This window comes from Paramisgurnus dabryanus, chromosome 21, assembly GCF_030506205.2.
Source record: "Paramisgurnus dabryanus chromosome 21, PD_genome_1.1, whole genome shotgun sequence".
In the NCBI taxonomy this organism is placed as follows: domain Eukaryota; kingdom Metazoa; phylum Chordata; class Actinopteri; order Cypriniformes; family Cobitidae; genus Paramisgurnus; species Paramisgurnus dabryanus.
This window is the reverse complement of record NC_133357.1, coordinates 12443770-12670639: the sequence shown is the minus strand read 5'-3', so window position 1 is coordinate 12670639 and position 226870 is coordinate 12443770. Positions and strand designations below refer to the sequence as shown.

The 226870-nt window shown below is 38.6% G+C and overlaps 15 protein-coding genes and 1 long non-coding RNA gene across 26 annotated transcripts in view; 6 read left to right on the top strand and 10 right to left on the bottom strand.

Moving 5' to 3' along the window:
- Positions 1-235: 235 nt before the first annotated feature.
- On the bottom strand, positions 236-9075 carry troap (trophinin associated protein). 7 transcript variants are annotated; one of them, XM_065285651.2, is made up of 17 exons: positions 8968-9075; positions 8813-8887; positions 8513-8729; positions 7577-7862; positions 7424-7483; positions 7154-7278; positions 5338-5389; positions 4706-4845; positions 4555-4612; positions 4174-4313; positions 4039-4096; positions 3877-3944; positions 2570-2668; positions 2379-2492; positions 2004-2298; positions 893-1041; positions 236-801 (listed from the first exon to the last, which is right to left on the bottom strand). In XM_065285651.2, exons 2-17 carry the CDS (start codon positions 8866-8868, stop codon positions 730-732), a joined length of 1989 nt encoding a protein of 662 aa, XP_065141723.1. In that variant the 5' UTR covers positions 8869-8887; positions 8968-9075; the 3' UTR covers positions 236-729. The 7 variants fall into 7 exon arrangements, with proteins under 7 accessions (XP_065141723.1, XP_065141724.1, XP_065141717.1 ...); XM_065285652.2 differs by having other exon boundaries at positions 7154-7254; XM_065285645.2 differs by having other exon boundaries at positions 7424-7862.
- Positions 9076-10848: 1773 nt separating this feature from the next.
- On the bottom strand, positions 10849-21244 carry phf8 (PHD finger protein 8). The gene is made up of 22 exons (XM_065285643.1): positions 20942-21244; positions 19712-20031; positions 19543-19628; positions 19157-19274; positions 18823-18983; positions 18582-18723; positions 18277-18463; positions 16762-16924; positions 16473-16560; positions 16281-16387; positions 16111-16202; positions 15925-16014; positions 15537-15842; positions 15357-15448; positions 14457-14623; positions 14281-14366; positions 14078-14196; positions 13629-13945; positions 13441-13536; positions 13255-13364; positions 12261-12642; positions 10849-12104 (listed from the first exon to the last, which is right to left on the bottom strand). Exons 2-22 carry the CDS (start codon positions 19807-19809, stop codon positions 12016-12018), a joined length of 3096 nt encoding a protein of 1031 aa, XP_065141715.1. The 5' UTR covers positions 19810-20031; positions 20942-21244; the 3' UTR covers positions 10849-12015.
- Positions 21245-23928: 2684 nt separating this feature from the next.
- On the bottom strand, positions 23929-31320 carry arf3a (ADP-ribosylation factor 3a). The gene is made up of 5 exons (XM_065285641.1): positions 31173-31320; positions 29117-29278; positions 28912-29022; positions 27019-27143; positions 23929-25197 (listed from the first exon to the last, which is right to left on the bottom strand). The coding sequence occupies exons 2-5, from the start codon at positions 29262-29264 to the stop codon at positions 25036-25038; spliced, it is 546 nt and encodes a 181-aa protein (XP_065141713.1). The 5' UTR covers positions 29265-29278; positions 31173-31320; the 3' UTR covers positions 23929-25035.
- A 2832-nt stretch (positions 31321-34152) lies between these two features.
- Positions 34153-40870, bottom strand: wnt10b (wingless-type MMTV integration site family, member 10b). 2 transcript variants are annotated; one of them, XM_065285640.2, is made up of 4 exons: positions 40348-40870; positions 38988-39250; positions 38225-38625; positions 34153-36630 (listed from the first exon to the last, which is right to left on the bottom strand). In XM_065285640.2, exons 1-4 carry the CDS (start codon positions 40419-40421, stop codon positions 36139-36141), a joined length of 1230 nt encoding a protein of 409 aa, XP_065141712.1. In that variant the 5' UTR covers positions 40422-40870; the 3' UTR covers positions 34153-36138. The 2 variants fall into 2 exon arrangements, with proteins under 2 accessions (XP_065141712.1, XP_065141711.1); XM_065285639.2 differs by having other exon boundaries at positions 34154-36630; positions 38225-38667; positions 40348-40861.
- A 2203-nt stretch (positions 40871-43073) lies between these two features.
- Positions 43074-49789, top strand: wnt1 (wingless-type MMTV integration site family, member 1). The gene is made up of 5 exons (XM_065285638.2): positions 43074-43561; positions 43997-44102; positions 45507-45760; positions 45908-46173; positions 46438-49789. The coding sequence occupies exons 1-5, from the start codon at positions 43552-43554 to the stop codon at positions 46927-46929; spliced, it is 1128 nt and encodes a 375-aa protein (XP_065141710.1). The 5' UTR covers positions 43074-43551; the 3' UTR covers positions 46930-49789.
- On the bottom strand, positions 47052-59365 carry LOC135775445 (uncharacterized). Its single transcript, XR_010543881.1, has 3 exons — positions 59213-59365; positions 50179-50320; positions 47052-47131 (listed from the first exon to the last, which is right to left on the bottom strand). It is a non-coding gene; the product is annotated as an uncharacterized lncRNA (long non-coding RNA).
- A 41-nt stretch (positions 59366-59406) lies between these two features.
- Positions 59407-60600, top strand: rps26 (ribosomal protein S26). The gene is made up of 4 exons (XM_065285637.1): positions 59407-59489; positions 59981-60158; positions 60281-60411; positions 60507-60600. Exons 1-4 carry the CDS (start codon positions 59487-59489, stop codon positions 60540-60542), a joined length of 348 nt encoding a protein of 115 aa, XP_065141709.1. The 5' UTR covers positions 59407-59486; the 3' UTR covers positions 60543-60600.
- A 1274-nt stretch (positions 60601-61874) lies between these two features.
- ikzf4 (IKAROS family zinc finger 4) lies at positions 61875-73526 on the bottom strand. 4 transcript variants are annotated; one of them, XM_073813008.1, is made up of 8 exons: positions 73010-73297; positions 71740-71794; positions 70229-70333; positions 69513-69818; positions 69066-69248; positions 68049-68201; positions 67831-67962; positions 61875-66296 (listed from the first exon to the last, which is right to left on the bottom strand). In XM_073813008.1, exons 1-8 carry the CDS (start codon positions 73010-73012, stop codon positions 65494-65496), a joined length of 1740 nt encoding a protein of 579 aa, XP_073669109.1. In that variant the 5' UTR covers positions 73013-73297; the 3' UTR covers positions 61875-65493. The 4 variants fall into 4 exon arrangements, with proteins under 4 accessions (XP_073669109.1, XP_065141706.1, XP_065141705.1 ...); XM_065285634.2 differs by lacking the exon at positions 73010-73297 and adding an exon at positions 72037-72125 and having other exon boundaries at positions 71740-71790; XM_065285633.2 differs by lacking the exon at positions 73010-73297 and adding an exon at positions 73426-73526 and having other exon boundaries at positions 61877-66296.
- Positions 73527-75079: 1553 nt separating this feature from the next.
- On the bottom strand, positions 75080-76933 carry dnajc22 (DnaJ (Hsp40) homolog, subfamily C, member 22). Its single transcript, XM_065285632.2, has 4 exons — positions 76736-76933; positions 75804-76382; positions 75420-75712; positions 75080-75343 (listed from the first exon to the last, which is right to left on the bottom strand). The coding sequence occupies exons 2-4, from the start codon at positions 76354-76356 to the stop codon at positions 75161-75163; spliced, it is 1029 nt and encodes a 342-aa protein (XP_065141704.1). The 5' UTR covers positions 76357-76382; positions 76736-76933; the 3' UTR covers positions 75080-75160.
- A 570-nt stretch (positions 76934-77503) lies between these two features.
- Positions 77504-98104, top strand: lmbr1l (limb development membrane protein 1-like). The gene is made up of 16 exons (XM_065285631.2): positions 77504-77873; positions 85464-85548; positions 87521-87554; positions 87994-88133; positions 88747-88850; positions 89062-89185; positions 89275-89343; positions 89458-89522; positions 89688-89760; positions 92070-92159; positions 92248-92324; positions 92410-92487; positions 92812-92976; positions 93087-93153; positions 94578-94739; positions 96501-98104. The coding sequence occupies exons 1-16, from the start codon at positions 77811-77813 to the stop codon at positions 96578-96580; spliced, it is 1476 nt and encodes a 491-aa protein (XP_065141703.1). The 5' UTR covers positions 77504-77810; the 3' UTR covers positions 96581-98104.
- Positions 98105-112475: 14371 nt separating this feature from the next.
- On the top strand, positions 112476-117520 carry dhh (desert hedgehog signaling molecule). Its single transcript, XM_065285629.2, has 3 exons — positions 112476-113442; positions 115742-116003; positions 116103-117520. The coding sequence occupies exons 1-3, from the start codon at positions 113131-113133 to the stop codon at positions 116948-116950; spliced, it is 1422 nt and encodes a 473-aa protein (XP_065141701.1). The 5' UTR covers positions 112476-113130; the 3' UTR covers positions 116951-117520.
- A 5555-nt stretch (positions 117521-123075) lies between these two features.
- Positions 123076-154290, top strand: kmt2d (lysine (K)-specific methyltransferase 2D). The gene is made up of 54 exons (XM_065285622.2): positions 123076-123512; positions 126357-126439; positions 126823-126934; positions 127163-127365; positions 127707-127816; positions 127911-128073; positions 128157-128328; positions 128556-128670; positions 129031-129212; positions 129410-129564; positions 130834-130980; positions 131276-132081; positions 132170-132292; positions 132533-132646; positions 132732-132836; positions 132910-133091; positions 133186-133350; positions 133441-133550; positions 133631-133672; positions 133763-133933; positions 134092-134280; positions 134369-134485; positions 135819-136076; positions 136163-136246; positions 136336-136422; positions 136505-136663; positions 136749-136833; positions 136921-137159; positions 137534-137607; positions 137701-137751; positions 137842-139446; positions 139538-139702; positions 139862-139989; positions 140107-141917; positions 142024-142147; positions 142235-142322; positions 142399-142459; positions 143468-143700; positions 143787-146723; positions 146811-146954; positions 147226-147390; positions 147492-147639; positions 147736-147817; positions 147911-148086; positions 148169-148293; positions 148389-148527; positions 148623-148738; positions 148826-150149; positions 150234-150370; positions 150460-150590; positions 150900-151185; positions 151273-151346; positions 151430-151538; positions 151622-154290. The coding sequence occupies exons 2-54, from the start codon at positions 126391-126393 to the stop codon at positions 151712-151714; spliced, it is 14970 nt and encodes a 4989-aa protein (XP_065141694.1). The 5' UTR covers positions 123076-123512; positions 126357-126390; the 3' UTR covers positions 151715-154290.
- Positions 154291-154381: 91 nt separating this feature from the next.
- On the bottom strand, positions 154382-173619 carry acvr1ba (activin A receptor type 1Ba). Its single transcript, XM_065285627.1, has 10 exons — positions 173427-173619; positions 163075-163317; positions 161576-161836; positions 161270-161500; positions 160824-160991; positions 160566-160722; positions 159730-159854; positions 158932-159062; positions 155212-158457; positions 154382-155053 (listed from the first exon to the last, which is right to left on the bottom strand). The coding sequence occupies exons 1-9, from the start codon at positions 173515-173517 to the stop codon at positions 158332-158334; spliced, it is 1533 nt and encodes a 510-aa protein (XP_065141699.1). The 5' UTR covers positions 173518-173619; the 3' UTR covers positions 154382-155053; positions 155212-158331.
- Positions 173620-177693: 4074 nt separating this feature from the next.
- Positions 177694-189888, bottom strand: acvrl1 (activin A receptor like type 1). The gene is made up of 10 exons (XM_065285620.2): positions 189465-189888; positions 185466-185555; positions 184944-185162; positions 183277-183461; positions 183067-183166; positions 182836-182982; positions 182365-182640; positions 181434-181631; positions 180311-180441; positions 177694-178513 (listed from the first exon to the last, which is right to left on the bottom strand). The coding sequence occupies exons 2-10, from the start codon at positions 185551-185553 to the stop codon at positions 178367-178369; spliced, it is 1491 nt and encodes a 496-aa protein (XP_065141692.1). The 5' UTR covers positions 185554-185555; positions 189465-189888; the 3' UTR covers positions 177694-178366.
- A 10941-nt stretch (positions 189889-200829) lies between these two features.
- ankrd33aa (ankyrin repeat domain 33Aa) lies at positions 200830-214839 on the bottom strand. Its single transcript, XM_065286672.1, has 5 exons — positions 214717-214839; positions 205488-205847; positions 205269-205398; positions 205031-205171; positions 200830-202337 (listed from the first exon to the last, which is right to left on the bottom strand). The coding sequence occupies exons 2-5, from the start codon at positions 205746-205748 to the stop codon at positions 201526-201528; spliced, it is 1344 nt and encodes a 447-aa protein (XP_065142744.1). The 5' UTR covers positions 205749-205847; positions 214717-214839; the 3' UTR covers positions 200830-201525.
- A 6447-nt stretch (positions 214840-221286) lies between these two features.
- Positions 221287-226870, top strand: part of arhgef25a (Rho guanine nucleotide exchange factor (GEF) 25a) — a 95300-nt gene continuing 89716 nt past the window's right edge. Inside the window, exons 1-2 of the mRNA XM_065285616.2 lie at positions 221287-221806; positions 224457-224592. Of these exons, the coding sequence (XP_065141688.1) occupies positions 221711-221806; positions 224457-224592 (232 nt within the window). The 5' untranslated portion in view covers positions 221287-221710. The remainder of the gene's footprint in view (positions 221807-224456; positions 224593-226870) is intronic.

Genomic DNA, 226870 nt, shown 5'->3' with positions numbered 1-226870 from the left:
CAACTACTTACTAGTCAAGAAAGATGAAGTGAATTCTGATTTCAAATTGATTAAACTACATTTTTTACAGTGTAATAACCATTTTGAAGGTCATAATGATGAAAGTTAGGTTCTCTAGCATATTTAATAAATACACTGGAATTCAAAAAAATTAAGTATATTCTTGAGGTCATATTTTTTAATAAACAGCATGCTCATGATATCATGCTAGCACAGAAAAACATGTAGCCAAATCATCAATTTATTAATTATTTAATGTTCTGTGATTTGAAGTTTTTATATATCTTATTCATAACTTTAGTGCTACATATGCATAATCTGCAAAAACAAGCAGCAAATACAGTGTGCATTTGATTCGGAACAATAATTCAGTTTAACATTTTAAATAATTTAGACCAAAATTTTAGAGTGAAATAATCATTTAAACATCTTTATATATACACACATTTATTAAACACTCTACACAAGTGACAAGTTCCAAGTTTACATAATTGAAGTCCATGAAAGCGTGCACTGATCAGAAGAGATTTACAAAGTCTATCATATTTGCACCCCATACAGTGAATATTTAGACCAGAAACAGGAATGTAGTGCTTGTAGAGTACAATTAAAGCATATCAATCAGTAGCCAGTTGCTGTGCTCATTACTTACATATACAAATTTTTACATAAACAAAAGGTGTACTAATAATACTGTTTCAAGCAAAAATATGTATAGTGGAAGTGCATTTAAGTCCTGATAGAGGAACCGGGTACTGTTCTCAGACCTATGGGAGAGGACAGGCCTATAGGTAAAAAACACTGTAGAGAGAGGAAAAAAAGATTAATATCTATTCAACTAGCTTATTGACAACTAGTTTAGTAAGTTGGATGAAAAGAATGTCGTTCTTACAGTAGAGTCTTGAAACAGAAGTATGGTGGCTACAGGGTTGTCGCTGCGGGGTTGCAATGGGCAAGACAGCGGGCGAGATGTATAGGTAGCGCATTCCTCATCCAAAATCATCTCTTCTAAAGGAGTATGACGTCGCCGCAGAGCAGACACTGAATGCACAATAGTAGACGACGGTACAGAAAGACATGAAAAATTGACATTGTTTGTTCTGAACCATTTTTGTTACCAATAGAATGTTGAAATAATGATAGTTGGGTGATTCTCGCGAAATTAGACTTGTGAGGTGTCATGAAAAATTTTGATTAAAAAATGCAAAGTAAAAGTATCAAAATAAGAAGCATACAGTTACAAACATCTCTTCATGTACTATTTTGCACATGATTTCAGATTACATCATACAAACCAATTGTGTTGTTTTTCCACATTTAAGGGAAAAATTTTCATTACCGCAACGTGTCCATGACTGGATTTGGGTTCTTTGACATGGAAATATTTATAATTAAAATTTAGAGACAATAATAAGGAATATAAAAGTGACCAAGACCAATTTTCTCATCCTCCGCAACAATTTTCAATCATTATTTAAGCCCTCAAGGAACTAACATTTAAAAAAAATTTTTTTGGAAGGGACATAATTGACTGTGATACTCAAGATGGCTACCAGGTAAGCAGTTCTTATTTTTTCTCTCCAGATAAAAGTTGAAATTTTGTTTGTCATAGTACCCAGACAACTTTTTAGTTCTCATTACCGAAACATGAGTTTGTAAATGCATATATTTAATGTAATATCATGTTGCGTAATGATAATTTTTGATAATGATAATCTAAAAATGTAAATAATTCTATAGGAAATATTTTTTAAATCCTCTAAAAATAATGGTTATAGTAAGTTCAGACATTAATCTTATATGTGCTTTATAAAAATGCAGGACACCTTTTAAATCTGGATTTCGTGAGAATCACCCAGTTGGCCCATGTTGCTATATTGGGCTGGTTAGGTGCCAAAACAAGGGCCAGTGTTAAAATTTTTCAGGACAACAAGCTACTACATCTGGGATGTATTTTAATGTGCAATGTTTTTGACTCAAGACAAAAAAGCTCAGATGATTACCTTTAATTTGACGTTGTGTGCAATTGTTAATGTGTTTAGTCGCGTCTGAGTGACCGTTTTGGTCTGACTGCAGTGCATTATGGGATATAACGCTGTCTACACAGAGATGCAGAGGAGCTTCTGTCACAGGTGTCTGCAGAGGCCGGTCTGATCCACAGAGTCTTTGGGTTGATGAGAAAACAATGACCGAGCTTCTATGTGCTGATTGTATAAAAGGCTGGGCCGCTTTCTTGCCGTCATCCGCAGTGTGGTGATGATTTACATCTGAATTCTCTTTATTTGATACTGGTTCAATCTGTATGAATAGAAGAACTTGTTATAGAGTAGTTTGCTATATACATGTGGTCAGGGAAATGTAACATAAACGAGTCCTACAGTTTGGTGACTAGTCGATGTTGTCAGTAGTTGTTGTGAACTGACATCACTTTTGTTCGTCTGGTCATTGTCCGTCTGGTCTGGATCTTCAAATAACCTTTGAACAACATCCTCCTACAACACAATAAACTAAGCGTTAAAAACATAATTTTAAATAATTCTTAAAAAAAACACAAATTTAGTAGTTTTACCACTTGTTGCATTATAAGTTCAGTGCTGGGGTCTTGGGGTCCATTCAAACCAGGGGAGTCCCTAAATTGGGACATTTTTTGGGCGGTAAGCAGCCTTCTCTGTAACACACACACACACACACACACACACACAGTGTAAGCCTGAGGTAAAAAAAAGCACGTCTTACCAAAATAAAATATTGCTTGAGAATAGCATAGGGGTGAACCTTTCTGAGTAAACTGTGATTTAAAGAGATTTATGAACCATTACTAATTGTATATAATACTGAATTTAAGGGGAGATTTTACTTTTTTTGAAAATATGCTAATTTTCCAGCTCCCCTAGAGTTAAACATTTGATTTTTACAGTTTTGGAATCCATTCAGCTGATCTCCGGGTCTGGCGTTGTTGGAATACATTCCCATACATTCATTTATTTTTCAGTCTGAAAAATGTGACCACCACAAATTAATGTTTGTGTATCGTGTTTATCACTACCTCTGTATCACATGACAGTTTCTGTAAAAACACCGGTGGCGTCGTCAGTCAATACGCTCGGCTGAGCCTCATTTAAGTTGTATATACATAATGCGCACATGCGTTGCGAATGTGCCACTACAAACTGCAAGTCTGGAAAAAAACTGTTATGCTATTCCTGTTTCTCAACCTGTGGATGTTTTTCATCGCTAAAAGGGAGTTTGGGAACTTATAGCAGAGCACAGATGACAACATATTTGCTTGAGACAGCGCAAGCTAGCACTAAGGTAATGCTAATCTTAACATTATAGCGATAACGCTGGTAGTGACGATTCTCTCGGATCGCTTGAAACCCCAACCGAGGTGTTACTAAAAAACGTATCGGGTACTACGTACTGCACCCGAAGAAAAAGCTCCCAAAAGTAAGCTGACCCAACCCAAACTAAACAAAACCGTGGGACACTATGCAATGGAAAAGCGCTATTAATATGACTACGCCTGCTGCAGCCATGTTACGGCAGCAAAGTCCTTGACTGTATAGTTCGTAGCAATATCGGCTTTGAAAATCGCAACTTTTAATTTTCCATCGGTCTTAGTGCATGATGTAACTACAAAAGAGTCAAGTTTTAAATGGGAAAAATATCCAAACTCTTTGGTTATTTTTTTTAGGCACGATGCTAATGGTCTAATCAGATTCAATGGATTGTGCTAAGCTATGCTAAAAGTGGTACCGCCAGACCTGGAGATCAGCTGAATGGATTCCAAAACAGTAAAAATCAAATGTTTAACTCTAGGGGAGCAGGAAAATGAGAAAAAAGTCGAGTGTCCCTTTAACGCAAAAGAATACTGACCATTGACTGTGGTTTGGTGTTTGGAACCCGCTGAGGTGTCCATGTCCTTCCTGGTGTCCTATTTTGACCTGCGCCACAGCAAAGGGAAAACTGACTTAAAACAAGGCAATGGGATAAATCATGATGTCTTACAGAAAGTAAACACTGAAATGCAAAACCCACAATGAGATGCAGTGCCTGTGGCTTCCGTTTTTGTCTTCTTCACAGGTACTCGCTGGGCCTGCGATAAAAACGTCACTTAAAGATTTGCACTTAGTAGCAAGTAACTGCAAACGGAATCTCTTTCAATTAACTCACAGAGTAAATGGACGTTCCCCTGCCGGTAGGACATGTTGAAACTCTGGGTGTTGCGCCACCCAGAGTCCCCACCCTTATACCTTCATTCTGTAGAATACTGTGAAGAGCTGAAGGGTCAGGGGAGAAGGACACAGTGCTTCCTGAAAGACATGTAATTTATATAGATATTCTGTGAACATTCTGTGAAAAATAACCTTGAAATCTTTAATATTATTCACTATGTCAAAAACTGAAATGAAGTGAAAGCAATAATTAAAATAATCAAACGTTGATGCTTTTCATAATAAGATTATTAGACTCTACCGTGTATTTGACAGACAGGGTCACATTTACACTTATTGTTTTGCTACACCAAAAAGTAAGACAAAAAAGTTACATTACCCGTGACTTTAGCTGTTGAATCATCTGTATGAGGCTTCTTTACTGGAACTCTTTGAGCCTAAAGCAGACAATATCATTATATCATAACATTTTATGACTAATACCTGGAAAACAGTTATCAGTAATGAACATTTTAATGAAGTGGACTTACAGAATAAAAAGATGTTTGTCTGCCAGCGGGACAGGTCGATATTCTGGGTGTTGCCCCAACAGACTCCACTATTCTCGTTGCATCATTCTGTAGAATACTACGTAATGCTGACGGGTCAGGGGAAAATGCCCCAGTATTGCCTTAAAATGTAAAGGAGACATCTTTAAAGGACATATTATAAAAATCTGCCTTTTTCCAAGTGCTATGATTGGGTCCCCAGTGCTTCTATCTACATAGAAAATGTGAAAAAGAACAACCCAGTAACTTAGTTTTGGTAAACCATTCTCTGCAAGCATGTGGAAAAAAATTGTCATAGAAATTTGGCTCCCCTTGTGAAGTCGGAAGGGGATAATAATGGCCCTTAATCTAACCATGGCACTGCGATTAAGTGCAGAGATCAGCTCATTTGCATTTTAAATTAGCATTTTAAAGGAAACCCAAAATGACACATTTTTGCTCATACATACAAAGTATCAATTTTAACATGCTATTATAAATTATCTATATGGTGTTTTGAGCTGGAACTTCACATACATACTCTGGGGACACAAAAGATTTATTTGACATCTTAAAAAAGTCTTGTGAAATGTCACCTTTAAGATTTCCAAACTTTCCCACAAAGATGAACAAACCTGTGCCGCTGACAATTTCACGTTGAGTCTTCTTCACAGAAACCCTTTGAGCCTGAAAGATCAAAATATATGGGCACCAAATTACCAGACTTGAAGAGTTCACTTATGTAACTTAGTAACTTAGCGATACTCCAGCCAAATATCAAAATAACCTATATGATGTACCTCAAGCAATCCGAGATACAAGTCAATCATCTTTCAGATGAACACATTTGGAGTTATTTGAGTACATGTGTGATACACCTATGAGTATCACAATGTTAAAGCAATATTCCATTTTCTTAAAAGAAAAATACAAATAATATACTCACCACCATGTCATCCAAAATGTTGATGTCTTTCTTTGTTCAGTCGAGAAGAAATTATGTTTTTTGAAGAAAACATTGCAGGATTTTTCTCATTTTAATGGACTTTAACAGAGCCCAACATTTAATACTTAACTCAACACTTAACAGTTTTTTTTTCAACAGAGTTTCAAAGGTCTATAAACGATCCCAAACGAGGCATAAGGGTCTTATCTAGCGAAACAATTGTCATTTTTGACAAAAACAATAAATATATGCTTTTTTAAACCACAACTTTTCGTCTAGGTCTGGTCCAGCGTGACCTAACGTAAATGCGTAGTGACGTAGGGAGGTCACGTGTTACATATATAAAACGCACATTTGCGGACCATTGTAAACAATAAACTGCCACAAAGACATTAATTAGTATCAGTTGACATACAACAACGTAGAAACGGTCCTCTTTCAACACACTTGTAAACACTGGGGCGGAGTTTCGCGTTCGTCCTCTGTGACCTCTTGACGTCATGACGTATTGCGTGGGGTCACGCATCACGACCAGATCTAGACGAGAAGTTGTGGTTTTAAAAGTGCATTTTTTTTTTCTTGTCAAAAATGACAATTTTCGCTAGATAAGACCCTTATGCCTCGTTTGGGATCGTTTAGAGTCCTTTGAAACTCCGTTGAAAAAAACTGTTAAGTGTTGAGTTAAGTATTAAATGTTGGGCTCTATTAATGTCCATTAAAGTGAGAAAATTCCTGCACTGTTTTCCTCAAAAAACATAATTTCTTCTCGACTGAACAAAGAAAGACATCAACATTTTGGATGACATGGTGGTGAGTAAATTACGTGACCTGAGACCCGTAACACATGTGCTTTCCAAGCTTATAATGGGAGAAAACAGGGAACAACTGACTTTAAAGCCCAAAAAGTGCAGCCATCCTTCACAGAAGTAATCCACACGGCTCCAAGAGTTTAATAAAGGTCCTTTGCGGGTAATCGATGCGATACCGATAATATAAGAAAATTTCCATATTTTAAACTTTATAAACTAAAATAACTTGCTTCTTGTAACCACCACGCCATCTTGAGATCACACAATTCACAAGAGTCACTGTGCAACGTATCCATGTCGATGAGCGCTCACTACGCTAAAACTCTTGCACTATTATAGTTTAAAATATGGATATTTTTCTTACACAATAAAGGTCTTTTGCGGCTAATAGATGTGATTAACTCCTTAGAGCCATGTGGATTACCTCTGTGAAGGATGAATGCACTTTTTGGGGGGGTTAAAATCTGAATTTGTTCCCTGATCCCTATTTTTAACGTTATAAGCTTGGAAGAGCAAGATGATACACATATGTTATGTATCTCGAATTGCTTGAGGTGATATTTGACAGGCGAGTCCCTTTAACTTGATATGGCAAGAATATAAAAGAAAGGTTACACTATACTAGACTGAAGAGGCATTCTGTACTATAATCAAACATTTTGGCTTTATCACTGAGAACATCTAGATATTTCTGACCAGATTATTGGAGGATCCAGGAGGGCAAGTAGATAACCGTGGCATCACACCCTGAGCTCCAACAGCACTTGATCCCTCACATGAGGGGACATTGTGCATTGCTGAGGAAAGAGTAGACAATGGCCCTGTACTCGCATACACATGCAAAAACAGTCAGTAACAAGTGGATATTAAAATGAAAAGAAAATCAACATTAACAAAGCACGAGCACTACTGAGATTCATTTTAAATAAGAATTGGTACACCAGGTAAGCATGTAAGTTAACTCACCTTTGGTGCCTGCATGGCTTGATTGCTGAATGCTGGTTTTGTCCTTTTGTGCTTGACCATCTGAACAAACACCTACTTTACTAAGTGAAGTTTTACATAAATGACTCAAACCCGAGTCTTCGGAATGCTTAGACTGTACAAGAGTGATGTTACCCAAACGTGAACTTAAATCACTGCCGTTTCTGGTTTCGTTCGAGAGTGTCTCTGCTTTTGGTGGGTGACCATCAATAGAGACAGATTGTGTCTTGTGTGATGTTTTTAAGACACCTAGTGTTGCTGCTGCATTATGGCTTCTCAGTTGGGCTCCTGGTGTCAGCCGGCCAGGTGTCAGGGGTGTTTTTCCACCACCAACCTCTGTGCTTCTCTGACTGCGTGTGCGTGATTGGGTAAAATTGAAGGGAACTGGTTTGGTGTAGATCTTTTTCTTCTGAGCTTTACCCTTTAGACAAAAATACATGTACAAAAAATACATTCAGTGGCCAGAGCAGCAGGTGTGATAGGCAAACAGGAAAGTACATGATTTGTAAGACTTAAAGGGATAGTTCACCCAAAATTTAAAATTATGTCAGCATTTCCTCACCCTTAAAGTTGTATTTTGTATATTTATAATACTGTATAAATGTCTTTGATCGGCATAGAACACAAAAGGAAGATATTTTGATAAATGCGGTTTTGGACAAAATACTATGGAAGTCAATGGTGCCCCAAAACTGTTCGTTTACAAATATAAAAATCTTCCGTCGTGTTCAGCAGAACAGATTTTTTCAGGTTTGGAACAACTTTGTGAGTAAATGACATAATTTTTGGGTGAACTATCCCTTTAAAAGCAGATGAAAAAGTACAAAAACAAGAACAAGTATCGTCTTACACTGGGGAGAATGTTTTGATTTTTGAAAGTTCCAGATTTCTTTAAATTGTAGATCAAGCTCTTTTATATCAAAGGATAAAGATGAAATCATTCCTCAGGCTCACGATACAACCCCTTTAATTTTTTTTAAAACCCCTGTGACATTAGAGCAACTCACCACATGCATACTTATTTATTTATATATCTCTGTCCTTGCAGAATAAGTAAAGTTGTGTCCTTACCGTAAGAGGTCTCTGTTCCCATTTATTCTGTTGTGAGAGGTAATTTACAGCTGGTTGCAGAGATTTGGCGAGGACCGGAAGCCTGCTGACACCTTTCAATTTACTGACTCCCTTTCCAGCGTCAGCTTCAGCATTGGGGTCCAGATTCTCTGAACCTCTTCTAGAAGTGGACACAGCAGTTTGTTTGGTTTTATTCACCACCTGGTGCTTCAACATCCTAAGCATGGAAGTAAAATTTAGACTAAATTAACTTTTGCTTGAGTTAAAGAGAAATATCTGTGCTTTTAATGATCAGCTTACCCTGTCTGGTTCTGGAGAGTCCTGTTCTGGGGTCGTAGATGGTTCGATGATGCCATTTTGAGAGAGCTCCACTGTCTACTAACAAGATAATAATTAAAATGATCATAAAGAAGAAATGTACTAAAAATAATTAATACTAAAACACAAATGCGTACCTGAGGTTATGTCGAAAACCGTCTTTTGTGCTGTTTCTGTGTTGATACAGAAAAGCCCCTCTTTAGCTGCTCAACGCAAAAACTCCAAACTGCAGTGTTGACTTCCGGAAGAGTTTGTAAAAAGCGCTCATTTTCATTGGCTGACGGAGACGTTGCATCGGCCAATCGGTGGCCGACATTGACACTACTATAGTAACGGAGATGCGGCTTTAAATCACGTGACGTTTTTTAAGTTCGTTTCGCCGTTTATTAATTTCCAACAAGTTCTTTTCGGAACCACACACATACGATTCGCTTCAATTACTTTTTTGGCCCAATGCTGCGATTTATTAACGACCGTAATGGGTAGAACTGTCCTACAATACTTACACGTGAACAAACATTGTATTGTGCATTTACAGCAGCTAAAAATGCGGCGTCTATAGCCGCTTTCCATTGTCTGATTAGTGTGTATGTGTGTTCGGAACAAAAGAAATATGGTCCGTTAACCAATTCAAACCAGACAGTTTATTGCGCGGGTGTAGCAGCCGCTCGGAATGTCTGTTCCCCTGCTCGCTTTCTGTACATCTAGCCGGTTTTTGTTAATATTTATTTTATTGTTTTAATTGTTGTGCACTGTATTAGTTTGAACAAACTCTGTACATATATGCTATACCATATAAAAATTATAAACACTCAGGTATTTTAAGGGGCTTGCGCATGCGCTGTCAGCAGAAACGCTTTATCTACATTTTTTTTGTCTCGAGAAGCACTCAGTTATGTTGTTTGTAAAGTATGTCTGTAAAAACTATTTAAATATCCTAAAATAACTAGTCCTGGCTTAATCTAAACCCTGTCCAAGAAACTGCTCTATAATGACAAAAAAAATACAAAGTCGTTGCAGCTTTAAAAATATCTTTAATAGGTCATTTGGAAAAACCTACTCAAGCGTTTTCAAAAATTAAAGGTGACAATAGCAAAAAACAATTATAAATATTAAATGGGTTTTACTTGTTTTTAGGTGGCCCTGAATGTATACTCATAACACTACGGTTGCACTTTACTGTTGTTTATCAAAATGATATTACATACAAAATAAACCCTGAGAGGAACTGTGATAAACATTAACTGTTCAAAGCAAACTAACAAGAAAATAACGGTTGAGGATAAATCCTAAATTCACAATTAACTTAAAGTCAATTTAAGTCACTCCTCACGTTTGAGGTTTTTGAACATTTTGTACACATTCTACTTTACATCATTCCTGTAAGCTTTTACTGTTAATTTGGATGAAGAGAGACTTACCAATAGCCATTATTTTATATTAACAATAAACTAGTATTAAAAATGTGCCCAGATGCAGGAGAAGTTGCCATGTTTGGGGCATTCCTAAAGGCACAGATGTAGCAAAACATAAGGGTATGTAACAACAAACAGGGATGATGTAATGCAGGAAACAGATAAAACAACTTAAACCCAAAGGTTTTTTTTTACTTTTACAAACTAAAAACAACTTCTAAAAATAAAGGTCATCTTACAGGGCGTCCTAACAATTGTCTACTTTTCTTTTAAAAACAATTATCAAAATAGGATTCGCGTCACATTTGAGTGGCATAATGACAGTTCGACGGGTTAAAGATCAGTGACATTGTCAGATGAGAAAAAATTTACAGTTAAATATTTACACTGGCTCACAGATTTAAAGATAATTTTGATGCCGCTTATGGACAAAATGGTCAAAGGAGATGTCTAAAAAAATATTGTTGCTGTTACATAATAAAAAAAAAAAATAAAAATCACAAGAAAATGTATATTTTCCTCGGCTAGAATTAAGTATTATAAAAGTATATTGACATTACAATTAATATTACTAAGTGGGGGGAATTGACAATGAACCGACAATAAAATACATTAACTTTATCACATTGCTAATATTATAAGCATCAGTGAAAAAACATCATAATTACCCTATACAAATAAAACAGACTAAACGTATGCTAGACATTTTTATACAAGGTGTGTCAAGAAAGACTTAAATGCAATAAAATCTTTCTTCCATAAACAAAAAACAATCTGTACACTGAACTCCCCAAATCCTCAGATGTTCTCAAACCCAGCTGTCTACGGTTTTACTTGGACATATATGGGAAAACCAACAAAAATTTTTTTATCTAATGCTGGCCAAACAATGGCAGAACATTACTGCCCATGCTGTAATAAAACAAAAACAAACTTAAAACATATACACATCTAAATACAATTGTTGATAAAAATGTGTTAGTACACTAAGATAAAAACCATTCTTCAACAAGCAAAAGACCACTACAGGACTTAATCTACAGAAACGATGGTCAACGGTTTATCAAATTGCCTTCTATAATATAAAATAATATGATATTAGCACATACTACATAAAGAAAGTAAACAAATGATAAAGATGGCTTCAGGAGCTGTTGATGCACATTTACAAATTTCAAACTTGATGTATTGAAAAATCTTCTCTCATCCATTTGACAATTTAAACAACCATCAACATCATATTGGTGGGAAGTCAAATATACAAATACCGAGTGATCAGATCAACTTGAACAATGTGATCTATCCATTTGCGATTGCTGTAGGTAACAATTTGATCTAACATCAAGTGCTTCTGAGCATTCTGCTTTTTTCTAGAAATGTACAATGTTACAACTGAGGTCATTTAATAAATATGATACATAAACGGCTTAAGGGAAAAAGAGAGGAGTGTACACATACCCAAAAGTAGATTTTTAGAGGTAAAGACCAATTGATGGAAACGTGAAAGGATGAATCCCTCACCATCATCCATAAATTAATGTTCATCTGTTTGCTTATTAAACAAAATTTCTATTCTACAACACCATGCTAAAAGCCAACTGCTCTACATGACTAGGATTTCCCTTCAGAATTGTTCTTACTGCAAGTTACCTTTTTATTGAATAATGAAAAATTTGAACACCAAAATCTGTCAGTCATCATTTTAGTCTTTTCCCATCCTTATTGTTCCCTGCAGTCTCCTCTCTTCATGTTATCATCTAGAGTGACCTCTCACAGTAGAAGCTTGCCATTTCTATGTATTTTCAGGATCTTTCCCAGTCTCTGTTTAGCTGTTGCAAGTCCTTTCTTTGGACGTTTCCCTGTAAAAAAAAATATATATGTTTTTACCACAATATCCAAACATTTCTGCAACAAATCTCATATAGAAAGCTGCAAGATTTCACCAAAAAAGTGGATGTGACATCACCAAAATGTAACTGTTCTTCAAAAAGATCTTAAACTCTCATTCTAATTACCTTGGCAAGATCCTCCCGATGTCGGCGAACCGAGTGCACCAGGTGATAGGGGAGAAGGAGAGTAGCTGCTGCTGTTTTGGGGAGAGAGTGAGGGCCGCCTTGAAGTAAGGAACACACCAGGTGCCATAGCACCGGTGCCTCTTGGCCCTCCTGGGCTGAACAGACCCGGTCCTGCCGTGTACTCATGGTCCATCAAGCTGGCAGAATACATCTCTACCCTCCGGTCCTCAACAATGCAGTCCACTGGAGGCTCAGAAGGCAAAAGAGGAGAAACAGGAGCAGAGTCTGGTTGATGCTGGAGTTGGACAGCTGCAGAATGTACTTTCTCCTGAGAGACTTTCTTCTTTGTGTATTTTCGTTTGGTTATAGTTTTCTGTTGTTCCTAGTGTTGAAGCAAATAAAACATGTTAGGCACATCTAATGATTACTCAAAAATACTTTTTGCTTAAAGGAAAACACCACCGTTTTTTAATATTTTACTATGTTCTTACCTCAACTTAGACAAATTAATACATACCCATCTTTTTTCAATTAATGCACTTAATCTTTGTACAGCACCTGGTGACTGTGTTAGCATTTAGCCTAGCCCCATTCATTCCTATGGCTCCAAACAGGGATGAATTTAGAAGCCACCAAACACTTTCATGTTTTCCTTATTTAAAGACTGTTATAAGAGTAGTTACACGAGTAAGTATGGTGGCACAAAATAAAACTTTTGTTTGGAGCCATAGGAATGAATGGGGCTAGGCTAAATGCCAACACATACAAGAAGCACTGTGCAAAGATGAAAAGTGCACGCATTGAAAAAAGATAGGTATGTATTAATTCATCTAAGTTGAGGTAAGAACATAGTAAAATATTGAAAAACAGTCGTATTTTCCTTTAAGGCCCACAAATCACACAAAATCACAAATGACATAGGCTGATGAGTGATTAACCAGCTTTAAACATAAACACTGGTCACTCAAAATCAAGACAAAAATTATGAACTCACCTGCTGTGCCAACTTGGCAGCAGCAGCCGCAAGCCCAGTTTCGACAGATGCCACCCTGACACCCTCTCTTACTGGTCTCTCCTGCTTGGGCAGTGTAGGGGTCACACGAGCTGAGGATACAGGAACAAATCATGTTTAGAACAGCATAGAAATTAACCAATAAATGAGTTTAATTAATGGGGTTACCTTTAGGACTCCAAGGTGTATCGTCCCAATTTCGCTTTCTTTTCATTTTAGACTTGCTTATGTGGTCCTCTTCATCAGATTCTAGTGATGGATACACTACAGAAAGATTTTTTATTTATTTATATTTATTAAACCAGAATGACATAGAATGACATTATTAACCCCTAGAAATGTATCACCATACTAACCATAATCAGAGTCTTTAAAGCAGGTCCCCAGCGTCTCCTGCTCATCCAGGCTATCTTCATCACTGAGGTGCCTTGCGGGACGTTTGATTGTCCTTTTGCCCGGCCTCTCAATGGTGGCCTTTTTCTCGCTTTTCTTCACTCCACCACTTACCCATCCACCTCTGCCTCTCTCCTTCATGAGCCCCAGCATCTCTCCTCCTCCAGAGACAGAAAGAGGAGAGGAAGAGGAGGAAGAGGATGAGGAAGATGGAGGGTTGGCCATAGAAAGCATGCCCTGGATAGCATCTCGGGTGCTGGGGGATGCTGGTGCTTCCTCACTGGGTAACATGGGAAAAAACAAATAAAATTTACATTTACATAAAATTTATGATTATTCTTTTCATAGGCTAAGAAGTTCTAACTATGTATTTTACGTGAATAAGCTCATAATGAGTTAATCTGTGATGTACCTCAGTGCTGAATCCAGACCCGCCACCTGTTTGCTTGCTTTGAGCAAGTCTAAAATCCCACCTGCTCCCCCTTTCACACCCTGCACTGTGAGCATCTCTTCATCTGTGGTGTAATCCTCCTATTTAATAACAACAAGCTCTAAAACCAGTGACGACTAAACACCTAGAGAAAAATTAAAAGTCTGTCCAAGAGAGACCTATACCTCAATATCAAAGTCCACTTCTCCTGGCTCACGAATTCTATGGGGGTCGCTGCATGGTTTGGCCCGAGGTAGTTTCCTTGGTAGACCTTAATGAGCCAAATAACAGTTGTGATCATTGTTGTTGCCAAGCACAAAGAAAGTGAGCAAGCAATACATAAACGGAGGCAAACTTTTACCAGCTATTTTTTTCTTGCTTGGTAGAGCTGGTCTACGTCGAGGTGGAGGGGCTTCATCAATCTGAAGCTCATCTTCTGAATCAAAGTCAGACAAAGTACTCATGTGAGGCTGGAACTGCTGTAGTGAACTCCCCGCTCCATTAGCGCTACCAGCAAAACCCTTCTTCCTAAAAGAGGAAGAGGAGAGATAAGAGATTCATCACATTGAAAATCTTAAAGGGACACTTCACTTTTGTTTTGAATATGCTCATTTTCCAGCTCCTCTAGAGTAAAACATTACATTTTTACCATTTTGGAATCCATTCAGCTGATCTTCGGGTCTGGCACTACCACTTTAAGCATAGCTTAGCATAATCCATTGAATCTGATTAGACCATTAGCATTGCGCAAAAAAAATGACCAAAGAGTTTCAATATTTTTCCTATTTAAAACTTGGTACTTCTGTAGTTACATCGTGTACTAAGACCAATGGAAAATTAAAATTTGCCATTTTCTAGGCAGATATGGCTAGGAACTATACTCTCATTCTGGTGTAATAATCAAGGACTTTGCTGCCGTAACATGACTGAAAACAGTCCCCTTGGTAACTTTCAATAGCAGGGAACTGTTTTCAGACGCTGCGTGATATCATTCACCCTCCTGCAGCCATCGAATATATTGAAACTCTTTGGTCATTTTTTTGCGCAATGCTAATGGTCTAATCAGATTCAATGGATTATGCTAAGCTATGCTAAAAGTGGTAGAGCCAGCCTCGGAGATCAGCTGAATGGATTCCAAAACGGTAAAAACCAAATGTTTAACTCTAGGGGAGCTGGAAAATTAGCATATCTTATTTAAAGTGGAGTGTCCCTTTAATATAAGGATACAGGGGTTATAAAAAAACAACAACAACAGTCCTACCCTTGAATCTTTCCATTACTCAACACAAGTTTGAGCTTGCTTTTGTTGATCGTCTCTTCAAAGTCATCTAGACAGTCATCAGGTAGCTCAAGCTGCAAAGCCAAATTGTATTATTTACCAACTTGGCATAATTTAGCACTAAACAAGTTGATTTTTAATTTATTTAAGAAAAAACTCCACCTTGCTCTTTTTGACCTTGCACCCTGGCTGGAACTTTTTGAGCGTGTGTTTAGTATGAATCTCGAGCAGATCCAGCTCTCCGGCTTCTGTCTTGATCTCTTTTCCTTTCTGGCTCTTTTTCTTCACTCCTAGAGGACCTAAGCCCCCTCCTCCAAACCCGTCCTTCGGCTTCGGGCCTCTCTTTTTACCTGGCGGTCGACCAGAAGTGAGGGAAGTGTTTAATAGTGCTTTGGGGTGAGGAGAGGGAAGACCCTGCGAGCCAAGAAAGGGTGTACCGCTCCTGCCAATATTTTGCTGGAAGATATCCTGCGTAAGAAGCACAGGAAAAAGTTCAGTAAGATATTGATGGATTTACATTTTAAAAAATGTAAGCAAGAGCTGCTCTCACCTCAACCAGGCGTATCTCTTTAGCTAGGTCCTTTATTAGCTGCTGGGTCTTTATGTTCTCTGGAATCTCTTGTTCATGCTCAGCCAAGGACTGAATATCACAAAACCAACCATTACAATTACAGCCAATATAGTTTAAAAAAGCAGAGCAACGGTATTTTAAGACATATGCCATTTTGAAACGTACCTCCTTCCGTGTCCAGGTACGAAAAGCATTATTGAGGGCTTTGGCCCCATGGACCAAGTAAGTGGCAGGATGGCGCCGATTCTCTCTCAGACCTAAAGTGGATTAGAGTAGTAAATAAATAAATATTGCAGGAAAGAAAACAGGCCTTTGTTTATTAAGAGAGAACTCACCTCTAAAAGTGTCCAGCAAATGCTTTCCGACGTACCAGCACACCGTCTCAAAGTTTGGAAAACTGAACAAGTCTGCTGTGCTCAGGCGCTTCTCTATTTCATATGCACTGATGGAAAAGAGAAAATTAAAAATAGATCAGTTCCAGTTAAAGGGCGATTACATTTGGGAAACTAATAAGAGTGCCATCTCACCGAAGCTGCATGTCAATATTGAGGCTGTGAAGAAAATTTCCCCCAAATGCCAAACAGTCCACAGGGGTCAGCACAGCATGAATCCACCCTGGTATCAAGCAACAGAGGATGAAGAAATATAAAACACTTTAATTTCAATATAATTTATTTTTTTGCCCTCTTTGCCATGCAACTGTTGTTTACTACCTGCACGTTATTAGTTATATATCATTTTAAAAAGATACATTTCAGTACCATGGACAGCATTAAAAATCTGTGCATGTGTGAGATGAAACGCAAGGCAAATTACCTGTTGGGATGAAGAGGGTGTTGCCTTGCTTAAGTGAACATTTGTAGCACATGTCTACCTGATCTCCAAAAAACAACTCATTCTGATTGGAGGATGAACTCCAGCGCTCAAAAAGGGCCAGGTTAGCAGCGGTGGGACGAATGAGGTAAAAAATCTTCTCACCCTGGAAGGTATACAAACAAAATGTTATTAACATGACGACCACTTTTTGCTTTTTACAGGAATAAAACCGTAATGCCTCTTTTACACATACAAATGCATTTCTTATATAGACGGTTTCATCGGACGCACGTGCGCTGACACGATACACGTCTGGATCCGAACTTTACTTCCGGTTTCGTTCTTTTTAATGGTCTGACTAGTTGCTAAACTGATCTCGAACAAATGCCTCTTCGAAAATAACAAATGTTTTTGTTTCCTGGTGTTGTTTTTTTGCTTATTATATAAATAAACTACGTTTAAAGAACTTTGTTGTTATTTATTCTTAGCCGAGTTTACCGGAATTTACGTGCGGACCACGACAGCCGCTTGTTTATGTTGTAAATGCTGAAACAGGAAGAGTTTGGTTCTAAAAAGCAAAAAAATCTATTTTGACTAATTTCAGTAAAACTTGTTTTCTATACCAAGAAAGTGATAAGATGAAAACCACTATTTTCTGTTACAAACTTTCACATAACATCTTTAGGTTATAATAACATAAAAAAATTCAAATCCATAATTTGATTTTCAAAGATTTATTAGAAAAAAAAATTCAGCAAAATGCAAAAAATCCATGACATTAAAAAAAAATTCTATAAATCTATTAAATCAATATATAAATGTGCATTCATCTTTGCCATGTTATATTCATTTAGTTGACTAGTGGTATACACTGATTATAAATAAACATTAATGGCATTAATCAAAACACTTTGTCATATTAAGAACACTGTCATTGCTGCTGTCATCGTCGCTGAAGTTTTTTGACAGCGATCAGCTGTAAAATGTTTTGGTCCTGCTCGATTTTCGCTGACTTTGAGTAAAATAATGGAAAGTTTTTCATAAGATCCCCTTGGGTCAATGTTTTAGCATGACAAAAGCTTGATGCTGTCGTGTGAGAACAAGCAAAAGCCGGCATTTTTCCATCGCCCAAGTGGCTTACAATTCTTTCCCGCCACAGGTCTTTCAATGCCATCAAAAGTATTATTTTGTTTTTGTTTGTTTGTTGATCACGAAGTACAAAGTAGATGAGGAAAAACTAGGATTCCGTGTGCATTCAATGTGTTGCCGTTGTTGTTAGTGGAATGGCGCGCTGTGATTTGTTTAGTGGAATTTTGCATTCTGCAGAGAAGGAGGAGTGGCTTTATAGGGTTTTGGGAAAAAAGATGACAGAATAACACAGCGGATATAAGATTTTGCATGAAATACTGATTTTGGTGGTAACTTTTTTTTTAAATGCCGTTTATCGTGTTTTGGAACCAAACTCTTCATATGTTGTAGCATGACTTAAAAAAAATACTGTGATTAGTAACTAACCCGGAGTACGTGGTACCACACAGAGGTTCCTCCAAAGTCGATGTGAAAGTCTGTGTAACTGTCTTTCACCCCCATCAGGCAGTATTTCTGCACATTTGGCCTCTCAAAGACAGATTCCTCCGGCCAGAGGTTCTCCACCCATGACAGCTTCCTAACTATCTTTGGTGTCTCCACCAGATTTGACAACCTAGGGCAGAAATAAAGCAATTTAACAAATTACTGTCACCACAAAAAATCTAAACCAAGCCCACGAGCAATCAATTAGTACAATTAGTAATGACATTGTAATAACATCTGATAAGTACCTTGTGTCTGAAAACTCCAGACTGATCACATTGAGCACTCGGTCTCTGTTTGGACTGTTATAGTACTCAACAAACTCTCCCAATTTCATCTTTAAGTCTGCTTGGCGGTTGACATCAATCACATCGATTTCCTTTTCACCACCTACCATGCAAGAAATTGTAAGCATCATGTTTCTAAACAAAAATTATAACTTACGAACATGTAGCAAACTGCACTGTTGACGTGAGTAAAAGTCTTTACCGATATAATGCTCCACATCTGTTACAGAGAAAGAGGACGGGGGCAGATTCATGCCCAAGCCATCTCTCCTGAGAACCAGGACTGGGACACTAAAGGAACGTTCCTCGAGAAACTCGACTGTTAGCTGGGCTCCTGTCGGCTTCAGGAGGACTTCATCAGCACTTAAACACAAACAATGAAGAACGTCACACAAACATTTTTACAGTATTAAAATAGAGTACTGGTACTTTACAGTCTAAGACCAAGATATAAGTCAACTAGTAAGATTTTGAGCTTGTGTTAAATGCCATCTCACTCTCTAAGCATTAACTTGAATAACATGAAAGAACCGTACCTAGGAAACGTGCGACTGCGTAACTCCCTGACAAACTGAGCGCTGCCGGTTTTAACAGGTCGTCCTGAGTCTCTCCCTCCAGCGTCTGTGTGCTTGACACCACCTCGCCGTTTACGCACTGAGATGCATAGATGATGACATTTTTAAACAAGATTATTTCCATACGTTTGCTGTATGTGGATAAGCTGTCTATTCTCATTACATGATGTTTGACTTATTATTACAAGCTCTATTTGCAGACAGAGATATTTTACCCCTTTAATGATAAAATAGTTACCAAGGTACATCTCTGCTACAGGATTAAGAAAATATAATAACTGTTTAAGCCAACAGCAATGCCAGGACAAAAGTTTTCTTAAAATAAGAAAACCATGCATGATACTTACTAACAGAGGGTCCATGTGTCACCTGGCAGTTAGGACAATGATACAGGTCAATATCTGCTGCTTTGTCCTCTTCCACACCAACACAACTACATACAAAATTCGAACAAAAATGAAGAAACAATCCGGATACAATATTAATTCATTATTTACTCATAAAGTGCAAACTTACCTTCCATGAAACCAGTCCTGACAAACATCACACTCGATCATGAATCGAGTGACATCATATGGGAGGCGACAGAGGCAATAAACGGGAACAGATGCCATTCTGAAATCTCTAGCCAAAGTCAATGTACAAAAAGTCTTTAACTTGGTATTGCTCCTTTTACGACAGGCAACACAGTTCAATTAGTCGTCAGCTTTACTCTAAAGTGGTTTATCATCAGCCTTGTAGATGGCAGTGGGAACATCTCTTGATCAACCGATAAAAATGCTTTGCTACGATGACAGCTGCAGTCAGGGCACTAGGTGCATACCATGGTTGGGCACCTGTCAAGACAGAGATGTTTATTTATTAAAAAGAGAGACTCAATTCTCATACCCAAACAGTAATGTGAAAAAGTTAAATCCATATTGATATGAACAGTAATTTTAACATCTGTGGTTACTGGTTAAGTAACCTACTACCTCTGCTGGCTAAACTTACACATCAACACTGTCTGCTGGTCTTCAGACTCAGCAAGATCTCCACTTTTTTACCAATACAAACAAATGAAAGACACGAAAAGGCTGAGAAAGACTATGAATGACTTACAATGTTAAGAGTTTCAAACTAACGTTATGTTATTGTTAAAGATTGGTACTATTACAGAAGCATTTGTGCGAAGCGTCATGTTACTCTTATGCGCGTTATGTTACTCCATATTTATGAAGAAAAGACCTCTAAGTAATCAGGTAATAAACTGCGTAAAATATAAACAATAAGTTAACTACTCACGTTCATTTCACAAGTTGAATCACAACGTATGCAAATGCACATCTTTAACTTTAAACATATTTACACAACGAGACGATATGAGTTAAAAGTAAGCTATCAGAATATATATTCAACCGTAAAGTAAGATATATTTTAATGTTTTATTCATTTAAATCATTTTATCATATCGTGCCTTTTCATTAACGTGGTCTCTGATAGTAGAAAACATTTCGTTTGAACAAAACAGCTGGCAGCTAGCTCGTATGCTAATAACATAGCATACAAATTCACGTTCAACTACGTAAATCTGCTTAATCTCTGTGTTTACTACATTAAACACATTTCGTTACTGAACAAACTCACTAAAATAAACATAAACGTATACAAGAGCTGAAATAAAGAGATTTTTATTATACAACCCATTGCAAAACACAAAGACTTGTTGCAGCGCGCGCAATGTTGAGAAGCGCTCTCGGGTCTTACCGTGTGTAGAGTGCTGCTAGTGTCCCGTGGGCCGAGTGCTACATGCCGGACGGAATGTTTGGGAAAATCCGAGGCCTGTGCGGCCTTCTTTAACAAAACAAGATGCTCGCTAAAACACTACACCTCTGTCGTTCTTACGTATTCAACAGAGTACAGTGAGTAAACAAATCACGCAGGTTCTCAAAAAAATACACTCCACAACCGATAAACAAATATTTTATGAGATTCATAACGTTGCGACCCCGAGTACTATAAATCCATCCTGATCCGTCCGTGCAGCGACCACTGTCTGCTGGAGAGGGAACAATATAGCTGCTTTGCATGGCGCGCTCTCGGACAGTGAAGACAGGGTAATTCAGACAAGGCTCTATTATTTGTATATATTGTATATATACACCTAATCATCCTACATAATGTAAAATCATTCTGCAAAAATATAACCTTGATATCTTTAATATTGACTGAAAGATTAAAATCATAGTGAAATAATGGATGAAATCAAACTTAGATCAGAACTTGATTTTGAGAGATTTAGTTTTCACAGACATTATGTTTTATTCAATTTTATTAAATCATTTAAAACAAATTATTATATAATAAAAATAGGACAAAAACGACTTAGTATAATTTGTTTAACCTATAAATTAACTAACTTTTAGCTATGTGAATTATCAGCACTATAATCCTGTGAGTGTGAGTGCGTGCGTGTTAATTTTTAGGGCAATAATTTAACACAAAAGTAATATAGGGAACACACATTTTGATAAAAAAACATCTTAAACGCCCTGTAAGTTGCTTTGGATAAACGTGTGTCTGCCATATGCATACATGCAAAAGAAATGTAAATGTGTTGTGTAATTCTACATTCAGTGGAAATTCTACAATCACAGTATCACATAATAAAACCACATAGTATGACATGAATAAAGTCTGAATGCTGCTTGGTAATAATACATAAACACAATTAACATATTAACTGTGATAATCAAACTAAAATCATTACTATAGTAACCTTTCAGCTATCATATCCTATGCAATTAAAACAAACATCCATATTTACAATGTTTAAAAAATAATATTACGGCAAAAACATTTTTAGATTTTCTAACATAGACGAAACTTGAATTAATGACCAAACTAATACATTTTAAATGTACTGAAAATGTAGGTATGCCTATAAGGAAAAACCCCAGCAGATGGAGACATCAGCTAAACGATTAAGGATGCTGTTGAACCATTAATCTTCTTCACCAAAGTTTGACTTGGCTTGTTATATCATAATGGTTTCTTTGAGAGACTGCATGGGAAGATTTAGACTGACAGTAATGATAACCTATTAAACAAGATACTTTCACCACTTACATTTATCTAATATGTCGACTTATTAAGCTTTCACCTAGTTGGTTATATGTAAATGTTTATTTAACTTTTAAAAAGCATCTTTTTAAAAAAAGTGTGAGGTTGTTTGCACTTATTTATACACACATGCATATAAATATGCGTCCCTTTCTGTGAAATCAAGGCCAGTCTTTAAATCTTATTATTAGATTAGAAGCATCAAAATTTTATTTCAATCATTCATTTCCATAATTTACATGGCTTTACTCTAGCTAGATATCAAGCTTATATTTTTACAGAATGTTCTTTACAATATGTAGAATATTTTAATATCCATACAATATTTAATGTAGAAATATAAAAATGTTTGTTTTTTGAGTTTTCACAGACTTGGTCATATAAATAAAGTTTTTGGGGGCCGCAGAATAATGCCTCACACCAAGAATGTATCTATAAGAAAGTAAAATAATACTAAAAAAAAATCAATATTAATCAATGACTTATGGATAATGCCTTCCCCTCATTGTCTAGATTGTTACAGCACTGTTCAACTACATGTTGTTTTTGTCTTTTTTATATTTTAAAGTGAGACCCGTCTCATGATTGTCTGCTACATACTGAATGGAATCCCCACACTCACTCAATCCACATTGCTTCATTCCAGCTGTACACCATCCAGATTTCTCTGGTTCTGCCTCTCAGCCTCAGTGCTGGTGGCCATGGCCTGGATGTGGGGTGGGCTGGCCTGGCTTCGGCATTTACTGCTCCCATCACACATTGATGAATTGATTGCTGCGTTGCTGCCAGTGAGTCTGTGCCCTGGGCAAGGGCGCCCCGGTTACGGGAGGGAATCCCAGCTATGGCACCCGCCGTGGTGCCGCTATTATGATTGGCCTGCAGGGGGCCATTGGGGCTGACAACCCAGGGAGCAGCCCTGACCCACATACTGCTGTCACACCCCTGGAGACACACACTGTGAGGGCAAGCAGGGAGGTGTGTGTGGGATTGGCCAGAGAATAAGGGGGTGAGGTACTGGGCATCTTGCAAAACAAACAGACTTCCCTTCTCATTTTTAGAATTTTCTGAGCACCCTATGAAACCTTAAACCACACAGCTATCATGTAAAACAACATTTTGATTGTTTGTTTGTTTAGTCTCACGCTGCAAAGATAAGATTTATCGCATTCTGTGGTGTCGTGTAATATTATCGGCATGCAGAAACAAATTTTATAATTGTACACCAAACCATTGAATGGTGGAGAAAACCCCTCACCCAAAATTTCAGTGGAATTCTGAAAAAACAAACCTAGAATGGAAGCAATTATGGCGGATGAACTTCTTATGGGATTTACATTGTTAGGCATGTGGGTTTTGGTTATAGTTTAGAGTTTATTTGAGTGTTTCGTTATGTTATTTAATAAGCCTGTTCAATAAGCCAGGCTATAATTGGTACGCATGGAGACCAATCACCTGATCATACTTCAGATTATTTTTTTAATCCAAAGAAAAAAAATGTGTTAAAGAAACCTAAAAATGTACTTCTTGTGGTAATATCTAAATTACTTAGTTTTATTTCAAAAATATGATTTAACAGCAATAATGTATACATACTGGACGTTTCACCAGAAATAATACATCTTCTCAGTAAATTATTTAAAATGCATACTTTATTAAGTGTGTAATATATAATATAAACACACTTAGTCATTCATTAGCACACACACAAAACCATAAACAATCGTGGAGTCCACTGTGAAGTCCAAGAGATAATCAGTGGTATTAATACGCAGAAGTGTATGAATTTTAATATATAGAGCACAAGGTATTACATTTGGCTTCACCAAACAAAGGTCGTGAAATGTACTCTTGTTCTCTTTGAATATTCCCATGCATCAATAACAAAAAACAAATACCTCAAAAACAATGCAAAAAATGCTAATTCAACACAAGCATGTTTATAGTATCAACAACAAGGACAGCGTGCATGAGCAGCATATAACAAATGCATCACTAAACTGAACCAACACAGCGTCTGCTCAATCCAAATGGTTTATGTACATGGATTAATGTGCTATTTTAAAATATGCATGCTAAGACGAGGATTACAAGAACAGTTCCTTTATCTATGTACAAACAGAACAAATCAAAATTTACTTTGCAACCTGTGCAGAGTTATGTGTGTTTACATACATGCATAAAAAGCCTTATTACCACAACGTAACATGGCCAACCCAAGTCTGGCTGATATGCTAATAAATAACAATGCAATTCGATACTTATTAGTAGCAAATAACACTAGCAAAACCAACAAACCTTTTAAAAATCTTTTTTCAGGCTGTTATATTTTAAATGACCTGCATTTAAGAGTTACTACCATATTCCACAGTAGTAATATAAGTAAAAGCTTTTAATTCACTCCCTATTATATGTATGCAAAAGCAATAGAATATCCTCTTTAATTTGTGATTTCTAAATCCATTTGACTACAAGAAAATAGAAAACCATCTCTACTCTTACTAGTAAAGAAGAAAATCATGGTTGCAACCCCATCATCACACGAATCAGTCATGGCATAGAGAGAGAAAGGCTTACTGGGGCATAGCGAGGGAATACACTGAAGGATTGTTCAATTGTCTGAGATGACTGGGCTCCCATTGGTCTCAACTTGTAAACTGAATAAAAGAAACTGGTGCTCCCTGATGAGCTCCCACTCAGGTGACTCTTCTCCCATCAGTTTAACTTGGATTCAGTCTGCTTCATTTCTTGTTCTTGAGCTGGTTAGCCAGCCAGTCCAGGCCCTCATACAGACCATCTCCACTGGTGGCACACGTTGCCTGGATATACCAGTTTCGGTGGCGCAGGGAGTGGAGACCCAGCTTATCTGTGATTTCTGCAGCATTCATGGCATTTGGCAGGTCCTGTAGAATAATACAGAAATATAGACACCTAGGGATCGTTGAAAATCCACAATGGGATTTTTGGCTCACTTTCCTGTCATTTGATATTTTTAACTATTTAATAGAGGGTGTGGTTTTTTGTTTTTTTGTTTAAAGACCACCTATTGTCCAATTCATGTTTTTACATTTCCTTTGGTGTGTAAGTGTGTATTAGTAGGGGCGCGGGGCAAATACTAACGCGGGGTTAGTTGTAACACGGACTGTTTACATTGTTGCACAAGGTTGAGCGTTTTGCCAAAAGACGATCTTCCACAAATTATTGGAATGTATTATGTTTTTCCAGAGAGTTATTGATAAACGAGTGTTTTTGTGGCATGTAAGTACATTTTTTCATCATATGTTTTTTTCGGCTTCTAAGTTTGGGGTGTAAGATACCAAATCCAATGCTATGTCATATTAATCAGTGTCTTGTTGACTATATTAACTATAGTGAAATATGTTTGCAGCTCTAAGCAACTTTTTTGGTGGGCTTGAAAATATTTTTACCCAGCGCGGGGTTAATTGTAACGCTGTGTTAACCCCTCAGCACTTACGACATGAAAACCGCTAACGTTAGCGTAATTCTTGCCGTTGTTTTAAATAGGCTACACACGAATGATTGCTGGCTGCCAACAAAATAAATGTGCCTGTCTTATCAAAAATCGTGTGTCAAATTTATTTTTGTTCATATCTATAATATTGATTGAATAGGGTCACGTCAAAGATTGAAATCATAATGAAATGAACGGCTAAAATCAGATTTGATGCTCATTATCTCAGAATTGGAATTTTTAAATCACAACATACAGATTTGGGGACGCCAATCAGGGACGCAGAGTTTTTGGGGACGCCAATCAGAGGAACAGAGTGAAATCTGGAGCTACAAAAATGTACGGTATGTGAAAAACACATTGTAATATACCAAATACACAAAATAATTTTTTTAGCAATGAAATAGGTGCTCTTTAAATTATATGCCTGATCGATCAAATGTGTGTGTGTATATATATATATTTGAATATCAATAAACTTAGCGAACCTATGAAAAAAAATAACTATGGGAATTATATGATGTCTCTAAAGAAAACCCCCACATTTTAGCATCTACTCATTGCATAGAATCAACCTGAAACTCTATTCTGAGCTTTATTTTTTAAGATTTTTACATTCATGAGAAACATTTCAGTAAGTAAACTTTTAACTGGTGGTGTATATATATCATACCCCTACATTACATAAAACCTGTGGTCTGCACTGCTTGTAAGGACTAAACTGCCAGCAAACAACAATTTCCATAACCTAAGACACAGACACATAATCTCTCCAATCCGAGCACTTTCACAGATGCAGCGGTTGAGAGCATCATGGCCTGCTGTATTACACTATAATATGACAGCTGCACACCATCAAAAGCTGCCCTGTACATCACTAGTACTCGGCTACTGGCCAAACCCCTCAACAACCGCTGCTGCCGGCAACAAGTTCTCCAAATCATCAGAGATCCCATCCACCCCAAAAATAGGCTGTTTTCACCTCACCATCTGGAAGGTGGGGCAGACGCATAGAAGCGCACACTAACAGACTGAAGATTTTTTTTTTACCTTGGATTACTTCTCAGCATCATATAACCTCTATGGGCACCGTGCAACCGAGTCAATATATTAATAAAACCAAGTTCAACCATCTGAAAGCGTTGCTCATAGGAATTCTTTAAATTGATGGATGGAAACTGCATTGCTAATGTCAATGAATCATTTCTGACTTGAAAAGAAAAGCTTCTGGGCACTGGTGACCGTAACTTGCCTGCTTGTTGGCAAAGATGAGGAGTACAGCATCTCTCAGTTCATCCTCTGCCAGCATCCTCATCAGCTCTTCTCTGGCTTCATTCACTCGCTCACGGTCATTGCTGTCAACCACGAAGATCAGACCTTTAACACACATGGGAAAAGATGTGGGGGAAATGTGGCTATAGAGAGGCAGCAATTAATAACAGGGTCTCAGTTAAGACCCCTGCTGTATTAATGTGAGATATGAATAATAATTCGAAGTGAAACATTTAAAAGACTTTATTAAGCCAACTGACTGAAAATTTTGAAGCACATAACTACATTTAAAGAGCTCAAATGCAAAACCTTTTAAGTGCGTCTGATGTGTTTTCTTGTGAATGAGGTTATTAGTTAAAAGGTTATAAGTAATTGAAATTCCGTATTTTCACAAATGTCAATTTAGTCATTTCACTAGTATTTGGGTCAGTGACAAAAACGGTTTGGTAAGATGAGAAATTCAAAAATCTTTTAAAAAAACTTGTTTTAAAAGCATGCATCAGGTTTATTTCAATGCACATAGTGTATTTATGTTAATTTTATACAATAAAAAAATTGCATTTGCACCATTTTTATGAAAGTTAAGTCTGAATGGAGCTAAAATGTCAAATGGTGTAACCGCCAATTGCGCCAAAGAATGAGAAATATTAAATATTTATATATTTATTACATTTTATTCCACATTTTTTATGAATATATTTATATTTCTATTTAAAAAAAATACTAGTTACACAAACTGACTCAGAGCGGTTACACCACATTGACATTTTTGCAATTATCCCCCAAATATTCTTTCAAAATGAAATAAAACCAGAAATTTTAGACTTTGTCCTCAAAAAAGAGAATGTATGCAAGTAATTTGCAAATTTATTTACATTTTTTTTAACCCTTTTACATTTAATTGAACCATACGGACACAAAATAATAAACATCACGTCATTTAACAAATTTGACTGTCTTTGGCTGCAAAACCCTCTAAGTACTCCACTTTTAAAAAAGTTTCAAATTACTCTTCACTGTTCCTTCTGAATAAAGTTAAAGGCTCAATATCCTAATATCTTCTAGTAAGATATTCTTGCCCCAGGATGTATTTGCGCCATCATTCCTTCAATTCTTCTTCCGTGTACTTAGAGGAGTTTGCTAAAATATTGTTGTGGCATTGAATGGATTCTGCCAACAAACCAGTATTTCTGAATAGCCTGAGGGATTAAACAGATTTGAATCAAACACTGTCAGAAAAAAAGTCGCTGGGGTGATACCCTAAAAGTTACCTTTTTGTACCTTTATGGGTATACAACACATTAAAATGTTGTACCTTATGAGGTACAATATTATACCCTAAAGACCAGTTGTGTACCTTAAGGAACAATTTTGTACCAGTTAAATTTTAGGGGTACAAAACAGTTAACTGTACCTTTTAAGGTACACAATAGATCCTTAAGGAACAGTAATGTACCTAAAAAGGTACAACATTATATTATGTTTATATACCTAATACCTGTGAAGGTACAAAACGGTACCTTGGGGTATCACCCCAGCGACAAAAAAGGTACAGTTTTGTACCTTTTTTTCTGACATTGAAGGTATTTGATGAATGAACTGTATAATACGTGAAAAAAGCATTTGGTTAATATCAGTATCAAATTTTTGACAAAGATGTTGTTTTGAAATGTTGCATCTCTAAGCTCTTCATTTATTGTACTCTGAGAATAGCTGTATCTATTGTCTGCTTATGATGTATCCGATCTTGTAAAGACCTTCATTGTTTCTGCACTGTGACACAAAACACTGTGACACTGTATTTTGTTTCTTTCCCTACCGCGCAGGACAGAAAAACTATATTGTGTAGGATGTGCATGACTCCTTTTCTCACCTTGCGTGTTCTGAAAGTAGTGACGCCACAGAGGTCGGATTTTGTCCTGACCGCCAACATCCCACACTGTAAAACTAATATTTTTGTACTCAACAGTCTCCACATTAAAACCTGTAACAATAGAAGAGACACGCAACAAGAATCATTAACATTAACAACTAATACTAATCTTTTAAATATGATTTAAGTTTACAAAGTGCTGCACCAATGGTAGGAATGGTCGTCACTATCTCTCCCAGCTTCAGTTTGTACAGGATTGTGGTCTTTCCAGCTGCATCCAGTCCGACCATCAAAATCCGCATCTCCTTTTTCCCAATGAGGCTCTTCAAAAGGTTGCCAAAAATGTTCCCCATTGTAGCTGGTTTGCCTTTCCCAACATAAAAAAAACTAGGGTCAATTTTTAATTGACATATGTTATTTTGCTTGCATCTTTATTTCATTCAAAGACAATACTCAGTATTTGAAATCATTAAAGCTTAAATGATTTAGATCTTTTAGTAGACACCATGCATTTACATTTTACAGTAGCCCCAATGGGGTGTTTGGATAAATATTATAGCTACGAGTGCACACAATTAAGTCTCCCTGTCCTAACAAACAGAAGCAGACACAAACATAAAGTTATTCAATAAGATATTAGTGATGTCACATTAATGTTAGGTAATCTTGATCCAGCCTTATACTATGATGACTCAAGACTGTACCATCATGTGCTGATTAAATGTGTACAGACAGAACACTGAAAACAGAGTCAAGAAAAACGTAAAGATAAATCCTCACTCACACGCACACACGCACGCACACACACACACACACACACACACACACACACACACACACACACACACACACACACACACACACACACACACACACACACACACACACACACACACACACACACACACACACACACACACACACACACACACAAAAGTCTAACTCCAGATGTTGCACAATGCATACACAATATATGTAAGTTATGTTGGATAAAAGTGTCTACTAAATGCCTAAATGTACTTTTGACACTTTTGACATTAAACAGGGACCTAACATATGTACATACTCTTTAACCCCCTAAGAGCTGGATGTCCATATACGCGGACATCAAATTTTGTTGTTGCAGCACTATAATAATTAATTCTGTTTAACTGGAACCTGTTATACACAAACATGGACAAATACACTGCTTCATGTTTAAAGAAAAATATTTGGTTATTATATTTATTTGTTCTTCCTAACCCAAAAATAGCTGGAAGAAATCTAAAAAAAAAAACACAAAACACAAAACCAAAGCTCGAGTCTTAGGAGGTTAAACATGTTTTAAGAAAAAGTTCCCATCCTCCATCAAATGGTGACACGGCATAAACACCCTGATGTACCATTTAAGATAAATGGCAGAAGATTTTAAGGGATAATTCACCCAAAAATGAAAATTCTGTGATCATTTTCTCATCCTCATGTTGTTCTAAACCTGTATAAATGTTATAACTTTTTTTTCTGATAAACACAAAAGAAGATATTTTGATAAATGATGGTAAGCAGTAAGCACACAGCTGATTTTAACCATTGACTTCCATGGAAAACAAACACAATGGAATTCAGTGAGTAGCGTCTGTGTGCTTACCATCATTTATCAAAATATCTTCTTCATTATTTATCACAAAACTTCCATAATTTGTTTTCCCTATTATGGAAGTTAATGGTTACAATCAGTTGTGTGCTTACCATCATTTATCAGAGTATCTTCTTTTGTGTTCATGAAAATAAATAAATTCATACATGTTTAGAACAACATGAGGATGAAAAAAGGATGACAAATTTTTAGGGGGAACTATCCCTTTAAGACTTTTATTAAACATATTAAACCACATGTGATCGGGTTTTATGTGCTGATAACACATTATTTAATAAAAACAATGCTTTTATGAAATATCATTTAAAGAACTGAAAAAAGATGTCAGCCTACACACTGATAAACAGAGATGACTACATAGATGTAAAAGATGCTTGCTTGTTTTATAATCCATTAAACAGATCTCAATACTTATAAAAAACGGCGAATATCCCATGTAATGCATTATTTCGTTTAACATTTTTTTCTTTTGTCACGACACCACAGCACTCGGTCTATATATTGATAGTTTTTGAATTACGACGTCATTTTATTATAGTTAATATATCATATTATTACATAAATAATGTCTCATGCATTTTAAGAGCAATGATCTTTTCCCACGTCTCGCAACATCACCACTCACCTCAGACGCCGACACCGGATAATTTCACGCAAGTCACTCTTCCCCACTCTCGCGATAACAGAAGTGCAAACATGAGAGCCATTATCCTCTCGCGATATCAAGCGATGTACACAATGTGCACACTAAATGCCAATGAAACTCAAGTCGCATGATGCTATGGCGGTCCAGATGAATGAGAAAGAGGTACATACAAATCAACACAAAAAAGTGCGTCAACAGTTTAACGTTTTGCCTTTCACACGGTTTATTAAATGATATAAGTCAACAAAGTATGGTACATTTTGGTGAAAGGATCTGTTCCTGCAAATGTTGCACATATTGTGATTAATTATTCAGCTGTGACTGAAATTTAATGAATAAGTAACCTGCTAGATGCTGCCAAATTACACAACTTGGCAGCGACTGGTCGGGGTCTCCAGTGTGCCAAATTACTGAATTCGGTAGCTGTGTGCCAGATTATCAGCAGTGAAGAAAGTTCCTTCTGTAAAGTCACCTCATGCGGTAAAACAAATGTTAATATCAGTGGTGTTTCATTTAAGTATCAACTAAAATTGTTTAGGAGGAATAAAAATGGAAACAAATAACACAATTACTAAAATTAAGAGTATGGAGCTGTAAAATAATCTGGATTTGGGTAAATTGATATACAGTATACCATAATCTGTTTTGTAATTTTACTGATATCCATATTACACCACATCACTGCGCCAAACATAATCAATACATTTATAAATAAGGTCTTACATTTTATTTATTTAAAACGTAAGCTTATAGATTTTCAACTACAACATGTTAAGTATGTTTATGCTAAACAAACAGTGCCAGCCAAAACCATGTTCATATGAAAACTTTGTCCCCATGTCACTTCACACAGTCCACCGTGTGTCAGTGGCTTTATGATGGATGTGTTTATCAATTCAGTGGTTAGGAAACGAGAGAGGGAGCCGAGCAGATGCTTGCAGCTGGAGACCAGATTATTGGGTGGAGTGGTGTATGGGGGGAATGCTGTGTTTGTGTGCATTTGGAGTTTTGAGGGTTAAGGGGTGGGCAGAGGAGAGTACAGCGGGTAGAGGTGGAAGCAGGAGAGCTGGGCTGGGGGGTGGGAGTTATAATTTAAAGAAACCTCTCCTCTGAAGTGTTTGCCAAAGTGTACCCCAGCAAACACAATCATAAGTCGGCTTGGTTAGGCTTGCAGAACTAATGAGGGCTTGCACATTTAGGCGAGAGCTTTGATGTTCTGGGTAGCTGGCTCCTTGTTTTTTTTCCCTTTCTCTTTTCCTCTCTAGCCCACATCAAAAATGGAAAGGGAAGCTGGACAGGGAGCCCAGAAGCAGATGTTGCCAGCTGTTTTTCCTCTTTTGATGTATGTGCAGTATACACATATTTACATGTTAGGTATCATGTTGTATATCTTCTACATATACGTGTTTAGTATCAGTCTGTCTGTCCATCTGTGTGTCTATCTGTATCTCTAATTTTTTTCTCGATCTATGGTCTATGTCCATCTATCTATCCATCCATCCATCCATGTCTGTTTCTCTGTATCTGCCATTTGTCTGTCTGTCTATTTGTTTGTACATTCATCCATTCATTCATCTATCACTCTATCTATCATCTGCGGCTCTGTCTGTGTGTGTCTGTCTGTCTGTCTATCCAAATTTCCACCAGATGTAGCCATCAAGCCAAATATTGAGTTCATACAAAGAAATCAGAACATTTAAGTATACAAGTTGAGTCATAATAAAAAAGTGTAATGACACAAGGAATAAGTATTGAACACATAAAGAGAACAAGGTGCAAAATGGCATAGAAAGCCAGGGGATCACCTGAAATGTGTCAGTATTGAGAGAGAAACCCTGCCCCCCATCAGTACTAATTGATATCAGCTGCTTTAGTCCTAATTGATGGCTTAAAAAGGCTTCCCTTTACCCAGGAGGCACACAGGAAAGACTTCACCATAAACCGGTCACGATCAGGTGCTCCACGTAAGATCCCTGTTCGAGGAATCCAAAGAATAATCTGGAGAGTTCTCCAAGAGCCACTAGGGCAGAACTTTAGGAAGACCTTGCATCAGCAGGTACTGTTGTTTCAAAGAAAACTATAAGCACTGCACTGAACCGCCATGGCATCCATGCACGCTCACCACGCAAGACTCCATTGCTGAACAAAAAGCATGTTGAGGCTCGGTTAAAGTTTGCGAAAGAGCATTTGGAGAAGCCTGTGGATTATTGGGAGATTATAGTATGGTCAGATGAAGGCAAAATTGAACTTTTTGGCAGTCATTCTACATACCATGTTTGGTGAAAAAATGCCACTGCCCACCACCCCAAGAACACCATACCAACAGTTAAGTTTGGGGGTGGAAGCATCATGGTTTGGGGCTGCTTTTCAGCAAGGGGTACTGGCAGACTTCATATTATTAAAGGCAGGATGAATGGAGAAATGTACCGGGACATTCTGGATTAAAATCTGCCATCAACTAGAAAGTTGAAGATGAAAACACAGAAGCTGTGATCACCAACAAAGGCTTTTCTACAAAGTATTAAATATGCATGTTCAAAACTTATTCCCTGTGTCATTTTACTTTATTTATTACGACTCAACTTGTACACTTAAATGTTCTGATTTCTTTGTATGAATTCAATATTTGGCTTGATGGCTACATCTGGTGGAAATTTTGTGTCAATAGCCCACTTAGAAATTTCCTTACTGATTAAAAATGCTGATGTGTCAAATACTGATTTTCCCCGCTGTATCAGTCGTCTGTCTGTCTGTGTATCTATCAATCATCTGTGTGTTGATCAGTATGTTTCTGCAATTTGTCTGTCTGTCTGCCTTCCCCTTTCGCTCTTTTTTTTTAATTATTATTCTCTCTCTCACGCTCTTTCTTTGCTCCCTCTCTTTCTCCTTTCTCTTTTTCCTGTCACCCTCTCTCTCTCTCTCTCTCTCTCTCTCTCTCTCTCTCTCATCTGTCTGTCCATCTATCCATTCGTCTGTTTCACCGTTCATCTACTTACCTACCTGTCGGGTCTGTTGCTCTGTCTCTTTACAGTGAATGGTAGCTAACCAAAATATTTTCATAGGACCCAGCATCTGATCCGTGCCCTTTCTTTATACTGTGGCAGTGTCTGGTTGTCATTACTGCTGATGCTGTCGGTATGTTGCTCTGTATGTGTGATTGGCTGCAATGCATTTTGTTGTGGAGGGGGTCTCTGGCTGTCCAATTCCTCTGTCTTACACATGGGAAAAACAGCGACAGGAAATTCTTATGCAGCAGCCCCTGGGGTGAAATGATAACGAAATAAAGAAATGCAAACCAGATACTCAGCGCGTTATCATTCCTCCCCACTCTTTCACTACTTTCTCTCTTCTTTATTGCTATTGCCAGGGGTATTTTGATACGTGGGTTAAGCCGACAGACCTTAGGTGGTCATTTCACTCAGTCTACCACAATAGAACATCTTCATTTGTCAATCTTGTAAAGAATCAAATAGGAAAAACTCATGTTTATCTCTGAGATGTTGTTGTATTCAAACCTCTCTAAACACTCAGACAGAGCTTAGACATATTAGTACAGCATATCTGTGTTTAGTTAAGTCACAGACGAGGACAAACAGAACTCAGCAGCACATGGCGCAATCTTAACAGGCTGTCAACTTTAGACAGATGATCCCGCTAAGACAGGTTCCTTCCTCTATATGGCTTATAAAACCTTTTGAGAAAGCCCCATCCCTCTTGCCCGTAATGAGAGGTCAGTTATACCAAGAAACCTCTAGAGGAGAAGAATTATATCTAATACCCCAATCTATTTTCCAGCTTAATTCTAGAGGGTCTTCCTGGTTCTAAAGCCAGTTTAATAATAAAGACAATAAATCAGGCACAAAATCTTTTTACAAAAAAGTAAGGCTTTCTTAGAAATTGTACAACATATTACAATAATACATTCTCTACACTCTCCAAAGAGATAAAAAGGAGTAATAAATGTAAGTTAATTTATCTTTATAATTAATTTGATTTACTAAGCATTGCCGCACGAATGATAAAAGGTTAAAAATCCTAAACATTGGTTTGATGAATATGATTGTAAGTACGATGGCAGCTGTTTAAATACAATTTAACGTAGGTCTTGAGTGTATGAATGTCTTCCATCATCGCATCAAAGGCATCTGGCATCCAATATTGTTCACCAGTTCCTCTTTGAGATGAGATGTGACTGTTTCTAATCAGCTGCGAAAAATCCACAGGAGGCACAAGTGTTCTCCAGTCGTTCCTGCGCTGTCCGTCTCCTCGCCCTGACTGGTCGGCCTCTATGGGGGTGAGGATGGGGTTACGCAGCATATCAACTTCTCGATTTTCCTGGTTTTCATAAAATCCAACAAAAGTCGGAGCACTAAGCGAAGAACATTCTCCGTCCATTGCCGAGATTCTTTCCAGACTTCCCAAAAGCGCTGCTTTATATGTCTTACAAACCCTCAAAATGTTTTGAGACGATGCAACTTATTATCACAGCCATTGATACTCAACATTCACCCCAACTAAGCTGCTGTTTCATCATCCAAAACTTTTTAAATATATTTCCAATGCAAGGAACATTAAGTGCACTTTTCCGAATGTATAAAGGATTGACCAATACAGTATTTTGCATTGAATAATTTGTTCCTGCTGTCTTGATAGATTATTCTAGGACCGTAGATGCCATTTGGGGCATTTGCTTGGTTTTACAGGCTGAAGATTCCAAACTGAGAAAAAAAGACAAATGACATGAGTCACCTCCTCTTCAATCCCTGATTTGGCATTTTCAGAATAACAACAGCAACACAACACAAATAGATCCCAGATGAACGAGGTTAAAGAAAGGAGAAAATCGGATAAACAGACACAGTGGGAGAGCAAAACACACAGGCGGTCACATTGAGCATGACAGGGTACAGGTTACTGCATCTTGCTCCAAATGAAATGGACATGTTCACTTGCACACATTAACCCACTCCGTCACCCTGCACTCGTCACAGAGCACATAGCAGCACCAATGGAAGCGACAGTTACATCGTTCACTGCGTGCCTGTTTGAGGATGTTGTGTCCACGGCCGCAGCACAGCGACCCGCAGCCGTCCATGCCGGGGCTGCTTTTGTTGCAGATCCGACCCTGCGTGCCCAGCGAATCCATCGCCGGCTCGCGATCGCAGAAGTCGGGAGACTTCTCGAAGTACACCAAATCTCGTGTCATGCTTCGCCGCCGGTTCCTGATTTGCTCTGACCCGGTGGATCCGCCAGCACGAGAGTTGAACACACCGTTGTTCTTGTTCTGAGAGTTTATGAAGATGGCAGTCATGAATTTCTCTCGCAGCAGTGATCCCACGAGCCGAAATTCAGGAGAGACGTACCAGCAGGTCTTGAACTGGCAGCTGCCGGATGTGCCATGGCACTTGCACTTTCTTCTCATGTTGTCAGTAACTACCTGTTAAAGCCAAAACCATAATGAAGATGAAGTGGTTAGTTGAAAAGTGAAATGCTTTCTTTAAATTATTAAAAAAGGACATAGGATAAGAAACTTATTGGGGATTTAGTAGACGTGAGATATGTAACAACATGATGTAAAGATGAGTATAGACGGTTTCAGCGGTAACAACATAAACAAGCGGCTTTCGTGGAAAACACGTAACTTCCGGTAAGAATAAATAACAACAAAGTCCTTTTAAAGTAGTTTATTTATATAACAAGCAAAATAAAAAACACATAGATTACCTAGGAAACCAAAACATTTGTTATTTTCGACGAGGTATTTGTTTAAGAGTTTAGTTTTAGCAACTACTCGGACCATTAAACAAACAGAAACCAGAAGTAAAGTTCCAACCAGTTGCGTAATCGCATCACTGCACATGTGTGCGATGAAACCGTCTATAGTGAAATCATTGAAATAATCAAATCATTCATTTCTATTTTTCATTTCTTAATTTTGACAGACACTTTTATCCAAAGTGACTTTCGGTGCATTCAGTCGATACATTTTTAATCAGTATGCAGTGGCGGCTAATTCAAAATAAGTGTTTGGAGTGTCATGGGTGTGGGTCCTTTTTCCAAAATATGCGTTCTGCGCGACGAGAGATCCTGTGTCCATCACGTGTTTGGTCAAAATAAGTGCCTGCTGCACACGCGTCCAAACCGTTTATGATAAAAGAGAGGCTCACGTTTACAAAATACACGCAAGACACTCACTTAACAGTAAACTCTGATTACGCATGAGATTATGCGAGTATCTGGCAAATGCGAGCGTCTCTTTTATCATAAACCCTTTAGAAGCATCTGCAGCAGGCACTTATTTTGACAAAACACGTGATGCACATAGGTTCACTTGATGCAAAAAACACATATTTTGAAATTCACACATGATGGGCTACATACATGTTGTGACGAACTCCGCATTGAGGGTCCTCGAAAAAAGAAGTCACCGGCCGCCACTGTCAGTATGTGTTTTCCCTGGGATGGAACCCATGACCTTTGCATTGCTAACTGATACAGGAACACATTCCCTAAGGTCGATCTATTGTTTTTCATTTACTTTTGTAAGTTGCTTTGGATAAAAGCGTCAGCTAAATACCTAAATGTAAATGGAGAATTCAAATTCTTAAGAAAACACTACCTTTAAAGGTTTATGGGCCAAAAAGGGCATCGCTTAAAGGGATAGTTTACCCAAAATGAAAATTTTGGATTATATATTATATTTTGAGGAATGTTTTTTAACCAAACCGCTCGTGAGCCCCATTCACTTCCATAGTAGGACAAAAATACTATGGAAGTGAATGGGGCTCATGATCTGTTTGGTTACAAACATTCCTCAAAATATCTTAATTTGTGTTTATCGGAACAGAGAAATGTATATAGGTTTGTAACAACACGAGAGTGAGTAAATGATGACCGAATTAAAATTTTTGGGTGAACTATCCCTTTAAGTACATAGGGGATACTCTCCTTCTATGCCCCTGACAACACTTATCTATATTAAACCTACAACTTAAGTACAACAGATTTTTTGCAGATCATTATATTCGCACCTGTCTGCCAACTCTGTTATTGTGGATCCGCATACGGGCGTGTATATCACGAGGAGATCCTCTGGAATCCAACCAGTCTCTGGAAAATCGTACACCTAAACGGACATCATGACTACAGCCTCCCCACTCCCAGGTATCTTGCAGTGTTGAGACTTCATCTGGTATAGGTTTGAGAAGACTGACAGGGTGGGAGGAGCCTAGATTGCTTGGAAGTCCACTGTGGAATTCAGGTGTGTTCTCCCCTGCGCCCGCTATGGTCATCCCACTCCTCTGAAACGTCTGAAGTTGGAGCTGGGTTAACTTGAGACGAATTTTGTCGTCATCGACTCGTCGCTTCGCCTCGCAGCCGCACCCTTGCAACTTACCCAGGCTGCAAGCCGAAGCCACCGAGTGCACTACACCTGCGGCGAGCAGAGAAAGTGAAAAGGCGCTCTCTCTGAAACCTGGATGAAAGAGAAAACCGTTGCATAACGCTTGCAGTGAAGTAAACAGTTTCCTGTAAAAACACAGAGAAGGTGAAGTGCACGAGCCGGCTGGTGAGATAACAATCTATGTGAGATAATGATCTTCATATCTAAAATCTCATAAATACGTTTTCCACAGTGGAAACCAAACAGCTCCATTACATTAAACAATGACTCAACGGTGATTTTTCTACTTTGGCCAGTGTATACTCCGGGTAACATTTCAATGCCCGGATTATGACTGTATTGGCTCTCTACTAACTTCAGCACTTCCCATGCCCCTTTTGCCATCTACTCACCCCTGTTGAGAATGGCACTCTGATGGGGCAACTTGCCATGGTTCTCCAGGGAGGAGCAGTTCCAGCGCTGGTCTCTGAGTTGGTGCTGGCATTCGTGAATAGCAACCTGAATGCCCTGCAGAGCAGAGGCTGTGACATCAGGACTGCGCACACACAAACGCATCTGTTTTTTGCTCAGGCCCGCCAGTCGTAAACACACTGCATTGGGGGTAAGCACTGGCTCTCCTGCCACCTTCAGGCCAAGGATGTCATTGCCCAGGACCCTAATGAAAAAGAGAATATTAAAGGTTTACATAAAAATGAAAATTCTGCCATCATGTACTCTGGCTGATGTTGTACTAAACCTATATGAGTTTCTTTATTCTGTTGAATCCAAAAGAAGATATTGTGATGAATAGGGAAAAATATATAATATGCAAGTCAATGGGTACCATCCACTGTGCTTACTATCATTTATCAAAATATCTTCTTTTGTAATCAGCAAAGTAAAGAAACTCAGGATGAGTAAATTGTATACTATTTTTATTTTTGGGTAAACTATTTCTTTAACTTTAAAGCAGAGATATCATTATGAAGCAACTCCGTTAATATTGGAAGAGGATGCTTTAACATTAACAGGTGTTTTAAAATGATGCACATATAAAAACAAATATACTCTGAATGGGTGATATGACAATTTTTGCTTTTGAATCATTCTAAGTAAAGTATGAAAAGCAAAAAAAACAAGCAAAAAATGAAAAGAAAATTCAAGCATGTTTTTCTGTTTTGTTTATATAAAAAATGTAATATCAACATTTCTAATCTAATTATTTCAAAATTTTGAAATGTATCAAATGACATTATTTTCTAATTTAAGCAAGTTTTGATGTGACTTAGGTGTCCTGATATTTAAATAAGGCTGTGACCTCGCAGGAGACATAAATAAACCATCCATGATTATTCAAAAGCTCTGTTTCCTATCAGTATCTTGGCATGCCCGGTAATAAGCTTATGAGAAAATGACTATATGGAAAAGATTTGTGGGAAGTATTATATCCAAAGCATAACATACTGTTGTTATTAAATATATTGTACCCATAGACGGTTGGAGTCTTGAGAAATGTGAAGGAACATTCATAACCAACCAATCTCTGACACATAACTGCTTTTCATTAGTGCGCGAGTCTGTGTGTTTGCTCGCTATTGTAAATGTAAGCAGTAGCTGTACAGATCCGTCAATGAGAAAATACATTTAAGGCATAAAAATATTTTCATCCTGTTCGTTGCGCAGCCTACCTGAAATATGCATTTCTTAAGGATATAATTTGACGTCATGCAAACAAATCGAAAAACAAACATGCACTTCTAGTTCTTTACTTACGTGAAAGCAGGTGACAGAAGTGCAGCAGCCAAAATCAGGACTTGTCCCAAAAGCTGTCTATGGGATAACTCCATTTCGATGCAAGCCTTTCTCGACGGGACATTAAAACACCTGTAAGATCCTTCGGCGAACTGTAAAGTACGGATGACTTCAGTTGTTTCTGTGTGGATCTCGGAGTTTTAGAAGGCAGCATGTGATGAAGTTTGGGACGGGAGCTGTATGTCACTGAGGAGGAGGGGGCGCAGTTAGGATAGCCAAACGCCGCCTAGAGCGCTTGTTTTTAAACATGATGGGAAAAGGCCTGTCAAACTGTCGCCTATGCAATGTCCTAAAATTGATTGTGACCATCGTCATCCGCAACAATATATTGTTTATTAATAAATCCGGCTATGAATAAATCGGTATAGGATTTCAACAATAAACTTATCTAACCGATTTAAGGATGCAATATTGACAGAATGACCTTGAATATGACTAAACAATGCGTCTATTAGAATAAATTAGGCTATTAGTGCACATATACAGGTGTATATTGCACATTCAATATACTGTACACCTGTGCCTGCTGTTCCTATAAATGTGACAACTTGCTGTAGCCTTTTTTGTTATACTGTCACTCACTTACTACTATTTTTTCTATGTTTTGCGTTTTTCTATAGCTTATACACTCTTTTCTACCATATGCACTACTGACTTATTTTTTCCTCCCCTGCATACTTTTATTTGAACTTTAAACTTAACTAAGATCATTCATATAGGCTACAATAAGCGGGACAGCAGCAGGCAGGCGTGCGCTTTTGCTTAAACAATAAAACGAAATGCGTGTGCGCGTTCTTGTGTGCGCCCATCCTCCCACGCAAACCAGTTCAACAGTTCACCGTGCAGCTTTAGTGACGTTTTATTTTAATTACGCCGACATTCATCATTTTGCTCGACACTCTTAATGAGAGCGCTTTAAATGACTGTTACATTCAGCCTGGTGCAAATAGCCTAGAGCATTGCTGCAAAAATTGACTTATTTCGTTTGTTTGTCCACGCGCGTCTGAGTTCTAATGAGTCTAATAAGTGACCATGATTGAGGGGATTTTGTCAGAGCTCAATTTCAGTGAAAACCAAAATGTGCAATTACATAGTGCGCCAACAATTTGTACGCTATGCATAATGCGCACAGTAAGTTTGTTCAATGGACAAGCTGTCCGTGCTAATTTTTTAATCTTAATTTTTTTCTGGCTGCTTTATAAAGGTTTCCCCAGAAGACATCGTGTTGTGAGATGATAAGATATTAAAACTTTCACTGAGCATATGTATGAATAAACCAGAATATTTGATGCATTAGCAGTTTACAAGATTAAAGGATTATCTTGCTGGTGGTCAGGATACCACTGGTCATTTATGCACTATGCGCAGCAGGTGTAAGCAATTCTTTAAAGTGTCCTATCTCGCTGCTTATCTTTATTAATATTAGTATTATTAACAGTAGTAGAATTACCACAGATAGTCCGAGACTAGTTGGATTAATGTCATGAAATTGAGTTAAATCCACCCTTAACCATTCTTAACACAGAGTACGGACAACAGTTCTTGGTTTTGGGCTAATCACCTCTAGATCAATTCTTGTATTGGAGATAATCGCCTCTATTCCTTTCCCTAAGCTCTGGCAACGAAAAGTGCATTAGCATTTTACCGTGGCGTGTACGTCTAAGTGGCTTAAAAAGTGATTTGAAGTTGATTTGTATATAAAAGGCGTCCCTTTAACCGGATTGCCGCTAATCTGCACCGCATCGCATGAGTGTTTCAGGAAAACCTGTTTTTAAGATCCTTCAAGAGTATAAGATCAGGCTAAGCCCAGCAAAGCAGCCCTCATTAAATAGCACTAACAAAAGCGCACTTCCTTCAGTTAGCCATTTGCTTCAAATCATCAGAAAGAAAGTGCGTTCTCTTTCTTCTCTATGCAATGCGTAATTCTTTCATGACTTTACGTGTAAGATGTTTAAGATCACCTAAATGCGTTTTTTATTATTTGCACATAATTCTTTGTGCAAATGAGACTATAAATGTAGGCTTTACAGTCAAAACCTGACAGCAAAATATAATTTGATTCGTGCCATGCATGGCTTTACTGACCATATGCGTTCAAGGGAGGTCTGCACTCCAGATGGTGAACAGTTTTATCTTAACTTTTTCCTATTTTGGGATCACATATCAAAACTTCTGTCGGAATATATTGAGTTATTTATCTTTACAAAAGTTCTTTTTTATTTATTCTGAATTTAGTATTTATTATTTTTCTTAACATGTCTATGTGGCACATGACGAATGGGAAAAAATGTAAGATGATAAACTAAAACTGTAATAAATGACTTCAGTGGTGTTTTTTCTTATAAATCCTATAGATATTTTTTGTTTGTTTGCCAAATTAATATTAAGAATTTTCCACCCAATGAAGTAATGTATTCATTATTCTAAGTGTGAAAAGGAAGCGAGCGCGGTGCAAATGGACATCCACGCAAATATTTACGCGAGAGAGGGAGGAGACGCAATCCACGCATTTAAAAAGGTCAGATAAGATGTTTTATGTTCTCATCTTACTGTAACTGTCGTGACAGCATCCACGCAGAAGGTACGGGAGACACAAGCAGCGTGCGCGCAAACACACCCACTGCAATGAGAGGGCATAAATTTAGCTCAGCTGCATATGCAAGACGCCTGGCAGACGGACTGTTTTTTATTACGATTCTCGCTGAATGTATCTCTGGACGAGGATTACAAAATGATACGTAATTTAAAACGCGGATCTTTTCTTCATCTCCTGTCCTTTATGCCGGATTTTGCCTCCTGTATTCATTGTGACCAATGAGAAGAATTAAGCTATCCGTCCATTCAGTTCCACTCAAAAGGCGAGAGGAAAAAAACAGAGGGAGATGAGAGCAGCAAATCCCTTTTTATTCATCTTGTAGCGTTCAATAAGTGAACAATGTGTCGCCTATCAGTCACCGAGGGGATCAGATCTGCGGGACTGTCCCACGCGCTCAGTGCAGAGCATCACTAACACAGAGACTGTAGCAGTTGCATCACACTCAGGACCTTTACTGTGACTTCAGCACCAAGAGCGCAACACTCGGGCAAATCTCATCTCTCAAGATACAAAGCAATTATCTCAATTTCCTGAAGAAACGTTATCCTATAACTGTCAGTGGCACTGGAATGTGGAGTGGTAAGTGAATGCTTTATGCTGTCTAGCAAATATAGTTAAATTAGTATTTTTTTTTCATTTCAAGTTTAGTTACATATTTAGCAGCCTAGGATGCTAATTTTAATTGATTTATGTATCGATGATTAGAGCATAAATAAAATATATATATATAAAAAAACACAAATTTAGACAACTAAAATATTGCTTTGATATTATTATGCATTGTCACAAAATGTGTCAAAAATCGTAATTGTTTATACAAAAATATTCTTATGCAATAATAACAGTTTATTAATAATCGCTGTTCACGTCACAAATTATTTTTATTCATTTTAAAATAAAAATGTTGATCTTACAATATAGTTCAAATTGTTTTAAAACTTAAATAGGCTAAATGTTGAAACCTATAAAGTTATTTTGTACGATGTTAATTGGTTGCAAACTTTGCTCTTTTAGATATCATGCGGGTACTGGCGTTGCTTCTCGCAGTTAAAGCGGCGTGTGTTCTGCTCGTGTCCTCACTCACTGGCACAGGCGCAGTCAACAACAGCGGACGATGGTGGTAAGATACAGCACTCCTATTATATATACACACACACTCCATAAATAAATATATTATAATAACGTTTTAGTAGGTTAATCTCCTTTGTTTACTCAATTGTTTTTCGTCTCTTGTTTGTTCTTTTAATGATGCACGAATTTGTTAACGAAGTCTGTCCTTAAGAGTAAATACAAGAATAAAATTAATTATTTAATTTAATCTTTCAACAAGAAAAAGTAGTATGAAGCCACTAAATGAATAAAAACACTCGCTTGACATGCTGTTGCTAGAAAATGAGGCGAAGGGTAAAAGTAAAGCTATCACAATGTATGCCTTTTTATTTCTTAAATTGTTATTTTAGTAATATTAAACTAATGTGAAACATGTTTTGAAGACATTAAATCAAACTCAGCTTCTAAATAAATCAATAATCTCAGTTTGCTTAAGCCCGTGCACTCGGCGCTACTGCACTCTCTCTCTCTCTCTCTCTCTCTCTCTCTCTCTCTCTCTCTCTCTCTCTCTCTCTCTCTCTCTCTCTCTCTCTCTCTCTCTCTCTCTCTCTCTCTCTCTCTCTCTCTCTCTCTCTCTCTCTCTCATTTTGACAGTGTGGCTTGAAACCGGGACAAGATTTTTCGATCCAATCTGGGATAAATTAAATGCGGATTTATTTTATGGCTAAGAGCAGTTCCTTTCCAGGCCGTTTTCAGGGTTGAATTCGTGTAATGTGCTGAGCATTCCGGAGTAAAAACTAGACACTAGACGTGAGCCAAAGCTGACATGAACTAATAATTGTAAACGTGTTGAAGTGATAAGACAGAGCTATTTCTTCTATTTATTTATATTATTAAGTTTTTTGTCTATTTTTTTTGTCTGGAATACAAGTATTAACACCACCAAAGCACCAAAACATGTTTAAAATTGTACAATAGCATCAGCTTTTGCACATCTATAACATCTTTATCCGTCTGTTTTTAAATGACGCATTCATTTTAAACATTCTTAAAGGGATAGTACACACAAAAATGAAAATTCTGTCATCATTTACATCATTTATTTTACAAACCTGTATAATGTCTTTGTTCTGATGAACACAAAGGAAGATTTTTTGAGAAATGTTAGTAACCAAACCGTTTGTGGACCCCATTTACTTCCATAGTATTCTTTTTTCATACTATGGAAGTAAATGGGGTCCACGAATGGTTTTGTTACTTACATTTCTCAAAATATCTTCCTTCTTGTTCATCAGAACAAAGACATTTATGCGTTTTGTAACAACATGAGAGTAAGTAAATGATGATAGAATATTCATTTTTGGGTGAACAATCCCTTTAATTGTGTATTTTTATGCAAAAAATAAGAAGGCCCTACAGAGATATCTCGTACACTATTTCCAATTGGTCTTTATTTGACTTTTTCCTCTACCAGGGGCATTGTGAATGTGGCATCCTCAGGCAATCACCTCACCAACTCCAAAAATGTGCAGTTGGTACTGGACCCCAGCTTGGCACTGCTCAGCCGCCGACAGAGGAAACTGATCCGGCAAAACCCTGGCATCTTGCACGCCATTGCTGCAGGCCTGCATACAGCCATCAAGGAATGCAAATGGCAGTTTCGTAACCGACGCTGGAACTGTCCGACCACCCAAAGCCCCAATGTCTTTGGCAAAATTGTCAACCGTGGTAAGTAGGTCTCATTTCTCAGTGGTGGGATTATGAAAGTACTTACCAACTTAAAGATAAAGATAATACGGATAGAGACACATACTTAACTATATGAATATGGGTTAGTTAGTACATAGAAAAACATTGTGCTTATTGTTTTGCTAGGTTGCCGTGAGACTGCGTTTGTGTTTGCTATCACGAGTGCCGGCGTCACTCACGCTGTGGCTCGGTCCTGCTCCGAGGGGGCAATTGAGTCCTGCACCTGTGACTACCGGCGCCGGGGTCCTGGAGGGCCAGACTGGCACTGGGGAGGCTGCAGCGACAATGTGGATTTTGGCAGGATGTTTGGACGAGAGTTTGTGGATTCCAGTGAGAAGGGCCGAGATCTCCGTTATCTGACCAACCTGCACAACAATGAGGCGGGGAGAACGGTAAGAAAGAGTAAATCTTAATGAAGATACCCCATAAACACTCTGCTTAGCTACAGTAATTTTTTACATATTACATACCTTTAAATTGAATAAGTCCATGTGAAAGATGGAGATCAATGTGAAATCAATTCATACTTTGATGCTAAGACTAGTCTGGATTTCACAGACAGGATCACATAACCGTCCAAATATTTGCTTTTGGCACTTCTGCTTTGGTAGTATTCAAGAGACTCAATATAAAGTGCCCACCTTCTCTCCCCACAGACAGTCTCATCAGAGATGCAACAAGAATGCAAGTGTCATGGTATGTCTGGGTCCTGCACGGTTCGAACCTGTTGGATGAGACTGCCAAGCTTCCGTGTAGTGGGAGACTTTCTAAAGGACCGCTTCGATGGTGCATCCCGAGTCGTGTACGCCAACAAAGGCAGCAACCGTGCCTCTCATCGAGCCGACCCCCGACACCTGGAGCCGGAAAATCCAGCACACAAGCTCCCATCTGTTCGAGACTTGGTCTACTTCGAAAAGTCACCCAACTTCTGTTCTTACAATGGGAAAACAGGCACACATGGCACATCGGGACGCACCTGCAACAGTTCATCGCCAGCACTGGACGGGTGCGAGCTGCTGTGCTGTGGACGAGGATACAAGACTCAGACCGAGCAGGTGACGGAAAGATGCCATTGTACTTTCCACTGGTGTTGTCACGTGAGCTGCCTCAATTGCACCAGTACACAGATCGTCCATCAGTGTCTATGAGAACAAACTGAGAAAGTGGAGGTGAAAGAATGGATTGGAGGTTTTATAGGAGAAGAGGTGGTCAGCCAAAAATGAAAAATTCATAATTTACTCACCCATTTCATATCAAACCCCCTTTTTTTTTGGTAGAACACAAGATTAACTTGTCGCTTGTCGGACTAAAGCTGTCAGTCCTTAACATCACATTCTGTTTATCACAAGTCTTATATGGGAACATGAGGATGAGACAAAATCAATGACAGAAATGTATAATTTTTGATTCATCCAACACAAACCTGTATACATTTTTTGTTCTGCTGAACAGTTTTGGGGGTAACGCATTACAAGTTACGTGCATTACGTAATAATATTACTTTTCTGAAGTAATGAGTAAAGTAACGCATTACTTTATAAATGTACACATTAATATTTCAGTTACTTTTTAAAAAAAGTAATCAGAGTTACTTTTTAGTTTAATTAATTTGATTAAAAAAAACGTAGTCACAAAATTGAACGTAGTCACGTAAAATTACGCACTCTTATGCGTGCGCGCATTAGCGGAAACAGTTTGAATCACAAACGGAGATGGCAGGCCAGAGCTTGACATTTTTGCGATGGAAATGTGCGATTTCTGAATGCAGAACTTCTCAGTCAAAAGTAACGCAAAAGTAACTTAAAAGTAACATAAGTATTACTTTTCATAAAAAGTAATTAAGTAATGCAATTGGTTACTTTTTTTGGGAGTAACTTAATATTGTAATGCATTACTCTTAAAGTCGCAATGAAATTTAAATGAAAAACTATATATATATTTTTAATATTGTGGTATTATTAACAACTGACTTATCTGTGAGCTTCATTATTTTTTTAAAATTCGTGTGTGCTCATAATCTTTAATCAAAAATGCAAATCTCCTCCCCTCCTCAAAACGATCTCTCTTCACTTCCGGTCAAAAGTATGGCAGGTGGGCGGGGTCCGAGAGAAGATCGCAGCGATTAGCAATTAGCAACACGATCCAATCAGATCTCGATGGACAAATTCAAATCCAGGCCTGCCTTATTTCATCTTTTTTTTTTTTGCCTTATTTCATCTCAAAAGCCGTTTCATTCTGATATACGTCACTACGGGGAAAACAAGGCAATCGCTACTTCCGTTTCATGGCGACTTTAAAAGTAACTTTCCCCAACACTGCTGCCGAATACAAGGAAGATATTTATATTTGTAACCAAACCGTTTTTGAGCACCATTGACTTCAATAGTATTTTCCTTTCCTACTATGGAAGTCAATGGTGTTCTTGTTTCCTCCTTGATATATTCTGTTCAGCAAACAAAGAAATGTATACAGGTTTATAACAACTTGAGGGTCTGTAAATGATGACATCATTTTCATTTTTGGGTGAACTATGCTTTAAAGGGTTTTAGAACCCAAAGCTATCAGTTGAATAAGAAGTCCATTCAATGTAATAACTACTGAGAAAATGTTTTGAGCAAACCACAGCTAATGGTAGCCATTGAAAAGCATTGGTGATGTGACATTTTACTGCAACATTTGGCTTCAATCTGGAAATGGGATGAAAACCACTATGCATTATGCACAACAACAAACAGCACCGAATGTTTGCGTATAGACAAATAATTAGAAATTTAGGGTACCATCAGCCTTCAGGTTTTATAATATTTGACACTTACTATTATGCTTTGGGGCACATAGAAGCTAGAAAGTAGTACACTGGGTCACAGCGAGTGTAGTACATGGACACAGTTTAACAGATGTTCCTGTGGTCAAGGAACCACAAGCATGCTCTCTCATAAACCAGTGCAAAACTCTAACAAGAGGGCGGTTCTTAAAAATATTTTAGCGTTTTGTTTTCTTTTGCTGCAGTCCTGCTTGTCTCACATAAAACTGTGTGAAGTGCTTCTCAAGGGATGGGGCTTCCTTTTCCGATTACTATGTAGCGGAATCCCGAACTCGGCCCAACCTCTTGCGATTTCCCATTCGGACCTGCCATCCTTCCCGTCATTGCTTTGAGTCTCTTGCCATTTTTTAATACCATTTATTATTATGTGGTTTACCATGTTGTTGTACTGATGGAAAAGTATTGAGAAGTGAAAATTAGGATTGACCCGAGATTGACTTTAAACATGATTAAATGTTACGTCGGTACATTACACGCTAATGACAAACATTCATAGATTTGCTCTTGACAGATGGACATTCAGTATTACAGAGACTCTAAAGTAGTCTGAAATACGTTGTGTCGTCGCACACGTCGCAACTGCATACGATTTAAAAGTGTTGAAAAGTCCTGTCGATGCTCTACTACCTAGTTTACAGTGAACAAACAGTTCACATATATTGAAGGAGTCACAATTATTAAAAATTGTATTTTGTATATCAGCTAACATGACCAAAATGTTGTAAATATTCTAAATAGATATGATCTATATATTTATGCTACTTGCAATGATTTTAAAGCGGGGTAAATACACTATCATTATTTACAGTAGAAATCTGGACATTTTTCACAGTCATTTCAGCCAGATGTGTAATAACTACACGATCATAGGCCGATATATCGGTGCATCCCTAGTAATAACTTATACCAGTGGTCACATATGGACGAAAAGGTGTGATCAGAATGCAGGTCCACATGCATCTTAGAGACATGACGACTTTGTCAAATGCCTGATTTGCTTGTCTCTTAACATTTGTGTTTTAAATGCACTGAATACCACCTTTATATTGTGAATGAAAAGTATTTATTATTGTATGATGGCTTTGATAGAAACAATGTTGATAAAATGAAATATTTTAGCTCAGTTTAGAAAGAAAAGTTGTTTCATATAGTGTTATAGCACAATAAAGTTTATATTTTCATTATTTTCTTTCTCTCTTTCATTTTTTACACCCTTCTAAATTGTGCATTCTAGACACAATATTTCAGTTCAACGCAATAACAGGCTCCAAAGCTTTATTTATGACCCATCAGTCATTTTGCACAACCACAACATGGCATGACATGGTTTGTCTGAAGCACTTAAACTTTCAACATTGTGAATGCGCATTTAGATCCATTCCCACAGCTAACAATCCAACAGAATGTTGTGTTTTATCACAACACTAAAGGTTTTTCTTCATTTAGACACAGTGCTAAATGCTCTCTAATTTGTAAGTCGCTTTGGATAAAAGCATTTGCTGAATGAATAAATGTTAATGTAAATTGACTTAATATCATAAAAAAATGAAGAAATAATGACAGACTGCATTACCTCCACCCTGCTGGAGAGGCCAGAAAGGCCACGAGAGTTTGGATGAAAGCGGACAATTTTTCATTTAGCCACCGCAACTTTCAAGAGGGCCGCTGAAGTTCAGTCATACGTATCGCTGTAACGCCACAGACACGTCCGCATCCTGACCATGAAACACAGCAGTGGAAGAGGATGAGAGGGGAAGTTGGATCTGCAATGCTGACAGCACAGAACTTGATAAAAGAGCTAGTGTGGTTGAATGATGTTAATTAGAAACAAGAATACTATATGACTGTAAATTATAAGAGAACAAGTGCTAAAATTATTAAATTATCAATGAAAGTCTACATATGTACAGTATATGAACATGTTGCATTGCTACACTCTTAAAGGGCACCTATGTCATTGCTAAAAACGTTATTTTGTGTATTTAGTATAATACAATGTGGTTCACGTGGTTTATGGTTCAAAAAACACATTATTTTCCACATACCATACATTTTTGTAGCTTTAGATTTCACTCACTTCCTGAAATGCACAGATTTTGTACAAAACAATGATTTGAAAAACGCTGTGTCCCTGATAGGCCAGCTAATCTGTATGTTATGATTGGCCTGAATACCTCTGACGTCAGCCGGAAATGTGACGCTCCTTAACATGTTTGAAAGATTCGCTCACAATGCAAGTCCAAAGCGGGAGGAATTTTGATAATGTCGAACTTAACTGCATCATCATCACCAATCGAAGTACACTGTTGCCTACAATCCAATCCGTGTGTTTGTTGTAGTCCAAGAAAAGAGATTTACGTTGGAGACGATAACTTGCGTCATCATTTACTCTGGGGTTTGTACCTTTTGCATATCGATAACATGTACTAATACATACAAAAACATCAAAGGAAATGTAAAATAGTGAATCGGACAATAGGTGACTTTAAAAATAAAGGTTCTATTAGGGTTCCTTGCAGTGATGTCATATGAAAAACATTTTTGGTTCTCTAAAGAACCTTAAACTAGCCAATTCTTTCTAATCTTTAAAGGAATAGTCTACCCTTTTGCCATATTAAACTATGTTATTACCTCAACTTAGACAAATTAATACATACCTATCTTTTTTCAATGCGTGCACTGTACACCGTGTTATGAATGTGTTAGCATTTAGCCTAGCCCCATTCATTCCTATGGTACCAAACAGGGAAGCCATCAAACACTTCCATGTTTTCCCTATTTAAAAACTGTTACATGAGGAGTTATACTAGTAAGTATGGTGCCACAAAACAAAACTTTTTTTTGGTACCATAGGAATGAATGGGGCTAGGCTAAATGCTAACACATTCATAACACGCTGTACAGTGCACGCATTGAAAAAAGATAGGTATGTATTAATTCGTCTAGGTTGAGGTAATAACATAGTTTAATATGGCAAAAGAGTAGACTATTCCTTTAATAGTCTATAGAACCTTTGTCCACTATGAAGAACCTTTTGAGCAACAAAAAGGTTGTGTGGATGTTGAAGGTTCTTTATGGAACCATACAGCTCGACAAAGACATTTCTGGAGCCTTAATTTTTAAGATTGCACAGAACCAGTCTGCTGCACTAAAGGTGGTAGAAAAATTCAAATGATTACAAAAATGAAAGAAAGAAATCGTTTGTTTAAGAACTTTTGATTTACAAGGTCCCCATGATACCATGGTTTAATGGCATCACTGTGAAGAACTCTTTAAGAACCCTGGACCACAAAATCAGTCATAAGGCAATATTTTGAGATTTATACATCAAAGTTAAATAAATACAGTTTTTATTGATGTAGGGTTTGATATGATATAACAATATGTGGCAAAGATATAAACTGTATTAAAAATCTGGAATCTGAGGGTGCAAAACAGAAAAAAAAGTATTGAGAAATCGCCTTGTAAGTTGTAGAAACACATATTACTAATAGTTAATACATTTTTATATATATTTCCAGTAAGAAATGTACAAAATATTGTGATGGAACATGATCTTTACTTAATATCCTAATGATTTTTGCAAAATCAATAATTTGGACCCATACAATGTATTGTTGGCTATTGCTACAAATATACTTGTGCTATTAATGACTGGTTTTGTGGTCCATGGTCACATAAAGTTCTGTCAAAAAAAAATTCAATAATTGTCCATGCTGGCACTGGGGCAGTACCCTTTAAAAAGGGTCTTATATGTACCATTTACAGTTATGTATCAATTGGTATACCATTTGAGATACTAATATTTACCATAGAGGTAATAATATGCATTCTTTGGTACCAATATGTATTCTGAGGTACTAATAAGAACTCTTCAGGTGTCCTTTTGGAAGGGTACCGCCCCAGTGACAGCTAGGGACCATTTTTATGACAGTGTATAAGAATATACAACACTACGCGTTTTACACTTAAAGTACTTTTCGGAGAGATTTCAGAACTAAAGTGCAATAAATGGACCTTACAGGGCGTGTCTGGGTATGTGCATTGTTAAACAGAATAGTAAGAACATACAGCATTAAACAAAAATGGATAGTGAGGCAAGAGATAGTGGGGGAAGAAGAAAAGGATAAAAAGAGGGATAAAGAAGCAAAGTCAGGCTGCATTCCCAGGCATTGGTGGGATGAGGGAGGCGGTGGAGGGCTACTGTCATTGTGGGAGTGCTGAAGAGTCACTGATAATTAGCTCAATTAGTGACAAAGGCAGTGTAATAAATACCGACTTAGTGTCTGGGTCCCTGCTGTCCACTCTCTACACGGCCTGTGATGCAGCCAGGGACTGACGGACAATTCATTAAACCGACAAAATACCCACCGTCCAGGCGTGACGCTGCGAGTTAGCCCCCTACAGGCCCGGCCCATTGTTCTAATTGTCTGGGTTGGAGTCGCTTTCTGGCCATCTCCTCCTTACCCCCTCCTTCGTTCACTTCTTTCAAAAAACCCAAGGAGTTAATGCCCCTACCTAACTCTGTAAGTAGGTGATCGGCAGGTTGGGGGGAAAAATGGAAAGAGTTACTCGGAAGGGAGGGGTACGGTGGGATTAGGGTCCGAGGGTTGCCCGGGAGTGCGAAGACCATCCTCGATCGGAATGTCGTAGAGATGAGTCCAGAAGCTCGGACGCGGGACAAAGCGAGAGTTAATTAGGAAAGATTGAAGGAGTTGGCGACAATGGGCCGCCACCCGAGTCGAGATGAAATTGCTTCCGCGGATTATTGGGGAGCGAGTGTGTGGGTTGCAGAGATGTGTGCGAGTAAGGAGGGGTTCGTGCAGGCTTGGATTGATGGCTGCCCCTCTGGTTAGGGAACAGGGGACGGGGAGGCTGACCGGCTGTTCCCACAGTCTGCTTTACAGCAGCCACCTTTGACACACGGGCCTGCCAGGCGGCAAGCAGGGAGTAAGGCTGGGAAAACAGACGTGGTTAGAGGGATTTGAAAACATGAGAGATTTTTAAAACATTAATTCATTATGTTTTCAGCTTCAATAAGGATCATGACTGACACAAGAGAAGTCATAAATTAAGACACTGGAAAGATGCGGTAGATGTGAAACCGCAAGCTGAAGACCAATTAACGCCGTACATCTCTATTTAGTAACCTGGCTGAGATTGGCATCTTCCTTCAACTGAAACCCCAGCCTTTTCCCAAAGCTGAGCAGTAAAAGTTTTAATTCAATAAGTGCTCTTGAGAGTCTTTAAGAGCTTTTAGAAGCAACTTAACCTATATGTTGTGAGCCAACAGTGGTTCGAAGCTAATAGAATAATAAAGCAAAAAATCAAATCACTTGATAAAAGTCCAAAACAAAACCTCACTGGTTGGACTGAGTGAGGGTTTGGCTGAGTTATGTTGTTGAAGAATGAGGACTTTCCATCCGAGAACTTGCTGTTACTCTAACTGCTATTATGAGCCAAGACAAGAGTCACTTTAAACGCAAGGGCACACAAAGTACAGTAAGGGCATATTACATGAACTTGGCAGACACTTTTATCCTAAGCGACCTTACGAGCTATACATTGTATCAGTATGTGTGTTCCCTGGGATCGACCTTAAAACAGAACTTGCATGCATGTGGAAGATTATTGTCCCTCTTGAAGCTCAAAACCGATGCAGGGATTAAGTAACAAGCTGTTACCAAAACATGAGCACATTTTCAGGTTAACGTACTGAATTGAGCATGAAGTGAAGGAGTGGTCACAAGCAGGGTTGATGCATTGTGAGTGAATGGGTTAAACAGAATGTGTGGATTCTGCACAAACCCAAAGGAAGAAAAACACTGGTGCATCAAGACAAGAATCCCAGCATTCTTTAGTGTCCGCTCTGAAGGAAATGGTTTCAGCGTTGCAGCATGCCTGGGATTGGTGTTTGTGAGAGTGTGTGATAATTGCGAGGTGCGCAAGTGTGGTTGTGTGTGGATTTCAGAGTTGCATGGCAGCTGGGAAGCAGGCAGAATCCAGGAGATTTGAACCCTACGTGCCTGACCCCCTCAGCAGATGGTGGCTCCAAAGAAACTGCCATCTCACATCACAAAAGACTCCAGTCTTGTAACATCTCCATCATTCTTTCATACCGTGGCTTGTGATGGTGATGTTAGCCATGACAGGGCATTAGTTGCCGTCATTGTTTGGAAAGGGGTTATGCAGTGGTTCTCAAACTTTTTCAGGTGGCAGACCACTTTGAAAGTTGAGTCAAAGAATCATGCACCCCAAATTTCATTCAACATCCAAAGAAACTATATGAAAAATCAGTTAATTTATTGTTTTGGAATGAATGATTCTTGATGGTGAGTGAATTGTGAATTTTTTAAATAAAAATAAACCACACTGTAAAAAGAATACTGTGAAATAAAGTGTTGGGCGATATGCCCCATTTTGAGATCCTCCTATCGTCAGCCTGTGAGATCACCGATACAAAATAGTATCGGGGGGTAGACAGTAGTTTACGGATTCATTTTTTTGTTAATTTTTTACTTATTTATGACAAGTCACTGATTGGTGGACAAAGAACAAGCTGATATACTCTAAGGGCAACACTGTCATGACTGTAACCTTCTTAAAACTGATGCCATTAATCCATCTGCGTCATTAAGTCCAGGCGCTCTAAAATTTCTTGCGTGCTAGGGAGTGGGAACAACAAACTTGCTGGTTTTAACCCTCTGCACGCCTTACAACCTCTCTAGTGCAAGGAAATATGAGAGCCGTGTGTATTACAAGTTAAGGTGCTAGAAGGAGTCCATGCGCGCCAATAGGTCTGAGCAAGTGTCCAAAACGCGGGCATTAAGTCCACGTGCGTGCCAGAAGGAATCCGCACGCATTACAAGCTCTCTCGCGCAAAGTGAAGCCCACAAACCCTCTTATGTGAGGAAAAGCATGTAATGCGCATGTTAATGTGAAACTATGATAATAATAATAATAACAACAATAACTAACGCCAATTACTGTCATAAAAACCCGCTATTAGCGATATGTCTGACAATCGTCGATACACAATGCTATCGTCTATCGGCACAAGCCTAAAATCTACAGCAACCTGCTGACAGCAATTGGCAAGTAAGTTGCTGTAGTTTTTTTTACAGTAAATTTACTGTAGATTTAATTTATATTACAGTAATAATGCCGTGAAAACTACAGAAATTTGTAACAGTGCAAATATCAGAAATGCAGCGATATATCGTCCAATAATCTGTATTGAAAAAATTATTTTTCCCACTTTCGGCCATCAGGCAATAGTATAAAAATTATCGGCGGATTATTCTTATCAGTGAAAAAGAGGTAGAAAATGCATAAAATTGTGCTGTGCATGTCTTAAGAAACATTACCAGCTTGATGTTCCGGGTTGATAATAACTCACTGAATGTTATTCATTCATAAAACTTAAGAAATGCTATTTTAATATTCAGAATAAAGTTTTTATTTGCATTTCTTACAAAATTATGCCATTATTTATGATTAATTTAAAAGAAAGTATAAAACGTAAAACCACTAAACTATGGATAATCTGTATCGGCAGACATCACTCCTAATAACCGTTTATCGGTATCGTGCAGAAATTTAGCATCGGAGCATCTATATCCAATATTCTGCTTGCAACCTTCATAAAATCATTTACAGATTACAAGCAGTTTTGGATCACAGTTTGGGAACCACTTGTTTATGCGCCTAAGAAATCCAACAGAAATCCATCAATTGTTTTTAAGATGTCAACAAGATGATTTGATCCATATGTGCACTACTGTGTACGATTTTACACACAGGCTCCCCTGTAACAATGCACAGCGAAAACTTGAATATAAGATTCAAATCATCAAAGATTATGAGGAAAATGCTGTGAGGATTAAAAAACAAAATGACAGATAAGATTGCTTTGACATGACTGACATTCAAACTGGTAGAGATTGAGAACATTACATTATTAAGTGTATTTGTAATTTACAGTGCAGAAATAGGAACCCTTATACCCCAAAAAGCAACTTCTTCCCTGAGGATGTGTCTGTGGAATGAGGGTGGGTTGCACAAACCATTAGATTGACGTCTGTGGCTTATGTTCAGCATCCTAGAAAGAGTGATGTGCACAGTGTGCTCCACACTAGAGTCAGTTTGGGTGATGTACATGTCTAATCGGTGTAAAATAATATCTATATATCTGTGTGTGGCCAATTGAGCCCGACGGCAATAATGATTTAGGTGGCAATATCGACCCCCCACGCTAACAGACCATGACCTCTTGATTTACTCTATTGAGGCAACAGGCTGTTCCCAGTAGGCCTGTTTATCAGTCAGGCTAAATCATTTCTGTTACCACATGATGGCAGAGATAAAGTTCAAATGACGGTGCCTTTTTACGGCTACAAATACAGTGAATTGTGTCTGTAGGTTCAGAAATAAATCATAAAAAATAACTAATATATGTGTAAACGCTATGCATATGCATGCCAGACCTAATTATTCATCTTACAGTATGTGGTATGTAGCACAAATCTACTATAAAATTAACTTCTATGATATATAATAATCAATGTAAATAAAATTATGAATCTATCGAACAATCCTGGAGCTTGGACATCATGAAACATGCATATGTGCACCTATGTTGATATACAGTACTGTGCAAAATTCTTAGGCCACCCCCACCAGACTTGTTGTTTAAGAGGTTTTAATGTCCATACATATTTATTTTCAATCTATTTTATTAAGATACAAACAGAAAATACCGGAAATATGTACAATAAATAAATAGATAAATAAGATTTTCAGGACTAAATGTCTTCTTTAGGCATTGAATACATTTCTTTAAAATTAGAAATTAGGATTTAATTTAATTTAGGTTTAAGAGATCCAGCAGTTTCCCGCTATTGATCAAGTGGAAGGGGAGTTTATCCTAAAAGCTTGACACATCAGTTTACATTTTTAAACAGTTTTTAATACTATATACACATTTCCTGTATTTTCTGGATGTATTCTATTAAAGAGACTGAGAAATAATTATATATAATCAATATAACATTGCAAAAACAACAAATCTAATTGTGGCATGGCGGCCTAAGACTTTTGCACAGTACTGTATGTGACCCTGGCCCAATCTGTGAAAATCCAGCTAAGGTAATTTATTATTTGTGATTTATTTAAAATCGTCCTACATAATGTATAGAAGATACTGTAAAAATTGTACCTTGTCATTTTTAACCCTGGAGAACCCATGGGGTCAAATTTGGCCAATTTTAATTGCTGCTACTCAAAATCTTCCTGTGTTCTCCAGGGTTAATACTAACTAAGGTCATGTCAAAGATTGAAATCAATGACTGAAATCACACTTTGATTACCCTAATCTCATATTTCACATACAGGATATATTATAGTATCTGCAGTGCATTGCACACTTCCATAATATCCAGTTGTAGGGAAATATATCAATGGTACATTGTCTAAAAAAACACAATCCACTGGGAAAAAAGAAGTTATTTAAGACAATGGAAAAAGCATTTGGTTTTTTGGTTTTAATTATTGGCTATGTTTTTACAGCAACAGTGGGCAAGTGTTCAGCTCTGACACATGAGTGGTGGAATGTTTATTTGCTGCAGTTTAGGGGCAAAGTGGTTACAGGAACACTGACACATTCCACTGTCACCCTCTCTCTCTCCCTCTCTCTCTCTCAAACACTATCCCATTTCTGAGCACAATGATTGATGCTTTCCATTCTCAAATTTAATTTCCAAAGCACTAATATCACAATCTCATTGCAATCTTTCCCTAAAGTATGACTGAGAGTTAGCATAGAAATGATGCTTTTATATGCGTCATCCCGTAGCCTACTGTTACTACAATGAAGAAGAGGAATACTCCTGCATCCATCTTTTCATCAATGACTCCTGGCTATTACCATCAGTAAAGACATTTCTACTGGTAAGTGGAGTGACACATGGACACAGTCAACCGCAGGAGCTACACATCCACTTTCCGAGCCAGCACATGCATGCTGAGAGCTGCTTGCGAGGGAACAACACCTCCCTCGATTGCCCCCACCCATTACCAACACTGCACTCCACAACCCAACTCTATAATCACTTCCAGAAACAAACCCGAGGACGTTTCGGATTGTCATCAGAGGGCCGTCAATCATTTTCCACCATCTTAAAAATAAATAATCACCTCAAAGATATTATAACACCACTGATATTCTTGGAGGTTTGGTTTGATGTATAAAGACAGTGAAGTGTAATAATAACCACCTTGTTCAGCTTTATATTTGTATTATATATTTTAATGCGCTTATAAACGTAGTTACGTTTTTGGCACTGAATATTAATTGGATCATGGAAATTGACTGATTCTGAACACTGAGGAAAGCGTTCTGAATGAAGAATTGGTATCTCGGTGTTATAACAAAGCGTTTGCTGACATCTAGTGGGAAACTTTGGGATAATAGTACCGTCACTAAAGTAGTTTTTACAATAAACTACAGAAGCGTTAAATAATTTTAACAGTAACAGACCCGTATACGGCCAGTTAATACAATAGTAAACATTTCGTAACGAAAAGGAAAAATCTGCAAGCAGGCTTACCTTGGTTTCAATTTATCTTAATGCGGCGTCGTAGTGTGTTGACGTTGGTTTAAACACATTTAATTCTTATATTATTCCTGTACTTTTTCAGAAACGCACACGATGTGATATTAGTTTTTAGTTGACATATAACGTTAACTTACAATGGTGATAGCATATACAGAGATTGTATATTAGACTTTTATTATGTTACACGCAGACTTCCGGTGGCTGCTGCGCGGTATATTAATGACGTAAAAGTATTTCCGGTCCTCTCATGCCTCTCTAAAACAAGATGGTGAGTTTACCAATCGTTCAAACAGAGGCACATTCTTTACTGTGTGATTAAAACAGCCAATTTAACCGTTTTCTCAACGATTCTGTATTTTGATTATGTGTACAACCAAACCTTTATTTCATTTTGATCGTTTAATTAATTAAAGCGATATTGTGTTTTAAAATATTACGCGTGTGTAATAAGAACCAGCCTTGTATTTTTGTTGTGTTAGTTTGCTAGATTTAGGGTTTAACTCTCGTTTACTGCAGTAAATGTGCGCAATATTGGTTACGGCATATTCCCTATGTTGTCTGTATGGCTGTGAAAACATTATGGGTGTGAACCAATTCATAGCTTTTGACATACATGTTAAACAGCATTCTGCATGAATCAATAGACAGACAGATGGCTAAGCAGATGATTTTAGAGTTATATTTGAATTCTCTCAATATAATTATAAATGTTTTTTATTTGTATGTGTCACATGTATTTACTATCTGTTTTCATCTCAGACTAAGAAAAGAAGGAATAACGGTCGTGCCAAAAAGGGACGTGGGCATGTTCAGCCCATCCGCTGCACAAACTGTGCCCGTTGTGTGCCCAAAGACAAAGCCATCAAGAAATTTGTCATCAGAAATATTGTGGAGGCTGCAGCTGTTAGGGACATCTCTGAGGCCAGTGTGTTTGACTGTGAGTCTCCTAGAATTGTTTCATAAGGATGTTAAACTTGAGGGGAACCAAATGAATGTCATGTTCCATGTTAATAAAATATGTCCTATTTGTAACATGCAAATGTTTTTTTCTTTCTGCAGCCTATGTTTTGCCCAAGCTGTACGTGAAGCTGCATTATTGTGTCAGCTGTGCCATCCACAGCAAAGTAGTGAGGAACCGTTCGCGTGAGGCCAGAAAGGACCGTACTCCTCCTCCACGCTTCAGACCCACTGTAAGTCTGCCAAAAACACATTTCAAATAAGGGCATATATACTGTGCATGGATAATATGGTTTCATATTGTTAAATATTTGCTTTGTTTTTACAGGGTGCTGCTCCAAGAGCTCCTCCAAAACCAATGTGATCTGGAGATGTTTGCAAACATTTTATGTAAAATAAGAAATAAAACAGACTAAAACAAAGAGGTTTTAGTTATTGTTGTGTTTGCAGTCACAGTCGATGGTCATGTTTAAGAGGATTATTTAGAGAACAATAAAGCAGATTAAAGTTATATGTACAAGACCTTACATTAGACATCCAATGCACTTATCTCTGTACAAATTTTCAAAGAGGACATATCCCAAGACTTTTATGTAAGATAAATCTTTGGTCTCCCCAGAGTACGTATGTGAAGTTTTAGCTCATAATACCATATAGATAATATAGTATAAAATGTTAAAATTGCCACTTTGTAGGTTTTGAAATTGAAACTCAATTGTGCTGTCAATTATTTTTTCTCTCTCTCTCTCTCTGTGCTAAATGGCAGTGCCATGGTTGAATAGTTGCAGATTAAGGGGTGGTATTATTATAATAAGATCCCTTTCTGACATCACAAGGAAAGGCAAATTTCAATGACCTATTTTTCACATGCTTGCAGAGAATGTTTTACCAAAACTAAGTTACTGGGTTGTTCTTTTTCACATTTTCTAGGTTGATTGAAGCACTAGACCCAATTATAGGACTTAAACATGGAAAAAGTCAGATTTTCATGATATGTCCCCTTTAAATATCTTAAAAACATGTCAGGCCTACATGTCATGTAAATCTGTGGAAGTCCTCTTAAGTGCACGAAAGACAAATTGGATGAGTACATGTCAAGGTCCAAGAGTTTTTACCCGGTTAAAGGATGTTTCCTGAATATATTCGGATATTGACAGAATTTTTTTTGCCTTTTACCTTTATTCATAAAGGCCAGTGAAGAGTGACTGGGGACTCTTTAGAAGTGGATACTTAGAGGGTTTTGCAGTGAAAGACAAGTCAAATTGGTTAAATGTCAGTGAAGTGACATTTGTAAAAAAAAAAAAAAAGCATTTTAGTACCTTCAGAACCTTTTTATTGCCCTTAAAGTGAAATTTCTGAACCTAAAAATAGGACCCTGATAAAAAATGCTAAGCTACAAGAAAATATCAGATGCACAAGGTTTTGGACCTGAGCTCTTTAAATATAAATGTTGCAGCCAACATGACCATGATCAGAAATCTGTAAATGAATCCAGTGGATTTTTGCATTTTTTATACAAACACTACACAACAATAATAATACTAACTGACATTATAAAACTAATGGTCTAAACTGAGAAAACATACCCTGCAAAGTTAAGGTTGGGGTAGTTGATGTGTAAAGTCAAGCAGTAAACTAATACGGCATACTCTTATCAGAAAAACAATTTTCTTTAATTTTAATATAAATACACAATATTTTTATTACCTGATATTGAGAATCTACTTTGAATATTTGTATTTTGAAAAATTAATTTGTCAAACTTTAAGTTTATGTGAGTTAAAGATACTAATAGGATGGCTATTACAAAATATAAAATAATTGTCCTAAGGTGAATATACTTGCTTTTACAGGAAGGATCCAAGTCTGAGACCACATTAAAGAGTAAATCAATCCTAAACCAACTTTTTTAGTTAAAAATCTGGGACTCAAAATCTAAAACTCTATGGGGCCCCAGAAAAAAGACAGTGCTTATCCTAGTCCCAGACTAAAATACTTGTTTGAGCTGCCTTAATTTAAAAACATCTTGTACTGATATATCTTAACATATATTGTCTCAACAACATTATTGTCTCAAAACGCACACCAGCATGTTTTTTTGTAAGGTATGTTTGTAAAAACTACTGAAATGTCCTAATATAACTAAGACTGCACCTAAAAGTATGTTTTTATAAAACAAAGATATGATGAAACTTTTTTTAGTATAAATTTGTGTTGTTGATGCATCCTTTGTACATAAGGTCAGATTGACTTGATTTTATTTCACTTAAATCATAGCATAAATCATGTTTTCCAATAAATTGTAGGGTCTTTGCCATTAAAAATATGTTGCAAATTATTTGTCAACTCACCAATATTTCCTCTTCCCACAAACATAAAAGATGATTTTTAATAAAGACTAGACACAAATTAGGAAAACTAGAGAGCGAGTGTTTAGATTTTTAAGCGGACAGAAGTTACAACAAATATTACTTTATTGGACATGAAAAATTACTTCAACTTAAAGTTGGGTTACACTCCATAAAAACAAGATCAAATAAACAATACCTCTTGAAACCAACACACCTTTTATAGAACATGAGGCAGTTTTTCATATTTTAACAAATTTGAGGTAAAGAGTTTTTCTTTGTCATATACATTTTTTCTCACAAAATATTTAAAAACATTGAACCCAGGGATAAAGCCCAAGTATGACAGAGTTTGATTCCTGCCTCCCCCAAAACGCCAGGTCTCTCTTTCTCAGTTGCTGCTTATAAGGTTGCTTCACAGTTCATTTAAAAATATTAAGTTCATCACACCTTGGGAATAAGAAATATGAAATGGTGCAGAAAAGAGCTGGGTTTGGTTTAGAGGAAGTAGGGAAAATTGCAGCTAGTATTTCACAAGCAGAACAGTTGCAGAACCCCAGCAAACAATTACACATGCAACCTTTTCCATTCATACACACACACACACACATGGTATAATTATATCATTTCTTTTTGACCATTAAGTGCATTAAGAGTCATATATGGTTTTTGCCATAACTTCAAGTAAATAAATGTATGTCTGCAGAAAAAACTAAAGTCTATGAAGGGTGCAAATTCATTGACTAACCTTCGTAAATACTGAATTTGGTCTGACGTCTGTTATAGACTTTTAATTAATTCATATTTGTTTCCAAAGGCTTTCGCCGGAGTGAATCCAAGCGTACATATTAAGAAACCTATAAATATTTTTTAAAGTACCCTAAAGATGTAGTACCAGGTCAGTGGATTACAAGTTAGCAAGTTTTGGAAACAGCCAACCACATCCGAGGTCAAGCGATACGCACATGCTATAACATTCAAAGTACCCTTAACCACCAAAAATTGAGAAATGTACAAGCAATCAAACAAAATAAATCTTTGAGATTCTTCAAAATTGGTGCTTTAGTTGTATATCATTAATTCTCTCAGTTTGTGCAAGTGAGGTCCACCAATAAAACAGGCCACAATATCTTGGCAGGACGGTACGTAACTCAACAATATATCAGTCCTTTCCTTCAAATCAAGCAGCAGTTTGTACTGAGCGGGGATTGAGCGTACCTTATGCGCAACTCATATGGGACATAACCGCACAGGACAAGCGTACAGAATACAAGTCCAATATCAAGGGCAGAAGTCGCACAAACATCCAAGCACCGATTTTACAACACAAGGAGAATTGTCAGTTTTTAATCCTTAAATGACGGTGACTCCTTTTATTAGGAAAATAGCCTTTATAGAAGTTTTAAAAACACAACGCTATTTATCTGGTCTTTATAACCGTGTATCAAATTGTTTCTTGTTTTCTCTAAATAGCATTTTATCAGAAATCAGTGCAATAGAGCAATTTCAGAAAACGAAAGAATGTGTCAAAGCTCAGTTACCAGTCATTACCGTCTACGCCCCTAAAGCCTTGTAAAAATTCCCCACCCAAAACAGCCCCAGCAATACACTCACATTTAAGCAGAATTAGAAAAAGTGCAATCCTCCATTGAGGTAACAACCCCCTTACTCGACAAAGTCACGGAATGCAACATGGGTCTGTGTTTGGTCTGCACCAGATTCATAAGGCGCCCTTTCAACCTCAGCTTTCTACTCGACATCTTACAAAATGTAACCATAAAATTTGGCCCACTGCATAAAATATGAAGCCGGGCCTTCCGTCTATAAGTCAACAACAGAAGATGGATGGGGGGACTTTATATTACAAAACAGATTAAAAAACCCCAATAGATTTAATAGGCAAAACTCCTTGTCATCCCTTGAGTGAGGTCTGTTTGGACAGAAGTTTGAAACAACAATCAAGATATGAGGCACAAGGAAACCGACTGGTTTGACTTTTGTAGGACGTAGGTTGTAGACTCAAAAACTAAGGCAAAATATTTCAAGTTCATTTCCTTAAATAAAAATAAAATACACTTAATAAAACTATCCAAGCCTTAGCCTAATCCTCCATTCCATTCTTTATTTTGAAGTTACCCAAATTCAGGCAGTATGCAATGGGATGCATTGTACCTACTGAATTTTCCAGCATTAAAAACCATGTGCAATTCAACAACCAGCTCATACAGGGATCATATAAAGCAACTATTAAGGCAATATGTGTCTGTGCTCCTTATATGGCTCACGTACCAACACTCCCTTACTTCCAGCCTTTGAGTTTTGCAATTCAAGCAGCTTGTTTTTTTGATTCTCTCTCTGTCAGCAATGCCCTCCCTGAGTCGCCTATTCCAGCAGTCCCACAGAGGTATCCTAATGGAGCACAAAGTTTGTGTGAATACTCCTAGGCATAGATTTCTCTTGTTTAACAGGCTCAGAAACTTTGGAAAACTGGTCTACCCGGCTTTGGACTTCTAAGCGTGTCACCCATGGTCTTTGTCTCTTTGAGAGGCAGACTCTATGTAAACGCCACTGATCAGGTGAGTATAAACTTAATCTCACACTTGCAAAACAAGCATTGAATTTTTTTCTCAACGGATAAAAGGAACCCCACAAAAGGAAGGCACTTCTAAAGCAAAACAGCTGCGTCTTGCAATGAATGACTTGGTGTGGGAGTGCAACTGGAGGATATGACTTGCCCCCCGTTCTAATCCTCTTGACATCCTCTAACACGGGATGCAATTGCATTGAGTGAAGAGATTAACTTTTGACAGTAAAATCTGGTGATGTCCACTAGCTAAAAGAGCAAGTGCTAATGTGCCGTGCCTCCAATCAGGTGCAGACCAAACTAGAAGCCATGACGCCATCTCAAAGCAGCATACATCTGTACATCACTTCCTAATCTCAACCTGCACCACCGGCAAGCCAACCTCAGCCCACCTGGTGCTCCCCTCGCACAATGTGCGAAGAGAACTCGTAGCGGTCCTGGCTGCGGTGCCCGCAGATGTTGCACTCAAAGGGCTGGCGGAAGCCGTGGCAGCCCATGTGGATGGTGAACATGACATGGTCCAGGAAGAAAATGCGACAGTGCTCGCAGCGGAAGGAACGCACCAGCCGCCCCTCCCCATCCACCACCTGCATCGTTTCCCGTGCCGGCGGCGAGCGCGGACTTGACCTGGGCGGCAGCCCTGGCAAACCCCCGGGCACTCCTTTATCCCTGTCGCCCTCCAAGTCCATTTCTTTGGCGTGACTAGGACTGTGCCGCTCTCGCCCGCGGTGGTTCAAGCTTCCGGGCGGCACTGAGGTGATGACGCACTGTTCCTCCGCCATGCTTTCAGTGTCTGTTGAATCTTGGTAACCGTTGCTCGGCGAGGCTGCGTGGCTGCGGCTGGTGGGCATGTCCTCGTGGCCCTCCCCGGCCTCTCTACCGGGTAGGCCTACGGAGATGCTTCCTGCACAGTTCATCCGCGGGCCTAGAGGCGTTATATGAGAGTAGACAGAGCTGATGACTGGGGTGAACTCTGATAGGCAGGCAGAGTTGGGTGGCATCCGCAGGGAGCGGGAAGGATCCAAATCATTTCCTCCTCTTGGCCCCCGGAGGAAACGTCCTCTTATGCCTACCAAAGCAGCCGAGTCACCCTCAGTGTGCAAGGCCAACATGTCCCCTTCTTTATCCGGATTGGGGTCGAGTTCATAAGGTGCTTCGGATAAATTCAGTCGCATGTGCTTTTCACCTAGTAGGTCAGAGATCATAAATTTAATTGACTATAAGTAAGCTACCACTTGACTAAACTTGAAAAATAATTATTAGAAATGATTATGTACTAGTGTGACTTACATTATTATTAACACTAGTTATTCTTAATGTTACATTATCATGTCACTGTTATTAAAGAGACGCAAGCTTTGTGAACCTTACAAAATGTAATTTTAACATTTCATAAACTGCACTTTTGAGCCAGAAAAAAATATCCTGTGGTAAACGGTGAGTCTATCAAATTGATTCAGTGACATACACAAGGGTTTCCCGCAGCATTTTGCAGTTTGGGCGGCCCGCCTAAGCTGGGAAACCCTACCGTCTTAAAGGTGCAGTGTGTAAATTTTAGCGACATCTAGTGGTAAGGTTGCAAAGTGCAACCAACAGCTCAGTCCACTGCCCAACCCTCGCTTTTAAAATGCATAAAGAAGCTACGATAGCCACCACCGGACAAACATTTCATCGTCGGAGACAACTTAGTAAAAAGGTTGGTCCGTTAAGGGCTTCTGTAGAAACATGGTGGTACAAAATGGCGACTTCCATGTAAGGGGACCCTCGGTGTTAAAACATAGATAAAAACAACTCATTCTAAGGTAATAAACACATAACGGTTCATTGTGAAAGGTCTTTATACACCCCTGAAAATAAAGTTTTGTATATTATTTTGCATTTCTTTCAAGAGATCCTTCTAAAAATTACACACTGCACCTTTAACTAGGTTGTCCAAAAAAATTAAAAACAAATTCGCTGCACAAAAGACTGTCAATTGCATCTCGGAGAATAGAGCAGATGCGCTTCACACCGCGAGCGTGCACGCGTGCCAAACGGCCGACATTAGATAAAGACGTGGTCCGTCATGTCTGGAAAATAGCCAGTTGATAAAACACGTGTCATTGAGAACTGTAAGTGGACTTATGTTTTGGGTTTATTCAAGCCTGTTATTGTATTAGTCTATAGTTCTTGCAAATTTAAAGCAAGTTAGCTGGTGATTTTGTTGTTTGAGCAACCTGCTAGCTAGGTTTCACGTGCCTGTTGATTAGATATAATTGTTGGATGTGGCGTGGCGGCATTTTACCATAATGCATTCATTGAGAAAACGCGCATTTGCACGATTCATCTTTACAGCCCTAGTGGGAAATAATCAGTTTTTAAAATTTTTGCGCTATCTATCATCGTTCGCCAGACGTTCTACAACATTTGCTTTAGTTTGTGTTTATTAACCCTTTAGTTTCACTTCATCACACAGCTCTTCCTGTTAGAGGTAAAAACATTTAATTCATTAATAATCTAGTATGTGTTCCTTTTCTGTCAAAGTTTCTTCAAAATTAAGTTTTATTTGAGTGTTTTAAATAAAAATATTTCAATTTTCATCATTACGCGTACAATTTTCATCATTGCAGCGCCCCCCAGCCCCGCTCACACGCCCAACCCTACCATCTTAACTAAAAAAAATTCTGCGGGAAACCCTGTACACAATCAGCATATAAAGTTATTCCAAGGAGTTGTCCTACCTAGGAACTTCTGGGGTGTGGATCTCTTCCTCTTAGTGATGCTGTTGGCCAGCCGATCAATAAAAGTCATCTTCTCTGAGGACGATTGGATCAGAGGTTCAGACATTATCTCCACATTATGGGATTCTTCACCTTAAAAGCAAAATGAGAGGGTACAGTGAGAACCAAAACATTATACCAGCATCCTTAAACTGAAAAGTGTGCAAATGTACTTTTACCATGTGCAGGCTGGGCGTTGTGAGCAGGCTGGTGGTCCATACTCTGTAGGTAGCTGTGGCATCGTTCTCGGTGTTCTTCCAAGGTGCTCTGTTGCTTGTAGCTGCGACCGCAGTAACTGCACTTGTAGGGCTTCCCTACTGTAGGAGAGGACACTGAAATACCAAGGAGGAAGATTATTAATCTCAGCCAAATGCATTTCACACCCTTGTGTTCCACCGAGTGTCATGTATACGTGAACATTGCTATGACAATATTGATGCTTTACCTAACACAAAGTGTTAGACAGTAAAACGATGCATCTGAAGAGCTTTGCGAACATTATTTCCAATATAATTATATAAGAATGCCGTAATTACATCTGCTACAGGATTCATTTGACCACAGAATTTCCCTTGTCACAATTTCCCCACATAACGAAAATAAATACTTCTCATCTATGACGTGTACAGAGCACACAAAAACAGCACAAGCCCATTTTGCTTGCGTGACATGCGTCATTTCAGAGAAATCGATTATTCTCAAGTAATTTCTGAACATCTGCGTCGTCTTTCAAAAGACCTCAACCAGCCAGATTTGGTTACTACAGGTGAACGTTCTTCAACATCATTTAAAAACACATGCAGGATATCCTGTTTTCATAATTTTCTAAATGTCATACCAGACTCATCATTTTGTTGTCTGATCGTCTATGCAATGTCCTTGACTTCATTGCATAACGGATCACTGGGGTCTTATTTACTTTTGTTTGTCCGGTTAAACAACCACTGGAAGTGCAACTATCTTGAATGGAAGTTTACTCAATCCCCACGCCGCAAAATAATCAACACTGCATTAAAGGAGAAAAAGGTTAAAATGACCTTGCCTACGTTAATCTGTGCTCGGTCTGTGGTACATCAAAAGGCTTTTTTCCATCCCACACACTTTTCCATCCATTTATTTTCCAGCCACAAAGTTCTATCTCTCCTTCTTTCTCGTTATTTCTCGCAAATGGCTGCTCTCGACCAATGAAGGCTCACCAGAGTGGGTGCGGAGGTGTCCTGTAAGGGCATCGCGGCGACGGCAGGCGTAGTTACAAAAGGGACATTTGAAGGGCTTCTCGCCGGAGTGAAGCTTGATGTGGCGGAGCAGGTTGCCTTTCTGTGTGAAGGAGGCGCCGCACTGGTTACACTGGAATGGTCGCTCACCTGCCGAGACCAAGACTACCAGTTTTCGCACCGGCCCAAAACAAAATAGCAGCACGTATTAGGGCTGCACGATTATGACACAAATCGTACTTGTTGAGTATATTCCTTCATAATGTAACTGCAATTATTCATTTAAATAAAAAAAATACATTAAATTTCTTGTGTAAAGCTTTACATATTTCCTAGAAGTAAATAAAATGCTGTACATGATACTTTCCATGCTTATTTGTGCAGCCCTAGCACGTATTTTTTATGATTTTTCAATCAGAAAACACCTACCTGTATGGCTCCGTTTGTGCACCATTAGAACATTAGGTCCAATGCAGATCATCCCACAAATATCGCATTTAAGTTTCCCGTTAGGCAGCCGAACAGGACCGGGTGATGCAGGACCAGGGCTGGCCATCTCCCCGCAACCGCTTCCAGCCTGTCCTAGAGTACCTCCAACTATCTCCACTGCCCCGTCGTCTGCCAAGTCCACCTTTTCATCTTTCCACCCTTCATCTTTTTCCCCAAGTCTCCTTTTTGCCAGCGAAGCAATACCTGCCTCCTCGTCGCTGTAGAGCTCCACCTTGATGGAGTTACCTGGACAGAGAGAGATGTTTGTAAAGTTATTCTCTCTGCAGAAGATTTATACAAAAAGAATTGTGGGGGAATCCCAACTATAAAGTCAGTAAGCATCTGTTATGAGAATCGAACCAATGACATGATTATATCCCTTCCTTTCTGATTCTTTTATTTTTTTACTGTAAAACACTTTGGATAAACTAGAGTTGTGTTAAATCTGTGCTATATAAATAATCTTTGACTTGACTTGGCATTACTACATTCCATGCTTTATCAATAGAGCCAATGGAAATAGAAGCCACGTGCCATTTGGTATTATAGGAATATAGTGGGTAAGACTGAAATTATAATAAACTATACATGGTAAATATAGAAATGTTTAAGACAAGTAGGATATAAAGGCTTATTGAGAGTACAGAAATACTGACCACTGAGTGAGCGGCTGGGAGAGGACTGTTGGCTGTTTGGTGTGCTCACTGTGGGTCCTCTTATCCCTGCGAAAAACTCCCGCTCTGTTGAAGAATCTCCACTACCTGAAAACATAAATGCACAGTTGGGTCAAAAATGCTTTATTTTTTGAATTTGTCTCATTCAATGCAATATTTATTGTAAGTTAAGTAATAGGTCCAGCAACTGAATGACAACTTTAACTAAAAAAGTAACATGAATTTTAGCAACAAAAACAACAACATGTTTGCTCTAGTGACTATATGGTATGAAATTATATGATATATGTGACCCTGGACCACAAAACCAATCTTAAGGTGTACGGGTATATTTGTAGTAATAGTCAACAATACATTGTATAGGTCAAAGGTATAGATTTTTCTTATATGCCAAAAATTATTAGTATATTAAGTGAAGATCATGTTTAATAAAATTATTTTGTAAATTTTTTACAGTAAATAAATATGTTTATTTATCATAAGTAATATGTAAGGACTTCATTTGGACAACTTTAAAGGCAATTTTCTCAATATTAAGATTTTTCTGCACCCTCAGATTCAAGATTTTCAAATAGTTGTATCTCGACCAAATATTGTCCCAATCACACATCAATGAAAAGCTTATTTATTCAGCTTTTTAATGGTGTATAAATCTCAATTTTAAAATATTGACCTATATGATGATTTTGTGGTACAGGGTCACATATATGATATGATATAAAATGATATATGGCATGGACATCCATATGATGATCCATGTTATCCAAGCATGTTTTAAAAAAGCATCTTTTGTGATTCAATAAAAGCAAGAAAATCTGAATGTTTGTATAAATGTATTATAATAAATGTTAACAGCTTGTTCACATTGGAATTAGTAACATAGAAAATACTAAAAGCATTGTTTGAATTTCTAACAAAAAGTTTGAAACAAAAGTATCACCGTTAATTGAAGCAGGGACATTTACGATTTTGGATTAGTTCTAGATTTTAGTTTTTTATTGTCATATGTTCCTAGGTACAAGAAAATGTATTTAAAAATTATTTATTTTGTTTTTACCTCACAAGAACATAGGTTAGAAAGGCGACCAACATTAAAATAAAAAAACCAAAGAAAGTAAAGAAATGCAATAAAAAGTAGGATTTAAAAAATAAAGTAAGTTTGCAATATAAGTAAGTAGTACTTTTCCAGAAGTAAAAATAATTAGTTGTATGAAAACATTTTTCTTATGTTGTAAATTGTACTAGTAATTACTGAACAAATAGTTCATACTACTTAGTATTTCTACTTTTTATTGTACAACTTACTTTTATTGCACACTGTCTTTCGTTTTTTTATTCTTACCTTTATTGAATTTTCTTTTGAAAAAATCCCAATTTTTAAAAAATCCCCAAATTTTTCATCCGGTCTTAGACCTTTGCACCCTCTGTACTATCCCACTGTATTTATCAACATCTATCTATTAAAAAAACTGAAGTAAGTAAAACCATCTTACCTGACATATACGAACGGCCATTGCAATCGTCAGCATTCATTATCACACCAGCTGCCTGCACCAAAGAATAAAAAAGATTATAATATTTCTTTGATTACAAAAAAACCCTTACTGATATAGCAATTTACAATTTTAACATTGTAGACAGTAGGAAACCAAACACTTGTAAAAGACTTGAGTATAATTCAAGATAAAAACAAAATGGGATATGCGTAACACCTAGTAACACCTCGAAAAACCATAAACCGTATGAATGGGGCTTCTGGTTTCAAATGAAAAAAATACTCGCTGGTTCACTTGCAGTTTGTAATTTCTCCCTTTCCTGTGTGGTTGTTCTGTTTGAGTTGCTGAATAATTGATAAGCACACTGGTCAAGGCCTCAGTTCTAACTCAACATCTTAAATGACTGTCCATTCTATATAATGCTTGGCTCAAAAAAAAAGTAGTGTGTAAGATTGTGCCCTCCCTTTATTCTGTGACACCTTTCAGACCACATAAAACAATGTGCGAAATACAAAAGCCACTGTGACTTACTGTTGTCACTTATTAAAAGGAAAAAGAAAACAGAAAAACTTAATGTCCTGAAATTATCGTGTTTATCCACAAATTATAAAAGATAAAATTTACATTTATATTCAATTATTGAAGACACTTCTTAACATACACATGACTAACTTCTAACCCTTCACCTTTAACTTTAACATTGGAAACAATAAAAAGTTCATGTTTTATTACTATTCCCACTTAAAAATATATATTGTAGTTTTGTGTCCTACACTTGTTGGCTCCTTAGGCAAATGTTAAATGCTCCATTATCTTTAAGTTTTTTTTAAAAAAATTAATAAATGTAAATTCATATTGCAGAGGACATGATAACAAAATGTGTTTGTATGTATGGACAGTCAGAAAACACTGAATCAACAGTGTGTAGTAAGATATCAGAAACGGCTTTTTATATTATATTACTTTAATTCACAATAGATTAAAAACTCACTGACAATTACCGTTTTTCGCGGCATAATATAACTTCTAACGTAATAACAGACAGGCCCTCAAGGCGTTAAAAAAAAAAAGAGTAAACAAACAAAGATACTTGTGGCCCGTCGATGGCTTGACAGAGGCAACAGGCAGATCCCATGAATTCACACAGCTGTCAATATGAGTCTAATAAGAGCAATAATAAACGCAATTTGTCTGTAACCAAAACATCAAATACAAGAGCAACGTTATCGTGCACAAGCCCTTCAATGTTTAGCAACTTTTAACGCACCATCACAAAAACAGTTGGAGTATTACGGAGTGACTGACAGCACGCAGAACCACGTCAATCCTGCTCTGTCTGTAGCAACGCTAGCTAGCCACCGCTGCTAATCAGCTAACGAGACGTGACAGCTCACAAAAAACGAAAGAGAGTGCTAAACTACATAACAAACGACAGAACTAATGTTGCTCTCAACGATAACCGATCGACCGCATCCGACTGTGAAAAACGCTCGACATATAGACGCGACAAACTACAGCGGAATTATGTTTCCTGAGAACCCACTGGCGTTGCTATGGCACCCAGCACTCGACAGATGCCGTCTATCCGTGTAAACCCTGCCAATCCCAGCACAGTTATCTGACCTAATGTCACTTTTTTTCAGTAACGAGCGTTGATTTTGTACGTTGGGTATTTTTTATTACCTGACGATCGATTATTGTTGCAGTATTTATACAGCAGAACCGCCGTTTGTTTTCTCTGTCGAAGGCAGCATCTCCGGGATCTTTTACCTGAAACCCCAAACAACTTCCGGGCCCAAGATGGTTTCATCGGACGCACGTGATACACGTCTGGATCCGAACCTTACTTCCGGTTTCGTTTTTTTAATGGTCTGACTAGTTGCTAAACTGATCTCTTGAACAAATGCCTCGTCGAAAATAACAAATGTTTTGGTTTCCTAGGTAATCTATGTGTTGTTTTGTTTGCTTGTTATATAAATAAACTATGTTTAAAGAATTTGTTGTTATTTATTATTTAGCGGAGTTTACCGGAAGTTACGTGCGGACCGCGACAGCGGCTTGTTTATGTTGTGACCGCTGAAACGGTCTATAACCGAGAACTGACTCCCAAATCCATAAAAAGGAGGGATTATCGAAAGCATCGATCCGGATTCTACAGGTTAGGAAATACAAAAGAGGGCAAAGCTAGAAACGCTCCATATTTTCATCGCTAATGCTGTGAAAGTGAACTTGATGTATTTATTAGCTTAATTTGTATGACGTCATTTAGACAATCTTAATACACCAAATTTACAACCCGTTAATATTTATCTATTTATAGGATTTAAAAAATTGTTCTGCAAGAATGAAACAGGAATAATAATACTTAATATATATGTAGTATTAATATAATTTTAGATTATATACAATTTTAATTTATTTACATACTTTCCATACTCTGGTGGATTAGTTGAGAAGTAAAATAGAAAATAATCTGCAGTCAAATTCAACCAGTAAACAAAAAATACTGCCTGAAATAACTACATTAGCCTTACAATACCCTAAGTTAATTTAATTCCACATAGATATACACTTTGATTTATCATGAACTTGCCAATTGTTGCCAGTTTTAAAGAAATATTAATCAAAATGTAAAATTATACATCATTTCTGCAATATAATACACCTTTAGTCATACTTAATATAGCCACAAGAGGGCGGCAAATACTTAGTTGTCCCTATGGATCTGGGAGCAGTAACTTGTCTAAATAGAGGTGGATTAAAGTGCACCTATTTCATTGCTAAAATAACGTTATTTTTTGTATTTGATATAATAAAATGTGTTTGCGTGGTTTAAAAAACCCACATTAATTTCCACATACTGTACATTTTTGTAGCTCCAGATTTTTCTCTCTTCTTGAAACGCACTTATTTTGTACAATATCTCATCGATTTGAAAAGCGCTGTGTCCCTGATTGGCCAGCTAATCTGTACGTTGTGATTGGCCTAAATACCTCTGATGTCAGACGGAAAAGTGACGCTCCTTACCATGTTTGAAAGATTCAGTCATAATACAATGCTAAAAGGAGTAAAGCGGGAGGAATTATGATAATGTCGGTCTTGTCTACATCACAAATTCAGGGAAGTAAACTGTTGCCTACAATCCGTGTGTTTGTTGCAGTCCAAGTAAAGAGATTTACGTTGGAGTTTACTTTGGGGTATGAACCTTTTGCATACCGTTAACATGTACTAATACACACTTACACACCAAAGGAAATGTAAAATCGTGAATCAAATAATTGGTGCTCTTTAACTATTTTGTTTTTGATAGATTCATATTTATTTCATTACACCAGGTGGACTTTGTGCAAGTAAAAAAAAAACAATAACTCGGTGTGAAATCTGAGCCTTTAAAAACTTATGCTCTTTATTCATCAGATCATTTTCTTCGTTGTGGCTTGTGTCTGTGAAGAAGTATCTCATATGCTTCCTTGATCTGAATAAACATCTGTTGTGCCTCTGTTTGTCTCTTGGGGTTGTGGTCTGGATGCCACACTTTAGCCAGTTCCCTGTAACTGCGAGTTATCTCCTCCAGAGAAGCTTCTTCGGGCAATGATAGTATCTGATTTATGCATTAAAATGACAATAAATATGTATAGTAATAGTATCATAGAAACATTATTGTAATCTTGACTCACCTTTAAAGCCTCTGTTTCCTTTTTACTATATTCATTAAGAAGTATTTCCAGCATTTTTTTCCAGCTGTCCTCATAGAAACCCCCTCCCGTCACGGCACACAGAATACGATAAGGCAACAAGAGAAAGAACTCCAGGAGCCCTTTGAGCCAAGGAAGGAACCAGAAAAAATCAAGCAGGGCTGCTATACAGTCTGATATGTAGTACAACGTGGCTGTGGTGTTGTGGAAGAAGCAGTATCCGAGCGGTGCAGAGAAAGCAATCACGCCTAAACTCAGACGATACAGACGAGGACCTTTGGAAAAAAGACAAATTTGGTATATTGCAGATTGAAACACCATACAAAGACACACATATAAAATGTCCATAGGCCGAGTGTGTCTTACCCAGTGGCTCTTGTGGATATCCAGCCGGCTGCAATGGTTTTAACATGCGGTGCTGTGCAGCAGTGATGCTGGCAGCTATGCTGATGGGGAGTGGAGACACACTGCTACCATAGAAGATGGATGAGGTGATTATACATGTAACAAGAGTTTTCTGGAGGTCAGAAGTCTGCTGGCCGACAGAGGACACCAGGTGCACACCTGCACCTATGCTCAGCGGCAGCACAAGAAAGTAGAAGAAACTGAGAGAACTAAGGCTTATTAAAGCAACTGAGCCAAAGTAAATGCCCACACAAACCTGACCGGTAAACCGAATCAGGCCTATTGGTGGTGGAGCGACAGGTGGACGTCTATCGCGGTCTCCCGCTGCCTTCTTATTGGCTTCACTCACGTATGACGGAATACGGAAGAACTCTCTCATCCACCCAATGCCGAAACCACCCAAGGTGATCATCCACAAGAGGGCATGGCTGTCTCTACCCAAATAAATATGATGAAGGCCAAGTGGTCCACCCATGGCCCATAGGGCATATGTTATTATGAGCTTCTTAGCCATATGGTCATTCTAGCTGCACACAGGAGCTTGAAAAGATAATAAATAAAATGGTGAAAAATACCTATTATGAAAATGCATTATGAAACTATGGAACAGCTCTGTGAAATTGTTAATTTATACTAGTTCATAAAATATATCTTATAAAATATTTCTTAATTATTATTTATATATATATATATATATATATATATATATATATATATATATATATATATATATATATATATATATATATATATACAAAATCCAGCAGCCTAATAATGCAGGAGGCAATATATATAAAAATTATATATATATTTACATATTTATGCATTATTTGGCTGCTGGATTTTACTCATTACACTATTGCTTAACTCACAACAACTCGCTCGTGTCTTACCTGCGTAACTGAGAGATCAACCTTCATACACCAACGTTGCAGAGGCTTTATGACAAGGATCGTGATGAAAATATACGACTGCATGCAACAGAGCGCAAAATCGCTGTTTTAAAGTCAACTTTAATTTTAATTCAGGAACTTTCTAAAAATAAAATAACCTATGGACTTCCGCATTTGCGTCAGTTTGGACTTTGGTAACATGATGACACTATTGAACCATAAAGGGTAAACTTAAATTGACCTATGATCACAGATACAGACACATTAGACCTTTAAAGAGCAAATGTCTTCTGCGTGTGCATTTATTATGTTTTTCATTTTAATACAGCAAATGCATTTTACCATTTCAATGACAGCTGTCATATAATTATTACACAATTATTTGCATATTATTTGCGCTTAATTTTAAACAAATTATATTACATAACATTTTATATCATTCACAAATGGTTCTGGCTAGAGGGGATACAGCTATGGAAATCTCGCGAGTTGTTAGGTTTAGGTTTTGGGGGTAGGATTAGGGTGAAAAACAGCGGTCCTGGCTAGATATGATACAGCTACGTCCTAATCCCGTAAAATGTTGGGTTTAGGGTTAGGTTTGGGGGTAGGAGTAGAATGACAACAACAGCGCTCATCATGCGAGATTTCACGAGATTTTAGATGTATGTGTATCCCTTCTAGCCACAGCTTCCAAAAATGGAGTTTAGTCAGAAACTAAACCCCGCCCCTTACTCCGCCTTAAGTCCCACCCCCTCCTCCAGTCGATGGAGTTTGAGGGCGATTAATTTTTTTAATGATTAGTGATTCGGAGCATCTGTGAGCACGCTGACTCGTGCAGATTCACGATGGTTACAGTTTTGCTCGTTCGCAGGTGAAAAGTAACGTGTACGCGTTTATCCAACTCATACGGAGAATGACAGGGAATTTGAACAGTTCCCTTTTGTGACCTAGAATGGAGTAACTGCGTTGGTCTGCTTTAACTTGAGAAAAGTTTGCACGCGCTACGTAAGTTACTCAGAAACTAAAATGTTTGAAGACTTATAACCGGGTACAATCCAAGACATGCTGTCAAAGCATGGAAACAGACGACGTGTCGGTTAGAGAACAACTTTTCCACGACCGAGTCCGAGAAACCATTGTGAGTTTTCCTCTTTTATTTACTTCTGTTTGTTTTCTCCTGTTACTTTGTTTACATGTTGTTATGTAACTGTTAATCTTTTCAAATGGCTTGCATTCGTTCTTGTGGTTTGTCATGTTGTCTATTAAAATACTGAATAATAGAGCTTTATGTTCTCTATCACAAAAACCATAAACCAAGGTTTATTCACAATAACGTTTTTATATTGTGATTAAAAAACTAAGAAAGTGCAATCATTCCTTAATATTTACAAAACATTTACTTTAGACCCAAGGGGGGATGTGCTGTATATGCATTTCCCCAACCCCCTCCCCTTCCCCCATTCTGTTAAGAATAAATCATTCATTACATGATACAAATTTGTCATTACAATGTTGATAACCTTTTATATATGGAAAATGTGCTCAGTTTTGAGGGATTGTTTTTTAATGGGTTTGTACTGGTAGAAAACATAATAAACGTAATAGCTTTTTGGCATGTATGTGAAAAAAATTTCTTTGAATAACTTGTACACCGACCTAATATTATACTGTTAGGTGTCATACCCAAAACTGAACTTCAACCTAAAGAACCTTACAGCAGGACACTTGGGGATGACCTTTACTCCTTAATAAACCTTTCTCTTACTCAGCGTTTTTTTTTTTTGTAAGACAATGTTCTCTACATGTACATTTACATTATTATTGTTTGACTATGTAGGCTAATTCACATACAAACAATATTTAAATTAAATATTTTGTTTGAGGTAAACACATTTTTAGTTCGTTCATAATGATGATCATAATTTTGGTAGGGCAGCCACATACAGTATGATTTTCCTGTGTGAGCATATTTGTTTTTCAGCTTTCATCCTTTCCAGTGTATGTGTATATTCAGTTTAAGTTACATATAGGCCTTCTTATGTATATAATCTCTGTGAATAAAAAGCAAATAACCCTACATCGAAAAAAGTTAAAAGATCCCTTCAGTAAAACGCACAGATGGATTCCAACTAGATAATGTAAATCAGGCCTATTGTGTTTGCCTCAGGCTTTGGGAAGGGCTGGCCCTAAAATGCAGAGCTCCTGCTGTTATAGTTATTGATTTCTGCTCCTACTGTCCCTGCTTATCTGAGGTTTATATAATATAAATGAATGGGAGGATTTACTTGAAACAAAACACTGAATATGAATTCGCACTTGTGAAGAAACCGTTGCACAAAATGCAAGAGATTGTCAACACTTTGCAATTGGAGTGACCTCCTGTTGTCAACAGAGTCTAGCTGATACGGCCCACGGTATAGCTGTGCAAAGAATGTAATGTACGTTATTAGGTGCATACCTGAACATGTTGCTCAATCGTATGTCATGAATGGCTTTGTTCTCCTCTCTACGTATATTTACAATTTGCGTGTGTCTTCTGTAAGAGTGCGTGGATAATTTTGACGTTTGTTGTTCAGCCAGTTTCTAATGCGAGGAATATGTAAGCAAGAAGTAACACTGTGAAAGCATGGTTATGGTTTTGGTTGGATGTACTTTATTGCTCATCTAGACAGGCCAAGGCTAAAAAGCCATTGCAGATTATTTTGAAACTGTAAATTCTTAAAGACCTTGACAGTCCAGCCTGGATCAAGTGTTTAGTTGTTATATCCCACGCCTGTTCTGATTAATGCCTAATCTAACCCTGAATGTTGTTTTTAAATAGTGCCAGTTCACAGTTGGACTAAAGTTGACCCTTCATGCTGAATATCCTGTTTTATCATATTAATCTATGTCTTATTATCCAGATTACCTGAAGATGATTGAGACTTAGGGGGCCATTTGCACAAAACTTATTTCAACCGCTGGGAAGTTTTTATGATGTTTGTTTACACGACGGGGGTCCTGAAAACGTAAACTTTTAAAGATGGGTTTCAATGCAAGTTTTTGATAATGGCGCCTTGTTGTCTCTGTGTAAACTACGTAAATGCAAATCTGTGATAACGGTGCAGTGCATGTGTTAATTTAGTCCATAGCTATGCATGAATATTACCAAAACAACAATGGCAGCAAGCCTACAAGGACCATGTTTGTTTTTGTGCTTTAACGGCGAAGTATGGTCCATTGTTTTATGCTTATGTAGGGTACAGTAAATATCCTTATGTGTGATAAGTGTCCGTGCAAATAGGAAGAGAGGAGGGTGGATAGAGAGAGAGATAGAGATAAAAAACACTTCCATAAGCAGGTGAGAAAATGTTCTGCTAGTGAAGTCGGAAATTTGTATTCTTTCTTATGTAGCTTTATAATTACTGGATTAGCATACAGCAAACATATTTGGCCTATTTTTGAATAAGAGACGTTAAAGTGCCATTGTCAAAATTTTTTATGTTTCAGTTTCAAAATGATAATACAAAGAACACTTAGAATAAAAAGTAGTTTATAAAGCTGCTCTAAATGGAGAAAAAATATCAGCAGGGGACCATTTTGAACCCCTAGATTTGGGCTAAAGCCCCATTTATAGTCGTGCGTAGGTTCCGCGGAGGACGACGCAAAAGTATAAATGAAAACCGGCGCGGAACCTACGCCCGTAGGACCTAAGCATGACTATAACGAGCCCGTAAGCCCCCAATGTTTACAATCTCTGGCTCCGCTCCTGATTTAAATTCAGTCAGTAAAGTAAGTTACTGTCATCACATTGGTACTAGTTGGTAGTGTTTTCCCTATATAACGCAACTCCTTAACACTTCAGTTTAACATTCGAGTGACTAAAGTAATTTGCACAACGATGCTCGATTGAGTCATTAGTTTACTTTTTGGCCGCACATCACCCGCTGCTGCTAGTATCTCTTCCTCGCGTACCTTTACAGCTGGGTTGTAGTCGCGTTGCTGAAATGCTGCTCTTGCTCTCAGCTATTGTTGCTGTGTCTCGATCCGTGCCTCAAAAACTGTAATTTGACTGGAACCATGAGTTTTGTGATCCGGCACACCCCTAGTAAAGTTAGTACACAGTGATAGCCATAAATGCAATGGTACTAATAATTGGCATAATAATTTATTTCAGTTTTCGGCCTTGGTTTTCTCTTTTTCAGTTTCTGCCAAGAATTTTCATTTCGGTGCATCCCTACCAATGGTCCTATAGGACAGGTTGTATAATGTAATGGTGCGTTCACCAGACACGGAAGAGGCGGCAAGCGCGAGTAATTTACATGTTAAAGGTGACACAAGAATGATTGAACGGGGTGTTTATCCTTGTTCTGTGATGTGACATGTAGACAAAAAATTTGTAATGCCTTAGAAGCTTCCTAAAAACCTCTCTGAGATCGCTCTATTAGGGTGGGGGATTTTAAACAAGTGGTTTTGCACCTATTTGGCTCCCCCTACTGACTTAACTTGCAATCTCATTACTGATTGGCTGACTTTGCTGCCAAAAGTGAGGGGGCAGGGAGATGCCTGTGATGTAACAAGCATCAGTTTTTCAGATTGGGCCGTTTTTGGCTGACATTTCTAAAAGAGGAATTTCGTTCAGGCTGAGATGTTTAGCATGTCTAGCACTTTTTGTATGTTTGTGAATGCGGGTAGACTACCATTATTCAACAAAGACAAAAATGGAAAAAAAAAAGGTAAAAATGGTTTTTCATTCTCTGTCCCCTTTAAGACAATGCAAAGATGCGAATAGTCATCCTGCGGCGTGGATGGTGCGTTCCGTGCGAATTGAGTTGAAAATTCTGAACTTGGGTGGATTTTTGTGCCGCATTAACCAGTCAGGTTAATGAGTTTGCAATCTGTTAAGTTTACTCAATTTGAGTTATATAAGTCCCTCCAATGACGTGAATTTACGAGTGAATGTCTCGAATGACAAGAATTCCATGCGCGAATGAAGCATAGACTGTAAAAAAAGATGGACGACGCCTGTTCGCTCTCTTCCATTGGTGAAAGTGAGGCCGCCAGTGTCCCGATATGGCGCTGACATCTTGAGTCTGCGCAGTAGCGTTTTCGGGACCAGTCATGCGCAGTAGTGAGCAGGAAGTAAGCCGCGAAATCAAGACCTCGCGCTCGCAGAATGCGCATATCACACGATATCACTGCTGTCAATCATGACGTGACACCACCATTTTTATATCATTAAATAACTAACTAAACACAAACCTATTTTAAAAACAAACATTTGAATGTACATCAGCGTGATGATAACTACAGTAAATGAAAGAAACCAACTTCGGAAAAAAGATAATTGAATTGTAATTAAATTTTTTAGTTGGTCTCAAGTCCCATTGAATAACATGGGGAGGCGGGGTTTATAACCTATACTGGGACCAGTCACTGGGGGGCGATCGAGACATTTTGGCTTCACTTTTCAGGGCTTGTGCGGCACGCTTGGAATGAAGTGAGTAAACTCAAAATGTTTAAGCGTCCAACTTCGCGCGAATTGCTCGTTTTTGCTGCCTCTTCTGCGTCTGGGGTGAACGCACAGTAAGAACAGTCATGTATAATTATCCAGAATCCTCAGAAATGTCCCTTAATGTAAATTGATGTCAGAGACATCAACTGGTAGAGCATGGTGACTTGCAACATCAAGACCATGGGTTTGATTCCTCAGGAATAACTGAATTGCTTGAAAAGTACACATGACCTTAAAATAGCTGCAAGTCATTTTGGATTAAAGTGATTGCTAAATGCGTAATTGTTATGTAAACGTTATGACCTACAACAGAAAGAGCATTACATGGCTTATTGTAGTGTTTTACGTTTTTGGTTGTCAGGAAGAATTTCTCCTTTTGTTTAAGTGGCTTTGGGTAAGGGAGTGTAACTCCTCCAAATAATACCAAGAGACGTCATATTTGAAACAGATCTGCTTCACCGTCTCCGCCCTTTATGTTCTTCTGGTTGTGTAGGCGGTTTGTTAATTTTAACTGAAGGAACTAAGCAAACAAATGTGTCTTAACACCTTTCAATGGCCTAGAGATGTTTCTCACAGGTTCTTTGTTATTATTACAGCTATTTTAGATCCCAGTTTCCTGTCCTCTCCCTTCCCTCATTCCTCTCATCCTTCCTTACTGCTTCAGGAAATCCATAATCACACCTCTGAAAAGGTTTTTCACATGTACCTGAAATTAGGTTAAAGGGTAGTTGTGGCATTCGAGGCCATGCAAATGCTCCCACAGTCAATAAACCTCTGTTATGAATACAAAAGACTTTCCCTTCCTCTGTTTTAAAATAGTGCTGATAAAGATAATGGTAACGAATTGCATTAGCAGCGCAAAGTTAGTTGGTTTAAACCCAGGGAACACGCATAATAATATAATGTATACATTTTAAAGCAATGCAAGTTGCTTTGGATAAAAGTGTCTGCCTAATGCACAAATGTAAATGTATTTGCAGGTAGTTTTGGCTCCCAGGCAGCTTAATATCAAATTTGTCTTTTCTTAACAACCAGTGGTCAAGCTTTATTTTTTTATTTATTTTGTATGCATGTTTTTTTGGCACCCTGTGATAATATGCAAATTAATACATGTAAATTATCTCGCTGTGACTTGTTTAACTGCGTAGGAGATTTGTTGGACGATAACAGCTTGAAGTGTTATAAACATATTGAAATGTGTGTGATCACTGATTCAATCCTACTTCTACCACGTTTACCTTTTCATTTGCATTTGAGGCATATTCCAGATTCTTGACATTGCATTTAAGAGACAGCTGGGTTTGGAAATCACTCTTCTGCTTATTGATTAACTTTAATGACTTGGCTCCTTTTTTGTTGGTCACACAATTTAATTGAAGCAGTCCCTTACCCTGATTAGGAGTTGTTATGTCACAGAGCTATAAAGTCAATCTGGATTGAACATAGCAGTGTGTATCAGTGATAAAGTGCCTATGTTGGAGTTTGCTGCATGACCTCTGATCTCGGGTTTGTCTCTGTAACTTGTTCTCGATAAGCTTGGCATATCTACACGACACGGCATATCTTGTAGTTGTACTTGGCTGTTCACGATTAGGGTTGTCTCTGAGAATATGTGACATTTTGATCCGTAGCATTCATGTCGTTCCAAACAAATATGACTCTCTCATGTGGTTCACAAAAGAAGGCATTTTGAATAATTGTAGACACTCTTATATGGTTTATGCTAAGACAATAGTCATTTTTCACACGTATTTCCTTAGACATTTAACATTTTAATCCTTTGCCAGACGCTTTTATCCCAAATAAAAATTTAAATCAAAATTAAGAATAACAAGGGCTCTTTAAATGCTATTAAACAAAATAAGAGGTTAATAATAATACACTGTCAGAACATTTTTAAAAAAATAGTCCCTATTGGTACCTTTTTGGAACCAAATATATAAATAACTGTACCTAATTGGTACATATTAGGACGTTTTAAAGGTACCCTTTTTTTACCCTTTGTTCTGACAGTGTATTACAGTCCTTAAAACACATTGTTTCTGCGGATCTGATGTTAATCTGGAGTAACTATAGAGTAGTATTACATCCTTCATGTCTCAGAGTTTTCAGTTTTATCAGCTTTATAAAAGACAGATTAGCTTTACCGATTCTTTCCAATAACGTACGTAAAATTCAGGAGGAGTTACGAACCGCGGGAGGAGCGAGTCATGAGACACTGACTGGACAACTTATGATACACAACATGTTTGTGTCGTTTATATAATATGCACTTTTGCGCCTATTTCCAACATAACACAGAAGTCTTACTTACCGGCATCTCATGACCCAGTTGGGACTTTTCAATAAAATCCAGCGTTAAAAAACACACGCAAAACTCTGCTGCTACCCCGGATAAACAAACTATATCCATTGTTTCCATAATGCTGGCTTACTTTTCCTTACATCCAAAAACACACACTTTTCTTTCTTTCATGCCATTGTTGATTCTTGGAGTGATGCCTGTAACTTGGCATCCTCGGCTCTCACTGTCCCGCTGATTGACGTGTGGGCGTGGTTTTCCGTGTGATGTGCCCATAAAAATAATTGATACGTATAGCTTACCCCTGAAATGTCACCTGGACCTGTAATCGAAAAAAACTTTCAGAAACTTGTATAAACCCTGGTGAAGTGCATTTGGCACGGAAATACTCTGTAACAGTTCCAACTGCTTTTTTTGACACTTTGCATTTATTAGCATGAGGACACCAACTATTAAACTGTTTTAATAAATCAGAATGCATTAAAATACCGTTGACCCCCCCCAAAAGGATCGAACCCATGATTTTTGCGCTGCTACAAAAACATCTTTCTGATCACTTTTTTTATTACAGGATCACGTGTACACGGCTGTTATAGATTTTCAAAGTAGTGAGATATTTCTTACAAATCTGTTTTTGTCTGTCTTAAAAGGCAAGTATTGCTCAGTGTTAGAGCATTGCATTAGCAGCACAAAAAGTCATGTGTTTGAACCCAGGGAACATACATGTGATAAAAAATGTATACCTTGTAATGAACTGCAAGTCACTTTGGATAATGCATGTGCGAAATGCATAAATGTAATATAAATGTACATAAAACATAAATGTAAATTTGTTTAATCACATAAAACTTGTCTGTTTTATATAAAAAAAACATAATTTTTCTTCCTTATTCAATGCATTTTTGCACTGTAATTGTTTCCTTTTTTTTCAGATTTGCGTGTTGCTGTTCATTTGCCTGTACATGTTGTCTCACCTCATTCTCACCCACTTTAAGAAGAATGCCGAGTTTGTCAATGGTAAGTTCGGCTCCACCCAGCAACCCCTTCACCGACCCCCAACAGTTGTTTGTCTGCAGTTCAATCCATCAAAGCACACCTTTGATAACCACAGCTGTTCTTTGAGCTAAACAACATTTCTAAAAACTTAATGTTTGCTGGTCAGCACAACCTGACCTGGTCATGCTCTTGCTCTTTGCAAATAAGTCTTGTTTGGTCACAATGTGCTCCATGCACAGTAAAACACATCTATTCTTTGGCAAGGATCATTTCTCTGCATCTTCAGCTGTAAAATTGAAAATTAAACGGGGTCAGCCTATTGTTGCTCAGAAGTTATATAACATTTAGGGAGGGCAGTAATATGGACCAGGAATTTTCCTATGAGATAAACATAGCCCCCCTGCTTAACCACTGACTGATGTTTCATAAGATGAAACTACCTCATGGTTTGGTGCACACCCATTATTTTCCCTCTGTTCTGCTTTACCTTCTCTGTGGAAAATCTGTTTTTGTACTTTTGTGGTCCTCTTGCTTTTTAACATGTTTTAATCGCATTATATAGATTGCTAAAGTCTTTTCTTTACATATACATATATATTATATATGTATATACAGTATATGTGTATGTTCAACCAGCCAAACTGTTAGCACCAATACATTTTATGTCATTTTTAGTGATTTACTGTTATCTACATAAAGTTATCCAACTATATAACCTAAGGTCATGTCAGAGATTTAAATCATTGCAAAATCACTGATTGAAATCAAACGTTAATAATCTCTTAATTATATTGAGACTTAAACCTGGATTACATACAGTATCACGTATAGGAATGCATATAAATCAATCACTTAAGATATTTTGCAACTTTAACATACATGGATTGTTGCCAATTTACATTGTGTGAACCTGTTGCCTGAATTTTGGCTTTTTCAAAGCATATGTGCAAAAACCTGTTCTGCATTAAGCTGTTGTTTTATTAAAACTTTCTCCGGAAATATCACACGGCTTTACCCCGCAGCTGTTATCATGGGCAAGTTTCAATGTGTATTGCACATGTGAATAGTCTGAGGTTTATTTTTTTATTTTTTTCGGTCTACGGTACCTCATGTACTTCTCATATTCCTGTTACTGAGACTAATTTCCTTTCACACAGATATTGTTTGCAATGATGTGCAAATTGATTTGGGTTTTTCATAATTGCCTGTTGGTGCATTAGTATTATTTCATTATTGGTGACTTTTTTTGCGCTATTAGTGGAAACAGAATTGCATAAACAATTTTCAAAATTGTTCCTAACAATTTTCAGGGTTCCCACGAAGTTTTTGTAAATATACATGCATAGATACAGGTCATTGAAAGTGCTTGAATCTATTTTATGCAAAGAGGTTTTCTGAAAAAAAACATCCATATTTCCTGTGTAGTGTAGGATAATATCATAAAAATTCTAGGCGTTTTAAGAACACTTGCTAAACTGTTCGCTTTAAATCTTTAAATCGTCTGTATCCGAATGTCGATTTATACCAAAATTCTTTTTGCATAGTTGTGTTTGACACATGAAAACGTCTCGGGTTACATATGTAACTGTTGTTCCCTAAGAAGGGAACGAGACGCTGCGTCTCCCTTGCAATACTTCCTGTGTCCCTGTAATGCCCTCTTTGGCAATATTTCAGATAGCGATATACTTCCTGGCTCAGGCGTCACCCTGTCTTTGTCGTTAAGCCTCACCATTGGTTGAATTTGATGTATATATTCAGATGCACTTACCCCTGAAGCCTTCCGCAAAGTGTCACCGCAGTGATGCAGCGCAAGTTTCCTCGATAGGGAATTGTAACATTGTATCTTAGAAGTTGTATTAGATGTATCCTTGCTCTCACTTGAAATGTGTCCCAAAATTTAGTCCTTGAATTTGAGGTTATCGGACCTTGAAAGTCCTCGAAAGGGCCTTGAATTTGAAGTTAACTAAGGCATCTGTTTTATTTTTTTCCACAGATGACATTGAAGATGCCACTGTCAATAAAATTGCGTAAGTAAACACTCAGTTCTGTATATTAAGTTTTAAGTTTGATGTCCTAAAAATGACTGATGTAAGACATGCTCTTTGTTTCAAAACCTAGCAAGATGTCTACATAATGGCAACATCCTAACCGGAATGTAACCTCATATATGTGACCCAGTCTGTAAAAAATCTGAGCTAAAGTCTTTCTACATAATCATCCTTGCATAATGTAAAGAACATTCTGTGAAAATGAAAGCTTGATATCCTTGTCAATGATTAGTATCAAACTTTAATGTTCACAGAAAATTATAACACCCAACCATATGGCCCTCATTAGTTTAGTCTAAGGGGACAGTTGCCCTTTGGTCCTCCAGCGTGGCGTTTACAGCCCTGGCACCATATCAATTTAAAGAGCTACTTTAACACATTGTCTGCCTGTCTTCACTGTCCGTCTCTTATTCTGCAGGCTGTGGCTGTGCACGTTTACACTGTCGGTTGCCGTGTGTGCTGTCCTGCTCCTGCCCATCTCCATCCTATCCAATGAAGTCCTGCTCACATTCCCACACAGTTATTACATGCAGTGGCTCAATGGCTCGCTGATCCGCGGTAAACAAACACACGCCCTAATGAATAACCGATCTGTTTGCTTTAATTGTACGGCAGTATTGTGTGACTATAATGCATCTCTGGTCCAGTCTGATTCAAATTTGACTTTGACGTTAATGTTTTGTTAATTCCCGTAAGAATTTAGTGAGGGAACACGCAGATCTGTGTTATGTCTTTGTTGTTATCACATGCTATCGGTCCTGGCAAACAGAGCTAAAATTTTGGCTACAAGTTCAAGGCCACAAAGTTAAGTTAAAATCCAGATTTGTTTGGTTTTGATTACTTTATTGAGGTAAGATGAAATGCTTTACACAGTTTTATAGATCTACGTAATGCCAGGCATCATAAGCCGCAAAGTTGTATGTGATAACAAAAGACTTCGCATTCAAATTTCAGCCCAAGTGATAAATAAAGCAAAGTCAGCTTTATGACGCAAGCATACAAGTTGTAATAGCAGGAGGTTGCCCTCTAGTGGTTAATAACTTTTATTTATCTTTATAGCCAAGTAAAGGGATAGTTATCATTTAGTCTCATGTTGTTACAAATCTATGTAAATGTATTTGTTTTGTTAAAAACAAAGGATTGTAACCAAACCGCTTCATCTTTCCCTCAGGCTTGTGGAACCTAGTCTTCTTATTCTCAAACCTCTCGCTGGTCTTCCTCATGCCTTTTGCATACTTCTTTACTGAAGCAGAAGGGTTCGCCGGGTCTAAAAAGGTAAAAAACATATTACTAAATTAGCATAATAGCATCTCCGTTCAGTTACTTGCCGTGCATTAAAGCTATACATTTTTGCATATGCGTCTCCAAGGATTGAACCTATGACCTTCAGCACAAGTGAGCTACATGAACACAATTAAGTGTCTGATCTCCATTAATGTGTGTGTGTGTGTGTGTGTGTGTGTGTGTGTGTGTGTTTTTCTTAAAGGGTGTAATGTCACGGGTATATGAGACTGCAGTGATGTTGCTACTCCTCAGTCTGCTGGTACTGGGCATCTTGTGGGTGGCATCAGCTCTTCTCCATGATAATGCCGCTCGTGAGAGTCTGTACGGTGAGGGAACTTCCGTACTAAACACTTGATCTGTCTGTAGATATAGAAGTGCGCAACTCATTGTGCATTTTTTTTTCTGCTTTTTAAAGACTTGTGGGAATATTATCTTCCCTATCTCTACTCTGGAATCTCACTCTTTGGAGTTCTGCTACTGTTGTGTAAGTATATACAGCTTTTTATATATATATATATATTGCTATTTTTACAATTCCTTTTAAAGATTCATGTGTTTTTTTATAATGATAATTAATTAATCTTTTGTCTTGCAACAGTGTGTACACCTTTTGGGCTTTCACGTATGTTTAGTGTCACTGGAAGTTTATTAGTCAAACCTCGGGTAGGTGGATAAATTATCTTTAAAATTAGCTATTGGTTACAGTGCTTTTTGAAGTGGAGGATCATAATTATTTTTTTTTTGTTTGCACAAATATAAAAATTTGCATGAATTCCTTAATAGCTCTTTGTATGTTTGTCTAAGGTTTTGTCTCTTTTGTTTTCCCAGTTGCTGGAAAATGTTGAGGAAACTATGAACTGTGCCTTGTTTGAAGAAGCCTCCCTTTCCAGGAAGCTGAACAGTGAGTTTCAGGATATAGGAAAGATGTACCCACCTTTCAAGATCCATTTGTCTTGTTCTCTCTTTCTCTCAGTCTTTCTTTTTCTTTAAAGCAACACCAAAGAGTTTTTTTACCTTAAAATAACGTTTCCAAAAAAGTTTCAGTCGTTCATCCACTCGAAACAGGGTGAACGGCACTTTTACATTCGCTTTGCAGCCCTCTATTGGCCAAAACCGCACTAAAGAAGTTTTCAACCGTCGGGTCGCGGTCCTGTAGTTCGAGTAAAAACTACAAAAACTTGCTTTACAGCAGACCTACAATCCAATCAGAGCAAGCTATGCTGCAATATTTACAACAGTGGGAATGGACAATTACGCTTCTAACCTGTAGGGGGAGCAAAGAGCAAAAACTCTTTAGTGTTGCTTTAAAAACAAATAAAATAAAATGTGTTTTACTACCACATTTAAAGGAAAATTCACCCGAAAATGCTTTCATGATTAGAAAAGTTCAGATGCAAAACCCTCTTATGTGCATCTGACATGTTTTCTTGTAAAAGAGCATTTTTATCTAGCTCTTAGTTTAGGTTCAATCGTTTTTACTTTAATGACACTGAAAGGTTATTAGTCTGTAATTAAAATGCTTAATTTTCACATGTCATTTCATTAGGATTTAAAGATTTTGACTGCCTTCTGCTGCAAAACTCTTTCAGTGCATGCAAGCTTTTTTGGCAAAAACCTCTACTTTTAAAACAAATCCACTTCTTTGGACAAGACATGGTTAACTGCAAAAACACTAAAGATGCAACTAGAAACAATGCAAATGATGGAAGTCAATGTTCAACAGGTGAATATGAAGAAACTGAAGCACACATTAGGGGGTGCTATAATGCATGTGGCTGACACATTTGGGTTTTATTCAAGTCCATGTACTCACAAAAGACCCAAGTATTCTGAAAATATCTTTTGTTTTACAGTCCGGTTTTGAATGACTCGAGACAAAATGTTGACTGTTTATTTTTGTGCGAACTATTGTGGGACATATCATGAAAATCTGACTTTTCCATGTTTAAGTGTTATTATTGGGTCCCCAGGGCTTGTATCAACGTAGAAAATGTGAAAAATATCAACCCAGTAACTTAGTTTTGATAAACCGTTCTTTCCAATCATGTGAAAAAAAGGTAATTGAAAGTTGGCTCCCCTTGTGATGTCAGAAGGGGATAATACCGCTCCTTGAATACCACGCATGAAATTCTAGTCATTCGAGACATTCACACGGAAATTCACGTCATGGGAGGGGCTTCTGCGACTCCGCTGAGATTCCCCCGCTCCCCTCGCTTCCTGTAATCACGTCACTACAGCAAGGACCTGATTGATTAGCGTGGCACTGCCATTTAGTGCTGAGATCAGCTCATTTGCATTTTGAAGAACACACCCAAAAACGGCACATTTGTGCTAACACCTAAGGCACACAATGATTAAATAATCGTCTCATTGCAATTGTTTGATCTCATCGCAATGATTTGAGATCACCGCAATGATTGCACATCTCTTAAAAAACACAAGGGGGAGCTGCAGCACATGTATAAAGGAGACCGTATCAGATGGCGCTCCTTAACTGACAGTGTAACGCCATACATTGCAAAGCCATTTAATACAGTGGAAAAACAGCATTTAAAGAAATGCTGCAAAACTTTGATAAGTAGTATGAACTGCCAGGTAAAACATACATTTCCAAAACAGCAATTCCAAATTTAGGGAAGCGAAGAATGATGGATCTATAAGGAATTGATTTGCAGCCACTACAGACATGTGGTCAAGTACTAATTCTTTTTTTTTCAGTTTTTTTTTCAGACAGTTTATTTCTTATGAAGAATTTTCAGTTTTTGAAAAAAATATTAATTAAATAATTACTTTTAATTATGTGTTATGTGTATTCATATTTACTGCCAGGTAAACCATGCAAAAGATTTTATTTAAATAATCACAACAATTATTTCATGAACAAACAAAAGAATTATGAGAATTAAATGCTAAAGCAATAAAACAGACAATCGTCATAATCCTAAAACAGGCAATTAATCGTCATAATTGTCACAATTTATTAGCCAATTAATCGTCAGCCAAATTTCATAATCGTGACAGCCCTACTAACACCTACAAAGTAACAATTTTAACATGCTATAATAAATTATCTTTATGCTATTTTGAGCTAAAACTTCATATACGTACTCTGGGGACACCAGCGATTTATTTGACATTTTAAAAAAAGTTTTGTGAAATGTCCCTTTTAAATGTAGACTTACAGTTAATATCTTGAACTATCTGTTTCAGGTCGCACCTCCTGTTGGGTTAATGTTAGCGTTACAGCAGAGACGGTCAACAAGCAGTTTTTGAATGTACGGGCAAAACGCATTGCATTAGGTGAGAATGATGCTAAACCTGCAAAACATTTTGGACTTCTCTATGCTGTGTGCGTTGCTCTTCATCAAGTCTTTTTCTTATGTTTTAGAATTGCGAGAGAGAGCATCTCCATGGCAACGAAACCTGGGATACCCACTGGCTATGCTGCTGCTTTTAGCATTGACAGTAAGCACAAACTTTAAATATAATGTGGATCACATAGACTGCAGCAGTGCTATTATGCTGAAACCAAATGTACTGTCTGTCCCAGGCCGTCTGTGTGCTGATGGTGTGTTTCCATGTGCTTGAGCTCCTCTTTGATGAGTCTGCAATGCCGAGAGGAATGGAGGTGAGACGAAGAGTAAAACATTTTTAAAAACTGCTGTATTTGACCTATAGCTTCTGTATGTCTTCCCTTTACTACATTATTTTTTTATACACGGTTATACAGTTTGTTATACACTGCCATAATTTAAGTATATTGATATTGGCTTAGTATGTAAAATTTTGACTACAATATAACATAAAAACAGGTTAAAATTGCCTTATGTAATTTGAGCAAGTTTCAGCAACTCATCACTAGTTTAAATGTATTGACTAGGTGTAATAGGTAATGCATGAACAGATTAATAAGACAAGTGCGTGGTTAATAACACAATGGGTGGTTCTCTAGGACCCTCGTCTGGGGCTCGCCTCTTTCTCCATGTTTGGTTCTTTTGGAGCTGCGGTGCAGGTGGTTCTTATACTGTATCTCATGGTCTCCTCGGTCGTGGGCTTTTACAGTTCTCCTCTCTTCACTAGTTTGTTGCCACAGGCACAGGACACGACCCTCACACAGGTACAAAGATGCACAGTTGTAAATAGCAGCGTAACTGAGCTTATGCTTCAACTAAGACTCTTATGTTGTGGATTTTTGTATTCAAGTTTACATGTTGTGTGTGTCCACAGATTATAGCAAATTGTGTGTCTCTTCTGATACTCAGTTCAGCTTTGCCCGTGTTCTCCCGCACACTGGGTAAGTATATTTAAAAGTAAATATTATGTGGGTGATTTATTTTATATAAGTACATTTGGTGTCCAAAGTCATTATTATTTTTAGCTTTTTCAAATGGTTATATTAATTTTAATATATTTAAATTAATTAAAATATAAAATTATTTTAATAATTTGGGTAATCTTTGTCTTGGATCACAAGGGACGGTTTCCCGGACAGAGTTTAGGTTAAAGGATTAGTCAATTTTCTTAAAAAAAAATGCAGATCATTTACTCACCACCATGTTACAAAAAAAATTGATATCGTTCTTTGTTCAGTTGAGAAGAAATTCTATTCTTATGATTTTTCTCACTTTAATGGACCCCAACACTTAACAGTTTTGAGGCAGTTTCAAAGGACTAAACGATCTCAAATGAGGCATAAGGGTCTTATCTAGCGAAACGATTGTCATTTTTGGCAAGAAAAAAAAAATGCACTTTTAAACCACAACCTCTAGTCGTCCTCCGGATGTGTGACGCGCCAGCGCGACCTCATGTAATTGCGTAATGACGTAGAAAGGTCACGTATTACATATATGAAACACACATTTGCGGACCATTTTAAACAATAAACTGACACAAAGACATTAATTAGTATCATTTCACATACAACAATGTCGGAATGGTGCTCTTTCTCCAGATTTGTAAACACTGGGGCGTAGTTTCACATACATCATCCATGACCTTTTGACGTGATGACGTATTACGTGAGGTCGCACTGGCGTGTCACAGGACCGCATGAAGACAAGAAGTTGTGGTTTAAAAGTGCATATTTTTTATTTTTCTTGCCAAAAATGACAATCGTTTCGCTAGATAAGACCCTTATGCATCGTTTTGGATCTTTTAAAACTGCAATTTTAAACTGCATTAAAACTGTTAAGTGTTGGGGTCCATTAAAGTCCATTAAAATGAGAAAAATCCTCTAATGTTTTCCTCAAAAAACATCATTTCTTCTCGACTGAACAAAGGAAGACCTCAACATTTTGGATGACATGGTGGTGAGAAAAATTATCTGGATTTTTTTAAAGAAAATGGACTAATCCCTCAAGTTAAGCTTTAGTTATATTAGGAAATTTCTATAAAACTTAAAAACATACCTTATAAAAAACAATACTGTTGTTCATCTTGAGACAAAACAATAACACTGATATATGTTAAGATAAGTCAGTGCAAGTTGTTTTTAAATTAAGGCAGCTCAAATATGCATTTTAGCCTGGGACTAGGAAAACGCCTGCATATGTCACATGCCATAATATTAAAATGTAATAACCATTTACTTATGATGATAAATTGTCGATTGCATCCACTAGGGGGCACCTGGTAGGCACTTTTATGTGTTGTGAATGCAGAAGTGAACGGTTGAATTTCATGTGTGGTAATAATGTTTTCCTTTTTAATTCCGTTTAGGAATCACAAGGTTTGATCTGCTTGGAGACTTCGGAAGATATAACTGGCTTGGAAATTTCCACATTGTTTTCCTTTACAACATACTGTTTGCTGGCCTAACCTCTGCCTGCCTCATTAAAACGGTCACATGGGCATTGCAAAGAGAGCTCATCCGTGCCTTGGGTTAGTTGCATGCTTGTGTTTGTGCGATATGTAGACGTTAAACCAGTCGTTGTCATCTCTTCATGATATTCATTCTTACATCGTAGAATAAGTGCACAGACACCTTACACTTATGCTTTTATATACACTTATTCAAGCTACACATTTAATACATGCATGTGTGTCTTTCAGGGATCAGACCCATGACCTTTATGTTGCTAAAACAATGCTGTACTCATCAATATCATTTTTAAGACATTGTGTGTGTACTTCTGTAGTAAACCGTGGTGGCCGGTAACTTCCAAGGGGCGTGAATTCAAAATATGAGTTTGGAGTGTCGTGTGTTGCTCGTCATGCCACGTCATATGAAAAATGTGCCTGCTGCACACACTTCGAAAGAATTTATGTCAAAGTAATGCTCACATTCACAAAATACTCCCAAGACACTAGCCTAACAGTAAACTCTGATTACATATAAGTTTAAAGGGACACTCCCCTTTTTTTAAATGCGGCCCATTTTCCAGCTCCCCTAGAGTTAAACATTTGGTTGTTACAGTTTTGGAATCCATTCAGCCGATCTCCGGGTCTGGCGCTAGCACTTTTAGCATAGCTTAGCATAATCCATTTAATCTGATTAGACCATTAGCATTGCGCTAAAAATAATAATAATAAATAAATAATTTGCCGCTGTAACATGGCTGCAGCAGGGTAGTAATATTGCACACTGCCAGAAAATAGTCCCCTTGGTTACTTTCAATAGCAGGGGACTATTTTCAGGCAATGCATAATATCACTACGCCTGCTGCCGCCATGTTAAATCGGCAAAGTCCTTGATTATTACGTCAGTTTGAGAGAAGGAAACCGCAACTTTTCATTTTCCATCGGTCTTAGTACATGATGGAACTACAGAAGTGTCAAGTTTTAAATGGGAAAAATATCGAAATTCTATTTTTTAGCGTGATGCTAATGGTCTAATCGGATTTAATGGATTGTGCTAAGCTATGCTAAAAGTGTTAGTGCCAGACCCGGAGATCAGCTGAATGGATTCCAAAACGGTAAAAATCAAATGTTTAACTCCAGGGGAGCTGCAAAATGAGCATATTTTATGAGTATTTGGCAAATGTGATTTTATCATAAACAATTCCGAAGAGTCTGCAGCAGCCAGCACGCACGTTTTTTGACATGGCTTTGCACCATGCACCCTCGAAAAAAAGTCACTGGCCCCCACTAGAAGTAAACGAAATTACTTTCAATGAAAATTAACATTCACCACAAATGGCGTCAATAAAACTTGTACTGAATCCAGAACATTTCTGTTAATACTCATTGTGACATTATCTCACGAGGAAAATGCACATTGTATCTCAAAAGGACAAGGGGTGTGTTACGTTGCCATTTGCCAGTGTTTGTAGAGGTGTTCCCAACGCACGCCATGTTTCTCTATGGGTAGGTCTCTTTCCTTAGATAGAAAAAGCACAATTCTCTCAGGAAAGTGAAAGTGGACAGGAGGGGAGAAGGGTTCCTTAGGGACCTAGAGGGTTTGCAGTCAAAAACCCCTTTTGGAGCGCACACACCCATCGCCCTCCACCCAACACAAACAGCACTGCTGAGCCTTACCAGACCACCCAACCACACCCCCTATGTGCATGTACAAACATAAAATGCAGTATAGCATCACCCCCTAGTTGGATTTTGTTCTTTGATTGACTGATTTGCAAGACATTGCCTGCAAAAAAGTGCATTTACTGTTAAATCAAGCTTACAATGTTGTTTCTTTTTCAGGTCTCCATAGACTGACCGTGTCCCGATCCACTGTACCCCTTAAACTTCTCCTGGCTAGTGGGCTTTCAAAAATTCACTGAAACTGTGCCACGAGTTGGTGGTGAAGACCTGTAATTTTTGAAGAAGGTCCCTGTGGTCAGTCCAACCTGGTGTATGGTCATCGAAGCTATTATGGTACAAGCTGCCCAAAGGGACCACCTTACCGTACATTTTAAAAAGGGATCTTCTTTTCTGGCCTTTCATTCGTCAGTACACTTGAAAAAAATGCCTGCGTGAAAAATGAACAATTGTTTATTAGGACTTATGTCCAGACAGGAGAGCTATTTCAGAGGATGACATCACGGTGCCGACCACGTTTCCTTTTCCTGCTGGTTGAATAAGAGTGTTGAGTCCTGGTGGGCCTCCACACTTTCCCTTGTATGTGACTATTTTTAGTGTCATTCAACCAGTCCAATCCCGGTTGTGATGTGGGTCATTACTGGACTGCTGTAGCAAGACATTGATCCCGGCAGACGTCGTGTAATGGGGTTTGTCAGCATCTGAGGTGAAGAAACTGTTTGGGAGTATTGGAGACGATGCATTCAGTTTAAGGGAAATAGAAAATGGTTTTAAAGCATATGTAAAGTTGTATGCTGATTTCAGGCTTAAGGCCCTGTTAACTGTGAATGTGTTTTTTTTACAGTACGTGTTTTTTGTAAAGCTTTAATGTGCAATATTATGCTATGAAAGTTGACACCAAATCAAACTTAACCGCCTTCCAGAAATTAGTTTTTTTGACCAAATGTTTGTGTCGGTGGTGTCCGATCTTACGAACACTTAAATCAGACAATAAGGTCAAAGTTTAGCTTTTTAGGTTGAGCTGCGTAGAGGGACCATCCACACAAACTTACCCCTTTCCTGTTTCATGGACACTTGTGGTGATGTGACCGTGATAATGGGGTTTTCCAATTTGATAATCACTCGTTGTTTTATATGCAGTATTATTTATGGTGTACGCTGTATCTGATAGACACCGTCATTTGATATAATTCTGTTATTTATATATTTTTTATTCTCTTAGCATCATTTTAAACGTTCTTCAGGTGGTGGCCAGTAGGGGGCAGTGTTTTATAAAAGCAAATATCCACTACAGTAGCTCTCTAAACTTCAGCCTTTGAGATCTTTATCAACCTTTTTTTTTACTTTCACATCATAATTCTGCAAATTAGAGTTTGTCATTTCCGTTGAGTGCATTTTACAATGATGTAGACTTATGAAGATGAAACATTTGCTTAAATGTCTTGTTTTTTTACAGAATGGATTTTTATTGAATCCTTTGGGAAGAATGATAGTGGAAAAAAGAGAGAGAAGACAGAGAGAGATTGTGTTAGATGATATTGATGGATTTTCTGTCCTATATTATTAATGGTTAAGAATAACTAAGAAAATATAGTGAGCATTAGAAAAAAAAAAAACATTAAGAATATACATGCTGCTATTTTAATAGTTTGACTGTTAGTTTGGGCAAATCCAAATGAATCATTTGAAGAAATATGTCAAATTTTCTACTCTTAAGAAAAGAACAATAAACATTTCCACCTGTTTTTCTAACCAATGCTTCAGTTGTCTTTGTCATTTCCAAGAGGAAATGTTGTTCTTAGTCGTAAAAAAATGTTTTTGTCTGTATCTCCCTCTGACCATTGCATAGAGGTCAGCATATATTTCTTTCCATTCAAGCACCTGACCACCTCTTTGATGGCGCCGTCGTGGTTATAGTTAGCTCTGGTGTACATACATCTTCCCCAGCTGTCTCTCCGGTCGTAGCTGGCCAGCTTTAATCAGGGTCTTTATTTTGCCCCGGGTCTGTCAGCAGGCCTAAAGAGACGGTGCTGTTGACCCATCTCGTGCTTTTCCCGCACGGATGCCCGTGGCAGATAAAAGCCCTACATCATCAGAAGAGTGTGAGCCACTCGCTTTCTCTCTTTCAGCCCCCCTCAACTCTATATCGTCCATCCGTTTTCCTTGTTGAGTGTTCATTTCCTTTTTCCTTTTTTCCTATTAATGCAGAAAAAGAAAGAAATCCCCGCCTCTGATTATGATTTGTCTGAGTTTTGTTTTTCCTCTTTTTGTTTAGTGTTGAATTTCCTCTGGTACAATTGTTAAATCAGAATCCTTTTTTCACAAAAAGAGTGAATGTGACACTTTTTTTAGATTGTCGGTTGGTTTAATGAATATGATTTTCGAAAAAAATTTAGAAGCAACTTGCATTTAAAATGATTGAGTTCTTATTAAGCTTATGACTGGGATTTTGTATGAACCTTTTCAATCCACTTTTAGCCTGAAAATTGAGAGAATCAGACATGTCCTCCCAATTTCAATTTATGTCCAATATTTAATTTATTTGTGTCGTGTGATTGGGTGATTCTCACAAAATCCAGACTTGGAATGTGTCCAACATCAGAAATTTCAAAAAGCCCTTGAAGCCAGTATTTTTTTAACATATGATTAAGGTCTTAACTTACTATAACCTTTATTTTTAGAGGATTTAAAAAATATTTCCTATAGAGTTATATCAAAAATTATCATTACTGCAACATGATATTACATTAAATATATGCATTTACAAATTCATGTTTCGGTAATGAGAACTAAAAAGTTGTCTAGGTACTATAACAAACAAAATTTTTACTTTTATCCGGAGAGAAAAAATAAGAACTGCTTACCTGGTAGCCATCTTGAGTGTCACAGTCAATTATGTCCCTTCCAACAAATTTTCTTTGAAAATGTTTTAAACAATGACTGAAAATTGTTGCGGAGGATGAGAAAATTGGTCTTGGACACATTTATATTCCTTATTATTGTCTCTACATTGACCAATGATCACCAAATACCACATGTTTCTTTACTGTAAATGTTTATGGTATAACATGCACTGAAGCTTTTTATTTTTTTAGATTTTTTAATTATAAACATTTCCATGTCAAAGAACCCAAATCCAGTCATGGACACGTTGCGGTATGCTTCTTATTTTGATACTTTGCATTTACTTTTTTTTATCAAAATGTTTCATGACACCTCATAAGTCTAATTTCGCAAGAATCACCCGATTGGGTAGCCTAGAAATCTAGATGCACCCTAGCGGCCGCAAAATATATTTGCTGCCAGGGTTTAGTCTAGGCACTCACAATACACTTAACAGCTCCAAAAACCAAAATTTGGTCAGGCCAATCACATCGTGTGTAGCGTCTGTGGGGCGGCCTTAACATGATGACGACAGAGCTGCAACGGTTCCTACTTGAAAACAAAGAATGGCTGCTGCTGCTGGCGAACAGCTTTCTTTTGAAGCGGCTTTGGCCGCGACTCTGGAGGACTTAGACTTATGTTTTTCTTTGAGAGAAGAGCAAATAACCCTACTGAAGTCCTTTTTAAGCAAGAAAGATGTGTTTGGAGTTTTGCCGACTGGTTACGGTAACTACGTCACCTTCTTTGTTGCTCTGATTGGTCATAGCGCTATCCTATTGCGCGCAGAGGCATTTTGAGGGACAACCTTATATCCTGCCCCTTGCATTGAGCCGTTTATGTGAAGAGTTGCCAGACCTTACATCTTGATGTAGGTCTGGCTAACCAGGCTACCGATTGGGTTGATATGTCATTCCTGTTGAGCAACAGTTTGAATCTGACTGGTCCAAATAATTTATATCTTTCAAGAGGAAGACAGCCAGTCTTTCACATTATGATAGGCTATCTTTATTGTCAAAACACAAGAATGAAGGGAAAAAAGAAAGATTAGCCTTCCTGATGGTTGTTTGAAGTGTGTGCCAAAGTGCATTAGAAGATATTATTCCTTCTGGAAAACACAAAACTCGCTACCGGAAAAGACTTGCTAATCAACTGATAATGGCCTGTGCACGCCTGCATCAGCACATCCACACCCACCTTACACACTCATGACACACTCTCTTCACACACTCCAGAGCTTTTCTCACATTAACCCCTAGAGATGGTTTTGTGAAAAATGCAGTAAAACAGAAAATAGCTTTTCACTACGCCAAAAAGTGCTGGGTTTTGGTTGGCCAGAAAAAGGACCCAACCACTGGTTTATATTAACCTTGCATTTGATCCAACTGTGGGATGAGACAAGCCAGCATATGTTTATTTAAACCCAGCGGGTTTTGCAATGTTGTAAAATGCATTTTAGAAAATCGGGAAATAGAACCCTTGGTAACATTCAATAGCAGGGGACTATTTTCGGGAAACGGCATAATATCATTGCGCCTCCTGCAGCCATGGTACGGCAGCAGAGTCCTTGATTATTACGTCAGAATGAGAGTATAGTTCCTAGCCATATCTGCCTAAAAAATCACAACTTTTAATTTTCCGTTGGTTTTAGTACACAGTGCAACTACAGAAGAGTCAAGTTTTAAATAGGAAAAATATCTCACCTCTTTTGTCATTTTTGAGCATGATGCTAATGGACTAATCAGATTCAATGTATTATGCTAAGCTATGCTAAAAGTGCTAGCACCAGACCCAGAGATCAGCTGAATGGATTCCAAAACGGTAAAAATCAAATGTTTAACTCTAGGCGAGCTGAAAAATGAGCATATTTTCAAAAAAATGGAGTGTCCCTTTACATGCACCTTTGACTTCTAAAAATGTCTGTCTTATTTGTAACCCATAATGAGTAAATACTTGACAGAACACATCACTAGATTAAAAGTGACTCATAAGCCATGGTTGCATAACATCAGCAACATTGGGTCATTTTTATGTCTTCTGTCCAATATTCAGCTATTATGGGTTCAACAAAAATGACCCAGACATTTTTTAGAGTGTACTTGCTCATCATTTGCAGGTTGGGATGTGGGGCTTATTGTATAGGTTATGATTGGCCAAAAATCTATGTAGTACATTTGCATACAATATTTGGTTAAAGGGTAACATATTGTCAACATTAAATGTATAGTTCACTCAAAAATGAAATTTTTGATGGTACTCCAAAGACTTCCATAGTCTGAAAACTATGGAAGTCGATAGGTGCCGTCAACTGTGTGCTTTCCATCATTTTTTAAAATATTTTATTTTGTGTTCAGCAGAATAAAGAAACTCATACAGGTTTAGCACAACATAAATAAATTACGAAAGAATCTGTGAACCATCCCTTTAAAGGTCATGTTCTTTTCTGATCCCATGTTTTAAACCCTAGTGTGTAATGTTGCTATAATAGCATAAATAATTCCTGTAAAATAATAAAGCTCAAAGTTCACTGCCAGGCGATTTATTTTCTTTAACAGAATTAGCCTTTTAAAGCTTACAGCGAACGGCCGGTTTGGACTTCATCCTCTATTTCCCATCTCCAGATTGTCTTATGCTGCCCAGTCTCTATTTGTGAATAAACCTACTTCCAAGTTAATTGATGCAATGTTACTTAAATTTCTCTGGAAGAACAAGACTCGCTTTATTAGAAAATCTGTTATTTTAAATTCCTATAGTAAGGGTGGCTTAAATTTCATTGACTTTGACTCCCTTAATAATACATTAAAAATTAATTGGCTTAAACGCTTCCTCCACAATCAGCCTACTATTTGGAATGTAATCCCACAATATGTTTTTTCCCAATTAGGAGGCATACATTTCCTTTTAATGTGTAATTACTCTATTAGCAAACTTCCTATCAGACTTTCCCACTTCCATCAACAAATGCTTCTATCTTGGAAACTAATATATAAACATAACTTCTCGCCACACAATTTTTTTATTTGGAACAACTGTAATATTGTACATAAGAGAAAATCCTTGTTTCTTAAAAACTGGTTTAGTAATGGAGTGATGTTAGTGAACCAATTGTTTGATAATGGTGGTAATTTATTTACATACAGGGGCGCCGCTAGCAATTTTGGGCCCTATGAAAAAATAGGGGGTCAGGCCCCCCCATACCCATTTCGTACCAAACATACAATCCAACCTACTGTAGCTATTCAAAATCTTTGTCTGTAATTTAATAATACAGAACTATTTATTTTGATATTGTTTTGACCAGGCCCGGGGTGGGTAATCGGGAGAACCGGGAGAATTCCCGGTGGGCCGCTTCACTTTTGGGCCGGTCGAGAGTTTTTTTTTTTTTTTTTTTTACATTTGTCACGTTAGTGAGTCTATCTTCTCTTAAATGACACTTCACACGTTTCGCATTGACACTGCAGCGCTCAGCCTCTGCATGGGTTGTACCATGTGAGGGAGTTTTCCCCTCCCCTCCCATAGAGTTGGTTCGGTCCATAGCACGTCCAAGAAAACTTTTCTCCGGTAGGCTGGGCCGGTGTCAATCCAGTCCCCCCGAGCAATTCTGCCCCCCTAGGACCCTAATTGGTACCTAGCAGTAATGCCTGGTCAAAAACTTGTCATCGCGATATCTTGATGCTAATGGCTAATCGAAGCTGCGTTAGTGGTGTAGCAAGCTAGGTACTTTTTACAAAATAGAAGCATACAAAATATTTTTAAAATAAAAGCTTACAAAAATAATATAATTAATGAACTAATATTCATGTTGCAAACACGTGAGCAGCACGTAATGACACACGTAATCGCCTAAAAACCCAATTAATTGCCTTACACAACAAAAACACATTTCAATTTTATGTTATTGATTACTAAGTTATCTGAACGTGAAACATATTTTTTTAAACCTCAGGATTAAAAAAATGACATTACGTTATTACGGTGAGTGCAACTGGTGTTTGTGTTAAGCTATTTTACCCGATAGCTGTATGCTAAGCTGGTACGTCACGTTAAGCTAATTAAAAAAAATCTAAGAACGAGATTTGGTAGATCTCACCACCTAGAGCATCAGTTATATACTACTATATTAAACGGATAATTTAAAATAGACCAATTGTAATTTTAACAACATTCTAACGATATAAATCATCACGAAATTTTGAAGGAATTGTAATAAGGCGCTACAAAGGCTACCCATGAGGAGTTTTTTCAGCCAATGGAATTACGCGGGGTCCTAGGGGGGCAGAATTGCTCGGGGGGACTGGATTGCTCATGACACCGGCCCTACCATAACAATACGCGTCTGAGAGGAGGAGGGCGTAAAACACAGGTTGAAGAAAAAATCCATTGGAGGAGGATGCTGCCAAATGTGCCAAACTTACAGATTTATTTTCAAGAGGACAAACAAAAGTGACAACAGGTAACTTAAAGAGAAATAAGCCTAGTAATGATTAGCATTAGCAACGTACTTATTTGGCTAATACCGTTGTCAAACTATTTACAAGCCAAAAAATTTTTTTGTTAAAATATTACCCTTTTGTGTATACATGGCGATTCATAGACTTTAAAAATATTAAGCAAGCAGCTTCTGAGCAGTCCCCCGCTGAAAATGAGGAGGCCATGAGTAAACAACATGAATTAAAGTTATTTAACCCTCAGGTTGTGTTCACAACCCTATAACACCTTTTGTTTTCCCAGTAAAAAATGACCAGCCTAAAAAAGCTTATAAATCACTTGTTATGCCATTTACCCAATATTGTATTCAATATTTTTATCAAATTGTTTTCTTTTTTAATAAGGACTTTAAAATTTCTATTTGCATTAATCATCGGCCTCATAGCATTAGCAATGCTAATAATTTATCAACCTTTCCTTATGGAATACACTCTGGGTTATTTATATATTTTATATATTAGACAGAACACGCTGCTGGGTTAAAATTGACCCAGTGCTGGGTTGTTTTAACCCAACTGTTGGGTTATTATAATCCATGGTTGCATAACAACAACCCAACATTGGGTTATTTTTAACCCAGTATGTGTTCTGTCCAATATTTACCCATTATGGGTCAAAAGTAACCCAGCCTTTTTTAGAGTGTAGAGGAATATTTTTGTTAACTTCTTATCTTAAAGGTGCTCTAAGCGAATTGAAGCGTTTTAGACCATAAAACATTTTTTGTTACATACCGGAAACATCTCCTCACTATCTGCTTGCTGCCTGTCCGCTGATCAAACTGTAAAAAAACGCGATCTCTGTAGACAGCCCAGGCTTCACAAACGGCAATATCAACAAATGGCCAAACCTAGCATCACAAAACAAAACAAAGTATTCCAGCCAATAAACGACAAGAAGGATTTGGGGGTGGGGGTTGGGCGCGTTCATGAAAGCACGGAAGGGAGGGGGAGGGGGAGGAGTTAGCTACGCTCTGTCTGTTTGAAAACAGTTCAAACATCAACAGGAAGTGACGTCGCACATTATTCGCTTAGAGCGCCTTTAAGTGAAATATTATTTAACTTTTACCTTATTTGTTGAACCATGATATTAATAAAAACTATAGTAAGAGCTGAACTGTTGCTTTATTTATCCAATTTTAAAAAAGTGCTAATTTGGAATAACACTATGGAAAAAGTGGGCCGGTCTTGGGCCTGAAACTCCCGGGCTGAAAAGTGGCCCCACTCCGGCCCTGGTTTTGACCACAGTTATCAGTATTTATAGATACCTAAAATGTCTGCAGCTAAGATAATTTATTGTGCAATGCAAATTTAATTGAAAAATACAGTACATTAAATCAAATATTCAGAGAAAAAGCAACATTCTTAAAGATTAAAGATAAATGTGACCATGCCTGTGAAAACCCAGCTGAAGTATTTCTTTGTGATTTACTGTTTTCCACATAAAATCATCCTATATAATGTAAAGAACATTTGTGAAAATATAAACTTGATATCTTTAATATTGACTGAGTAATGTCATATCAGCGATTGAAATCATAGTGAAATTAATGCTTGAAATTAAACTGTGATGCTTTTTATCTCACAATAAGATTTGAGGCTTTAGTCTGATTTTCAGAGACAGTCTCAGTGACATACTGTATACTTGAGCTGTTACACACGAGACATTGTAACATTTAAAAATGGCGAACAACAACAATGCATCTTTTCTATGTACATTCTGCCTGAAATAAGACTGGGTCAACAATGCTTGACCAAAGCGGCGTGGTGAGCTTGAACCTGCTTACATCACGAGGCATTTTTTGGACCCAACATTAAATAAGAAAATTCAACTGCAGTAGCCACCGTTCAACCTGAAGATGGCAGCACTCAGACGTTTTTACACCAGTATTGAAACACTTTATATCCAAATGTCAAAAAACTTACTAAAATCAATGAACAGCACTAATAAAACCCCATTCTTACAGATCATTAACTAAAAAAAGTTGGTTTAGGGTTGAGTTATTATTTAAGAAAACAGCTATACTGTTATTAAATGAGACTGTTTTTTAATCAACGGGGCTCTAAAATGATATGAATGACAACTATAGCAGATTACGACATAGATTTCCATTGATTTCTTAACCCTGTTGCAAGTTGAGAAGCTTTAATATACATAATTTGACTAGTTTAGCCTTAGTTGCATTTCAGTTTTATCACAACCAACTCGATTTAAGACTGCATAAAAATCCTTTCTTTGCATATTGCGTTACATAACAAAACAGTGTGTAACCGATCACATTTCTAGTTTATGTTAATTAGCTTATACGGGCTACGTTCATTTAAACAGCTTATAAGGGCTGACTTCGCGTTAGAATCATAACACAAAACAGGGAACGTAAATCCCCTTGTGTTTTTTTTAAACTGGGGTGAACAGAGCGAAGACTTTACAGTGGAAAGAAAACTGCATTGTATTGCTCCAGCGTCACATTGTGTAAACTGCATTTATAGTAAGGAAGTGCACATATGCAGATATCATAGGAAATAGCAGTAAATACACACACCTTGTTCTCTTCTGAAGTTCACGCGCACTGTGAGACCGTGGATTGAAGACGGTAAAACGCAGAGTAAAGACGGGGCGGAGCTAAGAGGGCTCAGCTTAAGGGGGTTGCGTGTGCGGCACAGTCCTTGGCTGGGCCCCTTAAAAGTTCATGGGCCCTTAGAATCGTCCTAACTTTTCCCCCCTTTACGGCGCCCCTGTTTACATACAATGACTTTAGTTTAAAATATCAGTTTTCAATATCTAAGAAAGAATTTAATATAGTATTTAAGGCAATCTCTCTAGAAATTTGTATGCTCTTTAAAAACAATAATAATGGTTCATTGATTTCTGTTCGTCCCCCCACTCCTGAATCCACTATGATTGGTTCAGTTTGTTTCTCTCCAAAAACATCGAATCAGAGAATAAGGGCATTATTATTTCATATTGGAACAATATATTTGATGATATACAGTGGACATATGTATGGTCACTCCCCCAAAAATTTTTCTTAACAAATAAAGTTAAAAAGATATCTTATAAAATTATCCACAGATTTTATCCCGTCAAACACTTTTTACAAAAATTTAGAAATGACATTGATACATCCTGCTCATTTTGTAAAGTTTCTTCTGAAACTATTAATCATCTGTATTGGGACTGTCCTTTAACTAAGTCTTTCTGGAGTGATATTGAATTTCTAATTGTTCAAAATATTCTTCCAAACTTTTCTTTAACTTATAGACACATTCTTTTTGGTTTTTATGATGATGACAAGGCACTATTCAATGCAAGCTTTTGTATCAATCTTATTTTAATTACTGGAAAGTTTCATATCCATAAATGTAAATGTACAAAAAATAATCCCCACTTCAATGTCTTCAAACAAGAATTTAGTTTATATTTTGATACAATTTCGACATCTGTTAATAAGAAAGCTGTAAAAACTACCAAAATTTGTAAGTTATTCAATCTTTTACTTTAATTTGCTTGTAAATTGCCCTCTCTATTATTTTTATTATTATTATTATTATTTTTTTTTTCCTTCATGATCTTAATGTGAATTTCATCAAAACTCCATGTACTTATCTTATCTGATGATTTCTTATGTTTATTACTTGAAATTGACTATATGTCGTTGTATCTTTCTTTTTGATTTCAATAAAAAAAAAACTCTATTTCCTCTACTTCCTGCTTTAATGACGTCACTAGAACAGTTTTTTGACTAAACTCCGCCCACAGGAATACGTCAGTCGCCAGCTAAGCTATCGGCAAGCTAAGCTGCTATCGAATCACAACACACTAAACAAACTACACAGGCAGAACTCGATATGTATTTCTGAAGGAGGGACTTCATAGAACAAGGAAGACATCAGACCGTTTTGAGGACAGTGAAAACAGCGCTATACAGATAAGGACATTTTGTGAAAAATACAGCGTTTTTTACACGTGTAACATGAACACATGTTATATTGTGCACTGTAAACACAATCAAAGCTTCAAAAAACACAGAAAGAATGGGACCTTTAAGGAGTATTGGCTTCAAATTGCAAAATTGTCGATGTTGTGTATTCATTATTTTTTCCCCCTTTTGATAATAAGTTTGTTTTACCGAATAATCCCAAAGATACGGGATATAACAAATGGGGTACTAACATGCCCAGGAAAGGGAATATTTTGATGATACTTTCTTAGGATTCTCTTCTGACCTTTAACCTGTTTGTTTTGGGTCAGGAAGTTCCACCCTGATCTGCTATTGTTCTGTCAGTGTTGTTGTACTGCACCAATTATTATATAGGCAAATCTCTTACGAAGACTTGAACACAGTATGCATACATTGTAGGTGGTGCATTACGTAATAACTAAACTAGGCCACACTGTAGCACGCTGTATCTATGTACTGTACACTTATGACAGATCATCCTGTTTATCCGTGATCCCCTGCCACATTGCTCTGGACTGTGATAAGCGTATTATTAAGGTAAGGGGCAGCCTGTGAAACCCTACGGTGATGCTGTCAAGTTCCAGAGCCAGAAATCATGTGCTTTCAGTGTAGCGTTGTCAGATACACCACCCTTTCTCTTCCTGCACAGATAACAGGGTGAGGGACGGTGGTTGGCTTTTTAATGGGTGTCAGCTCCTTGACTCTTCTTGACCACTCCCAACAGATTATACATCTTATCCTGTATTGTGTCTAGTCAGCGCTTTCCTCTTAAATTGAACCCACTAGTGGGTCCCCCTTATGTTTTAACCCCGTTACATAAACATGTTTTGCGTGACGTCTGACATGATTGATTGAACACCATTACCCTGAGGATCAGCTAACTATTCGAGGCAGTTGGAATCGGGGGCTTTGCGAATGACGCTGTATCTAATTTTGCTGAGGCCAAGTAAAGTAGCATGAGGCGCTTTACTATTATAAGGCAAGGTGTAGTCACCATCCATCTGAAACAGAACGACTCTGGCAGGAAAGATCAAATTTTCTGTGCTGTGGCTGCTCAGGAAATTCAGCCATTCACCGTTCTATATACTCCCATCCTGAAGTGGGGGAGTGAGGTCGTGTAAGAGGCTGAGGGATGGGGGGTACAGAAATACTATTAACAATTACAGGGTTTCCATTTTAAAAACAGTTATGTTTATTTTCATTGTCATCTCCTGCCTTTAATGTTTAATAGCAGCTATTTTCTCTGTTTCCCCTGTGCGATCTGTATCACTGATTGTGCTTTTAAAAGCGTTTGTCCTTTTGATTAAGACTTTCCCCACATTTACTGTTATTTGTGATGATTGGGATGTGTGATTAATATCTCAAAAAAGCCCAACTTAAATGCATTCATAAAATAAGCCCTGGATGACAGGGATGATTTATGAAACCACACTCTTAAAAAAAAACACCAAGATAAAACTCGGCTCTATACAGCAATTCTAAAAGAACCATTTCTGGTTTCCCAAGGAGCCTTTCAGTCTAAGGTTTCTAAAAAAATCTGTAATGGTTCCCCAAAGAACCTTTCAGACAAAAGGTTACTGATATAACATTTTCTGCTTCTCTAAAGAACCTCAGTCAAAGGTTTCTAAAAAAACATTTTTGGTTCCCAAGGAGCCTTTCAGTCAAAGTTTTCTAAAAAACTATTTTGGTTCCCCAAAGAACCTTTCAGTCTAAGGTTACTGATATAACATTTTCTAGTTCCCCAAAGAACCTCAGTCAACGTTTCCTAAAAAAACCTTTTTTGGTCCCAAGGAGCCTTTCAATCTAAGGTTTTTTTAAAAAAAACAAATTTGGTTCCCCAAAGAACCTCAGTTAAAGGTTTCTAAAAAATATATTTTAGTTCCTCAGAGAACCTTTCAGTCTAAGGTTACTGATATAACATTTTCTAGTTCCCCAAAGAACCTCAGTCAATGGTTTCTAAAAAACTTTTTTGGTTCCCCAAGGAGCCTTTCAGTCCAAGGTTTCTAAAAACATTTCTGGTTCCCCAAAGAACCTTTCAGTCTAAGGTTACTGATATAACATTTTCTAGTTCCCCAAAGAACCTCAGTCAACGGTTTCTAAAAAAACATATCTGGTTCCCCAAAGAACCTTTCAGTCAAAGGTTACTGATATAACATTTTCTGGTTCCATAAAGAACCTCAGTCAAAGGTTAATGATATAATATTTTCTGGTTCCCCAAAGAACCTCAGTCTAAGGCAGGGGTGTCCACTCCTGCTCCTGGAGGGCCGGTGTCTCTGCAGAGTTTTATTCCAACCCTAATCAAACACACCTGATCCAGCTAATCAAGGTCTTACTAGGCAGACTAGATACTTTGAGGCAGGTGTGTTGAGGGAAGTTTTAGCTAAACTCTGCAGGACACAGGACCGACTTTGGACACCCCTGGTCTAAGGTTTCTAAAAAAATCTGTTTTGGTTCCCCAAAGAACCTTTCAGTCAAAGGTTACTGATATAACATTTTCTGGTTCCCCAAAGAACCTCAGTTAAAGGTTTCTAAAAAACATTTTGGTTCCCCAAGGAGCCTTTCAGTCTAAGGTTTCTAAAAAAATCTGTTTTGGTTCCCCAAAGAACCTTTCAGTCAAAGGTTACTGATATAACATTTTCTGGTTCCCCAAAGAACCTCAGTCAAAGGTTTCTAAAAAACCAATTTTGATTCGCCAAAGAACCTTTCAGTCAAAGGTTACTGATATAACATTTTCTGGTTCCCCTAAGAACCTCAGTCTGAAAAAATGCATCTCTTTACAGCAGTGCTAAAATAACCATTTCTGGTTCCCCAAGGAGCCTTTCTGTTTAAGGTTTCTAAACAACATTTTTGGTTCCCCAAGGAGCCTTTCTGTCTAAGGTTTCTAAACAAAATCTATTTTCGTTCACCAAAGAACATTCAGTCAAAGGTTACTAATATAACATTTTCTGGTCATCCTAAGAACCTCAGTCTGATAAAACGGGGCTCTTTACAGTAGTGCACAAAGAACCATTTCTGGTTTTCCAAGGAGCCTTTTTAGTTTCTAAAAAAATCTATTTTGGTTCCCCAAAGAACCATTTAGTCAAAGTTTTCTAAAAAAAAAAAAAAAAAACTATTTTGGTTCCCCAAAGAACCTTTCAGTCAAAGATTTCTAAAAACATGTTGGTCCCCCAAAAAACCTTTTCGTCAAAAGTTTCTAAAACATCTTGGTCCCCAAAAAACCTTTCAGTGAAAAGTTTCCAAAAACATGTTGGTTCCCCAAAGAACCTTTTAGTCAAAGGTTTCTAATAACATGTTGGTCACCAAAGAACCTTTTGGTCAAGGGTTTCTAAAAACATGTTGGTTTCCCAAAGAACATCTCAATCAAAGGTTTCTTAAAAACATTATTGGTTCCCCAAAGAACCATTCAGTCAAAGGTTTCTAAAACATTTTGCTTCTCCAAAGAACCATTCAGTCAAAGGCTTCTAAAAACATGTTGGTTCAAGGAACCATTCAGTTAAAAGTTAAAAAAAAAAACATTTTTAGAACCTATTTTTTTATGTGGAGTCTGAACACTATTAATATTTTAATTCTTAGCTATTTTTGTCCATTAATATATTTTTATAAAGACTTTCCATAGACCTTAACCTTTGCATGCTTTATGTCTGTGTGTAAATTAATTGTCTGAGATGTCAGAGTTCTGGATACATATCAGCGGGTCAGCGGAAATCATTTTGATATTTTGCTGCTCTTTTTCCCTCCTCCCGCTCGCATCGCATTATTGACTCAAGGTATTTTTCTGTAGTCTAATTTTGAGCCATTGTTCTGAGGTGGTTTAAAATTATGTGGTTGATAAAACATGGGTGTTGACAGCTCAGGGGTCTTCTCTGCACAGGGGCCATGTGTCAGCCGGTGTCTTCTGCTCCAGGAGAAAAACAAAGAGACAGAAATGAATTAATCATAGAAATTCAGCAAATAACTGTAATGTTTCTCAGCAGGAAGCTGTCAGTGAAGACTAGATTCATGTCAGTGACCCTCACCTGCATCTAGATACAGAGACCTAAACTGAGAGTTTAAATAGACCGTTTAAACCCTATTTCCAAGTAAAACCGTGTAAGTTGTCATAGCTGTATCTCGGAAACAGATAAGGTGTGAATAAAAAAAATACACACACATTGGGGAAAAAAGCAATGCTACCACATTTTTGCACACAGCTCATCAAAACATAATTATATCATTTTAAAAAAAAGTTTATTTATTTTAATTTGTAAAAGTTACAGCAACGTATAACTAAATATTTATTGAGAATATTTGCAGTATAATTGAAGTTGTATTATATTTCTTAAAATAGCTGTTATGTAAATCAATAAACACAGTTTAAACATACTGACATACAAAAATATTTTCCATAAATCTCACGTTATTTTTACTTTTTACTAAGCAAATAATTTATTTTAATAAAAAATATTTTTGTTACAATTTGTCCAAATAGTTTTAAAATAGTTTTCTTTCTTTAAATTGATCTGAACTTGCCATTTAAAGAAGACACTGTGTGCACACTGCAGCATTTTGTTTAAAACCAATAAACGCGTGTTAAAATATTTTTTCTTGCATGGGCAGCAACCGTGAACATGTTCAGTAACTTTCTTCCAGTAAGACTTTAAAGAATGCGTCCAGAAATTAACTCACAAAAATAAACCTCTTTGTAATACATTGTAATCTTCATATGACTGGAAACGCGCGCGAGGTTGAGCGCGAGGAGGCGTGTGCGCTGCTGTCCTTGGAGCGCGCGCAGGAAGGGAGGGCGATCTCTGTCCGGTCACAAAAACTGAATGGTCCGAGCGCAGCGGTTAAAGGCGCTCGGGGGGTCGTGACGGGAACAAACACACGTTGGATCCGACGACTCGGACACTAAATTATGTTTGAGCGCGATTTTCAGGGAAGCCACATAGAGAAACGCGCTTTAAAGGTTATTTCAGACAACGGTGTTTTGCGGGGAGCTGTCCAAGGTGGGGTAGGATGATGGGATGAAGCACCTGTTGCTATGCCAACGAAGGATAACGAGGATGCGAGCAATCTCTGCTTGGAATGCCGTCACCAAATGACAGCTATAAATGGAGTACCAACTTTGTTAACTTTGTCACATTTGTGAGGTATTACAAATAGCCTATTTTTGTATTTGATCTGGACAGCGTTTTTAAAGTCAACGTTATTCAGATAACGTTTTAGTCATTTTTTTTAATCATTGTGTTCCTAAGCGACGTTTATGAGGGCATGTGATGTTAAACATTATGTCAGTTTAATCCATTCCACTTGAGTCAATTATTTACGAGCCCAGTCCCCAGAAGGGCCCGTTTTAATACAAGATCGTCGTACGGACATGGAAAAAGTCAAGTGTGTTAATGAAATGCCACGAGGTGCTGGGAGAGTCGCTCGCGCTGCACGCTTTGCGGCTCGCTGATCCGCTGACACGCATATTCACGCGCGTCAATGACGTTGGCTCCGTGGTTAGGACGGGCACGGCTCGGCCTGCTGACTGCGTGTATTTATTCATGGCTGGTGGTTCAGGGATGCGGGCCGGGCCCGGGTTACGGCGGTCGCCCCAGACAGCGCAAGTTGACTCCGATGTCTTATAAGCAATACGTGCCCGGTGTTTCTGAGAACAACCTGGGAGCGAGCGGAAGAGCGGAGAGCAGGATCACGCGCAACTCGGAGCGCTTCAATGAACTGGTGTGCAACTACAACACTGACATTGACTTCAAAGACGAGGAACACACCAAAGCCGACAGGTTCATGACCAAGGTAAAGGACATACAGTATTACTTTACAGTAAAGTCGCATTTGTTAATATTATTTATTAGGCCATTAGTTAAAGAATTAACAATAAATAATATCTCTGAAGCAATTATTCATCTTAGTTCATGTTATTTTTCAGAATCAAAACATTAGAATTAACATGTGTTGGTATGCTGTAAACATATTTTATTGTAGCTAACGCATTAACTAATGGTAATAAATGTAACCTTGTTGTAAAGTATTACAAAAAATACATTCATTGGCTAATGGTTAATAGAAAGGACACTATATTATGCAATCTACAATATTTGTTTCAAGTTTTCACAGATATCTGGCGGTCCTTTCAACACTTTCAGTCATCCATGACATACTTCATGCACAGTTAAACAGTTCTTGAAAAATAGTACAGTGCATATTCCTGTAATTTGGCTATTTGTGCATCTGCCACTACTGTGGGTCCAGGTGGAAAGGCCACTGATATTTGGATTGGGATTTTAGTGCATTGCCGTGATGTTTATAGAGTGTTTAGCTATGTTGCCATGTTTCCTAGGCAATTTTGTGTGTTTACTCCTCAATGTAAACACCTGAAAGACTGGGTCTGGGTGCCACACGTTTAATCTTTAACTATAGTCCTTAGTGAGCTATTAAATGGTCACTACACCTTTACTTCCTTAGCCTGGCACCTTACAAATAAATTAAGGCAGACACTAAATATATCCACAAGATAATGTTACTAAAATTTGTTTGGGATGCACTGATCCAAGCCACAAGTTTTTGAGATATTAAGTTTGATATCACTGATAATAAGTATTATTATAGATTTGGATCTGTGAGCACACCCTTACGAAAGTGCTTAGAGTTGGTGTACGTATGCATGTGCCCTCTCATTGCCCAACTCTGAAAGCTATCCTTTGTGTATCATTGCAAGCCTTTGCGGGGTCGCCTGTGCAGAATTCCGGCTTGTTGAAGTAATGGCATCATCGGAAAAGACTCTATTGTAGTAATGACAATGCAACGCCTCTGTCCAGCAGTATTGCGAGAAAAATCTCCCCGTTTTGTTTTCTTCCCCTCTTGATTTCTCACTCTTGCTGTCACATTCCCATGTACACGTCTAAACATTCCATCCGTCTGCCCTCTCGCTCAGACTGGTTCTTGCTTTCTTCTCTCTCTTCTTTGCTTCTCGACCTTGCCTTGCTCTCTGCCTTTTTCCCATACCCTCTCAATACTTTCGTGCTTCAGTACTTGACCGTAGGTTAGAAAAAGTACTGTTTACATAAAAAAATACTACTTCTGCATAGATTCACTTTTACATGTATAGAATCAAACCTTGATGATGTTGGAGAATCCGTGGATTAAAAGGCTAAATGCAAAAGTCTGACACTGGTGCCATTCAGAGGATTCTGTGAAAACGTTCCCATCGTGTGAAGAGAAAAACGAATTGACCTTGACAGAGCTGAAGTGTTCAAAGAATGCTGGAAATGAGTTAAAGTAGCTTTGTTCTTATTGTTAGATGTTGGGGGGGTGGTTATGGCCTTTAGCAGAACAGAATATTCTGGACAGAAATTTGCTGATGTGTGCATGCAGTGCCAAATTTTGCCAATGAATTGTGAAAACACAATTGTTACGCACTTACAGTGCATTTAAGACATTTTATCAGTTGCTGTTTTCTGAAATACAATCCTATGACGTTGGTTTTGCAGAATGGCACGTTTTGTTGGTATGTTTTCCTTATAAATAACTTATAAGTTGTCAATAATATCTATAAAAATGTGTCAGTTAAATGAACAGTGGCGGCGGTGACTTCTTTTATCGAGGGCGCTCCAATCAAAGTTGGTCACAACATGTATGTAGCCGGTCATGTGTGTGGTTCTTTTTCAAAATATGTGTTCTGCGCTTTGAGAGATCCTGTGTGCATCACGTGTTTTGTTAAAATAAGTACCTGCTGCAGATGCGTTTAAAGGGTTTATGACGCTGGCATTTGCCAGATACTCGCATAATCTTATGAGTAATCAGAGTTTACTGTTAAGGGAGTGTCTTGCATCTCTTTTTATCATAAACGGTTTTGGCGCGTATGCAACAGGCACTTATTTTAACAAAACACGTAATGCACACAGGATCTCTCGACGCGCAGAACACATATTTTGGAAAAGGGAACCACACACATGACACTCCGTACACTTATTTTGAATTAGCGCCCCTCGGATGAGCAGTCACGAGCCGCCACTGTAAATTAATATCTTAAATGAATTTTAATGTTTCTCTGTATTTGCAATTGCTATTAACTCACACTCGTCCTGCTTTACAGCGCTGCAAGGACTGCCTAAATAAACTAGCAATAGCGGTAATGAACCAGTGGCCTGGGGTTCGACTGAGAGTGACAGAGGCCTGGGACGAAGATGGCCACCACCCTCCCGGTTCTTTACATTATGAGGGCCGAGCCGTTGACATCACCACCTCAGATCGGGACACTAAAAAATATGGCCTTCTTGCACAGTTGGCAGTCGAGGCTGGATTTGACTGGGTGCACTATGAATCCAAATATCACATCCACTGCTCTGTCAAAGCTGGTAAGCTTGTACACTCTTCCTAACAAGTGTATGCCTTTCCTCGTCTTTGTATTGCTAAATATAATATTTATTAACCAATTCCACTTCTGTTTTTTCCAGATCACTCTGTAGCAGTGGAGAAAGGGGGCTGCTTTTCAGGATCAGGACTTGTGACAATGGCTAAGGGAGTGCAAAAGCCCATGTCATGTCTGCGGCCTGGAGACCGGGTGCTTTCCTTGTCCGGGTCAGGTGATGTTGTTCTCAGCCGGGTTCTTCTCTTTCTACATCGGGATGTAGAGAGCAAATCCACCTTCCTTATTTTTGGAACAGAAAATGGAAAACAACTATCAATAACTCCCAATCATCTCATTTTTGTGGCTTCCAGTCTCAAACGGCACTACCATGATTATCAAGCTATTTTTGCAAAAAGAGTTAGGATTGGAGACTATATACTTACTACTGCGGAGGATAGAGGAATTCGGCCATCCATGGTGGTCTCTGTTTCGCTGGAGGAGAAGATAGGGATTTATGCCCCTTTAACAGAACATGGAAACTTATTCGTGGATGGTGTGCTGGCTTCCAACTACGCCTCTGTTAAGGATCACATACTTGCACACTGGGCATTTTGGCCTTTCCACTTCTTGTTTGGCTTTCTCCAAACAGAGATGGATGAAGACTTGATTATATTTAAAAATAATGCCTTCAAAAACTGTTCTTCAGATCAGACCTTTCTCACTGATATGATACACAAATCACGCACAACTCCCAGCACATGCAGCAAATTCCAAGATGCCACAGCTGGAATTGAAAATGAACACGGTTTTGTACAACACTGTGATTGGGCCGATGGCCCTAAAAAGGAGGTTTACTGGTATGCAAGATTTTTGCACACATTGGGACAAATATTTCTTGATCCTCAGATGTTTTACAGATCGTCTGATTGTAAGATGCAGAATATGTGGACTTAATACCAGCTGTGCCTGACATTATCTCTGAAAATAATAACATTTTTAAAACTACTGACCAAAAATGGAAATGCAATAGACACTGTTTGGAATACTACTACTACTCAATAAATATAAAAAAGTTTAGTTGTTTTACTCATTTATATATGTGATTTTTGTTTCAAATATGTATACTTTGGAAATATTCTTGTGGAACTTAAAAATCATATTTTTTTTTTAGATATGGTTTATATTTGAATTATCTCTATGTGGACAATTTGAAAATTTCGAATGTAAACCTGTACATCTATAGTTTGTTTTTAAAGAAAATATTTAGATGAGTAAAAAATATTTATTTTTATACTTTTGGATTTATAATATATATTTGATGTTAAACTGTACGTCCATGTAGTTCTGGTTATAGCCTGAGATTCTTTGTTATACCGGCAGACACTGATAACTTTTTATATTGTCATTTTCACTGGATATTCTTGTAGTGAATTATGTTGCTAAATAAAACCTCATCTGCTTGGATTTTATTCACACAATCACATTTAAGTTGTACTGAATAACCAGTACAATATCAGTTTGTTAAAACATCAATTAATAACAGATCACCATATAACATGCATGTCCTGTATTAACCTTTTAGGATAAACTATAACTGTTTTGTCCAACCAAACATTTTGTTGACATTGTGTTTAACCAAATTTAGTGTACACCGTAAACAGTGAAAAGTTGGATCAACTTAAAAAATGACATCAAATGGTAAAATAAAAATATATATTTTTTTACTTGTATGTTTAAGTGAAAAATACTTTAAGTGAAAAAATTTAAGTTGAGACACTTACATTTTCTAGAAGTTACCTAGTTGATCCAACTTTTTACTTTTTACAGTGTACTGAATTTGAAGGAATTAAATTAATATTTCCCCCAAAAATGAAAATTCTGAACCTGTCATCTAAGATTTATATAGGTAGGCATTTTAATATTAAATTATTTGTTTGTGTTCAATAACAAAAAAATATGAAGTCATTTAATAACGCAAATTAAGTGGGTAAGTAAATTATGAGAGAATTGTCATATTTGGGGAAACTATTCCTTTAACAGTCTGGCTTTTACCAAGTGTTTTACGCCCCCTTGTGGACACCAAAGATTACACCACCATCTCCTCTGATGTGCTTGGCCTAATTTACAAAATCCATTGGTTTTAAAGAACAGCTTCCTAAAAAAATAAACTAATAAATTACGGTTGTGGTATTATTCAAGACCAACCTGCACCTAAAGTTATTTTTCAATTGACATTGATAATATATAGAATGGGCCCATCTCTTGTCCTATAGACGGTTTTCTCAGATGCACGTGCCTGAACCAAAGGTAACTTCTGATCTGTATTTATTTATTGGTCTGGCTACACTGTAAAAAATTATTTAGCTATATACAAATCTACCAAATCGTAGAATTGTAATGTTTTCAACTGGATAAACAAAGGATACGTTGGAGTATTATATGGAGAATGTGTAATTATTCTGATAGTTCTAGCTTTATATGTATATCCCCAGATTTCTATTCCATATGTTAAATATGGAGTGATGAGCGAACTGTACAATATATATATATATATATATATAAATGCACTTTTATTCAAAATATATTACAATTAATATAAAATTGCAATTATTTTTGATAATTTCTTTTGAACATTTTGTATATGATATGTCCATGCCTTTTTTTGTGATCTATAATCACTCTTAAAAACTTAATATAATTAACTCTTTCTAACATAGAATAGAATAGAATAGAATAGCCTTTATTGTCATTGCACTAAAAGTGCAACGAAAATTTAGGGTGCTCCCTCACCCACAACAAGAAATAACATACATTTTCAGACAAACAACAACATAAAAGGACTAAAAGAAAACCGTTTTTCCTCATTCTAATAAAAAAAATAAAAAAAATAATAATAAATATATGCAACATAAAAAATATATAAAATCTAATAAAATCTTCAGACTGTCCATAAATTATTAAAGTGCAATTTAAGCAGTATGCTGATTGTCTGCTTTTTCAAGGCGGTAAAAAAAAGATTTAGCAGGTAAAAGACTTATGTATGTATAAAACCATGGGTATTTGCAGTTCGTATGGCCCAAGGGAAAAAGCTGTCTCTCATCCTTTTTGTGTGTGACTTAATAGACCTGTAGCGTCTTCCTGAGGGTAGCAGATCAAACAGGGGGTAGGCAGGGTGTGAGGGGTCTCTGGTGATAGCTTTGGTTCTCCTAAGGCAATAAGATGTTGAGATGTGTTCCAGGCTGGGCAGAGGGCAGCCGATGATCCTCTGTGCAGTGTTAATCACCCTCTGCACTGCCTTTCTGTCCTCAGCTGTAGAGCCTGTGTACCATACACTTAAACAATGTGTAAAAACACTTACTACAGAGGAGTGATAGAAGGCCAGCAGCAGCTTCATGTCCAGATTGTTCTTCCTGAGGACACGTAAAAAGTAGAGCCGCTGCTGGGCCTTCTTAACCAGGGCCCTGATGTTAATGGTCCAGGAGAAATCCGCAGAGATGTGGGTGCCCAGAAATTTAAAGGTAGTGACAATTTCCACCCTATCTCCATTTATAAGGAGGGGGGTGTAGTCCTGTCTGTACTTCCTGAAATCCAATATTAGTTCTTTTGTTTTGCAGATATTCAAGTTCAGGTTATTTTCTGAGCACCAGCGCGCCAAAACCCTCACGTCTGCCCTGTACGCCGTTTCGTCCTCATTGAGGATACATCCCACTACTGACTACTGTGGTGTCATCTGCGTATTTTATAATGTGGTTGGTAGGGTGAGTTGGAGAACAGTCGTAAGTGTACAGTGCATACAACAGTGGGCTCAAAACGCAGCCTTGGGGAGATCCAGTGCTAAGTGTGAGTATGGAAGAGTAATGTGGACCGAGTCTCACAGTTTGTGGGCGACTCGTTAAAAAGTTTTTAATCCAATTACAGGTTGGTAGGGGGATCTGTAACTCTATCAGTTTACTGTACAAAATATCCGGAATAATTGTGTTAAAAGCTGAGCTATAGTCCACGAAGAGCATCCTCACGTAACTATTTTTGTTTTCCAGGTGGCTCAGCGCTGTATTGAGTGTAAGGGCAATGGCATCCTCAGTGGACCTGTTTGCTCGGTAGGCAAACTGGTAAGGGTCGAAGGAGGGGGGAAGGCAGTCCCTGATATGCTGGGAGACCGATCGCTCCAGACACTTCATGATTACAGACGTCAGAGCGATCGGTCTATAGTCATTCAGGGTGTCTATAACAGATTTTTTAGGAATGGGAATGATGGTAGAAGCCTTCAGACATGTGGGAACGGTGGCATGTGTCAATGAGAGATTGAAAAGTTTGGTGAGGATTCCTGCCAGCTGGTCTGCACATGCTTTAACTACTGCTCCTGGTATGCCATCAGGACCGGCGGCTTTCCTAGGGTTAACTCCCCTCAGGTTCTTCCTCACCTCATGCTCCTGGAGAGAGATAGGTGGAGTGCTAAAGCTGTGGGGGGGGCGATGACTGCAGATGTGTAGTAGTTGTGTCAAACCGGGCAAAGAAACTGTTTAGTTCCTCCGCCAGGGTGCTACTGCTGGAGGATGTAGGAGGGGGGCGGCCGTTGTAGTTGGTTAGGGCCTGGATGCCCCTCCACATCTGTCGTGGGTTGTTATCAGTCAAGTGACCCTCTACTTCCCTCTTGTAGGAATCCTTTGCCATATTATTGTCCATTTAAATTTCAATGACATTTTCTATCAATTTATTATCAAATCCCATGAATTTAGTTTTAGATAAATTAAAAGATAATTTATTTGAGTCAAACCAGCTCTTTAATTTGTACAGTTCACTTTCCACTACCATTACCAACTCCAGATTCCAGATTTTGACCTGAACAGTAAACATTGGTGTCGTCAGCAAACAAAACAAAACTTATAAAAAGTTGAAATTGTTTAACTTAATTTAAGTTAAAGTAACATAAAAATCTATGTTGGTTTGACAAAAATGCTTTTTTTACAGTGGCTAAACTGATCTCGGAAACAAATACCTTGATGAAAATCAAAAGTTTTGGTTTCCTAAAGACGAGGGGAGATTGTGAGCATGAATCACTGCTGTGCAGAGAAGTTTGGCAGCCAAGCAAGAATTTAAGGACCTAACATGTACCTATCTTATACATGACACGTTAGCTCACTGTAGTTGATATGCGTTACCTGTGATATATGAACGAAGGTAATTTACTTGTCATTTGTTTAGCTTGTTATAAAAATAAAATACTTAGAAAAGACTTTTCTTGTTAATGATTCTATGCGGAAGTCTACCAGAAGTTGCGTTTGTTTATGTTGTTGCTGCTGAAACTGTACACACAGAAATAAACAAATATAAAATCACATAAGTTGTGCAATGTGTACAGGCCTTAGGGCCTACATAAATATACATGAATGGGAAATTTCCCGGACAGGGCTTAAGCTTAGTCCCAGACTAAAATGCATGCTTGAACGGTCTGAACTGAAAACAGCTTGCACTCACATATCTTTAAATATATCAGTGCCACTGTTTTTAAAACAACTTAAATGTCCTTATATAATATGAGGACTAGCCCTGGCTTAATCTAAACCCTGTCTGGGAAACCGCCCCAACGTATGTTACTTAAAACCTTATTTAATAAAATGCTTTAAAATTTTATTCAGTTGCAACAACATTCCATTACAATCTGGCAATTTGGTATTCTGAAACTAAAATGATACTTTTAAGATGTAAATGATGCAGGGTTGGTTTTTGATCATGCTTTCCTGTCTATTTTTCACAGCTTTGAAGGTATGCAAGAGGATTATCTTGAACATGCAGGGCAGATGGGCACGCACCCCCACTAAAGAGATGTTCTGAACATCCATCTGGATCAGACCAATGACAAAGAATGTTACGTAGGCCCACCCAACTATTACCTTTGGTGAACCAATCAGATTTAAAAGATAAGCCTAGTAAGGCACCCTCGAAACCTTTTCGGTTCAAACTAATCCTGGCGAAAGCTGCAGCCAGGAGTTATTCATTTTGACAATGGGGTAGTATGATCATAAACTATCCAGGAAAAAAATCACTGTCCTATCAAGTGATCAGTACTGTATTTGGGTAAAAGTCACTGCATGTGCAAATATCAAATTTTGTATGGTTAAGTTAAACTGCACTATGATAAATGTTTATGAAACTGCAAAATTTTCATATCTGGGCATGTGCTCTCTATTATAAGATGTCTGTCATTTTTTTAGGGTGTGCCGAGTGTGATTTTTACTCCTCCTGACTCGAATTAAACCACTGTGGTGTTTAAAAAGACTTAATGTGTCAGCTCAAAAACAAATATACATCTGCTTACTGCTTAGACCAATACATACATTCTGTACACTTTCAGAAGATACAAAAGCTGTTACTGGGACAGTAGCCAGTCCCTTTAAAGGGGACATACCATAAAAATTGGAGTGCTACAATTGGGTCCCCAGTGCTTTTATCAACCTAGAAAATGTGAATAAGATCAACCCAGTAACTTAGTTTTGGTAAACCATTCTCTGCAAGCATGTGAAAAAATAGGTCATTGAAATTTGGCTCCCCTGGTGATGTCAGAAGGAGATAATACCGCCCCTTAATCTGCACTATCCAACCACGCCACTGTCATTTAGTGCTGAGATCAGCTCATTTGCATTTTAAAGGACACACCCAAAACGGCACATTTTTGCACACACCTACAAATTGACAATTTTAACATGCTATAATAAATCATCTATATGATATTTTGAGCTACAACTTTACATATGTACTCTGGGGGACTCCAAAGATTTATTCAACATCTTAAAAAGTCTTGTGAAATGTCCCCTTTAAAAAAATACACGCATTTATTTCAAAATGGGTGGTTAATGCACTTCCACCATGGGTTCAATTGAATATGCAACTTTTTAAATCTATCATTGCGTAATAATAGATAGACAGATAGGACGAGGACAAAAATACCCCCAACCTTTACAAACCATTACACCTCTCCAGCATTTAAGTCATACATACAGGTGGTTCAGAGGTAAATTCAGAAAAAAACTGACAGAAATATCCCCTTACTGCCTCCTAAACATGACCAAGAGTTCTATGCACCCTAAATTAGTTTTTCCTCTCAAAAGTAGGGGTCGCCGTTGGACTAAGCGTCGGTGTAACATTTACAGTTGAACCTGCAGCTTTGCCCTCAGAAAGCTGGTGCAGCTTATCCTTCAAACTGTTACATGAAACAAGTTTGTTAAACAAGCTTGCTGCATTTCTTATGTTAAACATTTGGCCGTGGGTTAACCAAAGTCTGGATGTTAGAAGCAAGCACGAGAATCCCTCATAAACTCATTTGATTTATTAGTATCGGCCAGCCACGATTCAGGTAGTTTAGCAAACGTTTGCTCGCTAGACAGCACTTCCCCCATCAACAACAAACTAGTAAACCCTGCCTAGCCAAAGCTAGCTTAATGAAATGAAACGGACCCCAGCGATTATTATCCGGAGGATTGTTCCGATCATGTACAAGGACGTTAGCAGCGCATTGTAGGTGAGTGTCAAAAGTATTATTATCATTTTTTAAATATACTTACAGAATTGTATTACCTATAGCAATAGTCGGCCCCCTTCTACGTCCATTAGTAAGTGCGAATCTGTCGGCCGAAATGAATCTGCTGCTAGCTTCCTACGTACCATTGCGTTTTAGATACGCAAGGTTAAAAACACAAGAACTAGTTACGCGTTTTACTAACATTGTGTTATAGTGTTAACTTTTGTTCTGATTTACTTTTATCCTTGCTTGTTGTGTTGTTTTAGTTTCGTGTGATGCATGTGTGTTTATGTCCTTGGTAAATGGGTGAGCCATATTTTTAGCCCCAGTCCACGAACCATCCGTCATGAAGACGTTTTATACTGTGAAAACCACAAAAACTATACGTTAGATCGCATACTTGTTACTGCTGCGTACTATTTCCTTTTGTGTTGTCGTGTGTTACTTTATGTGTTGTGCGAGTCGTTCAACGAGTATGTTTGGGAAGAGCAACAGCATTATGGTGTGTGAAAGTATCTGCTGGCTAGCAATCTGGATTAGCAGAGCAGATGTGAAACTGAACGTTTTCTGAAAAAGTGCGACTGTTCGTAAAAATGGATTAAAATGGGTGCTTTGCATAACATCTCAATCCACAGCCATGTTTGCAGTTTGTATGTATCGTTGAGGTGTCATGTCTCCCTTGATGATTGTAGCCTATTAGCATGTATTAAATGACAAGGAATACGTGGTTACTTTGAAATATGTTGCCTTTAATTAATATAAAACAGCTGAGAGTGCTATAATATATATATAAAGTTTACCTAACAAATTTAGTGTGCCATCTAAGCATGTGCGAATGTTGTCAAGTTAGCGTGTTGGTACTTAAACCGCTTGGGAAACCTGTCAACAAATTAGTCTGAAAGGATTTGGCTTGACATTTTATTTTAAGGGTCAGAGATGGTCAGTGTGGTGTGTTAAATAATACTGTCATTGCATGGTTCATTTAATTTAGGTAGCAAAAATGAAACAGTTGTGCAATTGGCAGCAGTGTCCCATATTGTGGAATTAGCTACGCACTTGAAAGTTGAAAAAGGGAAGCAATGTGTGTGCAGCGTTTGTTATTTAGCCATACCCGGCTCCTAAAGTGATGATCTTCCAAAAAAAAGAAAAAATTGGAAATGAATGAAGGGAAAAGTTTGAATACTTATCTATCCCTACAACTTTTCATTTAGTATAGTCGAGTATGGGAAAAGCTGGATTTTGGTTTTCTGCTAGCATAAAACGTTACCTGGATGGATATCACAATGCATATATAGTGTTTTATATCTTTTGTAACATTTTAAGTCATAATTATTTGTGGTTAACGAGTTCATACAAAAAAACTATTAATATTATTATATCTTATCTAAATATATTCGCACAAAGGTCATCTATAGCTATAGCTGAGTACTGACCTAAGGTCAGAACTTGTGTTAACTTTAGTAAAGTTATAAATGAGTATCCAGCCTTCTTAAATGGGCTTAATCTGAAATTTGAAAAATTATGTTCACATACTTAAGAGGAAACTATTTCAATATCAATCATAAAAAAATACAACAACCTGCTGACTCCGTAACAACAGAATATCACATATAAACGTTACTGCTTTTAACGGTCTACTTGTGAGAGGAAACAGACATGTTAATCAAGAAATGTGGGTGCATGGGCCCTGACAAGGACAGGACGTTGTATTTCAGTCCGTTTCATTTTTGCACATTATGCAATCTTTAACTGAACTGTATTTCCTTATGAACGGATAATAGTACGAGGTGATATTTAGCTCATGTCATGGTTACTCATGACCTAATTGATTTAAACTTTTCATATCACAACATACGTTAAAGAACCTTACCACATTCGCCTTGGTGTTATTTTCTGAGCACACTATTTGAATATATATCAGTGCACGCGCAACGTTTCGCCCAATCACCGGCGGAACTAAATATTGGTTCCCATGTTTCAGCCCGGCATCGTTATGCCTCTCACAGGAAGCGCGCTACACGGAAGTTGTATTTTCTTTGTGTTTCTCCCTTTAGCGTCGTTTTACATAAAGAAAGTAACGCAATATATTCGTTATGCACGAAGTTATGCAGTTTTATTCACCTCGCGTCATTACTAAGTAAAATAATCGGGTATACGTGTCTGTATGTGCCCGATTTTGGTGATGGGCGAGTGGATTATTTTGCAGGGAGTTTGTTAACCCCGGTCAGAAAGCTAGCGTGTTAGCCGCGTCCAGGCATTACTGTAAGCTTAGCAGAACGACGCAGCTGCAGGAACAGACAATTTTAACAAACCCACTAACCATTGTTTAAACATCAGCGTTGACAAAAACGGCGAGAATGCACCGAACACGTGAATCCACTTCATGGTTTGTCTTTATCAGTTGTTTTTTGCTGTGTTTTTCTTGTATGCAATAATGTTTGCGTAATTAGGTGTGGTGTAATGTGAAGTTTGCAGGATTATGCACATTTGCTACGCAGTTTCTGACTTGCCGCTGTATGACTAGACATTTATAAATGCAGCTGATCTGATAGGACGCAATATCCAAAGAGATGTTACCACCTGATAACTAGTCTAACTTTTCCTTTTTTGCTTTTATGAGGGTTAAACTTGTTAGCTAGTTAGCGTCTGTGTTGTATACACAAGCGCGCAAATCTAGTGTGTTTTGTAAAATTCCAGGTACAGTAACATGGTGGTGTCTTGGCTGTGCCCATTGCAAACTTGAATTTGTCTGAGCAAATCTGCTGTTTAGGTGATTCAAGCACGTGGGCTTTAGTTTGAATGATGTCACTGTCTTCACATCTAGACTTTGTTTATATGTTTTAGATCTCTGTAATAGAGATCTTCTTCAGGAGTAGGAATGGACGAGCAGAAATCAAACTGCGAAGAAAATGATTCAGAAACTGCAGGTTAGTATCTGAGCTCAATCTGAATGTTATTTTGGATTTCTTCAGCTGCTACGTTTTGTAAGAGCTTATAAGTGTGCTATTCAAATGTAATGTGTCTAAGCATGCATGCAAACCAATTATTTTAGTATGTGCTATATTCAAATCTATTTATGTCAAATGGGGATTGTACGGTATTTGATAAAATTATATAAACTACAATAATTTAAAGCAGAGATGGTATTTAATCTTGCACGGCAGTGATTATCATTCTCTAAAGAAAGCCTATCCTGCATCTGACCTTTACTTACATTCTCTGTGAGGGAACAGTGTTACATATGAATGATTTTTAAAGGGCACTTTCAAATGTGCATCATCGTAACTTACGGCTTCCATGTTCCTCACAGCTGATGATGGGACCCCTCCAAAGGAGAGCGTCCGGGTTGAGGGGGAACTGAGTGCACCTGTTGTTGCAGAGGACATCTCGGGCACTACTGTGGACACTTCCAGTTTATCAGCGTAAGGGCTATAAAATTTGCGGTTCACGTTGCTTTGCATAAAATATATGATATGCTCGATTGAACAGCTTGTTGTTAGAGGAAATGGTTATGTTCATTAAAAAGACCAACTGGGCACATGTTAAGCCACAGCTAATTTGAATATTCATTTGGCCCGTTCGATTGCAGTGAATTTTACTGAAGTATCACTGAGTTGTCAATATTTTTTAACTGTGTCTTTAATTTTTAGTGAGCCTGTCAGGGCCTGTGCTCTCTGTAATTGCGTGGAGCGTAGTCTGCATGGACAACGGGAACTCTGTTGTTTTGGACCCTCCTCTGATCGACCCAGCTTGGATTCCCCTGTCTCCTCTCTGCCAGCAGCTGGAAATGATGACTTGTCTTCCATTGGATTCTCTGAATCCACCTGTCTGGCATCACTCTTTGATGACACGGGTACAAAGAAATTAATTCGTTTAAATCATACTGATGTCATTAAAGATGTTCGTGTTTTGAGTCATGTTTCGGCCATTTTTCCAGTTCTTATCTCTTCATAGTTGTGTGGAAAAAGAGAGTTTAAGTCTGATTTGAGAGGGATGCCATGTGTTTGAAATTATGTAGCACATTCCTGTTTATGACTGTTGTAAAGAATATAAAAAATGTTGGCTGCTTTTGTATTATTGACGATATAGTTGATTCTGATCTGTGTTAATACATTTTGTGACGTGGATTGTTTAAACTCTTTTGTACTATTTAATTTTAGCATGTTAACTAACAATCTTTTCAATATGAAACAGGGAGCTGTTGGGTTCACCACTGGTGTGCTGTGTGGTCAGAGGGAGTGGAACAGTCTGAGGGTGAGGTGCTGATAAATGTGGATAAGGCAGTCATCTCAGGGATACAGCGGGTAGGCTGAGGCCATTTATTTATCAAAGCAATAATACTGCTTGATGGCACACAAATTAACCTGTCTTCCTTTTATCCATCCTTTTCCGTTTCAGCCATGTGATTATTGTAAGCGGATGGGTGCTACCATCCGGTGCCGGGCCGAAGGCTGCTCACGGTTCTACCACTTCCCCTGCTCAGCTGCGAGTGGATCGTTCCAGTCCATGAAGCAGCTGGCTCTCCTTTGTCCAGAGCACATAGACAAAGCTGAAGAAATTGGTACGGAGTTGTAGCTGAAGAGATTGATCTCATTGGTAAATAGTTTGGGTTGCTTCGATGACTGATGGTTGTTGATTTTGTAGCTGGAGAGGAGGCACGATGTGCAGTGTGTGACTCCACTGGAGACCTGTCGGGTCTGCTATACTGTACAGGCTGTGGGCAGCATTATCACGATGCCTGTCTGGAGATCATTGCCTCACCACTTCAGCGTTCTGGCTGGCAGTGTCCTGAATGCAAGGTGTGCCAGACCTGCAGGTATGTTTGAATGCTTACTCTTTTAAGTTTTTTTTTTTGGTGAATTTTAAGTGGAAGTTTGGTTTGTGTATTGTAAATTTTAATTTTTTTTCTCCTCGTTCTTGCAATGCCTATAGCCTTTGATGTTGCTGTGGCATTGAGAAATGTAGCAAAAAAATATAAAAAAAACAAAAGGTGATGTCATGACAGACTTTTTAGATAAAAGTTTCTTTATCTGTGGTATCCAGGCAACCAGGGGATGATTCAAAGATGCTGGTTTGTGATGCTTGTGACAAGGGCTACCATACTTTTTGTCTACTGCCAGCGATGGACTCCGTGCCCCCTGATTCGTGGAAGTGCAAAGTAAGCTAATTCCCATGACTCATTTTAACACGCCTTTCATCTGTGTAATATCACCATTTATGGCAGAATTCAGACCTGTTCAGTTTATTTACTTAGCAAAAGGCATGTGGCTCTTTGCTCCGGCCCAAAACTTCCCAAGAGAAATCACTGTTTTTTTCCAGCCAAAGTGCTGAAATCACATTGTTTAATTTGTCCTCACGTGTGTTATCCAAGCTTCTCATGATAGCCCTGGGAAACCATTGTGGCATGTTGTTGTGATGTCAGTTCATAGCAGATGTTTGGCCAATAGTAAAATGTGACGTTTGTGAGTAAAATCTCATTCTATTGGTTTGACTGACCTCATTTGCATGTGTGTTTTAGCGGTGCCGTGTCTGTATCGACTGTGGCGTGCGAGGGCTGAAGCTTCCTGGCTCAGAACAGTGGTTTGAGAGCTACATGGTATGCGAAGGCTGTCAGCGGAGGCGCACCTCCATCTGCGGTGTTTGCAGTAAAGCTACAGAGCCCTCTGTATTCCTGCAACATCGCTGTGCCATCTGCCACAGGTCAGTTTGTGCTTGGTCTCTCCTGGTATAAAGAACTGGCAGAGCTGTATAAAGTTCACTAAATGAAGTAGCTGGAATGAAGGTGACCTTTAAATATTCATTAGTGTAAAAAGCAAATTATTCCACAGACAGATTGGCTTTTATCGGTTTCTTGCATATTTAAATTCACATTTGTTTTTTGTTTTTGTCCTACGCAGATGGGTACACAGTGATTGTGCTTCTCTGTCAGGGTCTCCTGAGGAGAAATGCATCTGTGTGCTGTGCAAAGAAACCTCAGATGAGGTTCCAGTTGAGTCCGTGTCATCCACACAAGTAGATGAGAAGGCTGATTTAGAGGTGCCAATGGAGTTGGGTATGTTAGTTGGATGCAACCAATTTTTACTGGCATAATTTCTCAAATTTCAGAGAGATAAAATATTGTTATCAGGAATTAAATTGACAAAAGTCGTCCCTATCTGACAGGTATGTATATGTTATTTAAAAAGTAATTTCAGAGGAAGAACAAGTTATATTTTGATGAAAGTTGGTCTTTTTTTCCTTCTCAATTTGCATATTTATAAATCGCTCATCAGGACTGCAAATGTTTGTTTATTTAAAAAGATTCAATCTGTTTTAGTTTAATGTTTGTTCAACAGTTAAGCAAAACATGGTCTGGTCAAAGTGTCTGAATTTTGGGTTCCAAATTTATATCAATTTTATTGGTAGTCCGCTCTATGAAGAATTTTTGGGTATAATGTGTCACAGTTTACTTCATTTTGCTCTCCTCTATTTATTATACCATATTTTCTGGACTATAAGTTGTTCCCAAGTATAAGTCGCATCAGTCAAAAATGCATTTTGAAGAGGAAAAAACATATATATAAGTTGCACTGGACTATACGTCGCATTTATTTAGAAAATTATTTCACAAAATCCAAGCCAACAGACATTTAATATGGAAAGGCAAGTTGTTAAACTAAACAACAGAACAGCAGGCTGAATAGGTGTCCGTACATTTTAACGTAACATAAACAGTTATTTACACAATAGCATACAAGAACATACCTGGGAGGCTGAATAGGCTAAAGTTAACTCAGGTTTGTTAAATAAGGAGGCATCTAAAACTTTCTGGGGGGGGGGGTGCTCGAGGACCAGGATTGGGAAACACTGGGCTAAATTACCACGGCAAGCCAAATCAAGTTCAAAAAGGTCCTGAAATCATTCCGCATCACTGAATCCATTGAATTACATAAATAAAGGAGCAGCATAGAGCGGACTCTCGCAGTTGTAGGTGGTAATGGTTTTTCTTGGTTCATATGAAATAATTTTGATGTACAAGTCGCACCTGACTATAAGCTTCAGTACCTGCCAAACTATGAAAAAAGTGTGACTTGTAGTCCGGAAAATACGGTAGTGTCCTGCACCCCAAATAAATATAAAAAATTATATATGGTGTCTGAATAAATTTTTTTTTTTTTACTGTATATAGGAATTTTTTTATTTTTTACTAAATTTAGTAGCAATATTAGCTGCAAAATAACAATCAGACTGTTGTATTCATAACAGTTTTATTATGAATATTTTGTGAAATAAGTATTATAAAGTAATGTTAGATAAAAAACTAATATGTTTATCACTTTAGGGATGGAGTCTGAGGTTGATGAAACGAAAGAAGTTAAAGAAAGCATTATGGAAGAAGCATTACAACATGAGGATACTAAGGTCTTAACTGAGACTGTACACGGTCAAGTCTCTACAGAACAGCAGGACTCTATAGCTACTGTTGCAGGTAAAACAAAACCCAATGGGGGGGGTAGTGTGGTTAGAGAGTCAGGCTTGTAACCCAAAGGTCGCAGGTTCTGTGTTTGTCTGTTCTTAGACTTAGAATGTGACTTCTGCGTTTAACCCATCCTAGTGAGTAGTAAACACATGCACGCTAAGTTACCACACATTGGCCATTACGTCACTTTTAATTTCATTTTATACAAATAGCCATTAGTGTAACCATCACTGTCACAGCTTATTGATAGGAATTGAAAATATGAATGTGTTTTTGAGTTTAGCTTATATTTGTCTTTTTGCAGATGTTGTTGAAGAACAAAAAGAGGAGACCAGCAATGACACTGTGGTTGCAGAAGGCACTGAGGAAATATCAAAGGGCACTCAGGAATCTCCTGTGAAGGACAGCCCAGACAGCCCTGTCCCTGATACTACAGAGGCAGCCCAACTTAATGTGGATGATACTTGTACAGAAAGCCAAGATATATCGCAAGACGACAAGCATCCTCAACCAGAGACGGAGTTGAAAAGCAAAGAGGAGATCCCAGAAACAAAGCCTTTAACAAGCCCACGTTCTCAGTCTTCTCAAACCACACTCCCTGTTCCTGATGAGGCAGAGCCTGTTGCTATGGACATGGAGGAGGTGGGATCTGAGACCCGTCAGGAAGAGACAATAGAAGGTCCTGTTGCTTCTCGAACAGAAGTGCCCACTGCATCTGACACTGATGATAGAATGGGCCAGTCTGAGGATGATGAAGATGAGGAAGAGCAGGGGGTTGAAGAATCCCTAGAAGAGTCTCTCAATAAAAATGATAGTCAGGGGGAGGAGTCCAGAAATGAGATGCAAGAGATGGATATAAAGCCAGAGCTGGTCCTTGATGAGACATCTAATATGAGCCACGGTGATGGGAGCAGCAGTGGTTTTCTTGGCTCGCCAACTGAGGCGGATTCTCAGATGCTGTCCATGGACCTCAGCTTGGGGCCGGTTGGCAGGACTCGTTCTGATTCATTGCTCACCGAGACTGAGGACTCGTTGCCTTTTGATCCACTAAAACCAGATGGAGAGAAAGTGAAGCGTAGAGGTTCTCCAGGACGTTCACGAGTAAAACAGGTAGGATTTATACACCGTTTTTAATGTTGGATTTATTATTTTTATAGTATTAAACTAATGTTTAAACTTTAAATTTCTAAACTTTTAGGGTAGAGGCAGTGGTTTTCCGGGTAAACGGCGGCCACGTGGTGGTGGTGGCGGCGGAAGTGGTGGAAGAGGTCGTGGTCGGTCACGTCTTAAAGCAATGGCCTCTTGCATAGATGAGTTTATAGTGAGTTAGAACTTTTAAGTTCTTTATATACAGTCACTTCTTTCACTGTTTAATATTGACTTTAATGTTATTTGTTATGATTTGTTTACTTCAATGTAAACCATTACTAGTGTGTAATTGGATTTATAAAGATTAATCTGATGATTCATGATCATCATTTATTCATGTTTTAAAGTATACAAGATTGAAGTGACTCGCCTACTTAAAAAAATTAATCAAGTTAATTTGTAATATTTACAGTTAAGCATGACCACAGACACTGGACTTGGCAAGGAGGAGGAGGAGGTGGAGGATGACACCATGCAAAATACTGTGGTACTTTTCTCCAACACCGATAAGTTTGTCCTGCAGCAGGTAAGAATCAGGTTTCACACTGACTTGCTTGAAAAATTTACTTTTGCAAGGTATAAATCTGATTTAATGTTGTCTTATGGTACAGGACATGTGCGTAGTGTGTGGTAGTTTTGGACAAGGTGTGGAGGGCCAGCTTCTAGCCTGTGCGCAGTGTGCTCAATGTTATCATCCATACTGTGTGAACAGCAAGGTGGGCTTTAAAATTCTGGACATTCTGACAGCTTTTTTTTATGGATATCTAAATAAGTATTTTCCTTTTCTAGATCACCAAGATGATGTTGAGGAAAGGCTGGCGTTGTCTTGAGTGCATCGTGTGTGAGGTGTGCGGGAAGGCCTCTGATCCTGCCCGGTTGCTGCTTTGTGATGACTGTGATGTCAGCTATCACACTTACTGTTTGGACCCACCATTACAGACCGTGCCCAAAGGAGGCTGGAAATGCAAATGGTACTTCATGACTCACCTAAGTGCATACCTTACTGTGTTCGGAGTCTTTCCCAAAAACGTATGGTAACCAAAACCAACTCTTTGTACCGTACAGGTGTGTGTGCTGTATGCAGTGTGGTGCTAGTTCTCCAGGTTTCCACTGTGAGTGGCAAAATAACTACAATCACTGCGGCCCCTGCGCCAGTCTGGTAACGTGTCCCGTGTGTCGCGAGAACTTCATGGAGGAGGACCTGCTTCTGCAGTGTCAGCACTGCGACAGGTCGAGTTGTAAACAAATCATAAACTGTGGCATTAAAGGTGTATGAGATCGGTATGTAAATTTTGTGGTTTTGTTTGTCTGCGTTTGTAGATGGGTTCACGCTGTATGTGAGAGTCTTTACACTGAGGATGAGGTTGAACAAGCATCCGATGAAGGGTTTGCCTGCACAGCCTGTACACCATATGTACCCAGGCCAGTTGGTGAGTGGTGGTATTAATTGATGGTGTTTTATTCAAACCATAAGAAGTCATAATAACCATTGCTTGATTCTCTCTTTCAGTGGAGTCTCCTATGATGTCAGCCTTTAGAATTAAAGAAGCAGGTATGCATTTTGTACTTGTCATTTTAATAATGAATTTTGCTTTGTTTGTGTTTATTAATGTGACTATTTGTTTCTCCGTTCCCTGTTCAGAGCCACAGTTTTTTCGGCTGGAGGGTGTCTGGCTCACAGAGACGGGCATGTCTTTATTGCGGAGCATCTCCATGTCACCCCTGCACAAACGCAGGCAGCGCCGGTCTCGACTTGGCACCCTGTGTATTGATGAGCTGAAAGAAGGCGAGGCAGATGGTGACGAGAGTAAAGGTTAGTTAAATTATATTTCTATTATACTTATATCTTTGTTGCCTCAGTTTATACTTTTGCGCAGTGTTTACAAATGTTTAAAGAACATGGTTTATATTAAGTTATGAAAAATAACAATTGCAGGTCACTGTGAATGTAAATAACAACTAATGTTATAGGGGGTGCAGAAGCGATGGAATGCGAGCACAAGCTGGAGGCCCCTGGAAGCCCAGACAGAGATGGAGGAGTGGACAGAGAGATGGGAGCAGATGGAGGTGTAGAGGGCATGGCTGACTGTGACGCTCTCAAAGGTGGAGCAGAGGAAACTGAAGATGGAAAGAAAAGAAAGCGTAAACCATACAGACCAGGTGACGGAGACGCTGTTTTCTAAGGGCTTTTGTAGCGTTTAGTGCTTGAAAACATTCAAGTGTTAATAAAGTGATTTTTCATTTGTAGGGATTGGTGGATTTATGGTCCGACAGAGAAAATGTCACACACGAATGAGGAGAAGTCTGTCTGCCTCTGGTGATGCTGCTCCCGAAGGTCAAACAGTTGAAGGAAAACTTGAGGAAGGCAAGTGTGCTAAAGGGCACTCGGCACTGCTCCAGTGCATCATATGGCATTTTTCCATTGCATAGTACTCCACGGTTTGGTTTGGGTCAGGTCAGCTCACCTCACTTTGGCTTGGTTAGCTTGGGGAGTGATTATAGGCGTGTTGTTATATTTGCGCTGCCTACTGCTGTGACATCTTACAAGTTAGAGCGTCGTTTTACATTTCCAAACATTCATATATTTCTCAGTCAGCCGCGAATTTAAAATTGACCATCACAAAAAGATGTTTGCACATCGCGTTTATCACTACCTCTGTATCACATGACAGTTTCTGTACAACACCCGTGGCGTCAGGCGACGCGCTCCGCTGAGCCTCATTTAAGTTGCATTTAAGCATAGATGCGGACATGCACGTCACGAATGTGGTGCGACAAACTGCAAGTCTGGAAAAAATTTGGTGTGGAGGTACTGATTCTCAACCTGTGAATGTTTTTCATCGTTAAAAGGGAGTTTAGGAACTTGTAGCCGAGTATAGATGACAAGATGTTTGCTCAACACAGCGCAAGCTAGCATGAAGGTAAAGCTAATCTTTTACATTATAGTGATGAAGCTGGTAGTGAGGATTCTCTCAGACCAATCATTGACCTACAGTGTTTTCGCATCACACTTTGGTATCTGCTTGGGTCGCTTGGAACCCCAACCGAGGTGGTACCAAAAAAGTAGTATTGGATACTGCATACTGCACCCAGTGGAAAAGCTCAAAAGTAAGCTGACCCAAACCAAACTGTGGGTTACTACCCCAATGGAGCCACTGTTTTAGCCCCGCCCAAATAATCCTGAACACAGAAATGTGGAAAAACTGTTTAACAGTCTAACTCCACAATTCAATACTACATAGTTCAGTCTTTGTAATTTGTGTTTCAGCAATGCATTTCTAACATTTATGATGTGTTTACAAAGCCGCCTGGTGGAGCCAGAGAAATGGATTTGTTTGCGTTTATGAATTTTAATTTCTGTGGTTAACACACAAGATCATTTAGAAAAGTAAGAAAGGAAAATGTGAAGGCTAGGCACTTGTTTGGATGACACTCAATACAGAATAAGTGGACAGGGATAGATTTCTAAAGCAGGACGTCTTGTTTTTTGGTTTAAGTCTTATGGAAAACTGCTCCAAAATGCACAGGGAATACAAACCCTTAATTAGGTCAGCAGTAGTTAAAAATAATACTTTCTGGATGTAATGCATGTAGAGAGTTTGACTCGCAGAATGGAAAAGTAAGATTGAACTGAAATTAAATTAATTGATCTGTTGAGACCATCAAATCTTTTATTTTTTTTTATTTTTTTTGAGTAGGTCCCCATCCGGACATACCTCTAGATGTCTCAGAAGCAAAGACAACAGAGGGAGAGGCAGAGCAAGCCAAGAAGCGCAGAGGGAGAAAGAAAAGCAAATTGGAAGACATGTTTCCTGCATACCTGCAAGAGGCTTTCTTTGGAAAGACATTACTCGATCAGAGTAAGAGAGCATTTCTTGCCCCTCCAGTCCAAAGACATATGCAGGGCATTCCAAGGCCTCCACTCCCTGGACACGGAGCCAGAAATACAGATCAAGGTTAACCTATATGCTAAATAGTGTTTGAGAGAGGAAAATGTAAATTTGGTTTGAGTTAAACATTTCTTTTATTATATTTGTTACAGTTGAGGCCACAGTCAGGCCAACATGTCCTCCCATGGAACTAAAGCAAGAGGGTGGAGTATCCAAGCCTCCAGGGGATGAAACGGGTAGGGTTTTTTAGGTTGAAGGTCTAGGTCGTTAGAAATTGTTTTATGAATGTAATTAGAACATGCCTAACTTGCATAACATTTTATAGGAGTAGTACCAGGAGCAAGTGGGCAACTTTCCAACAAAGATCAGCGATCAGGTGATGTACCTGGATCTGACAAACAGAAGAATGAAGGTAAGTGCTATTTATAAGCTGAGAAATACTGTAACCCTACTGTCAAGCTTACTTAAAACACTCACTTCCTTCTGCCTTCTAGATCTGCCTCAAAGACTAGAAAGTCAGGACTCAGAGCAGTTCTTCAAAAAGGTTCTGGGACCCACTGAGGGGAGCACCGTAAGTGGTGTGCTTCAGTCTAGCATTAAGCCTGAGAGTGAACCAAATCAGATTGGTTTGCCACACAGAAACCTCCTTCCAGGTATGCTTGAATATTTCAAACGTTATTTACATACATTCTTTTTTTATACCTGCATACATTTAAAATATCATTATTTAACCTCCAGGTGCTTCCCTATCTGGTGCACTGCCTTCGACTGGTATGATGGACACGTTTCCAGGTCTCTCCCAGTCACCCTTTTTTGACATGCGGTAAGCATTAGAACATTATGTTCTGTTCTTCTCTGCTACCTTTTGGAGTTTTTTCTTATGTTTATTTTGTTGTTGTTCGCCTCCCAGTGATCGAAGTGGTCTCTTCAGCCCTGATCAGGATGAGGATAGTCCATGGGCAACACCATCCACTCCAGCTACCCCTTCCACTCCCCCAACTCCTACTGAACAGGAGGGTGATGGCCTCTCATACAATCAACGCAGCCTGCAGCGCTGGGAAAAGGATGAGGAATTAGGAAATCTGTCTACCATCTCCCCTGTACTTTATGCTAACATGAACTTCCCAAGTCTTAAGCAGGACTACCCAGGTTAGTATCAAACTGGCTTTTATGGTTGCATCATATTATACACTTCCAGTTCTGCCAACTTCCAAAAATATGTCTTGGTTTAAATCTTGTTTGCTAACTTGAAATCAGTGTTAATTTTGATTAATGGCATTCTGGCATCTGACTAAATGTGACTCCGCTTGGGAAAACCCACCTTATGTCAAAGACTTGTGTCAAAACAATGAGTGAAATCAAACTTTGATGCCAGGGGCCTGTATTTTACAGGCAGGGTCACAAATAGCATTTTTACTTTTTAATAATGAGTTAACTTTTTTATTAGTTCAAGTAAGTTAATTAAATAAGATGCAAATGTCAAAATACTTTGTTAGGTCATAAGTATTTCTTTTATTTTGCAGATTGGGCTAGTCGCTGCAAACAAATAATGAAGATTTGGAGGAAGGTATCAGCTGCAGACAAAGTTCCTTATCTGGTAGGTGGTAGTTTGAAACTTCAGCTTCATTTTGAATCACTTCAGCACTTTTTTTTTCTAAACTTTCTTGTCTTTTGTCCCTTAACCATTTAGCAAAAGGCCAAAGATAATAGAGCTGCTCAGAGAATAAATAAGGCACAAAAGGTAAGCGTCCACTTTAAATACACTTTATGGTGTATAAAGAAGATCACTTAAGTGATTGTATTTTAATTAATTTTTTTTCATTCACAACAGCAAGCAGAGAGTCAAGTATGTCGGCCTATCAAAACTGAACCAGGTCGTATAAAAGGGGAGCGTCCTAATCTGCACCTTCAAATTCCCCCACCCTCATGCTCTGTTTCAAATCCCTCCCAGCCAAGCTCTGCTGAGAGTCCATATCCTCTCGCCCCAGACTCTGCATCTTCAGCCTTCTTTTCTGACGGACCCCTCAAAACTCCATGCTCAGCTGATGATCCGTTTTCTAAACTTCCTTCTCAGTCTCCACACCTTCAGTCTCAGCCATCCACTCCATACTCACATCCTTCTTCCAGCCCCTTGCAGGGCTCTTCCTCAGGTTATCCTTTGCCTGGCCCACAGGGTGCTACTCAGGGACGGTTAGCCAATTTCAGCTCCCTTGACATGCAACCAGGGACTCCTTGTAGAGCCCAGCAGTTTGACCCATTCTTTAGACCACAGCACCAAATCCACAAACCACAACAGTCCCCTCAGGAGGCCTTCGGTCCACCTGAGAGTCCTCGACCTAGGGCAGTTGGCCCTGGAGATTCTCCAATGTTCTCGCCACCCCATACAGCTCATTGTGGTGACTTTTACCGTGGCCAGCATGGAGCTGTCCGACAAGAGCACGCTTCTTCTCCATCACCATCTGGTATAGCTTCTTCACCTGCTGGGATGGGCCCAAATAGGGGAGAAGTTAGTGCCCCCTCTCCACGTTCGTTTAGCAGACCAGACTTAAGCGCTGGTTCTCCTGCTAGTTTAGAATCTGGAGATGGGTTATTTAAAGCGCCCATGACACCTCGTATGCATCAGGGGGATGCAGGTAGCTTGTCTGTTTCCCACCCCCCAGGTGCCTCTCCTAGTCATAGTTCTGAGAGCTACCGCCAATCTCCTTCCTCATTCACTGATCCTTACGCCCAGCATCCCCTTACACCACGACCTCAATCAAGTGACAGCTCCTCTCCTCTGCCCCAGAGGCTTACTGCACCTCAGCAGGAAACATATTCAAGAATGCCTTCAAGTCCTCAGTCACAAGGCAGTTGTCAGTCACCTCTCACACCAGGAGCCATTTCCAATGATGTACTTTCTGTTCAGTCACCTGGCACGCCACGCTTCCAGTCTCCAGACCCTTATTCTCGCCCACCTTCACGACCGCAGTCCAGAGATCCCTATGGCTCGATGCATAAACCCCCTCGCCCAAGTTCTGTAGCACCAGAAAGTAACCCCCATTTTAGAGGCTCGCCTCATCCAAACCAACCCAGCCAGCAACCTCCCTGCTCAACCTCAGTTGCTGATCCACTCTCTGGAAAGCCACCTGCTTTTAGCTGCAGTCCCAGTATGGGGCTTCAAATCGGCCAGCAAGTAGTTGGCCAGCAGCAGATGAATACTCCTCTGCAAGCTCAGGTTCACCTCCAGCAGCCACAGTCCCAGAATCAACCAGTGGGTGCTGATTTTAACTCAAGAATAGCACTTTCATCTGGAAACCAGGATACAGTCTCTGTGCGGTCATCAGATGCTTCACATTTACCCACCATGCCAGGGACACATGATTTGCCTGAGCTACCAGCTGGTCAGGATCCAGCTCTCATGAGTCTTAGTCCATCTGAGTTAGAAAAGCACAGACAGGTAAATGGTGCAACAAGTTGATTTGCAAACTTTTCAGTAGATTTGTGGGGTAGATTTATAATGGTACTATTTGTGTTTTGTCTTAATACAGAGGCAACGTTTAAGAGAATTTTTGATACGACAAAAAGTGCAGAGAAATTTACGTCAAGAAAAGGAAACAACTGTTGTAAGTAATCCTGCCCCAAATTGGCAAGTAGGGGAAATGACAGGCTTTCAGCAAGACAAAACCCAACGAGCACCACCTCCTTACCCTCAGGTATAACACAATGCTAGTAATTGCATTATAATTGCATACTTGTATTTGTAATGGGATATTAATATTTTTTATGAGTTACACAAACAATATGACCAATTATATGACTAATAACTAAAAATGTGTTTTACATATCATAACATCATTGCTTTATGCTTACAGGACAGAGCTGTGGTTGCTCAGGGAGCCATTGCCAGCAGAATGCCTCTGCCAGTGGGAGCTATAGATGAGAAGCTCTGTCGCCCCCCTCCTCCTGGGACACCAGCATCTCTGGATCCCAATGCATTAAGGTACAGTAAACTGACATAATGTTACTGGTTTCTGTTGCACAGTGAGTTATCTTTTTACTCCACTGTACTTTTTACTTTCTCAAATAAACTTTGTTTTTAACGTGAATTCCCTTGTAGGCAAGCTGTGCCCAGTATTTCTCAGGGGATGTATTCTCGTCCACCTTTTCCTGCACAATGGCAAAACCAAGGTGCTCCACGGAGATTCCCGCAACCATCTATGATAGAAGGTGTTCCACGGCAGCATCTTAATAATCCCATTAACAATCCTCTCAACGTACAGAATATGCCTATACAAAATATTTCCAATCCTTTGGCAGTGGTACCAGGCTCTGGAGAGGCAGTACAAAGCTGTGTATCGGGAGCTCCACCTCAGTTCATAGAGTTGCGACATAATTCCCAGCGGATGCAACTGGGTCCTCAGTTTATGCAAAGGGCACCTATACCAAGACCACGACTGTTTCATCCACAACAGGAAATTAATCCTGCATTTGCTCAGCAGACTTTACCCCAATCTCTTGATACTTCAGCCGAAGGGATCCGTGATCCCAGACTCGGGTTACAACAGGGTGGCATGAACCTATTGATGCAACAACAAAGCAATGTGCCCCCTCCTCAAACACAACTACAGCCTCAACAGGTGCCAAATACCACCCCCAAAACATCAATTTCTCACACTACTACTCAACAGCTTTCTCATACAAGTACAATAGGAGGGCAACAGACTGTTGTCAATCCAGTTGACATACCCGATTCTGACCTGGTGGATGCATTTGCTCCCAAAGGACTGAGTGATACAGTGGCAGAAACAGGAGTAGAAGATGATGATCTTGCTACTCTCGACCTGGATCCAGATAAAGGGGATGATGATTTGGGAAACCTTGACAATCTTGAGACCAATGATCCTCATTTGGATGATCTTCTCAACAGTGATGAATTTGATTTGCTAGCTTACACTGACCCTATGCTTGATCAGGGTGATCCCAAAGATGTTTTCTCAGATCAGTTACGACTTGTTGAAGCAGAGGGGGAAGGATCAGGGTCCTCTGCTAATGTGGAAATCAAGATAGAAGAGAAACCAAAAGCTGGGCTAACTTCCCAAGATACACACACTGCTAGTCAACCACCTTTAAAGACTGAGAGTTCTTCTACTAATACTATAAGCTCTCCTAAGGTAGAGCCTGATGCCATTAGACTGTCCTCTGTAAAACTTGAAGACAAGGGTCTGGTTGAACAACAACGATCAGGACTAACTTCTGCTAAAGATGATATAGGGGAAGCTGTCTCTGCGTTGCTCAGTGAGACAAAGGCTTCTAATCAAGAGACATCAACTGCTTCGTTGAGCACGGTCCGTTTGGGTGGTCTGCCTTTTCCTTTACCCAGCCAACAAGATACAATTTCTTTCTCATCAGATGCACCTCATCCAGACCTGGGTGCTAATCCACTTGGATTGCCAGATACTGGGCACCACTCCACAGCAGAAGTAGAAAGTTCCTTGGAAGCAAGTGAACTTCCTTTGTTAATACAAGATCTTTTGGAACATGAAAAGAAGGAACTTCAAAAACAGCAACAACACTTAAGTGCTCTACAGGGTGGAATGGGTAGTCAGCTTCACAACATTCAGAGTCCTCAACAGCCGGGGCAAAATCAAATCATGATGTCACAGCACCACCATCCATCCCAGGCCCTTGTGCCTCAAGCAGGTATGGTGCCCAGGCCACCTCATATGTTACAGCAACAGCAGCAGAGGTTAATTGGTGGTACTGGCCCTTCACCACCTCATGCAGCAATGGGACCACAGCAGCAAGGCGTGATACGAAGTGGACAGACTGGCAGAATACACCCTGGTCTTGCTTCTCAGCAGCAGTCAGCACCATCTCCACAAGTTGTTAAACCGCAGAATTTGCCCAGCAACTTTTTCCCAGATAAAGGTGAGTTGAAATAGGCTCCAACAACTTTGTGTGGTTGGCGTTCTGTAGTTCATAATAATCTGTATATTATTGTAATAACTCACTGAGTTGATTTTTTTTTTTTTAGATTTGGATAAATTCATGACAGATGACATAATGGATCCTATTGCTAAAGCAAAAATGGTGGCTCTAAAAGGGATTAAAAGGGTGCTGGCTCAAGATCCTATTGGTGTATCACCTGTGATGAATAGGTACCTCTAATGTCTTTATTAAACTGCTTTATAAAAAAAATTATTTCAGTTTTACATTTAATAACGTTTGAATATTTTCAACTTTAGGCAGCAAGTATCTCTTTTGGCCCAGAGACTAACCTCAGTCCCAGGAAGTGAGGATCCTCAGGCTCAGCTGGCACCTGGGTCTTCCAAGGTACATTTTGTTTTCTCCATCTTAAATTCATCATAAATTTGAAGTTTATGTCTTACACTTATTCCTGTTATTTCAGGAGGGAGAAGGTAGTGACCAAGTTCAAGCAAGACCAAATCCTCCACAATTTGGCATTATCAGTACGTGTTGCCCATTCTATTTTTGCAAAAAACATCCTTTATTTATTGTATTTGATGCTTTTCCCTATATAAATTAACTGATTTATCATCCTATGATTTTGGTGATCTAAAAACAGATGGGCTTTGGACATTTAAGACTAATTTTGATGTTTTGTGGCTACAGAAATTTGTCAGGTTTCCACTATAAAAGTGCATTGGGTGATGTTTTTTTTTTTTGTTAAAATAAACATTTTATTACTGGGTGCATAAATATCTGTGTTAACGGGGACATATCATGAAAATTTGACTTTCCATGTTTAAGTGCTATAATTGGGTCTGCAGTGCTTCTATTAAGCTAGAAAATTTGAAAAAGAACAACCCAGTAATTTTGTTTGTGTAAACCATTCTCTGCAAGCATGTGAAAAAAAAAGGTAATTGAAATGTGTCTCCCCTTGTGATGTTATAAGGGGATAATACCACCCCTTAATCTGCACTATCCAGAGGTCAGCTCATTTGTATTTAAAAGGAAAAACCCAAAAATTGCACATTTTGCTCACACCTACAAAGTGGCAATTTAAGCATGCTATAATTTAAACCCCTGGGGAGTCAGCTGACATTGGCTTAACTTAGCACCCTCTTCTATGCGTTACATTATTACTACGCTCGCTAGTATGGTTTAATCTTAGCCACTGTATTTGGCTGCTTATGTTGTCCATCGGTTTTTCTTTGTTTTCTCCTGCATCTCTTAATGTAAAGTTGCTTTTAAACAATTGGGTAAAGCGTTATATAAATTAAATTTATTTGAGTAATAAATTATCTATATGTTATCAAAGTCAAATACACTAATATTAATAATTTTAAGAAGTCATGTCAGGGATGGCAGGAAATTGGTGAGAATGTTCTGTAGTCCACCTTTAATGTCCGTTTTCTTTATTCTATCTGTTTCATGCATTGTTAAGATCATAGGACCCAGTTTTCTTTAACAGCATAAAATAAATATTGCTAATTTTGTGCCATCAAACTCAACAGATGACGCTGAACAGCACCAATATGAAGAATGGCTTGTGCACACACAGCAGTTGCTACAAATGCAGTTGAAATTCTTAGAGGAGCAGATTGGGGCACATCGCAAGTCTCGTAAAGCTCTGTGTGCCAAGCAGCGTACTGCAAAAAAAGCTGGACGTGAATTTGCAGAAGCAGATGCTGAAAAGCTCAAAATGGTCACAGAGGAACAGAGTAAGATCCAGAAACAGTTAGACCAGGTATGCTAAACAACTTCATGAGCAATGTGAGGTTTTGTCTTCTTTCGAGTCATTCTGAATATGACACAATGTTTTTGGTTTTCCAGGTGCGTAAGCAACAAAAGGAGCACACCAATCTTATAGCAGAGTATAAGAGTAAACAGCAGCAGCATCAGCAAGGGCCCTCCATGCTAGCTCCTGGGCCCTCAACACAGGCGCCCCACATGATTTCCAAGATGCCTGGACAAATGATGATGGGTCAACAGGGAGGACCAGTTATTGGTCAAACACCTGGAGGGATTCCTCCAGGTGGGATGCCTCAAGGAGGGATGGCTCAGGGAGGAGTGCCTCAAGGAGGAGTGCCTCAAGGAGGGATGCCAATTAGAATGCCACAAATGCAACCATTTAGTGGAGCCCAGCCTCCTATTCCACTTGGTACTGTGCAACCGGTCCCACCTCCTGGTTTTTTTCCACAAGGCCCTGGAACACAAGGAGCAGACCCAAGAGTTATACAGGAGAGACAGTTACAGCATAGGATGCAAATGGTCCAAAAATTGCAGCAGCAACAACAACAGCAGCAGTTAATGATTGGGCAGCAGCCAGTGTCACATCAAACTCCGCAACCTGGTATAATGAACCAACAGCCTGGAGCCATGGGTAACCAACCAGCCCAGGTTTTAATGGGAAATACAATGATGGGACAGCAACAGCAACCAAACTTACAACAGGGATTAATGAATAACCAGCAAGGCTTAATGCAGGCTCCTCCCGGTATGATGGGTAACCAGGTTATTGGACAGACGCAACATAATGTCATGAACCAGTCGATGGCTCAGGCTTCAAATATGATGGCTGGCCAACCACAGGGCATGGTGGGTAATCAGCAGATTGTTCAGCAGCTTCAGAGACCTCAGGGTTTGATAGATCAGCATGGACCAGGTGTACAACATGTTGTTAGGGGGCCACCAACCCAACTTACACCTCAACAGCAAAGTGTAATGGCTCAGCGCATACTCATGTCACAGCAGCAACAAAAAAACTTTGCTCAGCTTCAACAGCAGCAAATTTCACTACAAAAACAACAGTCACAGACTGGTCCATCACCATCAGAAACTCCACCATCAGGAAGCACTCAAGGAGCTGAGAATTTGCAACAGGGGGTTCAGGGTCTGTCCCAAGACATTCCGAATCCTGTCCAAAAAGATGGAGGCATACTTAGTCCAAAAACTCCCCCCAAACAAGGTGGACCACCTACACCAATTCAGATGCAACAGCAAGGGTCCAGTGGAGAACAGCAGTGTGTTGCTGGACAGCCACAACAACCCCATGCTTTTCTAAGTCAGCAACAACATACAGCACAACAGCAACCAAAACAGAACACTGGAGTTCCAGAACAACATGGTTTTGTGAGCAACCAGCAGGCTGGTGTACCACCACAGCAACAACAGATGCTACTTCAGACACCGAATGCCATACAAATTAAACAGGAAGATAATCAAATGTCCTTCATGGCCCAGCAGCAAGGTAGTCAAATTGTTATGCACCAACCACCAGATGTGCTTGGCAAGAATAGTGGTCAGTCTCAAACTACAATGACTGGTGTTGCAAATCAACAACAGCAAGCCATGTTGACCCAAATGGGGATGCCTAGAGGTCAACAGGTGATGATGGCTCAGAGGCCTGGTGTTCCCTCAGGGCAAATACGTCCCCCTATTAACATTCAAGCCTTCATTGCGCAGAACCCACAGCTGCGTCATCTAACTCCCAACCAGCAGTTGCAGCACATTCAGGCAATGATTGCTCAACGACACTTACAGCAAGGCCAGATGCTAAGAATGCAAGGTCAGGGTCAAATGCGCCCCCAGGTCCCACAGGGTCTAACAGTTGGTCCACGAATTGTAGGTCAGGAAGCACAACAGCAACACCACTTTGGATTGGCAGGCAAACAATGTCCAGCTGTCATGCCACAGCAACCAGGATCAATGGTACACCCATCTGGTATGGCACCACAGTATCATCAAGGTGTTGTGGGGACTTCACAAGGACCCTCACAACAGTACATAAATAATGCTCAGCAGCAGCAGATGTTACAACAGCAGCACCAGATGATGAGGGGTCAAGTGCCCAGGCCAGTAATGGGTCCAGTTCGTACCACAGCACCCGGACAAATGCCTAGGCCCCTTTCTCCTCGACAGTTAATGGGTAAGGGTTCTCCTGGAAGTCCGCTCTCCAATCAGCAAAGGCTTGTGAGAATGTCTCAAACTCCACCGGGTGCCCAGCATCTTCAGCAGCAATCATCTCATATGGCAACAGCCCTGAGCCCCTTTCAAGCCTCACCATCTCATGCAGGATCTCCTGCAGGGTCATCTGCCCCAGAAGCAGGTTCCAGCCCAGCATCTTTAAATAAACCAGAGCCAGGGTCTATCTCCCTCTCCAGTCACTTGTCTTCACCCTCTAGGCCAGACAGTGTTGCTGGAAAAAATAGCCCCTTCAGCCAGACAGGGGCATCAACTGCTTCACCTCTGAGATCTCCAATTGCCAAGCCTCAATGCCTCAATTCTGAAGCACTTGCAGCTCCTGTTCCACTCAATGGTCCATCTCCTCAGCGGACACAGAACCTACCACAAGTATCAAGTGCTACCCAAGTATCTCAGTCAACACCACTGCCAGGTGAAATTTGCAAAATTACGCTACAGAACATCAAACAAGAGCCACGTGAAGTCCAATGTGACGGTGGAAGTAGTGTAGAAGCCCATTCTAATATAATTAAGAGAGAAATTGCTGGGGAGGCAGTCAGTGTGAACAGTGCCACTTCTATTGGGAACTCTGTTCCAAGCCCTAGAAATCAAGCAGGAGATCTTGGATCCCAAATCCAAAGAACAGAGACAGGCCAACAGCTACTGCAGAAACTCCTCCGAACAAAAAACTTACAAATGGCATCCCAGAGGTCCACAGATGGTATTCATAATGAAATTAATGGTCACATCAATAGCAAGTTGGCAATGCTGGAGCAGAAACTTCAAGGAACTCCAAGAAACATGGAGGTATGGTCCTAGAAGTCATTTTATGATGCATAGGAGAGCATTGTCAAATTATCTTGCAGTTAATTTCTTTCAATACCTATTTTTCAGGATCTGCAGTCATTGACTAAAAGAGCCCCAATAGTCAAGGCAAAGCGTACTGCAAAAGCTGGAGAGCGTGGTCCAAACTCTCGTAAGAAAACAAAAAAAGAAGAGACTGGAAAAACTGAGGCAATAATGAAGCAACTGAAGCAGGTTTGTGGCATCTTTTTGTAATCCTACATAATGTAAATAAAACCTTGATATATTGAATGTTGACCAAGTAAGGCCATTTCAAAGATTGAAAGTGAAATCAATGATTTAAATCAAACTTGAATTTCAAATAAAAGTGAGCCTTTGGCCTGTATTTCACTAGCAGGGTCACATATCATTTAAACAAAAATGTTGCGTCATTTCATGTTGTTACCATTGATTAATGTTGGGATTAGTATTGTTTTTCATTATTTTTTTTGTTGTTGACCCACAGGGACTTTCTCTTCTTCCTCTGATGGAGCCATCCATTACTGCTAGTTTGGATTTGTTTGCTCCTTTTGGCAGCAGCCCAGCCAATGCCAAGACTCAGTTGAAAGGCTCTTTTGGAAATGCAATTTTGGACAATATTCCGGACTACTATTCACAGCTTCTTACAAAGGTGCACTTCAGTTTTTTTTCCTTTTGAGCAATTTTCAGTTTTTGCTTTTTTCCAAAATTCTCAGTTTCATATTATAAAATCTTTGCTACCTTTTCCTATAGAACAACCTTAGCAATCCTCCAACACCACCTTCTTCACTTCCCCCTACTCCACCCCCCTCTGTACAGCACAAACTTCTCAACGGGGTGACCGCTGTGGAAGAAATAGCAGAAGGTCAGAAAGAGACCGAGGCATCAGAAGATACCATGGGTAAGGCATAGTATTGCTTAAAGACAATGTACTTTTTGGAAAGTAAAATAAAATTGTGTAAAATCTCATAATTAACATTCCTCGTCGTATTTGTAGGTTCTGTTTCAGAGGAAGTCAAGAGTGTAGATATACTTGCTGCTCTCCCTACTCCTCCACATAATCAGAACGAAGATATACGGTAAAGTACTGAAATATACGAAAGAGAATGATCCACACAACATTCTTTATTAGTGTGTGTAAATGTTTTTGCTAATGGATTTTATTAATTTAGGATGGAGAGTGATGATGATAGTGAAGCTCCAGATAGCATTGTGCCTGCATCCTCACCTGAAAGCCAGCTAGGTGACGAGACAACTCGCTTTCCCCATTTATTGGATCCTAAGGAAGAAGAGGATGATAGGACAATCTCACCTGCTATTCCTATTATTCCACGTTCTGCCATTCCCAGTATGTGGCACAGATAAAAAATGTTTTTGTACATGTATTTCATGATTGACTTGGCTCACCTGATGATCTATACTATGTTCAGGTTTCTCTGAGACAAAACCATTCGAATCAGTGGGTGGAAAGGTTGTACCATCGTCCAGCCAGTGGGATAAAGCCAAAAGCAATGAAGTGTCTGTTACATTCATGCTTTCGTCAGCTGCAGCTAAGGTATGTATATCTCTAAATGTCTAAACACCTATGAAAGCAATACATGAAGTTGTGTAATAGCATTAAGTGTTGTTTTTTCCTCCTCTTCTTAACAGAATCTTAACACGGTGATGTTAGCGGTTGCTCAGCTCCTACAAATACGTATGCCAAATTCATATGAGGTGGCTTTTCCCCAGAGTCCAGGTACTGCAGGTGTTGTGCCAGGGAAAGTACCGGACCCCTCCTCCCTTCCAGGTAACGTGTGCTATCTTTCTGAATGGCTTTGAGTTTGGCTCAATGTATGTTAGTTTTCTGGTTTAAAAATATTCTTAATTTATTTTAACATTCAGACATAAAAACAAACCCTTCAGCAAGCCATGATGCAGAGTGGCTTAGGCAGTTTGATGTGTCTCTCCCAGGGTGTACCCTAAGAAAACAAGTCGACATTTTGTCTATCATCAAACAGGTGAATTTTCTGACATTTATTTTCTTGGGATTTCATTTTAATAGTCACAGTGTATTGAGAAAAAAGATTTTTCCTTTTTTTTTTTAGGAATGCCAAGACCAAGAAGATAGACCTGCACAGCACTGTTACATGACAAACGTCTCAGATCTTGATGTGCGACATCTGCCTGTTATTCCTGTGGAGGTATCTCCACCTCCATCGCCATCTCCACCTTCGCCTCCATCGCGTGCTGTAGTTGAACCAGAAAACATCACTCAACCCGAGTCCAAACCTGAACCGGACTCTAATGTTCAATCTACATCATCCTCTCCTTCAAGCCCGAGCGCCCCAGTCAAGGCGGAACCTGAGAGTGATATTGTCAAAACAGAGTCTCACAACATCCCAGTTACGATGGCGTCCGAATCTCAAGAACCTGTTGTTCTCCCGCCAGCTGCTCCATCTGAAGAACAACCCTCTGTTCCGGCTAGCTCTCCTTCTCCTCTGGACTCCCCCACTATAGAGATCAAAACCATCAAGCACCGTAGCAGACCCCTTTCTGACGAAGAGGAAGAACGCCCCAAGATCAAAAAATGGAAGGGTCTGAGGTGGAAGCGTCTCCAGATAGTTATCACCATTCGCAAAGGTGGGTCCAAGAAAGAGAGCAGTCGTGAAGTTTCTGAGCTAATGGAGCGTCTTCGCATTACGCTAAAACCAGACAAGCTCCCTCGAGACAAGCGCAAGTGCTGTTTCTGCCACGAAGAGGGAGACGGCGCCACAGACGGTCCTGCACGTCTTCTTAACATTGATGTTGATCTGTGGGTGCATCTCAATTGTGCTCTTTGGTCAACAGAGGTGTATGAGACTCTAGGTGGGGCTCTTATGAACGTGGAGGTCGCCCTTCGCCGTGGTTTGCGGACACGGTGTGCGTACTGTCAGAAGACGGGTGCCACAAACAGCTGCAACCGCCTGCGCTGCCCCAATGTCTATCATTTTGCCTGTGCCATTCGAGCACGTTGCATGTTTTTCAAAGACAAGACTATGCTCTGCACCCAGCACAAGCTCAAAGGCCCCAGCGAAGAGGAGCTTAGCAGTTTTGCCGTGTTTCGACGTGTCTACATCGAACGTGATGAGGTGAAGCAGATTGCCAGCATCCTGCAGCGCGGTGACCGCATTCACATGTTCCGTGTAGGTGGGCTCATCTTTCATGCCGTGGGTCAGCTCTTGCCTTCTCAGATGGCTGTTTTTCATTCACCCACTGCTATTTTCCCTGTGGGCTACGAGGCCACACGTATTTACTGGAGCACTCGTGTGCCAAACCGTCGGTGCCGCTACCGCTGCCGCATCAGCGAGCAGGATTGCAGGCCGCTGTTTGAAGTACGTGTGCTTGAGCATGGATACGAAGACTTGCACTTCCGAGATGACACTCCAGATGGTACGTACATTGCTGCGTTTGTTTTCTGAAATAATCATTACTTTCATTATTGCAGTATAATAATATCATACCTATCCTCCTCAGGCATCTGGTCCAAGATTGTGCAGCAGGTTGCCAAACTGCGTGAGGAAGCAGCCATGTTGAAGCTTTTCACTGAACATGTCAAGGGTGAAGAAATGTATGGACTTACTGTGCACGCGGTGATGCGAATAACTGAATCGGTAAGAGCTTAGTAACTTATTTAATATTTTTAATATCATATGTACAGAGTTATTAAATAATTTATGTAATGCATACCTGTTTCCTGTAGCTTCCTGGTGTGGAAAATTGTCAAGATTACTCATTCAGATATGGACGCCATCCTCTCATGGAGCTTCCTCTCATGATCAACCCTACAGGCTGTGCACGATCAGAACCCAAAATACTCACACACTGCAAAAGGTAATAAACGTTAAGTTTGGTGTACCCTATATCTCAAGCGTAGTGCTTACAACACTAATATTATGGGTTCAACTCTAGGGAATGCATGAACAAATGACGTTGTGTAAAAATATATGACCAAGTAAGATCGATGAGAGCATCAAAGTTTGATTTCACAATCTCGTAACTAGATCAGGACTTAAGCCTGGATTTCACAGACAGGGTCAAAAATAACCCAAATGTACCCCAAAATAAACTTTGACATGAAAAAGTACACTAGAGATGTCCTAATGAATGGATCTAACGTACTTATATTCTTCTCCTCCTCAGGCCTCATACTCTTAACAGCACAAGCGTGTCCAAAGCCTATCAGAGCACATTTACTGGGGAGATCAACACCCCTTACAGCAAACAGTTTGTTCATTCCAAATCTTCTCAATACCGTCGACTGAAGACCGAGTGGAAGAACAACGTGTACCTGGCCCGCTCTCGCATTCAAGGACTGGGTCTGTACGCCGCTAAAGACCTTGAAAAACACACCATGGTCATCGAGTACATCGGCACCATCATTCGCAACGAAGTGGCAAATCGCCGAGAAAAGATTTACGAGGAACAGGTTTGTAGAGGCCAAGCCTTACCATTTTTTCCCCATATGCCATGTGATTTGCTTTTCATCTTCACTTTGTTGTTTTTCTACAACCAGAACCGTGGGATCTACATGTTCCGTATCAATAACGAACATGTGATTGACGCCACCTTAACAGGTGGTCCTGCTCGGTAAGCAGTCATATTCTCTATACTTATTAAGTAAAATGTGTGGCTTGGGCTTTTTATTTTAATCTTACTGTTTATTCCCCCAGTTATGTCAATCATTCGTGCGCACCCAATTGTGTTGCGGAAGTCGTGACATTTGACAAAGAAGACAAAATCATCATCATTTCTAGCCGCAGGATCCCAAAGGGTGAAGAGGTAAGTACGATAATACAATACAACGGCACTGTTGTTTCCCCTATAACCGCTTCATCGTCCAAATCTTTCTTTTTTTTTTTTAGCTGACCTATGACTATCAGTTTGACTTTGAAGACGATCAGCACAAGATCCCCTGCCATTGTGGAGCCTGGAATTGCAGAAAGTGGATGAACTAGCCTTGCGGGGACAGAGCCTCGCATTTGTTCCCTGGTGCCAGAACACTCCTGCGCCAAAGCCTGTTAAATTCTTACTATCCAGATAATAAGCTGTTCCGAAATGAGGAGGAGAAGTTCGCTCCGTCACCTAAAAGATAAGACTTTATTCACAAGAAGAGCCAAAGCTTTGAAGAGTTAACTTCTTTTGCCACAACCTGAGCTCAAAGGTATCGGACCTTTCTTGTTGAGAAACTTCACCTCTGCCAAAAGCACCTCTACTTTCTCCTCCAACGTTTCCTTTTACCATAAGCTGACTATGGCTGCAATCGATCCCTTCTACATCTACCAAAACAACTGAATTTATAGCATATCACTAGTACTCAGTGAAGATGTGTGATTAAAGCCATGCAAGTACTGAAAAACAAACTAGAACACTTTAGCTCGGACCTATACTTTCCGCTACCAACCCCTGAAAGACCTTCTCCCATGAAATCATCAATGAAGATTGACATTGTGGACATTGGCAAGACAATCCTGAAGTGGCTCTGCTATATGAAATACTATTGACCTGTGGCTCACAAGGCACCAGATGTTTTATTATATTGAGTTCAAAGGTGGGTTTATTTCACCCAGTCTACCTCATTGAGTTTGTGGGAAGTCACTGCTTCGTATGAAACTGTTAAGTGCTACTGTGGATAGGGGAAGGCAGGAATGTGTCTGTGGCAAACTAGCAATTGCCTTCTCGGATAAGCAGGGAATCTTAAGCAGCAGGTTTGCTCCTATCTATGTTTTGCTTTCTAATGATTACAATAATGAGCCAATGCAAATATTATAAGATCAGTTCATGCATTACTTACAGCAATCAGAAATCAAACGGGTGTCTTGAATTTTGGAGGTCACCTAATCGGACTGTAGATATCATGTAGCACATCAGAGCATCTCGCTTTTTAGAGTATGGATGCTCATCCAGATCTTTTAACGATGGAGCAAACTGTGTGAGTGATAGATGACGAGGGCCGCTGCGTACGCTTCGAGACATCACAAATCCACTTGCAGAATTGGCAAATAAAAGGTGGATGTGTTGAACGTGTTGAATTCCTACATCCTGCCTTCATTAGATCTCATCACTCCAACCAGGAACCTTAGGTGTAAGCCTCTTCCCTTCTGTGATAGTGGACTGTTGTAAACTTACTGTAGTGAGTCTTTCTCTGCCTGCTGACAGCCAGTGTATCTTATCTATGTATCGTGGTTTGATAGTGCTAGCACAGTCTACGGGCTCGAAGCGGTGGCAGAGAAAGGCTTAATAAAGGGCATTTCTATTTTCTTTTATATAAGCGTAATTTAAAACGGTTGAATTTCAAAGAAGGGAGTCGAACAAAGTCTTCACATAGCCCTTGCTACTTTGTTCCTCGCTCCCCTTACGTATGACCTCACGTTAAAGATAAATGCAAATGTATAAACTGTACATAACGGGGGACTAAACTCTTTATCCAGCCCCTTTTTAATCGAATTCAAAATTGTAGAGAAATAAAATTCATGAAAAAGCAACCACTGGATATCATTTTATCAGAAAACTTATTGTGTAAATAGCTATAAATATATGTAAAATGGCAAACTAAGTAATATCTTTATGTATATGAACCAGAGTGTTTTTGCATTTAGTTTTTTTCTATCTGCATTTTTCCTACAAGACCATATGCAGTCGAACTACAGGTGTGATGTTTCTCGTCTTCACCAATGAAATTGGAACGGGTGTGGTGAATTTGTTTTGGAGGGTTATCCTGATCATATTTCTTCTTCACGGAAATAGATACTTTTTGAATGAAAAAAGCAGTGAAATGGTGCATAGCATTTGTGTATTTATGTAATATTGTTCACGTATATTTCTTTTATTTATGCAACTGCTTGTGAATTACTGAACCCTGTCTTTGAATCAGTGACAGTTTAAATGAGCATATAAAGGTAAATGGAAAATCTTGACGCTCCCAAGATGAACCAAGATGTTTTTGATTTTGTGTCCTGTTGTTTTTTTCCTCCCTGTAGAAGTGAATGTTTTATACGACTTTGTGAAAAGGCCTGATTGTGGGTGAATGGTTTGGCTTCATTAATCGAAAAACATCTCCCAAATTACATGTGAATTGCACTCGAAATCATTTTATTTATACATCGTGGAGGTATCTGAACTAGCATCGGATGCTCTTTCTTATAAGTCTACTATGTTATTGAAGACGAGAATGCTCACTGGATTTTAGCCAGAGAAACTCATGCCCCTTTGTTCTTTTGAAATTTTAATTTAAGGTCTCTACATGTGTTGTAATTAAATAGATCATGATTTTTCGTTTTTGAACCTGACCTACTTTTTAAAAAAATATGCTGCAACTGTACAGCAGAGCTACTTTTAGGAAAGATGAATAAATGATCGTTTTTATCGTATGTGGCATGTTTTGTATGGATATAATTTTGAATTGTACATATTTTTTGACGTCAGAGGTTGCATCTCTTTATATACGGCTGTCCCCTTCTCTCCCAACCCTTCATTTATTTCTTTGTCTTTGCTTTATTTCTTGTAAAGGAAAATAAAATGCATTTTAAATATACATTTGCATACTTGGCACATTGATTTTTTTGTTAATATAGAGGTTAAGCTTTGTTTTCATTAATTAACAGTTAGCAAAGATTCAATGAAACTGAAATAGGAAAAAGTATTTATTACTGTGTATACCATTTATGTACATCATATTGACTAATCCACAAGTAAATTTGTTTTCAACATATTTCAATTTACACCTTGAACCACAGGGTCAGGAACTCATTTGCAGTCTCATTGAAAGCCTAAACTCATTTCTAACATAGACAAAGTTTAGGGGAATTCGAACTCTGTCCCTCACAAAACTACCATTCAAAATGATGCCAAAAATTGTCTTTCTCTCAGTCTATACCAAAAGTATGAGTACATATTTTTTACACACAATTGTAAAATTCACTTTTTGGAAAAAGCAAGCACAATATAAATAATGATTAAACAACTAGCTGATGTATTTCTCTGTATTTACAATCTCTACGGACAGAATTCCCAGTGTATGATGTACAGCACCATGTTAAAACAAGGTTCAGTCATAATTATTAGTATTAGGCATTCTCAATTCAAGTGTAAATTACAGTTCAATGAATCATGTTACTCTCGTCCGACATACACTTGTCCCACAAAAAGCAGATTCAGGGGATATGACCTTAGCAATATAAAATGCGCACCGGACAATGGGAAATGGACTGCAATAGATTCAGCTACATATAATACACAATACACATAGGACCCTTGCTCTATTCCAGTGGTTCCCAAATCCAGTCCTTGGGACCCCCCTCCCAGCATGTTTTAGATGTCTCCTTATATGAAACACCTGATTCCACTCATCAGGCTCCTTCAAGCCTAGCCTGATGAGTGGAATCAGGTGTTTCATATAAGGAGACATTTAAAACATGCTGGGAGAGGGGTCCCGAGGACTGGATTTGGGAACCACTGCTCTATTCAGCCTTTCATTTTGAAACAGAAGACCCCCTTGAATGAAATTAAGCCAATACAGACCCTTAATTTCAAATTCTAATGTCATCTGTTATACAATTCAGTTGATATTCCTTAAAGGTGGGGTGCATGATAAAAAAAAAGTTGGGCCAAGTACCAAAACTCACTTGTAGCCAATCAGCATTAAGGGGCACGTCTACTATCTGACATCATTAGGCTTGACTTCATGCGGCGCTGCACGAACCGACACCCGGTTGAAAGTACCGCGAGAATGATTTGAGAAATTATTTTGTCTAGCGGCATCCGCCTGTCGGTTCTAGCAGCACCACATGAAGTCAAACAAGCCTACTGCCTGGGTTGTGTATGTGTGGGGCGGGTCTATCAAAGGAAGGTACAGATCTATTGGGGAAGGTGCGTGTTTGTCGAGGTGATTTAAAATGTCAACATTGGCTTTCAGAGATCATGCACCCTGCCTTTACAGTCCAGTTTATAGGCAGAAAATATGCTTTCTGGCTATCCCAGGTAAAAAAGATGTTAAAATACACTTTAGGTAAACCTAGTAAATGTACTATTTCAAACAATAGTTTAGTACTTAATATACAACAAATTAGCCTTTAGTACTTTTTAAGATAAACTTATTTAAGTGTACTCAACTGTGCTATTTTAATTATTTTAATACACGGAAAATCAATTGAAGTATTACTGGTATTTAGTATACAATTTTTGGTTACACTTTATTTTGATAGTCCACTTTAGACATTTTACTAACTATAAATAACTACATGCCAACTACCTTTCAATAATTTGCAACTATACGTCAACTAACTGTCATTAGAGTATTAGTAGACTGTAAGCGTTTGGGTTAGGGAAGAGGTTTGGGTTAGTGGAATAAGTTGACATGCACCTGAAAAGATACTTATAGTCAGTTGAATGTCTGTTGAGATATCATCACAATAAAGTGTTGGTAGATATTAAGCAGACAGTCTACTAATTCTCTAAAGATTGGTAGTTGATATGTAGTTGCAAAGTTACTTATTTAATAGTAAAATGTCTAAAGTGGACTATCGAAATAACGTGTTACCCAATTTTTTCAAGTGCACTGAAGTAGGACTATACTTTAATTAGTATATTTGTAGTGTATAACTTTTACAAAATGTATTTCAAATGTACTTGTTTATTTATTCTTAAAGGGATAGTTCACCCAAAAATAAAAAAATTCTCTCATCATTTACTCACCCTCATGTTGCTACAAACCTGTATAAATTTCTGTTTTGATGAACACAGGGGAAGATATTTTGAGGAATGTTGGTAACCAAACCGTTCGTGAGCCCCATTTTCTTCGGTAGTATTATTTATCCTACTATGGAAGTGAATGGAACTCATGATTGGTTTGATTACAAACATTCCTTAAAATATCTTTCTTCGCGTACATCAGAAAAATTTAATTCATATAGGTTTGTAACAACATGTGGGTGAGGTGACAGAATTTTCATTTTGGGGGAACCATCCCTTCCCATTCCAGCATCTATTGCCATATTCATAAGGGAAACCCACCTTTATCAGGGACCCTTATGCTCTGTGGCCAAAGTGCCACCTACTTGCTGGGTTTGTAAGTATACTTTTACCTAGGATAACTAACAGTAAGCAAGACACATGCGCACACCAGCCTGACAGAGGAGGGAACAGTAAAGTGGCATTATGTGTTAAACAACAAACACGAAGTTGCATGAATAAATGATCAGTAGTACACTGAAATTTAAAGCAACACTATGTAGTTTTTATACCTTTAAATAATGTCTCTAAAATTATTTCAGTGATGGAACAACTTTTAACTGGACAAACTGACTGTTGCTGAAACCTGAGCAGCCTCCTAGCTGCTACAAGCACACTCTAAAAGTGGGGGTGGAGGATAGAGCACACAGCCCCGCCCCTCCCCCTGCCTGCAGAAAAATGTGTATGATACCAGGCACTGTTGCGCTTTTCAACCACATGGGGGAGCTGTAAGTCATTTTTACATGGAAACTACATAGTGTTGCTTTAACTGAATAAGTCTTCAATGCACAGCAAAGCAGAGCAATACGTGTAAAATACGGGCATTACAGAGATAACGTTTTCTCTGAAGTGGTACTAACTACTACATCCCTAATGGACAATGATAGCAAACATTAAACAGTAGTGAAGTTTAGCATGTCAACTTTCCGATATAAAGCAGTTTGGAATACAAGTATTTTTTCTTACCAAAACCACTCATTTATTTCCTCTGTACTGACAGCACTGGTCTGAGATAATGGAGCTAGATCAGAAAGATTGTCAGTTACGAGTAAACGTGAGCTAGAAATGGTTGCACAACGCACACCGCAATTACGTGGACTTAAAAAATAATAATTCAATAAAACTCACACATACGCTCATTTCCTGTGAACATTGCATCACACGCTGAGAGTTGCACATTGACTTCAGCAAAAAAGATGAATGAGCAGATTTTTACTGATGATCTGTCAGGAGCAAGTAGTTTAAATTCATGTCTTCCACAAAAAACGAAATGCTGCAATGCCTATTTTCACTTGACATTCACGTAGTCCTTCCTTGCTTTGCTACACTTAGATTTTTACATGTATTGAAAGTCTTAGCAGGACAAAACAGTGTTATCCACATTTTTCACATTCTTACAACAGCAGTATAGCACTATGTATATATATTTATATATGTATATTTATGTTGTAATATGACATACCGTATATAAGTGAATGAGGGATGGACAAAACTAAATTCAAAGTCACATAGCAACGTCCGTTTTGGATGAATCATCGAAGTGGTGACATTAAGTTCTTGAAAAACTAAATTCTTGGTCGCAGCTTATCTGTCATTCCTGCCAAAAGAAATAACAATAGGTCCGTGGAGGGAAGTTGGAGGCTCATCACAATAGGCTGTTTATACTTCCGGAAAAGTGTTGGGATCGACCGATGCTCAGTAGTTTCATTTGAGATGGTGAGGTAGGCCTCATCACAACATTAAAAGGATAAAAAAAGAGAGAGATAAAACTGGCAGGTTTCTTTCCGCTAACGTCTTTAATATGCGCTTGTGCGTCTTTACAGGGACGTGCAGCATCCCGTCTGTTTCAGATCTTAACGTCTTCCTGGATGCTGAGTTGAGAGAGCGTCTTCTTGATCCGCAGAGCGGTAAGCCGGGCGGCCCCGTTGGCATACCAACACTCCCGCATGATCTTTCCCATAACTCTCAGTGCCTGCAGAGTCGAGCACACCCGAATTAAAAATGACTTTTTTCAAGCTTTATCACACTGTATCATAATAAAAAGAAAAGTATGCTTGTGAAAATAACAAGTGAATTCAATTAAAGCTGTATAATCAGATTTAATAGTCTCGGTCTCAGACAGCACGCCCACAGACCGTCTGATGCATACAAAATCAGCAAGAGCTTTTGAAACTCGAAAGTGTCTGTGCCATTATTTGTATTTTTTCTTGTTTTGGTTTATTATAATCGATTTCAGATTTAAATGCCTCTAAACGTCTAGGGGAAAAATTATATACAAGAAAAAAAAATGTCACAGATATAAAGACACAGATAAGTCCAATGCACAAAAATTAATTTTGAATTTTAGGACCAAGAAATCGATACATCATAAAGTTTTAAACCTCAATGTGGAATAAAAACTGAATAAACTGTGATTGGTCATTTAACATGTCTTATTGTTTTTTACCTCATAGCTTTGCCACCAGTTTGGCACATTTGGCCGTAGTCTCTGGTCACACACCACCTTCCTCATCTCCTCTATGGAGGGGTCGGACGGCACCAGATCATAGTATGGAAGCTGGTAATCTTCATGGATGCCTGTTATAAAAACATTCAATGTAAATCCTGATGTTTCAAGTCTGGGTTTAATACTTAAAGGGACACTCCACTTTTTTTTTAAATATGCTAATCAAGGACTTTGCTGCTGTAACATGGCTGCAGGAGGCGCCATATTACACAGCGGTGGAAAATAGGAACTTTAGTAACTTTCAATGACAGGGGACTATTTTCGGGCTGTGCGTAATATCACTACGCCTGCTGCAGCCATGTTACAGCAGCAAAGTCCTTGATTATTACGCCAGAATGAGAGTATAGTTCCTAGCCATATCTGCCTAGAAAATCGAAACTTTAAATTTTCTGTTGATCTTAGTACACAATGTAACTACAGAAGAGTCAAGTTTTAAATAGGAAAAATATCCAAACAATTTGGTTATTTTTTTAGCGTGATGCTAATGGTCTAATCAGATTCAATGGATTATGCTAAGCTATGCTAAAAGTGGTAGCACCAGACCCAGAGATCAGCTGAATGGATTCCAAGACGGTAAAAATCAAATGTTTAACTCTACGGAAGCTGGAAAATGAGCATATTTTCAAAAAAAGTGAAGTGTCCCTTTAAATGCTAATTTCTTAGTCATTTTGCATAAAGGAAATTAAAGAATTAAGCTGAGGTCAATGGGAAACACTGGGTGAAAGAAGTTTTCCTTACCTCCAGCATTACACCGTCGTGCAATCTCCCAGTATACCAGTCCCAAAGCATAGATATCAGCACACTTAAAAGAATCAAAATGTTTCATGTTGATCGTTTCATCTAGTACCTCTGGAGCCATGTATCTGAAAGGAAAATAAAACTCATGTTACTTAAACTGTGCAAATGCATATAAAATTGCATAAAACATCATTAAACTGAAGAATTGTGGGGCAATGTGGTGGTTTCCTCAAACAGGTCCAGACTAAAATGCATGTTTAGGTGCCTTAAATAAAACATTTTACATTTTGCAAGTATTGTTTTTGTAAGTTAGGTTTGTAATGGCCTTAAATAGTACCCTGCTATTGAAAGTTACCAAGGGGACTACTTTCAGGTGCTGCGTAATATCATTGTGCCTGCTGCAACCATGGTATGGCAGCAAATTCTTGATTATTACGCCAGAATGAGAGTATAGTTCCTAGCCATATCTGCCTAGAAAATAGCAACTTTTAATTTTCTGTTGGTCTTAGTACATGATGTAACTACAGAAGAGTCAAGTTTTAAATATCGAAGGAAAAATATCGAAACTCTTTGGTTATTTTTTAGTGCGATGCTAATGGTCCAATCAGATTCAATAGATTATGCTAAGCTATGCTAAAAGTGGTACCGCCAGACTCGGAGATCGGCTTAATAAATTCCAAAACGGTAAAAATCAAATGTTTAACTCTAGGGGAGCTGGAAAATCAGCATATTTAAAAAAAAAAAAAGTGTAGTGTCCCTTTAATCTAAACTCCAAAATATTTATACATAAGGTTTATAATGTCATGGAGTGTAATATTTAAAAAAAGAAAAGGTACCTTTTAGTGCCAACCCTCTGATTGGGAGCGATATCAATAGTATCAGTGATGGACTCGTGACGTACAGCGAGCCCCAGGTCCGCTATGGCACAAGTACCATTCTTTTTCACCAAGATGTTTTTAGATTTGAGGTCACGATGTGCAATTCCTGGTTTTCCTGTGGGAGGTGACAGTCAAGATTTAGTCTTCCATTTAGTTTTGTGAGTACAGGATTCCTACAATGTACAGGATGTTGAGTCAACATTTATTTATATTTACCCTGTGTACCCAAGATCTCCATGTGCAGATGTGCCAGTCCACTGGCTGCCGAGAGTGATAACTTGATCATACCCTCGATTGTGACAGAGTAGTGGTTGAGATAGTCAAATAATGAGCCGTGTTCATGGTAGTCTGAGACCAGCCACAGTTGTGTCCATGTGCCATTGTCTAAGAAAAACAGAGAAAAATTGTGAGCAAAAAGATTAAAGTATGGTTTTTATTCATCTTTTAAAACTCTACATTTTATTTGTGATCCAGTCTCTGTGACTCTTTCTACACAAAATCATGTAAAGAACATTCTGTGAAAATAGAACCTTGATATCTTTAGTATTGACTTAGTAAGGTCATGTCAAAAATTGAAATCAATGACTTTGATGCTCATAAACTTATAATTAGATTTCACAGGCAGGGTCACACATGGACCAACGTTTACAGACACATCATACCTTTATTATCAGCAGCAATAAAGCCCAAGATGTTTTCATGACGTAGCATTATGGTCTGGTAAATCTCAGCCTCGCGGAACCAGGAGCGCTCCTCTCTGGATGAGAAGATCTTAACAGCCACATCTCCTCCTCTCCATCTCCCTCTCCAAACCTCCCCGAAGCGGCCTTTACCTATAATCTCCTGCAGTACGATTGTCCTGGCGACCGTCCGCTGAACAAACAGCGGCAGACCTGTTGCAAACAACACGTCAGCAAAACCGTTCATGTGCAAACCACTTGCTTTTCATGCGAGTAAAAGTGACCTACCAGAGCCTGAACCCGAGGTGGACAGATCAAAGATTAGATCCTGTAAGGTCTTGTCTTTGGCCAAATAAAGATGATCGCAGGATGGATCTTCAACATCGAGTCTCTGCCGGTGGTTGTAGTTCCGCTGGTGGTGCTGGTAAATCAGCACTCCCACAATGAGCAGAAGGCAAAACAAGAAGACCGGCCCAGCAATCACAGCCACCAGCTCTACCGGACCCCAGTTGCTACCTGAGCCCGACCAGTTCCTTTCTTCAGAAATCCCTGAGAGAGGAGTCACATTTACATTTAGGCATTTAGCAGACACTTGGGTGAAACTCACGAAATCCAGACTTAGAAGGTGTCCAGCATCAGATTTTTTTAAAAGCCCTTGAAGCCAATTTTTATGCACATATAAGATTAAGGTCTGAACTTACTTTAACCATTATTTTTAGAGGATTTAAAAAAAAAACTTTAGAATTATTTATTTATCAAAAATTATCATTACCGCAACATGACATTACATTAAATATATGGATTTACAAACTCATGTTTCGGTAATGAGAACTAAAAAGTTGTCTAGGTACTATGACAAACAAAATTTCAACTTTTATCTGGAGAGAAAAAATAAGAACTGCTTATCTGTTAGCCATCTTGAGTTTCACAGTCAATTATGTCCCTTCCAACAATTTTTTTTAAAGTTAGTTCCTTGAGGGCTTAAACAATTGAAAATTGTTGCAGAGGATGAAAAAATTGGTCTTCGACGCATTTATATTCCTTATTATTGTCTCTACATTTACCAATGATCACCAAATACCACATGTTTCTTTACTGTATATGTTTATAGTATAACATGCACTGAAGCTTTTAATTTTTTAGATTTTTTAATTATAAATATTTCCATGTCAAAGAACCCAAATCCATTGACATGTTGCGATAATGAAAAATTTCCCCTTAAATGTGTAAAAAAACAACAAAATTGGTTTGTATGATGTCATTTGAAATCATGTGCAAAACAGTACATGAAGAGATGTTTGTAACTGTATGCTTCTTATTTTGATACTCTTACTTGGCATTTACTTTCTTTATCAAAATGTTTCATGACACCTCATAAGTCTAATATCGCGAGAATCACCTACTTGTGTCCAAAGCAACTTACAACCTAAAGGTATACAAATACAAAGGTATTGTCTTGCGATTGGCTCACATGTGACAGACACGTGACCCTGCCTTTAAAAACCCAGCTAAAGTCATTTTACTGATTTACTGTTTTCTACATTAAGTCATCCTACATAATGTAAAGAACATTCTGTGAAATCATTATGATGTGAAATCAAACCCTAATCTCATTGATTAGAGACTTTAGCCTGGATTTCACAGGCAGGGTCACACAATATTACGTTTAGAAGTGGTGACCTGTCTTAAAAAACTATCTGTAGATGCAAGTTACAGAATGAAATGCCAGCTCTGGGTACACAAAGCTACAGAAACAAGCCACACAAGATACATTTTTTAACTCCTACCATTTGGAACTTGAAGGTTAATGCTGTTGCAGAAATCTTTGTAACAGCAGTGTGTATTGACCAGTCCCTTGGCACTCAGGCAGTAGATGGGCTGCCCTGGCGGTACCAGGCTGTCATGAGGGATACAGATTCGCACCTGCTGCTCTTCCTGACCGTTAATGTAGGACGTGGAGGCCATGCAGGCCCCATCGGTCTCGCACACATAACCGGTCTTCTCACAAGAGGTGCAGTTACACTTGAGAGCTGGTGAGAGATAGAGAGAGATTAAAATATAACTGTTATTGACTTATATAAAATACAAATGTTTTTGTGAAGATCATGGGTTCAGTTACCAGTACAAAATAGGTACCATAAAATGCACTGTAAATTATTCTGGATAAAAGCATTTGCCAAATGCAGAGGATGTAAGTGTAGTAGTCTGAAACAACCACCAGGGGGCAAACAAGGCTCAACATGCAGAAAGGGACCCACTAAGTTAACTCAAGCAAATATACTGCATGCTGAATCTAGTTTGCTACTAAACTGCGTAACATGAAACTGAATCCAGCACTGCAGATGAACCCAAACAGACTGTGTACGGCAAAAGCTGGCATAGGATTGACTGATCTGGACCTCTACTGCAGTACCTTTAATATCTGTGACAAACAAGAGCCACTCATTGGGATCATGGATGTTTTATTAGTATTTATGGTTAAAAAAACATTACCGTACATACCGTACATTTTTATAACTACAGATTTCACTGTCATCCTGAAATGCACTGATTTGGTACAAAACCCATGTATTTGAAAAGCACTGTGTGATACTCACTTTTGTTTGTGTTATTTTGTAAATGGTATATTTATTTACTTATGCATGTAATTATGTACTGGTACATTTTGTAATATATAAAAGAAAATCAATAATAAAAAAAATTAATAAAAAGAAAAGCGCTGTGTGCCTTATTAGCCAACTAATCCATACGTTGTGATTGGCCTGAATACCTCTGACATCAGCCAGAAACGTGATGCTCCTTACCATGTTTAAAGATTCGCTCACAATGCAATGCTAACAGGAGTTAAGTTACAGGTTGTAAGTCCGAAGCGGGAGGAATTATGATAATGTCGGTCTTGTCTACATCACCAATGCCAGGAAGTTAACTGTTGCCTACAATCCGTGTTTTTGTTGTAGTCCAAGAGAAGAGATTTACGTTGGAGACGATAACTTGCATCATCATCACTTTGGGGTATTGATTTACCTTGTGCATATCTTTAACATGTACTTATACACACCTACAGAAAATGTAAAATCGTGAATCATACCATAGTTGATTGAATGTTGTCACTTGCAACAGTACCGTGGTACAATGTATGATAGAGGATAATGCATGCTATTTTGATATTGTATGTGCATGAGTTTCAACAGCATGCCATTGTTTTTATATGCATTTATGTAGTTCAAATTAGTAGCGTAAAGGTCATAGGTTTGAATGTATGTATGATGTAAAAAAAGTCGCTTTGGATAAAAGCATCTGCCAAATGCATAAATATAAATGATATATCCAAATGTTCCAAAAAAGGAAACACATTTTGGAATTTCATATTGCCTACATTATAATCTCGGAACCCTGCAGGCAGAAATAAATGATATCATCAATCTTGTGAATACTCAGACACCAAGACAGAAAACTGCATTGCATTTTGGAGCTATTTTAAAAGCATCATCGCCATTGTGTATTTTTGTGTCTCTGTCTTCAGCAGGTCGGGACAAACTCGGATGAAAATCGGGATACTGCCGGGACGCAGAGACGGGTGACCGAGGTCGAAACATGAAGACTGACTGGCTGTCACACTTTACTGGCGCCCTCGGGTTTATCAGCCCAATGCTGAACTGCAAACAATGCCAGGCCACTTAAAACAAATTGCATTGGTTTTAAAATAACCGGACTTCAGATGCTTAATAGTTGATCACGACAGAGCCCACCAACGCACAAACAGGCTTGCTTTTTATTTTAATCCGATCTTATTTCATTGCTTTTTCCAACAGTACGGTCTTGTGGCCTTTATGAGCAGATCCTGCTTTTAGCATTTACCCCTGTTGTCACTCATCTCTCCCATACACACACATTATTCCACTAACGCACAATTGATCTGACTCACTACACTTCCTCTCAATGTTTTTCACATGCAGGTTTATTGCAAAACTCCTGACATGAACCACACCTCTTTGAACAAGTGTCAACTTTGCTATTCGTGGTGTGTGTGCGTGTCAGTGTGCGAGTGTGTTTGTGTACTCTTTATATATATATCTTATAAAGGCTGTGATCTTAAACACACACTAAAGTGCACTGCCAGTAACCATTAGTGGATCAGATCCAATCCAAGTGAAGTTCACATGCTAGAGGAATTTCCTGCAGATTGCGTCGAGGTGACCAGGCCCTGATAACGGGAGAAAAGACGCGGTGCCATAAGCCACTAATGGAGCACACGCAATATCACTGAATCACCCGCAGACACTCTGGGAGGCAAATAAAATGACCGTAATTGGCTCTTTCTGTAAGAGTCTGAGAGAACACAAGAAAGATATTACATTAATTACAAACAGGATAAGCATACTTAACAGTCGTGTCGCCATCGAACAATAAAGACTTCACTATCACAATCGTGCGCCACTTAAATGCCTTTGTGTGTCAAGTACGTTTTGAACGTAAAAAGTAACTCGACCCATTAGCTAAGCAACGAAACACAAACCCTTTTCAGGTCAACCATTATGTGCCTGCACATACACATTTCATGTCAGTGAAACTTATCTCGACGCGACATTTCCTCCCAGTGTTGTGAACAGGGTCATGGCAAACATTTCAACATGCCAACTATTTATGCTGACAATACACTGCGCTGTCATAGGATACTATAGCTTATTTTTTCTTAAAACCTAGACAGCCTCCTTTTCAGACAGAATCCTCTCCATCGTGAAACTTTATATAGGCAGCAAAATGACTCACAACTGATGCCAATAATAAAGTTTGGCTTATACATGTTGACAATCTAAAAATATCAATTTCACTCATGTTTATTTACAATGATGTTGTATTTGTTAACATTAGTAGCTAGCATGAACTAACAATGAGTAATATAGTTTTTTTAATATTTAATAATTAGTGCTGGGCAAAGATTAATCGCATACAAAATAAGAGATTTTTTGCATAATATATGAGTGTGTGCTGTGTGTAATTATTATGTATATATAAATAAATATACACACGCACGCACGCACGCACGCACGCACACGCACATTCATGTATTTAAGAAACATTTACATATGAAGAGTTTGGTTCCAAAACGCAATAAATCCATTGACAAATTTCGGTAAAAACGTGTTTTCTATACCAAGAAAGTGACAAGATGAAAACCATTATTTTCTGTTACAAATAGCATCTTTAGGTTATAAAAACAAAAAAAATTAAAATCCATAACAAGTTTTTTTTTTCAAAATTCTATAAAATCTATTAAATCGATGTATAAATATGCATTCATTTTTGCCATTTAATATTCATTTAGTTGAACAGTTGTACACACCAATTAAAACAAAAAAAACATTAATGGCATTAATCAAAACACTTTGTCATATTAGGAACGCCATTGTCAAAGCCTGCTTTTATTGTCAATTCTGCCACATCATGCCCGCTAGGTGTATATAGGAATAACAAACCTGCAAATGCCGCGACTGGCCAATCATAATTAAGCATTCCAACAAGTTGTGTAATAAAATGTATTAGTAAATGCTGAAATTAATATAGCTAACAATAATAAATGTTTTTGAAGTATTGTTCATTGCTATTTACACAACAACGTTATAGTAAAAACTGAAACGTTTTACATAAAAAAAAACAAAGTAAACTGTAAAATATGTTTTGCATTACAAATGCTACTTCCATAGACTGCTAGGTTTTAAATCAGAGTATATCTGAAGACAAAGGTTGATTTAGTATATAACAGGAATGCCTTAATTTACCATCCAATCATTTTTACATACTAAATCACTTGACATTCACATTCTTAACATTCATATTCCTGTGAAACTTAAACAAACCATATTTAAAAACAAAACTCCTCGCTGTGCACGGCTCCAAACCTGCAGTGAGGAAGCACTAGCGGCCTGGGCCAGACGAGGTCTTGTACACGCATAATTGGTGGCCTTACACTGGCTCTTTGTGTGGAGATTAGAGGGACATGAGGAGGGATTGGGCGGGCTGTGTGTGGACAAAAGATAGGAGTGGGTTGTGTGGTGGGGAATGGGGGAGGTTACCTTTATGCTTTCAGGGGGTAAGGGACTCCCCTGACATGCTTTTAAGAGCTGCTGGTGTAACAGATACGCAAGGACAGAACATAAAGAGGCAACAGAGGGATGTGGGGTCAAGGGGGGGCACTTACAGAGCCCCCAGCTGCGATTAGGATTTTGGCCAAGATACTAGATTGGACAGACCTTAAAACCTAGTCTAGACTTGGCTTAACCTGGCAAAATGGGGAATTCATTTAAGGACAACTTCCTATCATTCCATTCTTGTTCAGACAGGAAATGAAAACCAGTGCGGGAAGACCTGAATGAAATCGTTGCCATTAAGAGTGTGCTCTGTTGATGAGAGTTAGGCTCATGGGAGATTTAATCAATGATGAAGCCGCAAGCAGCTTCACATCACTGGTATTGTGATTAAGAGTACGTTTGCACAACAACGATAAACTAAAAATAGAAATGTTTTTACGTATTTTTTACGGCACATAGGTACGCGAAAACGAATAAAAACTGTATTATGCATGCCAGGCGTTGACGATGTCACAAAAAAGCTGTGTCCAAATTCAAAGGCTGCGACCTTCTAAGGATGTATTCTAAGACCGATTGCGTCAACACCAGCGCTACTTAAAGCTCTCGGACTAAATATAAAACATCTTAAACTGTGTTCCGAAGGTCTTACAAGTTTGGAACGACATGAGGGCGAGTCATTAATGACATTATTTTCATTTTTGGGTGAACTAACCCTTTAAGGCTAGTAAGGCCGTCCAAATTTGAAGGATGCTTAAAACGTAAAACTTGAAATCTTTTATTCTTTTCTTTGAAAGCAGCGGGTATGTTCTTTCATTTGATATAATGTATGTATATATATTTCTGGAAAACATTAAACTTTTGTGAAAATCATTAAAAATGCTGGCGTTGACTTGCAACATTTAAAAAATAAATAAAACGCTGGCATGGAAAGAGTTAAGGTAGATCAATCATGCAGGATAAGCCCTGTCCAGGAAACCGCCCCCAACGGTTCTGATCTTCAAAGGGAATAGGGCATAGGTATGATCACTTCTGATTGGAATTTTCCCACCATTTCACACTATCACTACAAAGAGGTGCTAACTGTATTGTTTTTAAAAAACTCAAAAGTTTGCATTTTCATGCCCCCAAACACCGATGTTGTGTAAATAAACAGCCAAAATGAAAAGGTTTCCATTTTTAGTTGTGCAAAATGATGTCTTGTAAATGGCTCCTCGAGTATCCGCAAAGTGTGAACTTCCAAGTCGGGGTCAAAAACAAGACCGTGTGGTTTAAAAGCTTGGAAGCAAATATTGCCCCTGTGACAAAATCAAATCTATTACAAATGGATGGCAATGTGCTCATCTCCTTGCAGGCATTAGCTCTTTCTTAACCTCCTGTAGATAATGAAAGCCTATCATCCTCAGTCGCTCAGGAGAGCAGGATGCCAGGGGCTACTGAGAGCGGGCAGACAGAGAGTGCAGTTACCCAAGATGCATAGGGTTGAAACGGGATCCACAGAGCACCCAGACAGGGAGCTGATTAAGACATGCAGACGCCACCAGACAGCGTGCACACACACATATACACACAAACACACACACAGACGTGCACTCTAAAACACACAGAGTTACACGCTCACCCACTCACAAAATCAATGATGTGAAGGGAAGGGGAGCTTCTTTGGCACCCTCATGGTCAAATTACTCATCTGGTCAGGAGTCTGAAATCTCTTTTCCCCCAGAAACCTAAATGCTTTTCTCTTACAAAGAGACAGCAGTCTGAAACCCCCTAATACTGCAAAATAATACTACTGTCTGGGACGAATAAATCACATGATGAAGAGAATCATACTAGATACTGATAGTATTAAAAATTAAATAATGGTTTAGTACACCCCCCCAAAAATTTCATCATATCGTCATTTCAAAGCTGAAAGCTTGTATTTTTTCCTATGAAACATAGATTTTTAAGGAATACACACATTGAGTAAATAACGCCCCTGTTAACTTTTTAGCGAACTTTATCTTTAAAAGCTTAAGTTTACGATCAAGAGTCATGACTCATGACCCGTTTTCAGCAAAGCAGAAGGAAGGATGCAAGATAATAATCTTTGAAACTACAAATCCTTTCAGTTAAATGTAATATTTTTCAACAAGCAGGCCAGGAAAAGGTCTGTCCTTCCATGTAATGGGCCGTTCAGGTTATTAGCAAGGTCATTAATGAAGCAGACACCAACCTCAGTCTGCCGTGACCGTGGACTCAACCCCCAGCCAGCCTTCCCAGGCACACGCCATTACACACATTATAAACCCACATATCTTTCGGTGCTCTGATGTTATATACAAGCACACACATGCAAAATAAGGCTTTATGTGCTCCCTTTCATTTCCATACCTCCACACCTGGAGCTCTACTGCAGGTCTGGGGTTCAAATGCATGCTCTTGCCTGCTTTCATAACACAAGTGTAAAGCTTTGTGGTTGCTGTATCGATTTTATTAAATGGAAAGCTCACCCAAAAATATATAGCCACATTCCTCTGAAATACTTATATAATATTTTATTGGCCTTTTAGGAGCTTGACAGCCACTGGAACTGTTTGTCGTATGGCAACAATTCTTGAATATTTTCTCTTTACTATTCCAAATAAAAAAGCATTCAAGTTTGGAATAAATAACAACAAGTTTTAAAGAAAAAAATTACCCAAAAATGAAAATTCTGTCATATTTACTCACCGACAATGCCAATGCATTTACACACACACACCGTAAAAAAACAAATCCTGGAAAGACACGTGACGTATTTAAAGTCCTGCACTTTAAAAGTTTTTACACACGTCTGAAGTTTGCTATTTATCCGTGATTTCTCTTGAAAAAACGCTCGTGATGCGCTGTTCTGTCATGCAGCACGGATAGTGACGAGCTTCCTGATCTCTGCTTCAGTCCAGTTTGCCGTTATATCCCGCCGTGACTGCTGATCTGCATTTAAATTAGTGTGTCAAAGAACTGAACCACAACTTCTTGTCGCAATGACATGTGCATCCTCACTACGGCACGCCTCTTGTTCACACAGAATGCTTTCTGTGAATGTTACGCAATGTTACTAGGTTCGCTTTACGGAAGCGATCCCTGGACATTTACGGGACGTGTTTGCGTTCACACAGAAGCATCAATTTAATGGAAATTTTCTGGGACCAAAGTGCTGTGTGAATGGGGTATAAAAGTTTCTTAATTTTGTTGAACAAAAGACATTTTGATAAATGATGGTAAGCACACAGTTGATCGTACCCATAGACTTCCGTAGTATATTGCATTTTCCTTCAATGTGTCCCATCAACTGTGCAGTTGAAGATCATTTATCAAAATATCTTCTTTTGTATTCAACTGAATAGAAAAACGTATACAGTTTTAGAATAGCATGAGGGCAAGTAAAGACAGAATTTTCATTTTTGGGTGAAATAAGCTTAACCCTTTAGGTTTCAGTAAATAATGACAAATTTTAAATTTAGTAAACTAATGCTTCTATAAAAAGCCAGACGTGTGCAAGTAGTTATGGTATAACTTACACGTTCACATTTTTCCTCTCTTATTGTTAATGATAGTTGGAACACATTAACAATCAGTTCTTGTAAGTGAGTGAATCACTCATAAAATACAAGTTTAAATGGGTGATTGTGACATTCCTGGCGTGTTTTCCACCTAACATAGAGAAACAGAAATGCTGTGAATCAGTGCAAGTTCGACGCTCTGGTTTTCTCTGTGTGAAGGGAAAAGAAAAATCTGGGAAAGAATAAAAGATGATGAAAGAGACGCACCCTGCCTTACGGCTGTCTGCCGAGCTCACGGTGCCCATATCACATTGCTGTTGTTTTCCCACACGGGCCTGTGAGAAGCGTCACACGACATCTAGAAGAACACTCACACTCAGTTTATCAAAAACTCTGATAACGGACTCACAGCGAAAACTAATCAGTAATACACAACAAGTAGGCTACTCTACAAGCAGGGCCCGGGGACACTGAATAGCTTCAGATTCCCCGGCTTCACCGCCTCAATGGAATAATTACCATAACATTGCCGGAGACTCCAATTTGCTCCATTTCCAATAGTCTGTATCCAACTGCCGGCAGCTGTGCAAACCCATCACTGACAGCTCTTGCACTACAATCCACTCACTGTCTAGTCTGACATTGGGCTGACCCAGTCAAACTTACTACAGGTGGGATCTGTCCATTGCTGTTCCTATCAAGTTCTGTAAGAACATTTGGCAGCATTTTGTACTTCACATTTTTTGTGAACAGAGGATGATTCGTGGATAATGATGACTCACCCATTAAAGATCACAGATTGCTTAATTTTCTGAAGTCTGGCCCCTGCTGTGTTGAAATTCATTACCACGGTCCTTCTTGAAAAGCATTTGGTATTTGCAACAAGACCATTCATATTTTAAAGGGATAGTTAAATATAAAAACTCTTTTATCACTTACTTACCTTCATGTTATTCCAAACCTGTATGACTTTCTTTTATCTATAGAACATTTGAAGAACGTTGGTAACCAAACAACATGGGGCCCCATTGACTTCCTTTGTATTTCTCAAAATAAAGAACGATTCATATATAGGTTTTAAATATTGATTTTTTTTATTTTTGTGTGAACTATCCTTTAAAATTGTGGAATGTTAAAAAAAATTCCAGTGGCCTGGCCTCAATTAATATTCTAGCTATAAACACACATCAAGAAGGTTGCTCTGTTTCACACAAGCATATTTTGTTTACATGCTAATATCATCTGAACACAAATACCGCACAGTTTTGTAGAGATGACATAATCCTTCCAGAAAATCTTGCCAGCGTTTCCAGGCACAAACTGTTATTGCAGCGTGCCATGCAACCACAGACATGTTTATTTGTGCTGCGAATGTAACGACCATCAGTTTGTCCATACAAAAGAAAGGCAGACTCCCATGACAGGCCACTGAATAGGGCTCATTGCCCACATTTCCATTACAAAGAACCAGACTCTGAATCTGACTTCAATCTGAATCTGCTGAATGACCAACTTCCCATCCTACACTGAGACTTGCCTTGAGTTATAATACACAACTTCAGGAAGCTATGGACTTTGTGAATAATTGATATAATAACTAAAGCCGGGTTATTCTTTCGTTCTTATGGATCATTATTACCAAACTGGCAACATTTCCTGAGCCTAATGGCTTGGCACAATTAATGGGGTCAATGAGGGCGGATTTTAACAAGGAGAAAATCACATGTTAAGAGACTTCAGTAAGTATACCACAACAATATAAAGGGTACAACATGTATTATATTAAACAATAACAAATAAAGTCCGTCACATTTGATATATTGGCCACGAGGAACTGAACTACGCGTGTTTAACTGTCTCGTGTTTATAAATGTCGCTTGTGCAACGTACGTATTATTCATTGTGACGTCAGTTCTGTGAAATACTGGACGTCGTATGATCTTTCATGTTTAATAAAAAAACTTTATGAAAGTTTCAATATTTTATTTACTATGCTTTTCTTGTTTTATGTAAATGAGTGTAATTTATTATATTATATTTGAGACACGAAAATTCCCTGTTTATGTTTGTATACCTAATACTTCAATGCAAAAATGGAGGTCATTTGGATAGGTAAGTACTCGTAGTTTACATGCCTAAATTCACCTTGAACTGTGTGACCAACATGTTGTGAATTGTTTAACGCAGGCTTGAGCACGCGCATGAATAATACAAATATTAATGCAAACGATTACAAATGAATTTAACAACAACGAATGCTTAGAGAGTTTGTTTTGAGTTCATGACAACAAACGCTCTCACGCGGTTCATTGCGAACAGACAAATCACACAAAAAAATGCGCACGAATCGAACGTACGACATAAACGCTACAATGCAGAGCTGTTTATTTACGCTACAAATAAGTCGTTCACAAATCCCAGACACAGCGCCATGATAAAACCGGGCCAGTCTCTTTCCACACGAACCAGCAGCCTATCAAATACAATACACACACACGCGCAGACAGACACAAGCACGCGACTCACCATCAGCAGCCGCTATGAATCCACACAGGGCGAGCAGCGCTACAGCAGTTCGTCGTGGAAACATGACTGCGACATTCCCATCTCTTTGCATTAATGCATTGGTTGTGTGTGGTATTGACAAGCGAGCGAGATCTCCAACACAACCACAAACCGACCATACAGCGCCTGCCAGGCTCGGGTAGACAATAGTGGGTTAAAGGGGTGTGCCCGGTTTTAAAGGGGAGGCTCCACGCCTCGGCTCCTTTGTTGTGGTAAATGTCTCTTTACAAGGATTCATTTGTGAATTTGGCGTGATGTTCTTGTCTGGAACAGTGGATCTCAACCTGTTTGACTTTATAAGGTCCCCCTCACATTGTTCACAAAATATTTAAAAGCCCCCACACACAAACCCAAACACTATTTGTACCCAATAAATAATTATAGAGCTTGACAGCTAGAAATATGTCTATTTGTTATAGAAATAACTAAACAACAAGGGATATACTGCATTTTAGTTTATTTAAATGTTTTGTTTTTAAATCATTTTCATGTCATAATCTAATAGTGGGCCCTGGTCCCCTAATTGAGAAATAGGCTCTGTGAGATTTCGTCATGATTTCAAAATTTTAACATGTGGCCCTTACATGGACAAATAGGCTAGGTAATAAACCTAAAAATTTGTGTTTTAACTCCAAATGCATCAACATCTTGTGAGTGTATATTTTTCGAGATGTATAATAAAATGTGCTTTTTACATACATGACTATATGAATGACACTGCAGTACTGGTTAGATACCAGAGACCAGAGCTTAAAAATGTATTATGACTCAGGATACAAAGTTACTTTTTTAAACAAACCCACATTGTGCGATGACCCAAATAAGTTTATGGAACCCTGTGAGGACCACAAAAAAACATTCATAACTTCTACAAAAAAAATCCACAGAATGAATTGAGCTTTACAGACCCCAAATCCTCAATAGCAAATATGATATAAATAAATAGCATTGACATTAGTTAGCTCTGTATGAGAATTCCTAGGAGAACTCATTCTGGAATATTTACTTCCTCTAAATAGCAGGGCAGAGGGGAACTTGTGATTTTCATTTTGTGGAATAAAGAGACATTTGATGCACTCACTATTTGTCCTCATAATGGCCACATGACACAACTCTCTGTTACTGTTACTTAGCCTTATGGGTACATAAGAAATCATGTTTAAGATCTAACCTAATTACACTGAAATTCCTTTCAAGTTGCTCTTAAGAATAAGGGTCACATTAAATGCTTTTAGAGTTGTGCCCTACAGACTACAACCACTATTGTGACTATTAACCTCCTTGCCTTTGCTTTATTACATGGTAATATTTTTCCTGCTTGTCTATTGTCTATAAAGTGGAGCCTTTAATGATCAAAGTGTCCAATTTATCAACATATTTCAAGTGGGCATTCATATCCTTTTTTTTTTAACAAAGGCTTTATAATGGGTCATTGTAAGGTGACCAGACAACCAAGTTTTATGAGATTTAATACTTTTAAGTGTAACTATATCTGTTTCAGATGTTTGACTCATTGACTTTGTCTTTGAAATTAAATTTATTCCATGTTTTTTTTTAAATTGCTTACAAAAAGAAAAACTTTAGTATTTATTTATTAACTTATCTAATGTTGATGGTTGCCAATAAGTCAACTGATAGAGCATTGTGCTAGCAACACAAAGACATTGGTTTGAACCATATACTGTAAAAAAAGATGGACGTAGTGTCCGTGACGTCACCCATAGGTTTCCGGAAGATCGTTTTTGATGCTTAAAGTAGGCGGTGCCTGCCGTCGCCTTCTTGGCCCCGAAAATGGCGGGATGTGGGGGAATCTGAGGTGGCTGGTTGCTAAAACCACGCCCACCTAGCTCGATTCTAGTGAAAGCAGTGGCTGTTCAACCGTCACTCAAGTGGCCACGCCCTTAATTATGCAGAACTTTAAGGCTTAATATAATTTCAACGGATGAGTTACAAAATAATTCAACCCCCTCATATTTGTCATGCAGGGCAAAATTAGCTATACAGACCAAAAACACTTTTTGTACCAGGTTTTAAACATATAATTTTCTACTGTAAATTTGGCCATTTTAACATGGAGGTCTATGGAAATTGACTCCCTTTTGGAGCCAGCCTCTAGCGGCCAGTCAATGAACTGCAGCTTAAATAACTTTCCGTATAGACCCTTTTACTGTTTGTACACAATGATGACGTGGCAGCGTATGCGCGCGCATTCAGGCAACGGAAGTATCGTAAGAATCAACAGTGAAGCAACACAAACAGTAAGTTATTTTTAAAAAATTGACTTTATCAACATTTTCAACACAGCTACCAGATCCGTGTACTATAGTGGAGTGGATAAAAGACGTTAGCAGATGGCCAAAAATAAAGTTGCCAGATACATATATACGTATATTAGTATATTATATTAGTGCAACCAAACGCAACAACGGGACATTTTGATGTTGAGAAACCGTTTTAATAAACTTTCTGAGTTGCTACCACGTTAGAACCAATGGGGAATAACACCACTTCTGTTGCCCAAATGCGCGCGCAGGCTATTTGATCACGTGAGCTGTAAAAAGGTCTATTGGCTTCATCAGAGAGATCGGAAGGTTGCCCACCTTGGTTTGAACGCACATGCACAAAGTGTATGGAAAGCACTAAGTCACTTTGGATAAAAGTGTCTGCCAAATGCATATATGTATATAATTTCATATTTGCCGCAGGTCTCTGTCTGTTGCACGAGGCATGCACTCTGGTAGCTGAAACATGTGACCAAATATTCAAATAGGCTAACCATTTTTTTTAAACTAATAAATTAGCATCCCACTTACAAAAAAATGTGGGAATATTACGAAACATTATTAAATCATGTTTTTTCGAGAACTCCCATGACTACTGCTCACGGAATACAGCAAAACAGCAGTCGCATAATTTCCAGATGCTGGGTTGCTATGATAAACATTTCCTCATATGTTTTCTCCCTAGGCACTTAAAAATTCTTTAAAAAAATGGAAATGTGCTATTCAGCAATATCTTTGAAAAAACACACAGAAAAAGTCAAATTAATGGTGGCCAATGACAGCGCCTTAAGGCCGGCCAGCTTCTCTTATGCAGGCTACTGATATCAGCCCCTGTGCTGTGTTAAAAATAAACCTCTCTTCATCTGACTGGACAGGCAAAGTGGGGCTGTGTTGGGGAATTATCTTCAGCAAAACCCTGTTGTGTTTTAGTGCAGATGGATATACTGAGGCACAGATATAGATAAACAAGCAGACAGAAATCAATGCCCATCCTCTCACTTTAACCATTGCAGTCTGACAGCAAGACAGACACGCCACACTAAAGGGAAACTTCTTGCTCGGAAAAAAACAAGATAAGCATCTTATAAATATCTGTCAGTCAGTGGGGCATCTGCTCTTTTGGTCTCCTCTGTGTGTCAGCGTGCGTAGGAAGGGATTTATACTGGAAAGACACGCATTTGGCAGTCTCAAACAAGAGATACAAGAGATATCTATTTGCGTGGGGGCAAATATAGGTCTGTCTGAAACATGATCGTGAAGGATGAACCCAGTGATGTATTTGTGAAATGTTGTTCGACAACACCAAGGTGTGTCTTGTTTTTCCTGGCGGGGTCAGGTCCTAAAATCTCTTGTGTTGAACAACAAGGCTTGTAAGAAAGGATCCATACGTATTATTTATCATATATATGACCATGCCTGTGAAATCTGGGGTAAAGTCTCTATCTAAAATGTAGTTTTAAACATGGGTTCAGGGCGAGCATAAAAATTCAGGCCTGTCAATCACCATTATGAGCTTATATAAAGGCAGCCTCCAGGTAGGCAGCTTCCCGCATCCCTCCTCCTTCCCATCTCCTCCCTCACTACTCTCTTTCTCCCTCTGTGCACGGAGGAGGGGGGGTTGTCAATTTAGAGCCGTAAGACTAGTGAACTGAGATTTGCAGCATCAAAGTTTGATTTCACTTTAATTTTAATGTTTGACATTGCCTTACTCAGTCAATATTAAAGATATCAAGGTTATATTTTCACAGACTTTTTTTTAATATGTAGGATGATTTTATGTGTACCTTTAGCTGGGTTTTTACAGGCAAGGGGCAGATTTAGAAAAAAATGCCTGGAGCAATGATGCTGTATTCACAAGGCGAGCAACACACAAAAAATTGCAATTAATGACGCCCTCTAGTGGAAAAAAGGTACTAGTGTATTATAATTATTTAACCAAAGTCTGCTTCAATGTCCTGAAGTTTTATTAAACAGTACATACAATTTAAAGTGAAAATAATAATATACATTGTTTTGTGCAACAAAAAAACCCCGGTATATACATTTTCAGTTATAACTTCTCAAACAGTAAATACATTTGGTTGTACAAAAAGATAAGCAGCTAATTGATGTGACTGCAGTTGGATATTGTATAAAACGTTGTACTACATTAATATGTCCTCTGATTTAATATTGTCTTGGTGCAAAAGTATAGTTTATATATCTTGTGCAGTTGAAAACGGCCCATTTCTGAGTCTTTAATAGAGCCGAAAGGCAGCTAGATAAAGAAAGTGCATGTGCCGAACTTCCTAGTTAAGAGTAATGTCCAGGAATTACAGAAAGTGGAGAAAACCTTTGTCATATACAAAACCTTTTCAGTATACAAAAATTAAAATACTGAGATACTGTAAATAAGTCTCCGTGTTGAAATATGCAAATCGTCCCGGATGAGCAGTCGTGTGGATATGTTCCATAGGCAATATTTTAACAGCAGAGTTAAGAAGCTCAAATTGCCAATGAGCCAATGTCAGGATAAGGACGAGGCTTAAGACATAAATACATAGAAGACCAAATTTGAAAGGCACATCAGAAGAGTTTACTTTGTTGAAATGAATGCAGTATTGCAAGAGTAGGTTTATTTTAAAGGTCCAATTTGAGCTTGTCTATATCGTAGTCGTGGTCCTGGTCGAATTTGGAGATGGTCTTACGCACACGCAGAGCGGTAAGCCGAGCTGAGGGGCTTTGGAACCAGCACTCTTTCATAATCTTCGCAATTGCAGACAGGATCTTGACAGAAAAACAGAGAACAAGTCGATGAGCATTTGATTTCTTGTGTTTGCTTCTGTCTGTGTGGATTTGTGTGGTGTTCATTTTAAATCAACCTATAACAAAGAAGCAACTTCTGCATTTCAACTTTAATGCTGAATTTAAATGTAGCAACACATAACAATAAGATGTTGAGAACTGAGAATTGTGTTGGTGTATCTGACCTACTTGGTTTGTAATGTGTAATAATTATATTTGCCTGTCAAAACTTTATCAAAAAAAAAACAAATTTTTGGCATTCTGCTCTGATAACAGATATTTTGTAGGTGGGAGAGTGTTCATGTGCCAGACTTTAAAGAGTTTAATGTGGCAAACAACTAAAGGAAAAGTCTTCTCTTCTACTCCTCTGCATTTTCCCCTCTTTATTGTTTTTGCTGAAGTAAGTTGCTTTGTAGTCAGATGTCAAACATAAGGATCGCCCACTGTCCGTTTCCTGACTCTCAAAAGCATACTCAAAAATACTGAGCGATATGATAAACTTAAAGTTTATTTGAATTTAAACTGTATGCAGAAAGTGACCCAAATCCACAAATCAATGCAAAGTTATGTGAGTCATCATGCAAACATTTACATGCTTTTTTCCATATTAGTGGCATTTTGTCATTTAATGAGTGTCTTATTTAAAGGTGCAGTGTGTAGATTTTAGCGGCATCTAGCAGTGAGATTGCTAATTGCAATCAACGGCTCAGGCCACCGTTCACCGACTTCACAAGAAGAAATTATGTTTTTTGAGGAAAACATTCCAGGATTTTTCTCATTTTAATGGACTTTAATGGACCCCAACAGTTTTTTTTCAACGGAGTTTCAAAGGACTCTAAACGATCCCAAACGAGGCATAAGGGTCTTATCTAGCCAAACGATTGTCATTTTTGACAAGAAAAATAAAACATATGCACTTTTAAACCACAACTTTTCTTCTTCCTCCGGCTGTGTGACGCGCCAGCGCAACCTCACGCAATACGTCATCACGTCCAGAGGTCACGGATGATGTATGCGAAACTACGCCCCAGTGTTTACAAGTGTGGAGAGAGAGGACCGTTCCGACATTGTTGTATGTGGAATGATACTAATGAATGTCTTTGTGTCAGTTTATTGTTTAAAATGGTCCGCAAATGTGCGTTTCATATATGTAACACGTGACCTTTCCACGTCATTACGCAATTACGTGAGGTCGCGCTGGCGCGTCACACAGCCGGAGGAAGAAGAGAAGTTGTGGTTAAAAAGTGCATATTTTTATTGTCAAAAATGACAACCGTTTTGCAAGATAAGACCCTTATTCCTCGTTTGGGTTCGTTTAGAGGCTGTTGAAACTCCGTTGAAAAAAACTGTTAAGTGTTGAGTTAAGTGTTAAGTGTTGGAGTCCATTAAAGTCCATTAAAATGAGAAAAATCCTGGAATGTTTTCCTCAAAAAACAAAGAACAAAGAAAGACATCAACATTGTGGATGACATGGGGGTGAGTAAATTATCTGGATTTTTTTTAAGAAAATTGACTAATCCTTTAATATTACCATACTATATTTTGCTGTGGCTATAGAATTTAAGCAGAATAAAAGTACATTTCCATATGCTGATAAAAAAAGAAAAATTATTTCAATGACATATTTTGATTAATAGGATTTTCTGTCCCGCATATTAAATGCCTTCCTGACAAATTGCTACAGAACGCAGCTGTCAAAGCAGTGCCTTGTCTAACGTCTGACTCGAGTCCAAGTCTTAAACATGAGGTCTGTATCTCTGGTATGTCTGATTATCTTACCGGATGAGAGTGCAGTCGATTGTGTAGACTGGGCCTGTACTGGTCAACGCACACCACTTTCTTCATCTCCTCGAAACTGGGGTCAGAGGGGACCACGTCAAAGAACGGCGGTCTGTACTCCTCCACAATCCCTGGCAAAACCACAGATATGGGAAGTTTTAATGCAGTCGTTTGCTGACATCATTACATTTGTCTTTTACTGACAATGGTGTGGATGTGTGCTGAGACTGAAAGGCTGTTCTGACCATATCTTTTAATAGTGTGGTTTGGATTTTGAGGGAGGTTGGCAGTAACTAATAATGTGGGAGAACAATTGGAAATACTCCAGAAAGCCTATTATGTGCATTATGAGTAGAAAGCCAATGGGAGAAAAGCTATGCGATATCACTAAAATGAGTAAAGCTATCTATTTTGTTTTGTTGATATGTCAAATCTATATGGTATTTTGGTGTAAATTCATCTCGATTGAATAAGGCAAATAAAATTAAGCAGATGTGATAGGAAGTTTGCGATATGATGATAAAATGTGGTACCTAAATCTAAACCAGCTAAGAATCACTACATATAATATACAGTGTCATGCATTAAAAGGGTTAGTGGTGTGCAGGGGTGCCGCTAGGTTTCCTAGGCCCCTGTTTAATTTGTACTTTGGACCCTAAGGACCCACATATAGGAAAAGTATGGGGTTCTGCTGGGTCCCTAACCAGTCGAATCGTCCAAATTCTCACCCATGGTGTCGTGCTGCGTAAAAGCGTGTATGCGAGAGAGAAACAGAGAGGGAACAAGCGCATCTGGTCTTTTTGAGAGGGAGTGCTGACACCAGATAAGATTGTTTATAATTACTGGACCGCTAATCGTGGGTGGATAGAGGAGGCAGACACACACACACATAAAAAAAACTTGGAATGGAAGGGAAGTAAAACGAAGGAACTTATGTGAAAGTCTATCACATCTATCAACGTGGAGAGAATAGTTGCTTAGCAACAGAACCAGAAAATTAGAGCAAGAACTTTGGAATCCTTTAGTGAAATAACTTCTTAATTCTTTTATGAAACTTTACCACTATTTTAGGGATTCTTAAGGTAATGGAATCAAATGAAGTTTAGTACTTGTTTTGTCTTACCATTTACGATAGTTCGACGAGTTATCTCCCATAGGACAAGACCCAGGGCCCAGATGTCTGTTTGTTTATAGGACTCGAAAACATCTACACGAATACTCTCGTCCAAAACCTCAGGTGCCATATAGCGCTTGGTGCCCACTCTTGGGTTATTGCCAACATCCAGATAGTCATTAGACTGAGAGTGAATGACAGCCAGGCCTGAAAGATCACACAGAAGACACTATGTTATTATATTAATACATTAAAAAAGCAATACAAAGGATGTGACTTGCTGGACAAATGGAGGGATTTTTCCAAAGCCATAACACTAGTGAGCAATGCTTGCCTTAGCAAGCACCCCAATGGAAAAGGAAACTGCGTCAAATTACAGTACAATGTTAAAGGGGCCATGGCATGAAAATCTGACTTTTTCCATGTTTAAGTGCTATGATTGGGTCCCCAGTGCTTCTATGAACCTAGAACATTTGAAAAAGATCAAACCAGTAACTTAAGTTTTGGTAAACCATTCTCTACAAGCACATGAAAAAATAGGTAGAGGAAATTTGGCTCTCCTTATGATGTCATAAGGAGCTCTTAAATACCACCTCTTAATCTGCACTATCCAACCACAACACTGCCATATCGTGAAGAGAGAAAGAGAGAGAGAGAAAATAATTCATAGCACAATAGAGTTTCAATTGCAACAAACCACCATCATTGCGATCAGTGTTTGAACTTCATCCGCTTATTTGCATTTTAAAGGACACACCCAAAACGGCACATTTTTGCACACACTTACAAAGTGGCAATTTTAACATGCTATAATGAATTATTTATATGGTATTTTGAGCTAAAACTTCACATATGTGCTCTGGGGACACCAAAGATTTATTTGACATCTTAAAAAAGTCGTGTGAAATGTCCCCTTTAAGACTTTGCTCTACTTTCTCACCCAGGTCAGCTATGCAGCACTGGCCATTTCTCTTCACCAGGATGTTGCGGCTCTTCAGGTCTCTGTGCGCGATGGCTGGTTTGCCCTGTGTGCTCAGAATCTCCGTGTGGAGGTGCACCAGGCCACTGGCTATAGACAGGCACATGCACAAGCAGCTTTCCGGGTCCAGCGTCCTGAACTGCAGGAAGTCATAGAGGGAGCCTAATTCATGGAAGTGTGTGACCAACCACAGCTGAGTGCTGGAGTTTTTAGATGTCATGTCTGACGCTATAAAACCTGGTAATGAGAAAAAAGAGTGCACGTGTGTGTGTGTGAGAGAGAGAACATTATTACATTTCATATCAAAGGTTTTATAATTGCTTGGTAGGAAAATTATATTTCTGCGGGCAAGAACCTATTATGATTGCAAAAGTGGAAATTAGTTCTTCCCACACGAGCTATGAAAAACACACGCTGTGGGTGGGTACTTACCCAAGATGTTTTCGTGCCTCAGTTGGACCGTGTTGTAGATCTCAGTTTCTCTAAACCAGGACTGTTCATCACGAGAGGAGAAAATCTTAACAGCTACGCTCTCTCCCATCCAAGTACCTCGCCATACTTCTCCATAACGTCCTTTACCTGACAGAAATATTTAGGGGGGATGTGAACACTGAAAGAGACATCTGAGAGAAATGATGAATGCTTTATGAACGTTTCACTCACCAACACATTCTACCAGAGAGATCTGTCGAGCCATGGTCCTCTGCACCAGATAAGGAAGCCCGGTCCCACTGCCCGATGTACAAAACTCATCGAAAATATCCTGAAATAAGAGAATTATGCATTTATACTGCAGAAGAACATGAATGAATAAAATGTCAATTAGACATTAGACTTAACACAATAACACAGGTTGGATCAGGTATACTTTACCCCGTAAGTAGGGTCCACTCCAATTGGGACTTTGAGCATTGAGGTGTCATCCTTTACCAGCTGGTGGCGTTGTCGCTTTGTACGTAGCCACAATATAAGACAGCCGGCTGCGATCACCATCAGCAGCACCAATAAACCCACTGTCACCAGCAGAACCTCTCTCATATACTTCTCCTGTACCGAGTCTAAAATGACAATGTTGTGTAACAATTATGTTAATAATCAATGCAAGCAGTCTACCTTAAGTTTACATTTTCTATTAAAATTACACCAACCCATGCATACTTAATTTAAAGAATAAAGAATAAATGCAACACTAGGGGGCATCAGCCACAAAACCTCTATAGAGGGTTCATGTTACATTAAACAACAGAAAAGACAGTGGTTGTAGCAATAAATGTCTGGATTGTCTCAAAACTACCTTAAAGTAATTTATAAATTAAATAATCTATGCTTTTTAATCCAACAATTTTTGTCTGTTTTCTTTTGTATTTTAAAGGGGACATTTCACAAGACTTTTTTAAGATGTCAAATAAATCTTTGGTGTCCCCAGAGTACGTATGTAAAGTTTTAGCTCAAATACCATATAGATCATTTATTATAGCATTTTTAAATTGCCACTTTGTAGGTGTGAGCAAAAATGTGCTGTTTTTGGGTGTGTCCTTTAAAATGCAAATAAGCTGATCTCGGCACTAAATGGCAGTGTCGTGGTTGGATAGTGCAGCTTAACGGGCAGTATTATCCCCTTCTGACATCACAAGGGGAGCCAAATTTCAATTCCCTATTTTTTCACATGCTTGCAGAAAATGGTTTACCCAATTAAAGCATTTATACATGGAAAAAGTCAGGTTTTCCTGATATGTACCCATTAAAATAAAAGTTTACTAGAAAATGAATATATTTATAATTTACTCTCTAAATTCTAATGGGTTATTTTTAACCCAATGCAGCCCAGCGTATGTTTATTTATAACTCAACATGTGTTCTGTTCAATATGGGTATAAACACAATGGATTAAAACAACCCAACATTTTGGGTTGAAACAAATTAGCATACTGGTTGGGTTCATCCCTGGGTTGGAAAAACCCATTATTTTGTGTATAGGCGTGTTTGACTTTATGCAATTCGAGCGATTCGAAAGCAGTCTCCTCCGTATGATTTCTTGAATTGTAGTTTTTTTGCGGCGTCGCATAAATTGATTAGCATCAAAAGACATATTTTCCCACTGGAGTCATATGAATTACTTTTATGATGGATGGATGGATGGATGGATGGATGCACTTTTCACCACACACATTTTAGGTTTAATCAACTTGAATTTACACTTAATTTCAACTTTCTTGACATGGCAAGGATTAGCTATAAATGATAAAAATTAAATTGAATTTACTTAAGCTAATTCAACTTTATTTTTGCAATTTATATAGCAACTCCTCACTATATAAGAAAGTTGAAATTAATCATAAAGTCAATTTAATTAAACTTAAAAACTTAAGTGCAACAAGGATTTTTACAGTGTATAAAGAGGAAGGACAGTGTTTAATATAACATTAAGGATGGCATGAAGGTGAGTAAATAATGAAAAAATATCTATTTTCCAGTGAACTATTCCTTTGATGTAAGGCTTTCTTGACACTTCAAGGTTGATGCATTGTGCACTTACTGACCTTCTTTGGGCAAACTGGAGTTTTGATTGCAGAAGTTTGTGAAGCAGCAATTGCAATACAGTCCAGGACGATCAGGCACATGGCACTGTTCGAGGGTGGGAAGGCATCCCCTGCTTTCCACTTCATCGACCCAAGTGTAGATGCAGTAATTGCCCCAGCAGGTGTTGTTAACACAATTTCTATTGTTCTCGCATGCGCACTGTACAAACCCCTCCTTGGCTATGGAGAAAAAGTAAGGTTGAAATATAACATGTGATAGGGACAGGACTAACCCAGAGATGATCGTTTCAGTCTGCTTTAAGTAAGCTATTCCTGAAATAAATATCCAGGCCTGTTAAAACATTCTCTGACAAACACAGCCAGCTTGACCCGAAAGCACACACTTCCTCTGGTTTATTGTCTCACTACTCATAAAGAACAAATCTCTGATTTGACCTACACATGAACTACACACGAGGATATGAGGAAGTATTGAAACATCATAAAAAACAAACAAACAAACAAGCAAATAACACACTGTACCTTTATTCAATTCAGCTCGGTCGAAGCACTGCAAACAGCTTCCTGAGCACACCAAAACAGTCAGGACTGCGAGCACCTCGGACTTCATCTCTGAGAGAAAAGGAATACAGAATCACGCCTGAATCCAAATTCAACATTCCTCTGTAGCGTCGTTTGCTGGTTTGGCATTTACAAGGCACCATTCCATACGGCAATCATTCCATCATATGTTGAACTTCAAATGTCTTGGAATCTCATAACAAGAGTTCCCTTAATGGAAAATGGAGACAGAATAATCTCTCTCCACACCAAAGGAAGTTATAAGTTAAGGAACGACAAATGGACAGGGCCAGTCAGTCTGTCTGGGCAGCAATTAAAGTCCGAGTGGGTGGGAGAGGACTTTAGTGAAGCCAGCTCCGATTTGCCTCGCTTTCCTCTGTACCAACGGCCCTCAGACACTCTGGCTGCTGTACACACAGAGTAAATATTGATGGCTATACTTCCTGCCATTCAGAGGCCGCACCCGGCTAGCCGTCCAAAGACTCCGGATAGCTTGTTCCTCTAGGTCTGGAAGTTGCCTGGTCACGCAAACAAAATGGCTGTGTGAACACTAAATTATATGGAGATAAGGGAAAACCTTTCATCTGAAATGCTGGCCTGTCTTTAAGGCTGCTTTGAAGGAACAACGTGAAAGCCACATATTTAGCCACAAGATTATTAATTTGTGTGGTAAATAAGATTTGCACTGATTACATATGAGGAGCTCATAATGCAAAAGCCGCTAAACGCCACCTTCGTCAGTAATGAGATAAGGATATTATTAACAAAGGCTTCTAGCATGTAGTATATGTTCATCAAATACCGTCATTTCAAATCTACTTTATTAAGAAAATGGAACATTTAGAAATACTGGTTTGTTGGCAGAATCCGCAAAACAACATGTACATTTATCAGCAAAGTCTTCTTAGAGGACGAAAAATAAATTGGATGAACGAACAATGTGCAAAACGACCAAACTTGTGTCCCTTTTGAGTACTTAGACCTGAATACAACCCTAATGTGGTAGTCACATGGATCACAGCGTCCCCTAATGTGTCATTAATTTTGTTAAATTCTCATCATTTTTCAATGTTTCTAGCATCTTCTTTAGTAATTTCAAAACTGTTTACTAGAAGTGGATTTTTTTGCCAAAAAACTTGCATGCACTTAAAGGATTTTGCAGTGAAAGACAGTCACATAACATATTAAATACAAATTAAATGACTAAAGTGCATTTGTGAAAATAAGGTATTTGTATTGGACACAAAATGTTTGTATACATATATCTCAATGTCTTTGCATTATATAACAAAATATCAATAACTAGAAACTTCAGTGCAGCACGTTTTAAGTGATAAATAACTGTTTTCGGTTAAAGGAAAACACCACCGTTTTTTCAGTATTTTACTATGTTCTTACCTCAACTTAGACAAATTAATACATACCTATCTTTTTTCAATGCGTGCACTTAATCTTTGTACAGCGTGTTGTGAATGTGTTAGCATTTAGCCTAGCCCCATTCATTCCTTAGGATCCAAACAGGAATGAATTTAGAAGCCACCAAACACTTCGACGTTGGCGCGCAGTAACATCATCACTCCTGACTACTTCCCCCTCCCGCTCAAACTTCCGTCAATATTACTGCGCCCAAGGATGAAGTATTGCAAACTAAGTGCTCTTCCGTCATACAGTATAGTTCTCATTTTTATCCTCTTAAAAATTGCCATGTTTTATTTTGTGCGACCATACTAACTCGTGTAACAACTCATGTAACAGTCTTTAAATAGGGAAAACATGGAAGTGTTTGGTGGCTTCTAAATTCATCCGTGTTTGGATCCTAAGGAATGGATGGGGCTAGGCTAAATGCTAACACATTCACGACGTGCTGTAGAAAGATTAAGTGCACGCATTGAAAAAAGCTAGGTATGTATTAATTTGTCTAAGTTCAGGTAAGAACATAGCAAAATATTGAAACACGGTGGTGTTTACCTTTAATAAAGTCAAAATTTAACTGCAGTCATAGACCATTAAAAATACTGTATTTTGCTATCAGATGTCACTGAAAATAACCAAACCCATCCTCAAAAAGCCATCTTGTTTGATAAAAGTTGAGAAAAAGTCTGGCATCAGATAGCATTCTTCAAATGGCCGCGAATGCACTCACATGTATGCGTTAAAATACATCTAGTGCATTACAGTATGCAGTGAAAGGTTTCAGAAAACAACAAAACACATTGTGTTGCCGCAACACTATAATTAAATAGGTACAGTGTTTACTTATGTGATGTCATGGAAAAAAGAGTCAGCTATGATGTTTTGAAAAAGACTTGTAATTAAAGCCAGAGTTGATCCTTTACTTCTGAAGCAATATCATATTCATAAAACTGCATTCAGCAATATGACTTATACATAAGAAGATATTAAAGAATCTGTGGGTCATGACTGCCAATTTGTCTATTCATTCTGTGACATCTGTTGTTATTTTCTCTAGACAAGCACATACAAGTGAATGCCATCATGGGACCGGAAGACCACACACAAACATATTATGGTTTACTGGAAATGACCACTGGTTGATAGACACATATACATGAAGATTTCAGCAGAGTGACTTTGTCTTAGCAGTAACCTTTTAAGTAATCCCTTTAAGCCGGCCAATGTAAGTGCAGGTGGGCTGGTGTAAACAACTTTGTCACGTAGGCTGTATGCACACACACACAAAAAAAAGGGTAATTGCTGGGCCCTCTAGGCCACATTATAAAAAGAAAACAACCCCACCCATGTGGAAATGCTGATTGTAATTTCTAGACTACCAGGATGCTTCTCAAATCAGATTTCTGAGTGCCTTGAATCAAAGATTAGACTGAAGATGATGAAATGGGATTCCTGTTTTTTAATGCCGTGCTTGTCAGCATTCTCTCTAGAAAGACTCATGGGAACATGAGCAACTTTCTAATTCTGCTTCCACTTTTCTCAGGACTTAGGCTACTATCTGAACTAAAAGGAAATGTGTGCATGCTTTCTTAAATCCTCTACTAAATCACATTGTTGGTTTTTATGTCTCTAAAATACTTATTGAAAGTAAAAACATTAAAGTCTTGCAATATTTAATATAAAAAGAGTATTGTGTGTCACACATATGGTCAACATATGTCGACCATAACTATTTTTATGGTTGATATGGTTTCAAATTGTGAAAGAATAATTCAGTATTTCACCGTTTTCACAACATATCTGTGGCTTCATCTTGTAGCTGTAGAAACTTGCCAGTTTTGACTGCAGTTAGAAAGGACCGCTACGCCTGAATGTATTTGTGAGCACCAGCATTGCTACTGAGATAAATGATCTGACTTCTCGGTTCATGATTGGTGGATATGGGCTCTGTGCCTGCCTGTTGAATGTAAGCAGAGACTTTTGTGCAAAGATATCCATAGAATATATAAAACCATCCTAAAGTCACTTAGTGTATTTTAATGATATGTTACAATACTTGTAATAATAAGCTAGCCAAAAATAAATAAATAACCAAAATGGTGACAACATTACACAAATAAAGTCCAGGAGCTGTAGATGATTTTGCAAGTTGTGTTCCCTTAAGAAAACTAAATATTGTTTAATTATAGTAAAAGTATATAAACTATGGTTACTATTAATTTTGGTCAATTTAGTAAACTCATTGTTAGTGTTCTTATAAATAAAAATAAAACAAATTATAGACAAAAGACTATAATTCCAGTTACCCACACCCCTAATAGTAAAAACAGAAAATCTTATTTGCGTTTATCGAAAAATAATGCATATACCCCTGGAACATTTCTCAACCAATCACAATAAAGCATTTAACAGCCCCATGGTATAATACGTTTTACTGATAATTTTATTACCAGTAAATTATATACATCAATTAAATGTATTTAAATGATATTTCCCATACTCATAGGTACAGTTGTAGTAATATGTAAGATGTTATAAGTGATTTACCTGATTTTTCTTTCGTGTTCCCTCACAAATCGAGCTGTTCATCAAACTTCGTGTTTTTTGAAGCTCGCATCACTCAATAAGTTAAACATCAAACTCTAATCGTCCTGACATTTCCCACTCTATAATGTACGTTAAACTCCTCACCACACTCGCAAAACAAAATGGTATTTCCTATTTCCTCTTGCGTGGATCGCCCAACCGAAAAACACATCGAGCTGTGGTGTTTATAAAAATATCTCTAGTCAAATCTATTGCTGATAAACCGAAAACCAGTAAGAGGCTTTATGGAGCAGAAACCGTCATCTTCCGCTTGGAAAAAAAACATTCCCAGACTGACTTCTTAAGACCCTGCCTCGATAAGTCTTAAACAAACTTTGCGCAGTAATGCCGCTGATTCAGGGTTTAGATTACAGATGTTATATGCAGTTACAGAAACCTAGAGTGGTTTTGTCCCGCCCCTCATTGTCTGTGCCCGGGTTCGCTTAAAAATGCGCTTTCATAGGCGCTTTCCTGTTGTGGCGATCTTTTCATTTTTCCCTAACTCTTTTCTTTCTATGTTTTCTTTTAGTCTATGAACAGAACTGCATAGAGGAGATTTTGTTTGAACAATACACATCTTTCACGTTACCCTTAAAAACCAACACGTACAAATTAAACTATGATAGTAAAAATATACACTCTAAAAATGTGGTGCTAAGTTGTACTAAAAGCTCATAATAAAAGGATAACTATTTTTAGCGCTACAGAGCACCTCTGGTGCTATATACAGTAGGCCAGTGGTTCCCAGACTTTTTCAGCGTGTGGCCCCCCTTGTGTATGGTGCATTCCTTCACGGCCCCCCAAAGAAAATTCTAAACTCAACATTTTAATTAAAAAAAACATTAAATTATACAAAAAAGTAGTGCTTTTGGTTAGTAGCCTTATTTTATTTTATTTTTTTAGGTTTAATTACACAGAATTCATGATAAATTAATGTATTTCATAAAATGTCATAAAACTGGGGCCCCCCTGGCACCATCTCGCGGACCCCGGCCCCCAGTTTGAAAACCACTGCAGTAGGCTATAGCACCACTTATGGTTCAACATAGCACAATATGGTTCTACAGGTGCTACATGTGGTCTAGCACTAAAAATGGTTCTCTTATCATTTCGAGCCAGTGAACAACTTTAAGTGCTATTGCAGTGAATATCAAACAAAAATAAAAGTTGTCTATTCAACATTAATCTGCCTGCCAAACCACATGAAAAAGATTGTAGCCTATACTTTAGTATTTAGCATACTACTACAGTGTTTTTGAATTTTACTATATTAAAGGGACAGTTCACCCAAAAATGAAAATTCTGTCATAATTTTCTCACTTTCATGTTGTTACAAACCTGTATACATTTCTTTGTTCTGATAAACACAAAGGAAGATATTTCAAGAAATGTTTGTAACCAAAGCATTTTTGGACCCCATTCACTTCCATAGTATTCTTTTTTCCTACTATGGAAGTGAATGGGGTCCACGAACGGTTTGATTACAATTTTTTTTACATATCTTCCTTTGTGTTCATTAGAACAAAGAAATGTATGCGGGTTTGTAACAACATGAGAGTGAGTAAATGATGACAGAATTTTCATTTTTGGGTGAACTATCCCTTTAAGTTTTACAAAATACTATACTTTTATAGTATACTTATATATATAAATACTGTATAATTATAAATAAATGCTTAAGTTAGGGCATTATGACTCATACATATTTATTGGGTGCTACTTACTGTATAGCGGTTTAAGATTTGAGCTGATAACCAAAATATGGAAGATACTTTATCCCAAGTTACTCTGCAAAACAGTATTATAACTCACTTTGAACTACTGCAAAATAATAGGTTATGCAACTGTGATCCCTTGAGTTTAAACCTTTAAAGAAGATTGAACACAGATGGACAGTTGGCTTGTTTAGTGGACATTTCTGAAGGCGGGGGAACATTGGGTTATAGTGACATCTACTAAAACTTGAAGCCTTCCATGTGGTCAAGTGAGACAGAGAGGAGACTCAAAAATTAGATTACATATTCTCAATTCTTTTTTGTACTCAAAATTACAAACAAAAGTATATTCATAAATGTCAAAGCTCTAAACTCATTATGTAAAATATTATTTAATGTTACGTTTAAGTCCCCTGAGTTTTGAAAGAGTAACACTTTGGGAGTTCAAGATGTATTTTGTTTAAATAAAATCTCTCACAGAGATGGTTGAAATGGAAATGACATCTCTTATTGAATACAACATAATCAAGAGAGAACTGTCAAAATGAACTACATCATAGTACTACACACTTGATGGATAACACATAAGAGAAAATGTTCAATGTGATTTTTCACGCTCCTCTTTTGGCTGCTGACTCCTTAGATCTGAGCAGAGGAGAATGTGATTTAAACCATATTCATTTCTTTATTTTTCCTGTGTTCCATGATATGTGTGATTTAAAATTTTGTTTTTAAGTCTCATACTGTGCTACAAACTGTTTACGCATGACTGATGGAAACCCGTTTTGTTGAGCAATCATAGAGCAGAGAACACACCACTTCTTCATTTTTTACTACTTATAAACATGTAACTAAGAAAATGATGCAGGTAAAGCACATGGGTCTAAAATGTACATGCTGGACATGCAGCACTATTACAATTTTCATATGTTACCCCATTAGCTATTGCCTTGCATACTTGTACAATGGATCGTTTTAAAAGACCTTATTTATACATTTAGGATTATATATTGGGATTATTAAATTGGATAAACCATATACATTCTGTTTAATACGTTACTCTCTTGTATGCCCTGTTGCATAACATTTAGCTGCCAAAACATTAAAAAATCTGTTTAAAGGAGTCATATTGCCAGATTGCATGTTTCCTTTGTTTTTAGAGTGTTAAATGATGTCTGTGCACATAAAAGATCTGTAAAGTTGCAAAAATTAAAGTTTCAAATCCAAAGAGATATTCTTTTTAAATGTGAAGCCTCATCCACGCCCACATAAAACGGCTCGTTTAACACGCCCATGCAGTTTGACGTCATACTGGTTTGAACATTTTCATAACACCGCCCTCATATATACGCAAAGATAGAGGGTGTAACTTTCAATCACGCTGTAGTATTGTTGTTTCCGCCATGTCGAGCAGACGCTGTGTTTCGTTGCAAAACTACTTTGGTTGGCATTCCAACAGAGTAAATATTAAGAAACCAGTGGTTAGGTTTTATTTACAACACTGTTTCAGAACAGTACAGCCCAAATGTTCGATTGTGTGCTGCACATTTAAAGGAGAATTACTTTCTAAACATCGCGGAGTACAAACGCTGGATGTACACAAAGGCTTCGTCTAAAAAGTGGAGCAATTGTAACTTTGCAATTACACTGACATCCTGTAAGTAGCCGATGTTTTCATATTTAATTAATTTCCTCACTGACGAGTTTTGAGCAGAGACGCGCCTGTGGTTTAATGCATTTCCTAATGATGATCCAAACGCGAGACTTTAGAAGTGCAGATTAGTGCTTGTTTGTTTTTTCTACGTTCACAAATGCAAATATGGTTTATGTTTTAGTATCCATACCTTACCATCTGTTACATTCTGCTCACATCGCGCTGGTAAAGTTGATTGATTAGCTTAGCCATCCGTGTTTTCTGGGTCCGATTCAGGCTCATGTTGATAAGGTAGTAGTAAATATGATAGTATCTCGTGGCTTTTATTATTGTTTTGGGAGCTCATCTTCCAAAACTTGGCAAGGAGCGTCATATATCCGATTACGTTACTGAGGTATTCAGCCAATCACAACACACTGGATAGCTGGCCAATCAGTTCACACCCGTTGACACCGCGCTTTCTCACAACGATGAGCTTTGTACCCAGGGGGGCTGGGTTTCATATTTTATTGAAGCAGCCCTGGGCACCGCCATTAGCTAGCGGACCCCTCACCTGCTCTTAGCATTCCATTGACTCCCATTCATTTTGGCGTCACTTTGACAGTGAAAAGACAAAAAGAACATTTAAACTAGAATCTTCAACTAGAACTGAAGAACAGGATTTTGCATAAAACAATAAGTTCATAAACTATAATAAAATTAAAATAAAAAATCTCCCACAACACTCCTCCCTTTTTATGATTTAGTCATAACTTCATGACTGTCATCGTTACATAGGTCTTTTGGATTGTGGTGAAGCGGTTGAGCACAGTTAGAGTTGGGGTCGTGCGCCCTTGATGATTCTTCTGAATCGTGGTGAAGCGGTTGAGCACAGTTAGAGTTGGGGTCGTGCGCCCTTGATGATTCTTCTGAATCGTGGTGAAGCGGTTGAGCACAGTTAGAGTTGGGGTCGTGCGCCCTTGATGATTCTTTTGAATCGTGGTGAAGCGGTTGAGCACAGTTAGAGTTGGGGTCGTGCGCCCTTGATGATTCTTCTGAATCGTGGTGAAGCGGTTGAGCACAGTTAGAGTTGGGGTCGTGCGCCCTTGATGATTCTTCTGAATCGTGGTGAAGCGGTTGAGCACAGTTAGAGTTGGGGTCGTGCGCCCTTGATGATTCTTTTGAATCGTGGTGAAGCGGTTGAGCACAGTTAGAGTTGGGGTCGTGCGCCCTTGATGATTCTTCTGAATCGTGGTGAAGCGGTTGAGCACAGTTAGAGTTGGGGTCGTGCGCCCTTGATGATTCGTCTGAATCGTGGTGAAGCGGTTGAGCACAGTTAGAGTTGGGGTCGTGCGCCCTTGATGATTCTTCTGAATCGTGGTGAAGCGGTTGAGCACAGTTAGAGTTGGGGTCGTGCGCCCTTGATGATTCGTCTGAATCGTGGTGAAGCGGTTGAGCACAGTTAGAGTTGGGGTCGTGCGCCCTTGATGATTCGTCTGAATCGTGGTGAAGCGGTTGAGCACAGTTAGAGTTGGGGTCGTGCGCCCTTGATGATTCTTCTGAATCGTGGTGAAGCGGTTGAGCACAGTTAGAGGGGTCGTGCGCCCTTGATGATTCTTCTGAATCGTGGTGAAGCGGTTAAGCACAGTTAGAGTTGGGGTCGTGCGCCCTTGATGATTCTTCTGAATCGTGGTGAAGCGGTTGAGCACAGTTAGAGTTGGGGTCGTGCGCCCTTGATGATTCTTCTGAATCGTGGTGAAGCGGTTGAGCACAGTTAGAGTTGGGGTCGTGCGCCCTTGATGATTCGTCTGAATCGTGGTGAAGCGGTTGAGCACAGTTAGAGTTGGGGTCGTGCGCCCCTTGATGATTCGTCTGAATCGTGGTGAAGCGGTTGAGCACAGTTAGAGTTGGGGTCGTGCGCCCTTGATGATTCTTCTGAATCGTGGTGAAGCGGTTGAGCACAGTTAGAGTTGGGGTCGTGCGCCCTTGATGATTCGTCTGAATTGTGGTGAAGCGGTTGAGCACAGTTAGAGTTGGGGTCGTGCGCCCTTGATGATTCTTCTGAATCGTGGTGAAGCGGTTGAGCACAGTTAGAGTTGGGGTCGTGCGCCCTTGATGATTCGTCTGAATTGTGGTGAAGCGGTTGAGCACAGTTAGAGTTGGGGTCGTGCGCCCTTGATGATTCGTCTGAATTGTGGTGAAGCGGTTGAGCACAGTTTGAGTTGGGGTCGTGCGCCCTTGATGATTCGTCTGAATTGTGGTGAAGCGGTTGAGCACAGTTTGAGTTGGGGTCGTGCGCCCTTGATGATTCTTCTGAATTGTGGTGAAGCGGTTGAGCACAGTTAGAGTTGGGGTCGTGCGCCCTTGATGATTCTTCTGAATTGTGGTGAAGCGGTTGAGCACAGTTAGAGTTGGGGTCGTGCGCCCTTGATGAATAAATCCCTCTGTAGATTCGGGTATGGTAGCACCACACCATGCAGTCGGTTAGTCGTCCTCCCTTTGGATCGCACCTTGGAATCCAGCACCAACCCTTCGGCAATAGGCAGCGTGCACCCACGTGGCACGCTCTGCGATCTTTTCTGCGGTATGAGTTTTCACCAAAACCTGATAGGGCCCCTCCCACCGTCTGGCTTTCCAGGATTTCCTCCTGAGGTTCTTTACCACCACGTAATAACCTGGTTTGATGTTGTGTAATGGTTCTTCTGCTGTGCGGGGTAAGGCTGCTTTAACCTGCTTGGAGATATTTTGAAATACAGAAAACATAGAAATACAATACTGCAACAAGTCATTTTCTTTTTGAAGATTATCGCCCTGTGTGGTTCTCAGCCCTTGTGTCAACCTAGAAAAATGGGAATAAAAATTTTTAGGTAAACAAGGTTTTTGATTTGAATAATCAAAGAGAAAATGTTTGCATGCTTATTACAAATGCTTATTACTATAATTATTTGACTACATACTGTATTCATATAATATTTATTACTTTCTATATGTAAAATCAATCAATATTACCATTACCGTGAAATATAATTTAATGCAAAGCAGTCATTTTCACACATAATCACTGGCTTTGTCCCAATTCAAAGGCTGCAACCTTCTAAGGACGTATTTTAAGACCGATTGTGTCACAGCAGCGCGACTTGAGGCTGGTAAGGACGTCCCAATTCAAAGGATGCTTAGAATGAAGCCTCAAAATGCGTCCTCATTTCTCTGCGGTGTTAAGGATAGAACTAATGGATCCTTAACAGCCGAGGATATCCCAAGATTCATTGCGTGCCTGCAGCTGGATATATTCTAAAATAAACAATGAAAACCTTCATTAAATAAAAGTGTATTTATCAGAAAAATTTTTTTCTTGTCACTGTTTTAGTATTATAAGTTATGTTTTGTGATAATATTATTATTTTTATGATGCATATATTTCTAAGGTTGATTAATTTAATATACTGTTGAATAGTTTAATCAACATCAACGTGTCATATTTTCTAAACTAAATTAATATTTTTCTGATTTCATATTTATTTTAATAAGTCAGAAACGTTTCCGTTCTGACATGCGCGTGCAGCAGGTGACGCCAATTATGGGTCGTCCGAAGGTTAGACCGTCTCACTTCAGTTAGATTTGACATGACTGCGGTGTCCATAATAGTTTACCATGGCTCTCTCTTATGATAATACAACAATTGTACAACTTTCTCTGCAGTTAACTTACCTCAACTCTGAATACAATAGGTGAGTTCCGTTTAAGAAAAGTGACGCGAGCTCTTTGACGTGTCAGCCAAAGCTGTTATGAACCAATATCAATAAAAATGTCGATAACTTATCAATGGTTACAAGATACATTTAATGCCTATCCAGTTTTGTAGTTTTATCACCTGAATTTTTGCGTATTTTTCTCGCTCTCTCGCTTCATAACGATGTTGCTAGGCAACGGGAACAACAACAATAACTTATATTGACAAATTATATTTTACACACGCTTACATTTCTAGACTGTGCTAAATATTGAAAAAAATAATTAAACTTAGCCACCTACCAGTTGTAAATTTCTGTTCCTCAGAGTTTCCATTCAGATGAACTGAATTGTTGTGGCTGCGTCCAAAATCCAGTAGCGCCTCACTGCAGAACACGACATCCAGAGGGCGGGGTTTCGATCCAGATATCCCATTGGTCGGCAGTTTTACCACAAGACACGTCATACACGTGTTGCTGCATTACCATTTCCGCATTAAGTCGTAACAAAATTAAGTTATTCTTTTGACATAAAAACGAACTTTACTTATGACTACAATAAAAGTACTGCCTTTAGGGTGAAATGTAAGTTTTTTTTGCTTATTAAAATATATAGGCATGTTATTTAGAAATTAATTAATTGAATGTTTATCTTGTATACGGACTACCGGCACATCCGGGAACTTGACTGTAAATTTCGTCACCGCCCCTATTTGGGGGAAAACAAACCTGGGCTGCGTTCAGCCCCGACAAAACGTTGCACAACGTTTATTAAACAGAAACGGTGATGCATCGAACACCCTGTTGTGATGACGCAAGAGTTGCAACTACGGTAGCTGAGAGGCCATTCTTTGTGTTCTTTTTTAATTGTTTCTAAAGCCTGATGAAATCGTTATAAATGTGTGTTTAATACTGTAAAATACCCTCGATGTTACAGTCACTGACCTTGCCGTCCAGAATGAAAGACAACATTCCAACTTGAACCCATTGAGCGAGCTGTCTCTTTACTACCGCGTGGTTTTATACATCTTGCCGCTGATTGGGCCGACATTTCTGACACACCCACCAAACAAGAGAAACGCTTCTAAAACCTGTTGCATTCCGTTGCACACCGTTTCCAGGAAACATGTCGTTCAACCCGGAAACCGTAGCAAAACGTTGTGCACCGGTGTGAGAATGAACGTGCCCCAGACTTCCCATTGACTTCCATACAAAATAGCGGAACAAAGCAAAGTTTGTACACAGTACGATTATTAATCAAACATACAGTTAAATTGATAAGAGCAAACATTGAAGACCACAGGTTGCAACTAATTGCGGGCCTGCAACAACGCAAATATACTGGTTCATTTGGCGGAACAAACTATATGTTACTCCTCTCGAGTTTAAATAAAGGCTCAAGTCGTTCCTGGGTTTTAACGGGCATTTATTTGATGACAGAATCTTCAAACATGTCGTCACATGTCCCTTTTTATACTAAATTGCCATCAGAACTCATTGGCCGCAAGAACCCGAGAGAATAACTTAAGAAGGGAGATTCATCTTCACACCTTAGGACAACTTGTAGTCAGCTTTGCACCTTTCCTTAAGCTTTCAAACAACAGGCTGGCAAGCCACAGCATATGTCTCTCTAATCACAATGAGTGCACCCAAAAATAACGTCACCCTAATAACAAATTCCACACGGAACCAAAAATAACTTCCCCCCCTTTTTACACAAGAATTTTAAAAAAAAGAAATAAACATGAAATTATTATTTATTGACTATAAAACATGATTTTAAACATATATTGTTTAACTATGAACTATATTGAAATGAGATATGAATTGCTTTGATGGCAGCTACACTATATATAGTGGGAGGAGTTGGATCTAGATCCAACCATGTCCCCTGGATGTTGTGTTCTGTAGTGAGAACCATCTCCTATTTCTCCAGATCTGCAGGCACAACACTTCACTGAAAAAAATGATTCATTCAATTTACTCAATTTTTTTAAGGTAAGTGGTTGCAATCAATTTATTTAAGCTACATTTAAACAAAAGTTTTGTGTTTTGTGTTGTATTACTATTTTTTGTTTTGTTTTAATGTAGCTTAATTAAATTGATTGCAACCACTTACCTTAAACAATTGAGTAAATTTAATGAATACTTTTTTCAGTGGCTCTTTTCCAATCTGACTGATCTCCACAAAAATGTTTTTTTTTGTTTCAGGTCCTAAGTTATGTCCAAATCTTATAAAAGTCTTTTAAATCAGTTTTTCCAATGCAAGGATAAGGACATTTCCTTGATCTGATTATATTCCACAAGAAATATAAATATTAATTTAGCTTCTCATAATTTTTAAAATGTTACTTTGTAAGATAATGTGTAAAACAATTGTTAATCTGGTAATAATTTGTGTATTTATCAAAACGTGTCTCTCAGTAAAGTCACTTTTCTAGCTATCCAATCGCAATGGAGGAGAGGCAGGACAATCACTACATCGACCAACCGGAACATACTTCCTCTACTACTGAACAAAAACATAAAACTTATATAACATTTATATAACACCATGTGATTCCACAATATGAATACGCCTTGATTTAACAAATTATCTACATAATCTGATATTTTTATAAGACAAAACTCCGCGGAGGTTTGTATAATAGCAACCATAGCACAGAAGCGCTTAAGAGCCCTCTAGCGGCCATTTTTTAGAACAACACCTGGCGCGTTTTACCTCAAGAGATTGAATAAATAAATGACTTAATGTAGTGTTCACTGCATATTAATTTTCCGTTTCGTTTTTTCTTGTGTTTTAAATTAGTTGTGTGAAGAAATGTCCTTAATTTAACAAACCCTGAGATTTTTTTCTTAGTCATTGGAAAAGATAAGCCTCTTAACTTTAATATAATTGATTTTATATTTACTGTCAAACTGAAATTCATCATGATTTAGGACGTTTCAATATTTGATCACTGTTTCTAAAAACGGTTATAACGGGAGTAATTTCACAGATTAAAGTATTAATATTAATAATAAAAACATAATTCTCATAATTCTTTACTTTTAACAAAAAATGAAATCCATTATCATGTTTTATTTTTATCTAAAAATTCAGGCTGCTATTTTAATGTAGTCCACGTCCACGACAATATTTTTCATAAATTTTCTGTAGAAATCACACCACATGCAAAATATACATCGACCACAATTGCAAATGAATAAAAAATATTACCAATTTTTTTTGTTTATATTTGGAGTGTGCATGCTATTTAAAAACATGACTTCACTCCTTATGTAGTCATTTTGGTGTAACAGGCATCTAGACTTTAAAATGCATTTTAATGTTACTTAGTGATTTTATGTCCTAATGCAATAACAAAAACAATGTCTTTAATGAAAGCCAAATTTAAGGATGATGGTGTAAAGGAAAAAAGTTAAAAGTTGTGTTTTAAACTGGTCTTACTCCTTTAAGACATGTACTTTACACATCTGTACAGATCTCACAGGAAACTGAGGAGTGTGAATTTTGCAATCTTTCAGGTGTAAAATTTGTAATTAATTTGATTCTAATACAAAATACTTAATCTAGAATAATCTCATACAAAATAAAAGTATTTTTTTGCATAACATATGAGTTTGTGCTGTGTGTAATTATTATGTATATATAAATACACACACACACATTCATGAATCTATTTAAGAAACATTTACTTGTGTATATATTTATTTATATTTTTATATATTCTAAATTATATATAAATAAAAAATGATATTTAAATAAAACATTTCTTAAATGTATATAACTATGTATGTCTGTGTGTTTAAATATACATAATATTTACACACATAACAAACTCATATATTATGCAAAAAATTACTTTTATTTTGTATGAGATTAATCTAGATTAATCTATGCCCAGCCCTACTAAATACATACATCAAACTATGGCCCAAAGTATTTGTTTAATTACTGTCCAATGTATTTCTGAACATATAAAAAGCAGGTTACTTGGGTATTCATACAATACCTCACCTTATGTCAAGCATCCTAAGTAAAGATCTAGTTATAAGCAGCTGATATTGAGTGCATTTACTGTCCCAAACCACTAGTCATATTTTGTATTTTGACCTAACATCTCTAATAATACAAGCTAAATGACTGGTTTACAACAAATAATTGTGTTATCAGGAGACCTAGTCGGTGTAAAAAAAGAATTTGAGTCTTATATTCAAAAATAACACTTTAATGAATATCTCCCAGTTTATATAAGAAAATCAAAATATTACAAACAACTAACAGTCAGTCAAAAAAGACACACATAACATATTTTGGCTTTGTAAAGTATTAAAGTAATGTAACATTGTCTATATACACAGTCCTTAAAAATGTATTAGACCACCTGTCTATTTGTCTCAAAGACCATGCCAGTTAAAGTTTTTATATGCAAATCTGAGACAACACATATAACTTTTCTCAGAAATCATAAATGAATCAAGCGTAACATTTAACCATTAAAAGTTATTTTTCTACGGACTTCAAGAAAATAACTGTTAGTAGGCATCTGAATAAAAATAATAAAGTGCTTTACAATTTTTTTTCTGCCTTTCTTGTAAAACACTACATTACAAAATTCATGTATAAATGACTAAACAAATCACATTTAAATAATTGCATGTACAATACATAAAATCCTGTAAAAATAATCTTTTAACAGGAACAATAATGCGTTTACGTAAATTTGCTGTTATGGGTGTTGTGCTGTTGTCTGCCTTGTAATGCCATTACTTTAGAAAAACAGTACAAATCAAATAATTAAAAACAGTGAGGACAATATATATCCATACTCATGTGGTTTATTGCCCTTTAATCTCCCTTCATATGAGCAAATTTCAAAGATCTACACTGATAGCAGACAAATCTGAGAGCTATAATATCCTGGCAATTACATATTGCCACTTCACTTTTTATTCTTCTTCTTAACTTTCTTATCATTCTTTTCTTGATCAGCCTTTGCTTTTTCCAGCAGTTTTTTCTTCTCCTCTTTAGCTTCCTTATACTTCCACACTGGTGGTTCTAAGTGACCTTTAGATTTCCTCTTCTTTTTTTCCTTCTTTGGCGTTGGCTCTGCAGACTTGCTAACTTTGATTTGAGGGATGCAGCCATCAGGAAACACGCTATTGCGACGGGCCATGTGTGGCACGAACTTGCGAATGCCACTGGAGGCCAAAGACAGCACGCTGTCTCTCCGCATGCTGTCGGAGCAGCATGAGGTCAGCGAGGAGGAAGAAGCTGAGGTTGTCGAGGTAGAGATGGAGCCATTGCTGTGCTGTACGGCATCTTTCCCCAGATCTTTATCTGGGTGCATCTGCATCAGATCAGGCACAGGAAGTCGTCGCTTACCGATCTCTGGTGGGCTTGTGGGACACAGAGGACGACATCCTGTGACCACCAAAGGACTGTGGATGCTTGTGGTGATACGCACCATATGGTCCATGATGCCGTTGTCCTGTGGGTCATGTGGAAAGCTGAAGCTGAAAGTTGACTTCAAGCGACAGGCGACTTTCTGGCCGGTGCTTTTTGTGGCCGTGGCTTTGGCTACCAGGTCCTTCAGTTCTGGCCATTCTGGGATGAAGCTTTCACAAAACTGTTCTGCCCTTGGTCTACTGTTTAGTCGTCTAAGCCTGCTTAGTGTGTCAAAGCGACCTGTCTTCAGGGCCCATTCTTGCATATCCTTTCCCCTTGCAGCATCCACTACATTTATGTCCGCCCCTAGCGAAAGAAAGGCACACAGGTCAAAAAAACATGTATATACAACAGGAACCAAAAATCTGAGACCACATTGAAAATCGAAATCGAAATCTAAATTAATCTGTTAATAAGGCCGTACGTGCTATGATGGTTTATTATAAGCAGCATTTGTAATAATGTAGGAAAATGTCTTTGGACCCCACTGTATGTGCAGAACTTGATTCTAGGACTGCAAAATCTAAACAATTATTGTAACGCCACCAAGTGGCCACTTAGGGAATAACGTTGGGAGTTCAATAGATTTGTGCATTTCCATAATATTGAGCACAGTGTGCTTGAACCATAACCAATCAAGCAAGTTAAACTTTCACAGGGCAAAACCTTAACATGATTTCTGTGGAAGAAAAACTTGTCTAACTTTACTGAAGCTCTAATAAGCTCAATTGTCAGCAGTGCATGTCTAAATAAACACTGGTAATCTTGCACCTGGCTAATCCATTACTCGCCGTAAGGGCCAACAGATTGTCAGAGGGATCAAAACAGAAAATTTCCTTACGCTTCTCTTTTAAACCGGCTTGCACTTCTGTCACATGTCACAACACCACAATGCTTAAAATGTTGTTTTGTTATCTCCATGATACCTACGGTAACTTACAAAATGGGGGTGCTTTGACATTCACATGTATTTATCTCATACATGTGAACTTTATACTCAAATTATTATGCTAATCAGAGGCATCATGTCCATTCAAAGTTTTTTTAGCCAAATGGATTTGCATGCAACATCCAAAGAACCGTCCATTAATCTGTGTCTTGTCTTTTTATCCATTTAATATGTATAACATCATCAGTTCTGTGCGGCAGCCTTGTCACTTTTCAGAGATTTTCGCCATTTAGATCGTGTTACATGTTACCATACTTTATTCACGAGGAAGGCCTACGCAAGAGTAGCCTGGTCCAACCAGACTCTCGTACATTCATTTCATTTGTACAGAGAGTCTGGCCACGCTCCATTGGAAAGCGTTACTTCCGTTAAGGAGGGTCCATTGTTGAAGTTTAAAACTATTGGATCTGCCCAGAGTCACTCAGGATCTGCCAAAGCCAATCGCTAACGTGAGGTCGTGACGTATATCATGCACCGAAACCGTCCGGAAACAACAAGTCAGAATAATCAGACAAACAAAACTTAGCAAACCTGGTTCTTGCTCTGGCTTTAACTTCTGTATATTTGGCAGTTTTGCAACAACGGACCGAATAGCTTTTCTCCCGTCTTTCTCCGCTGCCATTACTGAACTACAACTCAAACTGACGCGCGACCTCAACGTCATCGTTCTTAGCCACCCCCATCTGTTTGCTGATTGGTCCTGCAGATTTTTGCAGGAGAAAACGAAACTCTATAGAGAAATCCCAGACGTACTGCTGAAGGGAAATGAAAATTAAGCGGAAGCACGTAGGAGGGCGGAGCCAGGCTAACGCAAGAGCGCAGTCGCAGACGTCATCAGCATCTGAGCGCGGTCGCGGGCTCCTTGCTGGCTGCATTTTGCAATCTGAAGAATTGAAACGTCGTCAGAAACGCTCATCTCCAAACCACAGTACGGTAATGTGCAGTTTACCTCCGCTGTGTAGAACATTTTCAAAATGTGACAGTATCGACGTTATATTTATTAGTAGATTTCTAGATTTTTCTTGGTAATGTCAGAGTTCACGGGGGCGCGGAATCACATGCACACAGTCATGCATGACCATGAGGTAAAAAATGTGTACAAAAATGCGTTCCATTAATAATTTTAAATGAACATATATTTTAAGTTTTTAATATTTGGAATTAAAATAAAACGTTGGAAATAAAAAAAAAGTGTTACAGAATTATATTTTGGAGCGTTGAGCATTAAATTACGCACAAAATTACGCAAAATTACGTTATGGATTTAAAATTACATTAATTTTATAACATAACGCAGTTATGGCCAGTTAAACAATTAATTAAACAGAACATAAATAAACCAAAAATGCTATTTTAGATGTAATGAGTGGCCAATATCATTATTCTGATTATTAATTGATATAAGGATTTGACATAAAAGTTAGTCAACACATTTATTTTGGTGGTTTTCACATGAATCACGGTGACTCAAATTGTTAGAAATGTGAGTGGGAGTGCCAAGGAAAAGACTGAATGCTATAATATATATTTTTTAAATGTCTGTTTATGCACAAATTTCTGTAAGCTGTGCACACATTAGACTTGTTCGACTTCATTCGGCGCCGCAAGAATCGACTGCCGGAAGACGGCAAGTATCGCGAGAGAGAGACGAAATATGATTTATTGAATCATTCTCGCGGTACTTTGACGTCATCCGGCTGTCGGTTTTTGCGGCGCCGCATGAAGTCGAACAAGCCTGATGCTGGTGCATGACGCCCCTGATGCAATCGTTTGCACACTTAGCTTAAAATTTATTTTTGCAATGCATTATGGGATTAAATGAGTGCACTTGATTATGTCCACTTTGTTGATTCTTGGCATAATTTCCAATAATTATAATGCAGAAATCCCTCAGTTACTACAAAATCTCATCAAAAAGTGCACCACTTACGGATGTAGTAAACCGATTTCATGCATATGCACATTACTCAGTTATACTAGGAATAAGTTGAATGGAATTCAGCTATTTGAATTGACCAGTATGTACTTTTTTTGACATAGAATAACATACCTGCCATGACCAGAGAGGCTACACAGTCATTGTTGCCTTGCATGGCTGCCTTGAGGAGGGCAGTAAAACCTCGGTTGTCCCTGAGCTCCATGTCCACTCCAGAGAAGTAATTAAGGATGTAGGTAAGAATGCTTACAAAACCTGCAATTGATATTTGGGAAATATCATATATTCTCATTTATGCCTCAGATTTTAACCTTCTATAAAGACCAGGGTAATGTTTTAATGAAAAGATTACCAGCTTGTGCAGCAATCATAAGTGCAGTATTGCCGTCATTATCCTGATGATTGATATTCAGAAATGGGCACTGGTTTAGTCCATACACAATATCCACAAAACCTTTTGAGACTGCCGACATCAGGCAGTTCTGAGAACAGAAAGAGGATTCATCAGAGTTTAAAGTTACCATTTTTGCTTTAAATGATAATGTCTAATCAGTAATGTGTGATTCTCTACCCTTCCATTTATGTCTAAATCCATGACTTCATCTTTTGTGACTCCCCTTTCCAGAACTTTGGATAGGGCTGCAGCATTGTTCTTGGCACAGGCTTGGTACAAGGTGTTGGCAGGGCCTCCGCTATCCTCTTCCCGCTTATAGTCAGGAAGCACAGAGTCATCTGACAGCACACTCCCAGAGTCTGAATCATTGTCAGAAATTGACAACTCAGAGGCATCCTCATCTGGACCTGAGCCCAGGTTTGGATCTTCCTGCACCATCACTTTAAGTTCAGCTATCTGGCCGACACGAGCCAGAACTCACACTCTCAACAAGCAGCTTAACATCATCTGCATTCTCGCTGCTTCTTTCTTGGGATCCTACAATGCCATGATATAAGAGTCAGTTGCAATAAATATTCACCACAGTTTTTTTTCTTTTTCTAAGCAAAAATAATCACAAATTATAAAAAAAGTTTTTTATTTGTTGTTAGATATTTTTGTACCCATTTATGGCCCCTCGGGGATAAATTCTGTTTCCCCAACATTTTTTTTTGCTGAACAGGGTGTGTAATGAATGGAGCTAATGTAAACTGTTTATAACTTTTAACTTTTAGGTGCCAGATAGATGCTTGGACCCATGGCAGTACCCACCATTGAAGTCCCTGAGTTCTGGACCTCTTTCATTTTCTGACGCTTGTGTTGGCTCGGGCCTCAGTGGTTGTTTGGCTTCTTGTGGTGCAGCACAGATCAATTGTCATGTGACATGACATCACCGCAAGAGCGATAGATGTCGACTAGGTATGCTTTCAAATCAGTCTCACAGTAAATTGGACCTGACAGGAATGGCCAGGCCCGGATTAACACATTGTAGTGCCCTAAGGGGACCACATTTGAAGTGCCCCCCCCCCCATATATTAAAGGTCTAGTCATTGCACGGCTCCAGATGAACTTTTTTTACTAGGAGCACTGTAGCCCCTCACTGAATTTTTAGGAGCGCAAGCAGAAAATTAAGGGGCACACCTTAAATCAGTCTGCAATGCAATTATTCACATTTTCCCCCCCAAATAAATGTATTAATGACAATTACTTTAATAATAAATACACTTATCTCTCTATGCATTTATTGCACATGTCCTTATGTACAATTGATACAAATTTACAAATCAATACAAATCAAACTTTCAGAATAGGAAGTTGTGAACCAAAGAATCAACCCCCTTGACTAATTCTAGCCATAAGATACCCCCAAATACTCAATTTACAAAAAAAGGTAGTCTACATCATATCAGAAAAATATTGATGGCTTTTAAATTAGCTATAGAGATTGCCTATGCTAATCTTCGGTCAGCAGCTTGATTTCACTATAGTTAGATTGTAAATGATTTGTTGCAGGTAACGTGCATGATTTTATTAAACTATATATACAAAAAGTTATATCCAGTGTTATCCAGTTAGCATATTTGTAATGAGATGAGTTTCACGGCTGTACAAACTTTTATCCTTTACATATTCTCGTCTTTTATCCAGTTCCCTTTCAATACGGTTCACTTCGCATTGCGTCAGTTAGCTGACGCTATGGGGGAAACTCCTGTTTACTCCGTGACTGAAGCCTATTGGTTAACGTCTGTACAAAGTACAGACCAATGACGTTTGAACCCGCGCGCGGGAGGAACGCGTCCTTATATAAGCGCGGTTCAATCGTCAGGAGCTCATTATTTTCTCCTTCAGCGCGAACCTCTCGCTGCTCCGAAGAAAAAGAAGAAGCCTTACCTCGCCGTTGACAAAAGCCCTGCAGCGGAGTCCAGGCCTAGCGTCTTCCCCTGCCGTTTTCCGGCTGAGAACCGAAGATAGCAGAGTCCAGGTCTAGCGTCTTCCCCTGCCGCTTTCCGGCCGAGAACCGAAGATAGCCTTCGCTTGCCGTGGTACGAGCCCTGTGCAGCGGACACACGCCTGACGAGGTCTCCCCTGCGGCCGCCCGGTAAGATCAATATTTTTAATATAAAGCTATAAGCTAAAAGAGCAGGCGCTGTTGTAATAGCGTCCAGCACAGCGGCTCGGTGAGCCTCTCTGCTATGAATTTCCTCCGAGCGCGTTACCGGTCTGGCACCTCCCACGCCGGGACCGCGCTTATGCTTTGGTTGTCTTATCCATGTTTCGTGCTCCCCCTGCTGTTCCTCTCTCGCCGGGATGAACACACGGCGAGCCATGAGACTAGATGGATGCATAGACAAGCACACACGGACTAACCCCCCCTGTGTTCTGTCACACCGCAACCGTTCATGCTTACAGAGTCCCTTCGCTCCTCTCACATTCAGTGGCGAGATCTCTGGCACATATATTAATCCCCCGAGTGCATCGGGTGATACCGTCACGACGCATGGCTGTTCTGTCTGTGTTGCTGCTCCCCTCTGCCGTTCCTCTCTTGTTGAGATGAACAAGCGGGGAACCGTAAACCTGGATAGATGCATACGACAAGCAAACACGGGCGGTCTGCCCCTGTCTCTGTCATAGCACAGCCACTCGTGCTCCACGCTCGCGGAGTCCCTCGCTCCTTTCCCCACAGTGGTGAGGTCTCTTAACGGCTTAGCTAGCACGCGGTATTACGGCTCGCTGCCTCTAAATGCAGCTGTCCAGTGTTCAACGATTACAGAGCTTCATGCCCCTCCACTCCTGGAGCGGCGCGATCTCATTCGTCTGCTCGATAGGGCCGATTCGCCGCTATTGGAGCACCAAGAACACTCATTATAAGAGAGCTTCATGCCCCTCCCCTCCTGGAGCGGCACGATCTCATTCGTCTGCTCGATAAGGCGGACACGCCTCTATTGGAGCGCTAAAACACTTATTATAGAGCTTTACTGGCCTGAGCCGATCTCACTTCAGATAGCTCATTCTTCGTCTGCCTGGTAATTTCTCTCTGGTTTAGACGGAATTAGAGGCAGAACGAATTTGTTTATAATATACTGAGGCCCGAATACCTCCCTTTATTCAGTCCCGTCCTATATCAGTGCGCTGAATATTGGTACATTCTTATATATATACCCGGTTTTTCTGCCCTTTTAATAAACGGCAAAACCGCGGGCCTCACGGCAGACTTCTTCTCTGCGATGGGTTCAGTCTGACATTAAACCACCTAGACATTCTACCCTGCTCCGTGAGCCGTTCGGTCACCGTCACTACTGAGGCTTGTGCACCTGAACGGCTGAGCTCTGGTCTCCGCAGCACAGCTGCATCAACAGAGAACGAAACTGTCTGGGAGAAAAGGGGTTATGTCGCGCCTCGGCTGGACTGCCCTGAAATGTTTTCTGTGTGCTGTTTATCCAAACATACTGTGTAATACTGTCGGCTATGCGACCTCACTATAGTGGCGAACGGTATTTAATTCCTCTAAAAAGAGTAATATCCGTGCTTACTATACTGTGTATTGACACCCACGGTTGTACGGTGTCTCTAAACACTTTATCGCCTTACTGACAAGCAATCAGTAATACGCACACACGGCCCGCTGTCCATAATTCTATCGACGCTAGCCGAAAAAACCCCGGTTTGGCCATATACTGTGTATTGACACCCCACGACTGTACGGTGTCTCTAACACCTTTCTGCCAAATTCGCTCGCAGCCCACCTCAGTTTCTCCGCTACGATGCTGATGGCGCAAACGAGCACGGTCTTACGGCTGTTATTCTCTCTTCCTAAAGGAAGGACAGCCTCAGACTTTTGCATGGCTCCAAGCGTTTGAATCGCGCCCTCTCCGGACGGCCACTCAAAGGCTTACAGCCAAACGGTTTATGACGTTTTTCGGCCATATAGCTGATTTATATTAGCGGATCCGAAGACGCTCACACCTCCGCTCCAATACTCTGAGATATTAAGGGTAATATCAACCTCAAGTGAGCTTGCTACCCGCCACAATAAGTTTCAAAGCTTAAAGCGCGCGCACAGTCAGACGCGCACGGCATCTCGTTTAAGACGGGCACACGTACCCCTCTAACGAGCCTCAGAAAGCTGAATATCGTGGCATTCTGTTAATAAGTCCACTTCAGTTTGACTAAGCAAAGGTCCCGCCCCGAGCTGACGGCCGGGAAGCTTGCTTAAGTTACACACGGCTGCATGAAGTGCTGTCATTACGAGCTAGCCCAGCATTTGCTGTGGGTTGAACACGCTTTACGACGGCAATCAGCCTTCGGCGCGTGGAACGCCGTTTGTCTCATATAAATCACCTTGTACTGTGAATACGGTACATTAAGAGGATGATTTAGCACTGCAGCACTCTCGACCGTGTTATTGTGATAATGCGGTCGGGCAATCTACGGTGGTTTCATTATTTACCGAACCAGACTGAGATCTTGCCCCCTGAACAAGCTGACGAGTCATCTCCTTTATAAACTCATTGCATCGCTTTATAAGCTATGTTCAATCAGAGTGATACGCATCTCATGCTTAAACTACCAATATTAACCCATTACGATGGGCGTGCGGAGATGGCATCCGTGGGACACGATGACACATTGACACTAGCTGCTAGGACCCCTTTCACGAGGCGTCCTTATGCAAAGTCTGATCCATTCTGTCTAGTGACATTTGAAAGTCAAAACCCCCCGCGAATCGTGGGTGGAACACTTTTCTCCTCACCACAGAGGCACGGCGGCTCTCTCCCCTACCTATATCTATGTGGCCGTGATAACAGCGAACCACGCTTTTACGACTGACCATTCATTTAATTCACAAGCCTGTCATCTCTCAGATGCGGACGGCGGCGGTAACAGCGAACCATGCTTTTACGGCTGGCCATTCACTTTATTCATAAGCCTGTCATTTCTCAGATGCGGACGGTGCCCGAGGCACAGCGCTCTGGAACTGTCCAAGGTCCTGTATGACACATACGTCTGACGTACACCAGACGATCAGCTGTTCATCTGCGTCACAGATCACTCACTAGAGCACCTGTCAATACAGGCTATTTATGGATCGTTGACGTTATCACCTCCCGTGACAATTATGCTCACTTGTCTTGGAGCATGGGCATGGTCTTAGAGGTTTCTCATTTGACAATTGTGACATGGCCGGCTGGTCCCCGCCGTCCACGTTGTCAGTTTACAGCTTCGACATCCCTGCTTCGCGCACTACTGAGGTTTGTTGCATTCAAGGTGCGCCCATTAGCTCACCTGTATGCACGATATGGTTTTTAATTGTATGCGTCCACCGTGCGCTTAGAGAAGCTCACATGTACACGCTATAACATTTTGGTATACAATAAGATGCGCTTGGGAAAGCTCACCTGTATACACAGCTGTGTTATGCTTTGTGACACATACATTGTTGTTCATCTGTGTACGTTCACGGTGCGTTGGTGCCCACCGTTACGTTCATCAATCATATCTGTACACATTCACGGCGCGTTCTGTGCACTGATTTATCTATACGCATTCACGGTGCACTGAAGAGTTCACCCGTGTGCGCACAATTTATTATCAGAACACATGACGGCGCGCTCGAGAATCTTGCCGGCCTGTGCATTTTAACACTCTGATTCATCTATATGCATTCACGATGTATTCAAGTGTTCACCTGTGCCCGTGCAATTTATAGTCAATACACATTTACGGCGCGCTTGGAAAGCTAACCGATCTGTGCACTATAATACTACCTATATGCATCCCGATGCGCTCGAGGGTGCACCTGGGTTCACACTATTGTGGTATCTGTATAATCCCACGCTACGAACCGTTCTGCCGCATATTATAGTCAGATCGGCCGTTCATGAGCTTCGCAGATCACTCACTACGTATGTCTGTTGCTAACAGTGGTTATTTAGATGGATCGTTGAAACCATCGCACTGGCTCACGCCCCTCTATGAGCTATGTCCTATATAGAGCCCACTCTGTGCGAGTTTGGCTTCTTCATGAACTTGGTCTACAGGGGTATCTATATCTATATTTGATATCTGCTACGCGGCCGGCTGGTCTTCGCCGTCTACGTTGTCAGATTGTACCGCTTAGAAGTCCCTGCCCTACGAGCGCAGGTTCTCTCGACTCAATCATGCACGCTCATGCGTTTTATGTGTACACCACGGTGCGCTCAGCGAGCTCACCAACGTGACTCTGAATTTACTTATCTCGCACAGCCGCGGCGCGCTCGGTACCTTGCCGTCTTGTGCTATGTTATGTGCCCCCGGTGCGTTTAAAACCCCACCGTGTGCGCGTCAACAAATTATATGGTGCTTACACATTTGCTTTTAAAGCTGTGAATATGCCGGGTATAGGGCCACACGCAGTGTCTCTCCGGTAAGGCACTTCAGTACGTTGTGTATGCACGGCGTGATGGGATTACGTTCCCCCATAGCGTCAGCTAACTGACGCAATGCGAAGTGAACCGTATTGAAAGGGAACGCTTAGGTTACTCACGTAACCCCGGTTCCCTGAAATAACGGGAACGAAGCATTGCGTCTCATGCCGTGCTACAAACGTCTACGCAGCGAGTGTTATTCGGCTGCGCGCTTCAGTCGAATAATAATGAGCTCCTGACGATTGAACCGCGCTTATATAAGGACGCGTTCCTCCCGCGCGCGGGTTCAAACGTCATTGGTCTGTACTTTGTACAGACGTTAACCAATAGGCTTCAGTCACGGAGTAAACAGGAGTTTCCCCCATAGCGTCAGCTAACTGACGCAATGCTTCGTTCCCGTTATTTCAGGGAACCGGGGTTACGTGAGTAACCTAAGCGTTTTCCTGACCAGGGCACCTGATGACTAAGACCTTTATTCTCATGTGTTTGGTATTAATTAGGTTCTCTCGCTCTCTCTTTCTTCAATGTCTAATGACCCCGTGTCTTGTCGCGGTTCTGAGTGAGTGTCTGACATTAACTGATGACAATAATAGACGAGACTGACATGACAAACACACTATGACGAGACTATACTAGACTCACTTGACTTTGAGTCAACTATGACAGATTTGTCTAACAAACAAACATACCAAAACGTAATTTAGCAATGGACAGAACACACTGGAGCCTTAAATAGGGAAAGCTAAACAAGATAACAAGGGGAGGTCAGGTGAGGGGAGTTAACCAATAATGAATAATTAACGAGGAAACAAGGGGGCTGGGCAGGAATTAGACGGAAGCACACAGCCCCAACAAAGGCCATGTGCTACCACACAAAACATGGGTACCGCAATGATCCTGCCACATGAACAATGAATTATTGTGACAGGCTGGCAGGACCATGACAGAGGTTTGTTAAGATGTGTTCGACTTCATCCGGGGCTGCATAGACCGTTCAATAGATTAAATGAGCGCACAGTGCAATAAAACGTTTGACGCATCGTGCAAATCAGCGCCTATGTCGCCATGCCTAAACCACCACTGCACACTTGTGGGCTCGTGATCTATTTGTCTTTTTAACAGAAATAACAATTAGAGGAAATCATAAATTTGCAGGTAGCACACTGGCAAGTAATTGTAAAAATGCTTGCGCTGTCTTAAAAACTTGTTCAAGTCTGGAGCACTTGGGTTCCCCCCTACTGGATGGTGCCCCAGGGCACTTGCCCAATCTCTTCTATGGATAATCCGGCCCTGCGAATGGCAATCGTTTCTATGTACTCTGAGGTGAGCATATTATTTATATTGACTTTATATTGAGCTGGACTGATAAAAAATAAATGTGATTGAGAATGAACTTGTGAACTTTTGTTCAGGCATGCTGACAATATCGGATACTGATTAATGTTGATAAGAAGGTCAGTTCACAAAACAGAGAACATGCCAAACTATATGACAAAGGCCAAAATTTTGTGCCAAAATAAACATATAACAAAACGAAGGGCATCCATTTTACAAGCGGACATTATTGTACTGTCGGTTTAAATAAAAATAATATGCTGAAATGACTTCTGGTCATTTCTGTAAATGAATTAACCATACATTGAATGATTGAGCATCTTGTGCTAAATGAACATAGGAGAACAGAATCAATTTCAGACAAAATGGCCAAAAAGTTCTCCTAGCTGACTTTGGTTACTTGAAAAGTAGTTAAATGCCAAGTTTGCTGCATAAGCTTTTCCACTGATGATACCATAGATAATCAGATTTTTTAAAAGCATTTGCTCTCACGGTTCTTTCCCAGCTATATATAGCCGGTCAGGCTTACTGGTAACACAGTGTAACCAGTGCAGACTCACTGTATATGTGTATGTGTGAGAGACTGAGACAGAAGGAACATAGCGAGGATGGAAAAACATTCCCTGTCAGCGGTGTTGGGGGTAACGCATTACAAGTAACGTGCATTACATAATAATATTATCTGGAGTAACGAGTAAAGTAACGCATTACTTTATAAATGTACACATTAATATTTGAGTTACTTTTAAAAAAAAGAAATGCGATTTACTTTTCAGTTTAATTCATTCAATTTAAAAATAAAATAATGTATTGAATTAAACTGAACATATTAATGTAGAATAACGCCTAAGTGGAAACAGTTTGAGTCAGAAACGGAGATGGCAGGTCAGAGCTTGACATTTTTGCGATCAAAACACCTGCAAGGCCTGAAAGAGATTAAGCCTCAGCCAAGTAAGAAAAAGTAACGGAAAAGTAACTTAAAAGTAACGTAAGCTTTACTTTCCATGGAAAGTATCTAAGTAACACAATTAGTTACTTTTTTGGGGAGTAACTTAATATTGTAACGAATTACTTTAAGTAACTTTCCCCAACATTGCCTGTCAGTGCCACATCAACAGTCTGTCCTATAAGAGCCGTATCTCCATCCACATACTGGTGTAGCTCTACAGACCTATGGTCCCATTTACGGTCGAAACATTATATTTTAATATGAAATACCATTTAAGAGTTTTACATAATTTACATTTATGCATTTGGCAGGTGCTTTCATCCAAAACGACTTTCAGTGGATTCTAAGTATATACATCTGTAATTAGTAGTTTTTTTTACCCTGTGACTTTGCGTTGCTAATGCAATACTTGAACAATTACTGGAAGACTACAAGGATAGGATATGTATGCATGCATGTGCATATACATTCACGCAGTAAACATAATATTATCTTTTCTGGTTGGATACATACTGTTTATTATATATAATAATGTATAATATTGCCAACTTGTTACATTGAAATTTGTAAATAGTTTTTCTCCATCTACTCCATCACTTTTATCTTCTATTAAAAAAATTAGCCTAGCCTTTCAAAAGCTATATGCATCAGATCAATAAACACATCCGTTGTATCTCACCATGCGAAAGGCTCAGAAGAAGTTTTAATTGGGTCCGCTTCTCTTTAATCTCTTACTTCTCTTTAGTAATCAGATCATTGCTCCAGCCATGTCTGTAAAGGTCCCTTCACTATGAATTCTCGCTGTAGACTGTCTGATCTCGTAGGGCAGAGTCGTACAACTGCCTGTCCCCTCCTCCCAGCTCTCTGTTCAGATACTTAGGCCTCCGATCACAGAGGAACCCTTCCAAATCTTTACACAGGTGCTCTATTAAGACAGGAAACATGTCCTTCTCTCATCCTGATTACAGGAGATTTGTGGATTAACTTGCAGAAATGGCAGCTGCCAAGGAGTTTGTGGCTGTGAGATTTCCCCCTTTCGTTTGAGTTTGCATGTTTGTTTCTTGTGCAAATAACTGGGAATTAGTACTTCCCCCACAAAAGCACAAACATTTAAAATGTACACTATGAAATTGTATACCAGTATAACATCACAAAGAATGCAAGAAATTAGATTAAGTTTTATTAATGTATTATTATTATTACATGTGACATTACCCATACTTGAATTTTGCCATTTCACTCCTGGCAGGCTATTGAACTGCCCATGTCTTAGCATACCCCTAAATAGCTTTGGATCAGAATATGGTAGAGTTTAGCCAATTAAAACTTGCTTAAGCATTAGTGTCAAACCTCAAGTAGCTCCTGATTTTTTGCAGTCACGTGAAAAACCAAAGACACTGAAGTTAAAACTAATCTAGTCATTTAATCATGAAATTAATTGTAATTCTGTTCCTAGACAATGCCATTGAAAATTCCCCTTTTCCTTACTTATGACACAGACTGTGTTCTGTGTTGACACTGGAAGTTTATTTTTGTATTGAAAAAGCAGAAACTCCTAAAAGAGGACACTTATGCTTGTCATGACATTGTGAAAAGCAACAGCAAACAGACTCCAGTATACTGTGATTTCAAATTCAATTACTTTCATACAGCAAAGTGGGCTGGCACATTTGGTGGTGCGCACATTGGTTTTCAGGGCATTGTAATTAAATATATAAACAAAACAGAAATCACAGGAACAGAGCGTTCCATGCAGAAATTAATTTATTCACATTAATGAAACAGTTAAATTAATGGGAAGATAAATTTAGTACACTTGAAAAAATAAAGGTGCTTTCACGATGCCAAAGAAGAACAATTTTTGCCTGAATTGTTCCATAAAGAACATTTAACAACTGAAGCTCCGTTCTGTTTCAGGGTCTATAGATTATAAAAATGTATGAAAGAAATTGTTCTTGCATGGCATCGCTGTAAAGTTTTAAACACCTTTATTTTTAAGAATGTAGTGCAGTTATCGAATTAGAGGGCATATAGAGTGATTTCACTTTAATGGCAAAGAAAAGATTATTTGTCAGTAATTGAAATGCCTTATTTTCACAAATGTCACTTTAGTAATTTCATTGGTATTAAACACATTTGACTCTCTTAAGTACATGCAAAAATCTTCAGTATCCAGTCACTTTTCACTGTTCTTTCTGAATGTCTCAAAAATTCAGTCAATATACTAATATATTCAGTTAACCTACTTTACACACAGTTGTTCATCCAATTCTTCTTCCATGCACTTAGACGACTTTGCTAAAAAAATCGTTGTGGCGTTCAATGAATTCTGCCAGGGAACTGGTATTTCTGAATGGTGTGAGGCTGGGAATAAGCGGATTTGGTACCACTTTAAACCTTTTTTGAAGGGGTATTATGTGTCATGATTTTATGCACGTTTATGACAACTGTAATTAAGTGTTATTTGTTTAATTATGTAATTTTTAATGCAAAGATGACATTGTTTGAGGTGTCTTTGTTATGACAACTTGACATTAACCAATATATCATAACTTGTCATGACAATTTAAGATTACCAAAACAACATAACCAACCAGTTTTTAATTTGTCATTAAAATGTCATTAAAGTGTTAATTGTTTTATAACAGCGTCATGAATATTTTTCTTGACCTCAACTACAGTGGTACAAATATAATTTGTCATTAAAATTTCATAAAGTGTTAATACTCTGTCAAATAGTTTTATAACAGCGTCATGAATATTTTTCTTGACCTCAACTACAGTGGTACAAATATAATTTGTCATTAAAATTTCATAAAGTGTTAATACTCTGTCAAATAGTTTTATAACAGCGTCATGAATTTTCTTAAGTTCAAAATGTTTTTTTTAAAAGTTTGCTCCAGATTAAGAGAAATAAAATCAATCATCCAATAATAATAATAATAATAATAATAATAATAATAATAATAAATAAAATTGATAAAATTATATTTTATTGCATTTGGGGACTGATTCACCTAAACTTAAATGAAAACAGTACAATAATGGGTAAAGCCTTGCAGCGCTGGGTTCATATTGCTGCAAAAACAGTTAATTACATCACATTAATTAATTAAATAAAATAAATATTGTGTTCGTTTTTTCTTCTTTGTCAGAAATTACAGAACCCTCTGTGTGAGGAAGAACAAGTTCTGTTAGTTGTCAGTTTTTTATGTATTATGCACATACATAAATTTAAGTATATTCTTTTTACGTGTCTGTTGCATTTTGTTAAAGGTGACATAGAATGATTGAACGAAGTATTTATCCTTGTTCTGTGATGTGACATGTAGACAAAATTTTTTTTGTTTGGGTTTGTAATGCCTTAGAAGCTTCCTAAAAACCTCTCTCAGATAGTTCTATTAGGGTGGGGGATTTTAAACAAGTGATTTTGCACCTATTTGGCTCCCCCTACTGGCTTAACTTGCAATCTCATTACTGATTGGCTGACTTTGCTGCCACTCAAAAAATGTAGCCAATTATTTTAAAGTGGAGGGGCAGTGAGATGCCTGTGATGTCATAAGCATCAGTTTTTCAGATTGGGCCGTTTTCTGGCTGACATTTCTAAAAGAGGAATTTCTATGAGACTGAGATGTTTAGCATGTTAAGCACTTTTTGTATGTTCGTGAATGTGGGTAGACTACCATTATTCAACAAAGACAAGGTAAAAATGGTTTTTCATTCTCTGTCCCCTTTAGGGCTGTCAAAATTGCTCAAAAATGACGTTCGAATATTCTCCCTAAAAAACCCACGAATATTCGAACTATTCGAATATCTGGTTGCCCATGTTTTCAACGACGTTAACGACGTTTAACGACGCATTACGTCAATAACAGGACAAATTAATATAAAGAGACATAACTACTTCTATAGGTAGTCTATTTAAGTTTAAACATATTTGACAACGTATTTTACATAGACAAAACAAGTAAATAAAGAGACATCAAAATGATATGGTTCCTCGGTTACATTGCTTGACAAAACTCCCTAAAGCCTGCTCCATCCACGACACTGATCGATCTCATGTCCTTACAAATGAACAAAATTAATTTCTCCGTTATGACCTCTTGTTGTGTTGCAGACAAATAGCTTGTGGCGGGCGATGCAAAGTAAGTGTTAAGACGTGACTGTTTAGCTGGAGTTCCACACATTGTGGTCTCGTACACACTGCAAACTTTCAGGAGTGACAACCGCATTTAAATGTGAAAATATGATGATTGACACGGAGATAACCATATTGTAAAGTGTTGCCAAAGACGTCGTTTTTACAGTTACAACAATGGTCACTTTAATATAATCACAAATAAAATCATGTTTTATATAATCTTGTATGTATAAATGTATAAGTGTATAAATATTATCACTATAATCACTTTTTATATAACCACTTTTACAAAAAAATGATGATGGATGCTTATGTAAACAGATTCTCTCCACAATAGATGAAACAAATATATGTTCATTATAATATGCACAATATAAACATCACACAAGTTATATGTTTCAGTGTTGACTGTATAATTTATATAAACTTGGATTGAATTGATACTTTTTGAAGGCTTTTCTCCCTTATTGCATCAGCAGAGGGCAGCAAACTGCACCACTACTTCAACCACTAGATTGTTTATTTGGTGCTGTCAGGGAACTCGGTGTACCGTCACAAAATTAACCTCAGCATGATTAAACTACTCAGTTTTGCATTGCATACTTTTGATATGTTACTTTTCTTAAAGGCATTCTCCCTGAATCATCCAACACGTTAAGGTACTGTAACTATAATTAATGAACGACATCTGACCAAAACTCAATTTTTGCAAAACGCTTTGCACAAGCAGGCAATGTTGAAGTGTCAGTCACTAATAATAGTGCAGACTGTTTGTATAACTACACACATACAGTAATCTACTGTCATTATAATTATGTGCAATTAGCATAATTACAGCACAGTGTCATTATTATGTTCAAAGTCAAATGCACACTGCTGTATGTTGTTTTCGTCTAAAACTTTTCAAGGATGTCTTTGCACCAGAGCTACTCAAACTTTGTCATTCTTTGCCATGTTAGTCTTTCTGATGTGTAACATGATACATGTTTGTGTATGTATGTATGCATGTGCAGAAGAACAGGCCGCTGAGCTCTAAGTTTAGTCACAAAAGCAGTGCTAAAGACAGCCATGTGCCGAGTTATTCTTAGACTCTTGGCAGTGTTTCCACAAGCCATCTTTACACTGTTTGGCTCCGACTCAGAAGGGTTCAGGCTGATCGCATTCCACCCTCCTCTGTCCTGCTCCGTTCATACTCGATGTCCGTGAAAATACACCATCACAGAAGAATTTGTCTGGGGAAAAATCGACCCAAATTTGTGTGCGGTTTCACCCGAAAGAAACCAGACTAACATCGGTAGATCTATAAACATCTGTCCTGACTGTGGGCCAGGTGAAGAGGGAATGAAAAGTAGACATGGAAATGTATGTCTGTTCTGCTTAGAAAAGCACACATATGTTATGGGCCACCCAGGCGTGTGTATCATGACACGGTCACCCATTTATTCTGAAGCTAAAATAGGAATGGGATCTTACACGCACTGTAAAAATGTTTTCGGTCATTACGTTGTAGCAACATTCCATCCATTTGAATTATCACTGCAAGTTGGTTCATTTATCAATTGGTTCAAACATTCTTTTAACTAGTAATATGATATACATAGCCTGTTTCTCTACAAAATCTGGAAACCTTGTAAGCCAAAAGTAATGCTGTATAACAATTCACATATAGTTATTACCTATACGGTCAGAATAAAAGGTCCCTAACTGTTATTGAGGCGATACCCTTTCAAAAAGTACACCTTTGCACCTAAAGAGTTCATATTAGTACCTAAAAGGTACATATCGTTACCAAATATATACATACTGTATATGTACCTAAATACAGGGTTCCCACAGGTCCTTGAAATCCTTGAAAGTTTGTGAATCTGGATAAAAAAAAAACTTTCATGGCCCTGGGAAGTTTTTAAAAATATACATACAATGATACAGGTCATGGAAAGTGCTTGAATCTATTTTATGCAAGACGTTTTTTGGAAAAAAATCCATATCCATATTCCCTGTGTAGTGTAGGATAATATCATAAAAATTCTAGGCTTTTTAAGCACACGTGCTAAACTGTTCGTTTAAATGCTTATATATCCTGTATGCGTTGATTCATACCAAAATGCTTTTTTGCATAGTTGTGTTTGACAAATGAAAACGTCTCAGGTTACGTATGTAACGCTGCGTCTCCCTTGCCATACTTCCTGCGTCCCTGTAACGCCGTCTTTGGCAATATTTCAAATAGCGATATACTTTCTGGCTCCCTCGTCACCCTGTCTTTGTCATTAAGCCTCACCATTGGTTAAATTTGATATAAACATTCAGACGCACTTACCCCTGGAGGCGTCCCCAAAGTGTCACCGCAGTGATGCAACGCGAGTTCCCTCGAAAGGGAACTGTAAAATGTATCTTAAAAGGTAACACGATGTAACCTTGCTCTCGCTTGAAATGTGTCCCCAAATTTAGTCCTTTAATTTGATGGTATTGGACCTGGAAAGTCCTTGAAAGGTCCTTGAATTTGAAGTTAACTAAGGTGTGGGAACCCTGAAAATAGTACATATTAGGACCTTTTTAAAGGGTAAGGTACTGGCCCACTTTGATGCCTTTTATATGGCAGTTCAAGCTGTTGGACAAATGCCAGAGTTTTTGTCCAGCGCATAACAGGTCAATTCGATTCATATGTACATATAACACTGCCTCAGCTTTTCTCAGCCCCTCAAGCTCTTAATGTATGCGTTTAAGAAGCGAGCAGCCATTATGAATAATCTCTGATAGCTTCTGTGTTGGTACCCTCAGTCCAGCAAAGCTGCCTTATTTGGCTTTTTAAGCTCACATCATGCCACAAGCCATGTGTCATAGTTAGAGCGAATGGTTCACAAAAAGACAACATTTAGCATATGGCGATGAAATGAAAGAAGAAATGATAAGTGAGAAACTAGGAAATAGAGTAGGAGGTAGAATCAAAGTGTTGTGCAATGGAGACACAATAAAAGATGAAAAGATGATGTCGAGAGGGTGGAGAGGAGCTGGCTGAAGGGGTGGTAAATGTACACAGCCAATGACAAGCCAGAAAGGCTGGTAGATGATCATGATACAGTAGATGTTCAGTTCACATTGCGAAAAGGTCCTAAAAAGAAAAGTAGTAAAGTTTCAACTGTCCAAAAATTGAAGAGAGAGAGAAAGATAGAGAGAGAGAGAGTACAATTTAATGAGTGTCATTTTTTTTGTTTATCGTGCAGAGCACTTTCGCAGGATCTCTGTGCCTGTTTTAGGGGGAGGGAGGCCTGACCCATGGCAAGACTCCACCTGTGTCCAGGACAGAAGCCAGAGAAGACGCATTGGTCTGGATAACAGCACTCCTTTCTCTACCACAGTCCACTTTAAACTAGAGAAACTAGGCAATCTTACTCGAATTAACTTTTTATGTGCAATAGTGAGAGGATCATACATATTGGAGCTGAGCTGCATTTCTTGCACAACAAATCGTAAGAGAGAATTTAAAGGAGGGAATAATATCGCCTATAAGAGATTCCCATAGACAGAGAATATGAAGGCTCTTCCAAAAAACCAAGGACGAACCGATCAGATTTTGGGTGCTATGGCGGATATGCTGACCTCTCTGGCGATACCGAACCAGCAGTGGGTGAGTGACTAAACAGATTTCCTCCGTGACATTTATGGCCTTTCACCTCTGTACTCTGTTGTTAAGTATGTAAACAGATCTGGAAAAAGATGTGGCATACTTGCATAAACCGCCTCTAACTATTACGAGATAATGCAAATAATTTTTTATTATTGTTATTTACAGCCTTTACCCTCTGTATTTTTACCGTAATTGCCTTTGCACTGAGAGATTTCAAAACAGATTCACATTAGCTCCAAATGATGAAATCCAGCTGGTTTTGCTTGCTTTCCGAACAGTTTTGTTTGCTCAAAAGTTATTTACACGGTTATGCTTTTTAAAAAAAGTCTACCATGGCTATAATTGTAATTCATGCGGTATAAAGAGGGCGTTGCTGTTATTTTCCGAAATTACAGATTTCTATCTAGTAAACACTTGTAAACACAATTTGTGTTGCTTCTTAACTCATTAGAGGTTTAAGGGGTACGTTTACTAACAGTCATCCGATCTAACAGGCATTAGGTCAGAAAAATGATGGATGCCAGAAATCACGGATTCCTATCTTGGATAAAATTGTCAACATGTTTCTAATATTGTGCGTGTGTGTGTGTGTGTGAGAGAGCGAGAGAGAGAGAGAGCGAGGGGGGTGGGAGGCACGTCAGAGAGATGACAGATGCATAACATCCTCATTAAACACAGTGAAGTGCGACCTCAGTCCACGTGTAAAGCTTGTACGCAAAACAATTGGTCCAGAGATGAAGTGACCCTTTGGGTAAACGCCCATGTTTGTTGTGTCATAATGACATTGATCAGAATGTTTTTTGGACAAGTGGTTCCTGGAAAATAATCTGAAGACAAACAATGATGTCAAACACAGAATGACAGATAAAAGTTTTAGGGTAAAGTAAACAACAATGCTGTTGCCGGTGGCAGTGATTGAAAGATCACACTCATGGGTGTTTTGGAGAAATTTGGAGCACATGTATACACAGAAACACTTTAGCAGTGATTTAAACATCTACCTATAAACAAACATGCATATGCTGTCTTCTCAAAACAGCTGTTAAGCTGTAGGTCCAGTAAGAACTTCCTGTCTGACAGCTTGCTGTTTTTTAAAGCATGCAGACAGATTGCAGTGTGCTGAAAGTCTTCAAAGTTTTGGACACTTTGTCCTCAATCACCACAAATCATAAACAAAAAAAATCTCTGCTGTGGACAGGAACCCAATAGACTGGAAAGTTTTTGTTTAACCTCCTATAAGACCCAAGCTATGAAGCAGTGTAATTGTCCATGTTTGTGTACAACAGGTTCCAGTTACACAGATTTAAAGGGACACTCCACTTTTTTCGAAAATATGCTCATTTTCCAGTTCCCCTAGAGTTAAATATTTGTTTTTTACCGTTTTGGAATCCATTCAGCTGATCTCCGGGTCTGGCGCTTTTAGCATAGCTTAGCTTAATCCATTGAATCTGATTAGACCATTAGCATAGCTCTCAAAAATACCAAAGAGTTTGGATATTTTTCCTATTTAAAACTTGACTCTTCTGTAGTACATCGTGTACTAAGACCGACTGAAAATTAAAAGTTGTGATTTTCTAGGCAGATATGGCTAGGAACTATACTTTCATTCTGGCGTAATAATCAAGGACTTTGCTGGTGTAACATGGCTGTAGCGGGCGTAGTGATATTACGCAAATAGTACCGCCATTGAAAGTTACTAAGGGGACTATGATTATTACGCCAGAATGAGAGTATAGTTCCTAGTCATATCTGCCTAGAAAATCGCAACATTTAATTTTCTGTCGGTCTTAGTACACAATGTAACTTCAGAAGAGTCACGTTTTAAATAGGAAAAATACAGCTTCTTTGGTTATTTTTTAGCACAATGCTAATGGTCTAATCAGCTTCAATGGATTGTGCTAAGCTATGCTAAAAGTGGTAGCGCCATACCCAAAGATCAGCTGAATGGATTGACAAAAATGATTGACTCTAGGGGAGCTGGAAAATTAGCATGTTTTCAAAAAAAGTGGAGTGTCCCTTTAAGTATTATGGTGCAAACAACAAAAAATTTGATGTCCACATATGTGGACACACCAGGTCTTAGGAGGTTAAGCATGCAAGGGCATTATAGATCAAATATAGAATTGCTTTCTGTGATGTATATGACAGTTCAAGATGTTCAAGTGCAACAATGCAGAGGATTCAAAATACCACTCGATTTCATTTCCATTGCCTTTGCCAGAATCAGAATTCTGAGTAGGAAAACATTTGCGTGAGGAATGTTAAGATTGGTTGGTAAGGAAGCATCTGCTAGGAACATAAATGTAAATATGACGAAAATATAAATGTGGTATCAGTGTACTGGTAAAATGAAGCAAACAATGCAGTCAAGCTTTCAATTTTAAAAATTCTGTTTCATATTTGTTAGGAATCTGTCATTTTTATTATGGATGATCCTTCTAGATAGGGCAAAGACAACAGATTGCCCAACTACCCGCAGAAAAATATTTTCCTTTTGTGGACAAGAATGTGCATGATGTTTGTGTGAAACTGTGTCTCCATAAAGGCACTTGCTAAAAAATTTTATTGTGAAAATAGTAGAAAAGGTAAATTAGCAAACAATTATAGCACGGGTGTCCAAGATTATCATCATTTATTTCTGTCCTTTTAGGACCCAGAGGATATCGAGCACCTGACTGTCAAAAAAGAACCAGAGATTTCCAAACAACCCTCATGGGACACAGAAGATCTGAACTGGGAAGATACATCAAGAAACTTCATGAAAAGGGCACAACGAAACCGTGCAAGTAATAACCAAATATTTTTCTTTGAACATGAAGCAGTGTAATTGTCCATGTTTGTGTACAACAGGTTCCAGTTACCCAGAATTAAGTATTATGGTGCAAACAACAAAAAAATGTGATGTCCACATATGTGGACACAACAGGTCTTAGGGGGTTAAGCAAACAAGGGCATTATAGAAATAAATGAGAATGTAATATCAAATTGCTTTCTGTGAGCTTTAGCACGTAAGACAGTAGCAAGTTATCCATATAAAAATTAAAACTGCAGAGTAAAAAATATGGACCCAAGTATAAAGAACGTGGAGGTTTAAAATTGACTTGGCATGGTTATCTGTTTTAGTAACAAAGTAGCGTATGCCAATGTTGATGTTAGATGTTGTTCCTGTTTAAAGCAGCAATCATTTCTGTTTTAACTATTCCTTTTCCCTGCCATGTGAGATCAGCAGTTGTTTTGATCTATGCAATATTCTTAATGACTGACTGATATTCTTATTATCATCTAGATAGAAAACTATGAAAAAGGCATCTTTGAGCTGTACTACAAACAAACACACTGGCCGACAGTGTTTAGGGTTTGCCAAATATTTACATGAGCGGTTAACACTATCAGCATGTTTGGTGCTTAAATAAACTTATAATGGTTTCAGCATGGGTTGAAAAGTCAGCTAATAAGACCAATAATGTCCGAGATAAGATATTAACTCTATCAGACCCGGCACGCAGTATTATCCCTTAATTATTATCTATAGGTGATGCTTTACACTAAAAACAAACGGTGCTAAATAGCACGAAAAGTGTTTCTTGGCTTGTAATCATAGTGGAACCATTTTTAGTGCTAAAGAGAGATTACATTTTCAAAGATTTATTATAAAAACTGATTATTTTTTCCACAAAATGCAATTAATTCATGACAAGTTTTTATTCAAAATGCTATAAATCTATTGAATCAATAGCCTATATAAATGTGCATTCATCTTTGCCATGTTATATTCATTTAGTTGAACAGTTGTACATACTGATTAAAAAAATAAACATTAATGGCATTAATCAAAACACTTACTTTGTCATATTAAGAACACTGTCTGCGGTTATACTTGACGTCGTCGCTTAACGTTTTTCACAGGGATCAGCTGTAAAATGTTTTGGTCCTGCTCGATTTTCGTTGACTTTGAGTAAAATTATGGAAAGTTTTTCATAAGATCCCCTGGGGTCAATGTGTTAGCATGACAGAAACTTGATGCTGTCGGCCCGGGCAAACAAGCGATCGTCTCCCGAGTGCCTCTTGCGTAAATTATTAGATGTTGATGACTTACGTTTCTTTCCCGTGACAGAAAACCATCACAGGTTTATCAATGCTATTAAAGTATTATTTTGTTGTTGTTTGTTTGTTGATCACGAAGTACAAAGTAGATGAGGAAAACTAGGACTCCGTGTACTCAGCGCGCCGCCATTGTTTGTTTACACTGCGTGAATGGTGCGCTGTAATTTCTGGAACGGATTTATTGCGTTCTGTAAAAAAGGAGGAGTGGCGTTTATTGCGTTTTGGGAAAAAAGGGAGAAAAGATGACAGAATAACACGGCGGATATTGGATTTTGCGTAAAAATTAAGAATTTACTTTTTAATGATATAATACTGATTCTGGCAGTAACTAATTTTTTTCATAAATGGCGTTTATTGCGTTTTGGAACCAAACTCTTCATATGGTTCTACACCGGTGCTACACAGGTACTTCATCGGTGATATACAGTATTGTTCAAAATAATAGCAGTACAATGTGACTAACCAGAATAATCAAGGTTTTTAGTATATTTTTTATTGCTACGTGGCAAACAAGTTACCAGTAGGTTCAGTAGATTCTCAGAAAACAAATGAGACCCAGCATTCATGATATGCACGCTCTTAAGGCTGTGCAATTGGGCAATTAGTTGAATTAGTTGAAAGGGGTGTGTTCAAAAAAATAGCAGTGTGGCATTCAATCACTGAGGTCATCAATTTTGTGAAGAAACAGGTGTGAATCAGGTGGCCCCTATTTAAGGATGAAGCCAACACTTGTTGAACATGCATTTGAAAGCTGAGGAAAATGGGTCGTTCAAGACATTGTTCAGAAGAACAGCGTACTTTGATTAAAAAGTTGATTGGAGAGGGGAAAACCTATAAAGAGGTGCAAAAAATGATAGGCTGTTCAGCTAAAATGATCTCCAATGCCTTAAAATGGAGAGCAAAACCAGAGAGACGTGGAAGAAAACGGAAGACAACCATCAAAATGGATGGAAGAATAAC

Bases quoted from the DNA above. Each gene is read 5' to 3' on its own strand.
- troap (XM_065285645.2), bottom strand. From the start codon at position 8,868: ATGGCATCATCGAACCATCTACGACCCCAGAACAGGACTCTCCAGAAC. The intron at 3,945-4,038 runs GTGGGTTTTGCA...GCTGTGGCGCAG, and splicing joins CACAGGCACTGCATCTCATT to GTCAAAATAGGACACCAGGA. The intron at 802-892 runs GTAAGAACGACA...CTCTCTCTACAG, and splicing joins TTCTGTTTCAAGACTCTACT to TGTTTTTTACCTATAGGCCT.
- phf8 (XM_065285643.1), bottom strand. From the start codon at position 19,809: ATGGCATCTGTTCCCGTTTATTGCCTCTGTCGCCTCCCATATGATGTC. The intron at 19,275-19,542 runs GTAAGTATCATG...TATGCATCTCAG, and splicing joins GACACATGGACCCTCTGTTA to TGCGTAAACGGCGAGGTGGT. The intron at 18,464-18,581 runs GTACTTATCAGA...TTTCTGCCCTAG, and splicing joins CTGGAGTTTTCAGACACAAG to GTTGTCAAATCTGGTGGAGA.
- arf3a (XM_065285641.1), bottom strand. From the start codon at position 29,264: ATGGGGAACATTTTTGGCAACCTTTTGAAGAGCCTCATTGGGAAAAAG. The intron at 29,023-29,116 runs GTGCAGCACTTT...CTATTGTTACAG, and splicing joins GACGACCATTCCTACCATTG to GTTTTAATGTGGAGACTGTT. The intron at 25,198-27,018 runs GCAAGTTACGGT...ATTATTCTACAG, and splicing joins TCATCTTTGCCAACAAGCAG to GACCTGCCAAATGCCATGAA.
- wnt10b (XM_065285639.2), bottom strand. From the start codon at position 40,421: ATGGAGTTATCCCATAGACAGCTTTTGGGACAAGTCCTGATTTTGGCT. The intron at 39,251-40,347 runs GTAAGTAAAGAA...CTTTTTCATTAG, and splicing joins CTTCTGTCACCTGCTTTCAC to GGTCCTGGGCAATGACATCC. The intron at 36,631-38,224 runs GTGCGAATATAA...TGGCTTTAACAG, and splicing joins ATAACAGAGTTGGCAGACAG to GTAGTTACTGACAACATGAG.
- wnt1 (XM_065285638.2), top strand. The intron at 44,103-45,506 runs GTAAGATACAGC...TTCCTCTACCAG, and splicing joins AACAACAGCGGACGATGGTG to GGGCATTGTGAATGTGGCAT. The intron at 46,174-46,437 runs GTAAGAAAGAGT...CTCTCCCCACAG, and splicing joins ACAATGAGGCGGGGAGAACG to ACAGTCTCATCAGAGATGCA.
- rps26 (XM_065285637.1), top strand. The intron at 60,159-60,280 runs GTGAGTCTCCTA...TTCTTTCTGCAG, and splicing joins TGAGGCCAGTGTGTTTGACT to CCTATGTTTTGCCCAAGCTG. The intron at 60,412-60,506 runs GTAAGTCTGCCA...TTGTTTTTACAG, and splicing joins CTCCACGCTTCAGACCCACT to GGTGCTGCTCCAAGAGCTCC.
- ikzf4 (XM_073813008.1), bottom strand. The intron at 69,819-70,228 runs GTCAGTATTTCT...CTCTCTGTCCAG, and splicing joins TCCCAGCCGCTCACTCAGTG to GTAACTCCATCAAGGTGGAG. The intron at 67,963-68,048 runs GTAAAAGTACAT...TTTGCTTTTAAG, and splicing joins CAACGCCCAGCCTGCACATG to GTGAAGAATCCCATAATGTG.
- dnajc22 (XM_065285632.2), bottom strand. From the start codon at position 76,356: ATGGCTAAGAAGCTCATAATAACATATGCCCTATGGGCCATGGGTGGA. The intron at 75,713-75,803 runs GTAAGACACACT...TTTTTTCCAAAG, and splicing joins ATATCCACAAGAGCCACTGG to GTCCTCGTCTGTATCGTCTG. The intron at 75,344-75,419 runs GTGAGTCAAGAT...TGCATAAATCAG, and splicing joins AGGAAACAGAGGCTTTAAAG to ATACTATCATTGCCCGAAGA.
- lmbr1l (XM_065285631.2), top strand. From the start codon at position 77,811: ATGGAAACAGACGACGTGTCGGTTAGAGAACAACTTTTCCACGACCGA. The intron at 77,874-85,463 runs GTGAGTTTTCCT...CTTTTTTTTCAG, and splicing joins ACCGAGTCCGAGAAACCATT to ATTTGCGTGTTGCTGTTCAT. The intron at 87,555-87,993 runs GTAAGTAAACAC...CTTATTCTGCAG, and splicing joins GCCACTGTCAATAAAATTGC to GCTGTGGCTGTGCACGTTTA.
- dhh (XM_065285629.2), top strand. From the start codon at position 113,131: ATGACGTTGGCTCCGTGGTTAGGACGGGCACGGCTCGGCCTGCTGACT. The intron at 113,443-115,741 runs GTAAAGGACATA...CCTGCTTTACAG, and splicing joins CCGACAGGTTCATGACCAAG to CGCTGCAAGGACTGCCTAAA. The intron at 116,004-116,102 runs GTAAGCTTGTAC...TGTTTTTTCCAG, and splicing joins CCACTGCTCTGTCAAAGCTG to ATCACTCTGTAGCAGTGGAG.
- kmt2d (XM_065285622.2), top strand. From the start codon at position 126,391: ATGGACGAGCAGAAATCAAACTGCGAAGAAAATGATTCAGAAACTGCA. The intron at 128,671-129,030 runs GTAAGCTAATTC...TGTGTGTTTTAG, and splicing joins CTGATTCGTGGAAGTGCAAA to CGGTGCCGTGTCTGTATCGA. The intron at 147,640-147,735 runs GTAAGGCATAGT...TCGTATTTGTAG, and splicing joins GGCATCAGAAGATACCATGG to GTTCTGTTTCAGAGGAAGTC.
- acvr1ba (XM_065285627.1), bottom strand. From the start codon at position 173,517: ATGCAAAGAGATGGGAATGTCGCAGTCATGTTTCCACGACGAACTGCT. The intron at 160,992-161,269 runs GTATGATGTGTC...TGTTTTTCTTAG, and splicing joins TATTGCTGCTGATAATAAAG to ACAATGGCACATGGACACAA. The intron at 158,458-158,931 runs GTAAAAAACAAT...TCGACTCTGCAG, and splicing joins ACTGGTGGCAAAGCTATGAG to GCACTGAGAGTTATGGGAAA.
- acvrl1 (XM_065285620.2), bottom strand. From the start codon at position 185,553: ATGAAGTCCGAGGTGCTCGCAGTCCTGACTGTTTTGGTGTGCTCAGGA. The intron at 183,462-184,943 runs GTCAGTAAGTGC...TTGTCATTTTAG, and splicing joins CTCCAGTTTGCCCAAAGAAG to ACTCGGTACAGGAGAAGTAT. The intron at 182,641-182,835 runs GTAAGTACCCAC...TCTCATTACCAG, and splicing joins GAGGCACGAAAACATCTTGG to GTTTTATAGCGTCAGACATG.
- ankrd33aa (XM_065286672.1), bottom strand. From the start codon at position 205,748: ATGGTGCAGGAAGATCCAAACCTGGGCTCAGGTCCAGATGAGGATGCC. The intron at 205,399-205,487 runs GTAGAGAATCAC...TTCTGTTCTCAG, and splicing joins ATTTAGACATAAATGGAAGG to AACTGCCTGATGTCGGCAGT. The intron at 202,338-205,030 runs GTATGTTATTCT...TTCTTTCGCTAG, and splicing joins AGCCTCTCTGGTCATGGCAG to GGGCGGACATAAATGTAGTG.